The sequence below is a fragment of the Saimiri boliviensis genome, chromosome 4 (assembly GCF_048565385.1).
Source record: "Saimiri boliviensis isolate mSaiBol1 chromosome 4, mSaiBol1.pri, whole genome shotgun sequence".
Classification (NCBI taxonomy): domain Eukaryota; kingdom Metazoa; phylum Chordata; class Mammalia; order Primates; family Cebidae; genus Saimiri; species Saimiri boliviensis.
In genome coordinates, this window is record NC_133452.1 from 130026286 (window position 1) to 130314643 (window position 288358).

General features: G+C 41.7%; 9 protein-coding genes, 1 long non-coding RNA gene, 1 other non-coding gene and 1 pseudogene across 14 annotated transcripts; 10 read left to right on the plus strand and 2 right to left on the minus strand.

Annotated features, from left to right (window-relative positions):
* Window positions 1-824: 824 nt before the first annotated feature.
* Window positions 825-928, plus strand: LOC120363429 (U6 spliceosomal RNA). The gene has a single exon (XR_005578981.1). It is a non-coding gene; the product is annotated as a U6 spliceosomal RNA (small nuclear RNA).
* Window positions 929-6961: 6033 nt separating this feature from the next.
* On the plus strand, window positions 6962-29008 carry GCM1 (glial cells missing transcription factor 1). The gene is made up of 5 exons (XM_003926386.4): window positions 6962-7985; window positions 21441-21693; window positions 23736-23848; window positions 24901-25029; window positions 26983-29008. Exons 1-5 carry the CDS (start codon window positions 7911-7913, stop codon window positions 27721-27723), a joined length of 1311 nt encoding a protein of 436 aa, XP_003926435.2. The 5' UTR covers window positions 6962-7910; the 3' UTR covers window positions 27724-29008.
* A 24189-nt stretch (window positions 29009-53197) lies between these two features.
* LOC141584343 (uncharacterized) lies at window positions 53198-60893 on the plus strand. The gene is made up of 2 exons (XR_012517343.1): window positions 53198-53275; window positions 59465-60893. It is a non-coding gene; the product is annotated as an uncharacterized LOC141584343 (long non-coding RNA).
* Window positions 59679-104987, minus strand: FBXO9 (F-box protein 9). The gene is given in 14 exon segments (XM_010337157.3): window positions 59679-60214; window positions 60216-60279; window positions 62341-62492; window positions 65894-65987; window positions 66306-66401; window positions 67043-67133; window positions 67310-67428; window positions 85515-85629; window positions 86695-86825; window positions 89186-89285; window positions 91178-91235; window positions 94558-94716; window positions 99522-99611; window positions 104883-104987. Coding segments are annotated over 14 exon segments (1317 nt in total). The 5' UTR covers window positions 104886-104987; the 3' UTR covers window positions 59679-60169.
* LOC141584340 (SAP domain-containing ribonucleoprotein pseudogene) lies at window positions 63601-65745 on the plus strand (annotated as a pseudogene).
* A 15-nt stretch (window positions 104988-105002) lies between the features above and the next one.
* LOC141584342 (uncharacterized) lies at window positions 105003-105159 on the minus strand. Its single transcript, XM_074398204.1, has one exon. It carries the CDS (start codon window positions 105072-105074, stop codon window positions 105003-105005), a length of 72 nt encoding a protein of 23 aa, XP_074254305.1. The 5' UTR covers window positions 105075-105159.
* A 3241-nt stretch (window positions 105160-108400) lies between these two features.
* Window positions 108401-127831, plus strand: LOC141584341 (uncharacterized). 2 transcript variants are annotated; one of them, XM_074398202.1, is made up of 3 exons: window positions 108585-108668; window positions 125571-125668; window positions 127689-127831. In XM_074398202.1, the coding sequence occupies exon 3, from the start codon at window positions 127712-127714 to the stop codon at window positions 127829-127831; it is 120 nt and encodes a 39-aa protein (XP_074254303.1). In that variant the 5' UTR covers window positions 108585-108668; window positions 125571-125668; window positions 127689-127711. The 2 variants fall into 2 exon arrangements, with proteins under 2 accessions (XP_074254304.1, XP_074254303.1); XM_074398203.1 differs by lacking the exon at window positions 125571-125668 and having other exon boundaries at window positions 108401-108668.
* Window positions 127832-127860: 29 nt separating this feature from the next.
* CILK1 (ciliogenesis associated kinase 1) lies at window positions 127861-166271 on the plus strand. 2 transcript variants are annotated; one of them, XM_010337161.3, is made up of 14 exons: window positions 127861-127961; window positions 131033-131087; window positions 136197-136318; window positions 137288-137367; window positions 149425-149557; window positions 150280-150451; window positions 152557-152724; window positions 154652-154972; window positions 156436-156626; window positions 156746-156894; window positions 159200-159328; window positions 162261-162383; window positions 163431-163566; window positions 166006-166271. In XM_010337161.3, exons 1-14 carry the CDS (start codon window positions 127861-127863, stop codon window positions 166037-166039), a joined length of 1914 nt encoding a protein of 637 aa, XP_010335463.1. In that variant the 3' UTR covers window positions 166040-166271. The 2 variants fall into 2 exon arrangements, with proteins under 2 accessions (XP_010335463.1, XP_010335464.1); XM_010337162.3 differs by having other exon boundaries at window positions 163431-166271.
* Window positions 166272-173515: 7244 nt separating this feature from the next.
* GSTA4 (glutathione S-transferase alpha 4) lies at window positions 173516-188410 on the plus strand. The gene is made up of 7 exons (XM_003926388.3): window positions 173516-173618; window positions 174626-174730; window positions 179887-179938; window positions 181720-181852; window positions 182715-182856; window positions 183379-183510; window positions 187790-188410. Exons 2-7 carry the CDS (start codon window positions 174644-174646, stop codon window positions 187910-187912), a joined length of 669 nt encoding a protein of 222 aa, XP_003926437.1. The 5' UTR covers window positions 173516-173618; window positions 174626-174643; the 3' UTR covers window positions 187913-188410.
* A 6574-nt stretch (window positions 188411-194984) lies between these two features.
* On the plus strand, window positions 194985-218373 carry LOC101048833 (glutathione S-transferase A4-like). Of its 2 annotated transcripts, none has more exons than XM_003926389.2 (7): window positions 194985-195068; window positions 205820-205939; window positions 206935-206986; window positions 207753-207885; window positions 211356-211497; window positions 214202-214333; window positions 217748-218373. In XM_003926389.2, exons 2-7 carry the CDS (start codon window positions 205841-205843, stop codon window positions 217868-217870), a joined length of 681 nt encoding a protein of 226 aa, XP_003926438.2. In that variant the 5' UTR covers window positions 194985-195068; window positions 205820-205840; the 3' UTR covers window positions 217871-218373. The 2 variants fall into 2 exon arrangements, with proteins under 2 accessions (XP_003926438.2, XP_074254307.1); XM_074398206.1 differs by having other exon boundaries at window positions 195021-203219.
* Window positions 218374-233540: 15167 nt separating this feature from the next.
* On the plus strand, window positions 233541-244449 carry LOC101049145 (glutathione S-transferase A3). Its single transcript, XM_039467539.2, has 7 exons — window positions 233541-233587; window positions 235733-235837; window positions 237847-237898; window positions 238768-238900; window positions 241219-241360; window positions 243290-243421; window positions 244301-244449. The coding sequence occupies exons 2-7, from the start codon at window positions 235751-235753 to the stop codon at window positions 244421-244423; spliced, it is 669 nt and encodes a 222-aa protein (XP_039323473.2). The 5' UTR covers window positions 233541-233587; window positions 235733-235750; the 3' UTR covers window positions 244424-244449.
* A 29330-nt stretch (window positions 244450-273779) lies between these two features.
* On the plus strand, window positions 273780-288152 carry LOC104651131 (glutathione S-transferase A1). The gene is made up of 7 exons (XM_039467541.2): window positions 273780-273941; window positions 278598-278714; window positions 282209-282260; window positions 283457-283589; window positions 285478-285619; window positions 286740-286871; window positions 287757-288152. The coding sequence occupies exons 2-7, from the start codon at window positions 278628-278630 to the stop codon at window positions 287877-287879; spliced, it is 669 nt and encodes a 222-aa protein (XP_039323475.1). The 5' UTR covers window positions 273780-273941; window positions 278598-278627; the 3' UTR covers window positions 287880-288152.
* Window positions 288153-288358: the final 206 nt, after the last annotated feature.

The following is a 288358-nucleotide window of genomic DNA, read 5'->3' on the forward strand; positions in this document are numbered from 1 at the left end:
GTGCTCCCTCCCTCCTTCCTTTCGTCCACCTCTCTCTCTTGTTGTCTCCATTCTCTCAGATTGTGCCGTGTGCAGCAGAGATGACCATCAGCAAGACTGAGGTCAGGCTTACAATTTAGCATCTGAGATGAAAGAGCAATTCCTCCACCTCTAATTTGGAAAATTCCAGGGAAAGACTGAATAGGTCAGGCTCCATGTCAGAAGGGACAGAACGTTCTAATGGACAGCCTCAGGGGAAAAACAATTTCCTAAAAAATGGTGAGGTAAGGAGGCAGGGGAATGTTGACACCAGCAGGGATCAGAATGTTAGATAGACGTACTCTCCCACGAAGGAAATGACTTTTAACATCATTCTTCTCCAGTTCATATTTTTCCTTTGACCTAGGTCAGTTTGCTGATGCCAAAAGTTTGGTGACACAATCTTGTAAACATCAAGCTACTTTAATCTCTCTTTGCCTCAGTTTCCTTATACTGATTTCTTTTCTTTTCTTTTTATTTTTTGAGATGGAGTTTTGCTTTTGTTGCCCAGTCTAGAGTGAAATGGAGAGATTTCTGCTCTCTGCAACCTCCACCTTCCAGGTTCAAGTGATTCTCCTGCCTCAGCCTCCTGAGTAGCTGAGATTATAGGCGTGTGCCACCACACCCAGCTAATTTTGTATTTTTAGTGGAGACCGGGTTTCTGCATGTTGGTCAGGCTGGTCTCAAACTCCCAACCTCAGGTGATCTTCCCCCTTCAGCCTCCCAAAGTGCTTGGATTACAGGCGTGAGCCACCATGCCCGGCTATCTTGTACTAATTTCATACTCATATAGCTTAATAATACCAGTACTCCCTTCAGCACCTACGCTAAAATTGGAAAGATACAGAGAAAGCTATCATAGCTCCTGTGCAAGGATGGCATGCAAGTTAGTGAAGCATTCCATATATTTCTTAATATATTTAGTAGCAGAGTACAATGACTCTAGTTAATAACAATGTATTGTATATTTCAAAATAGCTAGAAGAGAGGATTTGAAATGCTCCCAACACATGAAATAGTAAATACTCAAGGTGATGGACGCTCCAAATACTCTGACTTGATCATTACACATTCTATGCATATAGCCAAAATATCATATGTATCCAACAAATTTGTACAACTAAAAATTGATACTATATTTTATGAAGTAGTTGTGAGGACTAAATGGGAAAATGCCAGATACATAATAAATGGACAGTAAAAGTCCACAGAAGAACAGCTCTTTGGGAGGCCAAGGCAGGTGAATCACCTTAAATCAGGAGTTCGAGACCAGCCTGGAAAACATGGTGTAACCCTGTCTTTATTAAACATACAAAAATTAGCTGGGCGTGGTAGCACATGCCTGTAGTCCCAGCTACTTGGGAAGGTGAGGCACAGTAATCGTTTGAACCCAGGAGCTGAAGGTTGCAGTGAGCCAAGATTGTACCACTGCACTCCAACCTCAGTGACAGAGAGAGACTTTATCTAAAAAAAAAAAAAAAGAAAGGCCACAGTAGAAGAACTGGGCACTGGGCAAATGCGTGAAACTAGGGCCTGGAATATGTGTTGAGCTAGGGTAGATACCAGAAGGACAGAACTGTAGGTGTAGACATTCATCATTAGGTAGAACAAGGTATCTGTAGGCTATGAATTGGAAACCATAGGCAATAGTCTAGGCAAACTTGTCAGCCCTGAGGGTCTGGCATAGCTACCCCGAACCAGAGGCAGCACAATACTCCTCCCTCCTGGGTTCCCGAACATGAAGAAATACAAAGGTGTCTTGAGTTATGGTTGATACTGTGACGGGATGTTGCTGGCATCTTGCGTCTGGGAATTCTGTGCATGGGACAGTCTGACCCAAATAATTATCCTGCCTAAAATGCCTAAAGCACCACTATTGATGGAAAAAAAAAAAAAACCAGAATGATCTTAATAGGCAGGTCCCAGAGTGTCAGGGAATGCAAGAGCAGAGATACTGAGAAATCCAATCATTAGTGGTTGAGGTCAGTTACCAAGCAATAGGGCCTCTAGCCACCTGGCTTTAGGCAGGATTCCTGTCTCTAGGGAGGAGGCACAGAGTGGAAAGAGTGACGTAGAACTTGGATTTTGCAGGAGTGGAGACAAAGAGTCCAGATGCTGAACATGTAGGGGTCTTCATGCAGTCCCGTGGTCAACAGGCATGCCTCTGAGTTCTACCCCAGCTCTGCTACTTACTTTTTTTGTGTGGCATTATTTGTCTGAGCCTTGATCTCCTCCTCCATAAAAGAGGCATAAGAAGAATAGTACCTATTTGATAAGGATGCTGTCTGGATTAAGGGTGATAATACAGACAGGTATTTAAGCATGGCACCTGATTCACTGTAAGTGTGCAGTCAAGGGAAGCTACTATAATTATTGTTATTAATAACAATGACAGAGATCCAATTAGGAGAATTTGGCCAGGCAAGGTGGCTCATGCCTGTAATCTCAGCACTTTGGGAGACCGAGACAGTGGATCACTGGACCCCAGGAGTTTGCGGTCAGCCTGCACAACACAGTGAGATCCTGTCTCTGTGAAAAAATTTCAAAATTAGCTGAATGTGGTGACGTGTGACTGTGGTCTCAGCTACTTGGGAGGCTAAGGAGGGAGGATGGGTTGAGCCCAGGAGGAAGAGGCTTCAGTGAGCTGAGATTGCACCACTGCACTCCAGTCTGGGTGACAGAGAAAGATCCTGTGTCCAAAAAAAAAAAAAAAAAAAAAAAAAAAAAAAAAAAAAAATCCAAAATACAATTAGGAGAATTTGGGTAATAAGTTGGGGCCTTGGCCTTAAGAAAGCAAAAATACCCTTACTAGTCTGGGACATCATGTCACAGCTCCATCAGTGTGGAACCAGAGCTTCTGAGCGCCCTCCTGTGTCCGAGCAGGGTTGGTGCTTGGGACCAGGATGGCTGTGATGCTGCCGCTGGAAACCCAGCAGATCTTCAATGAAGAGAGGGAAAGTGGAAGATCCCAACTTGGCCATGAAGGAACTGGCAGCCTTGCTGAGGAGCCAGGATGAACACTCATCAACAGTGAAAAGCAATAGCCCGATGTGGTGGCGGGTACCTGGAGTCCCAGCTGCTTGGGAGGTTGAGTGGGGAGAATGACTTGACCCCAGGAGTTTGAGCCCTCCCTCGGCCACACAGAGAAACCCTACCTTCAAAAAAAAGCAAATCAAAACCCAAACAAACAAAACAAAAGCAATAGCATGTGCAATAGGATTACAATTATGCAAATAAAAGCAGTATCTTTTTGTTGTATGTGCAGGAGAAAACAAAAGTCTGAAAGGACGTGACTGCCATGTTAACAGTGAAAACCTATGGGAGATGAGAATAGGACTTTTAAAAAAATCCGCTGAGTGCAGTGGCTCACGCCTGTAATCCCAGCACTTTGGGAGGCTGAGGAGGGCGGATCACCTGAGGCTAGGAGTTTGAGAGCAGCCTTACCAACATGGAGAAACCCCATCTTTACTGAAAATACAAAATTAGCTGGGTGTGGTGGCACATGCCTGTAATCCCAGCTACTTGGGAGGCTGAGGCAAGAGAATTGCTTGAACCTGGGAGGCGGAGGTTGCAGTGAGCCGAGATCATGCCACTGCACTCCAACCTGGGCAATAAGAGCAAAACTCCGTCTTAAAAAAAAAAAAAATACTAAGCAGGGTATTAAACTTCAGACAGAAGAGGAGTTTGTTCATGAACTGAAAGACAAATGAGAAATCTCAGCATTGCCAAAGGGCTATTATGGGCCACCCAATGCAACTAAGGCTGTCCAAGCCTTTTGCCTTCCGGCCTGCTCATCTCTGCCTCCTAACCTCATTCCTGAGAGTCTGGACCTTCCTGACAGGTAGTGATCCCTGGTTATGTTGTCCAGGACATTGTCACTCCCTGAAACACCGTCTTCCAGTCCTTCCTGCCTTGATAAATATCTATTTGTCTTTCAAAAGGCTCATTGGGCACCATTTAGGTGGATTTCCTCTGATTCTCCTCCCTCCAGCTTAATAGCCTTCTCATTTATATTACTTCTATACATCAAATTAAATTGGCTTTTTTTTTTTTTTTTTTTTTGAGATGGAGTCTCACTTTGTAGCCCAAGCTGGCTGGAGTACAGTGGTGCAATTTTGGTTCACTGCAACCTTTGCCTCTGGGGCTAAAGCAATTCTCCTGCCTCAGCCTCACAAGTAGCTGGGACTAGAGGAGCATGCCACCACACACAGTTAATTTTTTTTTGTTGTTTAATATTTGTAGTAGAGATAGAATTTCACCATGTTGGCCAGGCTGGTCTCAAACTCCTGATCTCAGGTGATCCACCTACCTCGGCCTCCTAAAATGCTGAGATTGCAAGTGTGAGCCACCGTGCCCAGTCAAAATTGGCCTTATTTAGTAGCTTTGTTCATCTCTCCTACAAGACTGAACTTCTATAATAGCTTTCATTCTCTCTTGTGTTGCCAAGGCCTAGCAGACTACCTAGAACAAAACAGATGAACTGAACTGACTTGGACTGTACCGCAAAAGGTTCTAAAAGAAAGAATAGCACTGAGAGTATCTCTAGAAGAAAGAATTATGTATTTGTAGGGGCTCAGAACACTCAGAATTAGTGAGAAATCATTGCTAGGGTTAAGATAGCATTTTGGTGTTTCTCGTATAGAGGATGTTGGCTATCCACTGTCTATTCCACTAAATTTCCTCACTGTAATATCTCTCTATCTCAGTCTGTCTGTCTTCTCTCTCTTGCACACATGAGAGAGTATTATTACCTGCCGGGTAAATAGTGGGAGAATTAGGATCTACTGTGAATCGTGTGCCTGGGGCCCAATCTGTAACATTACATGAAGAAAAACATCTGTACTTCCTCATGAGGTTCTTTTCAACGTCCATTTTAGTTCAAATGTGCTTATAACATAAAGCGGGGTCGGGTGAGGGGAGGTTCAGAGACACATCATAGAATATTCATCACATTGCTGGCATTCTGAGACGAATCAGGCTTGTTAAGTGACTCCAAGGCTGCTCTTACCTATCCGGAGCCAAGAGCATCTAGATTTTGATTGGACCATTGCCAGAACTCATTAGCATAGTGTACCCTGACCTGGAATAGGGAACAGCGTCTGCTCCGAAAATGACCAGAACCTGCTGGGACTTGAACCAGCAATAAGAGTTTCAGGACACAGTGCTGTCTGCTTCTCCCTAAGAAGTCCGAAGGTAAGGAAGCATGAAATCCCATGGAGAGGCAAATGTAAGGGAGGCGGTAATGACCACTCCATTCCTCCAGGGTTTCATTTGTTCTAGTTCATTTTTCGGTAGAAATGATGAAAGTTGAATATACTTTGTGTAAGTTGCTTTAAGAAAAGTAGTCTTGACAAGTTTAGTTTTTCAATCATAGAAGAGGAAAACAGAGTTTACTTGTTTAAGGTTGTAATGTGGTCTTTTCTTCTTTTTTATTTTTTGTTCTGAACTTTTAGGGAAATATAAAATTAATGTTCATTCACTTAGCAAAAGTTAATATCGAGAGACAAATCTAAAAAACCACATAGTTGTTCTGTAATAAGATTTCCTTTATTATCCTTCTCTTAATCTGAAAACAAAAGAATTGTGTCTGTATTGCCCAGGCTTTATAACAATGTTTTTGATTTTTGAAAATATGAACCTTATTTCCCAAGGTTTTTAAAAAGTAGACCTATTCCAATTAGTTATAACAAAATTCGCAGCATCAGAGACAATATCGTTGCTGTTGAGAGGTAAGTAGTTGGAACTGCTGCTTGAGATCTGCGTCTTCTATACCTGCTATTTAAGTCCTTTGAATTAGAGTCAGTCTGCAGCATCATTTCTTCAGTAACACAATGTTTGTTTCCTAAACCTAGAACTTTACTTAAAATCCATGAGGATTTCATCTTGAAAATCAACATTCAGTTGGGGATCAGAAACTTTGTGCTCTACAACCACTAGGCTGTAGCTCAGTATGGGTATGTGGAACAGACAGGAAGAGTCTCAGATTAGCTTGTTATTTAATGGTCAAGAACTCTATTTCTAAAGATTATACTTTCGGGGATCATTTCTACAGTTTGTTAGTAGAGAAATTTCTCTGGACTTGTAGGGCACACAAGAAAAAGAAAAACAAAGAACTTCATTTATATGTTCAGGTTAACAGTCTTCTATATACGTACACTTTCGCTTAGTAGAGTTCAGTGATTGACAAGTGTTAGGATTATTTAACATTAAATAACTAAAGAACAGGCTAGGAACGGTGGCTCATACCTGTCATCCCAGCACTTTGGGAAGCAGAGGTGGGTGGATCACTTGAGGATAGGAGTTCAAGACCAGCCTGGCTGACATGGTGAAACCCCGTATCTACTAAAAATACAAAAATTAGCTGGTCGTGCTGGTGTGAGCTTGTAATCCCAGCTACTCGGGAGTGTGAGGCAAGAGAATCACTGGAACCCGGGAGGTAGAGGCGGCAGTGAGCCGAGATTGTGTCACTACACTCCAGCCTGGGTGACAAGAGTGAGACTCCGTCTCAAAATAAAGCAAATCAAAAACTAAAGAACAGAGAACAGAGTTCATGGGTCTTGCCAAAGCTTAGACTATTAATCCACCTTGTAGTTTGAGTTCACTTTTAAATAGCTCTACATAACATCATTACGTCCCTTGTTATAAGAGTACCAGTAAATGGAAATGTTACACATGTGAACATGTTTCACTTCATATCCTACTAACAAGTACCTTTCATCTGCAAAATTATTCATTTTTTTCCTCAGGGTAGAAGATTTCACATTTTGTTTCTTTTTTTTCTTTGTAAATCTCTTTTAACCAATTATAGTTAGAAATTAGAGCAATATTTCTCACAAAGAAAGAAATGCCATTTGAACACACTTTTATTTACTCATTCATTTATTATTTTATTTTATTTTATTTTATTTTATTTTATTTTTTGAGACAGGGTCTCACTGTCACCCAGGCTGGCATGCAGTGACACAATCTTGGCTCACTGCAGCCTCGACCTCCTGGGCTCAGTATGCCCAGCTAGTGTTGTATACTTCTTGTACAGGGTTTCTCTTGAACTCCTAGACTTAAGTAATCCATCTGTCTTGGCCTCCCAAAGCGTTGGGATTACAGGCTGCTAGCACCTCATGGGTAGAGACCCGGGATGCTGCCAAGCAGTCTACAACATGCAAAATAGCTCCCCACAACAAAGAATTATTTGGTCCAAAATATCAATAGTTCCAGGGTTAAGAAACCCTGTTTCAGAGGAATCAGTTATAAGCATATTAGTTGATAATATTTGAAGATAGATAGTGCACACAGGATTTATTTCAGAGACCAAAACTAATCCTTACCGTGATTTGATTTTAAAGTATACATTTTTCTAGATAAATCCAATGTGATATTCCCCTCTTGCAACTTCAGCCATACATTATCTAATTTATGAAGGAATTTCTATAGAAACAACTCCAAGCCCGTTTCCTCCTGCCCTAGCAGGAAAAGGTCCTAGCCATTGGTTACAGATGACAACTGTCTCTGCTAAGGCCTTTACAACCTAGATCTTGCAATGAGAAGGCAAGCCCAAACCCAAGGGCGAAAGCAATGATCACATGCTTCTAACTCCCGACAGTCAAGTTTTAAGTAAAATCACTAATGGCTCCTACTTTTGTTTTTTATTAGTATGTCGGTACTTGCAAAAATGTCAGTGAAACAGGTTTTTCTGGCAGAGGAGCACTGATTTTTTTTTTCCCCTCTCTTTAATGGTCAACACTAATATAACTTACTTTTTAGCCTTAGAAAACAATCTCCTGGTCTAAGGTGCTTGAGTGGGCCGATCCAGCTATTATCAAGAACCTTTGAGAACAAAATTCTCAAGCACTTCTGAGTCAAGTAGGTGAAACCTCGGCTGGCCTGACCTTATCATGGAACCTGACGACTTTGATTCTGAAGACAAAGAAATATTAAGCTGGGATATTAATGATGTGAAACTTCCACAGGTATGTACTTGCTAAAAAAATCTGCCTTCGGCTGGGCGTGGTGGCTCACGCCTGTAATCCCAGCACTGTGGGAGACCAAGGCAGGCGGATCACGAGGTCAGGATTTCGGGGACCATCCTGGCCAACAGGGTGAAACCCCATCTCTATTAAAAATATAAAAATTATCTGGGCGTGGTGGCACATGCCTGTAATCCCAGCTATTCGGGAGGCTGAGGCATGAGAATTGCTTGAACCCAGGAGGCAGAGTTTGCAGTGAGCCAAGATCGTGCCACTGTACTCCAGCCTGGTGACAGAGCGAAACTCCATCTCAAAAGAAAAAAAATCTGCTTTCAACATTGGGCTATGAAGTATTGACTATTAATATACAGAGACGTGGAAGGAAATTGGTGAGGGTTCGAGCTGGGTAAATTCCTCTCCCCCAGAGCTTCAGCTAGACAGCTGCCTGAGGGATTTTAAGAGGAGACAGCAAGACCTATGATTTGAGTGGGTCTTTGCTTACCAGACTCCCACACTTTTAGACTTCCCCTCTCTTTCAAAGTTGGCTTGACTCAGGTTGTACTCATTCTGGCTACATGGTGTGATTAAAATCCATGATGATTTATTTGGCCATAAATTGACTTTGTTACACACAAGTCCTCATACAACCTTATTTGCTGTAATGATAGTTTTAACTCAGATTCATGTCTAACTGGAATGTGCTAAAATCCAAATGATATTGTACTCTTGCGGAATACAGCATACTTTTCTTCCTTTTTTTCTCTTCTTTCTTGCCTTCCTTTCATTCACCTCCCCCCCTTCCTTCTCTCTTTCTCTTTCTCTTTATTTCTTTCTTCTTTTCTTTTCTTTTTTCTTCCTTTTCTTTCTTCTCTCTCTCTTTTTTTTGGAGACAGGGTCTGGCTCTGTCACCTGGGTTGGAGTGCAGTATCGTAATCTCAACTCACTATAGCCTCAGCCTCCCGAGTTCAAGTGATTCTCCCACCTCAGCCACCAAGTAGCTAGGACCATAGGCACATGCCAACACACCTGGCTAATGTTCGTATTTTTTTAGAGATGGAGTTTTGCATGTTGCCTAGGCTGGTCTTGAACTCCTGGGCTCAAGCAATCCGCCTGCCTACCTGGGATCACAGGCATGCCCAGCTAATTTTTTTTTTTTTTTTTTTTTTGTCGATATAGGGCTTCCTTATGTTGCCCAGGCTGGTCTTGAACTCCTGGGCTCAAGCAGTCCACCCACTCTGCCTCCCGAAGTGCTGGGATTATAGGTATAAACAGCCTGGCCACTTCTCCTATTTTGTAAATACCATACATGCACTGAAATACAGTGACTTGATTTCACATTTTCTTTGGAAATTGGCTTTTTTTTAAGACGTGGTTTTTCCTGGTATCTTGGGCTAGAGTGCAGTGGCACCATCGTAGTTCACTGCAGCTTGAAGCTCCTGGGTTCAAGTGATCCTCCTGCCTCAGCCTCCTGAAAAGCTAAGACTACAGGCACATGCCACCATACTTGGCTAATGGGGAAAAACATTTTTTTTGAGCAGAGAGTCTCACAGTGTTGCCCTCAAACTACTGGCCTCAAACAACCCTCTGCCTCAGCTTCTCAAGTAGCTGGAATTACAGGCACATATTAGTTGTTTAACACTCATTAGTTGTTTAACACATGTATCATTGCTTACTTCCCTGTTTTCCTTTCTTAACATTTAAGATGTTTTCCCTGGAAGTTGTTTGAAAAGGTGCCTAGAGGGCTAGGACTGGACATCATCAGTACGAAGTCATGAAAAAAATCAATTCGGTCTACTTGATTCTGAGTAATAAGGAATTTGAGTTATCAGAAGCAGGGAAGAGGGAATAGAGATTTCCTTATCTTTGTAACTGTTCCAGAATTTCTCTCTAATGAACACTTCCTTTTGTTTCTCGTTATGCTTTTCCTTAGATTCCAACCCCATCCCCTCCACCGCTCCCACTGCCCTCTACCACTCCTCTATATCCTTTCCTGATAGGTCTTGAGACAGAGCTGGAGAACAGAAAGTGTGCCCCACTTTCCATCCATTTATGAATGGTTCTACAAACCACAGTTGAATCATGCAAATATCTGTTTTAGGGATTTGTGTTTGTTGTTGCTCTTAATTAGTATTAGAAGTATTGTCACTGTTGTGGGGAAACCTTAAAGTAAACTTTAATTACTCTTAGCTCCAGGACCTATATTTTCACCTATTTCTAACTTTGTGATTGCAGCACCTAAGTTGAAGTTGGACAGACACAAAATCAAGAGTTGAAGTAAACAGATATGTAGAAGACTTTACAATGTCACGTTCTAGAGCAAGAGTTTTAGTGAGCTTGAGAACCCCGTGAAATGGTGGTGACACTGTGTCTTAAGAGGCAGATTTTTTCTGGGACAGGATTCTCCATCAGATCTATAAACAAGAGATGAAGAACCTCTTTCCTATAGGGAAACTTGAGGCTCACAAAAGTTCACGTTCCAACATGAATTTCCAAAAGTATTTGCAGCTACCCAGGAAATTAAACTAAGAAATTTATAGCAAAAATGCACAATTTGGTTTTATAAATGTATTTGTAGTTCATTAAAAAGTGCTAAGATTGCTCATGGAAGTAGCTAAATGCCTTTCAAGTTGTTAAATATATTGGGGAAATGATCAAAAATGTAAATATTCCTTAATATTTTCTGGGTAGAGAGAATACCATCCTCCTCTGGGTTTGTGCTGGCTTTGTCATTGGATCAAGAAACAATTGAGCTCTTGGAAAGATTTTCAAACATTAGATTTTGTATGGTGTGAGCATATCTGGAGGCAGAGGAGTGTACTATGAAAAGCACAGGACTTGAAGATGAATGCCCTGGATTTGAATTCTAGTTCCAACTCCTTTTTTTTGTAGAGCCTTGAGTTGTTTACCTTTTCTGAAACTTCCTTTCCTCCCTGAAAATGAAGGGGTTGTGCCAAATGGTCTGGTATGTACCTATTAGTTCTAATAGTCTAGAATTCTAGAAATGTTACCCTGTGCCTAGCACAGTGCCTGATGTGTATGAAACAACAAATGTTGAATATGCAATTCATTAATGAATGGCTCCATTGTTTAGAATCTGTGTGAGTCTGGAAACATTGATTTTCTTAAGTCTTAGTTACCTCCTATAGAATGAAAATAGTAATTCTCCACATATCCTGCCTCAATCTTTAAGATGTTTAGAGTAGTGTTTCCTAAATCTATTCTGTAGAGTACAAGTTACATGGAGTTTTTTGGTTTTTTTTGTTGTTTTTTGTTTTGTTTTGTTTTGTTTTTTTGAGGCAAAGTCTCACTCTGTTGCCCAGGCTGGAATGCAGTAGCGTGATGTCGGCTCACCACAACCTCCGCTCTTGGGCTCAAGTGATTCTCTTGCCTCAGCCTCCCAAGTAGCTGACACTACAGACATGCACCACCCTGCCCAGCTAATTTTTGTATTTTTAGTAGAGACGGGGTTTCACTATGTTGGCCAGGCTGGTCTTGAACTCCTGACCTTGTGTCCACCTGCCTTGGCCTCCCAAAGTGCTGGGATTACAAGCGTGAGCCACTGTGCCCAGCAGTTACATGGAATTGTAATAAGTACTATGAAGAAAGAAAAAGAACAATATGAGGTTCAACAAGGTTAAACAGATTTCTTGACGGCAGACTTGGAGTCTTTTTCACCCTCCTGTGCACTGGTGATTCTCCCAAGGAGGCTGTTTTTAGGCAGTGTTACCCTAACCTATTTTTGATCATGAAACTTTTTCCTGAAGCTCTTCAGGTGGTTGATGTTCCCCAGACTACCTTCTTGGCATTTAAAAAATGTGATTCAGAAGATCAAATGCAATGGCTTGTTATGATTATAAATTTCTCTAATTTCTCTCTCTGTGCCATCTGTCCAGATCACGTATAGTTTATATTTCATAATTGTTTATGCTTGCTGGAATTATTGCTTAGGCAACATGTAGGAAAATTCCTTTTCTGTTTATCTTTTCAAGTGCTTCAAATTTCAAGTTTCTTTCTCTCATTCTTTCTTTCTTTTCTTTTTTTGGAGAAAGGGTCTCACTCTCATTACCCAAGCTGTAGTGCAGTGGTGCAATCCTAGCTTACCACAGCCTTGAATTCCTGGGCTCAGGTGATTTTCCCACCCCAGTCTCCGGAACAGCGGAGACTACAAGCATGCACCACCATACCCATCTAATTTTTTGTATTTTTAGTAGAGATGGGGTTTCGCTATGTTGCCCAGGCTAGTCTCGAACTCCTGTACTCAAGAGTTCTGCCCATCTCGGCCTTCCAAAGTACTAGGATTACAGGTGTAAACCACTGTACCTGGCCTTCAAGTTTCAAAATGATTACTCAAATTCGAATTACATCTCTGGTCTGAGAAACTCCACGTGTCTTTAAATAGTTCAGATACATCAAGATTTATGGGTTAACTTTGACAATAGTGAGCAGTGATGTCCTCACTAAGATATCAGACTTTTTTTTTTCTTTTTTTTTTTTTTGAGACAGAGTTTTGCTCTTGTTACCCAGGCTGGAGTGCAATGGCGCGATCTCGGCTCACCGCAACCTCTGCCTCCTGGGTTCAAGCAATTCTCCTGCCTCAGCCTCCCGAGTAGCTGGGACTACAGGTGTGCGCCACCATACCCAGCTAATTTTTGTATTTTTTAGTAGAAACGGGGTTTCACCATGTTGACCAGGATGGTCGCGATCTCTTGACCTCCTGATCCATCCGCCTCGGCCTCCCAAAGTGCTGGGATTACAGGCGTGAGCCACCACGCCCGGCCTGATATCAGACATTTTTGAGAAACTGAATTGTGGGAGACACTATAGTAGGCTCAGGGATACTGGGGCCATTAAGCTCTGTTAACTTCCATGGAAATGCTCATGATCTTCTGGGCTAGTGGAACAAGATCACTGCCCAAATAGAGAATCAATGCCATGTAGAAAAGTGCTATAAGAGTTTGAAAGAGGGAGTGTGTAATTTCAATATGACTCTGGCATGGGGAGCAAAGCCAGAAGAGTTTGTGTAAGGTTAGAGGAAAAAAAATTAGATCAATCATCTGTGATTTATTTCATTAACTATAGCAACAGTCTGAATTTAGGAAACATGCTGGTCTGGACAGCAGGAAAGAAACATAATGCAATGAGTTGCATTACTCTCTGCTTGATATTACCCATGGCATTTCCATATAACCATCCTGGCAAGAGCTTTGATTATCAAGATCACTGTAGGGAACCAGGGTCTGAAGACTCAAATATTCCCACATTAGAGAGTTGTGCACAAGTGTTCGGCATAAAGATTTTGGGGGCTACTGGTGGTTTGGAAGCAGTCCATCATAAGAGGACTCAGTTGTTTAATAGGTAGTGGAAAGCCATTAGTCTTGTTGGGCTGGAAAGAGTCAAGATCAGATCCTAGGGCTTAGAAAGGCCTCAATTCTTCTAACTCCACTTGCCCTCAGTAAACCTTTCCTCTCTTGTATTTGTTTCCTGTATGTTGCTTATGTTGCATATGTCTTTTAAAATGTATATATTTTTTATGATAGCCACCCTTTATTTTTATTTATTTTTATTTTTTGAAATGAAGTTTTGCTCTTGTTGCCCAGGCTGGAGTGCAGTGGTGAGATCTCAGCTTACCACAACCTCTATGTCCCAGGTTCAGGCAATCCTCCTGCCTCAGCCTCCCAAGAAGCTGGGATTACACGTGCCACCTTGCCCAGCTACATTTGTATTTTTAGTAGAGAGGAGGTTTCTCCATGTTGTTCAGGCTGGTCTTGAAGTCCCAATCTCAGGTGATCCACCCGCCTCAGCCTCCCAAAGTGCTGGGATTACAGGCATGAGCTGCCGCGCCCAACGCATATGTCTTTACAAATCCTCATTTCCCTGTTTCTGAGCATTCCTCTATTTTTTTATTCCATTTCTCTTCAATATAACCTGTGGGAAGCCAGCCCAGAACTGCAGACACTCACCTTAAACCATTTTTTTTTTTTTTGAGATGGAGTTTCGCTCTTGTTACCCAGGCTGGAGTGCAATGGCGCGATCTCGGCTCACCGCAACCTCCGCCTCCTGGGTTCAGGCAATTCTCCTGCCTCAGCCTCCTGAGTAGCTGGGATTACAGGCACGCACCACCATGCCCAGCTAATGTTTTGTATTTTTAGTAGAGACGGGGTTTCACCATGTTGACCAGGATGGTCTCGATCTCTCGACCTTGTGATCTGCCCGCCTCAGCCTCCCAAAGTGCTGGGATTACAGGCTTGAGCCACCGCGCCCGGCTTAAACCATTTTTTTTTTTTAAGACAAGAGTCTCTCTGTTGCCTGGGCTGGAGTATGTAGTCATGTGATCTTGGCTCACTGCAACCTCTCTGCCTCCTGGGTTCAAGCGATTCTTATGCCTCAGCCTACCATGTAGCTGGGGCTACAGGTGCACAGCACCATGCCTGGCTGATTTATGCACATATATATTTTTTAGTAGAGATGAGGTTTTACCATGTTGGCCAGACTGGTCTCAAGTTCCTGGCCTTATGTGATCTGCCTGCCTCAGCCTCCTGAAGTGCTGGGATTACAGGCATGAGCCACTGTGCCTGGCCAACTTAAACCATTATATATATTTTTTAATTATAAAGATGGGCTCCATGATCACTGGGGCCTCTGCTAGTTGGGCCAGAATTCTTCTGCCACTCTGTGCGTCTGCTGTGATGCAGTTAGGAGCATTATTGTCTCTGTGGTAGCAGGGACTCTTCTGGTCCCCTGCAGCAGGCCCCTTGCTTAGCTGGGTGGTGTAGAAATAGAAGGGAAAAGAGAAGACAGATAGATGAGAGACACAGGTTGAAAGGTGGGGTGACTTGGCCTAGCTTAGTGTTTTCAGAGTAAATAAGAAACATCGTCCTGAGTCTTGATTGCTTGACTAAGAAATACCAAGATCAGTCTAATGAGTGATCAGTAATTTTTTTTTTTTTTTTTGAGATGAGGGTCTTACTATTTGGCCTAGGCTGGTCTTGAACTCCTGAGCTCAAGCAACCTTCTGCCTTATCCTCCTGGGTAGCTGGGATTGCAGACATTCCCCACCACGCCTGCCCTAAGGAGTAATTCTTTTTTTTTTTTTTTTTTTGAGACAGAGTTTCGCTCTTGTTACCCAGGCTGGAGTGCAATGGCGCGATCTCGGCTCACTGCAACCTCCGCCTCCTGGGTTCAGGCAATTCTTCTGCCTCAGCCTCCTTAGTAGATCGGATTACAGGCACGCGCCACCATGCCCAGCTAATTTTTTGTATTTTAGTAGAGACGCGGTTTCACCATGTTGACCTGGATGGTCTCGATCTCTTGACTTCGTGATCCACCCGCCTCAACCTCCCAAAGTGCTGGGATTACAGGCTTGAGCCACCGCGCCCGGCAGGAGTAATTCTTGAATAAACACAAAAGCATTTTGTTGAGTTGAAATTCTTTCTGTGGTAGCACTTGGGGTTTTATTTCCAGTTGGCCCAGAAGAGGTAAGTTCCTGAAAAGTTGTGTATAAATCAAAACATTGGTTGAATTTTTGTTCCTGTTTTCCATGATATCTGACTTTTTTTTTTACCTCTATATAATTTGCTTTAAAGTATGTTTGTTTGCTATTCCTATTCTATTTGGAAACATTTATTTATAAGCAATGAATAAGCTATTTATATAAGTAATGAAAACCTGGAAGATAATTACTTTATATGAGGACAGCCTATATTCCGAATGAAAATCAATTTCAGAATATGATTATATGATAATGTAGATATTTTTGATACTTTATTTCAGAATTTGTATTTTAATTTATTCATTTTATGTAACAATACATACTTAACTTCTTCAGGTATCCTCTTAAAACTTCAAGTAGTTGAATAAATTAGAATGAGGTGTGGATGAAGGCTGTTCTAAGAGTGTGTAGAGTTAACCGCCCCCCCATGATGTTACCCAGGAGATTATAAAATATAAATTAGTTAGGTCTACATGTTGGAAACTTAGAAATATTCCCTTTCAATTATAAACTTCTTAACTAAGAGGAAAAACAAAGAGTTACTCATGAAAAGTTAAAAATTAAAACAAACAAAGGATCTAAAAATAAAATATTTTGTGGGGATTCGCTAAACATGATGAAGAAATGATTATTCTTTCTTATTAAATTTTACCTCTCTGAGGCCTTGGTTTAACAGGTTTCAGAGATCACAATTATCCAACACTTGCATTCCTTTGTATTTTGAGATCTGGGTTTTCTCTTAATTTCAGTGTAAAAAGACATCAAAGACCTCACTAACCATCCAGGTCAAAGATTAGGCAAGAATAAATGGCCCAGAGACTAGTTTGATATGAGTATATTTACTCCTAGTCATGTATTCAATCCATACATTGTCCAAATTATTACTGCTTTCTTTTTTTTTTTTTTTTTTTTTTTTTTTGAGACAGAGCCTTGCTTTGTCACCAGGCACCAGGCTGGAGTGCAGTGGCGTAATCTTGGCTCACTGCAACCTCTGCTTCCCAGGTTCAAGCAATTCTCCTGCCTCAGCCTCCCAAGTAGCTGGGACTACAGGCATGTGCCACCACACCCAGCTAATTTTTGTATTTTTTAGTGGAACAGGGTTTCACCATGTTGGCCAGGATGGTCTCGCTCTCTTGACCACATGATCCGCCCACCTTGGCCTCCCAAAGTGCTGGGATTACAGGCGTGAGCAACCACATCTGGCCTACTGCTTTTTAAAAAAAAAAAACAAAAACAAAAACAAAGCACTCTGTCACCCAGGCTGGAGTGCAGTGATACAGTCTTGGCTCACTGCAACCTCTGCCTACCAGGTTCAAGCGATTCTCCTGTCTCACACTCCCAAATAACTAGGACTACAGGCATGTGCCACCATGCCTGGCTAATTTTTGTATTGTTGGTAGAGATGGAGTTTCATCATGTTGGCCAGTCTAGTCTTGAACTCCTGGCTTCAAGTGATCTACCCACCTTGACCTCTCAAAGTGCTGGGACTACAGGTGTGAGCCACCACACCTGGCATTACTGCATTATTAATAGAACTGGAGAACTAAGGTACCCGTGGAGAAAAAAAGCGTAAAGGATGGTAGAAATCATTTCTTCCTCTGCAGCATGTGTCCCCAAACTTTTTACACAGGGGGCCAGTTCACTGTCCCTCAGACCGTTGGAGGGCCGCCACATACTGTGCTCCTCTCACTGACCACCAATGAAAGAGGTGCCCCTTCCTGAAGTGCGGCGGGGGGTCAAATAAATGGCCTCAGGGGACCGCATGCGGCCTGTAGGCCGTAGTTTGGGGACGCCTGCTCTACAGGCAAGGAGTCTTGGCTTTAATCAGAACATCTGAGATGTTCTCACAGATATATTCCACCCCTTCTGGTTCATGGGGTCTATGGCTCTGACCAGCCTAAAGAGGCCATTCACCTTTAAAGCATGAAAATCTCGGCTTTCCTCTAAGTCCACCTTGACCTCATCCCTGCTAGCCTGACAACTGTGCTTTTTATTGGAATCATTCAAGTGCACCAGTGGTTTTTTACAGTCCAATATTAGAGGAAAATACACTCAAAAAAATTTTTTTTTTAGTAGACAGATGTGGATTCTACTGTGTTGCCCAGGCTGGTCTTGAACTCCTGGCCTCAAGTGATCCTTCAGCCTCGGCCTCTCAAGGTGCTGGGATTATAGGGGTGAGCCACTATTCTTGGCCAAAAGTACACATTTTAATGCTTTAACCTACATTATTATTTCAAAAAATAAAATATTATGCTTTCTATGGCATTTCTGTGACAGAAAAAAAGGGGGCACTGTTTATAGTTTTGGGTCACAAGAAGGAAGGGAGGGAGGGAGCTTCTCTCACCCAAGGCATTGAGTCTTAGCAGGCCTAGAATCACCTGGGAATTGCGGAGCAGAGGAGACCATCTGGAAAAAGTAAATGGTCCAACCAGCATCCTGGCCTGGCCATCCAGAAAACTCTGCTGTAGCTGCCTACTGGACCACAGGGAACTTCTCCAGATGCTGCCCTCCTATTATTTATACCCTTTCCCCTTCCCAAACTACGGTAGTTATAGCACAGCACACAAAGGGACCAGCCACTGTTGTGCCCTGAGAAGGAAGGTTGTAGAACAAGAGGTGTACCAATTAAGTTTTTGTTTTATTGAGACTTGGACTCATTTTTTTTTTTTTTTTTTGAGATGGAGTCTCACTCTGTTGCCCAGGCTGCAGTGCAGTGGTGCGATCTTGGCTCACTATAACTTCTGCTTCCTGGGTTCAAGCAATTCTCCTGCGTCAGCCTCCCAAGTAGCTGGGATTACAGGCACCCGCCACCTTGCCCTAGCTAATTTTTTGTATTTTTTAGCAGAGACAGGGTTTTGCCCTGTTGGCCAGCCTGGTCTCGAACTCCTGACCTCAGGTGATCCTCCTGCCTTGGCCTCCCAAGGTGCTGGGATTACAGGCTCAGGCCACCGCGCCAGCCGGGACTTAGACTCTTATCTTACATTCAGCTTGGCAAGGTTTAAAACATAAAGAGACCTCTTCTCTCTTCCGAAAGCCAGTGACTCTTACAACCTCATTGACTTACTGAGGGTGATTCCAGATCTGGTAGAATAACAGTTAACACGAGGTGGAACCCGCTGCGTGCAGGGCACTGTTTCAAGTGCATTGTGTGTGTTAATTCAGTAAGTCCTCAAAACCTCCCTATGGGGTACTCCTGTTACCCCATTTTACAGAGCAGGAAACAGAGGCACTGAGAAGAAAAGAACTTCCTTAAGACTCATACCCAGGCAGACAGTGTACCTCCAGAGTCCAAGTTTGCAGCCAGGAGTCTCAGTCTCAGCCAGGTAGTAAATATTGTAGTCTCTGTGGGCCGTACAGTCTCTACTGCGGTGGCGTAAAAACTTCCATCGACAACACTGAAGTGAATGAACATAGATGTGTTCCAATAAAACTTTATTTACAAAAAACAGGCAATGGGCAGGATTTGGCCCGTGGGCCCTAGCTTGCACACTATAGCTCTTAGCCACTACATAGTACTACACTGCAGGTACATAAAACTCAGGCATTTACATAAAACTCTCTCATTTATATTTCCTCAGACCACCTCAGGCCTCATGACCTTCCATTCAGCAAGTATCATTATATGGAATCTGTAGTTTACAACACATCTGCTCTTCACAGCACTCTTGTGAGGCAGGTTTAATCAATGTCCCGGTTTTAGAAAAGAGCTAAACAAGGCTTAAAAGACAAAGTTACTTGCTCAGAGTCTCAAGTTACAAAGTTCTTTGGCACATTTTACACTTGAAGTCTAACTCAATAAAAGCCCATCTAGCCTGACACTGACATTTACTTTATTATTATTATTTTTTTTCTAAAATTTGTCCTTTTTGTAAATATATTCTGGGCTGTGCTTTCCAGATGGGAAAGCAAAGAAGAAGCACCCTAGTTGCTTCTTCTGGACCTTCTAGAATCTTCTATTTTGACCTTCTAGGACCTTCTGATGAAAAATGTTCTTACACCAGGCCAAGTCTCTGAAAGCCGTAGGGGATGGGTACAGCCTAAGTTTCATTGCTGACACTGCTTGCTGATTCTCATTCTAAGAACCGGGCAGCCTGGGTCAAATGCAGCATCTGTGCACCAATGTAGGGCCTTGGAATATGAGCCACGACATCACACTAACAATTATTTAGAGCTTACAGCATGCTAGGTGCTGTGCTAAGTATTTAATATATATAATCATATTTAATCTTTAGAAGAACTCTTCAGGTAGGCAGGTCTCATTATTCCTATATTGCAGATGAAAAAACAGAGGGACAGACAGCAAAATAATGTGTGCTATAAGGACTGAGTGTCCTGTGTTCCTGACTTTTTTTTTTTTTTTTTGAGACAGAGTTTTGCTCTTGTGGCCCAGGCTGAAGTGCAATGGTGCGATCTTGGCTCACCCCAACCTCCGCCTCCCAGATTCAAGCAATTCTTTTACCTTAGCCTCCCAACTAGCTGAGATTACAGGCATGCGCCACCACGCCTGGCTACTTTTTTGTATTTTTAGTAGAGACAGGGTTTCTCCATGTTAGTCAGGCTGGTCTCGAACTCCTGACCTCAGGTGATCTGCCCTCCTTGGCCTCCCAAAGTGCTGGGAGTACAGGCGTGAGCCACTGCACCCACCCGACCTTCCTTTAATTATTGTTTTATTTTGATCAAAAACACACCTTAAAATTTCCCATCTTAACCACGTTTAAGTGCATCATTCAGTCATGGTAACTGCACACTGTTGTGCAAAAGAGCTCTAGAACATTTTCATCTTGCAAATGGAAACTTTGTTCATTGAATGACAACTCCCCTTGTCTCTGATGTTTTAATGGAGAATTTAGTCAGATGTTCATACGCAGGGCACAGTGCCAACGCAGGGCAATAACAGAGACACTTCCAGTCAAAACAAGCTCTTTCTCACTCCCTTGCTACCTCTGAGGCATGTGAATGCAGGAGTAAAGAAAAAGTAAGACAATCTTTGGGGGAGGGCTTGGCTCTTAGGTCTCTCTGAACCAGGGCTTTTCATCCTTCCCACTGCTCATCTCTGGTGGCATTGCGTAAACCTATATGACTCCCAGAAGATAATCACAGCATGGTACAAGGTCATATCTCACTATCCCGCCACAATGTTTTCCACAGTTCATTTCAAATTTTTGGAGAAGGGGTCTTGCTATGCTGCCCAGGCTGGTCTTGAACTCCTGGCCTCAAGCCATCCACCCACTTCAGCCTCTTGAGTTGCTGGGACTACAGGCCCACCTCACCACACAGGGCCCTGTTTTCCATGTTATTGTGCAAGAGCATGGCACTACTTAACCTTCAAAAATTCCTACTGAGAAATGGTTATTACTTGTGTCACTGAAGGCTAGAGAAACATCAGGAACTAATAGGGGCTGCCACTCGTGGTCCAGAGGCCTGATGCCTGATGGGCACAGCACTCAGTTGCTGCTGTTGTGCTGGGCTCACTGATCCCACTGTCAGAATTAAATGTAGGGAGGCTTTTGCCAAAGATCTCTTGCCCAGCTCCTGAGTGCCGAAACATCCTTCCTGTTTACTGACTCCACAGTAGGTCATAGCTGTGTTTTCTTTTTCTTTCTTTCTTTCTTTTTCTTTTCTTTTTTTTTTTTTTAAGATGGAGTCTCACTCTGTCACCCAGGCTAGGGTGCAGTGGTGCGATCTCAGCTCACTGCAACTTCTGCCTCCTGGGTTCAAGCAATTCTCTGCCTCAGCCTCCCAAGTAGCTGGGATTACAGATGCGCACCACATCTGGCTTATTTTTGTATTTTTAGTAGATATCCGGTTTCACCATCTTGGCCAGGCTGGTCTCGAACTCTTGACCTCATGATCCACCCCTCTTGGCCTCCCAGAGTGCTGGGATTACAGGCATGAGCCACCGTGCCCAGTCAGTTGACAGCTGTGTTTTCCAGCTTAAACTACCATTGTATTTGTTGTGTTTCTATCAGAACGTAAAAAAGACCGACTGGTTCCAGGAGTGGCCAGATTCCTATGCCAAACACATCTACAGCTCGGAGGACAAGAATGCACAGCGCCACCTGAGCAGCTGGGCCATGCGCAACACCAACAACCACAACTCCCGCATCCTCAAGAAGTCCTGCCTTGGTGTGGTGGTGTGTGGTCGTGACTGCCTTGCAGAGGAGGGGCGCAAGATCTACCTGAGACCTGCCATCTGTGACAAGGCCCGGCAGAAGCAGCAGAGTGAGTAGAGCTTGGTAGCACCAGCAAAAAGCTGGCATCTATCAGATGCCCCTGCAAAATGGGTCACTGTATCCCAGCACCTCCCAAGGATGCAATGCTCACCCTGGAGTGTAGTGGAGGCCAAGACTGTTCTGACATGGAGCAAATGGAGGGGAACCAACCAGACCTCTTGGGCCCAGCAGGGACCTCACATATTTGCCATACCCAGAGTGCCCACCACCAAAAGGGTTTGGACACCAGACTCAAGGCTCCTGTTAAAGGGAAGATGGTAGGTGAGGTGACTCACACCTGTAATCTCAGCACTTTGGGAGGCCAAGATGAGAGGACTGCTTGAGCCCCAGATGTTCCAGACCTGCCTGGGCAACATAAAGAGACCCCCATCCCTACCAAAAATTTAAAATTAGTTGGGTGTGATTGCATGTGCCTGTGGTTGTAACTACTCCAGAGGCTGAGGCAGGAGGAGTGGTTGAGCCTGGAAAGTCAAGGCAGCAGTGAGCCATAAGGGAGCCACTGCACTCCAGCCCAAGCAAGAGTGAGATCCTGACTCCAAAATAAGGGAAAAACAGCTGGGCGTGGTGGCTCATGCCTATAATCCCAGCACTTTGGGAGGCCAAGGTGGAAGGATCACCTGAGGTCAGGAGTTTGAGACTAGCCTGGTCAACATGGTGAAACTCCATCTCTACTTTAACACACACACACACACACACACACACACACACACACACACACACACACATTAGCCAGGTGTGGTGGTGGGCACCTGTAATCCTAGCTACTCAGGAGGCTGAGGCAAGAGAATCTCTTGAACCCGGAAGGTGGAGGTTGCAGTGAGCTGAGATTGCGCCACTGTACTCCAGCATGGGTGACAGAGCAAGACTCTGTCTCCAAACAAACAAACAAACAAAAAGAAAAACGTATCATTTAAGGTGTTAATGTTAATTCATTAACGATTGATGTAAAATTTAGAAGAAAGTAGTTTATTGGACTTGCCACTGGACCTCTATGGGTCCCCGAGTGATCTCAAAGTGTGCATTAATGTGGAGTGGCAGCTGTGAGACTAAATGAGAGGCTAGACTCAATTCCATTTATTTAGGCTTACATCATAGTCACATGCCGAGATATTTGTTTGTTTTTAGAAACAAATTCACTGGATTATGAAATAGATACATTCGGCATGCCCTGTATCTTGCCCACGTCAAACCTCAAACCTTACTTTATATTTTTCCCAGTAGTTTGTCTTCAAAACGTGCTCAGTCAGGACCTGGGATCAGTCATTTATACCTCTGTGAAAATTTAGTAGCTGCATTCACTCTGCCGTGTGGCTTGGCTCCTTGACCCTTAAACCCTGGCCTCTTGACCCTTAGACCCTTAGTTCTAATTTGGAGGTGAAAGAATTTCTCTCTCTTTCACTTCTTTTTTTTGTTTTTTGTTTTTGTTTTTGTTTTTGTTTTTGTTTTTTAGACAGAGTCTTGCTCTGTCACCCAGGCTGGAGTGCATTGGTGTGATCTTGGCTCACTGCAACCTCCACCTCCCAGGTTCAAGTGATTCTTCTGCCCCAGCCTCCCGAGGAGCCGGGACTACAGGCACCCACCACCATGCCCACTAATTTTTGTATTTTTAGTAGAGACGAGGTTTCATCATGTTGACCAGGCTGATCTCAAGCTTCTAGCCTCAAGTGGGTCCACCTGCCTTGGCCTCCCAAAGTGCAGGAATTAGGGTGTGAGCCACCATGCCAGCCAGAATTTCAAATACCACTAAATAAGTAGGGAGAGGTTTTTGCGCAGAAGAGCTCTTCCCTGACCTGTGAAATACTGGACTTGGTAGGCAACCACTTCCCCTATCCATGTGTGAGACCCATCTGGGCCATTCTGGAGTCCAGACTTCCTAGGGTCGGGGTAATATCTAGGGGATGGAAGCCCATAAAACTCTGCCCAAATTTCTCTTCTTCCATCATAGAGTCAGGCCTAAAATCTTTAGGGCTGCACAGGAGTCAACTGACATGGTTCAGCCAGGTGTGGTCATTTTCCTCTGCTCTTTTGTAGGGAAACGCTGTCCCAACTGTGACGGGCCTCTGAAGCTCATCCCGTGCCGAGGTCATGGGGGCTTCCCGGTCACCAACTTCTGGAGACACGATGGACGCTTTATATTTTTCCAGGTTGGATTTTTGAGTTACTTATGGGAGTTTCATTACTGAGGAGTTTCACTAGAGGCTGGAGATGCACAGATGAATGAGATCCTGCACCAAGCCTGAGGGCTCTCACTCTGAGACAGCAAGTGTCTGTTCTAATAGATGTTTGAAGTGCTTGGGAGCTCTAGAAGGGGAGCTGGCTGTCTCTGCCTCCACTCCTCAGGAGAAGTGGCAGCTAATCTAGTCGCACTGAGGTTAGCACCGTGCTCTAAGCATGCTGCTTGCTCCTGGTAGCCTTCAGCAAATCTGAGTTCGAATACCAGCTCTGACTTTTCACTCGCTCTATAAACCTGACTGAGCAGGTGACTTTCTTCCTCTAAGTCCCAGGTTTCTGTAGAATGTGTAAGAAGTACTGATGGGGCAAGGGCATCAACGGTGGTGAAGAATGGACCCTGACTCAGACTGCCTGGGTTTGAATTCGTGGGATGCTGGTAAACCAGCTCTCCAGAAAAGAAAATGTCCTGATTTGTAGCATTTGCCAACTTCTGTAATGGAAATATTCCCACCGTGGCTGATTTCAAGCCAGCAGTCATTTTTAAAAATCAGCCTACAAAATTCCTGAATGTTTAACCATTGACTCTCAGCTTAGCCAGCTCCAGGGAGGGAAATCCTAGTTCCCTCACCTCTGGAGGAGGTTATCTGGCGGGCATCATCGTTCCATGCCTCAGTTTCCTGTTCTGTAAATCGGGAGTGATCATGATAGTGTGTACCTCAAGGGTGGTGCTGAGGATGAAATGAGATATAAGGCACACCGAGTATTTATCAGCGTCCCGCCCATACTACAGGAAGCATCCAGTAAGTGTTACTTATCACTGTGGTTATGGCTTTCCTGGATGGGTGAGAGGCAGGCAAGCAGGAACACGGTAGGCTTGGAAGCTTCTTCAGAGCTTCATCAAGTCCTATTACAATAGGCAACTGCCATACCACCCAGGAAGAGGACACACAGTGAAAGTGGATGCACCATGAAGCACAGTCTAGTCAGTGTGACCTCGTTTCCTTTTTACTTCCCCATCTTTCAGTCAAAGGGAGAGCATGATCATCCAAAACCAGAAACCAAGTTGGAAGCTGAGGCAAGAAGAGCCATGAAGAAAGTGCACACAACACCTTCCTCCGTCTCCTTGAGCCTGAAGGGGAGCACAGAGACCAGGGTAACCCTTCATCATGTATGTTCAACACATGTAGTAGCTTGCCACGCCTATGCTGGGGGCAGTAGATTTCCCGGGTACCTTGCTGACACAGGCAAGCCAGAAATCACGGATTATCAGGCACCTGCATTTCACCACCTGCCTCCACCCACCTCCCGAATGTCCATACATCCTCGAACAGATTGTTTTCTTAGCACACTCTACCAAGATGAAATAAGCAAGCAGTTTCTGAAAATGATGGCTATCCCAGGGTGGCAATGGGGAAGTGGAGGCTACTCCCCACAGACAAACTGTGACATGAAGGCCACAGCTTTATGGGAGCAGATCAGAGGTTTTTGCATTTGTCTGCTTAATATGGATAGTAACTCTACTTTTCTACTTTTTCTACTGTTCAAAGTTGCACGTTTCTTTTTGGGAGAACAGAGATGGAGCTGGTCCATTCCTAGAGACTCTAAATGTACTTTATAAAGAAAAATTGTAATTGGGTCTGTTGTAGAGAAATGTGAGTCCCCCAAGCCCAAATGGCTGTTCCCTTATCATTTCTCCCAGCCATAGGACAAGTCAAGGGGCATCTCAGTCCCTCATCCGCTCTACCTGGTCACAGTCCTTTTTCTCTAGCCCCTGAAACTATCTCCTTAATAGGTAGTAGTTTTACCTAAACAAGAGCATAACTTAATTCTCAACCAGATTCTTTTCTTAATGATTAACTAAAGAACAATATACTTCCTCCATTTAGAAAAATCTACCACTTGTATTCTAGAGGTCTGATTTATGGTTCAACAAAATCCCCATGAATTCAGAGAAAAATCTCTTGAGGAAAGGGGAAAAAAAAACAAAAAAAAAAAAAACCAGCAACAGCAACTATGGTTTCTCACACTCCAACCACACCGAGAAATAGAAAAGTCAAGGGAGGCAATGATGAGAGCGAGAGACCCCTAAGATCTGTACTGAGTATAATATAAACCTTTGTAGTTATACTTTGATTTTTTGTAAATAGTTCCTTATAAGTTTCTCAAAAAGGCAATTAGGGGGCCAGCCACTGCGGCTTATGACTATAATTCTAGCACTTTGGGAGACCAAGACAGGTGGGCCCCTTGAGGTCAGGAGTTCAAGACACCAGCCTGAACATGGCAAAACCCCATCTCTACTAAAAATATAAAAATTAGCCAGGCATGGTGGCCCGCGCCTGTAATGCCAGCTATTGGGAGGCTAAGACACGAGAATCGCTTGAACACAGGAGGCGAGGTTTGCAGTGAGCCGAGATCGTGCCACGGCACTCCAGCCTGACGGGGCAACAAAGTGAGACTCCATCTCCAAAAAAAAGGCAATTAGGATGTCAGATTTGTGTTTTGTGTTTGAGTGTGAAACATCTTAAACACACTCATGTCTCTACAGATGGTGGGGAAATTCAGCTCTTAACTGGTTATTAAGCTTTAACATGGAAACAGAGGCAGCCTTTGCTTTTTTCTTTTTTGTTTTTTGAGGTGGAGTTTCACTCTGTTGCCCAGGCTGGAGTGCAGTGGTGCGATCTTGGCTCACCGCAACCTCCACCTCCCAGGTTCAAGTGATTCTCCTGCCTCAGCCTCCCAAACAGCTGTGATTACAGGCATGCACCACCACATCCTGCTAATTTTGTATTTTTAGTAGAGACAGGGTTTCTCCATGTTGGTCAGGCTGGTCTTGAACTCCTGACATCAGGTGATTTGCCCACGTTGTCCTCCCAAAGTGCTGGGATTTGTCAGGCATGAGCCACCGCGCCTGGCTGGCTTTGCTTTTTTCAAGCTTTTCATGGTTGTGGTCAAGCTGCTGCATGTGTTTGTATGTCAAGTATTAATATGTAAAGAATGAGAAAAGTCTGACGGAGCTCTTATTTGTGCAGAGTAACTCATAGATGCGTATGGTAGTGGTTTTGATTTGCTTAACTTATTAACAGGAGCATTTCACTTTCCTTTCCAGTCTCTTCCAGGTGAAACACAAAGTCAGGGGAGTTTACCTTTGACTTGGTCTTTCCAGGAAGGTGTCCAATTGCCTGGTAGTTACGGTGGACATTTAATAGCTAACACTCCTCAACAGAACTCACTAAATGATTGCTTTTCCTTCTCCAAGAGTTATGGTCTGGGAGGAATCACAGATCTGACTGACCAGTCTTCTCCTGTGGACCCCACAAAGCTCTATGAAAAGCGCAAATTGTCTGGTAGCAGAACCTACAGTAGTGGAGACCTGCTTTCTCCTTCTGCCTCCGGAGTCTACTCTGATCATGGCGATCTGCAAACGTGGAGTAAAAACGCTGCTTTGGGGAGAAATCCTCTTAACGACAACTGTTATTCCAATTATCCTTTTTCTCTGACCAGCTGGTCTTGCAACTTCTCTTCTTCCCAAAACTCTTCAGAACCCTTTTACCAGCAGATTCCACTGGAGCCATCTGCAGCCAAAACTGGCTGTCCCCCATTATGGCCAAATCCAGGGGGTAATCTTTATGAAGAGAAGGTACATGTGGATTTTAACAGCTACGTCCAGTCCCCTGCGTACCATTCACCTCCGGAAGACCCCTTTCTCTTCACTTATACCTCTCATCCTCACCAGCAATATTCACTGCCAAGCAAGAGCAGCAAATGGGATTTTGAGGAAGAAATGACATACTTGGGTTTGGATCACTGCAACAGTGAGATGCTTCTGAACCTGTGTCCTTTAAGATGACTCAACTCTTTCAGTAGGTGCGCCCTCGACCCTCAAAAATGGGGAAGGGCTGAAAGAATTTCCTTAGGAAATAATTTTAAAAACATAACCACAGATAAATAAGAATCATGATAAGCAGTAGACAAGGTTTTCTTTCTTTCTTTTTTTTTTTTTTTTTTTTTTTTTGGAGATAGAGTCTCACTCTGTCACCCAGGCTGGAATGCAGTGGCACAATCTCGGCTCACTGCAACCTTTGCCTCCTGGGTTCGAGCGATTCTCCAGCCTCAGCCTCCCAAGTAGCTGGGATTACAAGCACCTGCCACTGTGCCCAGCTAATTTTTCTATTTTTAGTAGAGACGGTTTCGCCATGTTGGCCAGGCTGGTCTCAAACTCATGACCTCAAGGGATCCGCCTGCCTCAGCCACCCAAAGTGCTGGGATTACAGGCGTAAGCCACTGTACCCAGCCGACAAGACTTTTTTCTTAACATGAGTAATCCTTTGGCTCCTTCTCCTTCACTCTAGTACTTCCAGCCTTGGTAAGGAATGGAAACTTGTCCCGTCTAGGATGTGAAATGCCCTCTGCTTTTTCCCCCGACATTGTTTGGGGCTCCCAGTAGCACTTCATCTGCATTGCATGCTGGGTTTTCATTGTCACTGTTGCAAATCGAGTGGAGCCGACATGTGAAATGCCCACCTACCTAGGATCCGTTCTATGCCTTCTTGAGAACTGAGAATGAAGAAACGGAAATGGATGGTGGAAGAACTGCCTAAGGTGTGAAAAGCTGAAGATTCCACCACTGAAATACTGAATATTTTGTCTAGTTTGAGATTAGTGTATAAAATACATGTTTTCTAGATGATTTCTAAGACTTGTGAAGACAAGGAACCCAACGTCACCCCATTTTTCGTAAAGACAAAGAACAGCAATGTTAAATTGCCATATGAAGAGAAATACTAGTGATGTGTGTGGTCTCCTCACCTCCCCTCTCCTTCCGTCTTCCGCACTGACTTCCCCTTGCACAGGGGCTTTCGTTTTGTTCCACTTATTCTTTATGGCACCTATATCAATGTGGGGTTTGTAATAGGTAAGAAATGTTTGCTTAGAGAAGTTTTTGTGCAATTAACCTGGCAATGATTGGCCGGCCGTGTTTGAATGCGTTTCTCTTCTTTGCTGAAGTACTTTGTAATAAACATAAGCCTAGACATAAAATCTGGAGAGAACCATGCAATAAACAAATATTTTCAAAGTAAACGATCCCTTCTCCTTTATTAAAGTATTAACAGATGCACATGATACAAAATTCAAAAGTGAAAAGGAGAAGTCTCCTATTTCTAGCCTCCTCTCTGCGACACTGACCAGTTTCTTGTCTGTTATTCTAGATATTAGCGAAGTTCTCTGCATATATAATTGTATATAATATGTATGAAATATCTTACATAAAATACATACACACTTTTTTTTTTTTTGAGACAGAGATTTGCTCTTGTTGCCCAGGCTAGAGTGCAATGGCTCAATCTTGGCTCACTGCAACCTCTGCCTCCCGGATTAAAGTGATTCTCCTGCCTCAGCCTCCTGAGTAGCTGGGATCATAGGCATGCACCACCATGCCCAGCTAATTTTGTATTTTTCGGAGAGATGAGGTTTCTCCATGTTGGTCAGGCTGGCCTCAAACTTCCAACCTCAGGTAATCCATCTGCCTCAGCCTCCCAACGTGCTGGGATTACAGGCGTGAGCTACCATGCCTGGCCCATACACAAATATTTTATATATATGTATGTGTGTCTATATATATATATAATATACATATATGTATCATATAAGATTCATGATTCATTTCTAAAATGGAATTTTGTCATTTTAGGACCCAATTTGAGCAGTAGGTTCTTAATAAGCATATAGGATCACAGCTGCTTCATTTTTAATGGTGTGTGATGCATTAAATGACAATTATAATTAAATCGTCCCTATTGATAAACATTTAGATTTGTTCATAAAACATATTGGCCAGGCATGGAAGCTCACATGTGTAATCCCAGCACTTTGGGAGGCCGAGGTGGGTGTATTGCTTGAGGCCAGAAGTTTAGGACCAGCCTGAGCAACATAGTGGGACCCCGTCTCTACAAAAAATTAAAAACTAGCTGGGTATCATCATGCATACCTGTAGTCTCAGCTACTTGGGAGGCAGGAGGATCACTTGAGTTAGAGAAGTTGATGCTTATCAAATCAGTGAGCCATGATTGCGCCACTGCACTCCAGCCTGGATGACAGTCTCAATCAGGTGCCCCCAAACTACGGCCTGCGGGCTGCACGTGGCCCCCTGAGGCCATTTATATGGCCCCTCCGCCGCACTTCAGGAAGGGGCACCTCTTTCATTGGTGGTCAGTGAGAGGAGCACAGTATGTGGCGGCCCTCCAACGGTCTGAGGAACAGTGAACTGGCCCCCTGTGTAAAAAGTTTGGGGACGCCTGGTCTCAATCAATAAAAACTTTATATATTCAGTTTAGCAGAATTGTAAAGCACATACTTGGGTAAACATCATCTGGACCAAGAAATAGGACCTACTGGCATTACAGAAGGTCCCCTGATTGTGGATTTCAATCCCACTCACTGTTGGTTTTATACATCGATTTTCTGACCATAGATTAGGATTTAGGACATACACACCACTCCTCGCATGCATTCTTCCAGCAATTCACAAAGATCAGTTGTGTTGAAGTACGGTTTACATACAATAAAACTCAAATCATTTACAGAGTTTTGAACACTGTACATGTGGTCATTGTATACAATGAAGCCTCACCAAAATCAAGATATAGAACATGGCAGTTCCCCTGAAAAGTCCTGTTGTGCCTTTTCCAGTCAATTTCCTCTGGGATCCCCAGCCCCCAGCAATTCCTGGAGGCTTTTTTTTTTTTTTTTTTTTTTTTTTTTTTTTTTTTTTTTTGAGACGGAGTTTCGCTCTTGTTACCCAGGCTGGAGTGCAATGGAGCGATCTCGGCTCACTGCAACCTCCGCCTCTTAGGTTCAGGCAATTCTCCTGCCTCAGCCTCCCGAGTAGCTAGGATTATAGGAGCATGCCACCATGCCCAGCTAATTTTTTGTATTTTTAGTAGAGACGGGGTTTCACCATGTTGACCAGGATGGTCTCGATCTCTTGACCTTGTGATCCACCCGCTTCAGCCTCCCAAAGTGCTGGGATTACAGGCTTGAGCCACTGCACCCGGCACCTGGAGGCTTTTTATCTCTGAACAAGTGTGGGCAGGCTCCTGTCTGATCCTCCTGCTGCTTCGTCTTTGGGCTTCCATTCCTCTCCTCTCGACTGGATGCGTGTCTTTCTCATTTTTGGTGTCTTCTACCATTTTGATAGAGCACACTCCCCACTAGTTCTCTGAGAAAAGATTTTTGGAGCCCTCGAATGTCTGGAAATGTCTTAATCATATACTTGGTTTTTGTTTTTGTTTTTTAACTTGGCACAGAGTTTACCTGAGACTAGAAGTCTAGGTTGAAAGTAATTTGCATTCAAAATGGCCAGGTGCGATGGCTCATGACTATAATCCCAGCACTTTAGGAGGCCAAGGCAGGCGGATCACCTGAGGTTAGGAGTTCAAGACCAGCCTGATCAACATGGTGAAACCCAGTCTTTCCAAAAAAATGCAAAAAATTAGCTGGGTGTAGTGGTGCACGCCTGTAGAACCAGCTACTGGAGAGGCCAAGGCAGGAGAATTTCTCAACCCCGGAGGCGGAGATTGCAGTGAGCCAAGATCACTCCATTGCACTCCATCCTGGGTGGCAAGGGCAAAACTTTGTCTTAAAAAAAAAAAAATTCATTCAAAAATCTGAAGTTACTGCTCCACTGTCCTCTAGCCTTCAGAGCTGCTGTTGGGAAGTCTGGATGTCATTTAGATTTCTGGTCTTTTGAATGTGTCCTGCTTTTTATCTCTAGGAACTTTTAGATCGTTTTGTCATGTCTTGTTGTTTGAAATCTCATGACAATAAGCCTTGGGATGGGCCTTGTCGTTTCTTATTCATTGTATAAGGCCTTGAGGCTTTTAATATAATAAATCATATTTTTTAGTTCTTAGGTATGTTCTTATATTTTTCAAAAATTTTTTTTCTTTCTTTTTTCTCATTGCCTTTTTGGAACTTTTTTCAGATGGGTATTGTATTAAACAAATTTTCGTGAAGCACCTAAGAATGCCCTCATCCTGGGCACTGTGATTGTGTGGGCTGCTCTGCCAGGCAAAATTGCATCCGCTCTGTTCAGTGAGCATTGACTGAGGGCAAGAACCACACGTGGGCCTAGAGAATGTTACAGGATATTACACCTGACTGTAAGGATTCAAATATGTTAAAATTAAGATAAAATACAAATAGGAAGATATAAAAGGGGCCGAGTATGGCGGCTCATGCCTGTGAGCCAGCACTTTGGGAGGCTGAGGTGGGTGAATCACCTGAGGTCAGGGGTTTGAGACCAGCCTGGCCGGCATGGTAAAACCCCATCTTTACTAAAAATACAAAAATTAGCCAGGCGTGGTGGCTCATGCCTGTAATCCCAGCTACTTGGGAGGCTGAGGCAGGAGAATTGATCAAACCTGGGAGGTGGAGATTGTAGAGAGCTGAGATTGTCCCACTGCACTCCAGCCTGGGCAACAGAGTGAGACTCTGTCTCAAAAAAAAAAAAAAAAAAAAAAAAAAAAAGAAAAAAATATGAAAGGCAAATAAAATGGGAACATGGATATTATTACAGCACTAAAATGTATTACATTTGATACTTTCTTGATTTGTATGTGTAAATCATCTCCTGCTTAGTTCCTGGCTCAATGCCAGGCTCCTAGAGACAGTGTGCATAACTGCCTCAGAATGGCCCAGATGTAAAGAAGTATCAAAGGCCAATCAAAAACAACTGTTAGGCCAGGTGCAGTGGCTCACGCCTGTGATTCCAGCACTTTGGAAATCCGAGGCAGGAAGATCACTTGAGGTCAGTAGTTCGAGACCAACCTGGCCAAGATGGGGAAACCCCATCTCTACTAAAAATACAAAAATTAGCCAGGAGTGGTGGTGTGCACCTGAAGTCCCAACTATTTGGGAGGCTGAGGAAGGAGAATAGCTTGAACCCAGGAGGTGGAGGTTGCAGTGAGCTGAGATCATGCTACTGCACTCCAGCCTGGGTGACAGCAAGTCTTCATTTAAAACAAACAAACAAACAAACAAAAAAACCCACAACAGCAACAAAAAACCCACTGTTGCAACTATTATTCTCATCTTAATAAAAATGTAGTATGAATAAGATATCCAAAGTAGGGACTTGTTTCATTGCCTATTTAGTATAAAAAGTCATTTATGATTTAGCTTAGGGTGGCAGACTGAATGTATGCCTTTGCGGGAGATCTTAAACGTCGGTAATGAAGTATAAAAAAAAAATGAGCCAAGAGAACATAATAAGCGCATCAGAAACGTCAACAAATTTCTGGGAGATGAGAATTGGATGGAGTATATATTGACCAATAATGAAGAGTCACAAAGAAGTGAAATGGAAAGGCAGGACCCTGGAAAGGCTGTGGGCTGATGTCACTGAGCTGAAGGGTAGGAATGAGAAGAGATGGTCACCAGAAGCAGGACCAATACTTAAAAGTCTTTCTGCAGATCGACTGTTACCACTTAGGACTTCACCCAAACATGCATCCCGGGGAATAAAACGGTCAAAAAATAATAAAAATAAAAGTAAGACTTGCCTCAAGAGAAGTTGAATGAATTATTTATTCTAGGGGAACTGAGGCTTCTCCTAGGGTACTTGCTCCCTAGAATTAAGACTTTTTGTTGTTGCATTTTGGAGGTGAAGATCTAAAGGCACCATGAAGCGAAGCCTGTCTGACATTTGATCCTGATGCTGTAAACTTTAGAGCCACGGTAAGAAAAGATGGCCCGTGCTGCCATGTAGCCGTGTCCTAAACTGTTTGTGTAGACACAATAATCGGGTTCCAACTTTTTAATTTAATTGCAGATGAAATACAGAAGGCCCCATAATAGTTCCAGCACAGAAAGTCAGTGTGGTAAATGTGTAGTTGACAGAGGTAAAAGATTAAAAAAGTGGAAGAGGATTTGGGTAAGGTCAACACATCTTTGTGTGGGAGGGAATCGAGACACTGACTAAGGCTAGAATAATAAACAGTGGTTTAATGTTACTTTAAGTTGCAAGAATATGCAGCAGAGTCATGGATAATAATCATGCAACAGCATATGACTGCAAAAAGTCAAGAAGGAGAAGGTAGAGGCAGGGAAAGGAGTAACAGCGCAAGTGAGTTAAAGCCTCATTTTTCATCCTGGGCATTCAATAGAAATCTAGATTTGATACAAAATTTAGAATGATCAGAGTTACCTCAGAAAACCAAAGTTAGGAAAGGTTTAAATTTGCTGTGTCTTGGGGAGCACTGAGTGGGCAGCACTTTTTCGTATAAACGCTGTACTATCTTTTTTTTTTTTTTTTTTTTTTTTTTTTTTTTTTTTACCATGTACAAATGTTTTTTATTGAAAAAATTAAAACAAATGAAATAAAAATCACTAGATGAACTTAACGTAAATTTGTCACACATTTTTAATGGTTTACGTTGTTAGTTGCATATGATTATTATCACCTGTGGAGAGTTTTTGTTTTGTTTTGTTTTGATAGAAAAAGGGGTCTTCTGTGTTGCTGAGGCTGATCTCGAACTTTGGACTCAAGGGAGCCTCTCGCCCAGCCTCCCAAAGCACTGGCATTGAGTCTCCACGCCCGTCCACCATTTGTGTTTATATACAAATAGTAACAGCTGTGCTACTATTCAGTATTTTTCTACAAACTACTGACATATTAGCTGATCCTGAGGGCACTAATGGTCCTCCGTTTAGGGGAGTGCTTTCACTTGTGGATACTATTTAATCAGGAAATGGGTAAATGGAGAGGACTGAGCTGAGAGGCAAGGGAGAAAATATTCCTGGCCTCGTCAATGGGGTAGGATGGGGACGAAGACGGTTGGCGGAGGTGCTGCCAGACTGTAAGTGGCCTTGACCCCAGGTGGCACCTTAGGATGGGAGTGAAGACGGTTGACTGAGGTGCTGCCAGACTGTAAGTGGCCTTGACCCCAGGTGGCACCTTAGGATGGGGGCAAAGACAGTTGGCTGAGGTGCTGCCAGACTGTAAGTGGCCTTGACCCCAGGTGGCACCTTGACAGTCATTGCTTTTGTCCACCTGCCTGTGCCATGGAGTCCACCAGGCAGGGTCAAAGCTAAACTGGACTTGGACATCTGGGCTGGGTGGGTAGGTGGAAATGCTGTCTTGGTGGTCAAATGGGTCCTCCCAAGTTCCTGGGATGAGTGAGAGAGAAAGAGACCTTCAAAAGCAGGAGCGGGGAGGACTGGGGGAGACAGAGTGGAAGCTAAATGATGATGTGTCGTGTTGGAGGGTAAAAAAGATGGGACACATTTTAAAACCAGAACCAACTTCTAAACTTCAATTCTGATGTTCAAAGCAGAAAGAATAAAGTGCAGATACTGACTAGAATCCTTCCCTCAAATTTAGAGCATCGTCCTGGGAAGAGAGAAACTGTCAGTCCCTGGGTGATTTCAGTGGTTTATTTGCTTATTCCACAGTATTTACATAGAGGCCACTTCCACACACGTTTTTTCCTAATCAGGAGAAAAGACACATCTCCAGAGAGTTCTTTTCCTAGCTGTCTTTTGCCTTGCCAGGAAAAAGTGATTTTGGAATCTAAACATTCCCTGGTATGCCTTGGGATTTTTCATTTGTCACAGAGCACCTGTGTTCCTTTTGGTTTAAAATAAAATGATAATTGGACAGTAATCTAGAGATGTAGGGTTTTGGGGGCTGATGGAGGGGAAGATGTAAAAGCCTGAGGGTTCCTGTTTCTTCACCTTCTCTTTGCAGGACTTCATGCCAGCATTTTTCTCTTTGTGAGTACAACAAAAACAGAATTGCTATCCTCTTCTCTGAGGATAATAAATAGCTTGTATCTAGTTCCCTGTCAGTCCAGGGAACTAGATAGAGCAAGTTTTCACGTGCCCTCGTTAGACCAGGACTGGTTTTTTTCCAGGCTGTTTGGACCCACTGGTATTTGCTCTGAGCACAAGAGAACTGGAGAACATTCATTTGAGGAACTCAAGTCTTTGAGCTGTTGAAACTCCATTTTGAAATGCTAAACGTTTCTATGGAGGTTGGGACGGGAGGTTCAATATTCCAATACTTTTTTATTGAAGTGTGGAGTGTGGCAGACCTTGGGCCAAATGCTTTATGTAACTATTTAATCCTTATAATGATGATGAAGAACATGTTGTTTTCCTCACTTAACAAGGAAACCGATCTGTGAGATACAAGGAGGTAACTTAGAAGGATGCCTAAGAGAGAGTGTGAGTAATGGTTAGTTAAGAGTATGAGACTTCAGTCTTCAAACCAGGCAATACTGCCTTGTATGTGTGGGTGTGTGAGCGGATGGATGGAGTTACCAGACGCCTTTCTTTTCAACTTTGGGAAAAATTTTCAAGGCAGTCTTTGCTTGAAGAGGAAATGGCAGGGGTATTTGCTGCTGCAAGTAATTGTGCTCAAGGCTAGCCTGGAGGCCAAGCACAGGGGCTCACACCTGTAATTTCGGCACTTTGGGAGGTCAGGCAGGAGATTCGCCTGAGGACAAGAGTTAGAGACCAGTCTGGGCAACACAGGAAGACCCCTTCTCTACAAAAAATCAAAAGGTAGCCTGGTGTGGTGGTACACGAGGTGAAGGATGGCTTGAGCCCAGGAGTTTGAGGCTGCAGCGAGCTATGATTGCACCACTGTACTTTAGACTGAGCAATGGACCAAATAGAGCATATATATATTTAAAGGCTAGCCTGAAATAGATTTGTGAATCACACAAGTTGATTTTTGATATCCTACTTCAGTATCCCTTTTGAACATTTTTCAGGATATTCAACCTTATAATCATGGAAGTACAAAGGAAAACTACATTAAGATTCTTTTTTCACCTCCCAGACTAGCAACAATCCAAGATTTTGACCATACAGCCTGATGGCCAGGTACCCTGATATACATTGATGGGGGGGGGTATTCATTGGTACAACCACAGGGAGGGAAATTTGGTAATATTTATCAAAATTACAAATGGATTTCCCCTTTGCTCTAACAATTCCACTTTTGAGATTTATTCTACAGTAAATTGGCATATGTGTGAAATGACGAGTAGACAAGTTTATCCATTGCAGGGCTCTTTGAAGAGCGGAAGATTGGGGATTAAAAATAAACCAAATGTTCATTGATAGAGACCAGTTAAGAATATTTTCATACAACCATCCGACAGAATAGTAAGCTGTTGTGGAAAAGAATGAGAAAACTTCTCCATATAGTCTTATGGAAAGAAACTTCAGAGCAGATTGCCAAGAGAGAAAAAGACAAGGTCAAAAACAGTATGTAGTGTATGCTAGCTAAATGGTGAATAGAAACATGAAAACAAGTTTACATTTCGATTTGCTTGGTTATGCATAAAGAAACTAGGATACATATGAAACTAGGAAAACAGATGGTATCTGTGTGTGTGTGTGTGTGTGTGTGTCTGTGTCTGTGTGTGTCTGTGTGTGTATGAGAGCAAGAGAGAGAGAGACGTGTGTTTGGGGGAGAATTTGGCAGGTAGGGAACAAGAGTGGGAGGTAGACTTTTTTTTTTTTTTTTTTTTTTGAGACAGAGTTTTGCTCTTGTTGCCCAGGCTGGAGTGCAATGGCGCAATCTCAGGTCACTGCAACCTCCGCCTCCCAGGTTCCAGCGATTTCCCTGCCTCAGCCTCCCTAGTAGTTGGGACTGCAGGCATGCACCACTACGCCCAGCTAATTTTTGTATTTGTAGTAGAGATGGGATTTTGTCATGTTGGCCAGGCTAGGCTCGAACTCCTGGCCTCAAGGGATCTGCTTTCCTCAGCCTCCCAAAGTGTTGGGATTACAGGCATGAGCCACCATGCCCAGCCTCCTATCTTCTTTAAAATTTTTTTTCACTGCCTGGCACTCCTCAAAATGCACTCCACCATGTTGGCCCTACTTGTTTTAAAGTTAGCAGTTCACATTTACTAAGCACCTACTATGTGCCAGGTTGTTTTTTGTTTTTTTAAGACAGTCTCTCTCTGTAGCTCAGGCTGGAGTGCAATGACACAATCTCGGCTCACTGCAACCTTTACCTCCCGGGTTCAGGCGATTCTCCTGCCTCAGCCTCCTGAGTAGCTGAGATTACAGGCACATACCACCACACCTGGTTAATTTTTGTGTTTTTAGTAGAGACGGGGTTTCACCATGTTGGTTAGGCTAGTCTTGAGCTCTTGACCTCACCATCCACCTGCCTTAGCCTCCCAAAGTTCCAAGATTGCAGGCATGAGCCACTGTGCCCAGCGCCAGGTTCTGTTTTAAGGACTGTATATTCATTTACCCGTGTAAGATTTACAGTGACACTATGAGGCCAGTGCTGGTATCATCACTCCCATTGTACAAGTGATAAAGTGCGGCTCAGAAAGAACTAATGTTCCCAGGAGCATGTAGTTCATAGCTTGACAAAGCCAGGATTTGGACCCAGGTAGTTGTGCTCAAAGCTGATGTTCCCTCAAACCTCAATAATGCCCAAAGGCTTTGGAAGGAAGAGGCGTTGCTCATGGGTAGAGGAGAAGTGCATATCTCCAGCAATTGCTCTGACACCATTAGGGTGTGAAGCATCAACCCTTGGCTACCTCACCACGTGCTCCTGGTCATCAGTACTCAGCAGTCTCTCCTAGAATGGAGGCAGACCCTCTCCACACACACAACTTTTCCCAGAGGAGTCCCACTGCAGAGATACCTGTGTCTTGGTGATATCCACTCTGGGCTGGAAGGCCAAGTCAGTGGCAGGAGTGATGTCTAGGGTGTGCTGCCCTCAGAGTTTCTTTGAGGACCTGGGTCTTGCTGCTGAGTCTCACCTTTAAGCCATATTCCTTAGCAGTCATGGAGTTTCCCCACTAGGATCCCCACTCTTCCTCCCTATAGCCTTACTTGCCACAAGCCTCCTGACCCTCTCAAGTCCCTCATTCATATCTGTACACACCTATATTCCAGCCGTGAAAGAATTCAATTTCACTCTCATAGAGCTCCTGACCCCCTGCAGGGGTCCCTGGCTTAAGAAGCAGAAGAGAGTTGGACTGCCACATAACAGGTGGAGCAGACTTCAGGGTAACTACCAAGTGACCAACCATAACTGACACTCAAGCAGGTAAGCCTGAGGCATACGTGGGTTACACTTGTCACACAGTGCTTAGGGGCTCAGACTCTGTGGCCAGATGGGTGCTCACAACATCCAGTGGCACTTACCGAGGTCCCACCATTAGGGCCCAGCAAAGCCCCTTCTGTAATACTTGGAAATAATGTTTAAATTCCATAGTGTCCCCAAGACTCCAATAAACACATAACTTTTTGCATATAAGTTGTCACTTACTCTCCTTCAGCCTGTTTAATCCACTAGTACTGTGGCATCTCCAGCTGGACTTTATTGTTCTCTAGTAGCAGAAGCTGCCAGGGCTTAGGATGGAGACATGGCACCCTGGGCTAAGGTAAAGAATTCTGAGCCTAGATGTGAAAACATGCTTTGCATGAGCAGAGGTCAAAGGCTGACTTTAAATGATAGTTTTCGTAGAAATGTTTGCCATTTCTTAGAAACCATCAAAGCTTGGCATTGTTTGTGTTGCTAAGAAATTGAAAACAAAAAAAATCTGAATCTCTCTCTCTCTCTCTCTCTCTCTCTCTCTCTCTGTCTCTCTCTCTGGCTTTCGGTTTCCCTTGGTTGGGCCACATCATCACAATGTTGATGAGATATGGGCCGCAGCTTGCTTTGGGCTACTGACCCTGAAAGATGCTGCCAAGAAACCTACAAGATGCGGGACATGAAGACTGAGATTTCAAGCCTCATGTCACAAAATAAAGCCCGTTTTGGGAGGCAGACAGAGTGGTGAGAAGATCAGGTTTGGGTAAAAGGAGCACATCAGGATTAAGGATAAAGCAGTCTGGGAAATGTCATTCACTGCTGACTCAGGAATGTGGTATCAATATGAAGTGAAAAGAGCATAGGATTAAGTGCCAGGAAATTTTGTAGGGGAGGGGAAATTTTTTTCCTCTATCCTTTTCCATTCTGCAGCTGTGGCCCCGGAAATTAAACAGACAAAAGACATAATAACAGGAGGAAAAAAAAACTTATTTCATGTGCATTTAAGGTACCTCACAGAAATAAAATGAAAAGCCCAAGGACATGGTCAGACTTGGAGGTGTATGTACCATTTTAACAAAGGGTGATAGATTTGTGGAGAACTAACAAGACAAATGAAAAGGGTGTTGAGCTTCTAGAGGCAACATGGAATATTATTCTAGAGGCAACTGAAATTCTAGGGGGCAACTGGGATATTAGTTCTTTCTGAGCCACAGTTTATCACTTATACAATGGGAGTGATGATACTGGCACTAGCCTCATAGTGTCACTGTAAATCTTAACTGGGTAAATAAATAGTCCTTAAAACAGAACCCAGCACATAGGGGGTGCTTAGTTTGAGTTGCCCTGAGCCTCAGTTTCCTTATATGTAAAATGAAGGTAATGACCTTGTCTTGGCACTTTAATAGATCCCTTCCTCCATTGGCTTACTCTTCAGCAGAGATTCCCACGATGGGCATGAAAATAAACAGAATAATCTCTTATTTTGAAAACGTAGCGTGACTGCAAACTATCTTTTCTTTTTTTCTCTCTCCCTTTTTTCTTAAACCAGGCAGCCCCTGACCCAGAATAGGTTTGGAGAGGCTCCCAAAATGTCTTTTCATGACTTACATGGTAGCTCTTCCTCATCTGAATGTTCCCAGGGAAATATGGCAACTGCAGGAGACCAGAATATGCCTCCTCAAAAGATGAAGGATTGCCGAGCTGAATTAAGATGCAGGGGAGCTCTATGACTTCCCTTTGCTTGCCTAAAAGCAGGACAGAGATTTACAGAGACAAAGGTCTTCTTATCCACCTTGCTTCTTTTCTTACCCAGAGATAAGATATATATTCGTCATTACTGGAGACAGCACTTGATCAGCTCAGAGATGGTGCCAGAAGGACCTGTGAGCAGACTTTCTTCCTTTAGTGTTTGCCCATACATTTTCCTTCCCGTAGCTTCCCATCTTTGGAAGCCCAGGACTACTTTCCTTTGTCTTGTCACTTCTCTGAAATGTATTGGTCTTTGTTAGATATACTGTATACGCCAGACTCCTAAACACTGCCTTGAGTTAACTCTTCACTGAGGTTTCTCCCACGTGATGCGCCCTGTACGTGTTGATAAGCTGGACTGTCCTTCTCTTGTTAATCTCTCCTTTGTTGCAGAAGTCTGTCCCAACTATGGACTTACGAAGGTTGAGAAAAATTATTTCTTTTCAACCTTCATAAGCTATGACAGAAAGCAGACCAAGAGACATTGCAGCTAATTACCAGTGAGCATTTTCTCATTTTGTGTATTTCTTTGACATGTTCTCCTGGGAGTTTGAAATAGAGGGACAGGCACATGGACGCATACCACACATCTTCCTAAGCTAAGGAAACTACACTGAGGTGGGAAGTGACTGGAGCAGCAAATGTCACGCTCCAAATGCCACGTTCCCAGAAGCAGAAAGGACAAAAACAAATGGGCGACCCGTTTTTGCACAGCTGTGAGATGGGGTGTTCGAAAAATGCAGCCTTGAGATATCTCACTTGTGTTTTTATCAGAACACTTCAAATGATGGCAGCAAATCTTTGGCTTGGTGGAAAAAAGCCTCCTGAGTTGGAGTTAGATGTCCTGGATCCTATCTAGAGTTCACGTTTACCTTGTCCTTGGGCAAGTCATGCTTCTCTGGGTCTCAGTGTCCTCCTTCAGTCTAAATGGCTCTATGGCCTCTCATGGCTCTAACACTGTAAGATAATAGGGGTATTAATTTGGATTAGTCAAACCTGGGACAGCTCCTTTAGGGCATAACTCTCTGCTTCCAGGTGATGCTGGCATCTCTCCACAGCACCTGGATCCACTCTCCAGGAGGGTGAGGGTGTGATTTGTGCATCCAGCTCTCCTAGCTTGAGACCTTGATTGACCCAGGATGCAGCTAAGAGATGCTGGCTGTGCCTACAAAGAGAGTAGAGGCCTGAGAAGGGGCTGCAGAGAGACAGGAAGATTTTGCTCTGCTTGCAGCAAGCCCAGGAACTTAAACCCAGTGAGTTAATCAGCTGCAGTCTTCCACTTTAATCCCTTAGAGCCAAATCTTTCAAGAAGCCTTGACAGTCATCTGGCACCTATAAGGCACTGTCCTGGGCATGGTGGTCGTGGGAGGAGCTGGGGCAGGGAGCTGGCAATTGAGGGCTTTGCAGACAAGTTGCTTATGATATGGTAAGAGAGACGTGACACAAGTCAATTAGTCACAATTTTTCTCTGAAGCCTTCTGAGTTGTGGCACAGGCCGAGATGTGTTAGAAAGTAAGCACAAGTAAAAGAGAGCTCTTTGAGAGTATCCTGGAGGCCCAGGGGGAATAGATTGTGTGTGATTATTTAATCACTCATTGGCTGGAGTTAAACTGTAGAGAGCCTCCAGGTGGAATAGTAGAACTTCCCGGAAGGGGTGGAGGGTGGGGAAGGTCAGAGAAAGAGCATTCCACATGCCAGCAGAGCAAAGGGGCAGAAGCAGGGTGCTTCCTTGGGTGTCCTGGGAACCAGAACTACTCTTGGTGAGCAGCAGACCTGGCAGAGCAGCGGGAGGCGAGCTGGAAAGGTAGGTCAGTGTCAAACCTGTCAGACTTAGAATGCAAAGTTTATGGTTTTGGCTTTAACCTGCACACCAAAGGTCAAAAATTGGCCGATTCCACTCATCCTGCAGATGGCTTTCATTTGACCTGTATAGTGGTTTTTTTCCCCCTTTCACATTTGAGTTCGCTTAAAAATACAGCATTTCACGTGCAACACTGATTTCCAGCTTCTCTTTAAAAATGGGAAGGTCAGGCTTTATAGAGAATCTGTGAACAAAAGCTGAGTAGCCGCTTCCCTTGCAGAAAAGAGACAGGGTTCGGCTTGCCGCTGTCTGCACACCTGCTCCGCCGGGACTCACTTGTGGTGCCCTCCAGACTTTCGTAGGTGTTGGAGTTCATCACCCTTGCCAGAGAAAACAGGCTGTAGAAAGTTTAGAAGATCACAACTTGCGGATAACAGAGGAAGGTTGTGCCTCAGTTAGACTAGTCTGAGGTCAGCGTTTTGATTGGGCAGGGCCGAGAGTAGAGGCAGGATGCCTGATAGGAAACTGTTCTGTAGGTTCGAGCAGGAGGTGGGGAGCTCCTGACCCAGGCAGTGGCAGTGAACGAAAATAAAGAGGTGGCCTTACATGCAGAAGGGACAGGGGCTGCCCAGTGCTGTGCTTTGAGGGCTGATAAGGTCTCGGTCTCAGATTAATTGTCAACAAGCTCTAGAAGCCGTGCTCTAGTGTGTCAAGAAGCCGTGCTCTAGTAAGAATACTACCTTAGCTAGGTTGAGGCTTCAGTGAGATGTGATTGCACCACTGAACTCCAGACTAGGCGACAGAGTGAGACCCTGTCTCAACAAAAAGAAAAAAAATATGACTGTAACTCTAGGGAGTGAATAACCCTTTAACATCAGAACCTTGTGAGCTTGGTATGGTGAATGTCATTCTCATTCTGCAGATAAAGAAATTGAGACTCAGAGATGATCTATTATTTGTCTACAACCATTCAGCCAGCAAAATGGCAGAACCAGAACAAACCTTGACCCCTGGGGTCCCAGGCTGAATCCATCTCCCTTGGGCAGGGTGCACTCCTCTGCGTGACACAAAGCATCCCTCTCTGTGCTCTTGAAAACTGTAATACATTTAGGAAGGCAGCAGAAAGTACTTCAACTTCCAATGATGGTCTGAATATTATCACTGGATCTGTATTTGTTCAGAGGCATGTTAGCATTGGGGATAGTGTGTAGGCTCTGGAGCCAGCCTACCTGGATGGGAATCCCATCATAACCACTCATTGGCCAAGTTACTAAATATCTCTGTGCCTTAGTTTCCTCACTTGTAAGAAAAGGTGATTCCACTCACTTTACAAGGATGCTGCAAGGATTCAATGAGTAAATGTGAATAATGCACTTAGCACATAGAAAATGCTGTGTGAGTGCTTGCACGCTGTTTTATTTTTGAGGCAGAATCTTGCTCTGTCACTCAGGCAAGCGTGCAATGGTGTGATCACTGCTCACTGCCACTTCGACTTCCTGGGCTCAAACAATCTTCTCACTTCAGCCTCCTGAGCAGCTGAGACTACAGGTGTGCATCACTACACCCAGCTAATTTTTTTTTTTTTTAACAGTTTCACCATATTGCCCAGGCTGGTTTCGAACTCCTAGGCTCCAGTGATCCACCCACCTCAGCCTCCCAGACTGCTGGGATTACAGGCATAAGCCACCACACCCAGCTGTTTGCACATTATTATCCACATTTTTCATAAGCCAATCTACAGTCCCAGGTATCATATGATGAGGAGAGAATTGGAGGGAAGGAGTTGCAGAGGAGTCAGGGGAGACACAGCGTGGATGTGGCAAGAGAATTGTCACAGCTCACTCCCCATGGTGTTTGCCAATAGGAAGACACACCAGTTGGTCCTAATCCATCTGGGTTGTTATCTGTGGTGGAAAGTGAAGGGATGAAATGGGGGTGGACCTTTCTTTAGCCCTTCCTACCAGAGGGTCAAGCGTCGGGCCATGTATTTCTGAGCCAGCCAGGAGAAAGAGATTGGGAGCTGATGGAAGTGGCAAAGTGCAAATGTCTACAGGTGCCTGAAGGAAGACTAGGTGTATGAAGCTTGCTGGTATAATTATGGGTGCCAAAATGCTGGTATTGTGCTGAGGCTAATATTAATATCTGCCCTAGTGATACCATCTTCTAAAAACTTTGAACTCATGACCTGTGTTCAGATCCCTAGAAGTGGAGACATAGAGTGTGAGCAGTGTTGATGTAGTCCAGGAAGTCATGGCTATGGGGGCAGAATGATCCCTCAAAGATGTCCACATCCTAATCCCTAGAACCTGTGACAAAACCTTATGTGGCAGAAGGGACTTTCTAGATGTGATTAAGTTGAGGACCTTCAGATGGGAAGGCTAGCCCAGATTATCCAGGTGGGTCCAGTCTCACCACATGGGTCCTTATTGTTCCTGGAGAGTCCTGAGAAAGAAACCCTGCTTCTCTGACTTATTGAGAGGCAGACACCCCTCAATTCAGTCCTCTAAGTCTTGAAAATCTTGTGGTCAATTTCTCTGCACACAGATAACAACCACAACTCAGGCATTAATGAATGGCAGTTACTTGGGTGACTGAAAGGAGGTAGTTTTAATTTTGAATAATCATCAGTTGCAAAGGGGGCATCTTTCTAGAAAACACCTCCTTATCTTTTCGGTGAGTATAACTACTATTTCTCCTGTAGTGTTTGCACCATGCTGACAATTATCCCCTTGACGACATCATCCCAGGACTGAGCAGAGAATTCCAAAGACTACTTCAATGATCAGGAACAAGAGCTAATCTTAGAACAGCATCTAATGAGTATTTCTCCCTCTCTATTCCCCCATCACCCCTATCAATCCAGGTAAATCAGCCAGTCACTGATTACCTAGAGAAACGTGGTCGGGCAGAGGGATGGAACCCAAGGTTGAGATTTAAAGGCACTATCAGCAAAATCTCACTGTCCTGCCATAAATAGGTCTGAAATAATTGCTTCATTTCTGGGTTGCAGGGAACTTTGCACAGTTGATCTGGTGTAAACAGAGGTCTCGACACCTGAGGAGTGAGGAAATTAGGCCTTGAAAGATAATGTTTCTCAAACCCTGAAAAACAGTGTTTCTCAAACAGTGAAATACTTCTCCACCTGCCAGAACACACCAGAGAAGGCTAATTGTCACCAAATGATTCCCCCTTTCAATCATTAGAGTTGCCATCTCTACAGGCATAATGCGTTAAATTTACACCATGCTCACAAATCTTCCCGTTCCCCCGCTTCTCAGCATTGTGATGATCACCATTTTTGTTCCCTTTCTCTGCCGTCCCCATCCCAAACCCTGCCAGTACTGCTCCTGGTGAAAAAGTGGCAAGGAGACACCAAGAACCTCTTCCTAACATCCCAATGTCCCACAGAACGCTTGGAGAAGGATGACCGGAGTACCCGTTAGTGAATGATACGACCAAGCTAGTGAATGTAAACAGGGGTTATCCCTGGTAGTAAGTTTATGGGCAATGCCTAATTTCTTTTTAATGCCTCTCTGCATTTGCCAAAATGATATATTAATTTAATTCTGTATCAGAAAAAATATATATAGTTCCAAAAAAAAAATACAGGAAGAAAAAGCAAGTCTAAACCTACATCTTTTCCAACTGAGTAAGGTTCTGTAAACTCTACCTTCGGGCAGTGTTTGCCACAAAGTTTGAAAAACGCACAGGTTCTTCCCAGTCTGCTGTGCCATTGGAAAATGTAGGAAGCAAAGAGAAAAGAATATTGGCTGTCTCAGAAAGACTTCAGTAGGAATGGTACCAACATTTAAAAAAAAAATTTATTTCTTTAATGATTCTTCACAACTCCCCAGAGTTACATTGGCAGTCAATGTTTAATTACTGTGCCTGGAAAAACATTTTTTTTTTTTTTTTTTTTTTTTGAGACGGAGTTTCGCTCTTGTTACCCAGGCTGGAGTGCAATGGCGCGATCTCGGCTCACCGCAACCTCCGCCTCCTGGGATCAGGCAATTCTCCTGCCTCAGCCTCCTGAGTAGCTGGGATTACAGGCACGTGCCACCATGCCCAGCTAATTTTTTGTATTTTTAGTAGAGACGGGGTTTCACCATGTTGACCAGGATGGTCTCGATCTCTCGACCTCGTGATCCACCCGCCTCGGCCTCCCAAAGTGCTGGGATTACAAGCTTGAGCCATCACGCCCGGCCGAAAAAATTTTTTTTTTAATAGAAACTTTTTAAAAAAAGAGATTAGGGGCAGAGCTGTACCACACCCCTCCATGCAGCTGACCCTCAGGGTACAAGCCACACAGTAGCCACATGAGCAGCTGTCCTCACGTCAAGAGAAACCTGCTTAATGACAGCCTTGGTAGGAGAAGAGCCTGTTCCAAAACTTGTTCTTCTTAAAGTTAAGGCTCTTGATCTTTACTTTTCTCCTGACTCTTCAAGTTCTTCAGGATTATTTTTCCTAACTCAGAAGGTCTGCTTCAAATGCTGCTATTTCTTGTTGAGTTGGGGCAGGGGCCACGCAGGGCTGGGAATAGGAATTTGCTATTTATAATCTCCATGACCTCTATAAAGGTCATCTTTTGTACTCTATCATTAAGAAAGAACCAGGCTGTACTTTCTCTTACTCAATTCTGCTCAAGATTAGAGCTCTCAACATAGGTGATTGGGACGTCATTCAACAATTACAGGAAGGCCATTAGATTTTTGAAAGGAGCATTACTTTGTGGGACATTTAAGGCTTTCTTGCTCTCGACCATTTTGGCAGTTCCAAACTAGTAATTCTTTTTTTTTTTCTTTTTGAGACGGAGTTTCAATCTTGTTGCCCAGGCTAGAGTGCAATGGTGTGACCTCGGCTCACGGCAACCTCTGCCTCCCATGTTGAAGCGATTCTCCTGCCTCAATCTCCCAAGTAACTGGGATTATAGGCATGTGCCACCACGCCCAGCGAATTTTTTTATTTTTTTTTTTAGTAGAGACGGGGTTTCACCATGTTGGCCAGGCTGGTTTCGAACTCTTGACCTCAGGTGATCCACTCGCCTTGGCTTCCCAAAGTGCTGGGATTGCAGGCGTGAACCACAAAGCCCAGCCCCCGCTAGTGCTTCTTAAACGAATGTTTCCAAAGATAAGGTTGAGCATTTGCTTTAATTTTACCTTACACTCTGTTGTGCTTCCTGTCTCCTCCTGTACTTTAACTTGGGTGCTTTGGACTGACTTAGGGTTTCCCAATGTTCAGAATTTTCTCTTGGTTCTTAGAGGCAATTGCCCAGGCCCTTTTGACTACTCTTATGGGGCTGCTCCGGCGTAGAGTTAGGATATCCTTGAAATTTGCCTACCTACTGTCAAGATTTCCCACGATCTTCCAAACCTTCCTATTTGCATCGGTGTTTGGAACATCACTACCTTCCATTTGTTTCCCCAAGCTGCCCAAAGCTTGAGTGCTATTCTAGACCTCCAAATTCTTCCCTGTATTAAGGGCAGCCTCCTCTGCTGGTGGGTGAGGAGCACAGGGTAACTACGGTATACTTGCCTATGCTTCCCAATCCTGTGGCCAGAGCAGGCGTCGCTGATAAGTCAGCCACGACACACTTCCCTATTGAGTTGACTCAGCAGCAGAATCTTTCTTAACCAGCACTTCAGACAACCACTACCAATGGATCAAGTCCAGCCATTGGTTTAAGTTGAAGCTTACTTGCTGTAGCATAAAGGAATTTCTCATATAAACTACACAGTTGAAATGGGTCACAAGTACAGTCTTAGGGTTATTGTTGTTGTTTTGAGATTTATGATTTTAGGGTCTTATTTCTGGCATCTCCCAGTCGTTGGTCCCTTTTTAGTATAGAGCTATTTTCTCAACTGACCCTAAGTGTTACTGTCCTTTTAGATCAGGCGTCCCCAGACTTTTTACACAGGGGGCCAGTTCACTGTCCCTCAGACCGTTGGAGGGCTGCCACATACTGTGCCCCTCTCACTGACCACCAATGAAAGAGGTGCCCCTTCCTGAAGTGCGGTGGGGGGCCGCATGCGGCCCACAGGCTGTAATTTGGGGATGCCTGTTTTAGATAATAATGGATTCCATATGGAGAGCCTATTATATGCTGAGATCTAACTGACATCTGTAGTACTTTATTGCTGCAGCAACTCTGGGGGTAGTTTTCATCATCCCCAGGTTGCAAATGAGGCTCCAGGTGTTGAGCCACTTTGACTAAGTAAGTACAGGCAAGGGTGGGTGTTCAAACTCGGGGCTGGCCAGGGGTGGTGGCTCGTGCCTATAATCCCAGCACTTTGGGAGGCAGATCACCTGAGGTCAGGAGTTTGAGACCAGCCTGGCCAATATGGTGAAACCGTGTCTCTACTAAAAATACAAAAATTAATTGGGCATGGTGGTACATGCCTGTAATCCCAGCTACTTGGGAGGCTGAGTCAGGAGAATTGCTTGAACCCGGGAGGCGGAGGTTGCAGTGAGCTGAGATGGCACCACTTTACTCCAGCCTGGGCAACAGAGTGAGACCCCGTCTCAAATAAATAAATAAGATTTAAAGGATCCGTAACTGAAAGATCCTTGATCTGTAGAGGCCTCAGTGTTGGTAGCTCTTACTTGCTCTGAATGGTCCTAGTGTCTGCCAGTGGAGGTCTGAATTAGGGACACCCAGGCAAAGAACTCCTCTGATGCAGTGTTGCTAGAGAAGGGCACAGAAGCTACCCTCCAATGGTTAACTCTATTGATCTGATTGGGAATCATCTCACATTTACGGAGCATCTACTAGGGTCAGAATCTGTGCTAGGTTCACTGAGCTCATGTCTTCTGATCCAGTTGGTGGTATTTGCACCACACTATGCAGCTGGATTTTCATATCGTATCACAGTGCTCAGAATAAATCCAGTCCTCTAGGAGATCGTGCAGAGGTATGCTCCTGATGCGGGTGAAGGAACAGGCAAGGAGAGGAGACTTTGCTTTTAGCCATACACTTCAAGGACATACAAACTATAAGGCAAAGAAAGATCTCTCTCTCTCTCTCTGCAACTGTCCACATTAATTTGGGATTACAGGTCCAGGCCTGGAGGAAATTAGCTAGTCATTAAAGAAATCAGACAGAAATAAAGAACAGATCATGAGAAAAGTAGAAACTGATATCTGATATGGATTCACTTTTTTAAGCTGTTGGCAACTCCTGTTATCAAAGCCTCTGTTAGCTAAAGGCAGAAATTAGTGAGCATTCTGAGGGCCTCCAGAATCCACTGCAAGGCAATAGATACGTTGGACCCTTCTGCAAAGTGATTTCCCTGGTAAAATTATGGAAATTAGTGAGGTCTACTGGTAGTCACTATACTCATTGTACACTAGGAAACACCACTGGTATTTTCTTCTCTTCTGTTGAGGAAGAAAAATAGCCAGAACAGAACAGATAACCTTCATTCTGAGTTACATCTGACAAAAAGCGATCTCCACACTATCCTTCTTCAATCTACCATACACACACATGCACACCATGTTCAGAATTGACCAGGACTCTCAGGATAGTCTTGCATGGTTTTCTGAATCTCTATTCTGCTGCTAAATATTTCCTGGATTCATAAGAAGAAGGTGCAAATATGGAAGCCTTGAGTGGATTTAACAGTGATCCCCCAAAAACTCTGTACTGAGCATTAGGCCACAGCAAGAGGGGCTACAGGCCTCCGGAGACGGTCACAAATCAACCTTGCTTGTCAAATGGTGACAGGTTGGCCCCTCTTCTGGCTCTCAACCCCAACCCCGGATACTCATCCTGGGATCCCTTTTCTATTCGTTCCAAAGCAGGATATTCAGTTTCCTCACACAGCTAGAGCAAACTGGACAGATATTTTAAAAAGAAAAAAACTGGCCAAGAAAACTGAGATTTCTGGACTACTTGCTAAAGAGTTGACATGACAGGAGTTAGGGCACTGTTGCCAGTACCGGATTTCCTTTTGAATATACACACCCTACATCTTAGTTCTTGTCACTTGCAGCTTTGAAGGTCAGTCACAAAGATCTGGGGTGCTCCTATTTTCTGATGAATATGAAAACCAGCTCCCCCTAACACCACGAAGAGTAAGAGCAAAAACGAAAAGGCTGGGACAAGAGTGTCACCTAGTGACAAGAGCATGCTTTTGTTCGTTTCTTTCAATAGAGCATCAAGAGCCCATTAAATGTGTCCAGTGCATTATAGGGATTCTTTGATCTCACATTCACAACAGAGAGGTGCTTTGGAATGACATTTAAGAGAAATGGGCCCTGTCCTCAAATAACATACAGTTTGATGGAGGGAATTTGCATGTAAAAACAAAATTAGCATGGAGTGTGATAACTGTTGGGATAGAGGCGATGTGGAATATTTTAGAGACAGACAAAGGACACCTTCTGGTGGAATCAGGAAAAGCATACATAGGCACTGAGCCTAACAATTAAGTGGGAATTAGCTCCCCGTTGGGCTTACCTGTCCCTATGCCAGTTACACAAGGGGAGAAATTGTGAGGTTGAACTTGGCACAGACCATCCACTGACTCTCTCTGATGATGCGCTCTTGGTTGATGGCTGCACTGTGCATTGCAGTAGCTACTAGTCACATGTGGCTATAAGCACTTGAAACATGGTTAAGCCAATCGAAGTATGCTGGAAGTGTAAATTGCACTCCAGATTCCAAAGATTTAGAATTTTTTAAAGTGTAAAAAATACCCCATGAATAATTTTTTTTTTTTTTTTTTGAGAGAGTCCCTCTGTCACCCAGGCTGGAGTGCAATGGCGTGATCTCCACTTACTGCAACCTCCACCTCCAAAGCAATTCTCCTGCCTCAGTCTCCTGAGTAGCTGGGCCACCATGCCCAGCTAATTATTATATTTTTAGTAGAGATGGTGTTTCACCATGTTGGTCAGGCTGGTCTTGAACTCCTGACCTTGTAATCCACCCACTTCAGCCTCCCAAAGTGCTGAGATTACAGGTATGAGCCTCTGTGCCTGGCCCCCATTAATAATTTTTATACTGAGTATATGTAGAAATACTATTTTGGATAATATTGGATTAAAATAAATCATTAAAATTAACTTCACCTTTTTAATAAAAAATGGCTCCAGAAATTTAAAAACTACATATGTGGTTCAAATTATATTTCTACTGGGCAGTGTTGGTCTAAGCTCCAGTGGGTATTGTTCTTAATATTGTAAGCTCTTAATATTGTAATGCACTGGAGTTTTGTTATTTTTTGTTTTAGAACTGGACCCTCCTACTGTCTCTGGCTATGAGCAAGCATTCTGGAATTAGCCTTGCTCCACTACTTGGAAATTGACAAGTTTATTTAAACTCTCTTAACCTCAAATTTATTATTTTTGAAATATAAACAATAATACCTGTGTGTTGTGAGCACAAATGAGATAACCCATATACAATAAAGCCTTCTGCCCCATACTTAACACATGATCTTTTACAGTTTTTAAACAATTACTTGCATGTAGTTTTTTGTTTGTTTGTTTGTTTGTTTTTAACTCTAGTCTGTTGCCCAGACTAGAGTTCAGTGGCATGGTGATCTTGGCTTGCTGCAGCCTCCACCTCTCAGGCTCCTGAATAGCTAGGACTCCAGGCATGCACCACCACACTTGGCTAATTTTGTTGTTGTTGTTGTTTTCTGGAGATGAGGTCTATGTTGCCCAGGTTTGAACATATAAGTTCTTTATTCTCTGTATTTTTAAATTAACAAATAATGGTTACATATTTGTGGGGTACAATGTGATGTCTTGTTACATGTACACATTGTGAAATGAACAAATCAGACTAATTGACGTATCTGTCACCTCATATACTCATCCATTCTTTGTGGTGAGAACATCTAAAATATACATGGCACGTGTATACCTATGTAACAAACCTGCAGGATCTGCACATGTACCCCAGAATCTAAAGTATAATTAATAAAGAGATACACACACACACACACACACACACACACACACACTCTTTTGGCCATTTAAAAATATGCCTTATTAATAACTACAGTGACCATGTAGTGCCATAGATCACTAGAATGTATTCCGCCTAGCTGAAATGTTAAATGCCCTTGGACTAATATCTCCCTTTTCCCATCCACCCTTCCCTCCAGCCTCTGGTAACCACCACTCTACTCTCTTTGATTGGTTTCACTTTTTTAGATTTTACAAATAAGTAAGATTATGCAGTAACATTTAAGTTCTTAATAAACATTATTAAGACTACAATATACTGAGTGCTTCCAACTGCCAGGCCCTCTGCATGAATACATGCCTTTAACTTGTGAGGGTCCTGGTTTTACCACTTGAGGCAAACAACTTCACCCTTCGTAAGCCCTCATTTCCTCACTTCCACATGGGGATAGTTGGTCAATAAATAACTTCTAGGGAAACTTCCAGCTTTGACATCTTATGTGTTATCTGACATTTTTTAAATGTGGCTATTGCATATGGATTATTCAAAAGATCCGTCTTCTAAAGTTTTCTAATAGCCTTTTGTTCTTGTTACTTCTTCCATGTCCCTGAAGAAATAGAATTTTGTTTTCAGATTTCTTCTACTACCTGCATTTTTCAATTTCCGTCACATCCCCTTTCTCTGCTTATTTAGAAAGTCTGGTATCTGTCACATGTCCGTCACATCCCCTTTCTCTGCTTATTTAGAAAGTCTGATATCTGTCACTCATGTTAGACTTTCTTGTCAAATGCCTGGTGTTCCTTGCTTGTCCACTGATAGCCAGGAATGAGCCACTGTGATGCTGACTAGAAACTACATGGGTAGGTGGTACTTGCTGACTGTGGTGTGGAAGAGGACCTATTTTGTTGATTCCTAAATGTCAGTATCTGTAGGTCTTTTTTTTCAGGGGGAGGATGTCTTTCCTAGAGGGGAAGCCCCACTTTCCTGCCTGATGGTGTGAGTCTAATAACTCAAGTTCTGGGGGTTGGCTGGGGATCCTTCCTGCAGGGTCTTGCTGTTTCCATGTGGTGCTTTACCTTCTGTTGAAGACCAGTTGATTTGCACTTTTTAATTTTTAAATTTTTTTTTAGAAGGAGTCTTGCCCTGTCACCCAGGCTGGAGTGCAATGTGCGATCTTGGCTCACTGCAACCTCTGCCTCCCAGGTTCAAGTGATTCTCCTCCCTCAGACTCCCAAGTAGCTGGGATTACACCACCCAGGGGCACACCACCACACCCCGCTAATTTTTTGTATCTTTAGTAGAGATGGAGTTTCACCATTTTGGCCAGGCTGATCTCAAACTCCTGACCTTGTGATCCACCCGCCTTGGCCTCTCAAAGTGCTGGGATTACAGGTGTGAGCCACTGTGCCCAGCCTGATTTGCACTTTTTAGCTTCCTCTGCTTCTGACTGAGGTCTCAGATCTCTCTGGAACAGCAACAGTTCATTAAACGGCTGCTATTTATTGAGCACCAACTCAATCAGGCATTGTCCTAAGCAATTAACGTGAAGTGTTATCAGTGACTCCTCTCAACTCTGTGAGTAGGTACTATGATAATATTTCCACCAATTTATTGTGACATGGAGAGTTAACTTGCTCAAACTCAAGTCATGGATCCAGCACATGAACCCAGAGCCCATGTTTAACTTTACCACTTGCCCTGCTATTTTCCACCTGCTATTTTCCAAATTCGAACCTGTCTTGTCTGTTTTCAGCACTTCTGTTCTGTCTTGAAGGACTTAAGCCTTTTTTTTTTTTTTTTTTTTTTTTTTTTTTTTTTTTGAGACGGAGTTTCGCTCTTGTTACCCAGGCTGGAGTGCAATGGCGCGATCTCGGCTCACCGCAACCTCCGCCTCCTGGGTTCAGGCAATTCTCCTGCCTCAGCCTCCCGAGTAGCTGGGACTACAGGCGCGCGCCACCATGCCCGGCTAATTTTTTGTATTTTTAGTAGAGACGGGGTTTCACCATGTTGACCAGGTTGATCTCGATCTCTTGACCTCGTGATCCACCTGCCTCGGCCTCCCAAAGTGCTGGGATTACAGGCTTGAGCCACCGCGCCCGGACCTTTTTTTTTTTTTTTTAAGACAGGGGTCTCCCTGTGTTGCCCTCACTCAAGTGATCCCCCAGCCTCAGCCTCCCAAGGTGCTGGGATTATAGGCATGAGCCACCACACCTAGCCCTTTCTATTTCTTTACTGCTGTTTTAGCGGAGTTTCAGGAGACAGTAGAGATAAATGTGGACCGTACGTAACTGAAGATTGAAATCACTTTTTGTATGTAGAGGCTATCATGACTGGTCACAGTGACTGATGGATGGTCATTGTGAACCTGGAATTCCACTGCATTGCCTTGGCTTCTGTTTCTGCTCTAACTCCAATTAGACTCTCTGTAGCCAGAGAAGCCTTTCGAGCCTTAGCCCATGTATGTCACGGTTGCCACCTGACCTAGAGCTGCTGCTGACACTCAGCATCCATCACTTGGGGAATGATTGGCCAGGTTTCAAGATCCAGAGCATGAAAACACCAGATAAAGGAGGCAGAACTGGAAGTGTTTCACTGTATGACTGAAAAATCACACATATATGTGAAAGGCCAGAACAATTAAAATTAAAAAGTGAATAATGGGTGAGGTGACTACAGGTGATTTACATTTTCTTCTGTCTGCTCATCTATTTTCGTTTTTCTACAGTATATATACATATACCAGAAACGTGTATTATATTTTAAAATGTTCACTCTGATTCAGTGGTTCTACTTCTTAGAAGCATTTTAAGGTAAGAATAATTGAAGAAGTGTGTAAAAATGTAGCCATAGTAATGTTTATTCCAAAAACATTTACACTAGCATTAGAAAACCAAAATGCATAAAGAGGAGTATAAAGTTGGACCTTAAAGTCCAATGACTCTAAAGTCATTAAAAATATTTAACAGGCCGGGCGCGGTGGCTCAAGCCTGTAATCCCAGCACTTTGGGAGGCCGAGGCAGGTGGATCACGAGGTCAAGAGATCGAGATCAACCTGGTCAACATGGTGAAACCCCGTCTCTACTAAAAATACAAAAAATTAGCCGGGCATGGTGGCGCGCGCCTGTAGTCCCAGCTACTCGGGAGGCTGAGGCAGGAGAATTGCCTGAACCCAGGAGGCGGAGGTTGCGGTGAGCCGAGATCGCGCCATTGCACTCCAGCCTGGGTAAAAAGAGCAAAACTCCATCTCAAAAAAAAAAAAAAAAAAAAAAAAAAAAAAAAAAAATTTAACAAAATGTTCATATGGCATTCTTATGTGGGGAGGAAAGCTTACGAAGCATTATGTACAATATAATCCCCTTTTTAATAGATGTACAGAATAGTATCAAGATAAATACCATAGGTTGAGAGTGGTTATTATAGGGCCTGGGATTGACAATTCAAGGCTAATGCTTTTCCTTGGGGGCCCCAAGCACTCCTACCTGGCCCTCTGCTAAGGGGTAGGAAGGGGGCTGGGAAGAAAATGCAAAACAGGTGAAGGCAATTAGACATGATGGTGCTCAGGCCAGATTTCCTATGAAGATATCTCCTGAACACAGGCAGTTCCAGCAGGATATGAAATAAAATTTCTGTAAAATGTTTTTTTTGTTTTTCATAAGGATTTTTTTAAAAATTGTTTTTGTGGGGTATATGTGCAGGATGTGCAGGTTTGTTACGTAGGTATAAACGTGCCATGGTGGTTTGCTGCATCCACCACCCCATCTATATTGGTTATTTTCCTAATGCTATCCCTCTCCAATCCCCCCACCCCCTGCTTTACCTCCCCTACCTCCCCACCCACCAACAGGCCCTGGTGTGTGATATTCCCCTCCCTGTGTCCATGTGTTCTCATTGTTTAACACCCACTTATGAGTGAGAACATGTGGTGTCTGGTTTTCTGTTCTTGTGTCATTTTGCTGAGAATGATGGTTTCCAGCTTCATCCATGTCCCTGCGAAGGACATCAACTCATCCTTTTTTATGGCTGCATAGTATTCCATAGTGTATTTTGTGCCACTTTTTCTTTATCCAGTCTATAATTGATGGGCATTTGGGTTGGTTCTAAGTCTTTGCTATTGTGAACAGTGCAGCAATGAACATACATGTTCATGTATCTTTATAACAGAATGATTTATAATCCTTTGGGCATATACCCAGTAATGGAATTGCTGGGTCAAATGGTATTTCTAGTTCTAGATCCTTGAGGAATTGCCACACAGTCTTCCGCAATGGTTGAACTAATCTACACTCCCACCAACAGTGTAAAAGTGTTCTATTTCTCCACATCCTCTCCAGCATCTTTCGTCTCATTTTTTAATGATCGCTATTCCCTCTGGCATGAGATGGTATCTCAATGTGGTTTTGATTTGCATTTCTCTAATGACCAGTGATGATGAGCTTTTTTTCATGTTGTTGGCTGCATAAATGTCTTCTTTTGAAAAGTGTCTATTCATATCCTTTACCCACTTTTTGATGGGGGTTGTTTTTTTCTCGTAAATTTCTTTGTAGATGCTTTGTTTTTAAAAAGTTAATCCAGATCCTGCTTGTCAGCTTTACATAGTATTGGTTTCTGTAATGTCCTAATAGAGCAAAGAAAGGACACTCCTGAAGTTAAAAAAAAGCTTCGATGACACCGGGTAAGGTGGCTCACGCCTGTAATCCCAGCACTTTGGGAGGCTGAGGCGGGCGAATCGCCTGAGGTCAGGAGTTCAAGACAAGCCTGACCAACCCAGAGAAACCCTGTCTCTACCAAAAATACAAAATTAGCCAGGCGTGGTGGTGCATGCCTGTAATCCCAGCTACTCAAGAGGCTGAGGCAGGAGAATCACTTGAACCCAAGAGGCAGAGGTTGCGGTGAGCTGAGATCAGGCTATTGCATTCCAGCATTCCAGCCTAGGCAAGAAGAGCAAAACTCCATCTCAAAAAAAAAAAAAAAAAAAAAAAAAAAAAAAACAGGATTTGCAGAGAACAGAAGAAAAAGGTTACATAGCAAAAATTTCCTTCTGGCTATCTTTGGTGTTAAGATTATTTAATTTTATTTTTAAATTATCTGTATCTTCTAATTTTCTCACAATACATATTCCTTTTGTATTTTTTAAAAGCTGTTTTAAAAATATACAGCAAATGTAATCTAGAAAAAAGTTACTTTTTCCAGTTCCAAGCTAAATAAGTGAAAGTCACTTTACTGCTTACAAAGAAATATTTAGGCCGGGCGCGGTGGCTCAAGCCTGTAATCCCAGCACTTTGGGAGGCCGAGGCGGGTGGATCACGAGGTCGAGAGATCGAGACCATCCTGGTCAACAAGGTGAAACCCCGTCTCTACTAAAAATACAAAAAGTTAGCTGGGCATGGTGGTGCGTGCCTGTAATCCCAGCTACTTAGGAGGCTGAGGCAGGAGAATTGCCTGAGCCCAGGAGGCGGAGGTTGCGGTGAGCCGAGATCGCGCCATTGCACTCCAGCCTGGGTAACAAGAGCGAAAACTCCGTCTCAAAAAAAAAAAAAAAAAAAAAAAGAAATATTTAAATTTGAACTTGGTATCCACCATTTGCAACAGATTATTCAATATAGGGAGGTTGCAGAACAACAGAGACGCCTCAAATCTCACTTTCCTTAGGAATATATTTTTCTAGCTATATATTTTCTAGCTATGTATTTTTCTAGCTATATTTGACTATGTCCTAACTATGTTCTATTTATTTGCATGTCAGAAATAATAGTCATATCATGAACAGTTACCTCATCTTTGGCAAGTTGCTCTTCTCCTTTTTCCAACTTGAAAAACACACTTCTCAAATTGCTACAAAAGGCCAACTAAGAACTCTTGATTTTTGAGACAGGGTCTCAACTCCATCACCCAGGCTGGAGCACAGTGGTGCAAACTTGGCTCACTGTAGCCTCAACCTCCTGGCTCAAGTGATCCTCCCACCTTAGCCTCTCAACTAGCTGGGACCACAGGTGTGCACCACCACACCTAACTAGTTTATTTTTTTTAATTTGCATAAGATATGAGGTCTTGCTATGTTGTCCAGGCTGTTCTCAAACTCTTGGCCTCAAGCGATCCTCCTGCCTTGGCCTCCCAAAGTGTTGGAATTATAGGTGTGAGCCTCAACACCTGGCCAACACTCTTCCTTCTGTACATACATTTGATATATGGTTTTCACCTTTAACATAACGGGTAGTATGATTTTTTTTGAGATAGGGTCTCACTGCGTCAAGGAGTACAATGGCAGATCTTGGCTTACTGCAACTTACACTTCTCAGGCTTAAGCAATTCTCCTGCCTCAGCCTCCTGAGTAGCTGTGACTACAAGTGTGAGCCACTGTGCCTGGCTAATTTTTTTTTTTTTTTTTTTTTTTGGTAGATAGGGTTTCAACATGTTGCCCATGTTTACTGTGTTGGTGGTCTTGAACTCCTGAGCTCAGGTGATCTGCCTGTCTCAGCCTCCCAAAGTGCTAGGATTACAGGCATGAGCCACCACGCCTGGTGTGTATTTGCTTTTTAAAAAGCCTGTTCCTTACTTAATTGTGGGAATCTATGAAGCGTCTTTTAATGTCAATTAAAAGTAATAGTGGCTACAGATATTGATTTCTGAAAATACGTGAGAATTTGTCTCTAACTATGGTTAAACATCAAAACCAAATCTGAATCAGGTATAGGTCTACCAGACACAAACTCTGAAATGAAACACTAATAGGACGGTTACTGGGAAGGGGGAATCCTCTGAGTGAAAAGGTAACACAGTTTTCCTTGACAGCCAGTGCTCTCCCCGAACTTCCATAAACTTCCATACTGGAACAAGAGTTAGGCTCAGGTTTAAATGATCCTTTACTATTCTTTTGTGAAGAATGATAAATGAGTCATTTGGTTGAGACTGTTGAAGTATTCCAGACCTAAGGGCTTCACCCTCACTTCATGTCATGTATTGGTAAGGTGCCTAGATGAGATTAGTGTCTGTGGCTACATGTAAAGACCAATGATAAAATAAGGAAATGATTTTTTTTCTTTTACTAACAGATGGGGTCTTTCCATGTTGCCTGTGCTGAACTCAAACTCCCCAACTCCTGGACTTAAGCTATCCTCCGGCATCAGCCTCCCGAACAGCTGGGACTACAGGTACATGCTACCACAACCAGGTAGGGACAACGATTCTTAAAGTCTCTTCTGGCTATCTAGGACTCTCATTAAATATTAAATATCCTGTTATTTTTTTAAAGGCCACCGAAATATATTTTCTTGAAAGAAACATTTATTTATGATCTTTATTGGTGAAACAATTTCAAACAAATCCAGAAAAGGTTCTCACACTTTGAGCCTTTAGTGCAAAGACATTATGCCATGCGGGAAATAAAACGCTTATCCAGTGGAGCGCTCCCCTGAGACATTTAAATATTAGAATGCTCAGGCAGAAGACAACTTATATGACAGATACCTGCTTATAAATCCGCTTGAAAAAGGGCATGATAAACCTCTTATTAAGGTTTTTCACAACATAAATATGCTTAAGCAACTTATAATTCCAACTTAATCTCAAAACACCCCAAGAATCAACTATCCCTTTAAATAAAAAAAATAATCAATTTATACCTCTTCTTAAAAGAACAACAATTTAAAATAAGTTCCAATTTCATATATATATATATGTACATTTATAACTTAGGTGCTCTTTTGCACTATATACTTTTATTCATGCAAAAGTGATAGAGGACTGGACTTGAGGCTCTACAGAGGCCTTTCTGAGAAAGCTGTGTAGCTCCTTACTCTGGCGGAAGAACAAGGGGGTGTACATCTTGTCAATCTCAAAAGCACTGACTGCAGTCTCACCAGTTGATCTGTAAAGAAAGCACATAACTACTAGTGCAAGGAAATTTCAACCTCGTTTTAAAATCCTTGTGTGTTTGGGAAAGGTTGTTATTGCTTTAGCCTTTTTCTTTTAATCTATCTTAGGAAATTCTATATACTATAGGCATATTGTAGAAAACTTGAAAAATTTACAAATGTATAAAGAAACGTCACTTATAATTCTAATAGACAGATCCATATGAAGGATATTTTCTAGTGTTTCTTGAGATCAAACGTAGTAATTCGGCTTTTCATTTCATTTAATTATTTGCATTTTCCCACACCATTATTTTTCAGAAACTATTTTTGGTGGCAGGATGGTATTTCATTGTCTGCTTGTACCACCATTTACTTAATTGGAGATTTAGGTTATGTCTACAATTTCTCAATTTAAAATAATGTGATGTTGATGTTCTTCAGAGATTTCTAAGAGTAGAATTTTTAAGTCAGAAGGTATAGACATTAGGTTCTTGTTAAAATGTTTCAGGAAGAACTATATTCCTAGAAGAGAATTTGATTATTTAATATTTACATAATTACAGGGGAGGGAAAGTAGGTGGTAAGTTATGCTACCACTGCCTTTTATTCCTCCCCTTCCAAGAGAGAAATAAACAAAAGCAGAGAATTCAAGTGATTTTATATTATATGGAAGTCAATGTGATAATTAGCAGCTACAAATAATGCCTATTATAATGTCCTTTTTAAAAATCACATCTATCTATATATATATAGATATAGATATTTCTAATGGGTCAAGTATAAACTATAACCATCCACTGTTCATTTGCTTAGTTCTACTTCAGGGTTTGGTTTATTTTTTTCTTTTTTGAGACAAGGACTTGCTCTATCATTCAGGCTAGAGTACAGTGGTGTGATCATAGCTCACTGCAGCCTTGAACTCCTGGGCTCAAGTGATCTTCCCACCTCAACTTCAAATAGCCAGAACTTCAAGGAGCATACCACCATGCCTGGCTAATATTTTTATTTTTTGTAGAGATAGGGTCGCCCAGTTTTGCCCAGGCTGGTCTCAAACTCCTGGCCTCAAGTGATCCTCTTGCCTTGGCCTCCCAAAGTCCTGGGATTACACGCATAAGCCTTCATACCTGATCAGGTTTCTTTGAAAAGTAAAAAAAAAAAATTCCACAGCAATACAGAGAGAAGCAAAAAGGAGATATAGTAGAACTGGTATTGGTAGGCAAAGGTGAGAAATAAAAGTGTTCTGTTGTCAGAGCCTTCCAAATGAGCAGGGAAAAGTTATTTGTAAATCAGAAATATGACAAAGTTTTCAACAATGTGGTTAAGGTTGCAAAGAGGCTAATGGAAGCTGACCTCAAAACTTCTCTCTTAGAATTTTAGATTCGATCAGAACAAAGAGGCTTCAGACACATACCAATATACCTGCAGATCTAACAAGAGCTAACATTAACATTCACAGGAATTGATACTTTACTTCCCTGATTCTTTAAGTTTTACTTATTTCTGTATGGCTCATTTCTCATACCTTCCCTCTTCAGTTCCCTGATTATGCTGTACAGGTTAAATGCTACTGCATAGAACAAAGAGTTTTAAACAGGAATTCTAACAGATTTTTCTTTGGAATATTGTGATCTTATTTTTTTAGTAGACTTAACTTTCCTAACTACAATTTTATTAAATCAGTGTATAATCCCTGAAGATAAAACAAATGAAAATAAAGCAAAAAATAACTAAATTATGGGAAAAGAAAACTAATTTGCTATTTTAAAATGGCCTTAAGTCTGCATGGACAGCTCACAGCTGACTAAGTACCATTCTCCCCATGGAATGCTACTTTCATTTCCAAAGTGGTGGTACCAATTCCCATTCCAATGGATACTATATGAGTGTTCCAGATGCTCTGCTTCCTCAAGCATGCTTACATTTGGGCCATTTTCATTGGTTGTAGTAGTATTGGTTTTAGTTTGTAATGTAGTATTACCTCTGAAAAATTAGAAACATATCTGAGATTCTTAAGCTGGATATGAAGTATACATTTATAGTGTAACCTTGCTATTTTTACTGCATTCACCTACTTGTAAGTAATGTGACAAGAATGATGTATCCAGATGAGTTTGTTGAACCTCTGGTGGCCACTGGAACATAGCTGTAGCCCCACATGAAAACTCTGATCTGCTTCTTGTACAGGGACACGACGAAAATATCTGTATTTATAGTCAAGTGGTTTCTGCAAAAGATAAGATGCATAAGCTATAATGAAACCTTACTTCACCTATATGTTTACAGAAATATTATGCAATAGTGACACTAAAAGCAACAGTACTGCATGCAGTAGAGTTGTTTTGAATATCACGAGAATTCATCAGTGCTTTAAATACTGTTACTCTGGCCGGGCGCGGTGGCTCAAGCCTGTAATCCCAGCACTTTGGGAGGCCGAGGCGGGTGGATCACGAGGTCAAGAGATCGAGACCATCCTGGTCAACATAGTGAAACCCCGTCTCTACTAAAAATACAAAAAATTAGCTGGGCATGGTGGTGTGTGCCTGTAATCCCAGCTACTCAGGAGGCTGAGGCAGGAGAATTGCCTGAACCCAGGAGGCAGAGGTTGCGGTGAGCCGAGATCGCGCCATTGCACTCCAGCCTGGGTAACAGGAGCGAAACTCCGTCTCAAAAAAAAAAAAAAAAAACCAAAAAACTGTTACTCTAAAAATATCAGAATTTTCTCTATCATTATCTCAGTTAATCATCAAGATAACCTCATGTGTTTAATATGATTGCATTATTTCTATTTTTTTTTTCCCCAAGACGGGGTTTCACCATGTTGGTCAGGCTGGTCTTGAACTCCCAACCTCAGGTGATCCGCCCGCCTTGGCCTCCAAAGTGCTTGGATTACAGGCATGAGCCACCACGCCCGGTGCATTATTTCTATTTAATAGCTAAAGAAACGAAGATCCAGGGAGATAAAACTACTATATAACCAAAATTTTTCAAGAGGGAAAGTGATAAACTGGTGAAAGATGCACAAAAAGCACAGAGCAGAACTTATCTTTTGCAGTAAGAGTAAAATAGCAAAATAAGAAAGTGGACATTCTACGTGGGAGTTCCTAAACTCTTTTATTAGATAAAACCTAAGCAGCCGGGCGCGGTGGCTCAAGCCTGTAATCCCAGCACTCTGGGAGGCCGAGGCGGGTGGATCACAAGGTCAAGAGATCGAGACCATCCTGGTCAACATGGTGAAACCCGTCTCTACTAAAAATACAAAAAATTAGCTGGGCATGGTGGCGCGTGCCTGTAATCCCAGCTACTCAGGAGGCTGAGGCAGGAGAATTGCCTGAACCCAGGAGGAGGAGGTTGCGGTGAGCCAGGATCATGCCATTGCACTCCAGCCTGGGTAACAAGAGTGCAACTCCGTCTCAAAAAAAAAGAAAAAAAAAAAAAACAAAAACCTAAGCAACTAAGGCCTTCCAAATCCCCAATTTTGACTTCAGGAAACCCACAGTCACAGTCAAAGCAACACTGTCTGTCTCTCGGGCTGCTGCTGCTCAGGCTCCAGAAGCCCAACAGAGGGAACTTGATACACGATGTTTGAGAAAAGGGGATTTCATACAAGAGAAATACCCTTCAAGAGCTGTATTAATTATAAAGGCAACAAGTAAATATTAATATTTATTCCAACTACCATACAACTTGCTTCTTTGGTACATATAACAGTTTTTAACCAGAATTTAAAAAGTGCATACAGAGAAAGGTTGTGAAAAAATTAGATTACCCATCTGTTAAAACAATTAAAGCACTCTAGAATTTAATAATGTCAGTAATCTTATTTGCTTGGCATTCTTTTTTTCTTTCGTAAGAACAGGAAGAAGAAAATTATCTGAAGTTAGCTTGTTTCCAATAGAAACTGAAGTTCTAAGAATATCCATATAGCCAGCTGGGCATGGTGGCATATGCCTATAATCCCAGGTACTTGGGAGGCTGAGGCAGGAGAATTGGTTGAACCCGAGAGGTGGAGGTTGCAATGAGGTTGCAACCTAGGCAACCAGAGGAAAACTGTCTCAAAAAGAAAAAGAAGAATATCCTTATAGAAAGAATTATCTAAATAAGCTAATTTAGGAAGAAAAAACCCCTGTGATTCAAAATGAGAAGAGCCAAAACCATACTGAGCTTTAATTTTACTAGTTATTTCACAAAAGATTCTGGCTTTACATTTTCATATATAAAGAAAATTGGACCAGAAAAGGAAACTTTCTGATGAAAAACAAGCCGATCCAATAAAAACCACATTTTAGAGGCAGCCGGTGGGGGCCTAGTGGAGGGAGGGGTAACAAGATGACGACCAAGAAAGTGGAGCTCCAAAAGCTGAAGCTTGCTGAATTTCTTGCTTGTGGTTTGGAGACCAAGGGAATAAAGCAAGATCTTATCCAGACTCCAGGCATATCTTGAAGAATATGCTGAAGAGGCAGCCAATGAAGATGATGTACTGGGAGATGAAAGAGGAAGAAGAAACAAAGCTCATAGAGCTCCCTATCAAAGAGGAAAAACTCCTTGAAAAAAACTGTTGATGTGGCAGCAAAGAAAGTGGTGAAAATTGCATCCGAAATACTACAGACAGAGAATGCAAAAGAGGGCCAAACGAGTCAATGTACCTGTGAGCTTGGAGAGCAAGAAAGTTGCTCGGGCAGCTAAGTTTGGGATTTCTTCAGTTCCAACAAAAGAGCTGTCATCTGATAACAAACCTATGGTTAACTTGGATAAGCTGAAGGAAAGACTGGATCTTTGAACTCTTCCTTCAGCTTATCCAAGTTAACCATAGGTTTGTTATCAGATCTCCAGAAAATCTGATGATGATGAGAAAAGCGATTTAGAATTGTCACAAGTTCAGCTGGAACTGGAACAACAGAGAATACAGAGGCAAAGAAGAGAAAAAGAGCAGAGTGTTGGGATTGCCTGATGAAAAGTTCTTGTTACCTTCTGTTCTCCAGTGTTTCCATTTCTTTGATTCTTCTTGGTCACATAAATACCTAAATGCACAGTCATGTGTCTATGTCCTGCCTTGCAATGAGGGAGCATGTACCCCAGGTACATCTGTGAACTGCAGCAGCAGTTTGACTTATTGCTGTTTCAGCTTTTTTTTTTTTTTTTTTGAGACGGAGTTTCGCTCTTGTTACCCAGGCTGGAGTGCAATGGCGCGATCTCGGCTCACCGCAACCTCCGCCTCCTGGGTTCAGGCAATTCTCCGCCTCAGCCTCCCGAGTAGCTGGGACTACAGGCACGCACCACCATGCCTGGCTAATTTTTTTGTATTTTTAGTAGAGATGGGGTTTCACCTTGTTGACCAAGATGGTCTCGATCTCTTGACCTCGTGATCCACCCGCCTGGGCCTCCCAAAGTGCTGGGATTACAGGCTTGAGCCACCACGTCCAGCTGTTTCAGCTTTAAAAGCTGTGTTTTTTTGATTATGTTGCTTGTTAATAAAAATAGAAAAACATTTTAGAAAACTCTTCAGTTTTCTTCAGTGATTGCTAGAAGGTAATATACATTTTGTATAAGAGAACAATCAGATAGGTTTTTTTGTTGTTGAATAGGCTATTAAGGTAAGAAATTATTAATTCCACCTCATATACTCACTTCTTCTTTTTTCTTAGTTATTACAGCAAATACTTTGGTCTGATTGTCCGTGTCTTGTGACAAGCGATAGTGACCTAGTAGAATTGCATCAGTCCTTAAAAAAAAAAAATTGAATTTAAATCAGTTATTAGGTGGATTTAAGTAATATAAGAAGTAATAAATTACAACAGTATTTACTCTTGCTTGAAAAGAATCAGCCAGAATTGAGTAAACCTCAATTCCAAGGCTTCAAAGATGTAGTAAAGTAGATTCTCTAAGGAAACGCCCAGAAATTGCTATTTTTCACAAGTCCCCAAATGACTGCTTTAAAATCATGTAGTATTAAGTGAAGGAAGCACTGGGTTACATTAACCTGCAAACAACCATATAAAATGTAGACTGAATGCAAAGCCATTAAAAAAAAAAATGCTACCTGGTATTCCTAGTTCTTAAACGAGGAACAATGGACTGAGGCTCCTCAGGGGTTGTCAACATCATCACATGGCCATCAGGAAAGAATCTTATGTACCTATATAATAAAAAAGAAGAAGACCAAAACATACCCCATACACAAAGTATAAAACATGTCCTTATCTATCAGTACCTAGGCCTAGGCCTATTCGTATCTATGAAACCAACACTAAAATACCATGGGCTAAAGAACTGCTAAAACATTAAACAAATAATGACTATCTGTTAGTCCAGCAACAAAGAACCAAAGACATATACCATCTTCTTCAGGGGGAACTGCTGAACTTTTAAATTTCAGTCACTGAATAAAGTTAAACATTGTTTTACTAAAGTTCCGTGCTTTTCCCAAAGCAACAATTTCAAACAAAGTGAGAGCCAATAACACGCAGTAGTTAACATGTCTATTTTTTTCTAAATGATAGTAATATTTGGTGGGGGAATAAAAGCACAAGCTATTTGAAAGGGCAAATAAGCATATCCAGGGCAAAAGACAAGGAGAAATCTAAAAGAGGCCAGAAGAAATTCTATAGTTTATATTAGCCTATTGGTTTTTTTAGTGCAATTCTTATATTGTAGTACTAGATAAAAATGCTGAGGGCCATTTTGAAGGTCAATCAAAAGCAACAAAGAACAGATGTCCATATAACTAATACATGGAGAGAGAGAATTTTCCACTCACTCAGTGTACTACAGTTGTACCTGTAATATTCCACTTGGTGCCAGGCTCTATAGAAACCATCAAGAGACTGTTCTCCTTGACGAATATATGTGGTTTTACTGATATACACTCCTATGAAAATAATTTTTAAAAGTTATAATCATATTAAGACATTTCCATTATTTACTCTGGTATCCTTTAAACATGCTTATAGTACTCATGTTTATCACAGAAAATTAAACAACATATTTATCAAAATCAGCATTATAGATCACTATTCTGTTGAGTTCTACAGAATCCAAACTTACCATCAAACCGAACACGAGGCCGTTCTAAAAACATCTCTCTCCAGGACGTGTAAGGAACAAGTTTAACACAGCTTCTGCCCCAAACTTTCAAGCAGGCCAGACGCCATATTTCAGGGTCTCTAGGGAATAAAAGCACACCATCAATAAAGACTAAGTCCCTATACACAAGAATAAATACTTTTGCTATCAGCCATCTTTTATTTAACAAGTATCTGTTGAACATCTGGGAGGCACTGTTCTGAGGAGAAACTAATGGACAAGGAAAACGCCCTGCTCTTTTACTGTGGGAAAGCAAATGAGAGAAAAGCTTCTGGTAGTATACTTAGTGCAAAAATCAACCAAGAGTCAGCAGACAGAAACGATGGTGATGAGAAAATAGAGGCCCTGTCAGGAAGGCCAGGAAATGTCTCTGGGAAGGTGATCACAGTGATGGGGGTAAGTATCCCAAGCAGCAGCCAGAGCTAGAAGGAGCACACAGATGTGGCAAAGTGGGCATTGTGCAGAGGGAAATATATGATGAGACAGTCAGGGCAGGTGAGGTGGCATCTTGTAGGCTGGAGTGGTTATTTACATAAGATGGATGCCACCAGAGGGTTCTGAGCATGATTTATGCTTCTATCATAAAAGATCACTCTGGTCACCGGGCAAGATGGCTGAATAGGAACAGCTCCGGTGCACAGCTCCCAGCAAAATCAACACAGAAGGGGCATGATTCCACATTTCCAACTGAGGTACCTGGGTTCATCTTACTGGGACTGGACAGTGGGTACAGCCCAAGGAGGGTGAGCCGAAGCAGGGTGGGGCATCCCCTCATCCGGGAAGCACAAGTGGCCAAGGAACTCCCTCTCCTAGCCAAGGGAAGCCATTAGGGACTGTTTATTGCACTCCGGTCCATATACTGTGCTTTTCCCATGGTCTTCACAAGCCACAGACCAGGAGATTCCCTCCAGTACCTACACAACCACTAGGGACCTAGGTTTCCAGCACAAAACTGGGCAATGGTTTGGGTAGAAACCAAATTAGTTGCAGCAGTTTTTTTGTTTTGTTTTGTTTTTTTCATATCCCCTGGAACACCAGCAAGACAGAACTGTTCACTCTCCTGGAAAGGGGGCTGAAGCCAGGGAGCCAAGTGGTCTGGCTCAGTGGGTCCCACCCCCACAGAGACCAGCAAGCTAAAATCCACTGGCTTGAAATTCTTGCAGCCAGCACAGCAGTCTGAGCTCAACCCGTTGAGCTCAGTGGGGGGGGGGGGGGGGGGGGGGGGGGAGGGGCATCCACGATTGCTGAGGCTCAGTAGGCGCTTTCAACCCCACAGTGTAAGCAAAGCTGCCAGGGAACGCCAAACTAGGCAGAGCCCAACACAGCTCAGTAGCCACAGGCACCGTCTCACGAGATGTCCTCGCTGGGGAAGAGCATCTCTGAAAAAAAGGCAGCAGCCCATCAGCCTTCCTGGAACAGAACACCTAGGAAAAGGGGTGGTAGTGGGTATAGCTTCAGCAGACTAAATGTCCCTGACTGGCAGTTCTGAAGAGAGCAGCAGATTTCCCAACATTGTGTTCCAGCTCTGTTAAGGGATCGACTGCCTCAAGTGGCTCCTTGACCCCTGTGTATCCTAACAGGGAAACACCTCCCAGTAGAGATCAACAGACATATCATACAGGAGAGCCCTGGCTGGCATCTGGTGAGTACCCCTCTGGGGATGAAGGTACCAGAGGAGGAACAGGCAGCAATCTTTGCTGTTTTGCAGTCTCCACTGGTGATTCCCAGGCAAGCAGGGTCTGGAGTGGACCTCCAGCAAACTCCAGCAGACCTGCAGCAGAGGGGTCTGACTGTTAGAAGGAAAACTAACAAACAGAAAGAAATAGTTTTAACATCAACAAGAAGGATGTCCACTCAGAAACTCCATCCAAAGGTCACCGATGTCAAAGACCAAAGGAAAATAAATCTACGAAGATGGGTAAGAAACCAGCACAAAAAGGCTGAAAACTCCAGAGATCACAGCTTCTGGCCAGCAAGGGAACACAACTGGATGGAGAATGAGTTTGATGAACTGCCAGAAGCAGGCTTCAAAAGATGGATGATAACAAACTACTCCAAGCTAAAAGAGCATGTTCTAACTCAATACAAGGAAGCTAAGAACCTTGAAAAAAAGTTAGACAAAATGCTAACTATAATAACCAGTTTAGAGAAGAACATAAAGAACCTGATGGAGCTGAAAAACATAGCATGAGAACTTTGTAAAGCATACGCAAGTTTCAATAGCTAAATCAATCAAGCAGAAGAAAGGATATCGGACACTGAAGATCAACTCAATGAAATAAAGCAAGAAGATAAGATTAGAGAAAAAAGAGTGAAAAGAAATGAACATCTCTCCAAGAAATATGGGATTACATGAAAAGACCAAATTTATGTTTGATCAGTGTACCTGAAAGTGACAGGGAGAATGAAACCAAGTTGGAAAACACTCTTCAAGTTGGATATTATCCAGGAGAACTTTTCCAACATAGCAAGGCAGGCCAACATTCAAATTCAGGAAATACAGAGACCACCACAAGATACTCCTTGAGAAGAGCAACCCCAAGACACATAATTGTTAGATTCACCAGAGTTGAAAGGAGGGAAAAAATGCTAATGGCATCCAGAGAGAAAGGTTGGGTTACCTACAAAGCAAGACCCATCAGACTCACAGCAGATGTCCCGGCAGAAACCCTACAAGCCAGAAGACAATGAGGGTAAATATTCAACATCCTTAAAGAAAAGAATTTTCAACCCAGAATTTCACATCCAGCCAAAATAAGCTTTATAAGCAAAAGAGAGATAAAATCCTTTACAGGCAAGCAAATGCTGAGAGATTTTGCCACCATCAGGACTGTCCTACAAGAGCTCCTGAAGGAAGCAGGAAACATGGAAAGGAACAACCAGTACCAGCCACTGCAAAAACATGCCAAATCTTAAAGACCATTGACGCTAGGAAGAAACAGTATCAACTAATGGGCAAAATAACCAGCTAGCATCATAATGTCAGGATCAAATTCACAGATAATAGCCTTAAATATAAATGGGCTAAATGCCCCAATTAAAAGACACAGTCTGGCAAATTGGATACAGAATCAAGACCCATCAGTGTGCTGTATTCAGGAGACCCATCTCATGTGCAAAGACACATATAGGCTCAAAATAAAGGGATGGAGAAAGATTTACCAAGCAAACCAAACGGAAAGCAAAAAAAAAAAAAAAAAAAAAAGCAGATGTTGCAATCCTAGTCTCTGATAAAACAGACTTTAAACCATCAAAGATCAAAAGAGACAAAGAAGGGCATTACATAATGATAAAGGGATTAATGCAACAAGAAGAGCTAACTATCCTAAATATATATGCACCCAATACAGAAGCACCCAGATTCATAAAGCAGGTTCCTAGAGACCTACAAACAGACTTAGACTCCCACACAATAATAGTGGGAGACTTTAACAGTCCACTGTCAATATTAGACAGATCAACAAAACAGAAAATTAACAAGGATATTCCAGGACTTGAACTGAGCTCTGGACCAAGTAGACCTAACAGACATCTACAGAACCCTCCACCCCAAATCAACAGAATATACATTTTTCTCAGCAACATACTGCACCTATTCTAAAACTGACCACATAATTGGAAGTGAAACACTCCTTAGCAAATGCAAAAGAATGGAAATCCTGAGTCTCTCAGACCACAGTGCCATCAAATTAGAACTCAGGATTAAGAAACTCACTCAAAACTGCACAACTACATGGAAACTGAACAACCTGCTTCTGAATGACTACTGGATAAATAATGAAATGAAAGCAGAAATAAAGATGTTCTTCAAAACCAATGAGAATGAAAACACAACATACCAGAATCTCTGGGACACATTTAAAGCAGTGGATAAAGGAAAATTCATAGCACAAAATGCCCAACAGAGAAAGCAGGATCTAAAATTGACACCCTAACATCACAATTAAAAGAACTAGAGAAGCAAGAACAAACAAATTCAAAAGCCAGCAGAAGACAAGAAATAACTAAGATCAGAGCAGAACTGAAGGAGATAGAGACACAAAAAACCCTTCAAAAAAAAAAAAAAAGTGAATCCAGGAGCGGGTTTTTTTTTTTTTTAAGATCAACAAAATAGAATGACCGCTAGCCAGACTAATAAAGAAGAAAAGAGAGAAGAATAAAATAGATGCAATAAAAAATGATAAAGTTGATATCACCACCAATCCCATAGAAATACAAACTACCAACAGAGAATACTATGAATACCTCTATGCAAATAAAACAGAAAATTTAGAAGAAATGTATAAATTCCTGGACACTTACACCCTCCGAAGACTAAACCAGGAAGAAGTCAAATCTCTGAACAGACCAAAAACAAGGTCTGAAACTGAGGTAACAATAGCCTACCAACCAAAAAAAGTCCAGAACCAGATAGTTTCACAGCCAAATTCCACCAGAAGTACAAAGAGGAGCTGATACCATTCCTTCTGAAACTATCCAAAACAAATGAGAAAGAAGGAATCCTCCCTAACTCATTTTATGAGGCCAACATCATCCTGGTACCAAAACCTGGCAGAGACACAACTACAAAAGAAAATTGCAGGCCAATATCTGTGATGAGCATCAATACAAAAATCCTCAATAAAATACTGGCAAACCGAATCCAACAGCACATCAAGAAGCTTATCCATCCCCATCAAGTCAGCTTCATCCCAGGGATGTCAGGCTGGTTCAACATACACAAATCAATAAACGTAATCCATCACATAAACAGAACCAAAGACAAAAACCACAAGTATCTCAAAAGATGTGGAGAAGGCCTTCAACAAAATTCAACTACCGTTTGTGCTAAAAACTCTCAATAAATCAGATATCGATGGAACGTATCTCAAAATAATAAGAGCTATTTCTGACAAACCCACAGCCAATATCATACCAAATGGGCAAAAACTAGAAACATTCCCTTTGAAAACCAGCACAAGACAAGGATGCCCTCTCTTATCACTCCTATTCGACACAGTATTGGAAGTTCTGACCTGGGCAATCAGGCAAGAGAACGAAATAAAGGGTACTGAAATAGGTAAAGAGGAAGTCAAATTGTCTCTATTCGCAGATGACATAATTGATTATTTATTTGTTTATTTTTTGAGACGGGGTTTCAATTTCACTCTTGTTGCCCAGGCTGGAGTGCAATGGCATGATCTTGGCTCACGACAACCTCCACCTCCCAGGTTCAAGTGATTCTCCTGCCTCAGCCTCACAAGCAGCTGGGATTACAGTCATGTGCCACCATACCTGGCAAATTTTGTATTTTTAGTAGAGATGGGGTTTCTCCCTGTTGATCAGGCTGGTCTCAAACTCCCGACCTCAGGTGATCTGCCTGCCTCGGCCTTCCAAAGTGCTGGGATTGCAGGTGCTGGGATCGCACCCAAACAATTGTATATTTAGAAGACCCCATCATCCCAGGCCAAAATCTCAAGATGATAAGCAACTTCAGTGAAGTCTCAGGATACAAAGTCAATGTGCAAAAATCACAGGCATTCCTATACACCAATAACAGACAAACAGAGCCAACTCATGAGTGAACTCCCATTCATAACTGCTACAAAGAGAATTAAATCCCTAGGAATACAACTTACAAGGGATGTGAAGGATCTCTTCAAGGAGAACTACAAACCACTGCTCAAGGAAATAAGGCAGGACACAAACAAATGGAAAAACATTCTATGCTCATGATTAGGCAGAATCAACATGGTGAAAATGGCCATATTGTCCAAAGTAATCTAGAGATTCAGTGCTATCCCAATCAAGCTACCACTGACTTTCTTCACAGAATTGAAAAAAAAAAACCCTTAAATTTCATATGGAACCAAAAAAGAGCTCGCAGAGCCAAGACAATTCTAAGCAAAAAACAAACAAACAAAAATAAACAAAGCTGGAGGCATCACACTACCTGACTTCAAACTATACTACAAGGCTACAGTAACCAAAACAGCATGATACTGGTACCAAAACAGATATATAGACTGATGGAACAGAACAGAGGTCTCAGAAATAATACCACACACCTACAACGTCTGATCTTTAACAAACCTGACAAAAACAAGCAATGGGGAAAGGATTCCCTATTTAATAAATGTTGTTGGGAAAACTGGCTAGCCATATGCAGAAAGCTGAAACTGGACCCCTTCCTTACACCTTATACATAAATTAACTCAAGATGGATTAAAGATTTAAACATGAGACCTAAAACCATAAAAATCCTAGAAGGAAACCTAGGCAGTACCATTCAGGACATAGGCATGGGCAAGGACTTCATGACTAAAACACCAAAAGCAATGGCAACAAAAGCCAAAATAGACAAATGGTATCTAATTAAACTAAAGAGCTTCGGCACAGCAAAAGAAACTATTATCAGACTGAACAGGCAACCTACAGAATGGGAGAAAATTTTTGCAGTCTACCCATCTGACAATGGGCTAATATCCAGATTCCTCAAATTTCCAGGAAAAAAAACAACCCCATCAAAACGTGGGCAAAGGATATGAACAGACACTTCTCAAAAGGAAACATTTATGCAGCCAACAAACATGAAAAAAAGCTCATCACTGATCATTAGAGAAATGCAAATGAAAACCACATTGAGATACCATCTTGCCAGTTAGAATGGCAATCATTAAAAAATCAGTAGACAACAGATGCTAGAGAGGATGTGGAGAAATAGGAATGCTTTTACACTGTTGGTGGGAGTGTAAATTAGTTCAACTATTGTTGAAGATAGTGTGGCAATTCCTCAAGGATCTAGAACTAGAAATACTATTTGACCCAGCAATCCCATTACTGGGTGTATACCCAAAGAATTAACAGTTGTTAACACATGCACATGTATGTTTATTGCAGCATTGTTCACAATAGCAAAGACTTGGAACCAACCAAAATGTCCATCAATGATAGATTGGATAAAGGAAATGTGGCACATATACACCATGGAATACCATGCAGCCATAAAAAAGGATGAGTTGATATCCTTTGCAGGGACATGGATGAAGCTGGAAACCGTCATTCTCAGCCAACTAATGCAAGAACAGAAAATCAAATGCCACATGTTGTCACTCCTAAGTGGGAGCTGAACAATGTGAACACATGGACATAGGGAGGGAACATCACACACCAGGGACTGTCAGGGAGTAGGGAGCCAGGGGACGGATAGCATTAGGAGAAATGCCTAATGTACATGAAGGGGTGATGGATGCAACCAACCACCATGGCACATGTATACCTATTTAACAAACCTGCATATTCCGCACATGTACCCCAGAACTTAAAGTACAATTAAAAAAAAAAAAAAGGGATCACTCTGGTGGTTTATGAAGAATACACTCTAGGGTTTTAAGAATGGAAACAGGAAGACCAGGCAGGATGCCACTGTGTAACCCAAACCAAACAGAACAATCGCTGAGTCAGAAGGGTTATTGTAGAAGTGGTAAAATGGTCAGAGTGGAGATACATTTTAAAGTTAGCACCAACAGGACTTTGTTTAAAAAATTAATGCATCCAGCCTGGGAAACAGGAGTGAAACTCCGTCTCAAAAAAAAAAAAAATTAGTGCAAAAAGCTAAGTAAAAGATGTATTAAAAATTGACATGATTCTGCTATAACTTAAAATATTTTTAACTCCATCTCTAACTTAAAATATTCATTTTTTTTTTAAGTGATGAGGTCTCACTATGTTGTCCATGCTAGAGTGCAGAGACTATTCACAAGTATGATCCCACTACGGATCAGCATGGGAGTTTTGACCTACTCCATTTCCAGCGTGGGCTGGTTCATGACTCCTTAGGCAACTTGGTGGTTCCCAGATCCTGGGAGTTTACCACACTGATACTTAATGTGGACACCCAATCTGCATAGTGTACTACAGCCCAGAATTCCTAGGCTCAAATAATACCCCTGTCTTAACCTCTTGAACAGACAGGACTACTGGCACGTGCACCACCACAGCCAGCTAAGTATTCAGTTACAAAGATGCAAAAACTAGCCTTGGCAGCATAGCAAGACCCTGTCTCTTAAATTGTTTCAATTAACCAGGCAAAAATACAAAATGAAAGAAAAAAAAAATTAACTAGGCATGGTGGCACACGCCTGCAGTTCCAGTTCCTCAGGAGGCTAAGGCAGGGGGGTGGCTTGAACCCAGGAGTTTGAGGCTAGGAGTTTGAGGCTACAGTGAGCCATGGTGGCACTACTGCACTACAGCCTGGGCGACAGAATGAGACCTTGTCTCATTCGTTCAAAAATAAGTAAATGAAGCAAAAACTACTTACATCAGTGTCAAATTGAAAAAAGTCCCCTCAAATTTATATTAAAATGTATATTTAAAATGTTTGCTTTTTAACAGTTACTTTTATGATAACACATGAAGTTTTATACCTGAACATTTTCTAAACCAACTCTTTGTTTTCGTTTTTAGGCTACTCAAGTTAAGCAGTGGGAGTGGGGAAGGAACAAAGAAATCTGTAACAGGTTGTGATCAATTAGATGTAAATACCACTACACTCAGACCAGCCCAATTTCTACTTTATAGTATTTTCTCACATATAATTATAAGTTAATTGAGTAACTATGAAAGTTGTCGAAATCAAATGAATCACTAATGTGAAGAAAATCCTGACAGAGCTGGGGAAAGGCCATGAAAATAAGGTTCTCATGCTTGTATGCCTGATTTAAAAAAAAAAAAAGACTACAAAACCCACAACCCTACACAAAGGTCATTACAGCCTTATACAAAAAAATGCTTCTACAAGGACAACGGCCCAGCAAACTGCTCATGCAAACTTGAACTGGCATTAAGTTTGCCAAGGATAATTATTTCTAAAACAATTAAGTAATCCTTCTCATTTTTCCTTTAAAAACCTGCCTTTCTTTATCTCCCAAATAAGCACATGGTTTACTATGGCATGTGTATTCCCATTGGCTCTAGCCCCAGATAACTTTTGGGAATTTGGTATTTAGGTGGTTTATTGTTTAGGCTGACATACAGAAGTGTCCGAAGTGGGCTCTGGAAAAGATCACTACTGATAGGAATCAGAGATTCTTGGAGCCAGTGTGCAGTACTTAACCGAAAGCACTATACTTCCACGGCTTGCCTTTTCTGCTCTGGTGGATCTTCATTCAGGCTGAGCCTGCTTCCTTTTGGTAGAGGCTTTTTGGTATCATTTGGGATCTGGTTTGGATAAGGTCACTTTAATAAAGGACCATACATCCCTTTTGAAAGGATAAACTTTTTGTCTTTCCAGGTAAGTTCTCTCTGGTGCAAAGAAAGGTATCTTTTTAGATTGGGTACTCTTGGTTTTTTACAGAGTTTACATTCTGTCCACCTGTCTTCCGAAAGTAAAAAAGTCAATTTACTTTTGATTTTGTCTGCGCGCTCAGTTTAATATTTTGTTTGATCTGCATGCCTAGGTTAAAATATTTGTGAATGTTCTTATTTTGGTTTGACTCTTTTCCCTTGCTGCTTTCTGAAAAATCTTCCATAAGTAAAAATAAAGATTCTGAATGGTGGGCATAAAAACCACAAGGGCCCAGTGCAATTGGCTCATGCCTATAATCCCAGGGATTACTGAGGATTGGGAGACTAAGGTGGGCAGATCACCCAAGGTTGGGAGTTACAGACAAGCCCAGCCAACATAATGAAACCCCATCTCTACCAGAAATACAAAAATTATCTGGGCATGGTGGCGCATGCCTGTAATCTCAGCTAATCAGGAGGCAGAGGTTGAAATGAGCCAAGATTGTGCCACTGCACTGCAGCCTGGGTGACAGAGTAAGGCTGTCTCGAAAGAAAAAAAAAAAAAAAAAGACAAACTACTTGGGGAGTCACCATCACCTAAAACACAAGTATAAACTCCTGACATTCCCTGACAGGATTTGCAGAATTTTCTTTGCCCTCAAGAAATTAGTAAGAAACAGAATGGGATTTTCAAAGGTTAAAACATGCCAGGTTTTCTGGGATTCCAGCTGACTACATCTTACAGTCTATTTTTGTGCACATTTTTAAACTGATGGGCAAAATTACATCAAGAAAAATTTAGAGCTCAGATTATTATCATTCAAAAACCTGCAACTATAGACTATATAGTCTAAGTTCTCTATTTTTTCTTCATATTTTGAATCTGCTGACTTTTCATGTTGAAATAAAACTCACTGCTTATGACATGTGAACCAAGATTAAATAAGAATTTTTTGCAATTTGCAAGTTATTTAAAGCTTATTTCAAAATATAGAATAAGAAAGAAAGAAATCAGTAAGCAGGAGAGAGAGATGTGAAGAAAGTTACAAAGATACATTTTTGGTTAGAAAAAGGTTAAAAAGAGAACAATTTTGTACAAAACAATCTTCTACGGTAGATTTTTGTCCTAAAGTAAAGACTAGTTCAGAAAGAGGAAGCTATACAAGAGCAGAAAGTCCAAGCATGTTATCAATGTAAGTTGTGATAAGGTTCATAAAAGAAATTTTGTGTGTGGTCAAGTTGGCTATAATTGAAGAGAATTGTTTCTAAGTCTAAATATTGAGCTTTGCTATTAGAAATACACTAATACAAAACTGAAAAAGCTTGGTCCTCTGTTAGAACAGTGAGGTTTTCTTAAAGTATGTATTTGCTCTTAGTACTAATAAAATTGCAAGAGGTTTTGATCTTAAATTCTAAAAATCGAACAGCCATCTGCAAAACTAGTTTCTACTTCTTCCTGGGATCGAATTAATTTCCCTGGTTCCAGGTTGGAAACGCTGTCTTTTTCACTCAGACTGGAAATTTCACTTCTCAAGGTAAAATTTTTCTTTCTGAAACTTCTCAGATTTATATCAGAAGTTCAACTTTTGCTGTACCCCTCCTGCACATGATTTGCAGGTCATACACCTTTGCCTTCTGTTCTTTCTCCCCTTGAAAAAGTGTATTTTTTTGCTTCGCTGGGGTGGTAACTCTCTCCTTCAACCTTTTTGTCAACTCCAACTTTTTCTTCCCTCTGGTCCTAGCTCTGCTATTAACAGTCTGACACTGAAATGGTTTTTTTGCTTTTCTGCTTTTGAGATAGGATCTTACTCTGTCATCTGGGCTAGAGAGCAGAGGCATGATCATGGATTACTGCGGCCTTGAACTCCTGGGATCAGGTGATCCTCCTGCCTCAGCCTCCTGGGTAGCTAGACCATAGGCATACACCACTACACCCAGCAAATTCTTCTATTTTTTGTAGAGACGGGGTTTCGCCATGTTGTTCAGGCTGGTCTCAAACTCCAGGGCCCAACCCACTGAGCCACATCAGCCTCCCAAAGTACTAGGATTATAGGTGTGAGCCACTGTACCAGATTTTTTTTTTTTTTTTTTGAGACAGGGTCTTACTCCATGACCCAGGCTAAAGTGACATGATCACAGCTCACTGAAGCTTTGATCTCTCAGGCTCAAGTCATCTTCCTGCCTCAGCCTCCCAAGTAGCTAGGCATGTACCACCACACTTGGCTAATTTTTTTTTATTTTTTAATAGAGACCAGGCTGGTCTTGAACTCCTGAGCTCATGCAATCCTTCTAACTTGGCCTCCCAAAGTGCTGGGATTACAGGCATGAGTGACCATGTCCAGCTTGAATGTTTATCTTACAGGTCTAGAAAAGCAATGTTTTCTTCCAATGTAACTTAATTCTGTACTCTTGGCTTTTTGTGATACTGGAATTATTCCACATAACCAGGAAATTTCTTACGCTATTTAAGAGCTGTGTAGCCAGGCATGGTGGCTCACGCCTGTAATCCCAGCACTTTGGGAGGCCGAGGTGGGTGGATCACGAGGGTCGAGAGATCGAGACCATCCTGGTCAACATGGTGAAACCCCGTCTCTACTAAAAATACAAAAAATTAGCTGGGCATGGTTTCGCTTGCCTGTAATCCTAGCTACTCAGGAGGCTGAGGCAGGAGAATTGCCTGAACCCAGGAGGCGGAGGTTGCGGTGAGCCGAGATCGCGCCATTGCACTCCAGCCTGGGTAACAAGAGAGAAACTCTGTCTCAAAAAAAAAAAAAAAAAAAAAGCTGTGTATTCTGCTCAAGGTATCAGTTTTTTTATTTATATTCCTCTTTAATGCAGTGTAGACACATAGCCTTAGATACTTGCTGTCCCTCATTAAATTCAAATACCCTTTTTATCAGATTTAACTTCCAATTTATCTAAACAGGTTTCCCACAAGGAGAAGCAATTACACTACAAAGATATTTATCTTTTTGGCAACAGGCCTAAAAAAAATTTGACGTTTTTATCAATATAATGCTTGTGTTGTCTTTATTAGGTTTTGGGTTATTTAAGAAAACTGAGCTTTAAAAGGATTAAAGCTTTTACATCTATATAACTGTCTGCACTGCTTTTAAGATTTTTTGATTATCAGTACAATCAAATGAGTAACTATTATTTAACACTGGCCAGCAATTTTTTTTGATCAAATATTTTGAACCTTTGACATGGTATCTCCAGCAGGTTTCTCCAGGATCAAGATCCCAAATTAAGGCTTTCTGATCTAAAATTAACTTTGGGATTTTCTAGCTGGGCTCCTGGAGAGCCCCAAAGGATGGATCTCTCATTCTGTAGATCTATCATATGATTAGCCTCACTTCTAAATTGTATGGGAGGCACTGTTAATTAAGTATTAGATCTTCTTTCAGTTACATTTACAGGTATGCTACTGAGATAAATGTTTCAAAAACTACATAAACTCATAGAAATCTGATATGCTATCAGTTACAGATTTCTATTATGTCAAATATTTTCTAAAGTTATATTTGTATAGATGTTATTAATGTGAATATTCTAAAGATTAGATGAAATTTATATAAAGTCTGATAGTCCTGATGTGACAGTGTCAGTTATGATTCTGGTTATCTTAAAATGCTACATGTACTAGAAAAAACTAAATTTCCTTGTCAACTGAGAACTTTCATCAGATTTTTCATGGTTATTCTTTTTGTCATCACAATTATTATTTTGAATTCTCTAAAAACATTTGCAATCAGCTACAGTCCAAAACTGCTCTTCATGGAAAAGACTCTAGCAGTACTCTTGAACAAAGATTTTTGGTAACTTTAAAAACAATGGAGTCAATAAAAATTTCCTGAATTCTAATAAATTCATGGGTTCTTAAAACTGTGAATAAAGATCCAGCAAAACAAAAAATTACACAAAATTGATGAAACTGATGAAGAGAATGTCTTTATGACTTCAGAAGACTTTTGTGAACAAAGGTGGAAGCATTTGCTTTTTCTTCCTACTTGATTCCTCCAAAATTCAGAAACTATTTGTATTATTTTTATTTACCTAAGTTCAATGAAAATCTACTCTCTTTATATGAGGATACAATTAGAAACATTAGTTATATTACCAAGGCTTTGCCTGAAAATGTCATATTTAAGAATGTGCATAAAGTATCTGGCTTCAAGAGTACTTAGCCTTGTTGTGAGTAAAACCTGTTACTTCCTAGCAGGCCCAAGAACCTTAAGACCATAAGTGAAATCTAAAGTCAGGCATGCCTCTCTTTGACCTCCTAGTCTTAAGAGATTTTTAAATCTGAAATTCCTATATGACCAATGTAGGAAAGAAAAAATTTCTTTAAAAAACTACAATACACCTGTTGTTATCCACACGTACACTCGACTGTTTCCTGAATTCTCCTAGTTTCCTCCAGGATTGGGCTACAATACTCCAACTAAAAACAAAAGCTGCTCTGCTCCTAAAGCCCTATATTCAAATTTTCAGAAACAAGTTTCATGTCTGATATATGAGCCACACAACAATATCATGACCAGAGACATTCAAACATAATCAGGAGAAGCTGATGTTTTTGTGAAAGCTGTAGATAGTTTTTCCTATGACAGCAGAACCACATCATAGTAAGACTTTTACCCCCATTTAATGCTACTTTTTTCACTTGACAGAATAATGGTGTAATTGAAATTTCATAATCAATAGCTTTTGCCAGTAACTTAACAGAATCTAACCCAAGAAATCCTTCAGCATTCATTGGTCAAAAAAGAAAGTATCTGTGCTATTGCTAGTACTACATACTGTACCTACATAAATACCTCTGATAAAGTTGAGACCCATGTACATAAAATAAGAAAATAGGTCGCATAATTATAAAAGATCTCACCTAATTCCCCATGGTCACTGATCTATTCAATCAGTTGTCTTTAAGCCTAGGTTCATGGCTTAAAACCATTATGCAAATTGGAATTGTCATATTAACTACTAACTTTGTATCTGTTATTTGTTAAATGTCTGCAGAAGTATCACACCTAACAATAATGCTGGCCCAGCATTTTGAGATAACAGAAGACTATGCAACAGACAAAAATCAAACTTAATAATGGAATCCAGGTAGACACAGCCTGAGAGTCATTCCCTTCAAATGTCCCTTCTTGCTCAACTGTGACTTAAAAGGGTTTTGACATGGACTCCTAGTCACTAATCATTTTCCCAACATGGGATAAGGCTAGCAACCAGGATAAGTCTACCCTGGTATTACGGGATGTCAAAACCCAACTACACGATGACTGATCAGATAAAGATATCGATCAAAAGCGAAAAATATGAGAATTGTTAAAATAAAAATGGAGTCACTAATGTTAAGAAAACCCTGACAAACATTGCTGAGGAATTCCATGAAGGGAAAGTTCTCAGGCTTCTATGCCTGGTAAAAAAGACTACAAAAAAACACAACTTTGCACAAAGTCTATCACAACCTTATCCAAAAAAATATTTTTGCTGCTAGGACATCTGCTCAAGAAACTGCCTGTCCAATGTCAGACTGGTATCACCCTTGTTACTGATCTTTGCAGTCAAGGATTAATTATTTCAAAACAATTATGTGATCCTCCTCACTCTTTCTTTTAAAAACCTTTATTTCCTTGGATAGTTTACTATGGCATGTGTATTCCCACTGCAATGTTTTATTCTCAAATTTCTCATAGAGAGTCTCTCTGCTTGTTATTTAGGTTGACAGCAGTGCTAGAGACCCTAGTGTCAATCCACTAGGTGTTTAATAGGTAATTGTTAAATAGACAAGCAAATTGAATTGTGAAAGAGAATCTTCAAGAAATTCAAATATTTTACGAAAACTACAAGATTCCAAGTGGAATTCATTTATTTAAAAATAAGGCATCTGAATTTTAAGAACAAAAGTTATCTTTAAAAATTCTATATAAGGACTAAGTATATATTTTTATATAAGATGGCCATAAAACCTTATATTAAACTAGCATTATTATTCACATAGAAAAAAAATTTTTTTTTAACTTTTTAGTTTTGGGAGTACATGTGCAGACTGATTCTATGGATCAACTGTGTGTCAAGGGGGTTTAGTGTATGTGTTATTTTGTCATCCAGGCAATAAGCATAGTACCCAAGAAGTAGTTTTTGATCCTCACACTCCTCTCACCCTCTACCCTCAAGTAGGCCCGTATCTATTGTTCCCTTCTTTGTGTCTATGTATGCTAGACGTTTAGCTCCCACTTACAGGTGAGAACATGTGGTGTTTAGTTTTCTGACCCTACGTTAATTCACTTTGGATAATGGCCTCTAGCTTCATCCATGATGCTGCAAAGAATATTATCTCTTTTTTTTGAGACAAGGTCTCACTTTGTCACCCAGGCTGGAGTGCAGTGGCATGAACATAGCTCACTGCAGCCTTAACCTCCTGGCTCAAGCAATCCTCCCACCCTCAGTCCCCCAAGTAACTGGGACTGTAGGCGCACACCCCCAAGTCCAGCTAATTTTTATATTTTTTGTACAGATGGGGTTTCGTCATGTTGCCCAAGCTGGTCTCAAACTCCTGAGCTCAACTGATCCTCTCACCATGGCTACCCAAAGTGCTGGGATTACAGGTGTAAGCCACCACATCTGGCCTGCAAAAGAATCTCATTCTTTTTTATGAGTGTGTAGTATTTCCTGGCATGCATATATATATATATATATATATATATATATATATATATATATATATATATATATATCACATTATCTTTATCCAGTCTACTGTTGAAGGGCATTTAGGTTGAGTCTATGTCTTTGTTATTGTGAACAGTGCTGCAACAAACATATGTGTTCATGTGTCTTTATGGCAGAATGATTTATATTCCTTTGGGTATATATTCAATAACGGGATTGCTGGGTCAAATGGTAATTTCTCTATTAAGTTCTTTAAGGAATCACCAAACTGCTTTCTACAGTGACTGAACTAATTTACATTCCCACCAACAGCATGTAAGCATTCCCTTTTCTCAGCAGCCTTGCCAGCATCTGTTTTTTCTTTTTCTTTTCTTTCCTTTTTTTTTGAGGCAGAGTTTCACTATTGTTACCCACGCTAGAGGGCAATGCCGTGATCTCGGCTCACCGCAACCTCCACCTCCTGGGTTCAAGCAATTCTCCTGCCTCAGCCTCCCAAGTAGCTGGGACTACAGGTGTGCACCACCATGCCCAGCTAATTTTTGTATTTTTAGTAGAGACGGGGTTTCACCATGTTGACCAGGATGGTCTCAATCTCTTGACCTTGTGATCTACCCACCTCGGCCTCCCAAAGTGCTGGGATTATAGGCGTGAGCCACCGCACCCAGCCTGTTTTTTCTTTTTAATAATAGCCATTCTGACTGGTGTGAGATGGTATCTCATTGTGATTTTGATTTGTATTTCTCTAATGATTAGTAATGTTGAGAATTATTTCATATGCTTGTTTGCCACATACATATCTTCTTTTGAAAAGTGTTGCCCAATTTTTAATGGGATTTTTTTTTTTGCTTGTGAATTTAAGTTTCTTACAAAAGTTTATTTATTTATTTCGAGACAGAGTCTTGCTCTGTCACCCAGGCTGGAATACAGTGGCACGATCTCAGCTCACTGCAAACTCTGCTTCCTGGGTTCAAGCGATTCTCCTGTCTCAGCTTCCTGAGTAGCTGGAATTACAGACCCATGGCACCATGCCCGGCTAATTTTTGTATTTTAAATAGAGATGGGATTTCATCATGTGGGCCAGACTGGACTCAAATTCCTTACCTCAAGTGATCTGCCCACCTTAGCCTAAGGGTTTTTATAGTTTTAGGTTTTATATTTAAGTTTTCAATCCATCTTGATTTGATTTTTGTGTATCATGTAAGGAAAGGATCCAGTTTCCATCTTCTGCACATGGCTAGCCAGTTATCTCAGCACCATTTATTGAACAGAGTCCTTTCTCACACACAGCAAAATTTTCAAAATACAGAGTAACTTTTAACCACAAGAAAATTCTAGAGCTGTTTTAATCTAAACCATTACCACCGTGGGTTTACAGTTACTGTAAGAATGGCTTAAATATATTTTTCTAATATAATTTCTTTTTCCAAATCAGTTAAGTTAGCATGCAAACCCTGTGGAAGTAGTATGGGTTACTACATCTGTCCTACATATTATTCTATACCCTAGAAACCCAGCATATTCTAGCCTTTAAATTCTAAGTTATTTGGCCAGGCATGGTGGCTCACGCCTATAATCCCAGCATTTTAGACTTCATGAAGCCATGACTGACTGAGAATCACTCTCTGGGTAGATAACATGCACCTTTCTGTCCCCTTCCCTCAGATTCTTTCCTCTCTCCTCCACCTAAAGACAAGGCCTCCAAGTCCTTATGGTACCTTGTGATGACTTTTAAAAGGGGTGTTCAGCTTTAAAAAGGTCCTAATTAAGGCTGGGCATGGTGGCTCACGCCTGTAATCCCAGCACTTTGGGAGGCCAAGGTGGGTGGATCACTGAGGTCAGGAGTTCGAGACCAGCCTGACCAACATGGTGAAACCCCCATCTCTACTAAAAGTACCAAAAAATTAGCCAGATGTGGTGGCATGGGCCTGTAGTCTCAGCTACTTGCAAGGCTGAGGCAGGAAAATCATTTGAACCCAGGATGTAAGGTACAGTGAGCTAGATGGCGCTACTGCACTCCAGCATTGGTGACAGAGCAAGATTCCGTCTCAAAAAAAAAAAAAAAAAATCTAAGTTATTTGAGAAAATTAAGTACAGCTTAGCAAAACTTGTTTACTCTAAGTTTTAACTGAAAACACCAATCAAGCTGTTTTATCAAAATTGGCAAAGGTCTTTGTTTTCACCATTGCCTGAGTTGTTTAAAAAAACAAAAACTAAGTACCTGGCACAGATGTAGAATCCTCTGCACACCAGGGACAACTGCTCCAATGATCTGAGGTCCAAGTCACTGGACACCACCCATCGGAAGATGTACATGAGGACCTCCATTGGCAGCACTGCAAAAGAAAATCACCCTTCAGTGATTCTCCTCTATGTCATTCTGTTGTCACAACTACATTCCCAGTACAAGTATACATTCCTAGAAATTTATAAATCACACCCTCTGTATTGCTCAGAGCTACAGCATGAATGTATTCAGCTACTAAATAATAATAATGGTTCCTAACATCAAGACACAAATATCTTTGTTTTTTCAGTATAGATCTGAAGCTACTTTTTATAAAGCAATCTTTTCCCTAAGATTATTTTACCGGAAATATATTAAATGTTTTAGAAAAATAATCTGTGTGTAATCCATATGGCATCTATTTCATCTATCCGTATTTCATCTCCTTGAAAATTTTCAATTGTCCTCTTCTGAAAAAGCCCCAAACTAAACAATATTTCACATATTAAAAAATACCTTAATTTTTTTTTTTTTTGAGACAAGGTCTTGATCTGTTGCCCAGGCTGAAGTACAGTGGTGCAATCTCAGCTCACTGCAGCCTCCGCCTCCCAGGTTCAAGCAATTCTCATGCCTCAGCCTCCCAAGTAGTAGCTGGGACAACAAGCATACACCATCACACCCAGCTACTATTTATATTTTTAGTAGAGATGGGGTTTTACCAGGGCCAGGCTGGTCTTGAACTCCTGGCCTTAAGTGATCCTCCCAACTCAGCCTCCCAAAGTGCTGAAATTACAGGCATGAGCCACCACAACCGGCCAAAAATACATTAATTTCTAAACATTCAGCCTGTCTCAGGACAGTTGTCCAACATGGCTGAAATGCTTCATGATACCAGTATTCCTCCAGTTTTCTTAGGGTTACTTCAACAAGTGACTCACCTGTTAGATCTTTACTGAAAAAGGTATGACATCCTTAAACAACAGCACTAAAAACTGTTCTGCTTCAGATTTTAAAACAGCTTACCAGTATATGCAAATGATAACTATAACTAGATCTGCCATATTCTAAACTGAGCAGCAGTTATCTGGCAAATTATCTGACCTTATAAATTTGGAAATCTTTAATGTAAGGTTAAGCTATTTCTCACTGAGTTATAAAAAACAAGTATTCAAACCTGATATATGAGTCTGACTGCTCTCAAGCTCAGGCTGACACAGTTTGAGCACAGACTCCTGAAATGTGAGTTGCTGCTGAAAGTAGGACAAGAGATCTGCCATTTTGCTATCATCATCATTATCTTCAATGCTGAAAAAAGGGAGGTAAATAAATTAAGTGCCTCAGTCTACAAGCATATAGTTTAGAAACTGATTTTTCATACCATTTTCAAATTTGCTTTACAAAAAGTCACCCAAAACGTATTCAACATGTGATACATTTTTAAATGTGATGAATTTATCCTGCCTTACAAAGGAATATCATACCAAGTTTTTCAGAGAAAAAAGCTTCAGTAATTATCCAGAAAGAATTAGAATTTTTGAATATAGGTGCTGAGACTTAACTAATTTTATTGTAAAGTAGAGATTTTATGAGTTAGTGAAAACTTTCAAATGATTTCAAAAATCTTAACGCAGTAACTTCCTTAAGTAACCTTAATTTATTCTAACTGGATAAAAACCAAATTTACAGATGGCATTTTAGGTATTTACTTACCAAGGGTTCTCTAACAGATTAGCCTTATCAGCCTACCTTTAGAGAGGAAATACCTAATCTGAAAACATCTTAGGGTGCACAAATCATCTACCAATATACACAAACGTGTAGTTAAGGGTGATTTTTTAAAAAAAGTCTGAGATTTTTATTTTTACTGAAGCAAACCTTAAAGATAATGAGGCTTACAAAAAGACATGGATAATAAAGTTAGAAAACCAGGAAGTTTCAAGTGATGCAGACTTTTAAAAAAAAAAAAAAGAAAGAAAGAAAAGAAATGAAAAACCAGGAAGGGCATTTTATAATACAACAAAATTTAAGTGTGGTTGAGGCTAGATGGACTCAATGGCTATTCTACATACAAACATGTTAGGGATTATCAGATCTTGTTTAAAAAAAAGAAAGATTGTATCCTTAAAGAACTTTCATAGCATCTGGGTTTGTATTAAAAAAAAAAAGGAGGCCGGGAGCGGTGGCTCAAGCCTGTAATCCCAGCACTTTGGGAGGCCGAGGCGGGTGGATCACGAGGTCGAGAGATCGAGACCATCCTGGTCAACATAGTGAAACCCCGTCTCTACTAAAAATACAAAAAATTAGCTGGGCATGGTGGCGCGTGCCTGTAATCCGAGCTACTCAGGAAGCTGAGGCAGGAGAATTGCCTGAACCCAGGAGGCGGAGGTTGCGGTGAGCCGAGATCGCGCCATTGCACTCCAGCCTGGGTAACGAGAGCAAAAACTCCGTCTCAAAAAAAAAAAAAAAAAAAAAGGGAATGAAAATAAATGCCTCTTTAATATTTTAATACAATCTTTTTTAACAGCATCTGGCACATATTTATAAAACTGGGTAAGAGCTGAATCTAAATTACCGAAATTTAAAGAAGATTTAGAAAAAGCCCAAATGATTCATTTTAAGTATGAACTACCTTACACTGTTCACTCTAATCTGGTGAACAATATTATTAGCTGAAAATTTAAACAAGCAATTAATACTGACCTCGTTGAGATGTTTTTAATATGACTTATCCAAAGCTTATGTGCTAATACCATATGCAGTTTAAAACATTGGCAATAAGCATATGTTATCAATAAAGGTGACAATTATTTCATGACAGAGGGAATATATTAATATAATAGCTAATATGATATTTCATTATCAAACTTTTTTTTTCTGTATTATCTATTTTTAACTTGACATTCTCTCATGGGTTCAGACCCCCTTCCCTTCCAATATCAGCAAATTGGGTTTTGGGAGATACTGGAATTAAGCTAAAACAACTTTACAATTGTCTTACAAACAGCTTCAAAAGTACCGTCTTAAAAATATTTTTCTTGCTATTTATCCATATAAAACCAAAGCAACTTCATGATTTGATGCAAATGGCAACTACACAATGAAACATGATTTCTTTTAGGAACATATTCTGCACCTGTGCTTTTAAATGTTAGAGTTTTAATGTTCTACTAACAAACATTAAGAAAATAATGTCTTTTATAGTTCAGCATTTTCCTCATTAAATTAGAAGGCTTTTTTAAACTGTAAAATGTATTTCAAATGTATACAAAAGAAACTAGTGCAACAAAATCCCATGTACCCATCACTCAATTTTAATCATCATTAACATTGTGCAAACTTTAGCCTAATTACATTTTAAAACTTTCTACTTCAAACAGGTTTCAGACAGTTGAAATGTGTCCTTTAATTTACTTCTTTCAATAACTACTGCTTTTTAAAACCGTTTTCACTTCATTATTTTTACATCTGTTTAAAAGGTGCATTTCTATGTTAACCTTTCAATTTCCCTAATTTAAAATTTTCTGCAACTTTATAAACAAAGATATACTAAAGAATATAGAGCTTAACAGAATTAGCACCATCTTCTTATGTTAAGAGTCAACAGGGCAAAGATGCTTAACTTTAACAAACTCTATGCATTACTGTCTATCAAATTATATACGCACTAGCTGTTTCCAACGCCATCACCATCTGGAGACCGGGTATAAGTAATCTTGAACTCTATATCAGGTACAAGTTGCATAGCCCTACGATAAAACTTGATGGCTAAAAGAAGAAATAAAGCTAAATTAGCTATGACCACACATTTATGTCATTTCCTTTGATTACCCTTAACTGTGGTTTAATTTGGTAACTTTCTTCATAAACAGCCAAGTTCTGTTTTTCTACATGCAACAGTAGTTCAGTGACACAAAATTATTTCCAAACCTTACTGCTCAGAAAGAACCTTTCCTAAACTCAAGATGTTGTATTTTACTCATATATTAGCCCATCTTTTTCCTCACCCTCTCATATATCATGATTTTTAAACAGTTGTCTTTCTTTGGGCTCTGAAGATACAAGTGCTATAGCCAACAAAAATACTCTGTCTCTCTTTTTTTAAGATAGGGTCTCACTCTGTTGCCCAGGCTGGAGTGCAGTTGGCGCCATCTTGGCTCACTGCAGACTCCACCTCCCAGGCTCAAGCAATTCTCCCACCTCAGCCTCCTGAGTAGCTGTGGCTACTGGAATGCGCCAGCCAGCACACTGGGCTAATTTTAAAATTTTTCGTAGAGACAACACCTTGCAATGTTGCCCAAGCCGGTCTTTAACTCCTGAGTTCAAACAATGCTCCCACTTCAGCTTGCCAAAGTGCTGAGATTAGAGGTGTGAGTTACCATGCCTGGCCAGAAACACTTCTAAGCAAACTTTTCTAAGACACAGAGTTGAGGAAAATTAAATGCTTCCTACTGGGTAGGATAAAGAATAGTTTGTTTGTTTGTTTTTAAGTTATCCTTTAAATTTAACTTCCTTTAGTCCACTGCCTCTTATTTAGCTAAGTAACCTTCAAGACTTATTATTTTTTTTTACAAATCTACTAGTCTGGTACTTTAGAGCTATGATATTCAATAACTCTCCCCACAGATATACCAGTAGAACTTGGCGCTGTAGAGGCTAGTTCTTTTTTCCTTTGAAGACGTTTATGATTCAACATATTTCTGCTACATTCTATTATTCTGGATGAATTACCATACACTAAGTGGAGATGCGAATTTCACAAACCAGTGAAGGGTGCACAGGGACTTCACCAATTGGGCCTTTTAAAATCTAAAGAAAAATATCACTAGAAGAAACTTGCACATAAATGCAGTAATTCTGAATGATGTTATTTCTGAGGCATTTTCAAATGATTCAAGCACAAAGATTTTTCCTGTGCCTCAACTATTATCTTTACTATCACAAAATGAAAGTGTAATTACAAACTTAATATGGTAAATAGTCCTCGATCAGTTTATTTACACATTTCTATTGGGTTAATAAAAGACAAAGCTGACACACATTACCACATATTTTTGTTGGTAATATGTAAATTATAACTTAGAAAGGAAAATACATATTTTTTCCTCAGTTCTTTATATTCCCATCATCTGAAGTAATTTTCACCTACAAAAAGAGTATATTTTAAAATGAATAATTTTTAAATACTTTATTAATGAAGAATAACTAAAGCTAAATGTAAAAAAAGTGTTATTTTGCTCATCCTACCAATATGATGTTTCCCAGCAATATTTTTTGCAAAAAACAGGTTATATAGAAAAACAATTTCTATTTTTTATTTTTTAAGAAACAATTTCAAATACAGTTGGCCTTCTGTATGCATAGGTTTCATATTCTCTGATTCAATCAACTGCAGATAAAAAATATTTAAAATAAATACAAATTTTAAAAAACAATACAGTATAACAGCTATTTACATAAGTTATATTACACCATTTATATAAGGGACGTAAGCATTTTGGTATTTGCAAAGGGTCCTGGAACCAATGAATACTGAAGGAAGAATGTATTAAGAAAACTGATGTTCTATAGCAAATATGTTATAATTTAAAAAAATATGGTTAATAACAGAGTTGTTATTCAGAAATGTGATGATATGATCCTGTGCTCTGAATTTTTACCTTCATAGAGAGCTCCATTTTGTTCTTCTTCTACTGCTTTTAGGAAGAGTTCTCGAGCCTATAAAGATAATAGAGTAAAAATTTTTGAAAACCTACACTAAAAATTAGTATGGATGGCAGGAGGGCCTTTTAAATAAATTGTGCAAAATAACTGGTAATAAGCAAAATAATGAACCTTGACCTAAACCTCATACTTTACATAAATATTAACTTGAATGGATCATGGACTTAAATGTAAAACCCATAAAACTTTCAGGGGAAAAGAAAATAAAGAAAATCTTGGAGACCTAGGACTAGGTAAAGAGTTCTTATATTTGAGACCTAAAGCACCATTCATTAAAAAAAAAAAAAAATGGATAAATGGGATCTCATCAAAATTAAAAATGTTTGCTCTGTGAAATGCCCTGTTAAGAGGATGAAAATATTTACAAGCCACATATTCAATAAAAGACTTGTATCTAGAATACAGAAAGAACTTCAAAAACACAACATTAAAAATATTAGCAATCCGGCTGGGCATGGTGGCTTACACATATAGTCCCAGCACTTTGGGAGGCTCAGGTCAGCAGATCACTTGAGGCCAGGAGTTTGAGACCAGCCTTGTCAGTAAGGTGAAACCCGTCCCTACTAAAAATACAAAAATTAGCCAGTTGTGGTGGTGCACGTCTATAGTCCCAGCTACTCTGAAGGCTGAGCCAGGAGAATCACTTGGGAGGCAGAGGTTGCAGTGAGCCGAGATCATGCCACTGCACTTTAGCCTGGGTGACAGAGTGACACTCTATCTCAAAAAAAAAAAAAAAAAAAAAGTACACACAAACACACATACAATCCAATTAGAAAAGATATCAACAGGTATTTCAGAGGAGACTATATATTAATAGATACGTAATAAGCACATGAAAAGATGTTCAACATCATAAGCCATTAGGGAAATGCAAATTAAAATGACAATGAGATATCACTATATATCTATATTAATGGCTATTAATAAAATTAAAGGCCAGGTGCAGTGGCTCATGCCTGTAACCCCAGAACTTTGGGAGGCTGAGGTGGGTGGACTGCTTGAGGTCAGGAGTTCGAGACTAGCCTGACCAACATGGTGAAACTCCGTCGCCACTAAAAATACAAAAATTAGCATGGCATACTGGTGGGCAGCTGTAATCCCAGCTACTCAAGAGGCTGAGGCAGTAGAATCACTTGAACCCAGGAGGCAGAGGTTGCAGTGAGCTGAGATCATGCCACTGCACTCCAGCCTGGGTGACAAAGCAAGACTCTGTCTTTAAATAAATAAATAATAAAAAGTAGCAACACCAAATGCTGATGAGGATGAACTGGATCACTCACACATTGCTGGTGGGAACTTACACTCTAGAAAACACTTTGGCAGTTTCTTTTAAAAGCAAACATGCACTTACTATAGGACTTAGCAACCGCACTCTTGGGTTTTCATCCCACAGAAATAAAAATTATGTTCATGCAAAAACCTGCCCACACATTTCCATAGTTCCATTCATAATAGCCAAACACTGGAAACAAATGCCCTTCAACCAGTAAATGGTTAAACAAACTGAGGTATATCCATACCATGCATTACTATTCTGCAATAAAAAGGAACAAACTACTGATACATAACAACATGGACTGATCTTGAGGGAATTATACTTAGCGAATAAAGCCAATCTCAAAAGGTTACATACTGTATGATGCCACTTAGACAACATTCTTGGAATTTGAAAATTACAAAATGGAGAACAGATTAGTGATTGCCAGTGGTTAAGAATAGCTAGAGAAAGGGAGTATATAACTATAAAAGAGTTCCGTATCTTGATTGTGGTGGCAGTGACATGAAGCTACCTTGTAATAAAACTGCACACAACTGTTCATACACATACACACAGACAAGTGCTTGTAAACCCAGAAAATCCAAATAAACTCTCTGGATTGTTTGAATGCCTATTTCCTTGTTTTTGATATTGTACTACGGTTATGCAAGTTGTTACCATCAGAGGAGGCTAGATGAAGGGTACACAGGACTTCCCTGAACCTGTGGACCTATAATTATTTAAAAATAAAAAATAAGACGCCGGGCGCGGTGGCTCAAGCCTGTAATCCCAGCACTTTGGGAGGCCGAGGCGGGTGGATCGCGAGGTCAAGAGATCGAGACCATCCTGGTCAACATTGTGAAACCCCATCTCTACTAAAGGTGCAAAAAATTAGCTGGGCATGTTGGCTCGTGCCTGTAATCCCAGCTACTCTGGAGGCTGAGGCAGGAGACTTGCCTGAACCCAGGAGGCGGAGGTTGCGGTGAGCCGAGATCACGCCATTGCACTCCAGCCTGGGTAACAAGAGTGAAACTCCGTCTCAAAAAAAAAAAAACAACAACAACAAAAAACAAAAATAAAAAATAAGAGGAGATAGAAGATTTAAGTCATCAGAGTAATGCCAATTATTTAATGACTAATTGAAAACACAAACTTGGATCTGATGGTAAAAAGATGGCAGCCTCTATGGAAAAAGAGAATAAAAAATGAAATGTTATGCTGTGCCTACTCTTAAGTACCAGAAGAGATGTGATGTGAATGTTAGACAGCATTCAAAGCATTTTCAGTGTAAAAATATTTCAAAATTTTCCAGAATAAGGAAATGATTAATGCATTACTGTAAGCTGATCAACTCAAAATATAACAAAATACTGCTTGAAATTAAGACCTCTGGAAAGATGTTAACATGTGAGCAATCTTTTTTTCTTTTTGGCTCTGTTAATAAATTCAGAGACATCAATCTTTCAGAGACCACATGAATCCCAGAGGTCTATAAATTAACAAAAGACAGCTCAATGAAGATAGTTTACCTACAGAGAAAAAAGCCATTCAGGAGTGGTGGTACCATCCAAAGTATCTAGAAGAAATTGTGAGAAATACATAAACTAGTATACTAGTCAATTTTTTTTTTTTTTTTTTTTTTGAGTTGGAGCGTCACTCTTGTTACCCAGGCTGGAGTGTAATAGTGAGATCTCAGCTCACCGCAGCCTCTGCCTCCTGGGTTCAAGCAATTCTCCTGTCTCAGCCTCCCGAGTAGCTGGGACTACAGATACGCGCCACCATTCCCGTCTAATTTTTGTATTTTTAATAGAGATGGGGTTTCACCATGTTGACCAGGATGGTCTCAATCTCTTGACCTTGTGATCCACCCACCTAAGCCTCCCAAAGTGCTGGGATTCTAGGCATGAGCCACCGCACCCAGCCCAAAATTTTTATTTTACATGTTATGTGCTTATGTCCTGAAAGACTGGTTACAATGACTACTTACTGTGTCAGTGAAAATTTCCATGTGCCAAAACTAAAAAAAAGGTAATTTGTTACAACATCTATACTACTTAACTTTTCTTCTTTTGCCTGTTCTTGTTTTCCTTTGGTATCTGCTGCTGTTTTCTGGAGAGAGCCTCTTGTTGCTCTGCAGGGTCGATTTTCCAAATTGCTAGAGCTTACACCTGGAGCAAGTTCAAACATCCACTGAGCTCGGAACATCTGGAGTTGTGCCTAAGGGGAGAAGAGCACAGTAGGACTCACCAAGGAAGGGTAACTCAATTCTGGAATAATGTATCAGTATGTCCAACATCTACTTTCATGTATATACTTATTATTCTAAGTCCAGAAATAGCTGTTAGTAAATATCCACTAAATACATGTAATCGTTTAAAATAATTTACTACTCAAAACATAAAGAAGCAAGAAAATTGGAATAAAATACGTCTGTCAATACAGCAAAAGCTGAATGGTACTGGAGAACCAAATTTTAGTTAGAATTGAAAACATAAGCCAGCACAGACTGAAGTTGGAAGCATCTTTTTTTTTTTTTGAGATGGAGTTTTGCTCTTACTGCCCAGGCTGGAGTACAATAGCACAATCTTGGCTCACTGCAACCTCTGCCTCCTGGATTCAAGCGTTTCTCATGCCTCAGCCTCCCGAGTAGGTGGGATTACAGGTGTGCACCATGCCCGGCCAGCTTCCAATAATTTTTTAATGACTATAGCATCTAGTAGACATTAAGAGTATTACCAAAAATTCTGTAGGTAAGCCCAAAGTCTTCCTCTTAATTAACATTCTGTATTTATGAAAGAAAGTATCTTTCAGGAGAGAGATCCAAGATGGCTGATCACTAGCAGCTCGGGATTGTAGCTCCCAGTGAAAGCGCAAAGAATGAGAGGACGCCACACCTTCACATGAATTCTTGTTGCTCACGCACCAGGAGATTCCCAGGAGAGGAGCCCCACGGGTCGCCCCCGCGACTCTTGTGACTGGTGAGGTGGTTTTGCCGGCGCCTTGGAGCGTCGGTTCTTGGTGCAGAGTCAGAAAAGCACCAGCAATCTTAATGCCACTGATTTAGTCAGTGCAGTGGGTTGCTCAGATTTCGACGCTGAGAATCAGTAAGTTTGACGTCCACTCAGAAACCCAATTACAAAGACGGTAAATACAAAGACCACAGATGGATAAATTTATAACGAAGGGAAGAAAACAGCCAAAAAGGGCTGAGAATACCCAAGATCAGAACGCCTCTCCCTCAGCAGGGGATCACAGTTCCTCATCAGCAACGGAACAAGGCTTGATGGAGAACGAGTGTGTTCCAATTACAGAAGCAGGCTTCAAAATGTGGATACTGAGAAACTTCTGTGAATTAAAAGAACTTGTTTTAACCCAATCCAAAGAAACTAAGAACTTTGAAAAAAGATTTGACGAAATGTTAACAAGAATACACAATTTAGAGAGGAATATAAGTGAATTGATGGAGCTGAAAAACACAATACGAGAACTTCGTGAAGTATGCACAAGTTTTAACAGCCAAATTGATCAAGCAGAAGAAAGGATATCAGAGGTCGAAGACCAACTCAATGAAATAAAACAAGAAGACAAGATTAGAGAAAAAAGGATAAAAAGGAACGAGCAAAGTCTCCAAGGAATATGGGACTATGTGAAAAGACCTAATCTACGCTTGATAGGTGTACCTGAATGTGACCAAGAGAATGAATCCAAGCTGGAAAATACGCTTCAGGACATTTTTCAGGAAAATTTTCCCAACCTAGTAAGGCAGGATAATATTCAACTCCAGGTAATACAGAGAACACCACAGAGATATTCCTCAAGAAGAGCAACTCCAAGGCACATAATCGTCAGATTCACCAGGGTTGAAATGAAGGAGAAAATACTAAGGGCAGCCAGAGAGAAAGGTCAGGTTACCCACAAAGGGAAGCCTATCAGACTTACGGCAGATCTCTCAGCAGAAACCCTACAAGCCAGAAGAGAGTGGGGACCAATATTCAACATCCTTAAAGAAAAGAACTTTCAACCCAGAATTTCACATCCAGCCAAACTAAGCTTCACAAGTGAAGGAAAAATAAAGTTTTTTGTGAACAAGCAAGCACTCAGAGATTTCATCACCACCAGGCCTGCTTTACAAGAGCTTCTGAAAGAACCACTACACATAGAAAGGAATAAACAGTATCAGCCTTTCTAAAAAAGTACCAAAAAGAGCATCAATATAATGAAGAATTTACATCAACTAATGGGCAAAATAGCCAGCTAATATTAAATGGCAGTATTAAACTCACATATATTATTATTAATTCTAAATTTAAATTGACTAAATCCCCCAATCCAAAGACAGACAGGCAATTTGAATAAAAAACTAAAACCCATCAGTATGCTGCATCCAGACCCATCTCACATTCAAGGATACACAGAGACTCAAAACAAGGGATGGAGAAGGATTTACCAACCAACCAGAGAGCTAAAATAAATAAATAAAAAGCAGAAGTTACAATTAAGCAACAAAGATCAAAAGAAGCAAAGGAGGACATTATATAATGATAAAAAGATCAATGCAACAAGAAGAAGAGCTAAAGATCCTAAATGTATACACACCCAATACAGGAATACGCAGACATACAAGACTTATAAACAGACTTAGACTCCCACATAATAATAGTGGGAGACTTCAACATTAATATTAGACAGATCAATGAGACAGAAAATTAACAACGATATCCAGGACTTGAACTCAGATCTGGAACAAGTAAATGTAATTAATATTTATAGAACTCTCCACTTTAAATATACAAAATATACACTCTTATCAGTACCACATCATATCAACTTAGAAGTTTAAAAGAAATGTTGGTTGGCTCCTTGTTTGTTATTCTCTTCCCTCATTTTCTTTTATATCTCCATTATTAAGGACAATTATAGGCATACCCATATTTAGATTGCATTCTAGCCTGGGCAATAAAGCAATACTCCCATTCTCTCTCCCTCTTCCTCTTTCTCTTTCTTCCTCTTCTTTATTCTTTTTCTTATATTAAAAAAATATATCTTTCAAATATTTATTTTAAAAATTTAAATGTGCAACTTTGAGGCTGGGTGTGGTGGTTCATGCCTGTAATCCCAGCACCTCGGGAGGCTGAGGCAGCCAGATCACCTGAGGTCGAGAGTTCAAGAACAGCCTGGCCAACATGACGAAACTCCATCTCTACTAAAAATACAAAAAAAAATTGCTGGGCATGGTGGCAGGCGCCTGTAACCCCAGCTACTCGGTAGGCTGAGGCATGAGAATTGCTTGAACCTGGGTGGCAGAGGTAGACAGTGAGCTGCGATCACATCACTGCACTTCAGCCTGGGCAACAGAGCGAGATCTCATCTCAAAAAAAAAAAAAAAAAAATTAAAGCACATAAAAAGTGAAGTCCCCCTGTATGGCAGACTCTGGTGTGTTGCCCAGATTCACTTTCAGAAATAAAGAGCTTGTTACTCAAACTGCTGGGAGTTCTAGCTGCAAAACAGCTTGAGTTGTCAGCCCTTTTGGGTATTGCCTCAGCAAAATCACTGTCTCCTCAATCTGTTGTCAGCCCTTTTGGGTACTGCCTCAGCAAAAACACTGTCTTCTCAATCCCCACCCGATGACTGATCAATGGCTAATAAAGGCTTGGCTCTCTGTCTGCAACACAGGTCAGCTGTGAAAGGGTATTGCATTTTCAGAACTCTCTCGAGGACGGCTAAGCAGTCCATTAAGACTGCATTGCAGCTGGTCTTCTCCCTGCCCACTAGTTTCCCTCTCTCCCTTCCATAGGTGTTGATCCCAAAAGTACTCCTTAATAAACTTCCTGCAGCAATCTTCACCTCGTCTGATTCCTGGGGAACCCAAGCTGGGTTACACGTTCTGCCCAAACACAGCCACTGCTAACGGGGCTGCATATGTTATTAATGACTTCCTTTTTTTAAAAAAAGCCGTATCTAGAATGTTTTTAAAATAATTTTTCTCTATATTCTGTACACAGCTTTGTTGCTATGCTTCCAACATGTTACACATATATCTCTGACCTACAGAATCTTTAGCAGCATTCCATGTGTCTACTAGACCATCTGTTCCAAATAAATATTAACCTTACAAGTGCAGTGAGACACACTTAACTAGTTACAGCAACTTTTTTTCTATTTTAATGCATAAAGATTTACTTCATCCTTTTAAATGGCTGTAGTGTTTTCACTGTATGGATGCATCATTATTTAACAAGTGATGAATATTTAGGTTGTATGATGGTTTTCCACATAAACAATGCTACGCTAAACATCTTTATACTTGCATATTTACTTTACTTATTTCCCCACTATTTCCTTAAAGTTAATTTCCTGGAAGTAGAATTGCTGTGTCAAGGGAATGCATGTTTTTCATTTTGATCCATACCACCAGTCTGCCCTCCAGAAAGTTGTAGCAATTTGCATTTTCATGTACACCGCATGAGTGTTCTCACAGCCTGGACATTGATGTACATTACTCACCAATCTAATTAAATTATCAATGAGGCTAATTATCTCTTCAAATATTTAATAGCCATTCGTATCATTTTTCCATTAACTGTGCATTCATATATTTTTATCCTCTGTTCCTCCAAACACATGAATGCTCTATATAATGAGATGATGAGCCCTATGCTCACATATAGTAAACAGTTTTTCCAACTGGCTATTTCTCTTAACTTTATTTATGATACCTTTTGTTATACACAGGTTGTAAACTTTTAGGTGGTCAAATCCATCAACCTTTTTAAGATTATGGGTTCTGAGTCACACTTAAGCCTTAGTTTGAATACTTAAAACCCATATGTTAAACTATAAGCAGCCATTATTGATATTTCTTTTTACAAAGGAAGCCATCACATAATTATTCTATAAACCAGTATGAAACAGTTAAATTCAATGCAAACAGTAAAAACCTACAAATACCCATAATTATGACCAATTTCTGCATATGAGAAACAATGGAATAAAAATTAAAGACATAACTGAAGAAACATGCCTGCAGATCTGTTTCAGCAGGACTTTCATTTTCATCATCATCTTCATCTGCTCTGACAGTATCAGAATGACAATCTTCCTCAGCTTCTGCCTGAGGGGAAAAAAAACCAAGTAACATCAGGAATGTACACACATCAGCTGCCCTCTGTAATCAATATTGCCCACTCAGCCACTTGCTATTTAATAGCCACACAGTTTATGGAACCCACTTTGAGTAGCAAGGCTATATGGTGCCCTTGAGGCCTTACTTTTAATTCCCAAAGGAAAATGAGTCTGAAAAGCATATTCTCTACTCCAAACCACAGTACTCACATTACTGTGAATCCTAACATTTTTCCCCCCAAATTTAACATCAGTTCTGTCCATCCAAAAATCAATTTAATTACAGTTGTCCCACAGGGGACTGGTTCCAGGAGCTCCCAGGACACCAAAATCCCTGGATGTTCCAGTTCCTTATATGGCATATTTGCATATAACCTATGCACATCTTCTCATATACTTTAAAATACAAATTTAAAAACAGTATACTATAAGAATTGTATACATGGCATTTACATTAAGTCATCTTTAAGTTACTTAAAATACCTAATACAATGGAAATGCCATGTATACAGTTTTTGTAGTATACTGTTTTTAAATTTGTATTTTTTTTTTCTTGTATTGCTTTTTTTCCCCCCAAATATTTTTGATACACAGTTGAATCCCAGGATGTGGAACCTGCAGGTACAGAGGGCCAACTGTATTATAAAAAGTAACAATTCAAGGCTATTACTATTCATTAATGGTTTATAATTTATAATTAATTAGGTAAAAGAAGCCAAATCCTTCATAACATATATATAACTACTGATAATCCATAAAAAAATTATTTTCACTTTTTCTGACCAGGTGCAGTGGCTAACACCTGTAATCCCAGCACGTTGGGCATCTGAGGCAGGAGCATCACTTGAGGTCAGAAGTTCAAGACCAGCCTGGCCAACATAGTGAAACCCCATCTGTATTAAAAATACAAAAAATCAGCCAGTTGTGGTGGTGTGTGCCTATAGTCCCAGCTACTTGGGAGGCTGAGGTGGGAAGACTGTTTAAGTTTGAGAGATGGAGGTTGCAGTGAGCTGAGACTGTACCACTGCACTCCAGCCTGGATGAACAGAGACCCCATATCTCAAAAAAAAAAAAGGAAAAGGAAAAAAAAATTATCACTTTTTCTTAGAAAAAAATGAATTAAAATAGGTTCATCTTTGGTATTCTCTTTTAGTTCTACAAGTTTTTTAACTTTTTATGAGAAAAATACTTAACAGGAATAATTAATCCCCACGTATTCATGATCCAATTTCAATAATTATCAGTGTAGTAATTCCTTGAATCAAATACCAAATCACAATATTCATATTTCTCAAGATGACATATGTAAAATACATATATTTCACAGTTTGTGAAATCAAGATTCAAATAAGGTCCACATTGTAATTGGTTGCTATGTCTCCAGTCTTTTGTAATCCTCTCTTTTTTCTAGTAATTTATTTAGGATGAAACTGGGTCATTTTTCTGTAGAAGCCACATTTTGCTGAGGTGTCAACAAATGTTTTCCTTTGACCTCTTATTCTTATTTCCTGTAAATTGTGGCTGGATCTTGAGAGGCCAGATTAGATTCGCCTAAGATTTTTTTTTCTTTTGTTAAGACTGCCTCATAGGTCATGTTGTATTTTCCATCAGAAGCAGTAATGTTCTAGAATGCAGTTGACAAGGTGCTATGACAGAGGTTCCAAACATAATCGAGTCTAACACAAAAAGCCCAGATAATTTTAGTGTCCATAAACTTCTACAAGTATCCAAACAGAAAATACTATGTTTCATGTTAATGAAATACAACATTGCTTCTCTGTAGATATCCTCCTCACAGGTAAATTTAATGACACCAATCAGATGTAACTTGATACTTCAATTTTTTCAATACTGTAGAATAAACAAATCCACTGGACTCTAGTTGAAAGTGTATTGTTGGGTGGCTAAAAACACAGATTTGTTTCAGAAAATAGTAACATTTAGTTGTCCTATGGAGTTCAGCTAACAGTTTTTGTTTTTTTTGAGACAGGGTCTCCTTATGCAGCCCAGGATGGCCTCTAACTCCTGGGCTCCAAAGGTACTTCTGCTCCACCTCTTGAGAAGCTGAGACTACAGGCTTATGCAGCCATACCTGGCTGTAGATGGTTTCTGTTTCATGGATCACTTAAGAGAATATAGTCACATAGTCCAGGCAGGGCACAGTGGCTCATGCCTATAATCTCAACACTTTGGAAGGCTGAGACGGGAGGACTGCTTGAGCCCAGGAGTTTGAGACAAGCCTGGGCAACATTGCAAGACCCAGTCTCTACAAAAATTACAAAAATTAGCAGGGCATGGTGGTACATGCCAGTAGTCCCAGCTACTCAGGAGGCTGAGGTGGGAGGATCACTTAAGCCTGGAGATGGAGGTTGCAGTGAGCCAAGACTGCACCACTGCTCTCCAACCTGGAAGACAGAGCAAGACCCTGAATCAAGGAAAAAAAAAAAATACAGTCCGTAAAATGATGTCACTTCTTTTAAACAGCTAGCATGTTATTAAATGTGTTCTATGCAAACATGACTTCTGTGTACTACTGTTTTATATGTACTAGGAAAGCTCCTTAATCAAAGACTTTTAATAGTAAATGTTTTATAAAGAAACCCCTTCTATTTTATCTGTCTACAAATCCAATTTTTATATATTGGATTGGCTTCAGTGGAATAAAGCTAAACTAGAATTACTGTGTGTGACCTGAGGCTTAATAGAGGTCTCAGTCAGATGTCTTTCATTTTATCCTTTCATTCTGCATAAATGTTTGCTAAATTAAACTGAATCCTACCTTACAGCAAAAATGGCATGTTGTCTCAGTTCAGTCTGTTAGCTAATAGACTTCAGCAAATGAAACTTGCTTAATACTTAGCGTAAAGAAATGTGGCTATCAGGGAAATGACCTTAAAGGTTAGGTAGATAATAAACGCATTTAATTTTACTAGTTTCAAAAATGTTAAGTTTTACAATTTTGCAAATTTTAGTTGTATGTTATTTCAGGGTGGGGGGTGTTTATATTAACACACGTCTTTAACATAGCCACCAGACATAATTGCACTATATTACAGAACATCACTTAGCCTTGCCTCTTATCTTATCTCTGGCAAGCAGAATCAAACCAGAGATGCCTTTCTAAGTTGACCAATTAGTATATGGTAAAATGCTGGGCAGACTGTAAAGCATACATCGGTGAAGCAATAAATGAGATCAAGAACTCAGGTCAATTTCCAGAAAAATGGAAAAGGATTAATGTATTGTCAAATACATTTTTTTTAGTCTAAGTTGGGAGCTTTTCCTACTAAGACCACCACTAGTAGGAAAATATGTAATGAAAGACTGAATATATAAATCCCACTGAGAAGTCATTTCTTTCTCTTCTTAAATAAGAGCCTGCTTTATTATTAAAAACTCTAAGTACAGGTCATGGGAAGGTTCCTGAGTTCTGTGGGGTATCCTTTGTAGTTTAGTTTTCTAACTCTTGCCTAGCAGTCATTCTAAACGGACTTCAAGGGCTTCTCCTCCTGTCCAGTTGGCTTGCATATGCTACTGGTTCTATCTGGAAGGCCTTCCTCCTCACTTAGCTATTGCTAGTCATCCTTCAAGATGCAGCTCAGGGTTCATCTTAGAAGCATTTTTCAACCTTTCTGATTGCCTCTTTTGTGTTCCCATACTTGTGCTTACTTTTATCACAACGTTTGTACTGAGGCTGGTTGTTTCATTCACTAAAGTTAAGGCATGGAGGACAAGAACACATCTCAGTTACCTTTGTAACCATAAGGCCAAACACATTGCTTGATTTGTAGTAAAGGCCTGTCTAGGCCTCAACTGTCATGTCTATGGGACATCTGCAAAGAGATATGATTATCTACTGAGGTCCCTTTTCATACGTGACATTCTGTGACTAACAGTTTATCATAAATCACCTTGCAGGTTTGGTTATATTGAAGATCTAGTATTGTACCTTAGTCTCCCACTATGCCAGGCTGATAATAAGTACTCAAAATCTGAATGAGGAGGAAAGTAAATGGGAGAAGTGTAATATAGATGGCATCTTTCTTCTCCCCTGTGTTACAGTGGAGTTTTAAACCATTACTTTGATTTTGACAGTATGATCACAAAAACAAACTTATTACATCTGGGATCTGGCTGAGCTGACATTTGGTCAACTCAAATACCACCTGAAATAAGTAGGCCCTCAGTTGCCACCTGGAGGTTTTCCTTTTATTTCTCATAATCGAGTTTGACCTATAAATATCACTCTCACTTAAGCAGCTCATGTGTATGAGTAGCCCATGTCTTCATCACGTTACTCCTGTTTCACAGGTGTGATTAATAAACTATAAAGGCTAAATAAATGCTCAATCCCGGTCAGAGAACTACTTCTGAAAGTTTAGGATTGGGGCATTTGATGCCTTTTCTATCCTCCAGATTAATTTAATAAATTCAGCCATTCATTTATGCAATAAATACTTGAGTCTACTACAAATTAATTCGTTTGGAATCATTTCATCCCTGATTCTTTCAGCCCCAGCCAGAGGTTAGTTTCTCAGATAGACAACTTATTCTAAACCAAAGAAAGGCACAGGACAGGATCTACGTATTCCAGCACAGGACAGGATCTACGTATTCCAGGATCTACGCTGTCAAACTCGGCAACTTAGCTCTTTCTCTCCATTTGGACCACACCGACGCCGCGGAGAGGAACCCTCCAACCCCACTCTGCCAGGGCCGCCTGCCAACATCCCACCTAGGGAACTGACGCCTAGTGGGGCAGATGCTTCCTACACCCAGGGCTTCTCAAGGTGCGGGCAGGGCCTGTCGGTGGGCCCGGCTTTTCAGCAGAAGGGCAATCAACAAGTGTCTCCGCTTGCCAGGGCTCCCTCCCAAATTCAGACGCTGCGACAGCTCACCTCAGCCTATGCTCAATGCTTCTGAGAAAATCCCTCGAGAGGACCTCGACTGGTTCGATACACTCAGTGAGCCGAGAAGGGACACTTTCCCCGGCTGTCCTGCAAACGTCCCCCTGCTCACATCGAGCCCAGCGGGGGCTGGGGAGGCTTAGCAGAAAGGAACCCTAGGGAGAGACCAGGGATGGTGCCTCCCCGCCCTCCGACTCACTCCCTCTCAGGCCAGGGCCCTCTAACGGGTGGCAGCCGTGCAGCTCCCACTCCTCCTAGGGTCCCTGTCGACCCCCAGCCCTAGGCCCGGGCCCTCCTTGCACACCGCGCTCCCGCCCCGCGGCGTCCACCCTCCAGCCCCCTGGCCAGGTTACCATGCTGGCGGGGCGGCCTGCAGCACTCGAGGGCGGCTCTCCGCGCCCCCTCTGCACCGCCCCCGGAGGAGGGGTGCTGGGTATCCGGGTGTCTACTCCTGCCTGTCTCCGCAGCGGGGCTTAGCAGAGTTCTCGGTCGGAGAAGCGCACCAGGCAGCGGCAGTAACTGCGGGCCCGGCGTACGGCAGCCATCTTCGCGGGGCAGGGGGCCAGAGCGCGGCGCGCTGGGGTGGCGGCGGCGGCCGGGTACTCGGGGAGTGGAGGGACGCCCGTTGCCAGTCGCGGCGGGATGTGCGAGCACCGGAGCGTCCGCCCCACCGGAGACCCCGGACGCCGCTGCGGAGCTGCCCCTCAGCTGCGGAAACCTGCGCCGACGCGCCGAGCATGCGCAGTGTCGTGGCTGCCCCCGTGCGCGGCCCGGCCCCCCAGCTCTAGGGTTGCCTCGTGGTGGACGAGGGGTCGCGGGCAGGCGGTGTGCGCGCGCCTGGCGCAGGGCTAAGGCTGCCCGAGCGCCGAATCTCAATTCAACCCGTGTGTTCGGCTGAGTGAACACTTAAGCGAACTTGAACAAGCATTATCTCAAAAATGTTTACAACCCAAATTTAGGGTTGAGCCGATAAGGCAAGCCGCCCAAAAAGCATCAAACGGGACGCTTGGGACAGTCGCTAAAGTCCTCGGAGACGCTGGCTAGAGTCCCGCGCCAGGAATGCAGGAAAACAGTAAAACTTCTCAACAGTCACAGCTGTTATAACGACTTAAGTTTTTGAAAGCACAAACTGGAGGTTGAGGAAAAGACGCGCTTTGCAGCAGGAGGAAACCAGCAGCCCACGCAAAACACACCTCACTACAAATCCCATAATGCAATGGAGGGAGGGCTTTCGACTCCGTGGCCCTGAAACCCAAGTGCCATGGAGACAGCGCTCGCGAGGCTCTCTGGGATTTGTAGTCCATCGCTCAGGTTTGAGCACCGGAACTTACACTTGGTCCTCAGCCCCACCTCTTAAAGCCCAAACTACCTGATTTCATCTCAAGTGAATGTACTTGTTTATCAGATGATACTTTGTTTTTCCACAGTTTAAATCTTTTTAACTACGGGTTTCCCTGTTCTGTGAAAACCGACAGCCTTCATACCTATTACCTGCATTTAGCAAACATTTACTGAGTTTTTAAAGTTTCTACTGGTGCCAGGAACTAATAAGGTTCCAAACATTCAACGAGTTTACAGAGTTTAAACTTCTAATGCATTCTATTCTGGAGATTAAGAATGCACTACATCTTTGGCAGAGAAGTGGAGGTGAAAGTGCTGGGGGAAGGGAGAGAGTGCCAGCTGCAATAAGGAAGTCCCAAATGCCCGGTTGCCTAGGCTGGAGTGCAGTAGCGCGATCTCGGCTCACTGCAACCTCCGCCTCACAGGTTCAAGCGATTCTCCTGCCTCAGCCTCCTGAGTAGTTGGGATTACAGTCATGTGGCACCACTCTCGACTAACTTCAGGCTGGTCTCAAACTCCTCACCTCGTGATCCGCCTGCCTGGGCCTCCCAAAGTGCTGTGATTACAGGCACGAGCGACCGCGACCACCTGCAGTATTTTAATATTGAGCTTCACCCTTCGGATGAGTGTAATTTTATTTGCACCCTAAGTCAGCTACCTATAGTGCCTTCATGTTTAAAAGGGGCCAAAAATGTAAGTTTCTAGTTTAAAAGGAGACTCTAGGGCTTAAGTCATTTTAAGGATAAATTTACTCCCAATGAACTCCTTAAAATTGGATTTTGAAATTTAAAGTGGGGAGGAAGGGATAAATCTAAGGATTTATAATAGAATAAAATGATAAATGTGACTCTTGAATGCTAATAAGTTTTACAAACAGAATGAAGAAATAGTTTCAGAACGAATCTGTTGCATTTAAAACGTTGAGTGCTAATTTAAAATAGCTTGGTCAATTAGCACAGATTATTTCCTTTATTCTAGCAAGTAATTAAAGCTTAGTAAAATATTTGTAAAGATAAACTGAGCATTAAAACACTATTATGTTTCATAGCTACTAATTTTCTATTTTCAGTCAGTTCCGCAGTATCCACTAGACATCCTTACAAGGTTATATTCTCTCATCATACTGTATTTACAGGATTATGATTTCCTGAGGCCAACTACTGATCTAAGCTACCTACTAGCCTAGCAGACTGTTGCTAATGGTAAACCAAGACAGTACCTCAGTTTGCCACGTAGACCTGCTGAGACAATTTGATTTGACTAAAACTGATTTTACTTTAGAAATTGCTTTTCATGGGGGTAGTATATGACTTGTTAGATTCCTTCTTGTGTTTCTATCTTTCTACTGATAATGATTTTCCATTTTCATTTGCCATATGGGCTGGCTTTTAAATAGGTAAAAACAAAGGTAGATACAAATGTTATACATCTGTCAAAAGGCCAGATGGCCTTTTTCCATTTGGGAGAGGGAATCTAAAGAAGCTTGACTATCTTATATCTTGCATGTTTCTTCCACAAGATCAAAAGGAGAAAGGTATTCAGACTCTTAGTATAGAGTCTTTCAGTAAAAAACAATCTTCAGTGTGTAAAATTCAAAAATAAAAATAGTGAGAAAAAACTGATATGATGATCATCTGGGAATTGTAAACTCAGAACAGTCCACAAAGTGTTAAAGGGTTTCTGTCTAATTAATTAAATCTGTGTTGCTTAAGGCAGCGTGACCAGCAGCAGTAGCACCAGCAACTCTGGGAGTGCAGCCCAGGAATTTGTTTTAACAAGTCCTCCATGTGGTTCTGATGCTTCCTGCTAATGTTTAAGAACTGTTGGCTTAGAACAATTATGTAAATATAAAATCAGACACCTGGAAGCAACTTCTTTTTTCAAAGCGCTCTAGCCTCATAAGGATGATTTTAGGTAATGTCTACACTTACGACATAAATGAATGTGTTATAAAATTACATGTGTTAGATTCCCTATAATTAGTTACAGAAGGAGGACGATTGTTGTGTAGAGGATATCTGACTAAAGTCAGTTTCTCCCCTGGATAAGAGTCCAGTTTTTACAACTACTTACTGACAATGTAAAAACTCTTAAGCGTTCAAACGAATGCCACCAGGCAATCAGGTGCGTTTTCATCGCATTTTTCTGTATAGGTAACATGAAATTGGCTGTTTAACAACTTTGAGTACAATTCAGTGGCATTGATTACTTTCACAATGCCGTGCCACCTCAACTACGTTTTTTGCAAATCAGAAAAATGTTTTCACAACGATTACCTTTACTTAAATGTGCCCAGAACGTCCATCGACGGCCTCCATTTCTAAGTCTTGATGGTTGATCGAGCCTATCTGCAACTAGGAGTGCGTGTGGAGTCGGAGATCGCCGTGTGCTCAGCTGGCGTTGGGGTCCCTGCGCGCAGTGCCGCCCTCTGCCCAGCGCTGCGCCGCGCAACTCTGTTGGGCGAGCCAGGGCGAACGGGACGCGGTGCAGGGACGCGCAGGGCCAGCGAGGGGAGCTGCAGGGTAACTTTTCCCAGGGAAAGCGGCCGGTCGTCCCCACTAGAAGCCACCCAGCCTTTTGTTTGTTTTCCTGCCGGAGGCTGGAAAACGGCCGGGTTCCTGCTGCACTACCATGCGCCGTGCGGCCCGTGCGACTCGCCGGACCTCGCGGGCGTCCCCGCACGGAGCCCTCGGCCGGTCCTAGCAGGGATTGTCCCCATTTCCAGTTCCCGAGCGGCGGCTGCGCCCAGGAGCTGCGCTCACCGCAGGGGCGGGCCCCCGCCTGTGTTCGCGGCGCCAGTAAGTGGGGCTCGGGGATTTAGGGGCTTCTGCCGGGCGACCTGTGACTTTAGTAGCTGCTGGGCTCGGGCGGCCGGGGGACCCCTGGCCGGTGGCCCCGCGAAGGATCGGAGGCGCAGGAAGAGGCTAATGGGTTTCAGTTTCTTTCCGTGATCATGTGGGTCTCTCCTTCCTGGCATGAAAACTCGGAGCCTGGAGGATTTTGATGGGTGTTTATCTTTTAGTCTTAAAGAGGGGGAAGACCCTAGCCAATTTGAAGCCTCTTTGCCGGGCACGTTGAGGACTTGCTCTTGGAATTTCCCTGACTAGGCCCTGGGCTGTCCCACAAGGGGTCTGAGCAAAAATCCTCGCATACTTATTTGCAACCATTTTTCATTGGATTTATTTCTTTCTTATTAATCTGAGTAGCTGTTATGAGAAGGATGTTGAAGGATTTTCCATAACAACTGATTCTTTTGTAATGTTAACCTTTTAAAGTCTGACTTTGACACTAACATTAAGGACTTATATGTAAGGTAGCTAATGCATCATTCTGCAGAGAAGAGTATTCCTTTCCTCTTATAACTAAATAAGACCTGCTTTTGCTGGAGCTGGGCTAGGCTGAGGGAATTCCACACTGAATTTGACAAGCGGGACTGGATTTCCCTAAGGTATAAGGTATTGGGGCATGTGGGTTTTTTGTTTTGTTTTGTTTTGTTTTGTTTTGTTTTGTTTTGTTTTGTTTTGTTTGGCCGGGAGCACTCTTTGTAGTAACAGAAGTTTGATAGTTACAGTTTTCATTTCTCAGATTTCCCAGTGAGTGGGGTTTCAGGGTATGCTTCAACAGTGAATGGCACCATTGCCGAATATAAAGTTTAAATGAGCTTTAAATTTCTGTAGCCAAGATATAAATTATTAAGAAGAATTTGTATCTCAATCATATGCTGAACTATGCTGGGAGTTAATATATGCATAAATATGCACATTTGAAATAGTTTCTGGACAATATGCTACAATGTGGTAATGACTCTTTAAGGCTTTCCTATATACTTGAGGACCAGGAACTGTAAAACACTGGGAAGTAGGTGGAGAAAGGAAAGCAGTACTGGGATTCTTTATTTAAAATGACATCTTGTGCCATTCCCCACTCTCTAAGTGATTCTGCCCACTTTTTATTTCTCTCTTTTCACTTTGCCTTGTCCCCTTCTCCAAAGTCAAAACTGGTGGCCAGGCAGCAGGGAGGCAGCCACATTTCCTGATGAAACCAATCTAGGTTCAGATCGTGAAGGGGTATGCTGGAGGGTTGATGGAGCCTGTCTGATTAGGCAGACCCCTGCTGTCCTTGCCAAGGGAACTCAGCATTTAATCACGAAGAAAAGGTCTTTTCACTGAAGTTTCTTCTCCACAGACTAAGTATAAATGAGCTACTAGGACATCAAACAAGCCATTTGGGAGTTTTATTTATTGACTGTTTGATATCATCAGAGCCCTTTTTATACTTTAATGTTTGTTATTCTCATTGCTTTTTGAGGTTCCTAGTACAGTGGAAATTATGTTAATCTTGAAACATTGGAATTATCTTAAACCATATTTTCCTTCATTTCCTTCATCCTCTATATCAATGAGTCATCAAGACCTTTGAAATATGTTTTATATAGATCCCTCCTTCTATATTCTAACCTAGTCCTCACTCTCTCTCCTGCAGTACTGCAACAGCCTCCCGAGCCTGACTCTTACTAAGCTCTCATTAAATGTTTGCTGAATGAATGAATGAATGAATGAGAAGTTTCCTTCTGATCTTTTCAGAGTTATGTTGCCTGTGTAATCTTTAAAATGATCACTTCACTCTTCTGGACATGTAACCTTCAGTTTTTCTTCATTATGTACTATCTCAAGTTTGAAATAATATGCCTGACTTCTCAAGGCCTATCATAATCAGCCTCACCCTTCCTATCTAAAATCTTTTTATTTCAGCATGCATCTTTGTACTCTAAGCAGCCTGGTCTTCTTGCTGTCCTGCTAATGGGGCCAGACTCCAGACTCTTTCCCACCACAGCATCACTGCTCATAGTGCTTTCCTGAGAAATCCGCCCCCGCCCCCTTCTCTTCACTGTCCTGTGCGACTCCTATCTATTCTCAGAGGAGCGTAAGTCTACTTCTTTTATAATATTTTCTCTTTCTGTTTCTCAAGATACTTGCTTGTTCACCCTTCATTATACTGGCTGTATTGATCTCTAATTGGTTTAGGTTATTTTAAGCCTCTTTAGGGCAGGAGCCATATTTTATGCCTGGTAATGTGGTATCGTGGGCTTTGAAGTACAGCAGAATAGGGGAAAGGGCGTGACTCCACTTATTAGTCGTGTGGCCTTCTGTAATTCTCCTAGTATTAATCTCATGTGCAAAATAGGGAAAAGGCTTCCCCCCAGCTTCACTCCCCTGTTGTGGTATGAAGATGGTTTATAGTGCCTACTTACAACTGGCAGATACATGATAAAGGTCTGCTTATCCCTTGACAGTAACTTAACAGAATCCAATCCCTGAACACTTAGCCTAGAGGCCTAGAGAACCAGTGTAACCATGCAGCGAATCCTTAGTAAGTATTATCCTGCCCTTACTTAAAATGGCTTGAGCTTAGGTTATTCCTGGCTGCAGCTCTGCTTCTGGGATCTGTTGCTGTTTTTCCATCTGAACCTTGCCAAGAACACTACTGCTTTAAAAAATGTGTTTTTTTTTCTTTTTCTGCTGTTCCTGCAGCAATATCCTCCATTTCATTTTGTAGGATCTTGCAGAGTCGGAGTTGTACCTAACCCTTCTATTGATGTCTGCCCTTATAAAATGCATTTTTCTGCTTGCAGGGTCTGTGTGAGTGTGTGTATTTGCCTGGTGGTTCCTTGGCAGGATTCTGGGTGTAATGACCTTTCTGTATGTTAATCTGAAAGCCTATGAATAGTATCTCACTTTACTGTTGAGTCTTTCACCTGTGATCTTTGCTGACTGTGGCTTTCTGAGAAAGGCCTATGTTTAGAGTATTGGAAATCTCCTATCTGTGGACTTCATTGTTTATGGTTGATGTGGTTGCCTGGGAGAATGCGCAGAGGTGTGTGCCAGATGACTTATACACAGGTTTTGGGGTTATAGTGTAATTGTGTCTTAGTTTGTGGTTGTGCTTACCTTTGAAATTGAGTTTTAACCCTTATAACAACACATGTGTTCTAGAAAATTACCTTGTAAAAGAATTTGGTGAAACAGATCATTTTCCAGGGCAAATTGCATTAAAATGCAAAGGAAGTGTTGTGGCAGGAAGAAAATCAGAGATGCCTTTGATTGCAGCCAGAGAAGTAAAAGCAGCAGCTCAGGTCTACCTCGAGATGATAACCAAGGTTGACATGAGCATCCTCGCTCAATCTCTCTACTCCTAGCGAGCTGCTGTCTGATGTTAGGAAAAAGTACTACTCGACAAGTTTTAGGGAAACACTCAACCCGAACAGAAGGCTTCTATTCCTGATTTTCTTCCAAGGATACTGAAGTATCCTTGCACATTAAGTACCTGACTCACTGTGCTTTGAAAGTTGAAGTCTTCCTGGATAGGAAGAGTGTCTTGTTGTGAAACTTACCTGTGCAGACTGAAATCAAATCCAGCACATGTTGACATGTTTGAGTTTGAGAATACCACATCTTCAAACATCTGCCTCCCCCTTTTTAAAAACTATATGGGCTCAGAATTAGCAAAATATTTATGTGCTTTTTACAAAGTGGTACATGGGGACCATTTGATACATCTTTAGTTGACTATAAAACGTGTATTATGTTTACAGATTTAAAAAATGTGCTGTGCTACTCTGAAGATAACAAGGATTCTGTTCTTCTTCATTGGATCTCTAGATCTCATCTATAAAGTGAGGATGTCAAATAATCATTAAGGACCTTTACAGAAAAAAAAATTCTTACTCTATATTTGAAGTTTCTTCAACATTAAGCTTTGAATGTGGGTCCTATTGCATTTAGCATTCAAATCTTTACTAATTAGCAATCAGTTACATTTTATCTTTAAATTTTTCCTAGATTTTAATAGCTAATCATGGTTCTATAAAAGATAATGCCACCGAACCAAAAGGATGAAGTATTAGAGTGTAATGTCCAACTATATTTGATGATGTCTAAAAGTCACTATCTGCGTGAACTTGTAGTTCCTAGCAGATGATGGTCATCTGAACTCACGTTTTTTGAAATGGAAGGGCCACAATAGTGCCTCACTTTTCATTTGGTGCTTTTCCCACCTTGTCAAGAACTCTTAGTAGTCACTTAATGGCCCAAATCTTAAGAGAACCATATATATATATATATATATTTTTAAATATATATTTTATTGCATTTTAGGTTTTGGGGTACATGTGAAGAACCACATATTTTTTAGGAGAGATGAGTATGAGTTATTTTTTACCTTTCTATAGGTGAAGCATGACTTGTGATAAAATACTGATAACTTGTGACTGCCCTTGTGACTACCATAAAAGATAATGCCTGAGAACCAGAAAGGTCAAGTACTATTGTGTATTGCTGGGCTATATTTGGCAATATCACGAAAGTTACCATCTGCATGAACTTGTGGTTCCTGGAAGATAGTTGTTAATAGTTTTGCCCTCTTAGACATTGCCTTTGCTCTGGAAAAGAATTTACAAGAGAATGATTTAACTAAAACAAAGGTGAGTGAGAAAAATGTAAATATGCATGGCTTCATGTTATCTCATCTGTTGAAAATCAAATTTTTTCCTAAGTCAGTGTAAAGGTTTTTAGAAGGAGTCATCATTTTGGTACCCTAGTTCCAATACAGTTGTCCAATTTGCAGAGAAGTGGGGCGTGACGGGATGGCAGTGAGGGTGGATTTGGTAGTACAAGAAAATCACCTATGGTCAGAATTGCCTTTTAAAGCCCCATAAATTGTTCATTCATTAGTTAATTCATTCAACACGTCTTTATTGTGAGTATCTACTTGTGCCAACTATGCCAGGTTCTCTTCTAGGTACTAGGAATACAGTTGTGAACACAGCAGCATTTCTGCCCTCACAGAGCTTCTATTCTAGAGATAAGCACGGCTTTGTATGTAGCCCTGTGACCTGGGGGTAAATGAGGGTTCTATGGAGAGTACTAAAGTGCTTCTACTTATTCAGGAGTCTCCTCATTTTCAGGGCTTGACAAATTATGGCTTGTGTGTCAAATCCTTCCTGCTGCCTGTTTTTGTAAATACCTTAGTTCTGGAACACAGCCATGCCCACGTATTTATGTATTGTCTTTGACTGCTTTCATGCTACAACGGCAGAGTGGAGTTGTGAGGGAGATGGAGAGCCTGCAAAGCCTAACCTGTTTGCTGGCCCTTCACAGAAATAATGTGCTGATCCCTGCCCTATTTTATTTTTACATTAAGCCTTTACTTCCTTTACTTGAACTCATTTAGATTTTTTGTATACATTCTAGCAAAGCATCTTACACTGAGGTTAGGTCCTTAGTCAAAAGTGTTGTAGTATGTTTAGAGATACTAACATGTGGCTGTCCTTGTAACTGGCATAAAAGATAATGCATTAGAACCAGAAAGGCAAAATATTATTGGATAATGTCCAGCTGCTTATTTGGCAATACCACGAAAGGTTATATCTACGTGAACTTGTATGTGATATGCTCTTAGTCATTCCCCCATCTTCACTGTCCCCTGTCTTGCCCACCCCCGAAACAAGGAGGCAGGACTGCTGCCACCCTCGGCAGTTTTCTTTAAGCTGGGGGCTAGCTGGAGACTCTCATTCTAGCTCATCTACAGTTTCAAACATGGCAGGGTAAAGGTTTGTTTTTTTCTGGCTTTTTTTTTTTTTTATTGTTAACATTTCACCTTCACTTCAGTTCTTTACAGTCCACCAAAGCCAACCAAGTGTCCCAGTTTAAAAATCATCTGCAAGTGACTGAAGACTTTTTTTTAAGGTTCAAGGCATGAGCACCTTTGATATTGCAAGAGAAGTGACAGGGAGCCGTGAAAGCTTCTCATGGGATTAAGGACCTTGTGCAGGGGGAGTTCTTTTTTCAGAAGCTGGGAGTGAAAGAGGAGAGGGATGGTAAAGGTATGAACAGTTTCTGGGGCATAGAAGAGAGCACACCATGTAACTGGTTCTTGTTAACATCCAGTGGATGCAATAGCTGAATGCATCTTTAATTCACTCCTCTGTCAAGGTCAAGACAAAGCAAGGTACATGTAAGGAAGGTCCTTTTGGCTTTGTAACTGCTATTCCTCATGCAGAAAAAAAGCAGTAGTCTAAGTGGCAAAATGCTTACAAGATTTGCTTGCTAAAATGCATAAGGGTAGAAGCATTAGGTCCAGGAGAAAAATATAAACTCAGATGCACTATGTCTAGTACTTTTTAAAAAGAAATTAACAGTATTCACTGACTCTTATAAAGTTAGGACACATTGAAACCTAGAATACAAAGTGTAATTATAGACCTGTAAAGGTAAAATGGAACACAGAGGTACCATGAGAAGAGTCATCTAATGATTTTGCACAGAATCCACTTTTCCTAGGAGGATAAATGAAAGTAGCAGAATCTTTTCCATGTAAGATAATTAATGCGAAGGGAGACAAGCTCCTCCTAAGGATCTGAATGGTGTTAGTGGGCCTGGTAAACCACAGCTCCCAGAGAACCCCAAGTTTGCATGTAATCTTTTGTCTCCTGTCTTAGAAAATGTTAACTGATGGCATTAATTCATTGATCAAGGTTTCAAAATAAAGAATGAACTACAATTTTCCCTGCCCCTAGCCTCTGTTTTTTAGGTTGTGAATGAGCAAGGCTGCTTTGCCTCCACTGAGGATTGAAGCTGAGGGGAGGGAACTGGGGCAAATCACAGGAAGGTTTTCCCCAATGTCACCTAGCCAGGAACATCATAACATTGCCTTCAAAGGTTTGCTGGAACTCTTTGATAGAGAGATAAAGCTGTCTTTCTTTGTTCGTTGGGTACAGCCTTACCCAAAGGCCAAAGGCTTGATCTGACCGTATAAAGGGAAACTTTCTGTGATTCTCTGAGACTCAGTCGTCCAGGCATTGTTTTGGGAGGGCCCGGGCTGCCTGCCTGCCTCAGCTATTCTCTGGTATTCACTGTTCTTCCACTTCAGAACTTCAAAACTTTGAGTCAGGCCCAATAAATAAAATAGTCTTTATTTTGCATATGACAAAATAGAAGCACTGAGAATTTTGAGATACTTAGTCAAGGTTGTACAGAAAATAAATAGCAAAGACTAAAATTCAAATTTGGGCTCTTCAGATAATCTTTGAGGACTTGCTAATGCAAGTGGAGTGAGAGCACGAGAATGAAGGAATCTCGGAGAGTGTTGAGGCTGAAGCAGAGGGTGCACCTGCAGGTCTCCACCACGGGGAGGGGGCTGGCAGTGAGGCAAGAACAAGGCATTATAGCATCAAGGGAGAGGGCTGTTCTCTGGGTCTATACATGTGGGTGGGGGCAGGAGGCTTGGAAGATGTGATATGTGAGCTCGGAAGAGAAGGAATCCATGTTTAATGTTTGTTGGGGCCTGGCCAAGGCACTGGGGCACTTGTGCGTCTCTTGAAAGAGAGATGTGTAGCATGCAGGGTCCTTCAGTGGCACTGTCTTCTCTGCTAACCTTTGTTCACGTGATACACGTGATACAGAAAGCAGAAACATTTATCCGTTTTTTTCCTTAGACAAATGCTAGCTTGATTCCTGATACAGAGCCACAGAATCATACAGCTTTAGAGGAAGAAACCACCTTAGAGCAAGTCCAATGCCCTGATTCCACTGAAAGTAAACCCAAGGACCAAGAGACACCCCGAGGCACAGCAGGTCAGCGCTGAGTGGAAACCGTCCCTCTTTGTGTACATTCACTTTGCTTCCACTGTGGGCATGTTGATGCTGCTGATGGCTCCAACAGATTCACCGATGTTTGCTGCAGAATGAAGCCAACTATCACTGGTTTCCATATTTGGGCTTTGAGATACAAAGTACTACTTGTGTTCCTCTCATTCTCAGATCCTCCAAAGATTCATGATGTTTTGAAACCATTCCCTTAAGTTTGGTACAGTCAGCCTGGGTTCCTGTCTCAGTTTTGCCACATCTGTCGTATAATCTAGACATGTAACTTGTGTCTCAGTTTCCTTCTCTGTAAAATAGGGATAATAGTAATAGTACCTACCTGGTAGAGTTATGAGGGTTAAATGTACTAATGTATGCAAAAGCACTTACAGTACTATGCACATAGTAAATACTAAAATTATTATCACATTTTGGGCATATTTGATATATTAGGTTGCTAAGTGTAGATTCGTTATAGTGAATATTTATCCAAGTTAATTCCTGGAGTCAAAGCAGAATTTAGAAAGACTACAAGTTAGAAATATATGCTAATTCTCAAAGTAACGGACAGGATGCTACATTCCATTCACTTCTCAAGCAGTGTTAACTATCTGTACCAGAAGCTGAATTTAAATGCTGTCAGGGCAGAGGAGGAAAATGAAAGACTCAAGGAAGCTGGGTGTGTGCCTCTCAAAGAGTGAGAAATTGCTCTTCTTGACTAAAAAAGAATAATTTTCCTTCTCTTCCATTTTTTCTTTAAATATAAGGTTTTTTTTTTTTTTCAGGCTTTTACTTTGTCACTTTTGATACAGGCATAGGAACAGAGAAATATTTTTCATCCAGTAAAACATGTGGCTATGAAGGCACACCAAAAAAGGACAGCTAAAAAAAATGGCAAGTGACAACAGGGAGAATGGGGACTGTGGGGAGCTGCAGAGCACACGCCGGCCTGAAGGGGTAGGGATGTTTCTTCAGCTTCCTATTACCATAGAAAAGACAAGAGTTGACTTAGAAACTGTCTTCTACTTCTGGATTGAGGTCTCAATGGAGTGACTTATGGGTAAAATGTTATGCTGCCGGTGTGTGGTCTCTGGTCTACACACTGTGAAATCTTTGTATGCTAATGTCATATACTCAGAGGTTTACAGGCTGGAATTGTGATGTCTTGTCATGTATCAAATTTTTTATATTTGCCTGCTTCTTTCTTTGAAGCACTGACTCTATAGATGTGAATGTCTCCCATTAAGTATCAAAGAAGAATGTATTAATATTAATATAATAAAAATAGTCATTAGAGTGCTGAAACCTTTTTACCTGTTAGAACTCAGATTGAGGCTGAGCACAGTGGCTCACGCCTGTAACCCCAGCACTTTGGAAGGCTGAAGCAGGCAGAGTGCTTGAACTCAGGAGTTCAAGACCAGCCTAGGCAACATAGCAAGACCCTGTCTCTACAAAAAATACAAAAATTAGCCCGGCATGGTGGTGCATGCCTATAATCCCAGCCAGTCGGGAGGCTGAGTTGGGAGAATCGTCTGAGCCCGTGAGACTGCAGTGAACCTTGATCGCACCAGCTGCACTCCAGCTGGGAGACAGAGCAAGACCCTGTCTCAAAAAAAGAAAAAAAGAACTCAACTTGAGAGCTCTATGCTTTTCTTGGTTGCCTTCGACTGAAGCTCTGTGGCCACCTGTAGTAAATGTCACTACCAATGACATGCAGAATGGTCCACATGTTGGGCTCCACTTGTCATGCAAGGTGGAATCCTTTCATGTTTCCCACCTGCCATGTTACAGGCACATGACCAGATTCCACAAGGCCACCCAGCTCAGCTAGCTAGTTGTCCAAGAACCCGGAGTGATACCAGGAACATTTTTGGACATTCTTCTACCACAATAGGTTTGCATCTTAGTTTGTGTGATATTTTCTTTCAAAATGGAAGCGGATAATGGAAGGGAGAGTTACTTCTAATTTGTCTCCAGCTGTATACCTCTTTTAGTCTTCAAAACTGTGCGAACCGTAAAGGTCTATCTGTCACCTCCTGTAGAGAATTTTGCATTTTGTACCTAAGTTAGTGTAGCCCACTGTATCAGGAATGCCTTTAGCTGTACTGGATAGATTAACAGTGACTTCTTCAACAGAGATCTTCAATTATGTTGTAGAACAGGAAACCGAAAGGCATATTTTTCAGGGTTCAAGCAGCAGCCCACTGATGTCATCAAGGACTCAACCTCTTTCTATGAATACATCTTCTGCAGATGGGATTCTCATCTTTACAGCTGATGTCTCATAGTCATCTCTGCCTCAGCCCTAAATATCACAGCTTTACACAGCCACATTCAATGCGGCTTCTTTGTCAACTGTCTTTATTAGGGAGTAGATTTCTTCTCAGAAGCTTTTCTCTTTCCTCATCAGCTCACTTCCCTTTCAATCTCGTAAGTCCGAGCCATAGCACCACTTTTTTTTTTTTTTTTTTTTGAGACGGAGTTTCACTCTTGTTACCCAGGCTGGAGTGCAATGGCGCGATCTTGGCTCACCGCAACCTCTGCCTCCTGGGTTCAGGCAATTCTCCTGCCTCAGCCTCCTGAGTAGCTGGGATTACAGGCACGCACCACCATGCCCAGCTAATTTTTTGTATTTTTAGTAGAGACAGGGTTTCACCATGTTGACAAGGATGGTCTCGATCTCTCAACCTCGTGATCCACCCGTCTTGGCCTCCCAAAGTGCTGGGATTACAGGTTTGAGCCACTGCGTCCAGCCAGCACCACTTCTAAACAGATTTGAGTACAGAACTAGAATTCCTTTGCTTGGATTAGATGTATCATAGTTCATGCCCTGGGATGGGTGCCATGGCTGAGCATGTCGAATCCTGAGTAAAATCAGCGTTGTGTAAACTGAGCAAGAAGGGAACATTGCTATGGAGTGGACTAGTGATGGTGTCTACCATGACTCCCTTCTTTTTTCTACTGCATTGTCCATCACCCTATTGTTTTCCCAGAGCAACAGTAAGTTTTTGCTCTTTACTTTCAGATTATGACATGAGTCATCCTATTTGGGCCACCACAAAAAGGATGAATAACTGAATAATACCGATCTCAAGTATACTTAACCACATCCTGCTAGGGTATGCTCAGATTTGACTGTGCATATGTGAGCTGACTAGTGCTTCTTGTCTAATGCTAGTTTGGCTAATACCACTTCATTTTATTTTTCGGTATGAGAAATAATTCACTAATGTGAATAATAGAAAGTTCAAACCATGGTCATGGTTCTGTTCTCTGGATTCATACCTAGTGTAAGTAACCCTTGTCTCTGATATGTGTATACTTGGAACAATTATCATGGCTTTCCAAGTCTCCTTTGCTTGCAGCATCCTGTGTTTCTTCAACTACCCTTCTTATACTTTGATTTAGACCCCTCACTGTGTTCTTTAATATTTCTTTTGAAGTTTGGCGCCTAGAGCCAAACCAGGGGTATGATGGGACTATTGCATCTTTTGTTGTGAACCCAGGGCTGCCTTATTAAACAACTCCAGTGGGCACCTTTCACTATGTGTTCTGTGTGAATGGAGTACCCTGGAGTTATACAGTGTATCAGCCTTGTCTGAATGCTGTGTTCCCAATAAGAACTCCAATAATACTCTATCTTTGGGGAAAAATAAAACAGCCTTAGAGCTATTTGCTTATTGAGCATCTCCAGTGAGAGGTTTGGTAGATATCTCAAATTCAGCACCCCAGAAAACACAACCCACACCTCTGTACGTTGTCCAAATAACACATACATACACATTCGCTATCTCAAACCCATATTCTCCTGTTGTATCTAAGACTTACCCAGTCCAATGCCTTCGTTCAGGCCTTCATCATATTTCACTTAGACTATTGGAGTAGCCTCCTAACTAGTCTCTGCCTCTGATCTCTGTATTCTAACATCTATGTAGTCTCCTGAAGGATTTTATTCATGCCATTTCTCTGCCTAAAACTCTGGAGAACTCCCTTCAGTAGGATAAAAATCAAACTCCTGCATAAGGCTGGGTGCACTCACACCTGTAGTCCCAGCACTTTGGGAGGCCAAAGTGGGAGGACCAACCTGGGCAAAAAAGAGACCTCATTTCTAAAAAAAAAAAAAAACAAAAAACTTGGTGGTATACACCAGGTGGTCCCAGCTACTTGGGAGGCTGAGTTGGGAGGATTACTTGGGCCCAGGAGGTTAAGGCTACAATGAGCTTTGATTTTGAGCCACTGGACTCCAGCCTGAGTGACAGAGTGAAACCCAGTCTCAAAAATATAACAAAACAAAAGCAAAAACAAAAAACTGCTACATGATACACATACCCCTTCATAATTGGGCCCACCCTAAATTTTTAGCTATTTCCTGCAATTTCCTCCACTGCCGTTCATTGGATTGGTTTTATCCTAGTCTTGTACTTCTCAGCCCTAGTTTCACATTAGACCTAGAAAGCTTTCAGAACTCTCAAAGCTCAGCCCCCATCCCTGCCTGCTTCTTGGTCTGGGGCTGTAGCTAGGCCATCAGTAAATGTTAAAAGTTCTCCAGGTGATTCTGTGCTCAACCGAGATGAGAAACACTGCGCTGTGCCTGCCCTCTTATGAACATACCAAGTTCTTGTATTCGCCAATATTTTTTACAATTTCCTCCACTTATAATTCCTTTCTCCCATTTTCTGTATAAGAAAACCATGTTCATTCTTTAACATCTCAATACTACCCCTTCTCTGAAGGATTGGCAGATTGCTGTCCTCCCAAGGGCTGGTTGCTCTCTACTGTATTCTCATAGCAGTTTCTACATTTTTTGTGTATCTGTCAGTTGTGATTTAAAGGAGAGGCTCTAACCTTATCTATAATGTGCCCAAGAGCCTTGCATAATGCTTAGCATCTCAGTAAAGTTCGAATGAAATTGTACCATCTGCCATCAATGCTTGAAGAGACACTATTCTGATCCATTGTACAGTTGTTAGGTAGTTACCTGAAGTAGCATAAGAAATTAGAAAGTAACTACCATGCTATGATGAGAGTCATATCTTGCCAGAGTAATTAGATTTTGTTCCTTGATAATATGGAAGACTGTAACAAGGAGGAATTGTTGGGGTGATTGTGCATTGAATGAATGACCCAATCTATCTGGATTTCAATAAAGCTCTTAATTCTTTCACAAATAGCTTTCTCAGTGATAATCTAGGAAACCATTGTTCCAATTGTACAATCTAAGTGGATGAGGAAGGGACATTATCCAAAAAAAAGTCTTTATTATTAGTAACTGATACGAATCATTATTATAATGCCATTGCAAAAGGCATGAGGGAAGCCACATGCTACTGTATTATAGGTTACTATTAAGTTTTGGTCACCATAGTTTATCAAGGAGATGGAGGATGTGTGAGGGTCCAGAGATGAATGCCAAAGGTAATTAAAGGAGTGGAAAATGCATCCTCTGAGTAAAGGTCATGTAATTAAGACAGGAGAAGGCTGAGAGACACGCGCTTGGTTACTAATTTCATGTGCATGGACATTTTTATGGCATGGCTTCTTAATATCCACAGAAAACTAAGCATGAAGAAATGTACTTAAATTAGAATATGGAAGTTTTGGTTGGACATGAAGAAAAATATTCTAACTGTATTGCAAAATGCAGACCTGATCATGTTAGTTCACTGGTTACAAAATTTTAATTGACTTCCCATAGTCTCTAGGGCAAAGCCTCCTCAAAAAACAAAACAAAAAGGACAATATTTACTAGTGACATTATTTACAGTGTTTTTTTTTTTAAGGAAGATGACATACAACAATGTTTTATGTCATTAATTTGCTGGAAAGTGAAATAACGAATGATGGGAGAATTCATATACAGATGCATCTCAACTTACAGTGCGGTTACATCCCTATAAACCCACTGTAAGTTAAAAATATCATTGTCAAAAATACATTGATTATACCTAACTTACTGAGCATCGTTGTAAGCCTAGCCTGCCTTAAACATGTTCAGAGAAAAAAAAAAAAAAACATGTTCAGAACACTTACATTGGCATACAGTTGGGCAAAACTATCTAACACAAAGCCCATTTTATAATAAAGTGTTGAATATGCCTGTATATATTGAATACTGCACTGAAAATGAAAAACAGAATAGTTGCATGGATGCTCGAAATATGATTTCTACTAAATGCATGTAGCTTTGGCACCATTTGTAAAGTCAAAATATCCTAAGTCAAACCATCACAAGTTGGGGACTGTGTGTATGCCACATGAAAAAAATAGTTGAAGATAAACATTAAGAAGAAAAAAGGGGAAATAAACACAGAGCCAAAATTGCTTGTGCTGTGGTCCAAATGTAGCTTTTGGGTTAAGGCACAGCCTGAATCCAATCTATTCCATAATACATAATCAAGAAATGAAGGAACCATGGTATATGATAGTGTTCTGTCTTTTCAACAAGTCATATTAAAGTCTGTTTTTAAGCTAAAATAAACATTTAAGATGCCTGTATCTTTTTAAAATTTCCCTTCTTCTCCCATTTTAGGGATAATTGAAATTTTTAATCTATAATAATTTTAAATTTACAGTGAAGTTGCAAGAATAGCACAAAGAATACCCATATATCCTATCTTAGTCTGCTTGGGCTACCATACATAACATAATATCATAGACTGGGTGTCTTCACAGAAATTTATTTTTTTCACAGTTCTGGAGGCTGGAGAGTCCAAGATCAAATGATTTGGTTTCTGGTGAGATTGTACAATCTAAGTGGATGAGGAAGGGACATTATCCAAAAAAAAAAAAAAAAAGCTTTATTATTAGTAACTGATATGACTCAGTAGTATAATGCCATTGCAAAAAACATGAGGCTTTTGGATAGCTGCCTTTTTCCTGTGTCTTCATTTGGTAGGAAGTGTGGGGGAGAGGTACAAGACACTAACCCTTTTGTGTCAGACCCCTACCCTTATGACCTCTGTAGCTTAATTACCTTTTTGGAGGTCTCTCTTCAAATACAGTCACATTGGAGGTTAGGATTTAATATGTGAATTCGGAGGAGAAATATTCAGTCCGTAGCATACTTTTTACCCAGATTTACCTGTTGTTAACATTTTACCCCATTTGTTCTCCACACAACACACACAAAATTTTTGTTCTACCCACTTGAGAATAAATTGCATACATCATGATCCTTTACCTGTAAATTCTTCAGAGTGTATTTCCCAAGAATGAAACTATGTTCTTACTGAATCACAGGATAGTAACTACAACTACAGTAACTGTAACACAGGTAAGTATTTGTATCCAATCTACTATCCATGGTTCAGGATGAAACTGTTCCAGCTCAGATCATCAGGCATTAGAGTCTCCTAAGGAGCAGGCAATCTGGACCCCTCCCATGGGCAGTTCACAGATTCATAGGATTTACGTTCCTGTGAGAATCTAATGCCACCACTGATCTGACAGGAGGTGAACTCAGGCGGCAGTGCTCACTCACCCGCTGCTTTCCTGCTGTATGGCCCAGCTCCTAACATGGCCCCTGGTTCGGGGACCCTTGCTTTATAGCATTTTCTCCTCTTCCAGTAAACCAGTCAAAACCTGTATTTTAAAAAAATGGCATCTGGCTTCCTCCATAAACAAAAGTCTACCAACTCTTTCCACAAGCTCCCCACTTCCACTCCCCAATTTCAAGCCCCTGTCTCTTAGTTTCTTCTTGGAGCGTTAGAACCCTATTCGCCCTACAAAATACCTACTTTTCTCTTTTTTAAGATAATCTTTTATGAAGATTTTTACTGCCCTCCCTAAGCAGATGGAATTGACCCAGCTAGAAACCAAGAGGACTTTCTTCTTAATTCCCCTCCACATCCTGTGCCCTTAGCATACTGGAAATATCTTAGTTTGTATTCATGACTGGTATATATCTGCTTTTCCCCTCCCACCCACACCTCCATCCTCTGCCAGAAGACTCTAAGCTCAGAAGGGACCATATTTTATTGGTCTTTGTATTCTCAGAGCTTAAAGACAGGATCTGTCCCACAGGAGGTGCTTTATAAATATTTATTAATCATCAATGGAATAAATCACCCTAAAGAGCTCCTGAAGGAGGTTGTAAGGAGTCTGATCCTGAAGAGTTTCAAGAAGGAAAATGGCCATCCATCCAGGGGCCTTACAGTGGTTCTAGGCGAAAGGGAATGAGTTTAGAGTGGATAGAGTGGAGCTTGATCTCTAAAAGCTTGCTTGATTCTGTGATAAAGCGTGATAAAATCAGGCAGGACCTTTATATTCCTTAAGATTTCTCAAGCCCACACACAGCTCTCAGGAGAACATAGTCTGGATTTATTTATTTACTTACTTACTTATTTATATTTTTAATTCATTTTTTTTGGAACAGAATCTCACTCTGTCCCCCAGGCTGGAATACAGTGGTGTGATCTCAGCTCACTGCAACCTCAACCTCCCGGGTTCAAACGATTCTCCTGCCCCAGCCTCCTGAGTAGTTGGGACTACAAGTGCATGCCACCACATCCAGCTTATTTTTGTGTCTTTGGTAGAGACAGGATTTCACCATGTTGGCCAGGCTGGCCTCAAACTCCTTACCTCAGGTGATCCACTTGCCTCGGCCTCCCAAAGTACTGGGATTACAGGCGTGAGCCACTGTGCCTGGCCTATTTAAAAATTTTTAATCTTGAACTAATTTTAGACTTACAGAAAGCTTGCAAAAATAGTATCGAGTTCCTAGAAACTCTTCACCCCGTTCTCCCTAGTATTAACATATAACCATAGAACAATGATCAAAACCAGGAAATCAGCATTGGCACAATACTATTAGCAACAGATCTTACTCAGATTTTGCCAACTTTTTCACTAATGTCCTTTTCTTTTCCAGGATCCCACATTGCATTTAGTTGGCATGTCTGCTTAATTGCCTCCAATCTGTGACAGCTCCTTAGTCTGTCTTTGTCTTTTGTGATCTGGACACTTTGTAGGAGTACTAGTCAGTTATTTATAGAATGTCTCTCAGTTGATATCTGTCTTATATTTTTTCATGGTTAGATTGAGGTTCTGGCTTTTTGACAGGAAAATTGCAGAAGTGATGACATACCCTTCTCAAGTGCATCACATCCAGAATATATAAAGTCGTCGTATTGCTGGCAGTATTGAACTTGATCACTCTGGTAAGGAGGTTTCTCCTGGATTTCTCCCTGTGAAGTTCCCATCTTTCTCTTCAAAGTTAATAAGTACCTTTAGATACTTTGGATCTATGCAAATATGCTGTTTCTCCTTAAACTTCCATCCACTAATTTTCGCATTCATGAGCGAACTTTGCCTGTAACAAACCTTTTTGTGGTGTTTACCTAATAGGGAGATTTCTTAGTTCTCTCTTTCCTTCTACATTTATTAACTGGAATTCTCCTGGAAGGAAGCTTTATAGACTTGATTTAGGTGCAGAGTGTCACATCCTGCCAATCATTATTTTCTGATCTTTTGATTTTTCAGATTACTAGTTTGATAGCCATATTTCAAAACATCTTTGCTATTTCAGCATTTACATTTTATTAATGTTTGCTTAAAGACGTTGTAATCACTTTACATTATTACTACAGTTTCTTTATTATAGGCAGACTGAATTATATAAATGAAAAATCAGTGACTTTTTTTTTTTTTTTTTTTTTTTGAGACGGAGTTTCGCTCTTGTTACCCAGGCTGGAGTGCAATGGCGCGATCTCAGCTCACCGCAACCTCCGCCTCCTGGGTTCAGGCAATTCTCCTGCCTCAGCCTCCTGAGTAGCTGGGATTACAGGCACGTGCCACCATGCCCAGCTAATTTTTTGTATTTTTAGTAGAGACGGGGTTTCACCATGTTGACCAGGATGGTCTCCATCTCTCGACCTCATGATCCACCCGCCTTGGCCTCCCAAAGTGCTGGGATTACAGGCTTGAACCACTGCGCCCGGCCGACATTATTTTTAAGACACAAACTGAGTGACTTTAAAATGAGCACACCCTATACATAGGCATTGAATTCCTAGTTCTTTCTTTAGCTTTTGAATGTCTAATAGTGAAAATAATACCACTGATGCTTAGCCACACATAGTTCATGGAGCACACATAAGGTCCCTATCAGGAGAACTTTAATTTAGCATTTCTTAGCTTTTGTATGTTTACATTGTTAATTGTAGCTCAAGTGTACAGAACACAGTATATTTAGCAGAAATTTTCATAGCCTGGCAATTTTCATCGACCACAGTTGGCTCTCAGAGTTTGCCCAGAATGGTTAGTCAGCAGAAAAGCATTGAATTGGAGCTGATTTATTTCTGAATCAGTGACAAATTTACTTTCCAAGCATAGTATCTCTAGTTGTATAAGAAATTAGAAAAGAACATTATTTAGACCAAGGGTTAGTAAACTGTGTAAAGGGCCATATGGTCAATACACTAAGTCCTCACTTAGCTCATCCATAGGTTCTTTGGAAACTGCGACTTTATGCCAAACAACATAAAACAAAACCAATTTTGCCATAGGCTAATTGATATAAACAAGAGTTAAGTTCCTAACACATATTTCTGGTCATAAAAACATCACCAAACTTCTAAATAAAAACTGAAACACTTTGAATATTAAGCATTGGAATAAATGTGAGCTACACATACATTTAAGAAAGATTTGTTTAAAAATAAAGTAATTATTTGCCTGCTTATTCCAGTTTGGGGTTGTGGGTGGTCAGAGCCTATCCCAGCAGCTTAGGGCCCAGAGACCAACCCAGACACCAATTGCAGGTCACACACACACATCCCCTACACCCACTCAGGCCTGGGATAGTGTAGACATGATTTTCACCTAGTGTGCACATCTTTGGGACGTGGAAGGAAACTGGAGCAGCTGGAGAAACCCACACAGACACAGGGAGAATGTGCGAACTCCACACAGACAGCAGCCCCAGCCGGGAATCAAGTTTTTTTTTTTTTCCTTCATCAGCATTATAATGAAACAACATTATTCCACAACTTGCTGTCCTTTGGGCTTTGCAGGCTATACAGCATCACACAACTATTAACTCTGCGATTGTAGTCATGGACAGTGTGCAAGTATGTGGGTATGACTGTGTTCCAATAAAACACAGATCGAGACTCATAAAAATACATCTACTGAAAATGTATTTTAGCATTTATCCTTGCCTCTCATTTTTCTCTGCAGGCAGAAGACTGATTTTTGAAAATATGTATTTGGAAGATAGTCACGTCCTGTTGAATACTTTGTGCTGGTGCTGCCATCGAAAAATCTGGTTACACTCTGGGGAGGGCTGCTACTGCTGCAGGACTGAACCGCTTCGGCCGTGAGATGAGTGTCTGGCCTGAGCAGGCACACCATGAATAGATACACAACAATCAGGCAGCTCGGGGATGGAACCTACGGTTCCGTCCTGCTGGGAAGAAGCATTGAGTCTGGGGAGCTGATTGCTATTAAAAAGTAAGTTTGATCCTTCACTCTGTGATAATTTTAACTGGACCCTCACCATTCCCCATCTTTGAAACAGTTCTAAAGGGGAGCAGGTGGGATGCCTGGAGAAGAACCTTAGATAATAATTTCTGTGGGTTAGGTGATTATTGACTCTGCAGTACCCATGTTAGAGGTCTTAAAAACATTTCCACTTTAAATTTACTACTTTGCACATAGCACTAGTACTTGTTATCAAAGTATTTTCTCATATTGTGTGGTAGGAACAAGCAGGTTAATAAACATCATTTTACATGAGAAGAAACTGAAACTCTAATAAATTAAGTGACTTAGTTTGGGTCATTTACATGCGTGTGGTGGTCTGGTGACTGCTGTCTTGTTCCTCCTGCCCCACCTGCCCTTTACAACCTGAGTCAGACACATTGTGTTCGTTACCTGTTGCTGTTTAACAATTTGCTCCAAGATTTAGTTGTTTAAAACAACACACATTTATTATCTCACAGTTCCAGCAGTCTGGGCACAGCTGAGCTAAGTTCTCTGCCTCAGTATCTCTCATGAGGCTGTTGTCAAAGTATTGGCTCAGACTGGGGAAGAATCCAATTCTGAGCTCATTGATCTATGGGTTTTTGGACTGAGGGCTTCAGTTCCCTGCTGGCTGTTGGCAGGAGGCTGCCCTCAGTTCCTTGCCATGTGGGCTTCTAAAGACCAGCTTACAACATGGCAATTTGCTTCAAGACATGGGAGTCAAGAAGGCAATGAGAGACTTGTACTGAGATGAAAGTTGTATCTTGCTTTTGTAAATTAATCACAGAAGTGACATTCCTGTCCAATTGCTGTATTCTATTGGTTAGAAGCAGGTCACTGAAGGAGAGGGGGTTCTAAAAGGTTCTGGGTAGCAGGAGATGGGAGTCTCTGGGAACCACATTGGAGACTGTCACACCCGTCTCTATCCAGTTGCCTTCTCAGCATCTCTATTTGAATGCCCTGCAGATATTTCAAACTCACCATGCCCAAAACTACATTCTGACTCAGCATATTATCTCACTCTCATCCCAAATTTGTTTCTTCTTCAGTATTCCCTATTTCGATAAATGGCACTATCCCCTCAAAACCTGGGAGTTCTCCTGCCTTCCTTCTCGCTTCTTCCTCACCTTTAGTCACCTAGTCCTGTCAATTCTACATAATGGTTATGTGATCCACCTACTTCTGTATATTCCCACTGCTAACCTCCATTCAACCCATGACCCTTTACCACCTCCACCACTAGGTCCTCTGTAGGGCTCCTGGCTTTTTTTCCCTTATTCATATCAGACCAGAGGGATTATTTTAAACATACAAATTTAATCCTCTAAAACCACTTGACCAAATGTTCATTGTGTTCCCTGAACATATGCAACTGTAGTGCACAGCTCTATGCCCACACTGGCACCCCACCCCAAGTGTACTTGGGAGACTTTCAACCAAGATGTGTTCTGTCCAGCTCTTTAAAAAGTCCCTAGCAGGACTGAGCCATTTGCCAACCCTGGTACTGGCTTGCTCATATACCCCTTATTGGGTTCCCTACCTCTCTTTTCTGAGTCTCCTGCTCCTTGCACTGGCTTCCTGGAATCAGCTCCCAAATAAACTACCTGCACCCAAGTTCTTGCCCAGGCTCTGCTTTTGGAGGAATCCTTACTAAAACAGCTTCCAATGTCTTCTTGTCAGTTTTAAGATGAAGCCCCAAATGTTTAATGTGACCTACCAATTGCTGCATCATTTGGCCAAGCCACTGCCCCTGGCAGGTTCACTTTTATAGGCTCTTTTCCTTTCTTCACAGCACTTGGTACAGAAAATTATTGTTGACCTTCTGGCCATGATGTCAGTTTCATGAGGGATGTCTTTCTCATCATTGCCTTGCCAGTGGCTGACAAAGCACCTGCTGTACCACATAGCAGGGGCTAAATCATATTTGGGGCATGAATAAAGAATTTGATCACTCTACCAGGAGACAGTGGGATAAGGACAGAGGAAGCTGGAGAGATGGGCAGTTTGTTACTGGCCAGCAGTGAGACCTCGGGAAAGTCGCGTGCCTTCTCTGTTTCTCAGTTTCCTGAGCTGTCCTTATCTGTTTCACAGGGCTGCTGTAAGACAAATGAGACAATGTGATTGAAATTCACTGAAAAGTATAACCTTGAAACTTGGATTTCTGATTAACTAATGGTGTTTTCTTTCTCTCCATTCAGGCTCTAGACCGGGGTTGGCAAACTTTCTCTATGAAGGGCCAGGCTGGAAATATTTTAGGCTTCACAGGCCATATGGTCTCTTGCAACTACTCAGTTCTGCTGTTGTAGTTTGAAAGCAGCCACAGGCAGTATATAAATGAATGAGTATGGTTGTGTTCCAATAAAACTTCATTTATAGGAACTGGAATTTGAATTTCACAAAATTTTCACATCATGAAATATTATTCTTCTTTTGACTCATCAAACCCCAATTTAAAAAGGTGAATGCCATTCTTAGCTCATGGGCTGTATAGAAACAAATTGAGGGGAGGTTTTGGCCCTTGGGTCATAGTTTGCTAACTCCTGCACTAGAAGGTCTAGAGCTCTGCTGTCTAATATGATAGCAAGTAACCATATGTGGCATTTAAATTTAATTAAAATTAAAACTGAGTTACCACATTGCACTAGCCACATGCCAAGTGCTCGGTAACCACCTGTGTCTAGTGGCTACCATCCTGGACAGCGCAGAACAGTTTCACCAATATAGAAAGTTCTACTGGCCAGCTCTGGTCTAGACAGAAGAAGCCTGAGCAATTTCCTTCCAGGGCAAGGTTAGCTAGTTAGTATAGAGCAAGACAGCAGTCCAGGCCCCTTTGAACTGCACCACACCACTGCTACTGGCAAAGTTTGTGACTTAGGATTGATGATCGCACTGCTGTTTGAAAATAAATCTTGGTTTGGGATAGCATAATATTTGGTAGAAATTTAAACCCACTTTAAGTATGTTAATTAGGTTCAGAATGAAAGCAGTTTTTTCTAAAAGCAAAGTTTATCCTATTGCTGAGAATTAAGTGTGCTGTTTGTTTCTTTCTTCTCTTCTAGAATGAAAAGAAAGTTTTATTCCTGGGAGGAATGCATGAACCTTCGGGAGGTTAAGGTATTTATTAATATGCCAAGGAACAATTCATATATGGATGATGAAAATAGCTTTGTACATGCTTAGATTTATAGTTGATACAGTCATTTCATTTTAATTTTTTCACTAATGCTGGAAAGGGAGGCAAATGATAACATTATAGCTGAAGCAGAAGATTATGATGTAATTGCATATACTGTTATTAGAAAGCTTTAATCTTTAATGGATCTCTTACATCAATATATTTCAGTATAAAGAAGTTGAATGTGTTGATTTTGTGAATTATTTTGCCTGATTATTTTCGATTATTAACATAAAGGAAAATCTATTTGTTGAGTATTTTTCCGAGACATAATTGCAGTACTTACTTCTGTTTCTTGCTCTAATAATTTGCACTCTACTTTCCATGAGGAAATTCATTGATTAAGGTACACCTGTGTCAAGCATTGTGGAGCACAGATCTTTACTCGTATTCAGCCTTCTGACTGGATTCACTCTTCCCTCCCTTTCCCTCTGCCTCTTCTTCTACTGATTTTGTTCCAATTTTTCTCTCTGTCAGAGTAGATTGACCGCGTTGAGTTTTACATCCACTTCTTTGTCCAGTGGAGTGGTGCTTCATCTAATTTTAGTCCTCTTGCCCAGCCCTGTTTGAAATACCTAATAGAATATTGGAAAACACACTTTCTTTGCCTCCAAAGGAGTCCTGTACATGAAAATAGGGATCAGCAAACGTTTTCTGTAAAGGGCCAGATAGTCAGTCTTTTCTGCTTCTAGGACCAAAAGGTCACATTGAGGATGTTATATAGGTACATGTGTAACAAGAGCAAAAACAAATTTCCATAAAATTTTTATAAGATATAAAATGTAACAATAATTTAGTATAATTTTCTGTATTACAGGTTTTTCAATGAGAAGAATGATATTCTTTTTGAGGGGACATAATATTTAACTTAATTGGAGTTCAAAGTTAGTATTCCCTATCATCAAAGTTAATGTTTCCTATCATCACTAAATCAACACATTCAACTTCTTTATATTGAAATATTTGATATAAGAGATCCATTATACAGCTGTACCTTGATCAATGAATTGCAACCATTCATTTATTAAAATACTATTTTTTATCTTTTTTGGGCCAAGTGCAGTGGCTCACACCTGTGATCCCAGCACTTTGGGAAGCTCAGGCGGGTGGCTCACTTGAGGTCAGGAGTTCGAGACCAGCTTGGCCAACATGGTGAAACCTCATTTCTACTACAAATACAAAAATTAGCTGGGTGTTATGGTGGGCACCTGTAATCCCAACTACTCAGGAAGCTGAGGCAGGAGAATTGCTTGCACCCGGAAGATAGAGGTTGCAGTGAGCTGAGATTGCACCATTGCACTCCAGCCTCGAGGACAGAATGAGACTCAGTCTCAAAAAAAAACAAAAACCACAAAAATATTCTTAGCTCATGGACCATATGAAAACAGGTGGTGGGCTGGATTTCACCCATGGGACATAGTTTGCCAACCTGTGGTCTAGAGAATAAAAGTTGAAGATGATTCAAAAACATCAGATATAAAAGAAAATCAGGGATAAAAAAAAAACCAAAGATAATCTAAGGACATTTTCTCTGTGACATGAAGTTCTGAGAAGTATCCATGGTTTGGATGTTAAACCTTTATTTTTCTATACAGCGAATTGTGTATTAGTTCTAATGCCAAAGAGACTGCTCATATGCACAGTTTTAAAAAACTGTGGACACATAGCATCTTAGGAAGCAAGTGACTGCCTCAGCAAGATCGTTGAAGAAACTGCTCTTCTAGCTGATGACCACCAGACAACTCCCACTCTTTTTTCTTGCCTGCACAGATGCCAGATCGGCTGCCAGCTGGGATCCCCCCCATCCCCACACCCCCGCGCTTGTTGAGCCTCACACAGACTTCCCAGCACTGGGCCACAGCCCTGAACACAGAGGGAAGGGATGGCAGAAGCGGGTGGAAAGTGGGCACCTTACAAGATTCCTCATCCCTTCCTCCTTGCTGAGGTCCTTCTTTCGTGCCTGCTGACTCAGAAGGGGAAGGAAAAGGAAGGTCACTGAAGGCCTCTTGTCACTACCATTTCCTGTGTCCTGTCAGCTACTTCATTCCAGCAGCAAAGGGAACTAAAGGGAAATCCTGAGTACTCACTATGCCTCTGTTCCTTCTTCATTTCTTTTCTCCTCATTGCCGCCTGCCTGTATAGTTCCATGTCTGCCTGTGAAGACCCTGCGGACTTCAGGGAGATTCTGCACCTTCTGGCCACTGCAGGGAGGGGAATCCCTGCTCTCGTGATGTCATGGGGGGAATGGCACCTGGTGCTATTTTTCTTAGAAGCATAGTCTTACATGGCACTATGCGGTTCTAGACACCATCTTGAAACCATAGGCTGCCTGTATCTTGCCTACCGTGTTCCTTTGCTGCTTTGGTTTTTTTAACCATATTAATTTTTAATGTCTGTAGATTCTTGCTCCAACAATTTCCCCCTCCTTCCCATATCTTTAAACTTTTTTCCCTGATTCGTTCCTTCTATTTAGTCTATAAGTGTGCTCACCATTCTCTCTAACCCAAAACATTCCCAAGCCCCTCTCCCCTGGAGTTTCCAACTCTTTCCTTTTCTTCTTTTACCTTCCAAACTTCTTTCTTCAGTGCAGCTTTCCCACACACCATTTACTTTTCAACCTCATCGAATCAGGCAACTCCCTCTGTAACCCTACTTAAGGCCACAGATTCACCAGAAGAACTCAGCAGATATATACCTGGCATCCAAACGGTTTGCCTCCACTCACTTCTCCAGCCAAAGTCTTCCAGATGAGTCTCCCTCAGGACTAAACTGGGGTGATTCTCATCTCTCATCCCTCAGACACAGTCCTCCACTCAGTTTCCATGCCTTACCTGCAGTGGGCTTCCCTCCCGTTTTGCCAGCTCCCTCCTAGCAAGCTTGTCCGGGTGTCACTCTTCCTTTAAGTCACATCCCAGTGATGCTCCCACTGACCACTCAGGGTTTGCTGATTACTCCATGACACATCTCTGATGGTACTTGTTTCTGTCATTCCCTTGACACTTAATGTGATCTTCCTTATTTTATTACATGTATTTTGTATCGATGTCCTAACTTTCCAATTAAGTTGTTTGCCTTTTAAGAGCAAGCATGGCATCTTAAGCCCCAGGATACCCTGGGGACCCAGTACATTGTTGTTTTAATAGTTTGAAACTGTTGATTAGTCCCCATTTGGACTGTTGACCTGGCTTCATTTGCTACTTCTGCTTCTCCACTCTGACACAACTGACCTGCCTCTCTCTCTTTTTTGGAATCCTTCCCTGAGCCAAGATAAGATGTCTCTTCCCGGAAATACATCTTCATAAAGCCAGTTACATGAAGTCCCCCACATATAATTAATTCCTTTTATACTAAACTAATACGAACTTTAACTTGCTCATGAGCCTCATCTAGAAACAAGAATTGTGAGCCACTGTAGAGTTGGGCCAGTAATTCATAGCTCCAAACATACTTCAGGCTAAGAGCTGGAGGCATCCCACTCCTTGCCTAGAATTCTCTCCCAGAAAAGTTTTAAAAACAACTTCATTTTCCTCTGAATGAATTTTCTTCAAGGCTGCTCATCCACTAGCTACCTTAGCCATTGCTTGTGATGCATTTTAAGCAAACAGGCATAAAAGATAGCTGCGATCACTGAGAGTTTAGTGAATACTTACAAATTAAGCAATGTTTATATTTGTTACTTGTGGAGAACCAGGAATCCAACCCAACTAAAGGGAGTAATCAGCCCTTTTGGTCCATACTAGAAGGATCTGGCCAAAACAGTTGGCCAAAACAGCTGAGGATTCCCTGCCAGAGAAGTATCTTGGCAGGAACTGTTCTTCTGGGGAGGAAGCTCCAATGAGTCTTATTTTGCTCTCTTTCACTGACCATATTTCCTCTCTCTTAGCAGCTGCTTCAAGTAACTGATCATATTACACATTACCAAGCTCTGAACCCTCCTGGGTATTTTATCACTGAGTGTTCTTCTAGATGAGGATATTCATTTTAACACTTTCCTCTTCACATGTTTTCTTTGTTTTATAGAAAGAATGTTCTTCTTAATGAAATTAAAAGATAACAACTTAATATTGGACTCCCATCTTTATGTATGAGAAAGGGCTATTTTAATTAAAGGACTCATCTCACTGGCCAAAGTGACACTTGGAGGCTTCCATGAAGGGAACAGTCAATCAGATTCTGATGATCTAAACCAACAGTTTTGGATGTGTCTACTGTACAAGAAGGGATGCTGCCCATTCATACAAAAGTGGTTTGTTCACTATTGACAAAACTAACGATGCAGACAGAAAACAGTGTGCACATGGCTACACTCAAATGTATGCACGTGTTCCAGCAGGAGGACAAGTACGCATGCGTGAAGACGACTAATCGGAAGGCTACGCACCGTTTCGGAGCCACCCTCTCATTCCTCATCCACTGCCTGAGTTTTTGCCTTTGTTGTTCTTGGAAGCAGAGGGATTTCTCTCGTCTTACTTCAAGGTCCTTCCAGTAAGGTGTCCATTGGTCCTCTAACTCAAACTCACATTGTAAGAAGGAGCACTCTACGCCTCACGGACACCCGAGTCAGACAAAAGTCAAGAGAAGCAGGCCATCCGCCCTTTGTCTTTTTGAACAATTTCCTATTCAGAGTGTCGGCAGACTGTTAGCTGGTGATCTCAGCCCAACACAGCTGCATTCTCCAGTGCTGGAAAAATCTAAGCTTCTTTTATTGGTTCCCCTCTGGCTACTTCCACAGCCTGAATTCCATCATCTGGAGGGGGTGGACCCGAAATAGCCCTGGTACATTGCCTGGTGCTGGGGGCAGCCAGAAATACCAGTTACTGGTCAAATACACACCTTCTAGTCAGTTCATCAAAGTAGTTTTCCTATGTAAAGTTACTATCTATTTCAGAGATATACTGTTTATTAAATTGTCAATAAAACAATTTATGACATTTCTGTGGTTCTAAAATTAGATGTTTCTTCTCGATTATGTAGGATTACTTTTCTTTTCAACAACCGATTATCTCTAGTTTTATTTTTTTGTTTTGTTTTTCTTCCCTGCCTTTTAGTCTTTAAAGAAGCTCAACCATGCCAATGTAGTCAAATTAAAAGAAGTTATCAGGGAAAACGATCATCTTTATTTTATCTTCGAGTACATGAAGGAGAATCTTTACCAGCTCATTAAAGAAAGGTACAGTTTGGTCATCATTATCTTGTTATAGAAATAAATAGGCAAAGCAGATGTGTTTTCTTTCTGCTTTTGTGTTTTCTTTCTCTATCGCTCTTCTTTTCTTATTGCATTCTTCTGATTCTTTCTCCAGTCATTTAACATTCACGCTACTGGGCTTTAATGTTGAAAGCTGCCAGTTAGGAGTGCGGCCCACCCATATTTCTACTTTGGGGGCTTTCTGATAGCTCCAGGGAAGCTGTTCTCAAAGCAGTCATTTTCTTGTTTTAAAGAGTTATTCATCCAAAGAAGCTCAGATTTAATAGACATTGCCGTTTCCCATTCCCACTAGGACATATGGGCAGAGCAACTAGAAGTCAGAGGTAGACACAGCTTCATGGATTTTGAGAGCTCTGTTGAGAAGTCCTGGGTTTGTTTCAGTTCCTCTCTCGCTGCAGTGTTCAGGTGCTTGCGTGCCGGGAAGAGGAGGCTAATAAGAAATTTACCTGCTACGGTAATTTTGAACTTTAAACGTGAACCATGTGGAGCCTCTTGGGCACATCTTCTTTGTGGCACAATGAATGCCATTCACAGCACCCCTCTAAGTGAGCAAATATCATCTTTATTGACCATAACAGCAGTTTGCTGTGTGCTTTGCCCAGTCAGGAGGAAAATGTTATAAGCCGTTGCGTTGCATAAGGGCTTCATCTGGAAGAACTCAAATTTTCCCCACCAAAATTTTTTAAAGTTTTAGTTTACATCATGGGGAGAGGAGATTTTTTTTTTTTTATGTTTTATATACTATGTTGGAGGAAAAACTTTGTTTTTGGCTTACTATCAAATGTTTAATCTTTTCGTTTTTGTAACACGTGAATATATTTGGTGTTTATAAGGTAGCTTCTCTGTATAAACAAATGGTTGTTTTTCTTTAGTATTTATTATGAAAGGTTCTGGCCTTTGATTTATAACTTTGCTTTCCTTTGCCTCATACAGAAATAAGTTGTTTCCTGAGTCTGCTATAAGGAATATCATGTATCAGATATTACAAGGACTTGCATTTATTCACAAACACGGTAGGTGATTTGGAGTGTTTTGCTTTTAAATAGCAGTGAAATGTTGTCATGAAGTAGAAGTTGTAGCAAATGTTAATATTTTTTAATAGCTGATTCCCCAGAAAAGGTTGAAGAATTGAGAGGCTGATAATGGATTTTAAAATATATTAACTTTTATAACTTGATCTCTGAATTTCCCTCATTACTTATTATGTCTGTATGTTTTTGTTCTGTAGGCTTTAACATTAAGCTTAGAATTATAGATATAAATATGATTCCTGACCATTAACTGGTGTGTTAATGAGAAACCTAAGATTAGAATTCTGAGAAGTTTCATGTATTATGTTGGATCCCCTAACAGTGCTTCACTGTGACTTCTCATTTTTCTAGTGTATTTATTTTTCAACTTCTTTCAAACGAGTTTAAAAGTAGTCTAACAAAATTTATGCAACACAGGAAAATAGAATAAATTAGAAATTAGCAAACTAAACAAAGAGACAAAGGCAAAACAAGGTGTGGATATTGCCAGAGGTGAGGTTAGTCCTCAAAATGCATGCCAGCAAGTTTTTTTGTTTTTTGAGACAGAGTCCTGCTCTGTTGCCAGGCTGGAGTGCAATGGCATGATCTCAGCTCACTGCAACCTCTGCCTCCCGGGTTCAAGTGATTCCCCTGCCTCAGCCTCCCAAGTAGCTGGGACTACAGGTGTGCACCACCATGCACAGCTAATTTTTGTATTTTTAGTAGAGATGGGGTTTCACCATGTTGGCTAGGATGGTCTCAATCTCTTGACCTCATGATCCTCCCCTCCTTGGCCTCCCAAAGTGCTGGAATTATGGGTGTGAGCCATCACACCCAGCCGCCAGCAAGTTTTATTTCAGTAGAAGAAGCTGGCTAAGATTTGATTGTGAGTTCATTGTCAGACCATGCAAAATGTTAAATATGACCCGTTACAACACACGTAGGTTAAGAGCAGACCAGTTGCCCAAGAAGAGCAGAACTATTCTTGATACCAAGACCAGAGAGCAGGTTTTTTCATGGACCCTTCAGTGAGGATGGTATGTAATATGACTTCATAAACAGAGTGACGAGTTTTAGAGGGCAGTTTCATGTCATCTCCCTCAGTGGAGGCCATTAGATCACCTAATCAGATAAAACATTTATTCAGGGGCCAGTCTGATTTGCTCTACAGATGGTCTAGTTAGGCTAGGGAGAAATTTAGAGTATCCAAAGGAATCATGACCGCCTACCATTCTGGAAATCCCCCATCACCGTTGTTCTTAGCTGAGCTTTTGAAAGGTATTAAGTAGCAATGAGTTTGAGGTTATATTCTCCAGCAGCTACCTGGAGTTATTGCTGGTTGTCATTACTAACTAGACACAGACCTAGCTGGGGTTGGATCAATACTTCTTGTGAGCACAGAGCCATCAGATGGACATATCCACAGGTGGGGCCAGAAGTCTTCTCAGGAGGTCATTTGAGGTCATGGAGGTATACAGACAGGTGGGCCAAGCTGATTTTGCATAGGTAGAAATCCATTTACTCTCAGTCCGAGGATATTGTTGCCATTGTACCAACAAATGAATTTTATTACTCAGTGAGGAGACTGGGTTGAAGCCCTTTGATAATACAGCTGGTTTAGATTTTTAAACATTTTTAAAGAGAGAGTCTCAATATGCTGCCCAGGCTGGCCTTGGACTCCTGGGCTCTAATGATCCTCCTGCCTCAGCCTCCTGAGTAGATAGTTTAGATTTGATGTAAATTGGCAGTGAGTAGAAAAGACCTTGTGCTGGAGAAGGTGGCATAGTACATCTGGGATCATTACCAGCCTGTTCTTTACTTCCTAAGTAGCCCCTTATAGTTAGAGACTAAATGACACATAAACAAACCTAGGCTATCTGCAAATCCTAGTCAGCCTCAGGCACATGCTGAGTAATCAGCATGTAATATGCAAGACTGGTCAAATCGTGAACCAGTTCTAGTCAAAAGTTTCTAGTACAGGTTTTCTCTGTTTCCACTGACATTTGTAGAACTGGAACTTTGTCCTTTATTCAAAGAAGTCATAAGAGTGGGAATTTGCAAAACATTAAAAGCTTCTGGCATGGTATCTTAGGGACAAATAGAAACATCACTTACTAGATTAAGAGCTCAGGAAAAAAAATAATGAGAACTCAATGGGATTCTCAAAAGAGATGGCATATTTTCAAATAGAGACCAATCATAATGTCTCAGTTATTCAGACTATTTTCTCAGTACTGGGAACTGAGTGGTGGACTTAAAAGTTAATATTCTTTGGCTTTTTCTTCTTTCTCCTTTTTGTTGCTATTCTTGAGACCCAGATACTTGTTGCCAGAAAGTAGCCTTTTGTCCAGGCCTCTACCTAATCAAATGTGTGGGTGTATATGTATACACACACACAAACACATAGACTACACATATGCACCCCAACACATGTGCATACACATGCAAACATCTATATGTTCATATATTCACATGCATATATACCTACATAGGCATTCATCCTACACACATACACAAATATTCATTTGTAGTACATAACTTAGCATCCATATATTACTGTGTCAAAACAGCCTGTTGGAACTCTGCACTGTGCTTCCCTCCATGCATTAAACACTCGGACCACAAAGTACAAGGGAAGGCTCACTTTATGGCGAAGGTTGGACCTCAGCTTTTATAACCTCAACACCATTGCCATTACCAGAGATTCTTGTTGACACCTTTCCTGAGCAATTAAGTACCCAGTTCTAGTTTGAGCTTAACATTTTATCTGTTAATTATTTCCTTGCCAATTTATCAGGTAGAAAGAATAGGTGATATCTATTCTTTACAAAAAAGAGGAAACTGAGGTTCAGAGAGGCTCAAAAACCTGCCAAAGGTCCCATTGCAATAAAGTGGTTGAATGGAGATTAGTTCAGATAGCCTACGCCTATTTGCCATGCTTAATTAGAAAACCAGTCTGTGCTCAGAGAGAACAAGAGAGTAAGAGGTGAAGAAAATAATAATCATTGTAAGGGGTATAGATACTAATTTCAGTCTCACTCTGTCGTCCAGGCTGAGATGCAGTGGCACAGTCTTGGCTCACTGCAGCCTCCACCTCTCTGGTTCAAGCAATTCTCATGCCTCAGCCACCTGAGTAGCTGGGACTACAGGTGTGTGCCACCATACCCAGCTTATTTTTTGTGTTTTTAGTAGAGATGGGGTTTCACCATGTTGGTGAGCCTGGTCTTGAACTCCTGGTGTCAAGTGATCCACCCATCTTGGCCTCCCAAAGTCCTGAGATTACAGCAGTGAGCCACTGCACTTTGCCCCTATCCCATTTTCACTGGCAGGTGATTTTTAGAAACTGTTTAATGGTTTTTGTATGGTATTGACTTTGGTTAAATGCCCATGTACTTCTATATTCCTCTCCTTCAGCAATGGAAAAAAAGCACTTAAAGCACTTCAAAGATTAGTCATGTGAGTTTCAGGCTCTTCTCTGGTAGCCCGTTCTCACCGTGAGGAGGTATGTTCTGCCTTGGGGGAATAGACTCCTCCGAGAGGGGAAAACAGTGCCGCAGGTTGTTGCTATGGCCATACTTCATGTCACCGAGTATTTTCCTCCCATGGGGAATGAAAACACAGCTCTACTTGGTGCTGATTAAGCAATGCCAAAGCATATGTCCTTTGCAGGAATTAAATAATTAACGTAAATGGTCTGTTTCAACTCTGACTTGACCTTACAAATATCCAGGTCACACTTATCCATGCCAGAAATAGAAATGCATTGGGTAGTCTGGAGGGCAATGTTTTACACCAAGAGATGGTTCTCTGCTTCTGTGTTTCCTCACTGTCTCGCTATGCATGACTTTGAGACAGTACTTTGCCTTTCTATGCATTGCAGTCCCTGTAACCTTCTTGATGAAAACACTGTAGGTTTGAATTCAGTAATATCTGTGAAATTAAAGTTTCCACAGCAGGAAAGTGTGCTATATAAATTCATAGTGTTTATTCTCTGGCTATTTCCATATATTCACATCCGATTCATCAATAACAAAATGTGGTAGAGGGGAGAAAGCCTTCTTTGTGGCTTGATGTTTTCCTTGCCCAGGGGTTATTAATGAAAAAATAAACACACACATTTTCTGCCAGGATGAAAGAAAATCCCTCTGTTATTCAACTGGCATATAGGACTCTGAAATTAAATTGAAGGTCTGTTCCTGTCTCCTGGAAGTCAAACAGTTTTGAACAGGAAGGTTCTTATCATAACAGCACTTGGCTGTTGCATGATATCTGAATGACCCCAGCTAAAAGGGTTTTCATTGTGAATCAGAAGCCCAAAGGAAGAAGTAGGCTTATTGTTATAGGTCACATTGCACACATCAGCAGAACAGGAACCCTGCTACGAATTAGAGTTTTAGTACCACCTCCTCACCGGTGGGGCATGCCAGATGTAATTTTTATTAGCAAAAATGGAGCCGTGTCTGCCTGCCCACTTTAACAGGTTATGGGAGGGTGAAATGAGAGAATGTGTTAATGGTAGTACTGTTAATGACTACTTTTTACAAAGTATTAATGTGCAAGCACTACTCAAAAAGCTTTACAGGCCAGGTGCGGTGGCTCAAACCTGTAATCCCAGCACTTTGGGAAGCTGAGGTGGGCGGATCATCTGAGGTCAGGAGTTCGAGACCAGCCTGACCAACCTGGCAAAACCCCATCTCGAATAAAAATAGTAGCTGGGCCTAATCCCAGCTATTCAGGAGACTGAGGCAGGAGAATCACTTGAACCCAGAAGCCAAAGGTTGCAGTGAGCTGTGAAGATGACACCACTGTACTCTGGCCTGGGTGACAGAGTGAGACTCTGTCTAAAAAAAAAAAAAAAAAAAAAAGCTTTACAAATGCAACACATTTAATCCTGCAGAACAACCTCATTAGGTAGATGCTATTATATCCCCATTTTACAGATAAGAAAACTAAGGCACAGGAAAGATAAGTACTTTCCAGCCAATGAGTAAGTGAGTAACAGAATTATGATTTGAAATCTGGCAACTTGGCTGGTCTGCACACCAGCCCACTATGCGGAATTGCCACTCATAAGGAAATAGTAACGTCATGTTAAAATAGACATGAAAAGTAACTGTACATAACATAAGGGTCTTAAACTTTTAATTACCAGGCATAGATTGCATGTGTATAAAGCCAATAATAGCCCATTGCTATATTTTCTAGTACTTAACAGAGGGCTGGATATCTACAGATATATTCACAAATTTGTTATAAAGGCTTCTACTTGAAGACAGTATAACAAATACAGCATATGTCAACTGACAGATACAGTTTTCATCAGTCATTTTTAGAGTCTGTTTGCAATTAATTTTCTTTCCCAGCCATCTTCTCTCTGCTTGTTCTGAGCCTGAAGTGGGACCTGTAAAAGGAGAAGCTGCTTAAAGGGATATGTGGGGAATTGGAATCTTCCTCCCCCTCATTTCATTAGTGTAGAAGGAGGATTAAAGAAGTGTTAGCAATGAGGGAGAGGATAAAGCTTGGCCCATAGGAGGGGTGGCCAGTATTACAGGAGCATGACTAGGATGGAAGCAGAGAACGCAGTCTGGAGTGTGAGCATGATACTTGTGTATGAGAACAAATTGATGATAGGATGAACTGAGCAGAGAGAAGACATGAGTTCGTTGTGATTGGGTGTTCTAGATGATGCCAGAGGGAGTTGCCCTAGTGGGTAGGGGTTGCAGGACAGAGGCCTCATTATAAGGGAACTGCCACTTAAGTTTGGAAATAATAATTACTCCAACTAAATGAGAAAAAGGGAGTCTATGAGGAGAAACATCATTAATCTAGACTTGAGAGGATGAAAACAACAAATCAAGATTTAGCTATATGGGCCTGGCATGGTGGCTCATGCCTGTAATCCCAGCACATTGGGAGGCTGAGGCAGGTGGATCACTTGAGGCCAGGAGTTGGAGACCAGCCTGGCCAACATGATGAAAACCTGTCTCTACTAAAAACACAAAAATTAGCTAGGCATGGATAGTGCAGGCCTGTAATTCCAGCTACTTGGGAGGCTGAGGCATGAGAATTGCTTGAACCTGAGAGATGGAGGTTGCAGTGAGCTGAGATGACTTTTAAAAAAAAAAATAGCTCTATGGATTGAGAGGGAGAGTAGAGCTGGACGCTATAATAGCTATGACACATTTCTTGGTGGAATTGGGAATAATTTATCTACCACCCCCTGCCACCATGACTCAGTTTTCCCATCTGTTCAGTAAGAAAATGATGCCTGCCATTCCTTTTTGTTATTGGAGTGTTTTGAATGCCCTGAGTTTTTAGGAAGATAAACCATGGTCTCACAATTCATATATTTTCAGAGGTTGCAGGTGCATTGACAAAAGATCACTGTAATCACTGCTTGTATCCCTACACATTCTTAAGCCAATTCCAAAATGGAAACACACAATCAGGCCTTCTGCAAGCTAGAGGATGCCCTGAAGAACGGAGGGTCCAAACACAATGACCCAGTTATACTGGGTGAAGTCTTAGAGACGTCACCACTGTGGTGGGCATGAATAAATCTTTATTTAATTAGGCTGATAATAAGCATCCAAATGTGTCCATATCAGAAATCTTTTCTTTAATTTTAAAGGCTATTCTTTTTTTTTTTTTTTTTTTTTTTTTGGGACAGAGTTTCACTCTTGTTACCCAGGCTGGAGTGCAATGGCGCGATCTCCGCCTCCTGGGTTCAGGCAATTCTCCTGCCTCAGCCTCCTGAGTAGCTCGGATTACAGGCATGTGCCACCATGCCCAGCTACTTTTTTGTATTTTTAGTAGAGACGGGGTTTCACCATATTGACCAGGATGGTCTCGATCTCTTGACCTTGTGATCCTCCCGCCTCGGCCTCCCAAAGTGCTGGGATTACAGGCTTGAGCCACCGCGCCCGGCCTAAAGGCCATTCTTGACTGATATTGAATGCTCTTTGCATTTGTTGAGTTGACAACCTCAAGTTTGGTTCTTACCATAATTTTGGTTTCATTTACTAGTAAGTTCACCAGGATATTTCAAGGAATTGTATGAGGAAGGCTCATTTACTAGTAAGTTCACTAGGATATTTCAAGCAATTATATGTACTGGTTAGGTATATACTAGTACAATGGCAGGATAAAGAATGAGCAGTGGAATATATATACATATGTGTTTCACAGTACACATGCAAACCCGTGTATGCATGTGCTGTAAAATAGCAAACTTGCTGTGCCTGTCTCTGGTTTAACCCATAACTTGTCAATGCCTTGGATTGTGGAAAATAGAAGCAACCCCATGATGGGAAGAAAGTACTTCCTCCTCTGACTTATTCCCTCTTGTATGTATCTGATCACTTCTATACCTTCATCCTCTTCTGTGTTTACTGGGTTCTAGGCTCTACAATTATGTTCACTTTGTCCATCTAAGCCAGCTACTTGTCTTGCAGATTCTCCATTATGCCACAGTATAATACTATCCATTTGGAACTTGACCCAGTATTAAGCACTGTTGTCTTTAGAATGATGAACAGAGAGGATTGTCCTTTTATTAAAATACCATTCCTTTCCATGATAATGGCAGTTAGTATGTTTTCACATATAACCATATCACAATCACCCTCTCTTTGCTCTAGAGCAGAGACAGTCTTTGGAAAACAACCTTGACCAATAGATTTAGTCCTACTAGAGCTCCTGCCTTCATTCATTCATTCAACTAACACAACTCCCTCTGTCACAAGAACAACCGACACTGAGCCCTCAATGTCCCCCGCACTACTTCAATGTCATTTTTCTTCTAAGTTCTCAGTGCTGTCTCATGGGGTTTCCTCCCTTCCATCCTCCTCTCAGCTCTGGTCTGCTCTCTGGTTGACCCTGGTGCTTGGCTCAGGTAGATGTGTTACCATTAAGCTGTTCAATGTTCAATCAACAAGAATATATTATGAGATGAGTATACTCCTGTCATTGTGCCAGGCATTCAGAAGAAATATAAATATGGCCTCTGCCCTTAAAGTGCTTCCATCTAATTCATGAAAAATGATTAACATACCTGAAGATGATAGAGCTTAACTGGAGTTAGAGGGCAGGGCCTATTACGTCCATAAGGGTAAGAGTCATGTCTATTGCATTGTTTCTGAATCCTTAGAACCTAATCTTTTGCCTCACATGGAGTGGATACTCAGTCAAAATTTGTTGGTAGAATGAATGAATGAATGCTAGCATATTAGAATGGCATCATAGAAGAAGCGAAACTCAAAACAGGTGTTGAAGGATGGCAAGAAGTAGGGATTGATGAAGACAAAAAGGAGCAAGAGCATATTATTAATGGAAATAAATACAGTTGTGCATCATTTGATGACTGGATATGTTCTAAGAATTTGTTGTTAGATGGTTTTGTTGTGCAAACGTCATAGAGCACACTTACTTAAAACAAACCTGGATAGTAGAACTTACTACATACCTAGACTATATGGTATAGCCTATTGCTCCTAGACTATAAGCCTGTACAGCATGTTACTGTACTGAATACTATAGGCAGTTGTAACACAATGGTAAGCATTTGTATCTAAACATGGAAAAGGTACAGTAAAAATATAGTATAAAAGATTTTTTAAAAGGTACACCTGCTTAGGGTACTTACTGTGAATGGAGCTTACAGGAAGTGGCTCTGGGTAAATCAGTGAGTGAGTGTGAAGGCCTAGGACACTTTATAAACACTGTATACCAAGGCTACACTAGATTTTTAAAATTTCTTTCTTCGGTAATGAACCTTAGCTTACTGAAACTTTTTATTTAATAAACATACTTTTTTTTTTTAACTTTTTTGACTCTTTTGTAATAACATTTGACTTACACACATTATATGGCCGTACAAAAAATGTTTTCTTTAAATCTTCATTCTGTAAGCTTTTTCTGTTTTAAAATTATTATTATTACTTTTTAAACTTTCTTGCTAAAAGCTAAGACACAAATACACACATTAGCCTAGGCCTACACAGGGTTAGGGTCACGAGTATCATTGCCTTCTATCTCCACATCTTGTCCCACTGGAAGGTTTTGAGGTGCAGTAATATGCAGGGAGCTGTCATCTCCCATGATAACGACGCCTTCTTCTAGGTACCTCCTGAAGTACCTGTCTGAGGCCATTTTACAGTTAACTTATTTTTTCAGTAAGTAGAAGGAGTGTAATTCTAAAATAATAATTAAAAGTTTAGTGTAGTAAATACTAGATGACATGGATTTTTCAGCTTTATTGTAATATTATAAGAACACCGTCATATATGCAGTCCGCCATCAACTGAAACTTCGTTATGCTATGCATGACTGTACAGCAAGCTCGGGATGAGGAGTTGTACCTGATTGGAACACACTTTACATGTATCGATAAGTGTTGGAGAATAAGTCTCTCTCTTTAGGTCGAATGAAAGGAGTTCAGCCCTGTTAAATAATATAAAAAAGAATCATGAATGGTTTTTGTAGGTGAATGAAAGAGTGACAAGGGAAAGATAGTGTTTAAATGGTCAGGATCATGGGAGAGAAGCTGGAGTAAGGAAGCTCTGCAAGAAAGTGGCAGTGCAGGCATGGACAGTGAGAATGAGAGTTTGGAAGCGGGCAGTGAGAGAGCAGAAAGAGGCAAATATGAGGTTCCCCTGCCCAGCTCCAAGATGAAGTCTTGCTTTGCTGCCCAGACTAGAGTGCAGTGGCATGATCTCAGCTCACTGCAACCTCCCCCTTGCAGATTCAAGCAATTCTCCCACTTCAGCCTCCTGAGTAGCTGGGATTACAGGCATGCCACCACACCTGGCTAATTTTTTTTTTTTTTTTTTTTTTTTAGTAGAGATGGCATTTCACCATGTTGGCCAGGCTGGTTTCGAACTCCTGACCTTCAAGTGATCTGCCTGCCTTGGCCTCCTAAAATGCTGGGATTACAGGTGTAAGCCACTGCGTCCGGCCAATATGAGATATTTTTATAGAAATATGACATAATCTCGTAACTGGGGAAGGATGAATCCATCATAACCACAAAGTACCTAGCAATCTAGCAATCTTATCCAAAGTTGGGAAGGAGAGATTGTTTTGGAAAGGACAGAAGTGGTTTTGAATAAGTTAACATAGGGATGATAGTGACTGCCAGTTGCTATCCAAATAGGGATTTAGGTCTTCAGAAGGGTAGAGAAGGTACATTAGAAATGTAGACTTGAGCATTGTCAACCTAGAGATTGTCAAGGAGTCATGTAGTTCTGCAGTGATGGCTATTAATTTCTCCCATAATGTGCTAGTTAGAATCCATTTTCACAACACTGATACAGATTGAATATCTCTTATTTGAAATGCTTGGGTCCAGAAGTATTTCTGAATCTGAATTTTTTCAGATTTTGGAATATTTGCATTATATTTTACCAGTTGAATATCCCTAAACCAAAAATCTGAAATTCAAAATGCTGCAATAAGCAATTTCTTTAAGTGTCATGTTGGTGCTCAAAAAGTTTCAGGTTTTAGAGCATCGCAGATATTGGATCTTCAGATCAGGGGTACTCAGTCTGTAATGATAGCGATGATAGCACATAACAGATAATAGCATCAGCAGCAGCTGAGATGTATTTGCAGTGTTGATCTCCCATTGAGATTTAGAGCCACACTGAATGTCTAGGTTAGTGATACTCTTAGGAAGTGGGAGGTTTGGGGTTTTCAGAGACATGTTGCAAATCACTAGGTGTTTGAGTGAGCTTGGAAGATTTCCACATTTACTATCCCTTGCCTGTACCTCCAGAGCTCTGCTATAGCTGAGATAGGCTTCCCATGTGGTGAGTTATCTTTGCCTTTCATGTGAGGTGCAGATGTACCACTGTACTTCCTCGTTAGGCAAAGTAATAAATACTTCCCTTTTTTTTTTTTTTTTTTGAGGCATCTCACCCTGTCGCCCAGGCTGGAGTGCAATGTCATGATCTCAGCTCACTGCAACTTCTGCCTCCCAGATTCAAACAATTCTCCTGCCTCAGCCTCCTGGCATGATCTCAGCTCACTACAACCTCCACCTCCCAGGTTCAAGCAGTTCTCCTGCCTCAGCCTCCCAAGTAGCTGGGATTATAGGTGCCTGCCACCACGCTCAGCTAATTTTTGTATTTTTAGTAGATGGAGTTTCACCATGTTGACCAGGCTGGTCTCGAACTCCTGACCTCGTGATCCACCCACCTCACCCTCCCAGTGTGCTAAGATTACAGGCATGAGCCACCACGCCTGGCCATAAGTACTTAACATTTAAACATATGTTGCATCATATACCACAATCTCAGATATGAGTAGATCATATTCATAAATTCTTTCTTAAAAATTATAATTGTGTTTCTGCTGTGGTATAAACTCTCAATTCCCATCAGATAGTTATCTGGATCAGGCATGGTGGCTCACGCCTAATAATCCCAGCACTTGGGGAGGCTGAGGCAGGAGGATTGCTTGAAGCCAAGAGTTCAAGACAAGCCTGGGCAACAGAGCAAGACCCTGTCTTTACCAAAAAAAAAAAAAAAAATTGCCAGGCACCATGGTTTTTGCCCTTGGAAGGCTGACACATGAAGATCTCTTGAGCCCCAGCTGCAGTGAACTATTATTGTGCCACTGTACTCCAACCTAGGCAATACAATGAGATCTCATCACTTAAAAAATAAAAATAAAAGACAGTTGTCCTTTACGATGGCTTTAACCTGAAATTCTTTCTGTCTAACTTGGTCAGGGTAGGAGTGATATTTTCCCCTTGAGTGACAGTTTCTTTTTGCAATGTTATCTCAGCCTATAATCCAGTCTGATATTTTAAAAGAAATTTTCTGTCTTGTAAGAAAATCATGAAGATCACCTTTCAATGATTTGCAAAGGGAAATGAATGTAATCCTATGAGAAGTTCAAAGGACTCTACATTACCTGTGGGATGAATGCATGAAGTCTTTGGTGCCATGCCAGACTACTTTTTAAATTATAACTATTTTGAAAAGAGCAATACAATTGCAAAGAGTAATACAGAAGCAAACCTGCATTTGGTTTTCTTCTCATCTACTGTCTCTATAGGCTTCTTCCATCGAGACTTAAAACCTGAGAACCTCCTCTGCATGGGACCAGAACTTGTGAAAATTGCAGACTTTGGTTTGGCCCGAGAAATCCGATCAAAACCTCCATATACAGATTATGTATCTACCAGATGGTGAATACTGTTTTTCTCAAAATCATTTATTTGCACTTCTTTAAAAAGATACCATTAAGCTAAGGATAATAATAAAGTCACAAACATTAACTTTTCACTAAGGAACAGTTTAGTCTGAAACATATATTTATAGATATGTTGGTAGTGTACAAGGTTAAAACTTTGTGTTATAAATCATGTTAAAAGAAAACCTATTATGCTTTTCTATAACATAAATAAAATTTTATATATAGGCCTTCCTGAGGACAGTTTCCCAAAAGAACTATGTAAAATATTCTCCAAAGACCTGTCTGTAAACCATCCAATTTCTATTGTGAAAACTTTGAGACACTAGGAATTTTGTTTTAAGCAGTTTGCCATGACCAAGTAGCCTACACACAAGTTGTAGGGTTTTTCTCCCTTTCCCTTTCTCTCTTAGTTTTTCCTTCCTCTTTCTCTTTTCTCTCTTTTTTCCGAATTCTTACTTTCTCTCTGTTTCTCAAAGATGCCATAGAGAAGACTCCTTAGAGAAATGCTCAATAGAAAATATTGTGAACTAAAGAGACACACTACTTGTCAACAGCAGCCCACGGTAGTTGTGAAGTTCTCCCAATTCCATTACACCACAGTGAACTACAGAGAAAATAGAAACATATCCACCCCCTCACTGAGAACTGATTGTTATTTAATTTAATGTCTGAGCAGTGGAAGCAATAGCTAGCAGTTCACCTTTGTTCCTCCAGGTACAGGGCTCCAGAAGTACTCCTGAGGTCTACCAACTACAGCTCCCCCATTGACGTCTGGGCTGTGGGCTGCATCATGGCTGAGGTGTACACCCTCAGGCCACTCTTCCCTGGGGCCAGTGAAATTGACATGATATTCAAAATTTGCCAAGTGCTGGGAACACCAAAAAAGGTAATGATACAGAACAAAGGCCAGTAGGCCAAACCAACAGCTTCCCATGCTCCCTCTGCCCAGCCCTGTTCAGCACTGGCACCATTGGGCATCTGCCCATTCTAGACTCTTTGTCTTGACCTCAGTCATTCTCCACTGCTCACGTTCTCAGACACATTCGGCTTCTCTTCTTCCTTTTATTCTTAAGTATGATATCTGTCATGGCTCCTTCTGCCTTTCTCTCTATATCATCTCACCTCCGTTGCAGAACTTCTCGGTTCTCATTGCTACAACTCGTGCCTGTTCAGACGTCTCTTGACCTTAATCCTTAGCCCCTGACTCCCTACATTATTACTCCACTCACATGTTTACAATTCTCTATGAGATTTTCTCCTGACTCCCTCACCATCACCTCAAACTCGTCATGTCTAAAACATTGCCATTTGTTTGCCATCCTGCTAGCTTCCTTCTTTCATTCTCCATTTCTGTTTGTGGTCTGATCATCATCCCAGAGCCCCCACCTTGAGGCTGAATTTCAGCTTTACCTTCTGTCTTTCTCTTACTCCCCTTTTCCTTGATCCAAGCAGTTGGTGGGTAAACGCTGTTAAATATTGCCACGTTACATGTCTCACATAGCTCCCGTCCTTTCAAGTCCACTGCTGCCATCACAGACTGAACCACAGTCACCTACCTGTGTCTAATGGTATCTTCTCCATCTTTCTGCCTTCAAGTATTTCCACCCTGGTTTTTTGTTCAGTCTGTGGCCAGATTCAACCTCCTAAAGGACAGCTCTGGTACTGCCTTCCCCTTGTAAAAGTATTGGTTGAATCCCCATTGCCCAGCCTCGTAACTCCTATTCCTATCCCCCACTTCACACCTGTACACCTAACAGCTGCGTGCCCTGGAATTTCCCTGCTTCTGTGTTCTGTACATACACCCTCTGCCTGAGTGATGTCTGTTACATGGCCATCAGTAATCCTCTTCCTCATGTTTCTCTAATCTCCTCCCCATCTTCAGCTGTGTTCTGTCTTATTAATATAATTATTTGTGTTAATAGTTGTTTCCTGGACCATAAGCTCATTCAGGACAAAGATTTGCTGTATGTTTATTTTCCCAGGTCCCAGGACCATTGCTGGTACAAACTAGATCCTCAAAAATTGTTTTAAATCATTTGAATGAATTACTAATGCCACTTCTTTAAGAAAGTTTCCTAAGTCCACTGCTGGAATCTTTCTCTGCATATCTGTACCTGTACCTCTCTTGCAGCTTTTGTCACTTTTTACTCTGCATTATTACTCTGTTTTTAATTAAATGTCCTCTTTTCTCTTTTAAGAACAGTAATGCCTTTAAGGGCAGGATTTATATTGGATCTCCAACAACACTAAGCACATAGGAGGCATTCCAGAACTATCAAGTGAATGAATGATAAAAGCTATACATATTGCCACTTGGCTTTAAAAAAGAGTGGGGGAAAAATTACCTTAGCCTGTATGTTATAAAATAGTAGAGTGTTAGAACTCAAAGGAACCGTCAAGACCATTTCTTTCACATTTTCTATCATTCACTCTAGCATTTAGTGTCCCACAGAAATGATGCATGAAAAGGTGGAATGTTTGACACTCTTGAGACTGGGTGAAGCCCTTTCCTTACCGCTGGTCTTCTCCACATGTATACTTTGAATGATCAAGTGGAAGACATCATAAGTAGAGTTTCAAAAATGTATTTGCCCAGGAACAGGATATTTGGTTTTATTTTGTTTTCCCCCAAAGAATATCTCATTGGCGGTTTCCAGAACCTCTGTCTCATGGAACACAGTTGGGGAAATATTAATTTGGTTCAATCCCAAAATCTCAAGAGATGGGCTATCTTACATAAAGATTATAAAACAAGTTGGCAAATATGATATCTTTTCCACTCCTCCCCAGATTTCATGGTTTTGGTAATCTTTCTATTTATACAACTCTATTCCTCATTCCACACAGTGCCATGGTAGTGAATGTGGGTGGTTAATGAATGTGAGTGGGTAATGATATGGCTGCCTTTCCATTTGGGGCATACACACCAGAATTCAAACTTATATCACAGCAATTGGCTGAGCAAGGTTTTCTATCTTTTCCTTCTTTCAGACAGACTGGCCTGAAGGCTACCAACTTTCAAGTGCAATGAATTTCCGCTGGCCACAGTGTGTACCTGATAACTTAAAGACCTTGATTCCCAATGCTAGCAGTGAAGCAATCCAGCTCCTGAGAGACATGCTTCAGTGGGATCCCAAGAAACGACCAACAGCTAGTCAGGTTTTCCTCCATTTTCTTCTGTTTGATGTGCTTCTTATGAAGTTCATATCTAACTCTGAATAATTTCTTTCAGTTGCATAGGAAATATGTAGTATTATGGGTGAGAAATAGTACAGAATACCACTAATGATGTACTACGTAAGGTATGAGAACTTAAAATAGTTTGAAACTTACTGGGTATAAAGTAATTAAGATGTAAACAATATAGTTGCTTTGAAAATTGGCATATAATTCACATGATACATCACCATTTGTATGGAAATGGAAATAAACATATATTTTTCTGTCTTTGGAGAATATTTTCAAATCTATTCTCTATGAGTTACAAGTTTATAGTAGTTTGTTTATAAGCCGGTACTGGTTGTTAAAATGCAACTTCATGTCATGTAAAGTCCAACTGACTCATGACCTAAAGAGATCAGATGAGGTAGGGCTAGGAGAGTAACTGTACTTAGCATTTCATAGCACTTCACAGTGTGCAAACGCTTGAGTATGTTTTATGTGATTTTCACTTGAAATGAAGTCAGGTTCTCTGACTTCATAGCTCCTGCTTTCCCAGCCACTTAGACTTAAATAATGAAATATACCCGAAAGAGGTGTGGTAATGCTGTGGGCTCTTATCACTCACAGGCCTCCTGCAAGCCTCCTATTGTGGTAGTTACATCTGGCCCCTTCTCAACTTGTCTCATTGACAGTTACATTGCTCAGAGGATCAAATAAGTGACCAATTTTAATCAGAGAAGATGATTCAGGAGTGATGAGGATATTTGAAGAAAGTGCCAATATGGTGGTAGAATTTGTGATAGCAGGGGAGATGATGGTTGGAGGAATAGTTAAGGAGTGTAGAAAAGCAATTTTCCAAAAGCTCAAGCAAGAAATAACCACAATTTGGTGTCATAAGACTTTGGATGGCTCAAGGGTTGAAAGGCTCTCAGAAATGCACTCCTGGTGGTGAAATTCACAAATCACTGCAGGGCAGGAAAGCAGCTTTTTGATTAACGCAGTTTTTTAAAGGATGCATATAAGAAATGAAAAAGATTCTGTAACCAGGAACCAAGAGAGGAATGTATGCTTTTAAGAATAGTGTGAAAAGCTAAAAATACCCCCCAAATCAGTTAAGACTTGCAAAAATGTCTGCAACTACAGAGAAGGCTTTCAAACTATAATAGATGCTAATGTCTGGGACCTCTACCAGGTTATCCCCATTAATTGCCTCTTTACACTTGCATATAATCATCACAGATGTTTATAACTGTCCCAGGCTTGCTAAGAAAGATTATGCTATCCTTAATGACTTTCATTCAAAAAGACAAGAGAATACAGGGAATATTGCAGAAAGAATTGTAAACCCCAAACCTTAAGTTATCTCTTGGCTGTATAGAAAACTCAGTTATCCAGAACAACTGACAGGGTTTCATTCTTGATAGAGAAGGTTTAACTATATCATGTTTTACACTTCTGGCACTTTCGGGATAAAAGCATATGCGCCTGCTTATTTTGTACTCAGTTCTTCAGTGTCTTCCAGGATCATTATGTTCGGCTCTTTCAGTTTTTTATTATTATTTTTTTCTTCTTCCATGGAATGAGGAAATAGGCTTAGAAGGATGAAGTACCCTATTTAAGACACATGGCAAATGAGTTACAAAACCAGGATCTGTGTTCATCCAGAATGCTTTTTAGAAGTAGCCAGGGTAATAGCAATGTCACTGGCTACTATGTAGAAATAATTTTGTGTTGCAATCATTACATATATTTTATGGTATCTTAGATAAGAAAAATCACAAGGGGTATTAAAAAATCAACATGCTGTTTTCTAGTTGGGCTAAAACAATAGTAAACTGGTTGCAATGAAATATAGCCCAGTAATCAAGATAATAGTATCTTTCCTGGCTAGACTTTTCTCCTAAAGCCTTCTTTGTCATTCCAGGCACTTCGATATCCTTACTTCCAGGTTGGACACCCACTAGGCAGCACCACACAGAACCCTCAGGATTCAGGAAAATCACAGAAAGGCATCCTGGAAAAGGCAGGCCCACCTCCTCATATTAAGCCAGTCCCTCCTGCCCAGCCACCAACCAAACCACACACACGAATTTCTTCACGACAGCATCAAGCCACCCAGCCCTTTCTGCATCTCACATACCCCTACAAAGCAGAGGTCTCCAGGACAGATCACCCGAGCCATCTCCAGGAGGACAAGCCAAGCCCGCTGCTTTTCCCAGCCCTCCAGAACAAGAATCCCCAGTCGGTGAGCAGCCCAGATGCACCAGTGAGCTTTGTGTCTGCTTATTCCTCTTTTGACCCCACTTATTGTGGGACATGTTTTCTCTTTCAGTATACAGAGTCTAATCACGGTAGATTTACATTTGCAACAGCATAGAATTGTGAAAAGACCCTTGGCTTTGGAGTGAAAGATCTAAATTCAAGTTCTGTCTGTGCCTGTTAATAACATTGTCACTCAGGTGACAGCTGTAGCGTAGTGGTTGGGAGCTGGCCTCTGCAGCCAGACCGCCAGGGGTTCAAATCTCAGCTATGCTGTTTAATAGCTTGATACCTGTGCAAGTTACTTGGCCTCTCTGTTTCTCATTTTCCTCATCTGTAAAGTAAGGATAATAATAGTACTTAACTGCTACAATTGCTTTCAGGACTAATGAGTTAATACTTGAAAAGAATTTAGAATAATACCTGGCACCTAGTTACAACTCTGTAAAGGTTAGTAGTTGTTATCATTAATCCCTGTGGACTCAGTTTCCTCATTTGTAAAAGGAAGAGTATAGTGCACATCTTACCTACCAGACAGGGTTGTTCATGAAGATCAAAGGTCATGCTATATATAAGATGTTTTGAAAAACATAAAAGTGCTGTATTAATATTTATAGATTGTTATCCATATTGTTGCTGTTAATCGATACTGTTAATGCTGGACTATTAACTGAGCCCAGATCCTTCTGCTCCTCTTGGGCTAGTTTTCAAGAGAAAACAATGAGTGTTAGATTTAATAAAATAATAACCTGACAAGGGGTTCTGTTTTTTGCTAGCTTTGCAGTGCCGTCTGAAGAGGCCAACTTTCTATCACTTGTACAAAAAAGTGGCACTTTCTGTGTCAGTTAGTATTTGCTGAGTGCTGGCTCCCAGTCACCATAGTGTGAGACATTACCAAATCAGGGCGGCATCTCTGGCCTGTTCACTTTATTCCAGCACACAATTTTGAAGTGGTGTGTGTATGGAAATGTCCTGTTGTAGCTAATTCTTTATAGCTAAGAGATAGCAACCATATCTACTGAAAAGACAAAAAAAAAAAAAAAGCATTATCTGCATTGATTTCTGTAAAAGGTCAGGCAAGCTGACATCTTAGCCTTAATTTCTTTCATCCATTTTTATAACAGTAGAAATCACATGAACTCATCTAGGATGAGACTATGTGTGAATCTAGCCACCTTTCTGGTATGTGAGAAGTACCTTAAACATTTTTTTATCCTTATTTTATACAACTAACATCTTCAGTGGATGGCAGCTGATGTGATCCATGCAGGATGAGTGAGACAGAAAGATTGGGACTGTGTTTTCCACAGTTGCCCCTCAGATCAGCAGCGTCATGCTCCAGGAGCCTCCTTTGCATAGGAGAGGAAGTTTAGAATGGAGATTACTCATGGATGAGTTCCATTAATGCCAAGTATTCCTTCCCCCTCCCCACCCCACTTGTTTACACAGAAAATCACAGCTGGCCTGGAACACAAAAATGGTGAGATAAAGCCAAAGAGTAGGAGAAGGTGGGGTCTTATTTCCAGGTCAGCAAAGGATTCAGATGATTGGGCTGACTTGGATGACTTGGATTTCAGTCCATCCCTCAGCAGGATCGACCTGAAAAACAAGAAAAGACAGAGTGATGACACTCTCTGCAGGCAAGTGTGCTGCTCACATTCATAAACACACTGAAGCTGGGATTGGTGAGATTATTGGTACATATCTGAGGATATACGCTGTCTCTCATGCTGACCCAAGCCATGCTCTCTTCATTCAGGTTTGAGAGTGTTTTGGACCTGAAACCCTCTGAGCCCGTGGGCACAGGAAACAGTGCCCCCACTCAGACGTCATATCAGCAGCGAGACACACCCACCCTGAGATCTGCAGCCAAGCAGCACTATTTGAAGCACTCTCGATACTTGCCTGGTAATATAAATGACTTGGCTTTACTTTGACTTTTGATAAGAAATCCTATCCTTGGAATCACGTATCACTCACAAAGATTCTGTTTTAGAAGGTAGATACTAGGGGATTCCCTTCAGAACTGACGGACACATCACAGAAATATTTGCTGAGGCCCAAGCCTCACGTTTTTTTTTTTTTTTTTTTTGAAATGGAGTCTCGCTCTGCTGCCCAGGCTGAGTGCAATGGTGGCATCTTAGCTCACTACAGTCTCTGCCTCCTGGGTTCAAGTGATTCTCCTGACTCAGTCTCCCAAGTAGCTGGGACTACAGATACCCACCACCACGCCCAGCTAATTTTTGTATTTTTTACTAGAGATGGGGTTTCACCACGTTGACCAGGCTGGTCTTGAACTCCTGACCTCAAGTGATCCACCCACCTCAGCTTCCCACAGTGCTGGATTACAGGCATGAGCCACTGCGCCTAGCCTCAGGCCTCAAATTTTTATCCTTTATAGTCACTCAAGATATGAAATATGGTATAGGAGACTGGGTCCAACCTCCAGGGAGGAAGGAACTGGCAAGAGCTGGGTGGCATGTCTGAGGCCCCTCTACCAGACCAGGCTTAGGGGAAATTGCCAATAGGGAAACCAGGGCCGGAGCTTAGACACACCATCCTGGCAGTAATATGGGGGTTAAATGTCAGTGCTATAGTTTGGTGGGTTCCCAAGCCTTTGTCTTGATTTTCTATTTTCCAAACTTACAACATTAGTGAATCATTCATTCAATACATATGTATCAAGCATCTACTGCATGCCAAGCACTGGGAATATTATTGCAAACAAAATAGCCAAGCAGAGCCACTAGGTCACACAACTCTGGGGAATTCCTTCACATTGTAGTCTACACAGCAGTTTTATACAGCAGCTTTGCAAACAACATCCTCACCCTCACACAGCTTATATGCTAGCAGTGGGAGTGAGACTTTAACAAATGGACACACAGTAATCACAGATCGTAAAAGAATGGTCAGGTAGGGCCTCTCTGAACAAGTGACTTGGCTGGGTCCTAAAGAATGAGAAGGAACCAAATGTGCAGAGAGCTGAGGGCAGAGCACAGCAGGGAGAGGGGAACAGTGAGTGAAAGATCTGGAGCCAGGAGCGGGCTTGTCCTGTGAGAGGAACGGCAGAGGCCAGTGTCGCCAGAGCACAGTGAGAAAGGAGGTGGCGTAATGTGTAGTATGAGGCATCTTTTGGGGCCCTGTAAGAAATTTGGATTTTACTTCACGAGCAATGAGAAGTCCTTGAAGGGTTTTAACTGAAGGAGTGATGTGGCTGTATCAACACCTCTGTGCTGAGTAGGGGAGGGGCTGGCAAGCTGTAGCTGTCATCCAGGCGAGGGGGATGGCAGCACAGGCTGGGGTGCAGTCAGAAGGGAGGGATGGGGTGGGAATGACAGGCCCTCCTGATGCATCTGGGAATGTGGCATCTAAATACTGCTAAACTTCATCAGGATTGACGTTTTGGTCTTAGAAGATTGGCCTGACAGGTCCCAGGATGATCCAGAAGAGAGCTCCAGATAACAGGTATAGGGTGATGCAGTAGGCAGGACCAAGCCTTGAATTACAGTGACCACAGGCAGAAAGGAGCAGGGAGTGAATCTGAGAGCTTTTTATTTCTTTTTGGTTGTAGAGGAAGGAGGAGAAGGATAAAGGGGGAATTTAAACTGTCAGTTCTGAAAAATAGCTGCAGTGCCAGTGGGAATGGGAGTGATCTGGAGGAAAAGTGGCTTTTGTCCTGAGGTCAAGGTCAAGGCAGCCCCATTCCGGGAGGCCATGGGTGTGAGGGACCACAGTCGGTGAGAGTTCCCTGTACAGACCAGAGTCATCAGCATGTGAGGGTAATGATGGTCCTGATGAGGTGAGAAGATGGAACCGTGGGGACAAGACAGAATGAGGAGAGCAGAGAGCTGCAGAGTTGGAGGCTGGGGATTTGGGATAGAGAAGAAACTGAAAAGGTGACTGAAAGGAAGTGGTCTGTGAAGGGGAAGAACAGAACATCCAGCAGCTGCAAAGCCCAGGATGGCACAAGAGGGTCAGGATGTGGAACAGATCCATTAGTAGAAGCGGAAGAGGCCTCTCTTGGGCACCTATAAGTGAGACATCTTTCCTCTGACATCTGTCGGATGACATCATCACACTCAGTTTTTGTTTTGATTATTGCATTATCGAGTGTTTTTGACAAATTGCGTTCTGCATTAATTTCATCTTTGTAGTCTGGTGTAAGATTCAATGTGTATTTTGCATTTTCAAATCCTTTCTTCTCTATTAGGGATAAATATAAGAAACGGCATACTCTCGAATCCTGGCAAGGACTTTATTCCACCTAATTCATGGTCTAGTTCTGGCTTGTCTGGAAAATCTTCAGGGACAGTGTCAGTAATCAGCAAAGTAAATTCAGGTGGGTAATGATCATTAACCCCCAAATTTGCAAAAAGCAAATTCCCTGGATGCAGCAAGGTGGGCACGGGGAACCATGAGACAAGCTTTGGAAGCACAGGGGCCTTTGTGGTCTGAAAGCTCAGGCCTCTTTTCCAGCCCTATCCTCCTGTCTCTTTCTTGGCTGTAGTCCCTGGGGACTCAGCTAGCTCCCATAGGAGTCTGCCTTCAAGGGTAGCTGGGGAGTAGAGCACATTCCCTGGCTCAAGGGAAAAACAAAAATACCTTGACAGACTCCTACTAGGCCGGACGGCCGAGGCCCTGGCTGCAGCAGTCACCCTCTCCTGAGGTAGAAGTCACCCTTGGCTGTGTCTGCCTTGTTCCAGCCCATCCGCTCCTTCTGATGACCCAACTGCAGACCCAGTATCAAGATCCCTTCTAGTTGGAAGGTGGACAGTTTGGAAGGCCCTTCCCACTCTTTTTGTTAAATGGATGAATGAATTTGCTGAGTCCTAATGCTGACCAACCCTGTTCACCGTAGAAGCGTTTCCCACATCCATTTTCCCTCACGCAGGCAGCCCTGCCATGTGCTGCTTCCCCTCTGCACTGCCAACTGGGCTTCACTTCTCCCTACCCTCATCCATTAGGTGTTTGTTTATCTTAAGGAATACAAAAAAGAAAGAGATAGTATAGCAATGCCTGTATAGCCACCACTCAGCTTAAGAAGTCAAACTTTGGCCAGGCAAGGTGGCTCATGCCTGTAATCCCAACACTTTGGGAGGCTGAGGCGGGTGGATCACTTGAGGTCAGGGATTCAAGACCAGCCTGGCCAACATGGCAAAACCCTATCTCTACCTAAAATATAAAAATTAGCCAGGTGTGGTGGCAGCAGGCCTGTAATCCCAGCTACTCAGGAGTCTGAGTCAGGAGAATCGCTTGGACATGGGAGGTGGAGGCTGCAGTGAGCCGAGATTGTGCCACTGCACTCCAGGCTTGGTGATTAGAGCAAGATTTGTCTCAACAAAAAAAAAAACCAATAAAAAACAAACAAACAAAGTTAGACTTGGCAAATGCACATAAAGCCCGGTATCTGGGCCTTTCCCTCCCATCCTCCCCACTTCCCCTTAACTCCCTCCATGCCAGCCTGATCAAGTTTTTATTTGGGTTTGTATAAACTTCATAGTGTGGTTTTGCAGGTTTTAAAATTTATTTGAACATAATCTTTGGATCACTGCTTCATGCATTTTAATAAATATGTGTGTAGCAATTATAGAGATATGTTATATAACATATATATATACAATATCATAACTTATTATTTATGTAGACTGATTTATATATGCCTTCTCTTCTTGATGAACATGTAAGTTGTTTGCAATTTTTGCTACTAGAAAGAGAGCTGAGATGATTGTTGTACCCTATTGTTATGCACAGGTGTCAGGATTCCTCTGGGTATGATAAATAGGAGTCAACATTTTATTTTATTTTATTTTATTTATTTGAGATGAAGTGTTGCTCTGTTGCCCAGGCTGGAGTGCAGTGGCACAATCTCGGCTCACTGCAACCTCTGCCTCCCAGGTTCAAGCAATTCTCTTGCTTCAGCCTCCGTAGTAGCTAGGATTACAGGCATATGCTACCACACCCAGGTGTTTTTTTGTTTGTTTATTTTTTGTTTTTGTATTTTTAGTAGAAACAGGGTTTCGCCATGTTGGCCAGGCTGGTCTAGAACTCCTGACCTCAGGTGATCCATCCACCTCAGCTTCCCAACATGCTGGGATTACAGGTGTGAGCCATCAGAGTCAACATTTTAGGTTAAAGGGTGTGCTCGTCTTCAACTTCACAGATACTGCCGAACTGCTCTCCAGTGGGATATGGGAGTTGCTCTGCATCCTTGATGCCACTTGGTACTGTCTGACAAGTGTGAAATGGTGTCCTCTTGTGGTTTAAACTTGCATGTCCTGTTTACTAATGGGGTTCATCATCTTTTCTTGTGTTTGTTGACTATAAGTTTTTTCTCTTTTATGACTTACCTATTCAAATTCTCTTCCCATTTTTCTTCATTCACCAAAGTGTGAAATGCACTCCCGCTGACCAACACAACTCCTCACACAGGCATTCCATCCTGTGTTTCCCACTCTGCCTCAAGCAGTTGCTGAAAAGCCTCTGTGTTGTGGAAACAGAGCAGCTCTACCACTTATTGACTTTTCTTAATGGATAGAACTTCCATTTTTATAATGGGCAATAAAGACAGTCTTCATTGTTCCATGTGTATCTTCGAGCCTTAATAATAAGAATTATAGATATTAATTCACTCATCCAATATTGATTGATTACCTGCTGTATGCAAGGCATTCAGTTATCCTCCCCAGAGTACAAAGATGAGTAACATACAGTCCCTGCCCTTAAAGCTCTCCCAAGTGGAAATGACATAAAAAGTGAATGTATTTAGTATTTTTTTAAATGGTTAATTTTTCTGATGTGGATAAGAATATTTAGTGTGTTATTACTTGTCACAGCTAAATAATATAACCTGTGTGTTGATCTGTAAGAAAATGGTTAAATGGACTATGGTTTAGCCATACTCTAGAATATATATATACTGACATGGAAGGATAACTATTCTATATTATGGAGTGAAGAAAGCAAATTTCAGAACAGTCCAAAGCTACTTTTACAAAAGGGAAATAAAAAATGTCACAGCCAACCAACCCTGTATTTGGTTGCCCCCTACAGGAGCAGTGCTGTCTTTGACCCTCGCCGTCTTTCTGACAGAGTCAGAAAAACTAGCCAGGCACGGTGGGATGCTCGGCTGAGAATTCATTTTTATCACGATTTGCTATTTTCCCTCAAAGTAAAAACTTAGTTTGTTATTGCTCTGCAGTGCTGTCATTAACCTTTTGATGTCCTGGGTCCATGTCTTTGTAGTAAAAGAGCTTTTTACTTTTGCAAATCAGTTGGTTCCAGCTCTACAAGTTCTAGTGGACTGACTGGAAACTATGTCCCTTCTTTTCTGAAAAAAGAAATTGGTTCTGCTATGCAGAGGGTACACCTGGCACCTATTCCAGACCCTTCCCCTGGTGAGTTCTATTTTAAATGATTCATGAATTGACTCAACAAATGGTTACTCAACAACTACTCTTGACATGATTGTTCATCTTACAACTGCATGTTGTAGGCTTGGGATCCACCAATAAATGAGACTTGCCCTCTACGATAATAAGTAAGCTGAATAAGTGCTATATAACATATAGTAAGTCAGATGCTTACTGACTTACTGCTAAGGAGAAAAATACAGCAGACAGGAGGTAGGGATTATGGGGGTTGTAGTGTGGGGTGCAGCTTGCAATTTTAGATAGAGTAGCTAAAGAAGAACTCACTGCAAAGGAGTTGTTGAGTAAAGACCTGGAGGAGGTGATTGAGCAAGCATGCAGTATGAGTGAGGCTTTTTCAGACAGGAGATTCTTCTCTGCTTGAGCTTTGAGGCAGAACTGGCCTGACAAATTCAAGGAGCAGCAAAGATGCCAGAGCATGGGAGTGACGTGAGTGAGAGGGGGCATGGCAAGATGAGGTCAGGGGCAGTAAGACGAGGTCAGGGGCAGTAAGACGCCTGTAAGCACATTGTCATGGATTCTGAGTGACGTGGAGCCCCCAGAGGGCTTTGATCCAGAAGTGAGGTAATCTGACAGCTATCTTCACGGGCTCCCCCAGGCTGCTGTTGTCATTAGACTGAAGCAGGGGCAAGGTTGGAAGCAGGGAATCCAATTAGGAGGATGTTGAAATTATCCAGGCAAGAAGTGATGCTGGCTTGGGCCAGCGTGGTATTAGTTGAGCTAGTAAAAAGCTACCAGGTTCTGTAAATATTTAGAAGGTAGAGCTAAGAGGATATGCTGACAAATTATATGTGGTACATGAAAAAAAGAGGAGCCAAGAATTGTGCCATTATTTTTGGCCTGACAACTTTAAAATGTTGTCTTTAACTGTAGTAGAGAATATTATAAGTACGAGACAAGATACTTCTCTTGAACTCCTTATTTTCTCATGTTTTTGTCACCAGAATGCAATTATTTGCACTTTGCTTGCACTGGCCGCATATCAGTCCTGTCAGCCTTTTTCTTTCATTGCAGGTTATTCCTCCCTGAAGGCCATGAGACCTCATCCTGGGCGACCTTTCTTCCACACCCAGCCTAGAAGCACTCCTGGGTTGATACCACGGCCTCCAGCCGCCCAGCCAGTGCATGGCCGGACAGACTGGGCTTCCAAGTACGCATCTCGGCGATGACTATCTGCCTTGGTGATGAATCTCTTCATAGGGAGAAGCAGGAAACTTTTTCTCAGCTGACTAATGTTCTACCTGCAAGACGTGAAGAGGGCATAAAAGCAAATCAATACTTTATAGTTATTCTGAACTAAGACATGTCAATATTCTTTTTTAAAGTTTTTTTTTTTAATATTGATTTGAATGCAGTACGCTTTTTTGTATAAAATTATTTTATTCTGAAACTGGGTCCCATTATTTTCTTAAACAACAGCATTTTGTATATATGGATTATGTTTTAGCATTTTATACAGTCAACTTTGTAATGAACTTTTTAAAGATAATTGATTTTCCTTTGGGGTTCCAGATAATATTTTATACAGATTTTGAAAAATGTAATAATATTAATGCAGTATTGCAACAGGGGTGCAATTTAAGGTGATGTGATAGAGGCTCAGTGTGTGCAGTTATTTATGAAGTGGTTAAATTTTAAGTATGACTCACTAGGTACTTCAAGCTTTCTTGGACTGTTGTTAGAAAAGTGATCCTCTGCTTTTCTTAATAAGTCATTGGTTTGGTTTTTGGGTACCACTCTGCTGCTGTTCTAAAAGAACTATTAGATAATTGGCTTTGTTTTATTTTTGTTCCCCAGATGAAAGAAGACTAAGTAAATACATTTTTAAAAATTTCCCCAACACCCTTTAATGTGGTTGCAGATATCAAATGAAATGAGGCTTAATCATACTATGCCATTATATTCTCGTTTATTCTATTTTTGAAATTAAATTGTGTGTGTACCAATAAAAGGAGAGCTTTCTGCATCAAAAGGCTCCCAACATAAAGGTTAATACAGTCTATCAAACTTATATTCCTGCCAAGGTGCATGGCCAAAAAACAAGTATCAAAGCAGCAGAAGGTTTTCGATGATAATAACCGAGATGTAATTTTGCGCCTGGCTCAGTTCTCCAGATCTGGCTAGGAGCAGTCAATGACTAATCTTCTATCCTAGCCAAATTCTCAGGACAATTTGGGGAGCAGAAAGAGTTATGGCAGAGGTTCCACTCATCTGTGAAGTCACAGTCATATGCCACATTTGATCTTCTAACCCTGGTGTAGTGTCTTTCAAGAGAGAACTTTATGCATTGAGCAGAGGCTATTCCATTGAGAGGAATGTTTACAGTAATTTCGAAAATGACAAAGCCAGTTTGGAGACAGAAAAAGACAAAAGGTCCAGTCTTATCCATCTCTATATGGTATATTTTCCTCATTCAGGTTACCTTAGAGGCAAGAGGGAAGGTCACCATCAGTGAATGCAATGTAATCTCAAGAGTATATTGACTCATATTCTCTTAGGGCTCAAACTACTGTCTGTTGGTTCTGGGTTTCAGGATAATGGCAGGTTGAACCATATGTAAGTGATCATTTTTATAGGTTAAAATGATAGGTGAAATGAATATAGACACTTCCATATGGTTCAACCGAATGAGTTGGTAAATAATTGCTTTGGTGTATTAATAATACGTTGCATTCTGAACGAATTACCATGGCTTCCAAAAAGCCCTAACCTGAAGGCAGAGAGTGATTTATGCTTTGGAGAATCTGACTCAAAAATATACTTGACCAAGCACCATGATCCCTAGGGGCATGAGAAAAGCACATAATGGATGTGAATGTGATAGGTGGTCTTTTCCTGTTAACGAGCTGGCAGCAAAGCTTCAGAAAATATACATGTAAGCACAACTTGAAGCTGGATTCATTTCTGTATTATATTCTCAACTCATTATCTAAAGCATCAGAAAATGTGTTTTCAGAAATGAGTCCTGCCGGGCTCGGTGGCTCAAGCCTGTAATCCCAGCACTTTGGGAGGCCGAGGTGGGTGGATCACGAGGTCGAGAGATCGAGACCATCTTGGTCAACATAGTGAAACCCCGTCTCTATTAAAAATACAAAAAACTAGCTGGGCATGGTGGCGCATGCCTGTAATCCCAGCTACTTAGGAGGCTGAGGCAGGAGAATTGCCTGAGCCCAGGAGGCAGAGGTTGCGGTGAGCCGAGATCGCGCCATTGCACTCCAGCCTGGGTAACGAGAGCGAAACTCCGTCTCAAAAAAAAAAAAAAAAAAGAAATGAGTCCTTTACTATAAGGTTAAAATTTATTTTCCTTTTCTGTATTATATATAAAGAGTAAATTAATCTGAAACCTTGCCCAGCTTGCTGGAAAGCAGGTTTTAAATTGTAAATATTCCTTAGAGGAGCAAATGGATTGTTTAATACCATAGTCTTGGTAATCTAGCTTATATATAAGGTCATTACATTTTTTTAATTGAAAAACCTAGTTACTTAATTATTTCACATTATAAAATTGTTTTTCTAATACTTTTGTAGGGTCCAAATTCAGAAAATACTTCACTTTCTTCCTTTTATGCTTTCCTTTGTTTACCAGCAGACAACTTCCTGGGGAAACCAAACCATATTCATAAAAAAGTCAAGTAGCTGATGTGCAGTTGAGAAAACTAGAGGACTGAAAAAACAAATTCTAACTAGCAAATGCTATGAAGGACTCTTCCTCCCCGCTCTCTGAAATGGGTAAAGGACTAATTGTGTATACAAGCTATGCACTATAGAAGGGAATATTAACCATTTCTTTTGTCTCCATTTTTGTTCTGACTGAGATTCTGTTACATGAAAATAAAATGCTACTTGTTAGCTGTATTTTTTGTTTTTATTGAATTATAAAATGTAATATAAGACCAACAGAAATGATGTACCTGTAACTGTACCTATCAGGACCATACCTCATTTACAATCAGAAAGTTTACTGGGATGTCAGGAAATGATACAGGGTTAGTTCTCATTTCATGCTGAAATGAGACAAAAGTTCAGTGACAAAGGTGTGCTGTGGGGGTACTGATGTGCCCCACGTAGAGCAAGCAGAGCAGGGAAAACAGCATTTGCATAAAACTACTCTTGACATGGTTGTTCATCTTACAATAAAATTTCATTCATCGGCCGGGCGCGGTGGCTCAAGCCTGTAATCCCAGCACTTTGGGAGGCCGAGGCGGGTGGATCACAAGGTCGAGAGATCGAGACCAACCTGGTCAACATGGTGAAACCCCGTCTCTACTAAAAAAAAAATACAAAAAATTAGCTGGGCATGGTGGCGCGTGCCTATAATCCCAGCTACTCAGGAGGCTGAGGCAGGAGAATTGCCTGAACCCAGGAGGCGGAGGTTGCGGTGAGCCGAGATCGTGCCATTGCACTCCAGCCTGGGTAACAAGAGCGAAACTCCGTCTCAAAAAAAAAAAAAAAAAAAAAAAAAAATTTCATTCATTACCAAGCCCTCACCCCAGCTCATGTATGATAGGTTTTATGTAGGAAGAAACTTGATTTTCAAATAGTTTTCAAAGTATATCTCTTACCTAAAGGACTATATACATCTAATAAAGTAACACTGTGTCATTTTCTGGAGTTATCAAAAATTGTATTCAATCAAGACAGCACAAAATAAGAATTATTTTCTTTTTAAGTGCAACTACAGGTACTGTTGGAGTTAACGGGCACCATGCTTTCTCATGAAGTAGCATTTCCCTACCATTAAGCCATTGTTTTGTGCCATTCAAAAGAGGAAAAAAAGGAATTTAGGCTGTACATTTCAGTTCAGTGTATGACCAAAAGCAATATGTTTATAAGAAGATGTTTGACATACTCATTATTTTATGTCATTTAAAGCATACTGTAGCAATTTGTTTAATATATGTAGTTAATTTTTAGAATTATTTTTACTATTTTTGACCAAATGTACTGTACTTTTATATAATTTATTGTAAGGGCATTCTCATGGAAACCATTAGGAAGACAGACTGGAGGTAAATATCACATGAATCTGTATCACCAGTTTCTCATAGACACTGTGCTAATGTGAATTTTAGATGAACTCAATCAGTCTTCTGATCTCAGATATCTCAGTACAGATAGAAATTAGTCACCTGATTTGATTACAATGGAGTAACTGACAATATATTTATTTATAAAGCAAATTTTCATAACAATGAGAAGATAGGAAGACAGAAAACCACTCAAGCAAGACCCTTCTAAAATAAAAATGTTGTTTTTTAAATAGTTTGTCCCAAGGTGTTTAAAAATGTCAACCTTATGTAAGGAAAAATTTCCTGTTCCAAATAAAGTTGAAATTTAAGAAAAATTGATGTGAGCGTTCTGTTTTTGTTTTCATGTTCTTCCATTAGTATTTTCTAATTTTTGTCCTTTTTTAGTTCATTTGGAACTTTGATGTTTTATAACTTCTGAATGCTTAGTATTGTGTTATCGCTGTGAAGTTAGAAGCATACACTTAGAGTAGCAGAATAAAGAATTATCCTGCAATATGGAGGCTTTTTTTAAATTTAGCTTTTAGAAAGCTAGGTGCCTGGGAGTGGTGGTTCATACCTCTAATCTCAGCACTTAGGGAGGATCCCTGAAATATAGGAGTTTGAGACCAGCCTGGGCAACATGGCAAGACCCATCTCTACCAAAATTACAAAATTTAGCCAGGTGTGGTGGTGCGCACCTGTGGTCCCTGTTACTTGGGGGTCTGAGTCAGGGGAATTGCTTGAGCCTGGGATACAGAGGTTACAGTCATCCCAGATCACCCCTCTGCACCGCAGCCTGGGCAAAAGAGCAAGGCCCTGTATAAGATTAAAAAAAAAAAAAAAAAAAAAAAAAAAAAAAAAAGCAGGTGGAAACAGTTTCATGTTCCCGATTTCATCATTTTGACCTGCTTTGTATGTCTTTTAGCTTTTCACAGCAAATTCTCATATACAACATAAACCTTCAAAAGAAGTTCATAACTTCATGAGAATGTCATAGTTTGTAACTTCTAAAGAATGTCACAGGAAATTCATTTCTAAGCATTCTTTGACTCCTTGACAGGATTTTGTAGAAACATGACCTACCAATCAAACTTGTATTGGTGAATCCCTAAATGTGCCTCTCGCCATCAGAACACGGTGACTTTACTGTGTAATCATGGGCATTTGTCTAACTTTTTGGCATCACGTTGGGCTCATGCTGCCCCTTCAGAAACACTGAAGAAGCCATTTCAAGCTCTCAACCATCTTTCCTGATAAGAAAACCCACTTGTTAGAGTAGACTTTGACACTAATCGCTTATAGCTAAGGCTGAATTGAAGACAAATGTTTTCCTCTTCTGGGAGTATACAAAGCTCTTAAACTGAGATTTGAAGGTCTTGATCTTTGTGCAAGCAATTTTACCTACTACTGAGTGGATGAGTGCAGGGTTGAGGCTAAGAAGACTTCTCAGGGCCTCTGAAAATGTGTCAGGTATGTAGGTAGGTAGAATAGATAGATAAAATGAGTACGACTGTCTCAGAATGAGGACAACTGTAAGGGTCTTCAAGAACAAGCAGGTTGATGATGTCAGGGGCTTCAAAGGAATAAAATGGCTTTGGGATACCTGTCATAAAATGCCAGAACTATTATAACAGGAGTTTTCATTTCTCCCCAAGCCTGTGTAATAATAGAGTCATGCTGCTACCTTATTTACACTTTCAGGTGAGCAAGGCTGAGTGTTGCCAGAAAAAGGTGTCCTGATCCAGACCCTAAAAGAGGGTTCTTGGATCTCACACAGGAAGGAATGTAAGGTGAGTCACAGAGTACCATGAGAAGCAATAGTTTATTGACAGCTACTCAGTTACAGAGTAGAGCATCCTCAGAAAGCAAGAGGAGGAATCCCTCCTCTTTGTTTTTTCTTCAATAGGGTTCTTATCTATCTAAAAGTTAAGCAAAGCTATGTCTATGTCCTAACAGCATGAAAAAATACTAGTACTTGGTTAATTTAAAGAAAGTTATCCTTGGCATTTTCATGCGTAAGTATGTGAAAATATGACTATACTTATCTTGAAGGCATATAGCATTATGCAATATTGGAACACCTGGACATTCTTCTTTCATAGGAATTTTTCCTTGCAGGTATTATTAAGCCATTTCCTCAACTGTAGACATCTTAAGATGGAGTTGATTTTTTTTTTTTTAATTTTACTTTAAGTTCCAGGATACAAGGGCAGAATGTGTAGGTTTGTTACAGTGTGTCACGATCGTCTGCCGCACCTTTCAACCTGTCATCTAGGTTTTACACACCACATGCAGTAGCTATTTGTCCTAATGCTCTCCCTCCCCTCGCCTCCCAACCCCCGACTGGCCCCGATATGTGTTGTTCCCCTCCCTGTGTCTATGGGTTCTCATTGTAAGATGGAGTTGATTATAAAAGGCTAAGGCTGGGTTCGGTGGCTCACACCTGTCATCCCAGCACTTTGGGAGACCTAGGCGGGTGGATCACGAAGTCAAGAGATCAAGACCATCCTGGCCAACATGGTGAAACTCCGTCTCTACTAAAAATACAAAAATTAGCTGGGCGTGGTGGTGTGCACCTGTTGTCCCAGCTATTTGGGAGGCTGAGGCAGGAGAATTGCTTGAAACTGGGAGGGGGAGGTGGCAGTGAGCCAAGATTGTGCCTCTACACTCTAACCTGGCGCCTGGTAACAGAGTGAGACTCTGTCTCCGAAAAAAAAAAAAAAAAAAAAAAAAAAGGCTATCACCCTGGCTCACCTACACTCCTGTTTCCATAACTCTAGAATGATGTCTCTATTTTATAAGATTGGGCATCTGAAACTGCCATTTTTGAAGTGTAAAAAGTAAGATATTAGCAATTTGGTATATAATTCAACCAATTGGAACTAAGGAAATGGAGACAAGTGCTTGGCTTAAATGTCTAATAAAAGCAATCATGGCCGGGCATGATGGATCACGCCTGTAATCCCAGCACTTTGGGAGGCCAAGGCGGGTGGATCATGAGGTCAAGAGATGGAGACCATCCTGGCCAACATGATGAAACCCCATGTCTACTAAAAATACGAAAATTACCTGGGCATGGTGGTGGGCACTTATAATCCCAGCTACTCAGGAGGCTGAGGCAGGAGAATAGCCCAAACCTGGAAGGCGGAGTTTGCAGTGAAATGAGATCATGCCAATGCACTCCAGCCTGACAACAGAGCAAGACTCTGTCTCCAAAAAAAAAAAAAAAAAAAAAAAAAAAGCAATCATAAGAGTCAGGCACAGTAGCACATCCTGTAATCACAGCACTTTAGGAGGCAGAGGCAGAAAGATCACTTAAGCTTAGGAATTGGAGACCATCCTGGGCAACATAGTGAGACCCTTTCTCTGCAAAAACTAAAAATTAGCCAATGTGGTGGCATGAGCCTGTAGTCCCAGCTACTTAGCAGGCTGAGGTGGGAGGATCACTCGAACCTGGAAGGTGGAAGCTGCAGTGAGCCCTGACTGCACCATTGCATTACAGGCTGGGCAACAGAAGGAGACCCTGTCTCCAAAAGACAAACGAACAACAACAACAACAAATTCTCACAAAAGACTATAAAACCCACAACCTTCCACAAAGGCCGTTGCAGTCTTATAGAAAAAAATGCTGGTTCTACCCTTGTTATTCATCTTTGTAGCAAAGGAAAATTATTTCAAAACAATTTTGCCATCGTCATTTTTGTCCTTTAGAAATCTTTGTTTCATTTTACCTTCCTGAATACACACGTAATTTACTATGGCATGCGTATTCGTATTGCAAAACTCTATTTCCAAATAAATTTCTTTTAGAGAACCTGTCTCTGTTTGTTATTTAGGAGTCTTGCTCTGTTGCCCAGCTTGGAGTGCAGTGGCATGATCACGGCTCACTGCAACCTCCTCCTTCCAGGTTCAAGTGGTTCTCCCATCTCAGATTCCTGAATAGCTGGGACTACAGGCACATGCCACCACACCCGGCTGATTTTGTATTTTTAGTAGAAACGGGGTTTCACCAGTTGTGAGGCTGATCTCAAACTCTTGACCTTAGATGATCCACTCGTCTCAGCCTCTCAAAGTGTTGGGATTACAGGTGTGAGCCATTGGCTTTTTCAACTAGTAGGCATTTCCAGCTGGGTGGCTCATACCAACAAAAGACAAATCAACCCATTTTCCACAAAGTTTGTCTTCCTCTTCCACTCTTTATGGAGCTAGAAACCAAAGCATTGCCCATTCATTCATTCATTCATTCATTCAACAAATGTTCTCTGAATACCTACTGTATACTAAGACAGATGGACAAAAGGAGGAAAAAAAAAATCCTTGATCTCATGGAATTTACATTCTAGGACTCTACAGAGAAATAAATAAAAATTACTGTGTTAGATGACAATAAATGTTATAAAAAAACAGATGTGTGTCTTGTTATAAAAAACAGACGTGTGTCTGTTGGGCAGGGCATCATTCTAGACTTTTCTTCCTCCTTCCTTCGACCTGATTTGTAAATCCTTTACCACCTACCTTCTCAGTATTTCACCTTTTCTTACCCGTATTCTTCAAACTCATGCTGCTACTTTAATTCACACAGACACACAGGTTTCTTTGTCTGCCCCTACTGCCCCAATTCATTCTCCACACTTTGGTTGGAGAAACCTACTTAAAATATAATCTGACCATGTTAGCGGCTGCCAGTTATTCAGCACTACAGGCTTCTCAAAGCAAGATTCTCTCTAGCGTCCCGTGGGTGAAGAAAATAACATTTTTAGCCTGAGAAACAGCAGAAGCTGCCTCTAAAAATAAGATGGATTTTAAGGTTGAAATACATACCTTCAAAAATACAATTTTGCAATTGTTCCATAACATAGCCCTGATAGTTTTAATATATTTTTAACCTTTTAACTAGCTTGCTAGCAATTTTTTTTTTTTTTTTTTTTAGTACTATCCCCAACCCCAAAGACCACCTTCCAAGCCGGTGTGCTGTCTTGAGGCCATTGCTACAGAGCACTTGTCTCTAAAAGGGACAAAATGAAGGGAAATCTCAAGATGACCCACTGAGATGAAAGAAAGAAGAAAATACGTATGTGTGTATATATGTATACATGTATATGTATGTATACACAAAAGTAGAAAAATTAGGGTCTACTGTTTTGATTTTAATCCGTATGTGATGCTTTGCCTACTTAATATCCTTATGTGGATTTCCTGAGGGACTTGACATTCCTGTTAGGAAAGCATTGTGTACTCGCTGTTTAAAAAGCTTCTAAGGTCCAGGCACCGTGGCTCACGCCTGTAATTCCAGCATTTTGGGAGGCCTAGGCGGGCGGATCACCTGAGGTCAGGAATTCGAGACACGGCGAAACCCTGTCTCTACCAAAAATACAAAAATTAGCCGGGCGTGGTGGCGGTGCACTCCAGCTTGGGCAACTAGAGTGAAACTCCATCTCAAAAACAAAACAAAACAAAAAGCAAAACAGGCATCTAAAAATTCAAGGGTCAAAAGAAAGGCAGACTGCCACATGCAGCGCCTCATTTGGATGTGTCTGGAGTCTTGGAAGCTTGACTACCCTACGTTCTCCTACAAATGGACCTTGAGAGCTTGTTTGGAGGTTCTAGCAGGGGAGCGCAGCTACTCGTATACCCTTGACCGAAGACCGGTCCTCCTCTATCGGGGATGGTCGTCCTCTTCGACCGAGCGCGCAGCTTCGGGAGGGACGCACATGGAGCGGTGAGGGAGGAAGGGGACACCCGCCTAGCCAGCCAGATCAGCCGAATCAACCCTGGCGATCAATGGGGTGACAGATGTCGCAGCCAGATCGCCCTCACATCCGATTCCTGGTGGCGGCGCACAAAGTATATAAACTGAAAGAAACTTCCAACTTTTCACTGAGGTTAGGTTATTTTTCGACCTAGAGCTTCTACAAGAAATACGAATCAAAGACAAATTTAACTGTATAGCAAATATCATTTATACCTAAAATGCTACCATTTGAGAGAAACGGACTTGATTTTGGGCTGTTTTGACACTATCCAGAATGCCTTGCAGATGGGTGGGGCATGCTAAATACTGCCGTCTCTATTGGTGAGGTCGTCCTGGAGCCTCGCCTAGCTCCCGCGCACTAGGGCCGCCTGCTGGTCCAGCATAGCGGCAGACAGCTGGCCTGGCGCTTTGTGCGGCTCCGGGCCTCCGAGCGGACTCCAGGTCTGTCTCCCTCCTGCCGTACCCCTCTTCCCTGCCCTTTCCTTCTTCTTTTTTTCCCTCCCCTCTACTCTCCGAGTCTCACTCTCGCATTCTCGCATTCATCTCTGACCCCCGCCAATTCAGTGCTTCTCTTGTCTTTTTCCCTCTTGTCCTCTGCGCTCCAGCCTCAGTCTGGGCAGAGGTGGGCCCCTTGGCTGGGGTTGGGGTCCTTCTTGCTCAGTGTGCGTATTTTTTTTAAAGCCCCTTCTGCGGAGTCTGAATGCATTGGTGGAAGGTGGGCTCGGATCGTCCCTGGGCCTGGCCAGGTGGCTGCTACGTCCCTGCGTGGGCTGAGCGGGGAAGCGGAGCACGGGAGAGTGCAGTCTCAGATGGCCAAGCCCTGGCCCCGGCTCATTCTGCAAGACCCGGGACTCATCTCCCAGTAGGGGTGGGGGACACGCGGGACCCGGGAGGCAGTCACCGCATGCGTGACGATGGACGCACGTTTTGCAGACAATAGTAATACTCGGCCTGTCCACCTCCCAGTTGCCGTGATAATAAAATACGATGATGTATGTAAAAGCATAAATACTTGAAAAGGCTCCAGTGGCTCTGCGATTTTCTTTCGCGGCCCTCTCCTTCCGACGCTTGCCACCCCCTACCCCCAAGCTGAATTTGGAAAAGCTGAAATTCTCAAGGTCAAAATATATAATGTTCTGAATTTGTGAAATCCCGTACTGCTAGCACGTGTTTTTACAACAAATGGCCCTAGCTTCCCAAGATCCAGGAGAAGAAGTCATTAATAGAAATCATATAAAAGCCAAGGTTTTTTTTTTTTTTTTCTTTCATGTTTTAAAATGGTGGTATGTTTTTCTTGAGTGAGGAAAAATGCAGTAACAAAAAAAGAGAACAGTTTCCCGTGCCAAAATCCTGAATATTCACTTTGCCCCTGAGCATTCGGTTGAAGACATGAAATTGAGATTGCTGGTATGCGAGTAGCTGCTGCTGCGGCTGCATTTGTTTTTCAGGAAGCCTGAAAAGCTGTCATGGCAGCAAGGCCCAAGCTCCACTATCCTAACGGAAGAGGCCGGATGGAGTCGGTGAGATGGGTTTTAGCTGCCGCCGGAGTGGAGGTACCTTATATGCTTTTTCTTCACAGATTTGTCATGGAACTTTTGAGAACTTTGAAAGAAAAATACGTTTTGAAGCAGAGTTCAGTCCTAATTCTCGTCCACCAAAATCACAGACATGCTTCACTGAGTCAGATTCCTCTTCCAGGAGGGGATTCTTTATAAATAAAATGTAGTTCATGGAATTCTACTTTCCTTTTGACTTTTACTTTATTATTAGCTTCTGATCTAGCACCAATGAATATTTGTTAATAAGAAGAAAGGAAATGTACCTGAAAATTGCCAAATACTCTGAGCTTTTATTGATTATATATTCTTGGGGTAAATTTCCTGTTTACTTCAGTGGCTTCAAACTGGCAGTCTTGGTATCTATCTTGCTTGCATATGTGTGTGTTTCTGCTTTTGTTTTATTTTAGCTTCTTTTTATGGAAACTTTCAAATACAAACAAATGTAGAGAGAGCATTGCCATGAATTCTATGCACTCATCACCGGACTTCAGCAATCATCAGCTCTATGCTAATCTTGTTTCATCTATCACCCCTTGTTTTGTGGGAGTAAAACCAAAATCCAAACATCATAACATTTCATCTGGGAGTTCCTCAACATTTTTCTCTAACAGATGAGGATTTTTTAAAAACATAACAATATTATTATCACACCCAACAAAATTAGCAATTCCTTCCCCTCATTAGAGTCTGATTGTCTCAAACAGGTGTTTTTTGTTTGTGTTTATAGTTTGTTCCAGTCTATATACGGTATTACATTTAAAATCATCATGTTTCTTTCAGTATTTAAAAAATCTGTAGGTTTCCTCTTCATTTTTTTACAAACTTATATTTGGGAATAAGTTCAGATTTATAGAAAAGTTATAAAATAATACAGTCCCTTATTCAGTCTCCCTTAATGTAGCATTTTACATCACTATGATTAACACCGGTGCATGTTAATTTCTAAGTAACTGAACTACAGTTTAAACTTAGCTTATAATCCAATGACCTAAATTGACTTTATTCAGATTTCACTGTTTTTTTTCTACTAATGTTCTACTTTTTTTGAGATGGAGTCTGACTCTGTCACCCAGGCTGGAATGCAGTGGTGCAATCTTTGATCACTGCAACCACCGCCTCCTAGCTTCAAGCAATTCTCCTGCCTCAGCTTCCTGAGTAGCTGGGACTACAGGTGCATGCCACCACAACCAGCTAAATTTTTGTATTTTTTTAGTAGAAACAGGGTTTCTCCATGTTGGCCAGGCTGGTCTCAAACTCCTGACCTCAAGTGATCCGCCCACCTCGGCCTCTCAAAGTACTGGGATTCCAGGCATGAGCCACCACACCTAGCCCGTTGCTAGTGTCCTTTTACTATTCCAGGATCCAACATATTTATTCATTATGTTTCCATAGTTGCCAACAATCCATGACAATTTCCCAGTCTTTCCTTCATTTTACCTATCTTGACGGTTTTGAAAAGTACTGGTCAGATATTTTTGTAGATTCTGATTGCTTTCGTCTTGTTTTTTGTGTGTGTGTTTAGACTGAAGTTATGGGTTTTGGGAAAGAATGCCACAGAGGTGAAGTATCCTCACCTCATTATATAAGGGGTTACATATCAACATGAGTTGTCACTGGCAATATGAACCTTAATCACATGGTTAAGGTAGTCTCTGCCAGGTTCCTCCAGTGTAAAGTTACTGTCTTTCCCTATAATCTTCCGAAGCAGATCATGAAGTCTGGCCCACATTCAAAACGCTGAGAATTAAGCTCTACCTCCTGGATGAGGTAGTATCTACATTTGAAATTTTTATACAGTATAAGGAAGATTTGTCTCCACCCATTTCCTCAGTTATTCAATTCTTTATATCACTATAGACCTAAGTATATTGATTTTATGCTTTAAGTTATAGTCCAATGACCTAAATTGCCAAAATTGTTCCAGCTTTGGCCACTATTGGTGCTCTTTCAAGTTTGGCCTTTTTGATTTCAGATTGGTCTCTTTTTTGTTCTCAGCACTTTCTGACACTACAAAATGCTCTGTGCTCATCTTGTATTAATATTTTCCCTGCCCTAGCCCTAGAATCAGTAATTTCTTCAATAGAAAATGGTATTAACAAGACGCACGGTGGCTCATGCCTGTAAACCTGGCACTTTGGGGGGCCGAGGCAGGTGGATTATGAGATCAGGAGTTCGAGACTAGCCTGACCAACAAGGTGAAACCCTGCCTTTACTAAAAATACAAAAATTAGCTGGGTTTGGTGGTGTGAGCCTGTAATCCCAGCTACTCAGGAGGCTGAGGCAAGAGAATTGCTTGAACCCGGGAGATGAAGGTTGCAGTGAGCCAAGCGACAGAGCGAGACTCCATCTCAAAAAAACAAAGAGAAAAGAAAATAGTATTAACAGCCAAGGTCTGGGTGCTAGATATCTATGTTTGCTTCTAGTGCCATTTATTTGTGAAATAAACTGCCCTCTAGAACAGGCGTCCCAAACTACGGCCCACATGCGGCCCCCTGAGGCCACTTATCCGGCCCCCCGCCGCACGTCAGGAAGGGGCACCTCTTTCACTGGTGGTCAGTGAGAGGAGCACAGTATGTGGCGGTCCTCCAACGGTCTGAGGGACAGTGAACTGGCGCCCTGTGTAAAACGTTTGCGGACGCCTGCTCTAGAATTTCTCCTTTTCTGGATTTGATTTCCTTGCCCTCCAAGTGTTGCCTTGTGGTAACATGGTAAAATTGTAACCAGGTTTTTTTCTTGGATGCCGGTGACCGTTGCGGGTTTTTGGCCTTCAGCCTCTTAAGGAATAAGCGGTGGGGCCACTGCAGGTGGACCGTATGCTCGTAAAGTGAATATTGGACCCAAAAACTGTTGCAGAAAGGTGATTTTATTTAGGTTGAGAAAAGAGAAGGAAAGAAGAAGAGAAAGGCTTCCACGAAGAGTGCGGACGGGGATTCCAGAGGGGAAAATCCCCGGAGGGAGCTCCCACCGTGTGGGAGGGGATTCCAGAAAGCTGGAAATCAGGGGCCGGTGAGGGAGCACGAACTTTTATTGTGGGAGAAACTCCCACCTTCTCCAAGACCCTGGGCCAATGAAAGGAGTTCCTTAGAACTTCTGCTGGAGTGATTGACTTTTAGTTTCTTCCCGCGCATGCGAAATTCAAACATAAACCGTTGAGTCTCCCGGATGGAGAGAGATGGGAGGGGGGCATGGGGCAGGGAAATTCTTGCCCTTAAAGCCACGCTCCCTCATGAACCCGGAAGAACACATTCCCTCAAAATGAGGTTACCCTTATTTTAACATGCTCCTCTATTCTCTGTACTTCCCATAAATTACTAGCTGGATCCAGAGGCATGATCACTTCAGGCTTCTTTTTTCTCTTTAATTTTTTTTTTTTTTTTTTCCTGCCAGACTCTGTCAGAGGAGATACTCTGAACAAACACATTTCTATTGTACCACGTTGGAGGCTGCCTGGTATCTGGTGGTCTCATTTTCAGTGATGCCGAGCTTCATCATTGTGTTCTTGTGATGTTAAGTTGGTCAGTCACTTAATTTGAGTCATCATTGATATTGCTATATGTTGCTTGTTTCTTCCATGCTTGGAACTTTATTTGCCCAAAGATTCCTCAAAACCTAGGCAAATCCCCCTTGATACATGGGAGATTTATACCATTTCTACCATTAACGAGGAGCATCAATTGAACACCTTGCTCCTGCATATATCGGATAAACTTTCTGAGCCAAATGTGGTGGCTTGAGTCTATAATCTCAGCTTCTTGGAAGGCTGAGGGTGGCAGGATCCCTTGAGCCCAGGAGTTTGAGGCTGTAGTGAACTGTGACTGAGCCACTGCCCTCCACCCTGGGTGACAGAACTGTCAGAAAAAATAAATAAATTATTAGTTATTTCTGTTAACTAATATGATGTTTTGACTTTTGATTTTAGTATGTTGTAGTACAAATATCCAGGGACAAATTCCCCAGTTGCCTCTGAGAGACAAATTGTGAGTTGATCCAGGAGTACAGCCTGCACCACATCTGACCACCTGGGTTTTGGGATAAATGTCCTGAGCATTGTTGTCCCAAGGCTACTGTTGATAACGTTAGATGGAGATCTCTGGTAGCACTGAGGACCCTTTCCTCATACCATGAGCACCCACCCTGGCAAGTAGTGGAAGCCAAGCCTCTACCCTATGATCCTGATTCTCCCTACCGCTCCAAGTTGAATGTTTTTCAACTAAATTCACCATTTGTTAACATTTTGCCTCATTTGCTTTTTCCCTTCCCCCCCCCCCTCTTTTTTTTCTGAATCATTTCAAAGTAGTTGCAGACATCAGCGTGTGTCTTCTTCCCAATGTTACAGGAAAGGGGTCCCAATCCATACCCCAAAAAGGGTTCTTGGATTCCACACAAGAAAGAATTTAGGGCAAGTTCATAGTGCAAAGCAAAAGCAAGTTTATTAGGAAAGAAAAGGAATAAAAAAATAGGAGCCTAGTTCCTTTCAGGGGGCAGTGATACTTAGAAACCAAAATATGGATGCTAAGACTGCCCTTTCTCTCTGCTTCTTGAGACTGTGTAACTTGGTATTTTCAGTCCTGAACCTGTAATGATATTTACCTCCTTTTGGAGGTTGGGGATACCTTTTTTAAAAATTGATATGTAATGTACATATTTGGGGGGTGCATGTGATATTTTGATACATGCATATCATGTGTAGTGATCAAGTCAGGGTAATTAGAATGTCCATCACCCACCTCAAACATTTATCTTTCCTTTATGGTGAAACGTTCCAATTCTTCTCTTCTCACCATTTCAAACTATGTATTATGTTATTGTTAACTATAGTCACCCTACTCTACTATCAAACACTAGATTTTATTTCTTCTGTCTAGCTGTATTTATGTACCATTAACCAAACTCTTTCCACATCCCCTTCCTCTCTACACTTCTCAGCCTCTAGTAAACACCAATCAACTTTCTGTTTTCATAAGATCTACTTTTTTAGCTCCCACATATGAATCAGAACATGCAGTCTTTGTCTTTCTGTGCCTGGCTTATTTCACTTGACGTAATGACCTCCGTTTCTGTCTGTGTCGCTGAAAATGACAGGATTTTAATTTTTAATGGCTGAATAATATTCTGCTATGTATATATGCATTTCTTTTTTTAAAATTTAGTTTGATGAAGAATTTCTGGAAACAAAAGAACAGTTGCACAAGTTGCAGGATGGTGAGTATGAAAATGAACCAACTGTCTCTAATACTGATTTTCCTTTAAGAAATGCTATCTATGTCGAAGGGCAAAAATATTTGATGACACTGAACATTCAGAACAGTACCCTAAAACCAAAAAAGCAAGAGGGAATAAATAGCTGAGATTGCCAGGACATCACTTCTTATTCAGTAGTTCCATAAAAGCTGCTGAAGGGAGTGAACGACTCTTCTCCATTCCTTTCTTCTTCCCTCTCTCCCCTCCAATCTCTTCTTCCCACTTTCTTTCTCTCTCTTGCCCCTTCCCTCCTTCTCATCTTCCATTATTTCCTTCACACTATTTGAGGCATCCTGGCCTGCTTGAGGTATGCAGATAAATATCCCCATCTATATGGGGAGACTTTCTGGAGTAAATACTACACAGAAATGAAATCAACCAACCCCCCTCTCCGCTTTAATTCCTGGACAGCCCTGCTCCCTCCTTGCCATCCATTGTAGCACGAGCCACCAGCAGACCCATAAAGAATGCACCCATTAACCCTGTGAGCAGCCTCCTTCCAGCAGCAGCAGGGTCCTCAGGCCCAACTCAAGGCTCCCTTGTGTGGTACCAGTTCTCCAGGGCTGTAAGGCCATCTTTTGTGTGTGACGCTGGCTGGAAGCTACGAGGCATGTGCTAAGTACTCCTCTCCCGTCTCCCCTCACCTCCCCCAAATGCCCAAACCCCTCAAGGGCCAGGCTGCACCCTATACCTACATCTCTCCCCAGGATTTGGTATGTGGAAAGTGTTGGATTCCAGTTTGCTAAAGAAAACAGTGGGTTGTTTTTTTTTCACTATTGACAGCAAACTTGGTAGTAAATGTGGCTACTGTTCTGTAGCCACAGAACAGATAGAAACCAAAGAGTATACATGAGACAGAACAGATAGAAACCAAAGAGTATACATGAGTCTCAGCTGATTACTTAGGTTTCATGATCAGATTCTCTAAAAACAGTGCCGTCCAGTGGAACATTCTATAGTGAAGGTAATGTTCTATTCTGCACTGTCCAATATGGTAGCCACTAGGCACATGTGACTGTTGAGCACGAGAAGTATATCTAGTGCGACTGAGGAACTGAATTTTAAGATTTAAAAATTGTAATTAATTTAAATTTAGGTTTACATCGTGCATGTTGCTAGTGATTGCTGTATTGGCCAGTGTAGACTGAAGAAATATCTTCGGTAGTGAAGATAATTCCCCCCAATCCTATCACTGTGAATAGGTATTTTTCCGGGGGTGAAAATGAAAAGGGAGGGTTTATAGCAATGCTAGTTTTCAGGCCTCTTTTTTTTTTTTTCTCTGAGACAGAGTCTTGCTCAGTTGCCCAGGCTGGAGTACAATGGCATGATCTCGGCTCACTGTAACCTCTGCCTCCCAGGTTCAAGCAATTCTCTGCCTCAGCCTCCCGAGTAGCTGGGATTACAGGTGCCCGCCACCATGCTCTGCTAATTTTTGTGTTTTCATTAGACATGGGGTTTCACTATGTTGGCCAGGCTGGCTCGAACTCCTGACCTTGTGATCCACCCACCTCAGCCTCCCAAAGTGCTGAGGTTACAGGAGTAAGCCACTGCACCCAGCCCCTTCCGGCTTCTTTTATGGCTAAATCTGCTCTCCTGAAGGTTAAGGTTATCTGTCATCCAGAAGCTTTACACTATTTCCTAAGGCCATGATTCCACTGTTTATTTTCATTCAACAGAGCATTTTTAGGGGTTGGGGGACAGGGAAGAAGAGATCACTTCTAACTCCGGGCTTCCATTCTTAGGTAACCACCTGCTGTTCCAACAAGTGCCCATGGTTGAAATTGACGGGATGAAGTTGGTACAGACCCGAAGCATTCTCCACTACATAGCAGACAAGCACAATCTCTTTGGCAAGAACCTCAAGGAGAGAACCCTGTACTGTGGCCCCTCTCAAGTGTTCTCACTTGTCAGCTTACTGATGCTTTAGCTGATTAGCAACCCCCTGCAGCACACCACATTTACTTTATGTCTTACATAGTTAGTGAGATCAGGGAACAAAAACCCAGGAGGGTCACAAAGACCAGTTGAAACTTCAGTAGAGAGAGCCCGAGTAAAACAAAAGAAAAGAATTGGATTCAGAAATTGAATACTAGATCTAGGGTGTCATTGTTTCAGATTTCAAATTTTTCAATGCTTTGATACTGCTTTTTCCCTTTCTTGTGAATTCACTATTGTTAAGAATGAGGAAAGAGGAGGTTCTGTGACATTCAAGGCCTGGGAGAGAGAGCATTAGATTACAATTTGAATTCAAAGCCTGGTCCTTGCACCCCTTAGATGCATGACCCTGGGTAAAGTGGGAATAGTACATTTCTCATAGTGCCATGTGATTTAATGAGATAATGGATAGAGAGTGTTTAGCACTATGCATGGTACACTCTGAGCACCCGTAAGTGATATTCACTATTTTTATAAATACGAAGTTTGACCCATACCAAGAGACCAAAATGTAGATGCTGGAGTGAGGATTAAGGAGTAAGATGCCCAGAAAGAGAGCACTCATGAATGTCAAGCTCTCTGATCTGTGACAAATTTCCAAAAGATTTTTTTCTGAGTTACAACTAGAATTGACTTTATATCTTTGCTCTTAAGAGACAGGTATAGGTAAATGCTTCTAGGACCGTGAGTTACCAGCACACTAAAAAAAAAGAAAAAGAAAAAAGCACTCTGAATTCTTAGTTGTGGAAACTGATGACTTGGAAGGGAGAAGAAACTGAGACAACTGCTTTTTTGTTTTAAGGATTGACATGTATGTAGAGGGGACGCTGGATCTGCTGGAACTGCTTATCATGCATCCTTTCTTAAAACCAGATGATCAACAAAAGGAAGTGGTTAACATGGCCCAGAAGGCGATCATTAGATACTTTCCTGTGTTTGAAAAGGTAGGTGGCAGAGATGCCTACATACACAGAGTAACCACAAAGGAGCTGCCATAAACACCCTTTTCTGCCCAGGTATCTTAAAGCTGATCCCAGTTGGATTAACTAACCTAAGAGCTAATAGCAGCCACAAGCCTCTTGCATGCATTTCTGTAGATACATTTTTGGAGTAGATGTATCCTTTGAAACACCAGATGCTAAATCCAGAAATAAGGAATTTTCCCTTCCCCACTTCAACGTCTCATTCAGATCCACAGCATACATTTATGGATGCTTTCATTTATTTCCATGCCTTGTTTTGTTCTCTCTCTCTCTCTCTCTCTCTCTCTCTCTCTCTCTCTCTCTCTTTCTCTCTTTCTCTTTCTATCTCTGTCAGATATAGGGGGTGTTCTCTTAATTGATGTTATTTATGAAACTAAGGACAAGGCCATAGCTTCACCTCTTCTCAGATACTACACTGATTCAATAGCCTCATAAGTCTCTCCATGTGGAATATTATAACTGATGCAAACCATTTTCCTACAGATTTTAAGGGGTCACGGACAAAACTTTCTTGTTGGTAATCAGCTGAGCCTTGCAGATGTGATTTTACTCCAAACCATTTTAGCTCTAGAAGAGAAAATTCCTAATATCCTTTCTGCATTTCCTTTCCTCCAGGTAAATAAAACTATGTATTAGAAGATTAGCCTAGAACTCCTGGGCCTCCCTTCAGTGCCTAATGTTTCACTGGCTTTGGGGAGTGTGAGTGTGTGTGTGTGTGTGTGTGTGTAATTTTTTTAAGTTTGGCAAATGAAATGAAAATGAGGACCTGAAGTTGTTTTTCTAGTTCTTAAATACTTCAAGTTGAAAGACCATTGATGTGTAAAAGATTTTTTTTTTTGAGATGGGATCTTGCTATATTGCCCAGGATAGTCTTGAACTCCTGGGCTGAAGAGAACCTCCCACCTCAGTTTCCTGAGTAGTAGGGACTATAGGTGTGTGCCAGCACTCCCAGCTCAGAAATTTCCATCAGAATTTTGTTCCATAACTGTACTCCTGGAAAAAAACTCCATACACAGGAAGTTTGCCACTGGAGACTTCCCATAGAAATAACCATAGAGGTGAGGTGCTCTCATGCTCTCATGTATCTACTGATGGGAGAGTGGGTGAGATCAACATCAAAACCGTCTCATTCATCAGGCTGTGACCCCCTTTCTCCAAAATAGTATGGTCTCAAGTTAGGAAATTCTAAGCCTGAGCTCTGAAAGCAATTGAGAGATGTTAGCACCCTAAACATCACCCCAAAGCATTCCTACCATTCTCCTTCTGAGAAATTCCAAGGAAAGATTTGTGTGGCTCAAATTATCCCTCAGGGTTATTCTGGCAGGATTGATCATAGAACTTTAAAGCAGAGACGGGCCTTAAAAAAAAAAAAAAATCATTTGATGATTTCAGTATTCACATGAGGAAGTAGAGACCCAGGATAAAGAAATCAGCAAGGCCAGGCGCAGTGGCTCACGCCTGTGATCCCAGCACTTTGGGAGGCCGAGGTGGGTGGATCACAAGGTCAAGAGATGGAGACCATCCTGGTCAACATGGTGAAACCCCGTCTCTACTAAAAATACAAAAAATTAGCTGGGCATGGTGGCGCATGCCTGTAATCCCAGCTACTCAGGAGGCTGAGGCAGGAGAATTGCCTGAACCCAGGAGGCGGAAGTTGCCATGAGCCGAGATAGCGCCATTGCACTCCAGCCTGGGTAACAAGAGCGAAACTCCGTCTCAAAAACGAAAGAAAGAAAAAGAAATCAGTAGCCAAGCTGGTTTAGCCAGTGGATATGAACCTTAGCCTTTTATCTCCACGTCTAATGTGCAGACTTTAACCCCTGGGCCAAACCTGGCCTGCCACCTGTCTTTGTACAGCTCTTAAGAATAATTTCTACATTTTTCAATGGTTGAAAAAATATCTCTGGAATAATATTTCATGACACAGGAAAATTATATGAAATTCAAATTTTAGTATTCATAAATTTCATTGGAACAAAGCCATGCCCACTCGTTTACAAAATGCCAAGGTTGCCTTTGTGCTTCTTCAGCAGACTTGAATAGATCATACAGAGACCATATGGCCTGCAGAGCTTAAAATATTTGCTGACTGGTCCTTTATAGAGAAAAGCTTGCCAATCCCTAATACAGACCAAATTGCTATATACTTGACCAAGTTACACACTAAGTCCCCAAAGAGTAACATACATAAAACAGTTTTTTTGCCAAGTCTATTCAATATTTTGATATACTAATGAGGGCAGTTACCACCAGTTCAATAAATACACCCAGAAAATGAGAATAAAAATCATCGACAAGGCAATAAACCACCATATCTTTATGATGTTATAGTTCATATGCTTTTTTTTCATTTACTCTTGCAGACACAGAGATCAACTTTCTTTAATGTGATTTTATTCATTCAGAACTTAGGATACTTTTCACCTGAAGTATTCTTTTGCACTGTTAAAAAAAGCATTATTTGTTTAGCAGAGAAGGGGGATCAGAGGAAGGGATCTGCTACTTGTTGAGTGCCGGCTTCGTTTCAGTCTGCTAGGCACTTACCTGCATTTGCTCATCTGTCCTCTCAACCCAGCCCCAATAACCCAGGAGATGGGCTTCACCATCTCCATTTTACAGATGAAAACTACAGGCTTGGAAACATTACATTCTGCATAAAGTTTCAAGACTGTGAATGGCTGAGTTGGGAGCCACAGAGGAGTCTGGGATCTAAGTCTATACTCTTTCTGCTAGTCTGTGTGGTTTCTGAAAAATAGATTGTTTAGAAGTACTGGAAGTACCTATATCCCTTAATAGGTGGGATGCTGAACCTAGAAGTAGGTAGACTGCTAAACTTATTAAATAGGAAATCTAGGTCAGATGTGGTGGCTTATGCCAGCACTTTGGGAGACTGAGGCGGGTGGATCACTCGAGGTCAGGAGTTCAAGACCAGCCTGACCAACATGAGGAAACACTGTCTCTACTAAAACAAAAATTAGCTGGGTGTGATGGCATCTGCCTGTAATCCCAGCTACTCGGAAGGCTGAGGCAGGAAAATTGCTAGAACCAGGGAGGCAGAGGTTGCAGTGAGCCAAGATCGTGCTACTGCACTCCAGCCTGAGTGACAGTAAAACTATGTCTCAAAAAAAAAAGTGTAATCTTTCCAGGCATGTATGTACATGCTTGTGTACACATACATACCTCACAGGCAGTAAGGTACTTTTCATTGAATATACACGAAAGATCTAAAAATGCTAGGGTAAATGATAGAGATCAAGTTTTTTTTGGTAAGCTGTAGCACCAGGACCTATTGGTATTTTCCATTCATGACACTGTAATAACAATCCCAAAGTGCTGGGATTACAGGCCTGAGCCACCATGCCCAGACAATAACAACCCTTTTTTAAGCCCCAAGGCATTATCTGTATAAATACAGTTTTAATCTCTGATCAGATTGAGCATCAATATTTAAAAACTTCAGAATCTGACACCAGATCTATGATGAATTTTAAAGAATTATTCCTGTGTTGACTAATGGATTTTAAAAGTTACGGAAGTTTTATTATACATAACTATGAACCCCAGATAAATCTTGAAACAATACATCCTTTGGAACAAGCTTCTAAATTTTGGTATACTATTTAAAATCAGATAACAGAAGTAGAGTTTAAGTACTGAAAAGAGAAAATTGTCATATTTATATATAATTAATTGGCATCATTATTAGGGTTTTGTTAATATTAGTGACATGTATGTATGTTTGTGTGTGTGTGTGTGTGCTTTAACTAAGGCTGTGACTTGTGCATAATAGGCAATAAATAGCTATTTAAAATGACCTCTTCACTTTTAAATAAATGATTTTATTTAAATAGCTTTAAAAGGTTTTACTAGAACAATTGTAAATGATGAGTATATGTTTCTTCATATAGTTCAGATTTTTCAATAGATGAAATGGGGTTTTCTTCTCAGTCACTGAAAATTGGTAAGATTTGACTCTGTGAATGAAAAATACAATTTTTTCTTCCATTCCAGTTTACATAAATATTTGGTATCTGAGCCAGAGGCTATGAAAAAATGTAACTGGCTATTTCCTCTACATAGCCAGAAAGAGGATTCATTTACTGATTGGAATAAAAAGTCTGAAGAAGCTGAATCTTAAAATATAAATTGTACCATCTGATGACTTTTTAAAGCACTTTTACTTAAATGGCTCAGGCATTTTCTCCCAGCAAATCAACGCACTTCAGGTGGCTGGTCAGAGTGGCGTTTACAGCTAATTGATCACAACCAATTACAGCTTTCTTTGTTCCTACTCCACTCCCATTGCTTTGCTTTTCTAGCACTAAAAAAAAGAAAAAAAAATACACTTGAGGTATTCTCTAAGAGTTTTTTCCTTTCCTTTTTTTTTTCATCTTAAGTGCCAGAATTCTGTTTTGAGTATGTTTTTACTTTTGCCATTTCTGGAAAGAGTTCATATCTTTTTGTGAACCTGGAGATTGACGTAAACCCTGATCTTGACACAGGTGATTGATGACACAGATTGTAAATAGTCATAGACATCAGATCTTAACCCAAGCTTATCCAACCCACAGCCTGCAGGCTACATGTGGCCCAAGATAGCCTTGAATGTGGCCCAACATAAAGTCATAAACTTTCTTAAAACATTATGAGATATTTTGGGATTTTTTTTTCCAGCTCATTAGATATCATTAGTGTTAGTGTACTTTATGTGTGGCCCAGTGAAGCCAAAAGATTGGATGCCCGTAATAAACAAATGCTGGATTTCAGTTCTGCTTGGAACCTTTCAACAAGTATTTATTAAACAAATTTTGATGGGTCATTTTGCGTAATCATATTTTCATAGTAACTAATACCTTTGTTGTTAGCCTAAAACTTTTGGATTTTCCTTTTGCAGGAGTACACAGTGAAACTAAGTAATATCCCTACAATTAAGAGATTCCTTGAACCTGGCAGCAAGAAGAAGCCTCCCCCTGATGAAATTTATGTGAGAACCGTCTACAACATCTTTAGGCCGTAAAACAACACATCCATGTGTGACTGAGAACGTGTTGCTAGAGATGGCTCTGTCCACAGTAATGTCTTAATTGATCCCAGCTCTGTAATGTTGCTATATATTAAGTTGTGTCCTAAGTTGGGTCTTCTGTGTCAACGAGATAGTCTCTTCTAGAAATATCAACCTTTTTTGTCCAGTAAATAATTGTTAGGGGATCTTTTTTGGAAAACCTTTTTGGAGAGGCTGTCATTTAAATTAGATCTGACCAGGCTACTCGTGTCCTGTAGCCAGTTCATCTTGATAATGAGAATAGGCAGGATCTCATGTTCTCCCCCGAGTGTCTTTCTGCTCTCCTTATCCTATTCTCTTATCCTTATCCCCTCCAGTGTCTTCCTAATTTGTAGTGTTTATTAACAACAGAATGTCTAGTGAATGACTCTCCTCTGAGCTGTAATAAATAAAATGGTAGTAATGAATGCAATCAATATTAGCCAAAATAAAGAATTTATGAGTCATTGCCCATTGCCTTGTTGCTAGAATTTTAAATTAAATTTTTTGAAATACAGACTACATTTGCATGGTTCAAAAATTAAAGTATAAAAGGTCTTGGAAGTCTTTTCAACCCTGCTTCCCAGCAACCAAGTCCTGCTTCTCACGAGCAAATGCAGTTGATATTGGTGTACCCTTCCAGTTACCTTTGGCACATGTATAAGAAAATGCAAATATATATGTTTTTATCTTCTTGCTACCCAAGTGGTTATTCGTAGACTTCTAATTTTTTGCATTTCAGAACTCAAAATATGGTCTGTTAATAGAATGTTGCCGTTAAACAGGTGTTCATTCATGTCTCAAATACTTATCAAGCATCAGCTGGGCACAGTGGCTCACGCCTGTGATCCCAGCACTTTGGGTGGCTGAGGTGGGTCATTATCTGAGGTCAGGAGTTTGAGACCAGCCTGGTCAACATGGTGAAACCCCATCTCTACTAAAAATGCAAAAAGTAGCCAGGCATGGTGGCATGCCCTGTAATCTCAGCTGCTTGGGAGCCTCAGGTGGAAGAATTGCTTGAACCTGGGAGGCAGAGGCTGCAGTGAGCCGAGATAATGCCACTGCACTCCAGCCTGGGTGACAGAGCAAGACAACGTCTCAAAAAATAATAATAATAAATTAATCGAGCACTTATTACAAGCCAGGCAGACTTGCCAGGAGGCAGAATTGTAGAGCAAAGCCTGTGCTTTAGAATTCAGCATAGGGTAGGGGGAGATACACATGTAAACAGCAGAAATGATTTTAAAAAGGAGAGAATTGCTGCTTTTGGAGTATCTACTACTCAGAAATTTAAAAACCAAGGAAAGGCAAGTTTTTGATGAGAGTTTCATTCGCTCGTCTCACTACAGAAGGGATTTTTTGCTCAGAGAATTTTTTGCTCAAAAGAAAAGACAAGTGGGAGGTGATCATTGCCTGATGCAATCAATACAAGTCCCACTGTTTTCATTAGGGGAAAATCAAGCGCCAACATCAAGCAGTGATTTGCCTTCACATTTACACAATGTGAGCCCTCTGTTATCACCCTGATATTTCAAATTCCTGCAAAAGCAAAAGCCAGGTGGTAGGTGCAGCCCCGAGGCAGGCCTGAGGACCAGTGCTGTCCTAGGCCGCTGTTCTGAGAAAGAGGCCCAGCCTTGGCAAGGCCCCTGAGTGCAGCAGCCAATAAAAAGAAGAAAAGGGAGTGTGTGGTAAAGACTTTCTTCTTGCCCCAATAGAGGCCTGGCCTTTGCTTCTGGAAGGGAGTCTCTAAGTCCTTTCAATGCTAGGCCTGACAGGAGTATCTTCCTTTGCCTAGAGGTCTTGGGCCAGCCAGCTAGTAAAATATGATTTCAGGTGAGAGCTTTGAGTCACACCAGCAACGTGATACTGGGTGAGGGCTCTGGGTCACATGGTATCAGCTCAACTCTGGAGTGAGTGAAAACAGATCACCTGTTGGGCAGTCAGCCATGCTTACCTGATGGACTTCCCAATAAAAACCTTAGGCTCCAAAGCTTGGGTTAACGTCCGTGGTTGACAATACTCCGTATGTGTTGATACACAGTGTTTTCAGGAGGATCACCTGTTGGGCAGTCACCCGTGCCTACCTGATGGTCCCCCAATAAAAACCCTCGGCTCCAAGGCTTGGGTAAACTTTACAGTTGACTCCATGTGTATTGACACACAGTGTTGCCAGGAGGAGTGAACGCTGCCCACGACCACAGGAGGACATCTGGAAGCCTGTGTTTGGATCCCTCATGGACTCTGCCCCATGCACCTCTTCCCTTGGCTGGTTTTCATCTGTATCCTTTCCCTGTAATAAATCATAGCCATAGTGGCTCACACATCTAATCCCAGCACTTTGGGAGGCAAAGACGGGAGGATCACCTGAGGTCAGGAGTTCGACACCAGCCTGAACAACATGAAGAAACCCTGTCTCTACTAAAAATACAAAATTAGACAGGAGTGTTGGCACACACCTGTAATCCCAGCTACTCGGGAGGCTGAGGCAGGAGAATCACTTGAACCTGGGAAGCGGAGGTTAAAGTGAGCTGAGATTGTGCCATTGCACTCCAGCCTGGGACACAAGAGCAATACTCCATCTCAGAAAAATAATAAATCGATCAATCAATCAATAATTAAATAAAACCATAGTCATGGGTATTACAGCTTTCAGTGAGTTCTGTGAGTCCTTCTCATCAATCATCCAACCTAAGGGTGGTCTCAAACTTCCCTCTAAACTCTTCAGGGAAGAAAAATATTTTACACACATTTAGAGATTAATTTACACATATTAACCAGATATTTGACTTGACAATCCTCAGGGGTCTGTATTACAGGTGGAGCAACCATCTGAAATCCCAAATGCTTTGAAATTCAAAATGCTCTAAAATTCGTAACTCAGTGCTGACATTGCACTCAAAGGAAATCTTCATTGGAGCATTTTGGATTTTGGATATTTTGGTTTGTGACACTCAGCCAGTAAGTGTAATGCAAATACTCCAAAGTCCAAACAAATTCTGAAATCTGAAACACTTCTGGTCCCAAGCATTTTGGATAAGGGATACTCAACCTGTACTGAGTTTTGTGGAATGGCAGCAAATTTGGGCTATTTAATATTACTGTGTTGCTATTTTTACTACCTACTACCATTCCTGATAATTTTAATCAAGGGCTGGCTATATAGACCTTAGGCCATTTTGTGAGTACTTGCTGCTTGGTTTTTGTTTTGTTATTTGTTTGTTTTTGTTTGTTGGGCAGTCAGCCATGCTTACCTGATGGACTCCCGTCTGTCGCCAGGTAGGAGTGCAGTGGCGCCATCTTGGCTCACTGCAACCTCTGCCTCCCAGGATTCCCCTGCCTCAGCCTCCTAAGTAGCTGGAATTACAGGCACGTGCCACCAGTCCGGGCTAATTTTTTGTATTTTAGTAGAGACGGGGTTTCATCATGTTGGCCAGGATGGTCTTGATCTCGTGACCTCGTGATCCGCCTGCCTCAGCCTCCCAAAGTGCTGGGATTACAGGCGTAAGCCACTGCGCTGGGCCTGGGTTTTAATTCTCTTAGACACATGGGGCCCCCTAATCTGGTTCTTTGAGGAAAAAAACCAGGGAGGAAAGTTGGCTTCTGCATTGAATTAAAGGATTAGAGAAAAGAAAAACAAGAGACCAGGCTCTCTCCAACAAAAAGAGGTTCCCATGTTTCTCATGTTCATGGTTCACGACCTTGAATTGTGCAATTCACTTCCCATATTGGAAACCAGTCGCCTCCTGCCCCGTTCTGCCTCAGGTGCATTACCTCAGTTTCATGATTTCCCTTTTTGGTGCAGACTCCCACCCTTTAGTCTCAAACCTCTAACCATCACCACCATTACCCCCCACAATTTTCACAAGTTACCAGACTTTGATAATAGAGTCAGAGGTCAGGGACAGGATCGTTTATCCTAAAAAACAAAAATCAACATGCTGAGCATTCAAGGCTAAACCTGAAGTCAGCATGAGTGAGACAGGGTGCAAGAAAGAGCAGAAGGAAGACATGAGGCTTACTAAGTAAAAGCCACGACATGTGAACCAACGGGGTTAAAGTGCACAGCCATGCGCAAATGGGGCAGTTGCAGAGGCTTTAGTGTCTGGGACAAAAGAGGAAAAATGGACAGTGTGGGACCCTGCTGTCTAGGACAGAATGAAGCCACACTTTCAGAGAGGTTTTGGCAGATTGAGTGCCTGAAGAAACACCTGACTCTGACTTTCTTCCTGTCCTCACCTGGCTGAGGCAGTTCTGCAGGGACCAGCCTCCCTGGGGGATAGAACAGAGCAGAAAGTGAATCCCACGGGACAGGGGCTGCAACAGACAGTAACCAGCAGGGGCTTTTGTATTTGCTGATGTTCCCTCATGGCTGAATGTGCATTTCATTCCTTCAACCCAAATAACAAGCCTCAGAAAATTGTATGGCAGGCTCTGTCTTATTCCATTAGCACTAACATCCCCACGTGAGGGAATCCTTTTCTGACCATGAGATCTACAGAGCTTCCCATATACTCATGTACCTCTTTCTGTTTATTTGTTTGTTTGTTTGTTTGAGATGGAGTGTCACTCTGTTACCCAAACTGGAGTGCAGTGGTGCGATCTTGGCTCACTGCAACCTCCACCTCCCAGGTTCAAACCATTCTCGTACTTCAGCCTCTTGAGTAACTGGGATTACAGCCATGCACCACCACGCCTAGCCAATTTTGTATTTTCAGTAGAGATGGAGTTTTACCATGTTGGACAGGCTGGTCTTGAAGTCCTGGCCTCAAGTGATCTGCCTCTCTCAGCCTTCCAAAGTGTTGGGATTACAGGCATGAACCACTGTGGCTGGCCCCCACATACCTTTCTTATCCCCTTATTTTCTTCACAGCACTCAGCACCCTCTGGCTTGCTTATTCCAGGCGTCCCCAAACTACGGCCCGCGGGCCCCTGAGGCCATTTATCTGGCCCCCCGCTGCACTTCAGGAAGGGGCACCTCTTTCATTGGTGGTCAGTGAGAGGAGCACAGTATGTGGCGGCCCTCCAACGGTCTGAGAGACAGTGAACTGGCCCCCTGTGTAAAAAGTCTGGGGATGCCTGGAACTTTAATCAGTCCAAACTGTTTCTCTATATTTGAAGTGACTTGCTTGTATATGCACAGTTGAGTCTTGTTTTTTCAATCTACTCATGATAGTCTTTGTCTTTTTATTTATTTGTTTATTTATTTATTTGAGATGGAGTTTCACTCTTGTTGCCCAGGGTGGAGTGCAATGGCACGGTCTGCACTCACTGCAACCTCTGCCTCCCGGGTTCAAGCGATTCTCCTGCCTCAGCCTCTTGAGTAGCTGGGATTACAGGTGCCCGCTACCACACCTGGCTATTTTTTTTTCTTTTTTTTTTTTGTATTTTTACTAGAGACAAGGGTTCACCATATTGGCCAGGCTGGTTTCAAACTCCTGACCTCAGGTGATCCACCCACCTTGGCCTCCCAAAGTGCTGGGATTACAGGTGTGAACCACCACACCCAGCAAGTGTTTGTCTTTTAATTGGTGTATTTAAGACCATTCACACTTAAAGTAATTATCGATGTAGTTGGATGTATACCTACCAAGTTTGTAGCTGTTTCCTATTGCTCCTCCTTTGTTTCTTTTTTTGTCTTCCATTTGTATGGTGTATTAGTCAGGGTTCTCTAGGGGGATAGAACTGATAGTGTATATGCATATTATACATATATATAATATATATGTAATATATACATAAAGGAGATTTTATACATATATAAATGTTTATATATATAAAGGGGGGTTTATTAAGCATTAACTCACATGATCTCAAGGTCTCACAGTAGGCTGTCTGTAAGCTGAGGAGCAAGGAGAGCCAGTCCGAGCCCCAAAACTGAAGAACTTGGAGTCTGATGTTCAAGGGCAGGAAGCATCCAGCATGGGAGAAAAATGTAGCCTGGGAGGCTAGGTTAGTCTGGTCTTTTCATATTTTTCTGCCTGCTTTATATTCTAGCTGCACTGACAACTGATTAGATGGTGCCCACGCAGATTAAGGGTGGATCCGCCTTTCCCAACCCTCTGACTCAAATGTTAATTTCCTTTGGCAATACCCTCCCAAATATACCCAGGATCATACTTTGCATCCTTCGATCCAATTAAGTTGGCACTCAGTATTAACCATCACATATGGTTATATGATTTATGTGATTCCATTTTCTCTCCTCTCTTGGCAAATCAATTACACTTTTAAACATATTTTTAGTGGTTGCCCTAGAAATTGCAGTATATATTGACAACTAACCCTGACCACTTTCAAGTAACACTGTATCACTTCTCAAATAGTGCAGCTACCTCATAACAGAGTGCTCCTAATTGTTCCTTCCCATACTTTATGATTCTGCTTTCATACATTAACTTATACACAAGTTATAATCATCCAATACATTGTTGCTATTATTTTGAACAAACCACATTAAAAAATATCTATGTACTGGTTGTCTTCCTCCTCTAGAACGTAAGCACCACAAGTGCAGTCACGCTGTCATACCCATTTTTGTAGAGCCAAATCCTAAAACAATACCTGGCAGAAAAGGGTACTCAGCAAACAATTGTTGAATGAGCCGGGCGAGTATTACTTTCTCCTTACTTGGTTAACTCAATGTGCTATAAAACATTTACATTTTAGGCCAGGCACGGTGGCTCACGCCTGTAATCCCAACACTTTGGGAGGCCGAGGCGGGTGGATCACGAGGTCAAGAGATCGAGACCATCCTGGTCAACATGGTGAAACCCCGTCTCTATAAAAATACAAAAAATTAGCTGGGCATGGTGGCATGTGCCTGTAATCCCAGCTACTCAGGAGGCTGAGGCAGGAGAATTGCCTGAACCCAGGAGGCGGAGGTTGTGGTGAGCCGAGATCGCGCCATTGCACTCCAGCCTGGGTAACAAGAGCGAAACTCCTTCTCAAAACAAAACAAAAATATTTAAATTTTAAAAAACGTAAAGTGAAACCCCAGAGGTGTGACCCAAATTGGAATGACTGTCGGTTGATCCTTTGAGTGGGTGGAGCTTTCAACAGGAAAGGAGAGGGTTATAAACCCTCACTTAATCTCCCCCCAGCACCCTGGAGACAAGAGTCTCGAAGAGATAAGGTGAGTGGTGAAATTCTTATATACTCTTTTTGGGGCCTGGTTGGATAGTTATAATATTTTGCTGCCCAATTTTCAACTTATACTCAGCAACCATTTTAATGTTGTGGTTAATTTAATGCTTATTATTTCCAAGCCTGCATCTATCGAATAAAATACACAGATATTGTTTTCTGCAGAGTAGTTAATGTAAATGAAAAAGAGAAAATGTAATAGTAGACAAGGACTTTTGAAAGTTTTTATTGTGTATGCATAATATATATATAATATCAGACATATTAAAATATCCCACCTACATCACACATTAAATATAATTTCAAAAATAAGTAAGAAGTGGTGTTTCAGTTGATTGGTTGACATAATGTTTAGCGGAATTTAAAAATATTTATTATTTGGACCACTGCATTTTTTCCACAACAAGCAAATGTCAGAGAATTTTGTACCCAGTTGAAAAGGACATAGGTTCCAGCCGCATTGTGCCATGGTGTCTAATGGGTAAACTAAGTCTTCCTGCACCTACAGATCTACTCCATGTATGCTTGGAAGATTTAATTCAAATGATCTGACCCTGGGGTCTTCCTACAGGGTTCTACCTCCCCAGGGAAATATGCCAAGATGAGAACTCAAAGTTCTGACACAAATTTTTCTAGGACTCGTCCCAGTCTTCCAACAGCAATGAGCTGCCATGTGGTGGCTCACTTTGTTTATTCTCCAAGAAGTTTCAAAAACTTGGGTAGATAAAAGTCTTTTTCTTGACTCAGATATATTTTTCGTCTAAATACGTTTATAAGTCTTGGAGTTATAAGTCAATGTCTTGTGAATTTTGGAAACATGAATCAATTCATTAGAGCCTAACTGAAAGGAAATTTAGTTTCTGAAAATGAAATACAGGGCTCTCTGGAGAAGATACTTATTATACAAGCTTGCAATAGACCTCCCTCCTTAATCATTTTACAACATAAGTGACCATCACCTCCTCCACAGTAATATTGTTTGGTTGTTTGTGTAAAGTGCCATGTAAATACTTGAGATCTGTTTTGGAAGGGCTGGTTCTATGTAGGAGACCGTGTTTGCTGGTAACATGTCAAATCCAAGTTGTTCAGTCTTTTGCTAACATGTCATATGTCAGAAAAACAGAGATAAATAATTTATAATCACTGTAACTTTGAAGTTATACTGACACTACAATAAAGCTATACTTTAAAGCTATACTGGAAACCTTGGTTATATTACTAACATTATCTTCCAACTTCAAAATATTCTTTCTCTGTTGTGTTATACACTTAAAGCAAAAATGATACGACATCTTTCTAAACCAGCAAATTTAAATTCAGGGCTAGCCAGGAGAGTTTTTAGTTCCAGTGACAAATTCTTACCTGCTAGTTGTGAGGCAGATAGGCCATTCTGAACAAATAGTGAAGCTCAAGTAAATGTTAAGGATATTTCTATTGATAACAGATTTAGAATTGATATCTTATATTCTGGCCCAAAATATTGCTAAAACTGGCAGTCTTCTAGATTAGCTCCTTATAATTTTTATTATCCAGAAAACTTGCTAATAACCTGCTTTTGCCTAACCAAATAATTGAGAAAAACATGCTTATTTTGTCTCGATAATCCAGAATGACTGTTAACATTGTCAGTAGAATGTCACTGCAAAGAGATTGGCTGCCTTTCCAAGCTATATTCAGTAGGTAAGAGCATAGGGCAAAGTATGAATGCACAGGAGGGGAAACAAGATCATAAAGACCCTTGAAGGCCAGGTGTGATGGCTCACACCTGTAATCTTAGCACTTTGGGAGGCCAGGGCAGGAGGATGGCTTGAGCCCAGGAGTTCAAGACCAATCAGAGCAATACAGGGAGACCCCAACTTTACAAGAAATAGCAAATTAACCAAGTGTGGTGGCACACACCTATGGTCCCAGCTACTTGGGAGGCTGAGATGGGAGGATCCCTTGAACCCAGGAGGTTAAGGGTGCAGTGAGCCATGATCACATCACCGCACTGCAGCTTGGGCAACAGAGCAAGACCCTGTCTCAAAAAGAAAAAAAAAAAAAAAGATGATTACAACTGAAAGAAACTAAGGAGATGATCTGATTTCTAACCAATTCCTCATTTTGTATTTGAGGAAACTGACATCTCTTTCTAACCCTCCCTCAGGGCTGGAACCTACACATTTGGTACATTGTCAAATTTGGGAATCAAAGGGGGGTCTTGCCAGCTGGGACATCATGTCCCTGGTTGGGCCCAGTGCTGGGTGGGGCAGCTCTGAGGGGAGCTGCTCCCTCCTCAGCTTGGTTACTGTTGAGGAGCAGGGCTCAGGATCGTGTCCCCTACGGCGTGTTGGTGGTGGAGTGCAATGCCCCCATGATCAAGTGCTGTATAGATTAAGGAAGGCACATGAGACCTCAGCAGCTGAAGGCTGGACTTCCACTGGACTTGGAAGTTGCCACAAGACAGATCTTAAATAATCAATTGGCCCCTTGTTCTTTCACATCCATTCCCTGAATCTGGGCATGTCAGAGGCTGCTCTCTGGTTATGAACTTGGTTTGGAGACAAAGGCTTGGAGGCTGAACCAGCATCCTTGGGCCAGGACTGACTCTGGAGGGAGTTTCTTCTTGACTTTGGACACCCTCACCTCCCACTCCTACATACAAGATTTTTGACATGAGTATACCCCTGCTTAGTTCCTCTTGTGGGGCTGCATTTGGGGTGCTTTGCCCTCCCCACTGAGAGTGAAGGGCTGAGGGATCTCTCCAAGAGTGTCTCCCTGGTGGCTCTGTTTCTTCCTTCCTTTCTTGGCCTCTGTCCTTTGCTGAATTCTTTCTCCTTACTGATCAGGCTCTGGCTCCCTGGGAATTCACCTTGGATGGGGGCAGGGAGGAAGGGGCCTATGTATTGCTGTTTCCAATCCTTCCTTGTCCAGCTGGCCAAGGTGGGTAGACTACAAGAGGTACTGGTTAGTAGGCTGGACTGCCCTGACCTCCCGCACCTTGAGAAACACAAATGCTTGTTTCTCAAGGTGGGGAAAAAAAGAAGGGAGACCTTAAATTCTAGGTGTTCTTCTCTTAAAAGAGGGTTAATGTAGATGATCTAACATGAAGAATTTCTAATTCTCCAGTCTTCCCTCTCCTTTCTCCATTCATAGGCACATAAAACTCCAGTACTTTATTTATTCAGCTGCCCTTTTAAACATACTGCAATATATGCCTGCCCAGCAGCCCCTGGGAAGAATAATTCAGGGCTGCACACTGAGCCTCAGAGGCAGGTTATTGGTTTTGACTCTAGCCCAGCTTCTCAAATTTAATTTTCATATACATATGAATCTCCAGCAGATGGTGTTAAAAACGCAGGCTCCAACTTAGTAGGCCTGGCTCAGGGACTGAGATCCTGCAATCCTAACAGGCTGCCAGGCACCACTGCTGCTCGTTCAAAATCACACTTTCAGAGAATGCCCTGCACTTCTATCAGAAGCAAGTTTGGCTGCTTTTCTTACACGTGAATGTTGCTGCAATCTAGAGATGTTTGTGTATGTATGCGGCATTTTTTTTTAGTCTTTACTATGTTCAACAGTTTGTACACATTATCTCATTTCAACCTCATAACCAAATGAATTAAGCACTATTAGCCTCATTGCACAAATAAGGAAACTGAGGCTCAGGGAGATTAAGAAACCTGCTCACATGAGAGAGAGCTGAGATTTGAACCCAGGTCTTTTTTCCAGTACCCAGAGCCTAACTCAGATTAATGTGTTAGGGTGAATGTGTTCTTCCACATTTCCTAAAAGATCTTGGTCTGTTTTTCTTTAAATCAAAGGCTATTCTCCAGCTAGCCAAAGGTTATCACACTGTCTTCACTGCTTTCTGCTCAGCCCACCTTAAATATGTACTGAGGGCTGTGGGTGGGGGAATGCATCCCCACAGCTTGCTCATCTCAGGTGAAGCTGTACACAGGTGAAGTTTCCAAGCGCTGAGAGATGAGACTTAATTTCCAACTTCATAAGACCCATGTGAGGACACACCTGTTGGCCAATATCAGCATCAGAAAAACCAGAGTGAAGAAATGGGCTTGAGTATCTTAGCTTCTAAGGCTCTGGACCTTCCAGCAGCAGAGTTCTCAGAGTGTTTGCATTTTGGATGAAATCCAGAAAGCACTGCTCCTGTGTTCCCTGTTTCTCCATTTCCCACAGATGGGGTATATATTTCAGTTGCACCTGTTCTTTTAAGCTTGGACAGTTTACATTTAAACAATCAGAGTAATTGGGTTTATTTTTTGAAGCATAAACAAACTTGGTTTTCTGTATTACCAAGCTGTAGTTTAACCTAATCTTTGTTGAAATTCATTAGAGGTCAAGGATAAAGGATTAAAGGACCTGGTTTAAGGCCTTGGCTTATAATGCCATGAGGAAGAGAAGGATGACAGGTCAGAAAAACAAATTTATATCTATTTGTACTCATTCAGAAAGGCTCTGTTCAATTCTTAATACCATATCGTACCTTTACTAAACACTTACTTCATTCTGACTTACCTTATAGTAGTCTGGATGTTTTTGATGGCAGAAACTACATCTTATTTATCTTTCATGCCCAGAGTACCTAACCTAGTACTTTATCTATAGCTCAGCCAGGGTCAGTGGCTTATGCCTGTAATTCCAGCACTTTGGGAGGCTGAGGCGGGCGAGTTGCTTGAGGCCAGGAGTTCAAGGCCAGCCTGGCCAACATGGCGAAACCCCATCTTTACTAAAAATACAAAAATTAGCCGATTGTGGTGGTACACCCCTATAATCCCAGCTACTCGGGATGCTGAGGCTTGAGAATCATTGAACCCAGGAGGCAGAGGTTGCAGTGAGCCAAGGTCATGCCACTGCACTTCAGCCTGTGTAACAGCGTGGTACTATGCCTCAAATAAATAAATAAATAAATAAACAAATAAATAAACAAATGGAGCTCAATAAATGTTCATATTGAAAGAAAAAAATGAACACAGGAATATCATCAAGTTTAGAAGCTAGTATCCCAAAGTAGTAGATTAGCAGTATCCACCACATATATTGCACAGCTGCTGTGCAATATAGCACAGAGGGATGAATGAAACATGACCTGAGCCTGCCTTCCAGGAGTCTGCCACCTCCTCAGAATTTTGCAATGTAGAATCCAGGGAGAGGAGGTGGCTTTTGGCTTGGCATGAGATTGTAAGGGTTGATCAAATTAGAAAGTTGGTGTGTTTGAACATGCTTTGTGTGAAATGGTTGCATCTTTTTTACCTGACTATATTATGGGAATGGACATTATATCTGACTGGGAAATGTTTGCCCTGCCTAGTACTATAATACAGAAGGCATCCACCCCTCACACAATATTAATTGGACATGCTAAATGGGAACCAGTCTGATTGCCCAAGCCCACACAGTACAGAGTAGAATCTAGAGTGCTGGTAGGGACATATTCTTCATTTGATAATCCTATGTGGAACATTTCCTGGGACTTACGATGAAAACCTGTGGGCACCTCTCAACAATGACTACTGGGACTTTGGGCTAGAGAATTTCTCTTGAAATTTACTGCCGTACTATGGAATGTTAACTGAAGCTACCCCTATGACTGGAAGTTATACAGTGGTCTTGCCATCTGAAATACTCATGCTATCTTGGGTGACAGAGACATAAAACATTCTAATGGAGATGGCAGGGCCCAAAAGAGTTCCATAACAAAATGGAAATGATTTATACAAGATCATGCTACCTGTAGAATGCAAGAAGGAGGTACCCACAAACAGGAAGCTTCTATTCCCTTAGGACTGACTCAAACTGTGTAAGGAGCTGCTGGATTAAGTGCCCTATAAACACCTCTCAGCTGGCCAACAGAGAATGGCTCGGTTTGTGGATGGCAGTTTCAAGGTGAATGGGCAACATCTGTTTGGAAGGCTGCTATTTTGACCCAAGAAGATAAAAACGGATCAGCCCAGTGGGCTGATTGCCTGCTGTTTTCCTAACAGTGATGGAAGAATTGAACAGTGGTGGAAGCCTCTGTGTTTGGTTTTTACTGACTCACAAGCAGTGACCAATGGCCTAGCCATACACACTGGCAAGACTGCAATGGAAACCAGGACGATGAAAAGGATGCTCATATGGAGCGTGGCCCTGTGGAATGTGAGGGGTGCACTCAAGTAGAGCAAGTCAATGCCCATTAGAAGAACTCCCTTCCGGGTTTGGAAGGTGCTGGAATTGACAAACAGATATTGCTATATGTTCCCTTGAGGTAGCCACCTACCTGGGTCCAAGAAATGAGTGGTATGGTGGTACTGTAGCAGTGCAGAGATGGGCTGAATCTAGACATGTTCTTCTTCTACCCTCTCAGGCACACAGTGCTAATGAGAACTGTTCTGTTTATCAGCAAGAGAGGCAGAGACTGTTGATGGCTATGGAGCAGATTCCCTGGTGGGAAGGCCCTGGACACAGCTAAGGGAGACTGATGCTAGTAGCCCTGGTGGGCTACAAATGGGTCTTGACAAGAAAAAATACTAACCCTGGAGTGGGCTTTGGTTATTCAGTGGAAGACGAAAATACTCAGAGTGCCATTTAAAAAAAAAAAAATGGAAAATATTGCATGGATTTGGATGGCTAGAGTCATTTCTCCAGACCAAGGAACGTACTGTACAGCCCATAATAATGTAAGAGTAAGAATCTGAGAAGTAGAAGGGGCAATTAAAACATTGGTTGTCTAAAACAAGGAAATAAAGACATGAAGGGCTGGCTTACATGTCTTCACAAGTGTGAGCTCACACTCAACATGAGTGGGACTAAAGGAGTGTCCCACTAGGTTTTTCTGTTTGATCTGGTGAAGAGGGTGTGGGGAGGATGCTGGTATGACTGTAACCAAGTGTCTTCACTTTTCCAGAGGTGGTTTAATTATTATTGTCATTATTATTACATTTATTTGTTTTTGAGACAGAGTCTTGCTCTGTCACCCAGGCTGGAGTGCAGTGGTGCGATCTTGGCTCACTGCAAGGGAAGAGGGAGACCCAGCCATCTCAAATCAACTTCCCCTTTGACTATCACACTGCACTTCAATAGAAGAAAAGGCTGACCAACTGGCGCCTCCTGTTTCACCTTCCTGTAGGTGGCAAGCTTGGTCTTGGGGAAACTTTCCAGAAGGTACCATTTTTACGTAAAACAAGATCAAACCAGAAACCTTTTCACGTGTGAGTCCTGAAACTGCAAACCAGAACCGTTTCATATGTGATTCCTGAAACTGTAACCTTTTCACGTGTGAGTCCTAAAACTGTAAACCAGAACCCTTTCATATGTGATTCCTGAAACTGTAAACAGAAATCTTTTCACATGTGAGTCCTAAAACTATGAACCAGAACCCTTTCATATGTGAGTCCTGAAGCTGTAAACCGAGACCCTTTTCATATGTGATTTCTAAAGCTATAAACCTAAGATTCTTCCACCTGTAATATCTAAAGTATAGGCCTATATAAAGGCAGAACCTTCCTTTGTTAGATGAGTTGAACTTTGGACAAATTATGCTCAGGCGCCCGTTCAAATAAACTCTTTCCTATGGTATTCGTTGTTCAGGAGATCCTTTCCTGCTACACAATCTCCACCCCTCGGGTTCAAGCGATTCTCCTCCCTCAGCATCCTGAATAGCTGGGATTACAGGAGCACCCACCACTCCGGGGTTAATTTTTGTATTTTCAGTAGAGACAGGGTTTCACCTCGTTGGCCAGGCTGGTCTCAAACTCCTGACCTTGTGATCCACCCGCCTAGTTCTCCTCAAGTGCTAGGATTACTAGGTAGATGTGAGCCACCGCGCCACCCCACCTGGTGGTTTAATTATCTCTTTTTCTCTCTTTCTTTGTTCTTTGCCTTGGGCTCTCCATTTCCTGCTTAGCCCTTTAGAAATGCAAATATAACCTTTCACTCCCACTTGACCAGACGTTCCTTCAGGGCAAGTTCTTCTAACTGTGTGCTTCAAGACAGAGCTCTCCTGGGTGTTGACAGTTTGTAGACCAAAGCGTATCCACCACAGAACTTTCACCTCTAGGGATTGCCTTGGAACTTTTATCCACCAGGAGGACACATCATGCGCACTTGGCCACTTTTACAACTTGCTTCTGCCCCAGAAGTGGCCAATTCAGCTGTCTAATAGGTAAGACGCCACACTAGCAGGACCCTTCCCTGCCCTTGCTCATTTCCTCCCTTACCTTAAAAAAGTGCGTGCTTCCTGCCCCAAAGTGAGGAATAAGTTCACCTTTTTTGGTATCAGATCTCGCTCTTGTTTGATTGGACTCTACACGTGGCAACTAACCCCCATTTCAGTGACATGCCTATGTATTTTTTGCCAAGGGAAGAGTATACTTGTATAATGACTACAATTTGTTCTGTGTTTTCCAAAGCACCTCAAAAACCACCTTCTCACCTATCTGAGGCGATGGTCACAGTGGTGATTCTAATGTTCCTCCCAAAGGTGAAAAAGCTTAGTTATTAACAGAGGGGGGGGGGGGGGAGTACCTGAGCATAAAGGAATGAATAGGTGGGTTATAAATGGAGAGAAATCCAACATTGCACTAACACCTTGAAAGGGGCTCAGAGCGAGAGATGACGGGTCTCATAGCTCAATTATAACGGATGTCTGAAAGGGTGAAGCTCTGTTTGCTCCTACTTTTGGAACTGAATGGAAGGAAGCCTGCAAACCTGAGTGACCTCACTCTGGGGACATTAGTACAATATGATGGGCTAGACTAATTATTACTGATTGAATGGGAGTCTAGTAATGTGGCAATACTTTTTGAGTTTTATGTTCTTTTAATATAAGATTGGGTTTCAAAGGTGGGGGAGGGTGGACTGTGGTATTGTGAAATACGTGTATTTGGTGTTCTTCCGCTTTTCTGACATGCAACTACCGAGTACCAGCTCGGTCAGAGAGACCCCCACCCAGGCAGCACTGAAGGCAATGAGAGGCAGACACTCAGAACAGCAAAGTGGGTTTATGGTGGGGGAAGGGCCAGCCGCCTTACAAACTGAGAGCCTCAGGGGCTGACAGCATTCGAGGCTGAAGGCCCCGAGCAGATTCTGAGCCATGTATTCTCTAGGAACAGGTGAGTATTATTAACAAACAGGTGTTCTGTATTTTCTCATAACGCAAAAATATGCTAGGTAGGCAGTTGTTACCCGCTTACTACTGATTACAGACAAACTAAAAGGTATTCTCCACGAGGGAGCCACAGGGGCAGGGTCAGATATTTCCAAGAATTGTTTAACTGGTGTATGATATTTATACATTGTCCTGCCACCTTGGAATGCCCCAAGTGGTTTTCCACTTGGGGGGTGTTTTCCTTGCCATCGTTCTTCCTAACAAACTACATATTCTATCATACACTCAGTAGTCATCAATATTCATAAACTTAGTATTTCTCAACATACAACTCCTAAATTCTTGGAACTCCACAGTGCTGTCTTCTGTATGCTAATATTGACCGATGCTGCAGGATGGAGCTGGTCAGCTAGAAAGACAAATACGATACCTATATTTCGGCATTGTGCATTGTGACACACTTGTCTAGGGATGCCTGGAAATGTATAAAATTGGACTGCATTTCTTAGAGTGTTTTACTATAGATCAGTCTCAGGGGCCATCTCTTCTTCAGATGTAAATGATACATGGTTAAGTGTTACATGGAATAAAGTGGACATTTTAAAACTAAAAAAAAAAAAAAAAAAAAAAAGAAAGACAAATACGAGGTTAAGGGGTTGGGACTTTCAGCCCCAACGCCCAACCTCTATAGGGAAGAAGGACTATGGCTTAATCAATCATGCCTACGTAATGAAGCCCAATAAAAAACCAGGACGGGATTCCAGGGGTTTGTGGACAGCTGAACCGGTAAAGGTTCCTGGAGGGTGGCACGCCTGGGGAGGACGTGGAAGCTCCTTGTCTCTTCCTGCACCTCACCCTATGTGTCTCTTCATCTATATCATTGGTGATAGCCTTTTAATAAACTGGTACACTTAGGGTTTTTTTGTGTTCTGTGAGAAGCTCCAGCAAATTAATTAAAACCCAAAGAGGAGGCTGTGGGAATCCCAACTTGAAGCTGATTGGTCAGAAGTTCTGGAGGCCCTATGACTGGTGTCTGAAAGGGAGGCAGTTTGAGGACAGAGCCCTCACTCTCGGGGATCTGATGCTATCTCCAGGTAGATAGTGTCGGCATTAAATTGGAGGACACTCAGCTGGTGTCTGCTGCAGAATTAATTGCTTGCTTGCCAGTGGGGAGAAACCCCCACATATTTTGGGGTCACAAAAGTCTTCTGTGTTGTTTTTTAGTGTTTCCAGCAGAGGAAAAATATGGTCTGAGTTTAAAAAACAAAACAATATACATTATTTGTTCTTTCCTTTTTCTTAAATTGTGAGCTAGAGCATCTGTAGAGTAGGGTGCAAATGCGTTTATGTGCACTTTTAAGACTAACTATAAAGACCACGAATTCTGCTTATGAAATGGAACATTGTTGGCATCCTAGAAACCTTAAATGCTCCTCCCCAATAGCAACCCCATTCTCCTCACTGGAAGTAACCATTATCCTGCTTCCTTGGTAATTATTTTCTTGCTATTTTTCATTTTTTACCTCCTATGTATGCATCCTTCAACAATAGTTTTGCTTTACCTGTTTTGGAATTATTATAAATAGGGACATACCATATGGCTTGTCAGTAAATTGTTTAATTTTTTTTTTTTTTTTTTTTTTTTTTTTTTTTAGTCTTTTAGAAAACTCTAAGCCATGGCAGGAATCATGGCAGCCAAACCCAAGCTCTACTACTTTCATGGCAGGGGCAGGATGGAGTCCGTCCGCTGGCTGCTGGCTGCAGCTGGAGTGGAGGTTGGTTCCTCACTGGGATGGGGAAGGATGGTAATCTGGGTGCGAATGAAGTGGTCTCCTTTCCCCTTCAAGCTTCAGAATGGTGCCTCCAGCTGTATCTATATTTTCCTTTCCAATTGTCTTCCTTTGCAAGAGGTGAGGGAGGGAATCATAGGATTGGGGATAATTTGCGAGCTGTTGGGGGAGGTGGTGTTCTGCAAGCTTCACAGGGGTTGAAAAGATTTTCATGGATCACAAGACAAAGAGAGGCGACCCACATGTGCCTCGTTCTCTCCATTGGGACGGGCTGATTTTCTGGCGTCTTTCAGCTCTGCCTCCAGAACCCAGTCCTGTAATACTCATGGCTGCCATCAGGAATGTTGGGCCCAGCTGCAATCTGGCTAAACTCTTTAACTCCTCCCTAAAAGATCTACCCCATGGGATCTTTCCTTAACTCCGAATTCCCTCCACAATGACTTTTCCATTGATTTTTCACAAGTGCCTTGGAATTGTTTTATGCAAGTGTGGGCTTCCTTTTCCCTATCTGAATGCCATCTCCTCTAGAGCTAGGACTCATTACTTTGTTTGTTTTTCTCTATAACCTTTTAGGGATATCTCCCTTACATTGCTCAACCACATCCGAAGGTTTAGGGGGATGAAAAAATATCAGTGTTTCTCACAAAAGTTTCAGAAACATCATCAATAAATCATGAAATAAACCTCACCTGAGTCGTGGTCTTTGGCTTCCTTTCTTTGAATATATGAGCATTAAAGAGAAATTTGACTTGTCCTTATAGGAAGGGAGAATAACAGAAGAGGAAGAAGAAAGAGAAGGGAAAAAAATCATCGAGAAATTTGGAGACAGGACATGAGTTTAGAAGGAGGGAAGAACTTAGGTGAAGAAAAGGAAAAAGGAATGGGAGCAACAAAAAAAAAAAAAAAATGAAGAAAAAACAAAATCTCTGAATTCTTGAGGCCTTTAAAGTTGTAATAATGTCTCTTTATCTTTTTTTTAGTTTGAAGAAGAATTTCTTGAAACAAGAGAACAGTATGAAAAGTTGCAGAAGGGTAAGCCCCGATTTATTCAATATTATCTTATTAGAGAAAAATGGAAACCTGCTTCAGGAAGTATTTGTTTTAGTAAAAGAGATGGAGCTCTAGAATGGCTACTATTAGAAAAGGCAAGCACATAGCATGACTGCTAACACTGATTAACTGTTCACCATGTCCCTGACACACAGCTTAATTTGCGTCAGCAAAGGCCACTCCGATTAGTCTTCAGAAACTCTTATCAAATAGGTCATGATGGTGACCTCGGTTAAGAAGATCGAATGAAAATTGTATGTGTCAGCGCTAATTTGGTTTAATTCTCCCCCTCTCACTGAAGAATCCTTTAAGAATCCTCCCACCCCCCAACCCCCCCACCCCCGCACCGCCCAACCACTCACCATGTTGGCCAGGCTGATCTCTCAAACTCCTGACCACAAGTGATCCGCCCACCTCAGCCTCCCAAAGTGCTGAAATTACAGGTGTGAGCTGCTGCACCCAGTCAACTCTTTCAACTGAGAACCAGAAGCACTTAAACTATAACATAGTTATAGTAAACATGGAAAATCTTAAATAATTATGTTAACCATCACACCAAAACATATGAGACTGCCAAACGCATCTCAGATTTTACATGAAGCAGGTGGTAGCCATCTCCTCAACAACTGTGGTCTTTAATTCATCACTTTAGATCAAATCTAAGAATCACAGATAGAAACGAATCATCCTTAGATTTACTGCAACCACTGAACAATGGTATCTTAACCTCTCTTTGCTCAAACCACAGAGGGACGCCTGCTTTTCGGCCAAGTGCCTTTGGTTGAAGTGGATGGAATGATGCTCACACAGACTAGAGCCATCCTCAGCTATCTTGCTGCGAAGTTCAACTTCTATGGGAAGGACCTGAAGGAAAGAGTCAGGTACCATAGTGTTCATGCCTCTACTTGATTCTGAGCCAAGCTTTTTCAGTTCTCCATCAACGGAGACCTGATTCAGGTGTACCTTTCAGCCTGGATCGAGGAAAAATGACAAATGGAACAAAGGGAAAATGGCTTGCTAGACCTGGCATGCCTTGTACTTACTCATTTCTTTTTTTTTTTTTTTTTTTTTTTGAGACAGAGTAGCACTCTGTTGCCCAGGATGGAGTGCAGTGGCATGATCTCAGCTCACTGCAACCACCGCCTCCTTGGTTCAAGCAATTCTCATGTGTCAGCCTCCTGAGTAGCTGGGACCACAGGTGTGCGCCACCATGTCCAGTTGATTTTTGCATTTTTAGTAGAGACAGGTTATGCTATGTTGGCCAGGCTGGTTTAGAACTCCTGGCCTCAAGCGATCCACCTGCCTTGGTCTCCCAAAGTGCTGGAATTATAGGCGTGAGCCACCACGTCCGGCCACCTTGTACTTATTCTTAATAAGTAACTCCACTTATTAACTACACTCCTCCTTTTCAGTATACTACTCATAGTTCACTGAAGGCTGCATTCAACTTCTCATGTTCTCTCTCCACTCCTAACAAAATACGTTCTTAGAAAATAAACTGCTAAGCTATTCTACATGAAGGTGGAAATGATTGATTCATCACACACACATCGAGCATTGTATCAATGATCTATTGACTGTAAATAATGCTCTAAAACATATCACCTTGAAACACAGTGATTTGAATCAGCAAGCATTTGTTATTGCTCATCTGTTTATGGGTGAACAAGCATCTGGGTGGCCTATCTGGGCCAAGCTTGACTTTTCTAGGCTGCACTCACTCATGTCTGTAGTTAGCTGGGCAGCTCTGGTTGTGGTTGTTGGCTGACTATCAACTGGGATATGAATGGACCATGCGTTTCTCATCCTCTCATTCTGAGCTTGTTCTCATGGCAATGAGGCAGAGTTCTGAGAAAGAGAGTGGAAGCACACAGGCTTCCTAAGTTCTGTGTTCAGAACTGGCACCTCATCATTTCTACCTCATTCCACTCATTAAAGGAAGCCATGAATAGACTGGGAAATAGACCCCATCTGTTGATGGAAGGAGCTGCCACGTTTCATCACAAATACAGGAGGGCGAAGGTTTTTGGCCATTTTTTGGCCTCTGTATTCCATGAACATCTATGCTGTGCTGTGCGCCGTGCACTGTGCCAGGCCTGGCAGAAAATGATTGGGTAATTATTCACCGGGATAGTTTAATTTCATAAGAAATAACTAGACTTAAGACAAAACAAAGACTTGCAACTATACACTCCTATGCTGCACTGTGCACTGTGCCAGGCCTGGCAGAAAATGATTGGGTAATTATTCACTGGGATAGTTTAATTTCATTAAAAATAACTAGACTTAAGACAAAACAAAGACTTGCAACTATAAACTCTTGCCTGCATTTGGGGTCATGGGGTCTTTTCAGAGGTCCGTAAACAGTCATTACCATAAGCATGGACACAGTGGGGGTGGTCAGTATACAGAGAAGACTCGGTGGGAGAAGCCCAGGCTCAACTGTTCAGAAAAAGGAGAAAGAACATAGGAATGAGCAAGGTCCATAACAAGTAGCAGCTCACCCCAGCTTTCCCATAGCTTCATCTTTAAAATGATTTACAGTTATTCATTTAAAATGAATTACAGTCATTCCAACCTGTAATTTTGAAGCCATATGGCAAGAGAAGCAATGTCAAACAGTGCGTGAATATCATCCTTTTGTAAATAAATACTAATGCGCAAATGCAGTCTGTTTCCTATTGTTTTGATGCAAAGTTTTTAATTGGTCTTTAAAAATCTCCATGGTTTTTTCTGAGATGCATCCTGAGATGGTGTTGTTAATGTTATTTTTCTTTGGGTTAGCCATAAACTATAGTAGACTAAAGCAAGTGGGCTAGGTGATACTAACATGAAAGAAAAATTATTTGTCATTCACATAGGATATTATTAATTTTTTTCTTTTTTTCTTTTCTTTCTTTCTTTTTTTTTTTTTGAGGCAGAGTCAAACTCTGTTGCCCAGGCTGCAGTGTAGTAGTGTGATCTCAGCTCATTGCAACCTCTGCCTCCTGGGTTCAAGTGATTTTCCTGCCTCACTCTCTCAAGTAGCTGGGACTGTAGACATGCACCACTACGCCTTGCTGATTTTTGTATTTTTAGTAGAGACAGGTTTCACCATGTTGGCCAGACTGGTCTCAAACTCCTGGCCTCAAGTGATTCCACCCATTTTGGCCTCCCAAAGTATTGGGATTACAGGTGTGAGCCACCATGCCAGGCCTTTTTTTTTTTTTTTTTTTTCAAATGAGATGGGGTTTCACTATGTTGCCCAGGCCAGACTCAAACTGCTGGGCTCAGGCAATCCTCCCATCTCAGCCTCCCGTATGGTTGAGCTATATAGTTGAGCCATAGATACGCCACTGAGCCTGGTTCTATTATTCTTTGTATGCTGTTAAAAAGAAAGACAGGCTGGGCGCGGTGGCTCAAGCCTGTAATCCCAGCACTTTGGGAGGCTGAGGCAGGAGGATCACGAGGTCAAGAGATCGAGACCATCCTGGTCAACATGGTGAAACCCCGTCTCTACTAAAAATACAAAAAATTAGCTGGGCATGGTGGTGCGTGCCTATAATCCCAGCTACTCAGGAGGCTGAGGCAGGAGAATTGCCTGAACCCAGGAGGCGGAGGTTGCGGTGAGCCGAGATCGCGTCATTGCACTCCAGCCTGGGTAACAAGAGCAAAACTTCATCTCAAAAAATAAATAAATAAATAAATAAAACAAAAAAAAGAAAGAAAGACAAAGACCTCAGAAGACCATTAAAACAAATTCATTAAGCAATTAGCATGTAATGGGGAATACAAAGACATCCTTGAAGAGATAACTAGCACAGCATGAATGTACTAATAGGCCAGTAAATAATGACAATATAAATACTATGATTTGTTTGTTTATTTATTTATTTAGTGCTTGGCAATGCAAGGAAAACTTTAAAGGGAAAGAAATACATCTGTTTGACCTGACTAGGAAATTGAACTTTTCTTTCTCTGTTACCAAGTCAAGAGAAGACCTATTAAATTATCTATCTTCTCTAAATAAGCGAGGATGTTCTGTACTAATTGTTTTGTAGTTTTAATAAACTGCATTGAGTTTAGTTTTTAAAGTCATGATAATCAATTATTTGTTTATGGCAGATTTCAACTTATGGGCATTAAAGAATTCTTTCATACATCCTTTTATACAATAAACATTTCTAGAGACTGCTATATCCTGGGCACTTGGCTGGTTCTGGTGCTAGAAATCATTTATGAGAGTGGAAGCTTAAGAGGAAAAATAAAAATCATTTGCTCCTTCATCTATCTATACCAGAGAAGTGTTGGACTAGGAACCCTGTACTCAAAAGCTCCTGTCTGCCTGAGGGTCAAATGGTTGTTTTATCAGGATTGACATGTACGTTGATGGCACCCTGGACCTGATGGCAATGATAATGCTGGCCCCCTTCCAACGCCCTGAGGAAAAACAGGAGACCCTTGCTTCCATCCTCCAGAAAGCGAAAACCCGATACTTCCCTGTCTTTGAAAAGGTAGGCTTCAGGGATACAGGGCTTAGACATTTTTTGTTTCTGAGAATATTTCAAGAGTGAATACCTGAAAATACAATCAAAGGCCATGTTAGAGCTTTACTGATCCAAATCAAAACTTTAAAAAGGATTCTAGAACAAATTACAGGTAAAATTATGGAACCCCCAACAAAATAAAGTTGGAATATGCCAAGTACAATGAAAGTATACAGCATTTCTGTTCTGACTTTTAAATTAAGACATCAGCCCAAGGTGTGATGTCTTGGACTTTAGTTGTGTCAGGTTATTTTTTTAGGTCTAATAATAGAGGCTAATTGTATCTCAATCAAAAGACAAAGTCTCTCTCTCTCTCTCTCTCTCTCTCTCTCTCTCTCTCTCTCTCTCTGTCTTTTTTAAGACAGTTTCAATCTGTTGCCCAGGCTTGAGTGCAGTGGTGTGATCTCGGCTCACTGCAACCTCTGCCTCCCAGGTTCAACAAATTCTCCTGCCTCAGCCTACCGAGCAGCTGGAACTACAGGTGTGTGTCACCACGCCTAGCTAATTTTTGTACCTTTATAGACACGGGGTTTTACCATGTTGACCTCAGTCTCGAACTCCTGGTCTCGAACTCCTGACCTCAAGCAATCCACCCACCTCGGCCTCCCGAAGTGCAGGGATTTACAGGCACGAGCCACCACATCCCCTCCGTAAGACAAAGTCTCTTAAAGGGAAAATTTGTGGTCATTTTAGAGTAAATACTAATAACAAATGTCCTCATAATACATCTGGCAACATGGAAAACGCTAACACTTGTTAGCACAAGGTTTCATAAGGTTCTGCCAGATGAAAGAATTGTATGCATATGTCCTCAGTCTTGGCCTTGGAAAAGAACAACTTGTTACTGACTAAATTATAATGAATTATTCGATCAGTGCTTTAGAGTACTAGATAAGCAAGCTCTAGATTATCCAAAGACAACATGCCTTTTGTTTAAGATAAGTGATGATTATTTGAGTTCTCTCTCTTCCCTTTTTTCCTCTTGTGTTTATCTTGCATCCTAGAGTTTCCTGTGGTCTGGCTTTTACTCACTGCCGCATACTCCTGGCTTCCTATCAATTGGAAGTTAGAAGTAGAAGCTTGATCAGGGTCAGGCTCAATTCTTTTGGCTGGATTGTTTCACAGGTGGTGCTGTGTAGGTCATCGGCAAACAAATTGGTTGTTGCTCTTAGGATATTCATGCAATTGATGATCAGTGCCTAGATACATCAATTTATGAGTAGATGCCACATGGTGATGTCCTAACCTTGCCAGTCCCTTTTCATTTACTAGCTTGAATAGTTTTTATAAGAAGAATCTTCCCCTCATAAGATATTTGACTGCTCTGGTTTGTATTTTTTTTTTTTTTTTTTTTTTGAGACGGAGTTTCGCTCTTGTTACCCAGGCTGGAGTGCAATGGCGCGATCTCGGCTCACCGCAACCTCCGCCTCCTGGGTTCAGGCAATTCTCCTGCCTCAGCCTCCTGAGTAGCTGGGATTACAGGCACGCACCACCACGCCCAGCTAGTTTTTTGTATTTTTAGTAGAGACGGTGTTTCACCATGTTGACCAGGATGGTCTCGATCTCTCGACCTCGTGATCCACCCGCCTCGGCCTCCCAAAGTGCTGGGATTACAGGCTTGAGCCACCGCGCCCGGCCTGGTTTGTATTTTTTATAGGAAAAGAGGACAAACACTTGATTGACTGCTTAAAAACAATGAATTATCTAGTATCTTCAAAGGGGAATAATAAATCAATTTTTCTTTTTGTCCTTGTTTTTATCCTTTAAGTAACTTTATGACACCAGCCCAGATAGTCGTTGCTCACCCACGACACCCTTTTATTACCTCATTGAACACTTAAAAGCATTTTTAAGCCTTTACAGAATCAACTCTTATTTTTGGCTCTGTGGCTCAAAATTCTCCTTTTCTATAGGTCTGTTGCCTCTGTCTCATAAAAGACTTGGATTTCGTTATATGCTGTGTAATTTTTAATTGTGAATTTATCTTTAGCAGAAGTCCCATTTCATTTATTTGATATAGCCCATCAAGTGTTTATCTTTGCCTTATGTAAGATACTATAGAATTCACTAATTCTGGAGATTTTTCCCCATCCACACTAATATTAATTTTTCTTCTTGCATGTATCACAGCAAGAGACATAGCACCTGAATTTACCTTCGCTCCTTATTTATGGAGTAAACTCAATTTAATGCATCTGCTACTCAAAGATGCACCTGAGAGATTTCTAAATATTCACTCTTCACTGGATAGTGAAAAATTAGCTTTCCATGTGGTTCTGATTTGGACTTCTGGGATCACATTGGTCACTTGTTTCTATTGGTGGGATAGCCACCAGGCTTCAGCTAGTTGTAACTTTTGTGTCTCTCTGTACTGGTGGATACAATTTTACATAGCCACCTCCAGGTTTGTAACAGGAGTCCAGTGCCAGCATTTCACCACCCAAAAGGCCTTGACAATCACTGAAAAATTTCCCACCAAAATTATGCCAGTTTATAGCATGTGTTAGAGTGTTGCTTTCATCCTATTCTTGCCAGCACTAGAGATTCTTTTTTTTAAGATTCTTCGTTAAATCTAATCAGCACAAAGCCTTCATGTTCTTCTTAAGTGTTTGGCCACACAAAATGGTTTTTTACTGCCATCTGATATTCTTTATGATTTTTCTTTCTGTAGATTTTGAAAGAACATGGAGAGGATTTTCTTGTTGGCAACAAATTCAGCTGGGCAGACATACAGCTGTTAGAAGCTATTTTAATGGTGGAAGAACTCAGTGCTTCTGTTCTTTCTGACTTCCCTCTGCTAAAGGTAGTGTATTAACATCCACACAAAATACAGAAAAAAATGAACAAAGACTGAAGCAAAAGGTGCCTCTAGGCCAATCAAAAGATGCTCAAGAACACTGGTGTGTGTGTGTGTGTGTGTGTGTGTGTGTGTGTGTGTGGTGGGTTTTGTTGTTGTTTGTTTTTTTTTGAGACAGGGTCTCACTCTGCTGCCCAGGTTGGAGTGCAATGGCACCATCATGGCTCACTGCAGATTTCACCTCTTGGGCTCAAGCGATCCTCCCACCTCATCAGGTGTATGCCACCATGCCTGGTTTTTTTTTTTTTTTTTTTTTTTTTTTTTAGAGATGGATGTTTCTCTATGTTACCCAGGCTGGCCTCTAACTCCTAGCCTCAAGCAGTTCCCTGGCTGTGGCCTCTTGAAATGTTGGGATTGCAGGTGTAAGCCACCATTCCCAGGCCGAGAACACCGTTTTAAAAATCATTCTTTTCTTCATTTTGGTTATTTTTCTCTTGCTTATTTACAGGATCTTCTAGGAAATAAAACTTTATGAGGGGGGAAAAGAATTCATTATTTTGATGTCTAGCATGGACATTTAGAACTTTCCTGTTTTTAGTGCTTTTAAAACTTTTCATCCGAACAAAGCAAAGCTGACAAGTCTGTCTTTGATGCTCCTCCCTCCAGGTCCTACCAGACAGCCCTGCCAGCTTTTAGTCCCCCTGGTGCTGGGGCCCCACGTAGTTCCTCCATTGCTCAGAGCATCTGCTTAGGGGGCACTGCCAGCCTTTGCACTGCCCCAGCCCTCAACAGAATTCTGCTCCTGCCAGACCTTACCCGGCCTCTGCTCCAATTCCTGAGAAACATTTTATCTAATAGGTAACCACAGATCTTGTGGTTTAAGAATTAACAATTTTTCTTATTATAAAAGAAATGCAAGTTCATGTAGCTACATTAGACATTTGTGTAAACCAAAAGAAGAAAAGAAAAAAGACTGGCCAGGTGCATTGGCCAGTAATCCCAGCACTTTAGGAGGCTATAATCCCAGCAGTTTAGGAGACTGAGTTGGGCAGATCACCTGAGGTCAGGAGTTCAAGACCAGTCTGCCCAACATGGTGAAACCACATCTCTACTAAAAAATACAAAAATTAGCCAGGTGTGGTGGCGCATGCCTGTAATTCCAGCTACTCAGGAGACTGAGGCAGGAGAATCGCTTGAACCCGGGAGGTGAAGGTTTCAGTGAGCAGAGATCGCACCACTGCACTATAGCCTGGGTGACAGAGTGAGACTCTGTCACCAAAAACAAACAAACAAACAAACAAAAAACACAAAAGAGAGAAGAGAATAAAAGAAAAAAGACCTATAATCTCACCAGCCAAATGTTATTTGCATGAGATTTCCTGGCTTATTATTTTGCATTTTCCCTCCAAATAGGGTTATACTAAAGATTGTTTTGTGGTCTGCATTTAACATTCTTTTCAATTATCATTAAATATTTATAGGTCAATAAATATTCTTCTGCAATAGTATACTATTTTATTTTCATTAATCAATAGAATCACATCTTCTTAAAAAGAATCAGAGGTATGGCCAGGCATGATGGATCACGCCTGTAATCCCAGTACTTCAAGAGGCTGAGGTGGGCAGATCACTAGAAGTCAAGAGTTTCAGACCAGCCTGGCCAACATGGTAACACCGTGTCTCTACTAAAAATATAAAAAATTATCCAGGTGTGGTGGTGTTCACATGTAATCCCAGCTATTCAGAAGGCTGAGACAGTAGAATCACTTGAATCCAGCAGGTGGAGGTTGCAGTGAGCCAAGATCACACCACTGTACTCCAGCCTGGGCAACATAGTGACCTCATCTCAAAAAAAAAAAAAAAAAAAAAAAAAAACAAAAAAACAGAGCTATGTAAAAAGAACATACATTTGGAAGTCTCGTTCTCACCTCTTCCCTCCCACCATCCTGCTTCCATAATCACTTTTATTGGCATCCTATGTATAATTTCCAATGTTGTTATTTTTGCAGATAAAAGCAAATCAGAATATATAGTCATATTCTTTGCCACTCCCAACTTTCTTGCACAAAACAGAAAATTGTGTATATTCTGTTCTGCCCCAGGCTTTTAAAAATTATTGATAAACAGTGCATTTTAGAGATCTTTACTTTATAATACAAGGACCTTCCTCTTTCCTCTTACATAAAAGCATTTTTAAATTACTAGTTTATACTCCTTGTAGAGAAGAACCATAATTTATATAACCAGTCTCCTTTTCTAGAAACATAGGTTCTTTCTAATTTTTACCATGTTAACATTAAACAAATTTTTTTTTTTTTTTTGTGGGGGGGCAGAGTCTTGCTTTGTTGCCCAGGCTGGAGTACAATGGTGTGATCTTGGCTCACTGCAACCTCCACCTCCTGGATTCAAGCGATTCTTCTGCCTCAGCTTCCTGAGTAGCTGGGATTACAGGTACATGCCACCATGCCTGGCTAATTTTTGTATTTTTAGTAAAGACAGGGTTTCACCATTTTGGCCAGGCTGGTCTAAAAATCCTGACACTGTGATCCACCTACCTTCGCCTCCCAAAGTGCTGGGATAACAGGGGAGAGCCACTGCACCTGGCCCCTGTTAACATTCTTATAGCTATTTCTTTAAAAAAAAAAAATTGTTTGTAGAGATGGGGGTCTCACTGTGTTGTCTGGGCTGGTCTTGAACTCCTGAGCTCAAACAATTCTCCCACCTCAGCCTCCCAAAGTGCTAGGATTACAGACATGAGCCACCACACTCAGCCTCTTATAGATATTTCTTTGCTCACACCCTTACTTATTCCTTTATAATAATTCCTAAAACAAGAATTGATAGGCCAAGAATATGAATATAACTGGGCACAGTCGCTCATGCCTGTAATCCCAGCACTTTGAGAGGCTAAGGCAGGTGGATCACTAGAGGTCAGGAGTTCAAGACTAGCCTGGTCAACACGGTGAGACCCTGTCTCTACTAAAAATACAAAAATTAGCCAGGTATGGTGACATATACCTGTAATCACAGCTACTTGGGAGGCAGAGGTGGGAGAATCGCTTGAACACAGCAGGTGGAGATTGCAGTGAGCCAAGACTGTGCCACTGCATGCCAGCCTGGGCACCAGAATGAGACTCCATCTAAAAAAATACTAATAATAATATGAATATTTTAGGGATATGTACTGCCTGATTGTGACTTTTTAGTAAGATAATGTAACTCATGTTAAACATGTCAGCAATTGTATTATTACCCAACCCAGGAATATCCAGCAAACACTTGTTGAGGGATTGATATAGATTCAACACACTGGGCTCCACAAACTGAAGTCTAAGCACCCTCAGCTCATGACAAAGTTGAGATTTTTCTTAAAGGTTGTGACTACAATTGAGGCCCTGATGTTACTGTTTCTCATTTCAGGCATTTAAAACAAGAATCAGCAACATCCCTACAATTAAGAAGTTCCTGCAGCCTGGGAGTCAGAGGAAGCCACCCCCTGATGCCCACTATGTTGACCTTGTCAGTAACATACTGCAGTTCTGATGGCAGCAGGTTGCATCATGGCAAACGTTATGATCCAGTCACAGCACCAGCATGTGCTGTCTGCAGAGGATAATAGAAGCAAACTATAGATTCCTGGAGTAAAGTGTCTGAAAAGAACCATGACACTAGCAGCAACACTGATTAAATATAGCTTAAAACCATTTGGATGTGTGTGGCTTTTTAAAGTTTGTCAGTTGTGGATGATAGTCTACAACTTTTATGAAATAAATGTTCTGTATAAATAAATGGGAGCCAGATATATGTAGTGCAGGGGCGCCCATCTAACACTGTTCTGCTGTCTGTGTCAAGATTGGGACCACTGAGGGAAGAGGGACCAGCAATTTGGGGGAAGGGTCTCTCCAACACTCACTCTAGTTGCTGAGTACTTGGGATAGGAAAAAAGTGGCAAATGGCAAATTAGGAGGTAGACATTGGCTGATGCTAGTAAATCTGACAGCGATGTATGGGGAACAGAGACTGTGCATTCTGAAACCCTGAAAAAAAGTTGGATATTTAGACAACACTCTTCCATGCCACTCAAGACTGAGTTTTGCTGTGATGAAACAATTCCAAGTAGCACGGAGATTAAGACAGCTGAATAAAAGACTCTGAACCCTTGATACATTTCTTTTTTTCTTTTTTTTTTTTTTGAGATGGAGTCTTGCTTTTTCACCAGGCTGGAGTGCAGTGGCACGATCTCAGCTCACTGCAACCTTCATCTCCCAGATTCAGGTGATTCCCCTGCCTCAGCCTCCTGAGTAGCTGGGACTACAAATACAGGCACACACCACACACTACCAGATACAGCTAATTTTTTGTATTTTGGTAGAGATGGGGTTTCACCATGGCCAGGATGGTTTTGATCTCCTGACCTCATGATCCACCTGCCTAGGCCTCCCAAAGCGTTGGGATTACAGGTGTGAGCCACCTCACCCGGACACTTTTTTTTTTTAAGATACACGGTCCTCTCTTGCCCAGGCTTGAGTGCAGTGGTGAAATCATAGCTCACTGCAAACTCGAACAGTGACACACTTTCTTTAAGGGTATCTATTATGTTCCAAACTGTAAAATTTGGAGCTCAGCCTCATATTGGGGCTTCTTTGGTGGGAGATGGAAAAGCTGACTTAGTAATGTAGCATCTATTTGGGGTGATGTTGTAGGCACAATTGAAGTCCCTGGTGGTCTCTGGTCTAAAGCAGTATCTCTGATCTGCCAATTGTTTGGAGTACACAACTCTACCAGCCTCCAACTTCTGCTGGGACATTCCGTCCCAGATTTCACACTTTATTAATAGCTGAGTGTGCATCCAGGTACATTCCTTTCCTTGTGAAATGACTTAATGACCACCAGACGTCATGCCATTTCTTCAGGGCCACTACACGGCATAACCATTCCCTACACTACCTTCTGCCCCATTCATTCTTCCTCTTCTCTTCAGATGATAGACTGACCAACAGAGTTTTGATAACCCAGGCCAGCATGACCCCACCCTAGTCCACATGGACCTGAGCTCCAGCTCCCAGAGTGGTCAAATTCCAGCCTGGAAACCAGCATTCAGCTTGTTGTCTCACCTCAGCCCTCACCCTGAGAAAGCCACTGCCAGCCAGCTACCAGATGATGAACAAGAGAGAGTAACATGGACTGGAAGAAGAGGCTTTTCACTGGAAATCCTGCCCCTGCTTCCTTTTGGGATGACGTTTCCCTCTGACCTCCGGCAAAGCCAAGGATCTGAACTTGTAGGAACTGAGTGGAAAAGAAAAATTCATTTTTAATGATTAAAAACTGTAAACAAATTTATTTTCTTTTTCTTTTCTCTTTCTTTTTTTCTTTTTTTTTTTTTTTGAGACGGAGTTTCACTCTTTTTACCCAGGCTGGAGTGCAATGGCACGATCTTGGCTCACCGCAACCTCCGCCTCCTGGGTTCAGGCAATTCTCCTGCCTCAGCCTCCTGAGTAGCTGGGATTACAGGCATGTGCCACCATGCCCAGCTAATGTTTTGTATTTTTAGTAGAGACGGGGTTTCACCATGTTGACCAGGATGGTCTTGATCTCTTGACCTTGTGATTCACCCGCCTCGGCCTCCCAAAGTGCTGGGATTACAGGCTTGAGCCACCGCACCGGGCGACAAATTTCTTTTTGTTATAATTGCATGGCCTTGGTTAATAATTCAAACAGTATAAAAGGCTTCAGGAGGCTGAGGTAGGAGAATTGCTTGAACCCGGGAGACAGAGGTTGCAGTGAGCCAAGATTGCACCACTGCACTCCAGGCTGGTGCCTGGCGAAGGAGCAAGACTCTAAAGAAAAAAAAATGCTCAATGAAAAAAAAAATCCTCCTTTCTCTGAATTGCTTTGCAAAACAACCACTTCTGGGCATTTACTCCTTGCCCGGATGCCTCCCTTGGGTTGCCAAGTGCTGTGTGATTGAGTTCCCAGTGCTCCAAGCCAGTTTTCTTTGGGCTCTACTTTTTGTTATAATTGCATGGCCTTGGTTAATAATTCAAACAGTATGAAAGGCTTCGGGAGGCTGAGGTAGGAGGATTTCAAAATCATCCTTCGTAGGTTTTGAAAACAAGCCCTTAGGCCTGGCCTCAACCTGGCATGCTGGCGTGCTCTCGAAGAATTCCCCCAAGTCACCTGACCACAGACACAGCCAGCCAGCCAGTCCGTGCCAGAAGCATATTTCATTGTCCAATAGTAAGTACAAGTTGATGTCTTTCTTGTAATAGTCTCTATCTCTTAATTCTTCCCTGTGTGGTTTTATCTGGGCCCATTGCCTAGCTTCTTGATTGGGGTCTCACCCAAACCAGCAGAGGTAACCATGGGTGCCCAAGGAAAAGTGAGCCTCAGAGACCCCAACAGCACACAGCAACATTCCAGGCCCCACTACGACGCCCCCTGTCACCAGAGAGCCTTACTTTTAAACAGAGAGAAGGGTAAGTGAAAGCATCTAGAGCAACATACTCACCAAAATGGAGGGCTGGGGGCTCAAAAGGGCGTTGGTCCTTTATTCCAGAAGACACTGGGATGGAAACAGTGCTACTAGACTTAGTCCTCCATTTAGCTCTCTGGCAAGTGGAAGTTTCTTTTTTTCTTTTTTTTCTTTCTTTTTTTTTCTTGGTGGCTATAAATCTCTCCTGTTTCAATTAAAGTCTATCTTTGTCATGTTTGGACATCAGTGTAAAAAGATTTCAAACCTGAGCAGTGGCCTCCATAATGACCCCTTGATGTTGGTAATTACTCTTCCCTTTAGACCCTTCTCTAAACTTTAAATGTGTGATTGCTGCATGAGTTTCTTGGCACAGGGCTAGAGGGAGAGGGTAAGACCAAACCAGAGACGATCTGCTTCCATTGGACTGCCAGCCCTGAGCAAAATTGAGAGAAAGAAGTGTGGCTTTGATTTTGGTCTTTGATTTTTCTTTATCAGGAGCGTAAGAGGTCAGAGGGAAGTTGTAATTATTACTTTCAAGCAAAGAAGGGGGTTTACATACACACACATTCGAAAAGATTAGTGTGAATTCAGGGACATTCAGACGGTCAGGATGGCTCATCTCTCATTCTGACATCTGTGTTGGCCTCAGGTCCTTTTCTGGTTCTGTTATTGGCTCACCCTCTTCTTGGTGCCCCTGCTACTGCCATGGAGGTCCTGATGCAGCCAAAAGCAACCACGTGGAAGAAAGGAGAAGTTTCTCGAAAGAGTGGGGCTGGACTCTTTATCCAGGACTTGAACTCAGATCCAGAACGAGTAAACTTAAACATTTATAGAACTCTGCACTTTAAATACACAAAATATACACTCTTATCAGTACCACATCACACCTACTTACAGGTTTAAATGAAATATTGGTTGGCTGCTTGTTTGTTATTTTCTTCCCTCATTTTTTTCCTGTCTCCATTATTAAGCACACTTATTGGCATAAAAGAGGTTTTTAATACCCATTTTTAGACTGCATTCTAGCCTGGGCAATAAAACAACACTCCTGTTCTCTCTCCTTCTTCCTCTTCCTCTTTCTTCCTCTCCTTCATTCTCTTTTTTTTTAATTATTTTTTATTATTTTTATTTTTTATTCTTTTTTTGTCTTTCTTTTTTTTTTTCTTTTTTCTTTTCTTTCTAAAAAAAAAAAAAAAAAAAAGAAAGAAAATGTCAATTGTTCCCACACTATGTTTGCTTAAATCGTTACTGTACTTTGTGGAGTCACACTATTAATTTCACTCTCATATCTTTTGGTGTCTAGTCCTTGAAAAAAAAAAAAAGAGTGGGGCTGGTATTAACAGAGGAAGAGGAGGGGAAAAGAGGGGAGACAGACGACAAAGGTCTACTGTCTCCCCAGTTTCCAGTTAGGAAAGTGAGGCTCAGCGAGAGCCTTACCCCATGAGCCACCACCCTACAGTATACTGTCACAAATGGGGATCACGTCCTGGATTTAGGGAAGGGAAAAATTGGACCAAGAGGAGGAAGGAAAATTGGCCTAAGATCATAAGTTAATGAGTGGCTGAGCCAGGGCCTGGATCCAGAAGTCAGGACTCACGGTTTTAAAATGTATCTGACAGTAGCCGGCTGTTCAGCTTGGAAGACTTGAAATCGGTAAGAAATAGGTCTCTCCTGTTTCTAAGGGGTGGCAAGTTTGAAAACGTTCTTTCACTCAGAGTTCTTGCAGCCTTGGTTTTTGTTTGTTTGTTTTCTTTTTTTGAGATGGAGTCTCTCTCTGTTGCCCAGGCTGGAGTGCAGTGGCGTGATCTCAGCTCACTGCAACCTCTGCCTCCTGGGTTCAAGCAATTTTCCTGCCTCAGTCTCCTGAGTAGGTGGGATTATAGGTATGCACCACCATGCCTGGCTAATTTTTGTATTTTTAGTAAAGACAAGGTTTCACGATGTTGGCCAGGCTGGTCTCGAACTCCTGACTTTAAGTGATCCACCTGTTTCAGCCTTCCAAAGTGCTGGGATTACAGGTGTGAGCCACTGTGCTTGGCCATTGCAGCCGTTTTAATGCTATGTGTTATTGTATATCTGTTTTTTCCCTAAACTCATTTCCTGTAATCCCAGCACTTTGGGAGGCCTGAGGCCAGAGAATTGCTTGAATTCAGGAGTCTGAGACCAGCCTGGGAAACACGGTGAAACCCTGTCTCTTTGGTCTTTGATTTTTGTCAAAAATTACAAAAATTAGCCAGGCATGGTGGCGTGTGCCTGTAATCCTGGCTACTTGGGAGGCTAAGGCGGGAAGATTGCTTGAGCCTGAGATAGAGACATGGAGGTTACAGTGAACTGTGATCATGCCATTGCTTTCCAGCCTGGACAACAGAGCAAGACCGTGTCTCAAAACAAAACAAAACAAAACCTTGCAAGGAATATAACTTTTTTTCTTTCAAATTATAACAAATTTGGAACTTAGGCATTTTTCTGATAAACCTTTTCATCAAAGTAAAACAAACATACACTAAAGGGGACACATCTTAAGTTTATAGCTCAATCTTTCTTTTGTTTTTAAAAATGTTACATTTCTTTTTATTTTTCTTTCTTTCTTTTTTTTTTTTTTTTTTTTTTTTTTTGAGATGGGATCTTGTTCTGTTGCCCAGGCTGGAGTGCAGTGTCTCGAGCATGGCTCACTGCAACCTTAGCCTTCCCGGCTCATGTAATCCTCCCACCTCAAACTCCCAAGTAGCTGGGACCACAGGCATGCGCCATCATGCCTGGCTAATGTTATTTTTTATTTGTAGAGACAGGGCCTCCCTAGGTTGCCCAGGCTGGTCTCAACCTCCTAGGCTCAAGGGATCCACCTACCTCAGCCTCCCAAAGTGCTGGGATTACAGGCATGAGCCACCACGCCTGATTAAACAGCATTTTTGAGGTATAATTTATTTATTTATTATACAATGTTTAATGATTTTTAGTAAATGTACATATTTCTGCAACCATCACCTCACTCTAGTTTTGGAAAAGTCTCCTCACCCCCACCAAAGTGTCTTTGTTCTTGTCAACTGCTGCTCCCACCCCCGGCCCCAGGCAGTCACTGAACTTCTGGTCACAGTCTATTTTGCCTCTGCACAGTAGCAGTGGCCTGAGCCCGAAACGTCAAGACAGTGCTCTTGGGCCCTCTTCTTGTGGCTTTTTCTTTCTGAATCAGGAAGGTCCAGCAGAATTTCCCTTCTAACACTGTAGCTCCATCTCTCACCAGTGAATAAAATAAGGCATCACAGACAGCAACAGCCAAAGAGAGTTCACCCAGTGGATTAGTCCATTCTCACATTGCTATAAAGAAATACCTGATACTGGAGTAATTTATAAAGAAAAGAGGCTTAATAGGCTCATATTCCTATCTGCACACTGTATGGGAAGCATGATGGCATCTGCTCGGCTTCTGCCATCTGAGGAGGCCTCAGGAAACTTACAATCATGGCAGAAGATGAAGGGGGTCCACCTCACATGGCCAGAGCAGGAACAAGAAAGGGAGGGGGGAGGTGCCACACACCTTTAAACGACCAGATCTCTCGAGAATTCCCTTACCATGGTGAGGACAGCACCAAGGGATAGTGCTAGATCATTCATGAGAAATCCACTCCCATGATCCAATCATCCAATCATCTTCCACCAGGCCCCACCGCCAACAATGGAGATTATGATTCAACATGAAATTTGGTGGGGACACACCTCTAAACCATGTCACCAAGGTGCTGTGGAGAAAATTTCAGAGGCTCCTAGATCAGTTAAGTACTCTGAGGTATGATCTCAAGAAAACAGGATTTAATGCAAAAGTAAGCTATAATTCAATTAACAGTTTCATACAGCAGTATGCAAAGAAAAGGGGCTAAAGGGCTGGAATTTGCAAACTGTTCTAGCACTTACACATGATGACTATTCTGGGCTCCTACCACAGAGCTTGTGTGTCCTGGAAGGGTTGCAGAGGGCCAAGGTATCAATCATCTGAGCCCTTGGGGAAGCTGGAGCAGCCTCCGGGTTTACACCCAGGACTTACGCATGATACCATTTCTTGTCTCTGCCAATCTGTGAAAGGCTGGGAATTTGCTCTTGCAGGGCTGATGGTGAGCCCCAAGTTTATAATTTCATGAGTCAAAAGCCACCCTCAGCATGCTGCCACTTTCCTAGTTTGGATTCCATGCTTACCACAGCCTCACTTGTCGAGTTTTCTCAAGGTTTGGCTGGGTGTTGGCCAGTCGTCAAGTGCACTTCTTATTCTCTGGACAATTATGTTCTTTTTATTAAACAACTGATACCGCTATTTGTATATGTCTAGTGTGTATGTATGTATGTGATTGTGGTAAAATATACATAACATAAAATTTGCCATTTTAACCATTTTCAAGTGTACAGTAAGTGGCATTAAGTACATTGACATTATTGTGCAATTATCACCACTGTTCCCTTCCAGCTCCAGAACTTTTTCATCACATCAAATTGAAACTCTGTACCCATTAAACAATGGCTCCATTTTCTCCTCCCCACAACCCCTGGTGGGGACCACCATTCTAGTGATATCCTTGAATTTGCCTATGGTAGGTAGCTTGTGTAAGCGGGATCATACAATATTTGTGCTTGTCTTATTTCACTTTGCTTGTTTTCAAGGTTCCTCCATGTTGTGGCATGTGATAGAATTGTATACCTCTTTAAGGCTGCTTTGGGTGTTTTTAATAAAAGTAAGATTCCTTTTGTGTTACCCCCAGAAGCACTTTGTCCCTTTGTGTTTCAAAATCTGCAGAGCTGAAACACAGTCCCTGGGCTCAACGGCCCAGCAGGATGTGGCCATCTTTGCCTGAGATGCTATCTGGGAGTCTGTTCTTTCTGGCGTCTTTAACTGCAATGCTTTTCCCTTTCACGATTAGTTCTCAGATTTATGGAACCTCTCTGAACAATTTGTTCTACCTCATATTTAATTAATTTTTTTAAAAATAGCTTTGTCCTTTCTGAGAGGAATTTCAGGTATCAGGAAATAGGTATGGTTGTATCAGAAATAAAGGGTCCTTCATGCTGAAATTACACCACACAGAGATTGCTTTAGACAAATGTCATGGAAAAAAGTAACATATGTTGGGCACTTTCTGCAGACCAGTCTCTCTTCCAGATACTCTATACTCATTATATGGTTTAATCCTTTCAATAACCCTCTAAGAGACATATGATCATTCTAGTTTGTACAGGTGAGGAAATTGAGGTCCTGAGAAGCTGGGGACCTAGGTTCCCAGAGACATGACCAGGACCAGGGCAAGAAGCCAGGCCTACTCGTGTCAGGCCCCAGGCAGCTTCCTCTTCCAGAGGCAAGAGCACATATTTGTAAAGCACAAGACTTTGTCTACGGCCATACCACCCTGAACGTGCCCGATCTCATCTGTAAAGCACAAGACTTTAGAAAGATCCAGATGCCAGCTGGAGAGAGTATTTCACCTTGTTTCCCAGCACAGTCTCTGATAACATTCAAGAATCCAGGCCTGCAAGGATCTCCCTGCTTGGCCCAGCCCAGGTGAGAGCGTTCTAACCAGCCAGGACCACCAGGCCAGCGGCCCAGAAAGGGGCCAAAGGAGCAGTTTGCTTTCCAGGTAGTGGTGATGGATAACTTCAAGAGTCCCCAGGTGGTGGATCTGCGTGTGTGGCCCCATTCTCCCTCACAGCACCCTCAGGACCTGCCAGGTGGACTCAGGTTGGCTTCTTGGCCAGACTTCGAAAGTTCTCAGACGGTAGCCATTCCAGGAGCTGTGGAGGCGACCCACATACCTCTTTCATCCCTACTTACTATTTTCTTTTAAGTATAAAAATCTTTATTATATTTCATTTTTGAAACTTAGGTTACCTTTTTTTATTTTAAAAATATTTGTTAACCAAATTAATACATTCGTTGTCTCTTTTTTTAATTCCATAAAATTTATTCTCTTCAGCAAAAATCATTAATTATGTGATTTTTGCATAATTTGGGTTCTATTTATAGTGATCATCTAAAGGATTAAAGATCTAATTGAGGCTGGGCGTGGTGGCTCAAGCCTGTAATGCCAGTACTTTGAGAGGCCGAGGCGAGTGGATCACCTGAGATCAGGAGATCGAGACCAGCCTGACCAACATGGAGAAACTCCCTCTCTACTAAAAATGCAAAAATTAGCTGGGCATGTTGGCAGTCACCTGCAATCTCAGCTACTCAGGAGGCTGAGGCAAGAGAATCACTTGAACCCAGGAGGCAGAAGTTGCAGTGAGCTGAGATTGTGCCTTTGCACTCTAGCCTGGACAACAAGAGCAAAACTCCATCTCAAAAAAAAAAAAAAAAAAAAAAAAAAAGAAAATCTAATTGTATTCCAAATATACAAAAGTTGAATTTCTTTTCATGCAAAGGATTTAAATAAATGAATAAAAATTTTAAAATCTAGTAAGAATTAATTAACTTTCACAAATTAAATTTCGAGATGCTAGCTATTTTTAAGTGATCTCATTTAAATTTTTTGAAAATATATATGAAAAGAATTCTAATTAAAAATTTTGATTTTGATGTTTATCTTTTCCACACTTTCCATTTCCACTCCTCAGTATGGATTCTCAAATTCTCTTTCCACTGCCTCTTCCTCTGTTAATGAAACAATAAGCCTACTTACTGGCGGCCTGCTCTGTGCCTAGGTTTTCGATAAGCAGCTTTCACCTCTTACTTAATCTTCACAACTACCTTATAAGGTGGGTCCCAGAGATGTTAAGGAATTTCCACAATCAAAGAGCCAGTAAGTGCTTGAAAGGAGGTTGAGCACAGGTCTGCCTGGCTCCAGGTGCCTGTTGTCACCCCAGCAGAGAAAAGTCAGGGAAGAATCTGCATTGTCACTAGACTGTGCATAACGAAGATGCCAGTACAAACGGGAGGGGAGTGTGGAGACTTCTCAAGTGTTACTTAAGCCTTATCACCTGTTCACAGAGCTGTAACGTATACTTAGAAGTAGCTGCTGTTTCCCAGAATTCTAAATGCCCCCATTTCCCTTTACAATTGTAAAAGGATCTAATAATCTAGTTCATTTTGTTGTTTTTCTTTTCAGGTCTTCGTGGGTGAATTTAAAACTATAATTTAGTTACATTTCCTCTCAGAAGGTATCATAGAGAGTAACTCTATGGAATGAAAAGTGTCCTGTGAAGTATAAAACATACAGACAGGGGAGCCCCAGGACGGAAGGGAAGCTAGAGCTCATTGAATCAGGCAATAGGCCATACGCACAGTGGCGATACCTCTGGTGAAGCACGGGCAGAGGGGTGGGGGCAGCTCTCCAGTCCCTTCTAGGGAATGAAATTGCAAAGCCTTTCCCATGTGAAAGATAATAACGTCCCTGAGCAATTTCCAAAATCATCTCCAGTTTGATTAGGGCATCCACATCAAGAAAGACAAGAAGGCCTTGAAGAGTCTGGTTTATCTGCAGACTCTAAAGAAAGACATTGATTCCCACAAATGAAATAAGTTCAACAGAAATAAAAAACCAGAGGCTGCTTTCTGACTCTTTCTTCAACATGAGCGCTCGTGTGTGTGCGTGTGTTTCTGCGTGTGTGCGTCCATGCATGCGTGAATCAAGTGATGGATTAGACACGATGCCTGGCACACAGCAGACCTTCAATAAATTGCAGTTCTTCCTCTTTCCTTCCAGACCTAGAAGGGAGGAGCAGAGACTTTTGCTGGCAGCCCTAAAGACAGTATCTGCCTCCAAGTCATCAAATAGGATGTCGGAGGCCTTCAAATCAGGAGCAAAGGTAGATTCAACAGAAGCCTCATTGCTGGTCCTGGGCAGGAAAGCCTCCCTCCTCCTGAATACATGCTCAGGCCTGGTCCAGTTGGGATTTGCTTCTTACCAGCCCCTCTAAGTCTGGTCCCACAGTCCTGCTCCTTGTAATTCAAAAAGAATGAAGCTTTGAAAAGTGGAATTGTGAGGAACGAGTTCCTTTACTCTGGAGAAGAAGAGGCAGAGTGAGAGCCTCTCCATCCTTTAACACAAATGCCTACAAGTAGATAAATACTCTGCAGTCTCATGACTAGTTTAACCACAATTAAAAATTTTAAAACATTTCAGCTAATAAAAAAGAGAGAACACTACCAGGTCAACAATTCTGGTCAAAGGTACCACTGTATGTCTTTTGTCAAGTAAACCAGTAGGATCTACAGTTGAACTCTAACACCAATAGAAAATCACAGGCATTCTGCAGGCCTTTGTGTCTGAAGCACTGATCCCTGTGATTCCTCAGCTGCTGTCCACAGGCGCCTTCTGTCCCCCACCTGGTGTGGAGGGCTTCACCTGCTGAGAGCCCTTGTGTCTGAACTACCCATTTGTCTTACACGGTTTACACTCATTACTCCCAGTGTGGCCCTGGACCAGCAGCATGGGTGGCACCTCGGAACTTGTTAGAAATGCATTCTTAGGTCCCACCTCAGCCCTACTGAATCTGCACCTGCATTTTGGCAAGATCCCCAGGTGACTCATGTATCCATTAAAGTTTGCAACACTGACTTGTGTTATCACTCATCTTTCCAAACACAGTCTTGGGTCCTCTCCAGGTGTGAGAATGTTCTATCATCTTCCATCCCGTTTGCTGTCTCTACCACAGGATCCTTACCCCTATCTCTGTCTGCTTCAGATTTGAGACCCTTACTCACTTCCGGGAGAGGTGTCCTTTGTTCATGTTCTCTTCAAGCCCCAGATCACAATTTACTTCTTCCCTTTTACTCTGGGGGAGAAATATACAACATAGTAAAGAAAGCATGGACTTCGGCATTGGAAAGACGTGAGATCTGGCTGTGTCACTTATGAGATGGATGACTAAGCAAATCTTTATCTGTGTGAGCCTCATCTGTAAAATGAAGACATTAGTACTCTCCACGTCATGTAGATACTGCCTGCCACATGATTCATCTGCTTGCTCAACCTTCCTAGCTGCATGTTTGGCCCTTGGCTATCTCTTGACAATGAGATCTTGAGCACCCCTGGCAGGGATGGCCTTGTTCTTGGGCCCATACCCCTCTCCAATAGTGGCTCCGGAGAACTAGATGTGAACAACACTTATAATGCAACCCAATGCCTTCTTCAACTAGCATCTCTTCCTGGCCTGCCATTAATTCAGCTCTGATTTGACCAGTTCCCAATTTGCAAATTTGGGATGAGATCTTTTACGCCAGTTGCTTCCAAGCAAAATGTGGTTATTATTTTTGCAATTATAGCAACGTTTTGCTTGAGAGAATACAGTATATTTCTATCGCCATTCAAAAAGTTAGTTTTGATGGTATAAAAATTCATTTTTAATTAAAACACGTTTAGCATATTACATATTCATTCTACAAAGAGCAGGTACTTCTGTTTTTTCCTTCTTGCATTTTACTTGTTTTCTTTACTTCTTTTAAAAACATTGTTCCTGGCTGAGCATGATGGCTTATACCTGTAATTCCAGAACTTTGAGAGGCCGAGGTGGGCGAATTAATCGAGGTCAGGAGTTCAAGATCAGCCTTGCCAGTATAGTGAAACCTCGTCTCTACTAAAAACACAAAAATTAGTCAGGTGTAGTGGTGGGTGCTTGTAGTCCTAGCTACTCAGGAGGCTAAGGCAGGAGAATGGCTTGAACCTGGGAGGCAGAGGTTGCAGTGAGTCAAGATCACACCACTTCACTCCAGACGTGGCAACAGAGTGAGACTCTATATCAAAATAAATAAAATTTTAAAATAATAAAAAAACGAAAACACTGTTCCTGCGCATTAGAGGTCAGCAGAGACAAGAAGACACATTCTAGTCAACCCCTACCCCCGCCCTGCTTTGGTGACTCAGTGGGAGGGAAAGTTGAATTTTTCTGGAGTATCTTATTTTTTCCAAATGGTGAAAAAAAAAGCTGAAACTAATTTATACATCTAATCTTTATTCTCACTAGGTATATTATACACGCTATATACTTGATAATAGCTAAATAGTAAAAAAGTTAAAGAAGTAAAGTTTCCATTTTGAGTGTGGTTTTTTAAAGGTTTCATTTGCTTTTAAAATTAAATTATCGGCCAGGTACGGTGGCTCATGCCTGTAATCCCAGCACTTTGGGAGGCCGAGGCAGGCGGATCTCGAAGTCAAGAGATCAAGACCATCCTGGTCAACATGGTGAAACCCCGTCTCTACTAAAAATACAAAAATTAGCTGGGCATGGTTGTGCATGACTGTAGTCTCAGTTACTTGAGAGACTGAGGCAGAAGAATCGATTGAACTTGGGAGGTAGAGGTTGCAGTGAGCTGAGATCATACCACTGCACTCTAGCCTGGTGACAGAGCGAGACTCCATCTCAAAAAAAAAAAAAAAAAAAAAGAAATTGAATTATCAGCAAGTCCCAGTACCAAACTGCTAATGCTGTGCATGCAATTTAGGGGTCAAGGTTCTAGTTAAGGAAACAACATTTCAAAATACTAAGAATGAGCAGCTTGGATTAAAAATTACATCTGCTTATATTTTCTCAGCCAAGATGTTTTTCTTTTTAGCTTGCTCTTTTCTTTTCTTTTTTTTTCAACACAGATATTGTGAATCCAGGGGTGGGTACTCCTAATCTCCACTAATTCATTCCTTTAGGGTTGATAGATCTCTTTCACCCTGTATGATTCTAAATATTTTGTTCTAAGGAGAGACAGTTTCTCTCTGTGATGTTTCACATCTGGTGTGGGAGAGCTCAGACAGTGAATCTCAACATAAAGCCATCTGGGAGTTGGCCTTGATAGAGATAGCAACTTAATGATTAAAAAATTTAAAATGGTACATTTTCAAAGTAGAATCATGTACTGGGAGGGGGATAAATTGAGATAAACACTCTCTTTGGAATACTTTGTTGAGATGAATTTGTAATTTTTAGTTCCCAGTCGTAATATGAAAAAACAAGCTGAATTTTCAACACAACAGGCAGAAGTGATTAAACCAGGCTGTTGTTTGCACATATCTTGGCATATGTTTCTAAAAATATCAGAGAGACGCCTCCTTCAGAGTCATTTTCTGGCTTTCTCTCTCAACCGGACCCTAACATTTCTGGAAACTACCCAACATTGGAATCATAGTTTGAAATGGTCATTGCCAAGTTTTCGTATCCACGACAACTTGTTACTACACTTGACCTCAGCCAAAAGGCCAAGAAGCCGCCCAGGCGAGACTCTGAGACGGCTTTTGTCTGGTGATGGACGAAGATAAATCTCGGTGGAACCTCCAAAATGTTGTACTGAATCGAGCATAGAAAGTCAACACCAAGACAAAAGCATGCCTAATTGCAGGGTCTTTATTGCAGGCGGCCATGGAGAACTCGCATCTCTCCAACCCATGGCCCCAAAAGGAGGGTGTCAAGACCTTTTATACCCGTAAAACCACCTCAGGGGTGAGGTGAGGAGCAGGGATTGGGGTAAGGGGCTCCAGACATTCCTAGGGCTAGTGGATTCTGTAAATCACCTCCTGGGCGGAGATGAGGGTGAGGGGCTCCAGACATTCCAAGGGCCAGGGGACTTTTGTCACTCCGATTGTTACTTAAATGGTTCACAAAAGTCAAGATTAGTTTACACGTTGTCTGGGTAGCGTTGAAATTACAGACCTTAATTACTTATTACAAGTCGCAGGGGCCAAGATGGCATGGGTTTGGACTGCTTGCCTGTCACATTAGGGGTTACAGAGGCAGTTTCAACAGAAAGCCGAGGGATGGTTGAGGTATGCAGTTTTATGGGGATTTTACCATGTCACAATGTAAGATGCTAACACTAGAGGAACTGGGTGAAGGGTATTTGGGAAACTTGTACTCGTTTTGCAATTTTTTTCTTATATAAATAATTCCCCCCACAAAAGTCTAAAAGATATGCATTAGATTACGGAGGGAAAAAAACCTTAGTCTGAGATTTGCTTCAAATATTGCTGATAATTGTTGAAGCAAGGTGATGGGTTCATCAAAGCTTTGTAGTGTTCTTCCTATATTTATGTATGTTAGGCAATTTCCATTAGAGAACTAGAAATTACATATACATCTATTAAGCCCTTTCTATGTGCTAAGCACTGTGGTTAGCCATGGAGACTTGGCAGCCCTGTCTCAAGGAGCTCACAGTTAACAGGGGGAGAGCAGACATAACACTCGGAATGTAGAAAGAGTGGCGTGATAGAAGAAGCATAGGATGCCTGGAAGCAGGGGAGAAAGAATTGCTCCTAACTGAAGAAACAGCATGTGGAGCCTTGGACTAGAAACGCAAATGAACTCAGGAAACACAGCTGAAGTCTTTTGTCTGCCCAGGGCAAGGACAACTCAGCCAGATTCTTTGGTCCTATAAAACTTGGTGATATTATTTATAATTTAGTCTTTTAAAATCAATTTAGAAGGCAATCTCCCTATTCTCTTGATCAAGTCCCCTTTCCTGACACCACCCTCCTGTGACACTCTCCTCCTCTTCCCACGATGTTTTCTCCTCTGTCATAAATCAGCAGCTTATTTCACGAGATCCTCCTTAAGCAGTGTTCAAAGGATACTGGTCCCCAGTGACCTTCTGAGGCAGCCAGATAGATCTGAACTCTTCTTTCTGTGTACTTATGAATAGCCTTGAAATGAATTGCTATCATTTTCTTCCTAGCAGAGCATGGAACTCTGGAGACTAAAGAGGTGTGGGAGTGGCCATTCCCAATTAGACTCCACCGCCTTCAGAAGGCAGGAGTTGGCATAGTATTAAAGCAGCTAACAACACATCAGGGGTGGCCTTGAGGAGCTGAACAGAGACCCGCTGGACTGATTAGGTTAGTACTGGCCTTAAAAAATCTTCATAAATGTTCTCATGTCTACTTCACTAAGAAAAACAATTTTACATGAGTGACTTTGTGTGAGTACTTTATGTTCTTGATGCTTTTCTGTGTGCTCAGGAGACAATTTAAGTATTGTTAGTTCCTGAAGGACATGTCCGTAAAGAAAAATAATATTCAACCATATAAGAGCAAAACAAGAGCAACGAATTTGATAATATGAGAAAAGTTAGAGTGATATCGTTGTAGACACTCTGAAAATACAACTACATTGGTGCCAGGCCGCATGCAGAAGCTTGCTTATGGTAAAGCCATTTATTAAAAAGGATATATTTGTGTGATTCATAGAGGAGTCAACACACGATTACACTCGATTTACAGTTGGCAGTGTCACACATTTGGAAACATGACTTAATCCATGAAAAAAAAAATCTGGAGGGTTTTATTCCTCTAGAACCGGCGCTTCCAAATGGGAAACCAGTCATTCATGCTTACCAATTAGGATCTAAATTTACACTTCCATCATTGATTTTTACGGAGAGTAGTTTATTGCTCTTGTAAGTGACTTTGCGATTGAGCACCAAGAAGCATCCTATTTTTCCTCCTTCTTCTCCTTCTTCCCTCCTTCTCTTTGCCCTCCTTCTTCCTCCCCCTCTTTTTCCTCTCCTGCCTCTTCTTCCTCCTCCTCCTTCATGTTCAATATATCTGGGACCAAAGGGTGAGCAGGGTTTAAAGTCTCAAAATTGCATGTGAAGCTAAATGTATAGGAATTTTAGGGTAGTAAGGCAAGTGGATCTAAGAACAATAACACCCCCTCTTCAGCTATCATATTCTCTGTCCTGCAGAATATGCAGATTCCTTCTAACTGCAAATTCTTTCTCTTTGCCAAATTAAGTATTATCCTGGGCTACCCTGCCAAAGCACTTAGCCAATTAAAAAAAATTTTTTTTGCATAGTCATATTACTACTATGCAGAGAGTTTGGTTGCTTTGATAATTCTTTTTAAATAGCAGATTGCTGGGTTTCATAATCAGGATTGATTATTTCACTGTCATCATTCTAGCTTGGTTTTCTTGTGTGCTTTTTGTTTGTTTGTTTTGCGACAGTCTCATTCTGTCACCCAGGCTGGAGTGCAGTGGTGTGACCATGGTCAATGCAGCCTTAACATCTTGGGCTAAAGCAATCTTCCTGTCTCAGCCTCCCGAGTACCTGGGACTACAGGTGTGGAACACCAAACCCAGCTAATTTTTTTTTTTTTAATAGAGACTTTATTTAATTGCCTAGGCTGGTTCTGAACTCCTGAGCTCAAGCAATCAGCCCTTCTCAGCCTTTTGAAGTGCTGGGCTTATAGGTGTGAGCCACCATGGCCAGCCCTAGTTTGTTTTTTTAATTACCCTACACTACTGTATTCTAAAATAGTGAGCCCTATGAGGCAAATGCAAAAACAAACAAACAAACAAACAAAGGATTGCTCTTGCGAAATCCAGCCCGGGCTGAACTTTAAACAATGCACTGCACTGCGCCTAAAGACTGTGACAACTTCTCTGCTTCCCGGGAGCTCACAGTCTGAGGGCTGGGGGAAATGAAAATGATAACTTCTGCATGCTGTATATTCAATAATAAGACATAACAGGAAGAAACAGAAGTCAGAAGACCTAGGTTCTAATCCAGACTTTGTCATAACTAGCTTGTTGGCAAATTGCACATACTCTCTTTGGGGGTTCAACATATTCATCACAAATCTGGAGGAAGGACTAGCTAGATCCCTTCTAGCTCTGTAATTTGGGAAGTCTTGAGGGGAAAGCTAGAGATATCAGTAGAACATATAGTTTTTATAAGGCACGTGATGTCACCACGTAGGTTGGAACATAACGCAAGTCAGTAGTGCCTGGGATAATTACCAACATAAAAATAAATAAATAAAAACAAAGGTCTTATATAAGAAAGCCTTAGAATCTCGGAGGGACCCTGTGAAGTCACATTGGTGTCGGACCTGTCTAGCGCAGACAGAACTCACAGGTGGAGACAATTGTGCTGTGAGAAAGGAAGACACTCCTTGTTGACTCATACATACTAGAGTTCATTTTGCTTCTCTAGACTCATTCATTCATCCATTCATGTGCTTGTTCATTCATTTTAAAGAAACCAAGGACTGATACCATGGCGGGGAAGCCCAAGCTTCACTACTTCAATGCACGGGGCAGAATGGAGCCCATCCGGTGGCTCTTGGCTGCAGCTGGAGTGGAGGTACGTTCCGAGTTAAGTCATCTTAAGTTATACGTAATTGATTATATCAAAATATTTTAGCAAGGCAGAGACTTCCATACTTGATGACCTGTGAGTACTTTGGCCTTAAATAAAAACATCCCCGGTTATTTTTTTTTAAATGGACAAATTTTACCAAGTGAAATTTTAAAAATCTGTCCATCAAAAAGCACATGAAAACACATGAGCAATTTAAAAATATATATACATATATGATGTATATATGTTTATGTGCACATAAATATACATATATGTATATATGTATATTTGTTTATGTATATTTATATATGTATATACATATATATATATATACACACACAAACACATATATGTGAAGTCACATTGGTGTTGGACCTGTCTAGCTCAGACAAAAGTCACAGGTGGAAACAATCCTGCTGTGAGGAAGGAAGACTCTCCCGTTGTTGAATCATACGTATGTATGTATATTTGAGACACAGTCTGGCTCTGTGGCCCAGGCTGGAGTGCAGTGGTGCATTTCAGCTCACTACAACCTCCACCTCCCAGATTCAAGCAGTTCTCTGCCTCAGACTCCCAGATAGCTGGGACTATAGGTGTCCGCCATCACACCCAGCTAATTTTTATATTTTTAGTACAGACAGGGTTTCACCATCTTGGCCAGGCTGGTCTTGAACTCCTGACCTTGTGATCCATCTGCTTCAGCCTCCCAAAATGCTGGGATTACAGGCATGAGCCACCACACCCTCTCTAAAATATATTTTTAAAGGAATCATAAACTAATCACAACGAGTGGAACTTATTTGTATTAGGATTTAAACAAAGTGTAAAATATAATTTATGACACATAACAATTAGAAACCTGAATTGATTGAATATTAGATAATATTAAAGAATTACTGTTAAATTTTTTAGTGTGATTTTGTTTGTGATTTTAGGTATGATATTTCTGTTAGTTTTAACATAGTTGTTAAGTTTCAGAGATACACACTGAAGTATTTAGGATGCGATAATACGATACCTCAGATTTGTTTCATATTATGACCAGAGGAGGAGAAAAGCTGGGCATACAAATGAAAGACTGGCTTGGGTTGGTAATTATTTCAGCTAGATGATTGAAACGAAGAGAAATTTTATACAATAAAATGGTAAATACATAAGAAACTAAGTGTCATTAAACATAAACTATATAAACCGCAATGAGAGCAGGGAGGGAGTGGATTTTGTAACAAGCTTCCAGTTCAAGATTGAGTATATTCAGTCAAAGGTTATTTTGTTGTGTACCTATTAAGTGCCAGTGGCAGCAGAAAGGAGGGTTCCAGCCTTTGTTATCTTTGTACAAACGGATGCCCTGTCTCACTGTCACCCAGACGTCAGCTCTGCGGCTCAGTGCCTTTTCTCCAGCGACGTTCCCTCCCTAATCATGGACAATTGTGAGATCGTGGGAAGGTGAAGTGAACTAAAAGATGAAGCAGGCCAGGAGCAGTGGCTCACACCCTTAATCCCAGCACTCTGGGAGGCCAATGGGGGAGGATTGCTTGAACCCAGGAGTTCAAAATGAGCCTAGGCAACATAGCGAGACCCTCATCACTACAAAATAAAAATAAAAAATTAGCTGGGTGTGGTGGTGCATGCCTGTAGTCCCAGCTAATCAGGTGGCTGAGGTGGGAGGGCCTCTTGGGCCTGGTAGATCAAAGCTGCAATGAGTCGTGATCCCACCACTGTCCTCAAGCCTGGGCGGCAGAGTGAGACTCTATCTCAAAAAAAAAAAAAAAAAAAAAAAAAAAAAAAAAAAAAAAAAGACTGAACAGTTTTATGTTCTGACCTATGCCCTTTTCTTGAGGGATTTAATCTAAATTTCCAAGCGGCCATGACCAGCTTCTTCTGTGTACCTTGCCAAACTCAGAAATCTTATGTTCTCCAAATTATGTACCAGATGGGGGCCATTCAAGGTCACAAGTCTACAGTGCTATGGAATGGACTAACAAGAACCCATTTACCGTTTCTGTTTCCAGTTTGAAGAGAAATTTCTAAAATCTGCAGAAGATTTGGAAAAGTTAAGAAATGGTAAGATCAAGTCTCTAAGTGCCTCTGATGAGGGTATCTAGTAGAGAAGGTACAGTTGAAGATTTTAGCACCAGGCAATGCCTATGTGTGTAGGGTGGTAGCTGGGGTGGTGGAGAGGGAGAAAGAGGTTTAAACGGAAGGAATGTGGCTCCCTGAACAGGTCTGGTAACTCTCTCCAGCTAAAGGGCCAGAACTCTCAGAGTATTTGCTAGAGGAAGCACCTCCAGTGCTCTGAGAAAGCCCTTTCCTTGTTTTCATGCTATAGGCACCATGAATGAGCTGCAGTCATCAGCTCGGGATCCCACACAGCCCTCCCCATCCAAGGACACACAAGAGCATGAATAAGATGAAAAGAATAGAAATAGATATGGCCATTACCTTGAGTTGTTTTCTTTCATGGGTCATGTGACAAGGTAATATTGTAGTAATGTCATAGGTTTTGAAGAGCACAGAAAGGGATTGCTACATAAAATCACGTTTCAGAACCTATCTTAGAAGTCATGAACACCATGAGACTTAGCCTGGGAAGTTCTCATTTTAAATGACATCTCCCTGGTACTCCCGTTGTAACCTGTCTCAATTTTTTCCTAAAATATCATGAATATAAATCAACACAAGAAAAATACAAGGGACCTACTAGGTATCTGAACAGGGAATAAAACCATAAATGAAAAAACAGGCTAAAAGATAAAAGAAATCTGATAAGAAAAAGAACTACAGGAAGCTAAAATCAAAATGCTATTTCATTTTGGAGGTTAACAGGCAATAATTTCATTTTTATCACCTCAGTCATTTCAACCATCATCTTTTCATCCTGAAAGAGTGGGATTCACAGAAATTTCATGCTTTTTTTTCCTTTCTTTCTAAAGATGGGTATTTGATGTTCCAGCAAGTGCCAATGGTTGAGATTGATGGGATGAAGCTGGTGCAGACCAGAGCCATCCTCAACTACATCGCCAACAAATACGACCTCTATGGGAAAGACATAAAGGAGAGAGCCCTGTACGGTTTATTTTCTGTTTTTCCATCAACAGAGAGCACAGAGTGATTTAGGTCCTTCCTTGAGTGGGTGGGACCATGGCAGGGGCATCATGACCAGCAGCAGGCTGGGCCTTGGGTGTGTACGCTGAGGTGCCGTACTGCAGAGTCCCATGGAGATGAGGGAACAGTGAACATGGGGTGGGTTCAAGCCAATGTGATTCTAGATGAGGATGCAGTCCATGGATCCAGCACCTGATGGTGATCTCCAAACACAGATGAACCGTGAACTGAGGAGGATGGAAATCATGATTCCAGGTGCTCAGGCCTTCAGAGGCTGGACTTCGGTCAACAGCTTAGGACAAGCATAGACTGTTTGGGAGTCTGTAGATGAAGGACTTGGGATGAAAGGCTGCAAAGGGGCTGAATCTCAGGTCCCAGTAATTCCAAGAATGATGACCAGGAACCCAAATTACCAGCCCATTATATGGACTGGTCAACTTGAGCAGGGCTAGTAGAGCCTGGCACCCAGAACTATGGGGTTACCTTGACACATTGATTTAAGGCCAAGGCAGCCAGATTTATTGAAAACCAGCAAAGCCACGGGGTTTCCTTGCTGTTTTAATAGGGCTGCCAGATTCCAAATAACATCCTATGTGAAACTATTAGCAGTTCTTCAAAAAGTTTAATGTAGAGTTACCAATGACCCAGCAATTCCTCTACTAGGTATATCACCAAAAGAATCAAAATACTTCCATACCAAATCTTGTACATAAATGTACAGTGCAAATAACAGCAACTTTCATGGTATTCAGAAAGTAGAAATAGCCCAAATCTCCATGAACCAATAAATGGAGGAACAAAATGTGCCTTAGCCACACAATGGAACAATATTTAGTCATGAAAAGAGTTGAGCCTTAAGGACATGTTATGTAAAATAAATTAGACACAGAAGGCCACATATTGTAGGATTGTGTGTATGAAATGTCTAGAATATTCAAACCCATAGAGGCAGAAAGTAGATTAGTGGTTGCCTGAAGCTATTTGGGGTTTGGGGAAAATGAATACTCAATGAGTACAGATGTCCTTATCAGGATGATAAAAAGATTCTAGAATTAGATAAAAATATTCTAGAATTAGAGTGCAATGATATTTGCAGAATTCTGTAAATGCACTAAAAGTCACTGAATAGTATAATTTAGTGGGTGACAACTATAATATGTGACTGTGTTAATAAAACTGTTGTTTTTAAAAGTACTGTGGAAAACCCAGTTAACATAAAAGAAAAAAAAAGTTCCTCTAAAATATGTCCTGGTTGTGACTGTATAAAGAATTTCACCAAGGAAGACGATCTTTTAGGTTGGATGTCAGGTAAGGCACACATGACCAGAGCCGGGCAACAGCACACCGAGAGGGCTGTGGAATCACGTTTCACGGGAGTAACTGGAAAAACTGCTAACACTGGGCATAGAAGTGGGCCTGGGTGTAAAATGATGAGAGAGGGCGAGGAACATGGCTGAGACGGCTGTGCTGGGGACTCTCTTAGGATTACTCAGGAGGCAGGTCTTTGGCCATTTGACTTACACTAGGTTTATGCACAGAACAAACCACAATAGACTTGGAAAACCCCGGCACAGCATCAATGGTTAATGGCAGTGATTCCACCAATTTCTCTTATGACTGTGACTGTAGACAGGTTACTGATGCTGTTTGTACCTATATTTGGTCATGTGCATAAGAACAATTTTAGAGATCTATCTACCTCAATAGGAGGTTTTAAGAAATAAATGTCGGCCAGGCGTGGTGGCTCATGTCTATAATCCCAGCACTTTGGGAGGCCAAAGCAGGTGGATCACCTGAGGTCAGGAATTCGAGACCACCCTGGCCAACATGGTGAAACCCCATCTCTACTAAAAACACAAAAATTAGCTGGGCATGCTCAGCTACTCAGGAGGCTGAGACAGGAGAATCGCTTGAACCCTGGAGATGGAGGTTGCAGTGAGCCAAGATCTCGCAGCTTCACTCTAGACTGGGCAAAAGAGGGAGACTCCGAGAGAGAGAGAGAAGGGGAGAGAGAAAGAAAGAAAAAAAGAAAGAAGGGAGGGAGGGAGGGAAGGAAGGAAGGAAGGAAGCAAGCAAGGAAGCAAGGAGGGAAGGGAAGAAGGAAAGAAGGAAGGCCAATATACATGCAAAAATCAGAGCATAATCTCTAGAATATAAACAGCACCCAATGGAGGTGAATTACTTTGCCATCACCTGAGACTCTATTCTCTCAGGTTTTTACATACCTATAACATCTAAAGCAAGAGGCATTTAACCCTTTTGTTGTTTTTGTCTTTCAGGATTGATATGTATACAGAAGGTATGGCAGATTTGTATGAAATGATCCTTCTTTTGCCCTTATGCCGACCTGAGGAAAAAGATGCCAAGATTGCCGTGATCAAAGAGAAAACAAAAAATCGCTATTTCCCTGCCTTTGAAAAAGTAAGTGGAGCTCTTCAGAATTTTGGGGCATTGAGTTTAGAGGACGGTAGAAAAATAGTGGTTGGGCATTCCTGTGAGACTTCCTGAACACCAATGCCGCACTCTGACTCTCAAGGCATTTTATGAAAATAAACTTGGAGGAACAATGATACCACTTATCCCCAAGTTACAAATTTTCCAGCAAAATTTCAATTTACTAGACCCCAATATAGAACTTTCTATTCAACACTTTTATCTTCGTCAGTAGAACATGGGCTGTGGAAGGCTCGAACCGCACGAGGGGTTGCTGTTGAGTCTACAGAACACAGACTTTGAAGATGAACGTGAGGAAAGCAATCCGCCAGAAAGTATTCTGGCACCTTGTGTAGGAAGACAGGAGACCAATTTCCCAACCACAGAATATGGTAGTGTTTCAGAGATGAGTATTTCTTAAAAAGAGAATGATTGTGGGATGCAGAGGAAGTTTTTAGCTTTTTGTTTTTTGTTTTTTTGAGAAGGAGTTTTGCTCTTGTTCCCCAGGCTGGAGTACAATGGTGCCATCTTCGCTCACGGCAACCTCTGCTTCCCAGGTTCAAGCGATTCTCCTGTCTCAGTCTTCTGAGTAGTTGGGATTACAGGCATGCACCAGCACACCTGGCTAATTTTTGTATTTTTAGTAGAGACAGGTTTTCTCCATTTTGGTCAGACTGGTCTCAAACTCCCGACCTCAGGTGATCCTCCCACCTTGGCCTCCCAAAGTGCTGGGATTACAGGTGTGAGCCACCGTGCCCGCCCAGAGGAAAATTTTTTTAAATGCATTTTTTTTTTTTGAGATGGAGTCTTTCTCTGTCACCCAGGCTGTAGTGCAGTGGCACAATCTCAGCTCACTGCAACATTTGCCTCCTGGGTTCAAGTGACTCTCCTGCCTCAGCCTCCTAAGTAGCTGGGATTACAGGTGCGCCCACCACACTCAGCTAATTTTTGTATTTTTAGTAGAGACTGGATTTCACCAGGTTGGTCAGGTTGGTCTCGAACTCCTGACCTCATGATCCGCCCCCCTCAGCCTCCCAAAGTGCTGAGATTACAGGCATGAGCCACTGCACCCAGCCTTAAACGCATTTTAAAGTAAGTTGCAGACATCAGCGTAGTTCATTCCTAGGTGCTTCAGCTTGCAGATTATAATAGTGCAGGTTAATAGTCAGAGCTGATGTTGCAAGGAAGATGATGAATTCAAGTTCACCCAGGTTTACTTCAGATCCCAGGGATACAGAGCAGGAAATGAGGAAAGCAGACAAGGCATTTTATGAAAATAAACTTGGCAGAACAATTGATACCACTTATACCCAAGTTATAATTTTCCAGCAAAATTTCAATTTACTAGACCCCAATACAGAATTCTCTATTCAACAAAATTGTATGTTTGTGAGTAGAACGTGGGCTGTGGAAAGCTCTTAATCACACTAGGGGTTGCTGTTGAGTCTATGGAACATATGGAGAAGCGAAGACTCTGAAATAGCCTACTCCTGGGGGAAGAGAGCTGTCATGAAGGTGGAGTTGCTGCCCAAGGGAGACTGGAGAGGGAGAGAGCAGAGTGTAGAACCACATCCTGGATGTCAGGACTGCGTGCTGGAGGGCGTGGGGCAGATAGAACATGTTGTAGCAGGTGCTAACCACTGGCGCATGTGGAAGAGGCAGGCTGGGTGGGTGGTGTGGATGCCACAGTGATGTGGAATGAGAAGAGAAAATGGGAGCCTGGGCTCCAACCAAGGAGTGAGCAGAGCCACATTCTTGCTCCGTCCCTCAATCAGGGAACATAAACAAAGGCCTGGACCTTTATGTCACCCAGTTAGGCAACACAGGTGGGAATGTCAGGCTGGAAAGACTCAGGGAGAAGCAGGGACCCGGCCTGATTGTGCATGTGTTCCTGATCTGATTCCTCAAAATCTCCAGGTCTTAAAGAGCCATGGACAAGACTACCTTGTGGGCAACAAGCTGAGCCGGGCTGACATTCAGCTGGTGGAACTTCTCTGCTACGTGGAAGAGCTTGACCCCAGCCTTATCTCCAGCTTCCCTCTGCTGCAGGTGACCCATTTCACCACCCAGAGAGGCAGCCCCACATCTCCCATCTCAGAATCTAGTATCTGGGCCTCTGGACTGGCCATCTTCTGACCCCAGCCTTTTTTAGGCCTTCAGTGCTCCCAGGTCTCCAAAATGAGTTTCCTGGCCCCAATTTTGAAGCATGAAAAAACTCTTGTTATAGCAGGGAAATCTGTGGGGCATGCTACCCCATGAAGAGTATTTTGCCTTTTATCACAGAAAGGACCCAGGGCCCAGCATCTTCCTCCCCCTTCCTCTGTAGTCTGTCCCTGAGTTCTCTGTGATGCCCTTTATGTCAGGAGTGTCCTTGTGTTCCCACACTGAGTGTGTCTGAGCAGGGCCCTTTCCATCTGGTTCCTTCCTGGGTTCTGGCTCATGCTGTCGGACGCTGTGTTCCTCTCTTCACGGTCCTCTCAACACACTGCCCTGCACACTGTGTCTCTCAGTGGGAAAAAGCGGTCCCATGGTTTGTCTTTAACATTTTCTGTACTATTTTCCTTTCCAACTCCTTTCTCCGTTTTTTTACTTCTGCTTAGAGACTGATCTGTGTTGATATCTCACAGGCACATTGTTTTTTCTTGTCTTACACAAGAGCCGCAAATCTACAGGATTAATATGTAAGGGCTAAGATAAGCATGACTGAACTGAATAAAATCTTAAAGACATCTTTGGGGAAAATGCTAGCGAGCTACCTGTTCTTGTTCTTGTCTTCATTTCTCACTGGGTGTCTGTTTCTGCCTCCATACTGGTGCTGATGGAGGGGACTCAGTTGGTCTTTGGCAGGAGGGCTCAGATTCCCTGGGTGGTGTTAACGATGATGTCAGCCCTTGGCTTCACTCTGAGGCTATGCTTTGTGAATTACAGGCCCTGAAAACCAGAATCAGCAACCTGCCCACGGTGAAGAAGTTTCTGCAGCCTGGCAGCCCAAGGAAGCCTCCCACAAATGCGAAAACTTTAGAAGAAGCAAGGAAGATTTTTAAGTTTTAATAAAGCAGCCATAGAGGCCAAGAATATGCAAGACCAATATTCTAAAGCTTTGCAACAATAAAGTGCTTTACCTAACTGTTGATTGTGCCTGTTGTGAAGCTAATGAACTCTTTCCACTTACGTGCTAATTAAATAATAAAAAAAAACTGCTATTTGCTGTCTTAGTTAAAATTTAAGCCTTTTCATTAGGATCTGATATGAAATCAGATTTCTAATCTCTTCCTATCCTGTCTCTTTCTTAAAATTAAAAATTTAGTAAAAATGGGAAATGTAAGGGCCGGATGTGGTGGCTCACGCCTGTAATCCAAGCACTTTGGAGACCATGGCGGGCAGATCACCTGAGGTCGGGAGTTCAAGACCAGCCTGACCAACATGGTGAAACCCCGTCTATTAAAAAAAAAAGGCGGGGGGTGGGGGAATGTAGGTTATGTGGTTTGTTTGACTTTTCCAAGATTGTCCTGTAACATTTGTCATACAATTTATTAAAAAGTCAGTTGTAGAAACATATGTCTGACATTTTCAGGTATGCACAGGGAAAGAGTTACTATTCTGAGTAATGGCTTAAAGACATTTTCTTCTTTTCCTGGACAGTCATTTTATTTCTGGTAAAAGCATGCTTTCTGACACATTTTCAAGACAGCTAATCCGTCTGCTGTGGCTTCCTCAGTGTTCTGGGAGGTGAGGAAATACTGAAGAGCAAGCAGACCCGTCCTCTGCTCTCAGGCCACCCTGCTGTCCCTCACAGTGCGTGTGCTCCTGGCTCATCCTCACTCTGCTCCTTAAGGCTCTGTGGGGCCCTGGAGGTGAACCTTCCCTCAGTTCCCTCAGTGCCATTCAGGCCTGGGCTGCCAAGATATAGATGGTATCTGTGAATTACATACAAGTAACTATATGCAAAATCATTTTTCCCTGGTGTGTCAATGTGCCAGAGTGCTTGGATTAGGACCACTTCCTAGCTTCAGCCTCTATTGTGTCTATAATGCTAATCCCTCCCAGGACACCTAGGCTTCTGCAAAGTGAGCTCTCCTCCTCTGAGAGTGGCTTCCCCACAGTTGGTGAAGGTGGGTGAGGGAGCAGACAGACACACAGGCTTCCTACTTGCAGCTTCACTTTGCCCTCATCTCTTCTCCACTTACTACCAGAGTAGGTTTTCTAAAATGCAGGTCTGAATATCACAGAATTCTTCAGTGAGTGCTCACTGCATACAGAATGCATCCTCATACCGGTCCTCACTCCCTGATCTCCAGCCTAATCAACCCTCTGAGCATGGTAGGGCCTCTTGCCTTTCTGCCTGGGTGCATTTGCTAGCCCTGCCTGGCAAGCTCCTTCCAGTGCCCACAATTAAGTCTGCCCCGTTGCTTCTGAGGAGTGCTGGGCTGTCCTCTGTGCTCCCCACAGAGTCCAGTGAGCCTGTAATAACACCTGAGGTCCACTGTGTCTGCTCCACTGTCGCATGAGCTCAAGTGTGGGACACTTACATAAACTAGAATGCTGAAGCTTTGATGAAACTAAGAGATTGCAGAATTTTAATATGGTAAGAAAAGAATGTGATTATGTTTAGACAAGTAGTTCTTCCTTTCTAGACATGAATCCTATTATTTACAGAGGAAATGATATGCTGTCTGGAATTTGCTTCAAAAGAATCCCCTGGCAGTTGGGGGAGAAGGTGGAAGTTGATATTATCTTCTATGGCTTCTGTCACAGATTCCTATAAACCAGGTGGCTTGAAACAACAGAAATTCTGAAGGTCAGAAGTCTGAAATCAGGTACTGGTGCAGGTGGAGGGGCCTGGCTTGGTCCCTGGAAGCTCTAGGGAACAATCCTTCCCTGCCTCTCACAGCTTCTGGGGGCTCTTGGCAATTCTGGACTTTCATGGATCATGGCCACGTCACTCTACTTTCTGCCTGGGGCTTCCAGCACTCAGCCTCTGTGTGTCTGTGTGTTCTAGGTTGTGGGGACACTTCTCATTAGATTTAGAGCCTATTAGATATACCAGGATGATGTCATCTCAAGTTCCTTAACTTCATCTGCAAAGAGCCTTTTTCCAAATAAGATCACATTTATAGGATCCAGGGGTTTGGGCATGGACCTATCTTCCATGGGGGCAGACATAACCCACTGCATGGTGTAGGTGAAGGAAGGTTCTTGTCAATTGATGAATCCAGGTCCTGGGTACTTTCAACTTTATTATATGATTCTCTCTACTTTTGTATTTGCTGGAATTTTTCCATGTAAATTAAAAAACTATCTTATTATAGGAGCTCCTATGACGTCCAGGTTTTGTGCCAGAACGTGAAGACTGGAATCAAACAGAAGAAGGCTTTCCCTTCAGGAGCGCAGGGTCTAGTGGAGAAGCTGATACTGAATGCATCATGTCAAAACAGCATAGGGAAAGAAGACAGTAGAGAAAACACAGTAGTAGGTGAAGGAAGCGACTTCCAGTCAGGACAATTACCATGTACAAAGACCCAGAGGTCAGGAACGATGATTTGAGTGACACAGAGAGGAAAGAATTTGCAAATTGGGTGGCCAGATTTGGCAGACAAAATACAGGACACCCAAGTAAATAGATGAACAATCTATTTGAACAATCAGATGAACAATCAATACTTTTTTTTGTATAATCATGTTACCTACAGTGCTTGGGACATACTTATGCTAAAAAGATATTAATTCTTTGCCTGAATTTTACCTTTTCCTGGGTTCCCTGTATTTTATGTGGCAACCCAGTAAGAGAAGCCTTCCAGAGTGCCATCAGCCTGCCCGTCACAGACATCCCCTCCCAGCTATGCTCCCAGCAGAGGTTTCTCATCTGCTTTAGTCCTTGCCTCCAAGCCATGAAAAGTAAGCGTCTTTAAAAAGCCAGTTTCTACAGACTTGGAAAGAGCCAAATCTGCTGAAATGTTTTCTTAAACTTTTATTGCCAACCTTGAAAAGGAACATATTAACTAGTTATCTTGTGATAAGAGGATGACTTGCCATTTTTCTTAGATGGTAGTAGGCAGTCCTGTGGCCCTGAAATGAGTGGGAGTGGCTTTTTGCTAAATTGACTGTACCCCTCTCAATGGGCGGGAGCTATGGAAAGGAATATGTAGCTTATAAGCACATCAGGACCTTGAATTAAGTTGTTGAACCAAGAGGGTGACAGCCTTAACAAACTAAACACTGATTTTATAAATCAGCTCATACTGCCTCATATTCTCTAATCTAGATCACTAGAAAAATACTTTTAAATGTATCCTTAGCACAATTTTAAAAATCTGTTTAATACTCACATCAAAGCCTTCTTTGTGTGCTTGGATGAGAGTTCAAGTTGTGCATTCAGCTGCTTTTGGATACATCGTGTCAACTTAATAAACAGAATGAGACTCTAAAATAAAAGATGTTTATGTGGGAATGAAGTTTTGTAATGGGTTTATGTGTGCCATAGTAAACCATGTATGTACTTAAGGAGATAAAGACAAAGGTTTTCAAAGAAAAAAATAAAAAGGATTAAATAAATGGTCTAAAATACTTATTCACTACAAACATTAATAACAATGGTGACATCAGGTCAAGTTTGAACTGGCAGTTACTGATCAGATGTCCTCGCAGAAGTTTTTTGTATAATGTTGTGATAAGCTTTGTGCAAGATTAAGTTTTTGGTAACATTTTTTCTTACCCAACATAAAGAATGAGAACCTTCTCTCCAAGGCTTTTCCAGCTCTGTTTGCCAAGGTTTCCTTAACATTAGCAACTTTTCATTTTGTTTCTGATAATGTTCACAGTCATTACAGAAATGTAAAAATAAAGAATTTATAAAACTAGGGCATGAGAATGTAGTGATAGGAAAAAAGTGAATGATCTGAGGTAAAAAAAAAAAAGATGGTGCCGTTTTAGATAATCTGAGAATATGAGCAGTGCCAGAGGAAACATAGGTATTTGTGCTGAAGTTGCTTTCGCCAGACAAGTAGTCAATGCATAATTGTTGTGAATGAAATTTGGCTAGATCATAGACTTGGGATTCCCAAGACCCGTGAAAAGGACATAGATCTGCACAGTTCCATGTCTGCTGTTGTTACTCCAAACCTCCATCTCCTGTCGAGAAAAGAACCACCAATACCTATCAAATACAATTCTAATTTTCAACTTGATAGTAGATATCACACACATTCGTGCTTCCTTTGGGAAGTGCTTTGTGATTTGTTGCCAAGTGTTGGTGCCACTGCCTTTTCAATATTTCTTTAAGGTTGTTATGCTCCAAATAGCAGGCAAAATCCTTTGAGAGCCACCGTGTAGCACTTGCAGGTTAATCTAAGACTGTAGTACTTTTAGCTTTATAAAGCAAGATTTATGATGAAATTTATGATGAAAAATAATAAATTTATGAAAAAAATTTTCATTTATGAAAAATTATGATGAAAATTTTATGATGAAAAAAAATTAAGAACAAGAATGCCCTTCTTGTGAATTTTTACATTCCTGATTCAGTGATTATTTATTAATCCTTGTCCTTTGCCCCATTAAACATTTGTCCAAAAATCCAGCTCTTTCCAAATTCTTCTTTCTTTAGTCCTTCTGTGTCTACTTAGTGGGACAGTCCCATTCTTTCTTTCTTTTTTTTTTTTTTAGCCCATTTCTTTATTAATTCTGCTTAAACTGCAGAAAATTGAGTCTGATAATCAGGATTGGTTGATCCATTGTCACGATTCTATTATTTTTCTGTATTATTTAATTTCCACATCAAGCAAGCTCGAAAGTGAAAATTAGAGAAATCTCTGTGACCACTAAAATGTACAGCAGTGCTACTTCTGTTAGAATGAATCAGTCTCTGAACGTCAGGCAAACTAGAATCTGATTAGTCTTTGCTACTAATTAGCTGGATGACAAGTCACATTCTCTCTCTGGGGTTCAACCAGCTCAGGACAAACCTAGAAAATAGCTAAGAAAAAGTCTCTTACCTTTGGCCCCGCTTGGGTTGGGTAATTATTCATGCTCAGGGACTGCCTTGTTCATTAGAGGACATTTCAAGTCGTCACTGGCCTCTACCTACTTGATCTGGTAGCATGAGGTAACCCCACGTTATGACAACCAAAAATGTCTTCAGACATTGGTGAATGTCCTCTGATATAGGGGAGTAAAATCTCTCCTGGTTGAGAATCACTTGACGACGTGCCTTCTCAAAGTGTTTAAACTCAGGAGTCCTGATAGGAGAACTACATAGTCACTCAAGCATACAACTAGTTTTTAAAAAGCACTGAAAGGCACCATGATGTCATTAGAGTATACAAGTTGACAATGCCTGGAATAAATGTTTAATATTGAGGGGTAGGAGATGTTAGAAAAGGAAGATCAGGGGCCAGACGCGGTGGTTCACGTCTGTAATCCCAGCACTATGGGAGGCCCAGGCGGGTGGATCATGAGGTCAAGAGATGGAGACCATCTTGGCCAACATGGTGAAACTCTGTCTCTTCTAAAAATATAAAAATTAGCTGGGCATGGTGGCGTGCACCTGTAGTCCCAGCTACTCGGGAGGCTGAGACAGGAGAATTGCTTGAACCTGGGAGGTGGAGGTTGCAGTGAGCCGCGATCACGCCACTGCACTCCAGCCTGGTGCCTGGCGATGAAACGAGACTCTGTCTCAAAAAAAAAAAAAAAAGAAAAAGAAAAAGAAAAGGAAGATCAGGAGTTTCAGTGAGATCCTCTTTTTGGATCCACATATGAGAGCTATGCAAGCTATAAAAGAATTCACAGGAAAGAAATATAGCACCCAAGTAAGAAGATACTGAAATGACAGTTGCAAGAGGTTATAGAGAACAATGTTTAAATACGGATGAGTGATCCTATTTGAAGGAAAGCAGACATTTGGGGGGTACAAGGTCCACTGAACCAGCAGATTGAGATGCTGCTATGGAAAAAAGGAGCCCACCTAGGCAGAAAAGACAGGGTCCTCAGCTCTGTCTGACTCTGGCAGCCTTCTCCCCTTGCTCTGATTTATTTGGCTGAAAGAATCATGATCCTTGGTTGGAATTTCTAGGAACCCATTAAAGTGAAGTCACTGCTGAACACATTCTGCTCTGTTTTTCTTTTTTCTTTTCTCTTTCTTTTGAGACAGTCTTGCTCTGTCTCCCAGGGTGGAGTACAGTGGTGTGATCTAGCCTCGCTGCAACCTCCACCTCCTGGATTCAAGTGATTCTCCCACCTCACCTTCCCTGGTAGCTAGGACTACAGCCACGTGCCATCAGGCCTCGCAATTTGGGGGGGGGGGCATTTTTGATAGAGATGGGGTTTCACCATGTTGCCCAGGCTGGTATCAGACTCGAGGGCCCAAGTGATTCGCCTACCTCGGCCTTTGAAAATGCTGGGATTAGAAGCATGAGCCACCACACCACATTAGGCCCCACAAGCCTGTTTTTCTGACTAGATTTAAACCCTTTAGGGCAGGGACCAAATCAGACAAAATATTTTTTGCTATAAGCCACCACCATTGCTTGTGACACTGAAACTGCTCAATATGTTAGGTAGTTTGAGCAACACTTTTTAAAAGAGGCAAACACTTCGGAAACAAGGAATTGAAGAAAGATCAGCAAAATGTCTGCATTTTCAGGTAAGCGATAGGATGATGTGAGAAGTGACTGTTTTCATCAAGTGTTAAGAGTGAAACCCTGCCCAAGAGCTACGAATCGCTGGAGAGAGGCAGCAGGGCTCTCACTTGCAAGGCTGGAGTTCATGCAAAGGGAGCCTGGCAATAGTAAAGGCTCAGACTGCCCCTGAGCAGTGGGTGAGTGGTAGCTGGGTCTGGACTAAGGAGAGATACCCACCAGATGCAGGATATGGGAGCCTTTTTCTGCAATATAAATCATCTCTTTTTCCAGGTTATAAACCAAGCTGCTAGCCAAGGATCTGCTGCAGTCTCGGAATTAAACAAGCTGTGTTAACGATGAGTCAGGCCTCCCTGATCCTTCACTGAAAACTTCCTGTTAATCCAGTGTATTTGTCTGTTCTCATGTTGCTGATAAAGACATACTGGAGACTGGATAACATAAAGGAAAAGAGTTTAATGGACTCATAGTTTCACACGGCTGAGGAGGCTTCACAATCATTGCAGAAGATGAAGGAAGAGCAAAGGAACCTCTTATATGACTGCAGGCAAGAGAGTGTGTACAGGGGAACTCCCATTTATAAAACCATGAGATCTCATGAGACTTATCCAGCACCATAAGAACAACACGGGAAAGACCCATCACCATGATTCAAGTACCTCTCACTGGGTCCCTCCCATGACACGAGGGAATTATGAGACCTACAATTCAATATGAGATTTGGATGGAAACACAGCCAAAATATATCACACAGGTTGACTGGATTAGTGAATATCACTAACCTCTGTACAGGAGTTTATAGAAAAGACTCATTAAATGACTTATTTGAAAAAAAATTCTGGATATCCATAAAATCTTATTTTTACCAGAGCTTAATGGGTTAAGAGAGTGAGAGATCCATGTGCTACCCAATGTGTTCACAGAGACTCATCCACCTCCCAAGAAGTGGGGGCCGGAAGACACTGTCATTACTCAGTTCCTATTATGAATTTTATGTACATGATTTTATTAGTCTGTTTTCACACTGCTATAAAGAAATACCCGAGACTGGGTAATTTATAAAGAAAAGTAGTTTAATTCACTCACAATTCTGCATGGCTGGGGAGGCCTCAGGAAACTTAACAATCATGGCACAAGGTAAAGGAGAAGCAAGTACCTTCTTCACAATGCAGCAGGAAAGAAAGAGAGCAGGGGAAACCACCACCTAGAAAACCATGGAATCTCACGAGAACTCACTCACCATCATGAGAATAGCATGGGGAAAGTGCCCCTGCGATCCAACTACCTCCACCAGGCCCCTTCCTTAACATGTAGGGATTATGGAGATTATGATTTGAGATGAGATTTGGGTGGGGACACAGAACAAAGCCATATCCATTATTTCATTTAACTTTCTCAACAGCCCTCAAAAGTAAGTATAACAATCTCTATTTTTTGTTTGTTTGTTTTTTAGACAGAGTCTCATTGAGTCACCAGGCTGGAGTGCAGTGGCGTGATCTCAGTTCACTGTAACCTCCATCTCCTGGGTTTAAGCATTTCTCCCACCTCAGCCTCCTGAGTGGCCAGGACTATGGGCACTGCCGCCACTGTGCTCAGCTAATTTTTGTATTTTTAGTAGAAATGGGGTTTCATCACTTTGGCCTGGCTGGTCTCAAACTCCTGACCTCAACTGATGCACCTGCCTCGGCCTCCCATAGTGCTGGGATTACAGGCATGAGCCACCACGCTGGGTCAACAATCGAAATTTTGAAAAGAGAGAATTGAGCTAAGAATTTAAAGAGCCTACTGAGTTTATGAATCTCATACTGGAAGGATTTGTGATTTATCTCAGTCTCCCTTCTCTCTGACAAGAAACGGTATAAGTAGAACCATCCAGAGACCTAACTCTTAATTTACTACTGGGATTATATAGGTTACTTTCTTTTCAGTACAAGCTCATTTTCTAACTGAGGTAAATATGCTTATACTAGTCCTCAACTCACTCAGGTTTTTAGGTTGTCAAATCAGAGAAAGGCACACTTTTATGAATTTTTTCTTCCAATCAAGCTCCTGAAAAGCTGCTAGCAAAAAGGAACTCAAGATTCAGGTGTTTACCTCTTGCCCTCTCCTTTAAACCTTTAGCTGGCCAATAGACTCTGAATGGGAAAATATGAAACTTCTCAGACAGGAGCAGAGCCAGCTTACGGGGTGGAGTAGAAAAGCTCTGGACCTGCAATCAGAAGTTCAGGCTGACCCAACACTCACCAAGTGTGTGGCGTGGGGCAGGTGCTGCAACTCTCTGACCCTCAGTGTGCCCATTAGGATGTCAGGGGTCATTTCGCAGGTTGTTGCAGAAGATAGACACACTCCCTAGATATTGACCATGAATGAGGAGCATGTGTGTGTGACCCATGGCAAATCTTTGAGCCTCTCTGCCTCTCATATTCTGTTAGCCCAGCAAAGCTCTGTGATTAACTTTGTCCCAGTCTTGGCCTGGCCTTTGGAAATCTCATGTTGTGAAGGTGATGTATTCCTTATAAGCAAGAACATTGTGATAAAAGGTTATATAATAATTCATTTCCCTTTGAAACAGGGTCCCCAGTCATGGCTAAGGGTACACGTATGTGATTTGAGTTACTCCATGAACTCTAGTCCATAACAATTAAACAAGCACAAACAAGCACACTCCACTCTCTGTGTGAACTTCACTCTCCCTTTTATTCTGCTGAATCATGCTATTTCCATTTCCAGTGAGAGGAAAGTGCAATGTGCAAAGTCTCTAATTACAAGATAGATGAGTTAAGTATGCTTCAAAGATGATTTACATTCTAAAAGTTAGACTACTGAGTTCCACATTTTAAAATGTAGATATTTAAGAGATTTCGATGTCTAAATTCGAGTCCTACACACTTTTTAAGAGATACATCTGTTGGTAAAGGCAAGTATATTTTTGTACCTATATACCAACCTCGACAACCACAAAGTATTGCAGGAAGAACCTTAATATTTTTTAACAGAGCCAGGGGTTTGGAGAGAAAATGAACTGTTCCTAAGTCCTGGCACTGGCATGTGTGGAACATTCCCGTGTGAGACCCCCAGAAGACGTGGGTCTCACTATATGGTGAGTTTGATCTCAAACACAGTTTCCTACTGGAGGCAGTTAAGCTATCGGAAAGAAGGAACTGAAAGATGACTGATTAGTTTCTAATATCAACCACGATATTGTTTGGGCTTAAACTATGCGGTGCTGCTAGACCGAGTGACTCCCTACCAGCAACCAGTTTCTGCTTTTAATCTTTATGACTTTTTCTTTCAGTATAGCCTTAACCTTTTCTTTACTTGCATGACTGCCTTGTACCCTAGATAATGGTTTAGCTGTAGGGATATTTGCAAAGCAAATGCCACCTGACTCAGAGACTCCTGAATGGGGGAGTTGAGATAAGTTGAGTCAGGAGCGGACAAAGGAGAAGCTAGATAAAAGACATTCTGATGAGCAAAACCAGAAAACCTTTTCACATTTGAGTTCTAAAACAGGATCTTTTCTATTTATCGCAGGTCTTTAGATAATAACTCTCAATCAACTGCCAATCAGAAAATATTTAAATCTACACATAACCTAGAAGCCCACACCTCCAGTTGTCATGCCTTTCTGTGTATATATATTTCAATGTACACCTGTATATATTTGATTGATGTCTCATGTCTCCCTAAAATTCAGCTATATCCCAACCACCTTGAGCACACGTCCTCAGAATCTCCTGAGGGCTGTATCATGGGCCATTAGTCACTCATATTTGGCTTAGAATAAATCTCTTCAAATATTTTACAGCCTTTCACTCTTTTCACTAACACTGGTAATTATTGATTCCATGTGATGAACACAAGAAAGGTCACTATACGTTTGTGTTATTTATATACATGTTAGAAATTTATACAATAAGAGGACGAAAAGGCATAATATTAGAAAGTGAATGTAAAGTGGAAATGCATACTCACCTGTTAAAGACTCAGTATATTAATTCAATGATTATCTTGTTGTGTACCTACTAAGTGCCAGATTCCGTGTGAGGTTCTGAGGGTAGGCAGTGAACAAGACAGTTCCTGCCCTTGAGTAGCGTACATATCTATAAGAATGGAGACAAGTAAACAGGGGATTCAAATCAGGAGCTTCTAGGAGCACACCCAGCATTCCCCAGTGTTACTGGGCCATCCTCCCGGTGTCTGAGAGGAAATGCTGGGAGGTGTCTGTGGAACTCCACTGACTGCTGCCCTCTAGAGGTGTCAATGAGAAAAACACTTCCCAGTGCTGACCAGAGCCCCTTTGTCACTGCCTGAGGGTTTTCCTGGGGAGTGAGTCATGGACAAACTCAGGAGATCTTGTCCCTTGGATGGCAGCAGAAAAGGAGGGTTTCAGGTGAGGTGGCAGCCTGTGAAGGGAACTTCCAGTGAGCCCCTTCAACCTCACGGCGCCGTGTGGGCTGCACTTTTTCCATTGCTTCATGAGGGCTTGGGACTTTAGCCTTACCCTTTTTCAATCCTGTGCAGAAACAAGCACACAAGAATTCAAATACTGCCATTCCAGGTTGTTGTTGTTGTTTACAAATGAATACCCTGTTTCACTGTCACTCAGACGTCAGCTCTGCAGCTCAGGAATGTGTTCAGAGCCTGGGAAGGAAGGGTTCAGCAGGAGGGAGGGAGGGGCCAGGCTGGGAGCAACCCAGGACGCTGCTCTCCATCCAGCCTGACTGAAGGCAGGGGCAGGGCTGACTGCACACCTTGCTGAGGCTTCTGGGGTCCCAGTGCCCTAAGGCTGATGATCACAACCCAGTCCTCAGCCTCACAAGCACATCCCACTTGCCAGCCCCACCTCACCTCAGCCACCCTCCTGCCAGGACCACCCACTGTTCCTTAGGTTTGTGCTGAACTGGATGCTGTATTAATTGCTGGCACACCCTCCCCGCCACCCATGATCTCTAGATCCTGGTCCTGTGTGATCACAGATCCGCAACAAACTGTTTTATGGAGCAAGCTAGACACTCCCAAATCCCTGGTCCTTCACCATAAAGAACTCCATTAAAGTATAATTCGCCGCTGCAAACACCACTACTATTTACTACTTGATGTATGTGGGTCAGGTCCTGTATGATGCATTTTGAAAACATTACAATATTCTGTTAAGAAAATATTCCATGCTCATTTTGCAGATGAGGGAGTTAAGGCTTAAAGATGTCAAATGATGATTTCTAGATCACACAGCTATGATGAGGCAGAGTCGAGATTGGAATCAGATCGTATCAACAATGAAATCCTGAAAATCTTTGTAAGTGTCTGCTTTAATTTTTATTTTTATAGATTCTGCCTATTAAGTCAACTGCATCATTATGTAATAACTGATTTTCATATTTATATTAAATACCCGAGTTTCTGATCATTTTTTGACAATATTGCTGGCTGCCATTCTAACCAAAGTGACTACTCCCAGGATAGGTGTAATTTATTTCAAAGTTTAAATTACTGGATATAGGTGAACAAGAGAGAGTGTATTTTCAGTGATCTTAGATTGATTTAAGGTTTTTGAAAAGGATTCTATGAAATAGCACCCATCTCTCAGAATCCCAAAATGTATATTTAAATAGCACTTTATTATATACCTACTACTTTTCCAAGTGCTTTGCATGACTTTGTAATTTAATTTTCATACCAATCTTTAACAAAAGTATCATAAGTACACCCATTTCATAGGTTAGGATACTGAGACACAGACAGACTCAACAATGGGTCCAAAATCAAGAAGCCAGGAAATGAAAATAGTGATATACCCACACAACTATATCACAAACCAGAGATTTTCATTAAAAATAACATTAGTGTGGGGACCCTAGTTCCTTCCTCAAATTGAGAATTCTACTCTATTGTGTCCCATTTACTCTAGGAGAGGAAATTATCATTGCAAGAGTTAGAGCTGTGCAATACCAGGACCTGTCTCGTGCTTAGTGTAGCTCCTAAGAAGTGAGGTGATATAAATTACAGCAGAGGCTCCTTCATGGCAGAATCTTTGATGGTCATTAGCCCATGGCATACCCTACACTGGAGACACAAAGGTTGTGGTCTGATCTCACCTGGAGACACATGCTTTCCTAAAATATGAAAACACCATAACCAGAAGAACTGCCTGATCTCTTAACGCCAGTGAGGTCCCCTCTCATATCATGAGCTAATCATGGACATGGGAGAAATCAGGTTGGAAACGAAGTGAACTAAAGATTGAGCACCTATGTACTGTGACCCATGCCTTCTTCTTGATGAATCTAATCTACATTTCCAAATTGCCATGACCACACCTCTGTGTGCTCTACCAAACTCAGAAATCTTATATTCTCCAAATTATGTGTCAGACAGGAACCATTCAAGGTTAAAAGTCTATAATGCTATGGAATGACCTATCAGGAGGCCATTTACTGATTCTGCTTTTGGTTTGAAGAGAAATTTCTAGACTCTGCAGAAGATTTAGAAAAGTTAAGAAATTGTAAGATCAAGTCTCGAAGTGTCTCTAATGAAGGTATCTAGTAGAAGGCAAACTTGAAGGTTTTAACCCCAGGCACATAGACTATGTGTGTGAATGGTGGTAGCTGGGATCGGGGAGGGGAAAAGGTAGTTAAAATAGAAAGAATGGGGCTCCTTGAGCTGGTCTGTTCATTCTCTCCAGGCCAAAAGGGCCAGATCTCTTAGAGAGTTTGCTAGAGGAACCATCTCCAGCGCCCTGAGAATGGCCTCTCCTTGCTTTCATGCTTTCGACACTGAGAATGAGCTGTGGTCGGTTCAGGATCCCACACAGCCCTCCCCATCCAAGGACATGCAAGGACATGCATTAGAGGAAAGGAGTTAAAATAAGCCTATCTTGAATTAATTTCTCTTATGAATTTGGCAAGGTATTATTCTCACAACACTGTAGGCTTAGATAATGAGATGGTGTTGAATTGGTTGGAAGTCCAGGTCAGAGGGTGAGGCGCGACGTGAGTCAGGGGAGCAGCAACAGGGTCAGGAACACAGAACCACCCTACACACACTGTCCAATGGGGATATTGAAGAGTGCACAAAGGCCTACATAGAAACTTCTCTCAGAACTGTCTTTAATGTCTTCACACCATAAGACTTAACTTTGTGCAATTCCCAAGTTAAATGGCATCTGGCTGGTGGGCCTGCAGGAACCTCCCCCAACTTCTTCCTAAAATATCCATAAAGATATATCAACACAAAAAATACGAGGGACCTTTCATGTATCTGGATGAGGAATAAAAACATAAAATCACAGGCTATAAGGTAAGAGGAAGCTTGATAAGAAAAAGAAGTACTACAGGAAGCTAAAAACAAATTTCTATTTCCTCTGGGAGGTTATACCAGGCAATAATTTCTTTTCTATGTTATAAATTTAGTCATTTCAGCAAACATTTTTTCATGCTAAAAGACTGGGATTCATAGACATCCCACTCTCTTTTTTCCCTCTTCTTTCTAAAGATGGGTATTTGATGTTCCAGCAAGTGCCAATGGTTGAGATTGACGAGATGAAGCTGGTGCAGACCAGAGCCATTCTCAACTACATTGCCAGCAAATACGACCTCTATGGGAAAGACATAAAGGAGAGAGCCCTGTACGGTATGTTTTCTGTTTTTCCATCAACAGAGAGCACAGAGTGATTTAGGTGCTTCCTTGAGTGGGCGGGACCATGGCAGGGGCATCATGACCAGCAGCAGGCTGGGCCTTGGGTGTGTACGCTGAGGTGCCATACTGCAGAGTCCCATGGAGATGAGGGAACAGTGAACATGGGGTGGGTTCAGGCAAATGTGATTCTAGAATAGGATGCAGTCCATGGATATAGCACCCTGACAGAGGTTTCCAAACACTGATGGACCATGGACTGAGGAGGATGGGAATCATGATTCCAGGTGCTCAGTCCTTCAGAGGCTGGACTCTAGCCAGCAGTTTGGACAAGGCATAGAATTTTTGAGAGTCTGTAGATGAAGGCCTGGGGAGGGAAGGCCACAAAGGGGCTGAATCTCAGGTCCCAGTAATTCTAAGAATGATGACCAGGAACCTGTGTTACCAACTAATTACATGAAATGATCAACTTGATAATGGTTAGCAGAGGCTGGTGCCCAAGGTAAGGTACCTAAAGTGAAGCATTTGGTGATAGACCTAAGCAGCCAGACTGATTCTGCACCAGCAAAGCTGGGAGGAGTCTCCTCCCTGTTGGCCATGCCTTGAAAAGTTCAACGTAGAGTTCCCAATGACCTAGCAATTCCTCTACCAGATCTACCTCCAGGAGAAAAGGAAACACATCCTCACTAATCCGTGTACAGAAACATTCATAGGAGAATTATTCATACCCAAATGTCCACCCATGGATCAACAGAGGAACAAGATGTGCCATAACAGACAGTGGAATATTCTTGGGCTATGAAAAGTGATGAAGTACTGATGAGACAACATGGGTGAGCCTTGAAAACATGTTTCGTAAAAGAAGCCAGACACCAAAGGCTCCAAGTAACATGATTTCTTTTGTATAAACTATACAGACCAGTCAAATCCAGCAAGTAAATCAGTTGTTCTGAGGGGCTGGATGGAGAGAGCTAAGGGTTTGGCAGCTAAGGCTGCCAAAGAATGATACTTTCCCAGGGGATTAGAAAATAATTGGGAGAGCTGCTTTTTTTTTTTTTTTAACTAGCTTGCTTAAAAGTATATATCTTTACAGATAGCTTTTAGAGATACGCCTCATTTCCTATTTATTTATTATTTTTAATTTTTTTTAGAACTTCTAATATTGGACACAAAAATGAGCCTGAGATGTGCAGTATGATGAGAAAGGGAGACAGGAATGTCTGAGATGGCTGTTCCAGGGACTCTGCCTTGGGATTACTTAAATAGCAGGTCTTTAGCCATGTGAATCATGCTAAGCTCACGCATAGAGCAAACCACAGCGAAGACAGCAAACCCTATTTGCAGCAACAGTGGTTACCTGCAGTGATTCCACTTATTTGTCTCATGAGTGTGACTCTAGACAGGTCACCGATGCTGATGTTCTCTGTACCTGTATTTAGTCATGTGTAGGACAAACGTTTTGGATATATATATCTACCCCAGTAGCATGTTCTGAGAAATAAAGGTAATATAAATATATAAACCATAGCATGACTGGCACATAAAAAGCACCCACTGGAGCCGAATGACTTTGCCACGATCTGATGCTCTTCTGTCTCAGGTGTTTAAACCATAAAATCTAAGGCAAAAGGTATTTTGGCAGTTTCGGTTCTTTTTGTCTTTCAGGATGCATGTAGAAGGACATATGTAGAAGGTATGGCAGGTTTGAGTGAAAAGGTTCTTCGTTATGCATTACATCTACCTGAGGAAAAAGATGCAAAGCTTGCCTTGATCAAAGAGAGAACAAGAAGTCGTTATTTTCCTGTCTTTGAAATGGTACCTGGGAGCATCTGTATACCTGAACACATGGAGCTTCTTGGAGGGTGGGACATCCGTGCAAGGCACGGAAGCTCCATGCCCCTTCCCCATATCTCGTCCTAGGCATGTCTTTATCTTTTCTGTGGCTACATGATTTGAGCCTCCAAACCACAAAAGAGAATTTTTCACCCAGCTATGTGGATTACCACCTAACAAGAATAAAGAAAACCTAAAGTCGCAGTCACTACTCTGCCCCAAGTGGAAACTGTAATATTCTGTCTGGATCACTGCCAGGTTCAAAGAACAAGAACAAAAATCAAGAGAGAACTTCATTTAGTTTTAGGGATGACCCAGAGCAAACTTTGTACACATGGCCAGAGGTCCAGTGAGAACCTCAGACTCAGTGCACTGTGAGGCTGTCTTGAAAAACAGGCTTCTGGGCCTATGCCTAGGGGCTGCTTCTTTTAGGACAAACAACACTTCTCCATATGACACAAAGCAGTACCACAAAAGACCGAAAAGAAACAAACAGGCAAAAAAGACCTGGTTCTCTTAAGGATGCTAAGCAGGTGGGAATCAATACAAAACCAAGGTCCAAACTGAGAATAAAAGTGAAAGAGCTCAATGCAAAGAGGAAAGAGTTCAGCCACAGGCACAAGGTGTCTTTGTGGGTACTGCCCCTGGTTGACGGCTGGGGTCCATGGCAATGGGCAACAGAGACCAGGTCTTGCTGGAACCTCCAGAAAAATTGTGAAAGTGAATGAAGACAACTCAAATGAGAATAAGCAAAAGGTGTTTATTTAGAGCCTGCTACAGTAAGGAAGTCAGCCACCATCACTTGCAATTGCCAGAGATTCAGAGGCAGGCTGGAAAGTCTGAGAGATTTATGGTGGAGAAACTCTGACTGCAGGTTGTTCGCATGAAGATACTGTAAGCTGGCTGACTAGAAGCACTGATTTCTACGTGATTGGTCAGAGATCCATATGTTGCTTTCTGTGGTTGGTCATAAATTGAAAGTGGAGGAAAAAATTAGGGAAGCTGGCAGCTATTGACCAAATGCTGGTGTGTTTGACTGACTGTTGTAAAGGTCATGATAGAAGCTGTTTAGTCTTTAAGTACTAAGAGTTTAGAGGGTTTCTTAGCAGTTTGGCTGCTATAACAAAAGTCCTATAGACTGGGTAGCTTGAAGAACAGATGCTTATGTCTCACAGCTTTGTAGGCTGGGAAGTACAAGATCAATGTGCCAGCAGATTCAGTATCCGGGGAGCATCTGTTCCTTGGTTAATAGACAGCCAATCTCCGGCTGTGTCCTCACATGGCAAACAAGCCAAGGGAGCTCTCTAAGGTTCCTTTTATAAGGGGACAAATGTCATTCATGAGCACTCCTATGATTTAATCATCTCCTGAAGGCCCCACCTACTAATTGCATCATATTGGGGGTCAGAATCTCAACATATGAATTTTGGGGAAACATAAACATTCAGTCCATGACATAAGGCAACAGAAAAATGGTGCCTGTGCATTTGTGGGGCATTGACCTTCACTTCAAAAAGCCTTCCTTGATGGTAACGGAGCATCTGACTCTCAAGACATGGTGTAAACATAGACTATGAGGAAGAATTTCACTGGTTCTACCAGAGTCCCATGATACGTGAATCTGAACTATGTATTTTCTTTCTTTCTTTCTTTCTTTTTTTTTTTTTTTTGAGACAGAGTCTTGTTCTGTCGCCAGGTTGGAGTGCAGTGGTGCAATCTCAGCTCACTGCAACCTCTGACTCCCTGGTTAAAGCAATTCTCCTGCCTCAGCCTCCCAAGTAGCTGAGACTACAGGTGTGCGACACCATACCGAGATAATTTTTATATTTTTAGTAGAGACGGGGTTTCACCATGTTGGCCAGGATTGTCTCTATCTCTTGACCTCGTGATCCATCCGCCTCGGCCTCCCAAAGTGCTGCGATTACAGGCATGAACCACTGTGCCAGGCTGAACTATGTATGTTACAATACAGCATTTGATGCTATCCCTGGGCTCCGGCTCCTGCAGTCATACATTGTGTTCCTCTCTGCACAGCTTTCCCAACAACCTGCCCCAACCCTGTATTCCTCAGTGGGAAAGAGTGGCCCCATGACTCTTTTTTGCCATGATACATGAATTTGAATTACGCATGCTACAATATAGCATTCGATGAGGGATAAACACATGATGTTGCATTTTCTTTGTGTATCAAATAATTATTTATACATATATATGTATACACCGCCTGAAAGGGTATTTGCCAAAATATTACCTTAAATCAGTGGTCTTATATGTTTTCTCACTGTATTATGTATGATGTGAATGTGCTGAAATATTTTGCTATCACATAGCACTAAAAAATTTTATTATGAAACATTTCATATAGTCGCAATAGTTGAAAGAAATGTTTCATGAGCGTGTAAACACCAACCAGCTAGAGAGAAAACTAACACCTCGGCCTCTGTGCTTTACCACGTGTCAGTCACTCCACTCCTGTCTCCCTCAGTTGAACACATTATTATTATTATTATTATTATTATTTTGTATTTCAAAGTAAGTTGCAGACATCAGTACAGTTCACCCTGCACACAGTGGCATGCAGATTATAACACAGTGAAGCCAGTAAGTGCCAATGTTACAAGAAAGAGGATGAATTCTGGGTTTACTTTAGATCGCAGAGCAGGAAATAGGAGAGCAGGTAAGGAGAAATGAGGACTCTGAAGTAGTCTACTCCTGGGAGAAGAGTGTTGTCATGAAGGTGGAGTCGCTGCCCAAGAGAGACTGGAGAGAGATAACAGAGTGTAGAATCACACCTTGAATGACAGGACTGCGTGCTGTAGGGTCTGGGGAAGACAGAACATGTTGTAGCAGGTGCCAATCCTCTGATCCATGTGGAATGATGCAAGCTGGGTGGGTGGTGTGGACGCTGCAGTGATGTGGAATGAGAAGAGAAAATGGGAGCCTGGGCTCCAACTGAGGAATTAGCAGAGCTACACTTCTTACTTTTTCAATGAGTCAGGGAATGCAGAGAAAGATCCCTGCACCCATGCAGTGAGGCAGCAGAAATGGGAAAGTCCGACCGGAGAAACTCAAGGAGAAGCGGAAGCCCCAGCCTGACCGCACATGCGTTCCTGATCTGAGTCCTCAGATTCTCCAGGTGTAAAGAGCCATGGCCAAGATTACCTTGTTGGCAACAAGCTGAGTGGGGTTGACGTTCACCTGGTGAAACTTCTCAACCACGAATAAAAGCTTGACTCCAGCCCTGTCTCCGGCTTCCCTCTGCTGAAGGTGACCCATTTCACAGCCCTCAGAGAGGCAGCCCCAAAGCTCCCGTCTTGGGATCTAGTATCTGGGCCCGGGACTGGCCAGGCCTTCTCCAGGCCTGCAGTGCTCCCAGGTCTGCAAAGTGAGCTTCCAGGCCCTAATTCCTCAGAATCAGAAGATTCTTGTTATATCAATGAAATGTGTGGTGCTACCTCATGAAGAGTATTTTGCCTTTGATCATGGAAAGCCCCCACGGCCCAGCGTCTCTCCCCATCCCTCTATTCCCCTGTGGTTTATGTTCCTGAGTTCTCTGTGATGCCCTTTATTCCAGATATGCCCTTGTCTTCCTGTAGCGAGTCTGTCTGAGCAGGGCCCTTTCCATCTGGTTTCCTCCCCAGGCTCCGGCTCCTGCTGTCAGAAGTTGTGTTCCTCTCTGCACAGCTCTCCCAAAACACTGCCCCAACCCTGTATCCCTCACTGGTAAAGAGTGTCCTCATGACTCTTTTGCCATGATATATGAATTTGAATTATGTATGCTACAATGTAGCATTTGATTAGGGATAAAGAAAGGTTTGCCTTTAACATTTTCTATTTTCATTTCTAATTCAATTTTCCCATATTTTCACTTCCCCTGCTTAGAGACCGATCTGTGCTGATATCTCACAGGCACATGGTTTTTTCCTCTCTTTTACAAAAGCCACAAATCTACAGGATAAATGTGTAAGGAAGAGAGTAGAGAGACTGAACTGAATAAAGTCTAAAATACATCTTTGGGAAAACACTAATGAGTTTCATGTTCTTCCTCTTATATTCTTTCTCTTATCTTTTTTCTCTTCTTTCTGTTACATTCCTCTTGTCTCTTATTTCTTGCTCAGAGTCTGTTGCTGCCTTCATACTGGTGCTAAATGAGGGGCCTCGCTTGGTCTTTGTGTAGGAGGGGCTCAGATTCCCTGGGTGGTATTAGTGGTGGTGTCAGTCCTTGGCTTCACTCTGAGGCTGTGCTTTGTACATTGCAGGCCCTGAAACCAGAATCAGCAACCTGCCCATGGTGAAGAAGTTTCTGCAGCCTGGCAGCCAGAGGAAGCCTCCCACAAATGTGAAACTTTTAGAAGAAGCAGGGGAGATTTTCAAGATTTGGTAAAGCAGCCATGGAGGCCAGGAACATTCAAGACCAATATTCTAACATTTTGCAGCAATGAAGTGCTTTACCTAAATGTTAATTGTAGCTTTTGTGATGTTAAGCCCATTTTTTTAATTGGTGGAAATAGTTATACTAGTCCTCAGTTTGCTCTGATTTTTAGGTTGTCAAAGTAGAGAAAGGCACACTTCTATTATTTTTTTCTTCCAAGCAAGCCCCTGAAAAGTTGCTAACAGAAAGAACTCAGGAATTAGATGGGACCCTCTCACCCTCATTTTCCAACATTTAGTTGGCTAATGGACTCTGAATAGAAAAATGTAAAACCGCTCAGACAGGAGCAGAGCCGGCTTACAGGCTTGAGTGCAAAAGCTCTGGACCTGCGATCAGAAGGAGTTCAGGTGGACCCAGCACTCACCAAGTGTGCAGCATGAGACAGGTGCTGCAGCTCTCTGAACCTCAGTGTGCCCATCTTTAATCTGGATATTAGGAGCCATTTCCCAGGGTTATTGCAGAAAGTCGACACACTGTCTAGATACTGACCACGAATGAGCAGCATGTGTGTTTGACCTGTGGCAAATCCTTGATCTCCCTGGTTCTCATTTTCGGTTGACCCAACAAAGCTCAACAGTAACCTTTGCCCCCAGTCTTAGCCTGACCTTTGGAAACCTCATATTGAGAAGGTGATATGTTATGTATCAGCAGGAGTGTTGTGATAAAATTTTATATCAGATAAAAATTTATTTCCTTTTGAAATACTATCCTCAATCAATGGCTAAAGGAGCTTAGTTTCGGGACTGGAATTACGACACTATGGACTCTAGTCCACAGCAGTTAATCAAGCGCACCCCACACTTTGTGAACTCACTCTCCCTTTCATTCTGCAGAATTATGCTTTCCCAAGATGGAAAAGTACAATGCCAAAATTCCTAATTACAAAACAGGTGAGTTGATTCAGTATGATTGCAAAGAATTCTTTACTCTGGGACGCAGAGAGATTCAACAATGTGTCCAAAGTCAAGAAGCCAACATGTGAAAACAGTGATATTAACCCACAGAGCCATATCACAAACCAGAGATTTTCATTGCAAATAATGTTACTGTGGGGACTTTAATTCCTTCCTCAAATTGAGAATTCTGTTCTTTCGTGTCCCATATACTCCTGGAGGGGAAATTATAATTGCAACAGCTATGATCTATTTCACCCTTCGCAGGGCTCCTAAAAACTGGGCTTTTTACATCAGTAAATTACAGTAGAGGCCCCGTGGTGGCAGAATCTTTGGTGGCCATTGGCCCATGGCATACTCCATGCTGGGGACACAAAGGTTGTGATCTGATCTCACCCAGAGACACATGCTTTTTTAAGATATGACAACAGCATAACTAGAACTGCCTGATCCCTTAACTCCAGTGACATCCCCTCTCAAAGCATGACCTAATCATGGACATGGGAGAGATCAAAGTTTAAGTGAAATGAACTAGAAGAATGCACAACTATGTGCTGTGATCCATGCAAATTTCATGATTTCTTTTGTATGAACCATCCAGACCATTTGAATCTAGAAAGGAAATCAGTAGTTGACAGCGGCTGGAGAAAGGTGGCAATGGGGAATGGCTGCCAAAGCATGTGCCACTGCTTTCCCAGGCAATAAAACTGTTTTGGACTTAGTGATCATATTTGCAGAATTCTGTATCTGTCCTAAACATTACTGATTAATATTCTATAAAGGGGTGGCAATTATGATATGTGAATACATGTCAATAAATCTATTATTTTAAAAGTATTCACCAGGCACAATGGCTCACACCTGTAATCCCAGCACTTTGGGAGGCTGAGGCAGGTAGATCACCTGAGGTCAGGAGTTCAAGACCCACCTGGCCAATATGGCAAAACCCCATCACTATTAAAAATACAAAATTTAGCCAGGTGTGGTGGCGGGTACCTGTAATCCCAACTACTTGGAAGGCTGAGGCAGGAGAATCACCTGAATCTGGGAGGCAGAGGTTGCAGTGAGCTAAGATCGCACCACTGCACTCCAGCGTGGACAATACAGCAAGACTCCATCTCAAAGAAAAATAAAATATAAAAAACAAAAATAAAAGTTTTGTAGGAAACAGTTTAAAATGAGAAGGAAGATGTCCTATGGTATGCACTGGCTTTAACCACATGAATAATTTTACCATGTTCACCAATGTTACCATGTAAACAATTTTCCCATGTTACCATGGGGGTATTAGGTAAGGTCTTGAAATATACTTATAACTAGAATTGCCCAACGTCATGTGGAGAAGGTTATGAAACACTGTTTTATGGGAAGTAATTGGGAGAACTTTTTTTTTTGAAGGTTATGAAACAGTGTTTTATGGGAAATAATTGGGAAAACTTTTTTTATTGAAAATTACTAGCTTGCTTGAAATAATATATTTTTCAGGATATCTTTTTAAAATATGCCTTATTTCCTAGTTTTTCACTTATTTATTTTTATTTTTTACTTTTTTTTTAGAACTTATAATATCGGGCATAAAAATGAGCCTAGGATGTGTGGTAGGATGAGAGAGGAAAACAGACACGTTTGAGATGGCGGTGCTGGGGAGCCTGCCTTGGGATTATGTAAATGGCAGGTCTTTAGCTATATGAATCATACTAAGCTTATGTATAGAACAAACAACAGCAGAGAGGGCAAACCCTGTTTGTAGCATAAGTGGTTACCTGCAGTGATTCCAGTAATTTCTCTCACGACTGTGTCTCTGGACAGGTCATCAGTGTTTCTTGTACCGGTATTTGGTCATATGTATAACAAACCTTTTAGATATGCATCCACCACAGTAGAGTGTTCTGAGAAATAAATGTTAATCTATGTGTAAAAATCATAGCCTAACAACTGGCATATAAAAGGCACTCAATGGAGCCGAATTACATTGCTGTCACCTGATGCTCTATTGTCTCGGGTGTTTAAACCATGAAATCTAAGGCAGAAGGCACTTAGCAGTTTGGTTATTTTTGTCTTACAGGATCGACATGTATGTAGAAGGTAGGGCAGGTTTGAGTGAAAAGGTTCATTACTCATTGCGTCCACCTGAGGATAAAGAGACAATGCTTGCCCCGATCAAAGACGGAACAACAAGCCGTTATTTTCCTGCCTTTGAAACAGTACTCGGGAGCTTCTGGATAGCTGAACACGTAGAGCTTCTTGGAGAGTGTCGTGTCCAGGGAAGGCGTGGAAGCGCCTTCCATGTCCCCATATCTCACCCTAGGCATTTTTCCCACTTTTTATTGGCTGCATGATTTGAGCCTCAAAACTACAATAGGGAATTATTCAGTCAGCTATACGGATTACTACCTAACAGGGATAAAGTAAACCTAAGGTCACAGTCACTACTCTGCCCCGAGTGGAAGCTGTGATCTGGATCACTGTTCGGATCACTGCCGAGTTCGCAGAACAACAAGAACCAAAAATTAAGAGAGCACCTCATCGGTTTTAGGCGTGACCCACAGCAAAGTTTGTACGAATGGAAAGAGGCCCAGTGAGAACCTCAAACTTAATGTACCGTGAGGCTGTCTTGAAAAACAGGCTCTGGGCCTATGTTCTTGTGCTGCCTCTTTTGTGACAAACGACACCTTTAGATCACATGACAAAAAACAGTAACACAAAAGACTACAAAAGAAATGGAAAACAAGGTCCTGATTTGACAAAGGACGCTAAGCAGATGAGAACCGATACCAAAACCAAGGACCAAATTGACCATAAAAAGTCAAGGAGCTCAATGCAAAGAGAACAGAGTTCAGCACAGGTTCTGACCTGCCACAAGGCACAAGCAGCCTTTGTGGGTACTGCCCCTGGTTGACGGCGGGAGTCCATGGCAATGCGCAACTTAGACCAGGTCTTGTTGGAACCTGCAGAAAAACTGTGGAAGTGAAGACAACCCAAATGAGAATAAGCAAAAGGTGTTTACACAGAACTTGCTATAGAAAGGAAGTCAGCCACCATCACTGGCCTTCTCCAGAGATTCAGAGGCAGGCAGGGAAGTCTGGGAGATTTATGTTAGAAGAAGTTACATTCTGATTGCAGGTTGCTGGCCTAGGGATGCTGTAAGCTGGCTGACTAGAAGCACTGATTTCTATGTGATTGGTCAGAGATTCATATGTTGCTTTCTGTGGTTGGTCATAAATTGAAAGTGGAGGAAAAAATTAGGGAAGCTTGCAGTTATTGACCAAATGCCGGTATGTTTGACTGACTGTTGTAAAGGTCATGATAGAAGCTGTTTAGTCTTTAAGTACTAAGAGTTTAGAGGGTTTCTTAGCAGTTTGGCTGCTATACCAAAAATCCCATAGACTGGGTAGCTTGAAGAACAGATGCTTATGTCTCACAGCTTTGTAGGCTGGAAAGTATAAGATCAATGTGCCAGCAGATTCAGTATCTGGGGAGCATCTGTTCCTTGGTTAATAGCCAATCTCCGGCTGTGTCCTCACATGGCAAACAAGCCAAGGGAGCTCTCTAAGGTCCCTTTTATAAGGGGACAAATGTCATTCATGAGCACTCCTATGATTTAATCATCTCCTGAAGGCCCCACCTACTAATTGCATCACATTGGGGGTCAGAATCTCAACATATGAATTTTGGGGAAACATAAACATTCAGTCCATGACATAAGGCAACAGAAAAATGGTGCCTGTGCATTTGTGGGGCATTGACCTTCACTTCAAAACGCCTTCCTTGATGGTAATGGAGCATTTGACTCTCAAGGTGTGATATAAAAATAGACTGTAAATCAGAATTCTACCAGTTCTACCAAAGAGTCCACGATATGTGGATTTGAACAATGTATATCACAATATAACATTGAAGTTGTGTTTTGTGTACCAAGTAATTATCCATACTTCCGTATGTATACATAGTCTGAAAGTGTATTTGCCAAAATATTATCTTAAATCAATGGTGCCATATGTTTTGTTTTTATTATTTATGATGTCAATATACTGAGATATTTTAATAAATAGCACATGTCACTCAAAAATTTTATTATGAAGGCCGGGCGCGGTGGCTCAAGCTTGTAATCCCAGCACTTTGGGAGGCCGAGGCGGGTGGATCACGAGGTCAAGAGATCGAGACCATCCTGGTCAACATGGTGAAACCCCGTCTCTACTAAAAATACAAAAAATTAGCTGGGCATGGTGGTGTGTGCCTGTAATCCCAGCTACTCAGGAGGCTGAGGCAGGAGAATTGCCTGAACCCAGGAGGCAGAGGTTGCGGTGAGCCGAGATCGTGCCATTGCACTCCAGCCTGGGTAACAAGAGCGAAACTCCGTCTCAAAAAAAAAAAATTTTATTATGAAAAAATTATGCATCCAGTGTAGTTCAAAGAAATGTTTTATGAACATATATACATCAAGTAACTAAAGAGCAAAATTCACATTTTCTCTTTGCTTTATCATGTGTCAGTCACTCCACCCCGTCTGCCACAACCAAACACGTTATTATTATTATTTTTTTTTTGCATTTCAAAGTAAGTTGCAGACATCTTTGCAGTTCACCCCGGGACACAGTGGCATGCAGACTATAACATAGGGAAAGCAGTGAGAACCAACATTGCAAGAAAGAGGATGAATTCAAGTTCACCCAGGTTTATTTCAGATCCCAGAGCAGGAAACGAGGAGAGCAGACGAAGAGAAATGAGAATTCTGAAATAGTCCACTCCTGGGGGAAGACTGCTGTCAGGAAGGTGGAGCTGCTGCCCAAGCGAGGCTGGAGAGAGATGTAGAGTGTAGAACCACTGAACGTCAGGGCTACACATAGTAGGGCCTGGGGCAGACAGAACTTGCGGCAGCAGAGGAGAAGCCCCTGGCCCATGTGGAAGACACAAGCTGGGTGGATGGTGTGGATGCCACAGTGATGTGGAATGAGAAGAGAAAATAGGAGCCTGGGCTCCAACCAAGGAGTGAGCAGAGCCACACTTCTCACTCACTGAATCAGGGAACAGGCAGAAGGCTCTGGATCTTCACACCTGCCCAGTGAGGCAGCAGAGGTGGGAGAGGGAGAGTCTGACTACACAAGCTCAGGGAGAAGCAGGGGCCCCAACCTGACTGCACATGTGTCCCTGATCTGATTCCTTGAATTCTCCAGGTGTTAAAGAACCACGGACAAGACTACCTCACTGGCAATAAGCTGAGCCGGGCTGACATTCACCTGGTAGAACTTCTATACCACATGGAAGAGCTTGATCCCAGCCTCATCTCCAACTTCCCTGGGCTGAAGGTGAACTATTTCCCAGTCCTCAAGAGGCAGCCCCTTATCTCCCATCTTGGGATCTAGTATCTGGGCCCTTGGACTGGTCCCATTCTGACTCCAGCCTTCTCCAGGTCTTCAGTGTCCCCCAGGTGTCCAAAATGAGCTTCCAGTTCCTGATTCTGAGTCATGGAAATGCCTTCTTGTTATGCCAAGGAAATTCTATGTGCGTGCTACCCCAAGAAGAATATTTTGCCTTTTATAATACCAGGGGCCCAGGGACCAGCATGTCTCCTCATCTATCTATTTCACTGTGGTTTCTGTTCCTGAGTTCGCTGTGATGCTCTTTATTCCAATATGCCCTTCTCTTCCCACACCAAGTGTGTCTGAGCGGGGCCCTTTCCTTCCTGGGTCTCTGGCTCCTGCTGTCATATAATAGTGTTCCTCTCTGTACAGCTCTCCCAACACACCACCCCAACCCTGTATTTCTCTATGGGAAAAAGTGGACCCATTCTTTGTCTTTAACACTTTCGATTTTCATTTCTAATGTAATTTTCCCATATCTTCCCTTCTGCTTAGATACTGATCTGTGCTGATATCCACAGCCTCATTGTTCTTTCTTGTCTTGTACAAGAGCCATGAACCTGCAGATTAATGTGTAAGAAAGAGGGTAGGAAGACTGAACTGAATAAAGTCTTAAAGACATTGTTTGGGAAAATGCTAGCGAGCTACATGTTCTTGCTCTTATCTTCATTTCTCACTCGGTGTCTGTTTCTGCCTCCATGTTGGTGCTGAGGGAGGGGACCCAGTTGGTCTTTGTGTAGGAAGGGCTCAGAATCCCTGGGTAGTGTTAATGGTGGTGTCAGCCCTTGGCTTTTACTCTGAAACTGTGCTTTGTGCACTGCAGGCCCTGAAAACCAGAATCAGCAAACTCCCCTCAGTGAAGAAGTTTCTGCAACCTGGCAGCCAGAGGAAGCCTCCCACAGATGTGAAACTTTTAGAAGAAGCAGGGGAGGTGTTCAAGATTTGATAAAGCAGGCACGGATACCAAGAACATGCAAGACCAATATTCTTATGTCTTGCAACACTAAATTGTTCTATCTAAATGTTGATTGTGGCTATTGTGGAGTGAATAAACCTTTTTAAAATCATATGCTAATTACATAGTAAAATATGTATGACCAGATTTAGTTAAAAATGATTTATTTTAGCTAGGATCTGATATGAAATCAGATTTCCAATCTCCCCCTAAATTTTCTTGGAATTAAAAATTTAGTAAAAAAGCAAAATGTAGATTATGTGGTTTGTTTGACTTTTTCAAGAATTGACCTGTAACACTTGTCATACAAGTGTAGAAATTTTAAAAAAAGGTGTAGAAATTTACTTCTGACATTCTGCACAAGAAAAGAGTTATCATTCTGGGTCATTGCAAAATGAAATTTTCTTTTTTCCTTGACATCCACATTATTTCTGATGAAAACATTTTTTCTTATGCATTTTCAAATAACCATTCCATCTGCTGTGGACTCCTCAGTGTTCTGGGAGGTGAGGAAATACTGAAGAGCAAGCAGACTCGCCCTCTGCTCTCAGGCCACCCTGCTGTCCCTCACAGTGTGTGTGCTCCTGGCTCGTCCTCACTCTGCTCCTTAAGGCTCTGTGGGGCCCCAGGCGTGAACCTTCCCTCAGTTCCCTCAGTGCCACTCAGGCCTGGGCTGCCAAGATGCAGATGGTATCTGAATTACATACAAGTAACTAAATGCAAAATCATTTTTCCCTGGTGTGTCAATGTGCCAGAGTGCTTGGATTAGGAGCGATTTCCAGGAATCCTTCCCTGTGTCTTGTAGCTTCTGGGGGTCTGTTGGCATTTCTGGGGTTTCCTGGATCATGGCCATATCACTCTGATTTCTGCTTCTGTCTTCCAGCACCTCACTCTCTGTGTGTTGTGTCTTCTCTTTGCTGTGAGGACAATTGTCATTGGATTCAGAGCCTATCCAGATATACCAAGATGATCTCAAGTTCTCTTACTTCATGACATCTGCTCTGCAAAGAGCCTTTTTTCAAATAGGACCACACTCACAGGATCTAGGGATTTCTATATGGGCACATCTTTCTTGGGGGCCGACATAACCCCCTACGTGGTACAGATGAAGAAAGATGATTTGCAATTGATGAATCTGGGTGATGGCTACTTTCAGATTTGTTACATTACAGGCAATTTGAGTGATGCAAAGAGGAAAGCATATGCAAATAGAGTTTTCGGATTTGGCAGAAAAAATACAGGACACCCATCTAAATGTGAATTTCAGATAAACAGTAAATAATATTTCAGTATAATCATGTTTCATACCATGTTTAGAACATAGTTATCACTAAAAAATTATTGTTTGCCTGAAATTCACATTTATGTGGATGTCCTGTAGTTTATTTGGCAACCCAGTAAGAAGAGTGCCATCAGCCTGTCCTCCAAAGACATCCCCTCCCAGCTATGCTCACATTAGATGTTGCCCTAATCCTTGCCCTAATCCTTGCATCCAACTAATGAAAAAAAACATTTAAAAAGCCAGTTTCCGCTGACTTGCAAAGAGAGCAAAATCCGGGTGAAATGTATTGTTTAAACTTTAATTGCAACCTTGAAAAGGAACATATTAACCAGTTATCCTCTGATAAGCATATCACTTGCCTCATGTCTTAGAATCCACTAGGTGGCCCTTTGGCCATGTAATGTGTGTGGGACTGGCTTTTCCCTAATTTGACCCTTCTCCTTTCAGTGGGAGGGAACTATTGAAAGGAACAATGAGCTTATAAATACATTAGGACCTGGAATTCAGTTGTTCAGCCAAGCCACGAGGGTGGACAGCGTTTAACAAAGTAAGTACTGGTCTTACAAATCTCCCTACGGTGCCTCACACCCTCCTCTCTAGCCTCCTAGAAAAATATGCTAATATGTGTTCTTAGCATAAGAAAAATTCTGTTTTTACTCATATCATGCCATCTTGGTGTGTTTTGGTGATAGCTCAAGAATTGTTTATTTCTTTTCTGTTGGGTACATCTTTAGAGAAATGTAGAAATGAAGAATTCAGAAAACCAGGGCCTCAGAATTTAATGGTATGGGAAAAAATGACATGAGAAGAAAAAAAGAAATGGCAGTATTTTAAACAATCTGAGAATAATCAGTGCTCGAAGAAGTGGCAATGTATGTGAAAATTAATTTCTCTGTAGAAGTAGTCAACACACAATTGTTGTAAATTGTGATACTGTAATACTATATTGCCTGTGAAAATTCAAAACTTAGGTTTATTATAATTAGAATAAATTAGGTTGAATGTCAGGAGAACTAGATTCTAGTTGAGACTTTGCCACTAATGAGCTTGACAAGCAGTCATATTCTGTCTCTGGAGTTCTACCAACTCATAGCAAATTAGAGAATAGCTAAGAAAGAGTCTCTGACTGTTGATGCCCTTTGAACTGTGTAATTCTTTGAATGGAGAGATGTCCTGCCCACCCCAGGAAGTTTCTAGGCATCTCTGGCCTCTACCTATCTGATTTGTAGACCCCTCTCCCTACATGACTTCATGGGGCTCAGCAAGGCTGTGTTACTGATGTGCCACACTGCTTGGAAAGTCACTGAAAATTTCTTGTTAATCCAGGTGGACTGATTAGTGAGTATCATTAACCTCTGCACAAGAGCTAAAAAGCAAAGAGAGAGAGAGAGAAAGAGACAGAGAGCCATCATACAACAGGTTTAATACAAGTCTGGATTCATATAAAATCTTATTTCTACTAGAGTTCTATGGACAAAATATAAAGAACTAGAGAGATGGATACAAGATAGATAACAGATGATGAAGAGGCAGACAGATTACAGACAGATACAGAGAACAATAGATAAAATAATACATAATTGGATGAGTAGACAGAGATTACAAAGAGATACATATACAGAGATTGTTCATAGGTAAAATAATTGATGGATAGATAGATCAAAGAAAGAGGTTTCATGTGCTCCTCACTGTCCAGAGACTCACCCATCTGCCAAGCTCTGGGACAAGAGCCAACACCCATTGCTGAGCTCCTACTATGAATTTTTTGTACACCATCTCATTTAACTTTCTCAACAACCCTCAAAAGTAGAAATAACTATCTCTATTCTAAAAAGAGAAAATTGACGCTCAGAGATTAAACAACCTACTGCATTTATGCACCTCATAATTGAAAGAGTCATGGTTTATCTCATTCTCCCTTCTCTTTGATAAGAAACAGAGTAATTGGGACCACCTCAGAGATGTAACTCCTTTAATTTCCTCCTGGAATTATCACAGCTTATATTCTTTTCAAAACAAGCCCATATTTTTTAATGGATGCAAATACAGTTATACTAGTCCTCAGCTCACTCTGGCATTTAGGTTGTCAAAGTAGAGAAAGGTACACTTCTATTAATTTTTTCTTCCAAGCAAGCCCCTGAAAAGTTGCTAACAGAAAGAACTCAGGAACTAGATGTGTTCCTCTCACCCTCATTTTCCAACATTTAGTTGGCTAATGGACTCTGAATAGAAAAATGTAAAATTGCTCAGACAGGAGCAGAGCCAGCTTACAGGCTTGAGTGCAAAAGCTCTGGACCTGCGATCAGAAGGAGTTCAGGCGGACCCAGCACTCACCAAGTGTGCAGCATGAGACAGGTGCTGCAGCTCTCTGAACCTCAGTGTGCCCATCTTTAATCTGGATATTAGGAGCCATTTCCCAGCGTTGTTGCAGAAGGTCGACACACTCCCTAGATACTGACCACGAATGAGAAGCATGTTTGTACGACCCATGTCAAACCCTTGAGCTCTCCAGTTCTCATTTTCTGTTTACCCAACAAAGCTCAACGGTAACCTTTGCCCAAGTTTTTTTTTTTTTTTTAGACAGAGTTTCGCTCTTGTTGCCCAGGCTGGAGTCAATGGCGCGATCTCGGCTCACCGCAACCTCCGCCTCCTGGGTTCAGGCAATTCTCCTGCCTCAGCCTCCTGAGTAGCTGGGATTACAAGCACACGCCACCATGCCCAGCTAATTTTTAGTATTTTTAGTAGAGATGGGGTTTCACCATGTTGACCAGGATGGTCTCGATCTCTTGACCTCGTGATCCGCCCGCCTCGGCCTCCCAAAGTGCTGGGATTACATGCTTGAGCCACCGCGCCCGGCCACCTTTGCCCAAGTCTTAGCATGACCTGTGGGAACCCTCATATTGAGAAGGTAAAATGGTAGTTATTAGCAGGAGTGTTGTGATAAAATGTTATGCAAGATAAACATTTACTTCCTTTTGAAACCTGATCCTCAGTTAATAACTAAGGGAGCTTAGTGTGGGGATTAGAATTACGACACTGTGAACTCTAGTCCAAAACAATTAAACAAGCACACCCCATTCTCTCTGTGAGCTTCACTCTCCCTTTTATTCTGCTGAATCATGCTACTTCCATTTCCCAAGTTAGGAAAGTACAATGTCAAAATATCAAATTGCAAAACAAGTGAGCTGATTCAGTACAATTTCAAAGAATTCTTTACTTTCCAAAGGTCAAATGATTGACTTCCATATTTTAAAATGTAGACTTTTAAAAGACTTTGATGTCTAAATTTAAGTCATACACGCTTTTTTGGAAATTAGTTGAGGCCAGGTGCGGTGGCTCATGCCTGTAATCCCAGCATTTTGGGAGGCTGAGGAAAGTGGATCACCTGAGGTCAAGTGTTCGAGACGAGCCTGGCCAACATGCTGAAACCCTGTCTCTACAAAAAATACAAAATTAGCTAGGTGTGGTGGCACGTGCCTGTAATCCCAGCTACTTAGGAGGCTGAGGCAGAATTACTTGAACCTGGGAGGCTGAGGTTGCAGTGAGCTGAGGTCACGCCATTGCACTCCAGCCTAGGCAAAAAGAGCAAAACTTCATCTAAAAAAAAAGAAGAAAAGAAATACATTGGTTGTTAAAGGCAAGTACATTTTTGTTCGCCAAACTCAACAACCATAAAATGTTGCAAAAAATAATCTTAATGTTTAAGAACAGAGCTGCGCATTTGGAGAGAAAATGCAACTGTTCCTGTCCTGGCACTGGAACTTCTGCTTTGAATGAGTCCTCTGTGTTTCCATTCACGTTCATGATACAATTAGTTGCCTCTGTCCCTGCAGCCGCTGCTTTCCATTCTCTGACACTCTGCTGTGTTCCATCTCCCAAGCAGCCTGGGATAGAACAAGGGCTATCAAACTTCACTGATGAGCCTCAAAACATTCATCTCTAAGCATTTACAGTGACCGAGTGAGCGTGCACACATGCAAACCCCCAGGCACACAACATACAAACAACTGAAACTAAAAACTCAAGAAACATTACTTCTCCTTCAACAAGTCATGCTCACTGATATTTTCTATTCTTTTCTATTTTATTTTTTAAAGTAGTGGGATTTCACAATCTGCTGAAAGATTACCATGCATATTTGAGAAACACTAGCATAGAAAATAAGACTCAGTATTTGGTTTTTAAGAGCAGTAAGTCTGAATCCCAGATCCACTACTTACTCTGAGCAACTTACTTTACAAACCTCGGGATCCCCGACTGTAAAATGAGAATGACAACCGCATTCATCTCAGGTGATTTTTGTAGGATAAAATGAAGAGAAGTTTAGAAGAATGACCAGTGTGTGACTGTCATTGAACAAATGCTAGCACCTTCCATATCTTGCAAAGTTAATGCAGCAACACCTCTTTTTCCAGGTTATAAAACAAAATGCACCCCACAGAGTTAGAATACAGAATGCCAAAAGAAGCAAGGGACTAGTATTCTCTGCCTGTTGCAAGAATTTGGATCATCTAGCTACAGTGAAACAAGTCTGAGGCCTAATTTCTGCTTTTGATTAAATGCAGCCTCACAGCCAAAGAGCTGAAGAGTGACTTAGCTCCCTCGCTGTCCTCCCTGTCAGTGATATCCTCTGGTTTCATGGCCAGTTCATAGGTTCCCAGGGCCTTCACCTCGGTGGCTTCCAGGTGTGCCTTCATTTTAGTCCTGGGTGTAGATATTCATGTCCATCACCAACTGGAATGTGACTGTGAACACTGCCTTTCTCTGATGTTCTATTTCATTAACTAAAAAATGGAGATAACCACCATTTCATGGGACTATGAGAAGGGTTAAAGATATAAAATATTGAAAGGGACTAGCATTGAGGAAGGATCATTAGGAAGTTTTCAATAATTATTAGTTCTTGAATTCTTTCTCTTCCCATTAACTTCTATACATGTATTATTACCACATGCTCTCACCTCTTAGCATGGTGAGAATGGTCATGTGAGACCACTGGGAAAGACTGGGGTTTGCTGGAATCTGAGGGTGGCCACTGATGGGTAACAATTTGGGCCAAGAAAACATTCCAGGAACTCCTCCACCCCAGTCATGAAGAAGGCAGATGCTTCGTCAGCATTGTTGGTGGTTCTCAATCATACATCTTAAAGCACATTTTTGATCCTATGGTTTCCATCATTCATTCATTCATTCATTCATGCAGGTTTGGAGAAACCTCCAGGAGACTGCTATCATGGCGGAGAAGCCCAAGCTCCACTATTTCAATGCACGGGGCAGAATGGAGCCCATCCGGTGGCTCTTGGCCTCAGCTGGAGTAGAGGTAGGTTCTGAATTAGGTCATCTGAAGTTGGATTTAAAAGCACATTATCACATACTTCTCCCACAGAAACTATGAGATGATTACTTACTGAAGCATTGTGGCTTAAATTAAAATGGACTGTCATTAAGAAAAAGATGAACAGATTTGATCTAATAATTGTTAAGATTTCTTTTCAGCTAAGAGCCTAATATTAAAATACATTTAAGAAACTAATCACAAAGTGTAGACCTTAAGTGGATTAGAATTTAAAGAAACTGTAAAAAGTAATTTATAGCATTTATATAACATTTAGAAACATGACTATTGATTGAATATTTGATGACATGAAAGAATTATTGTTAATATTGCATGTGTGATAATGTACTATGGCCACCTTCAGAATAGTTAATATGTTTTAAGAAAACACATGGAAGTAATTAAGGATTAATCATGTGGATTTGGGATTTCCTTGAAATTATTAAAAGAGGAGAAGTAAACCTACATTGGTTTTGGTTGATAATTGTTCGTTCTAGGTGAGAAGTATATGTAGAATCATTATGTTTTTTGGTTTACTTTTATTTCTGTTCATAATTTCCACAATAAAACAATAAAAATGCATAATATTAAAAATGGTTGTAATTAGAGGTAGAATGCAAACTACAAATGAGAGGCAAAAGAGGGTGGATTGTAACTAACTACCTCTTAAAGATTGACTACATTCACAGCAATTATTTGTTTGAGCACTTATTAATTCCAGGTTCTGTACTAGGTCATGGAGATAGACAGCAAACAAGACAGGCACAGTACCTGCCCTGGGGCAGCCTACAAGTCTATGAGGATGCAGACAAGTAAACACGTCATTAAAATGAGGGGTGGAGGCTTCTAGAGTACACCCAAGCATTCCCCAGCGTTACCAGGCCATCCTCGCAGTGTCTGAGCAGGAAACGCTGGGAGGTGTCTGCTGGACTCCACTGAGTGCTGGCCTCTAGAGGTGTCATTGAGAAAAACACTTCCCAGTGCAGACCAGAGTCCCTCAGTCACTGCCTGAGGGTTTTCCTGAGTCATGGACAGACTCAGAAGACATTGTCCCTCGGGTGGCAGCAGAAAAGAAGGGTTTCAGGTGAGGCGGCGCCCTGTGAAGGGAAATTCTAGTGCTCCCCCTCAGCCTCCCAGCGCCATGTGGACCTGAGCCTTGGGATGGCACTTTCCCCATTGTTTCATGAGGGCTTGAGACTTTAGACCCCCCCTTTCTCAAACCTATGAAGAAACAAGCACACGAGAAATCCACACGCTGCCATTCCAGGTTGTTTTCTTTGTGCAAATGAATACCCTGTCTCACTGTCACCCAGATGTCAGCTCTGCAGCTCAGGGATGTGTTTAGAGCCTGGGCAGGAAGGGTTCAGCAGAAGGGAGGGAGGGGCCAGGCTGGAAGCAACCCTCACTCCCTGCTCTCCATCCAGCCTGACTGAAGGCAGGGACAGGGCTGACTGCACAGCTTGCTGATGTTTCTGAGGTCTCAGTGCCCTAAGGCTGATGATCACAACCCAGTCCTCAGCCTCACAAGCACATCCCACTTGCCAGCCCCACCTCACTTCAGCCACCCTCCTGCCAGGAACACCCACCGTTCCTTAGGTTTGTGCTAAACCAGATGCTGTATTAATTTCTGGCACACACCTCCCATGATCCCTAGATCCTGGTCCAGTGTGAGCACAGATCCACAACAAACTCTGTTCCATGGAGCAAGCTATAAACTTCCAAATTCCTGACCTTTCATCATAAAGAACTCCGTTAAAGTATAATTAGCCACTGCAAACACCACTACTATTTATTACTTTATATATGTGGGTCAGGCCCTGTATCGTGCATTTTGAAACATTGGAATATTCCATTTAAGAAAATATTCTATTCCCATTTTGCAGATAGGGAATCTAAAGCTTAAAGATTTTTAAGTGATAATTCCTAGATCACACAGATATTTTGAGGCAGAGTCAAGACTGGAACCAGATCATATCAACACTGAAATCCAGAAAGTCTTAATAACCTTTGATTAGACTTTTTGTTTGCTGGATTCTGCCTATTTAAGTCAACTACATCATTACATAAAAACTGATTTTCATATTTATATTAAATACCTACATCCACTCATACCTTCTGATCATATTGAGACATCCTCGTTGCTGGCTGCCATTTCCATGAAATTGACTTGTCTCAGAACAAGGTGTAATTTACTCCAAGGTTTAAGTTACTGGATATAGATCAAGAATGAAGTATAGTTTCATGAATATTAGATTGATTTAAATTTTTAAAGGGATTATATGATGAAATAGCCAACTATATCTCAAAATTCTAAAGATAACTTGTATTTAATGAGCAGTTACTATATACCTGCTACTTTTCTAAGTGTTTATGTGACCTTGTAATTTAATATTGATATGAACCTATACCATAGGTACCATAAGTATACCCATTTCCTAGATTAGCATACTCAGACCCAGAGAAATTCGTTAACATGTCCAAAGTCAAGAATCCAGTACATGAAAATGGTGTTATTGAACCCAGAATACCACATCAGAAACCAGAGGTTTTAATTAAAAATAATGTTAGTGCCGGGCACGGTGGCTCAAGCCTGTAATCCCAGCACTTTGGGAGGCCGAGGCGGGTGGATCACATGGTCGAGAGATCGAGACCATCCTGGTCAACATGGTGAAACCCCGTCTCTACTAAAAATACAAAAAATTAGCTGGGCATGGTGGCACATGCCTGTAATCCCAGCTACTCAGGAGGCTGAGGCAGGAGAATTGCTGGAACCCAGGAGGCGGAGGTTGCGGTGAGCTGAGATCACGCCATTGCACTCCAGCCTGGGTAACAAGAGCGAAACTCCTTCTCAAAAAAAAAAAAAATAATAATAATAATGTTAGTGTGGGACTCTAATTCCTTTATTAAATTGAGAATTTTACCCTATTGTGTCCCATGTACTTCAGAAGAGGAAATTAGTTATAAGTGTTAAAGCTGTCCAACAGCTGCAACCTATTTCACCCTCAGCAGGGTTCCCGAATAGTGGGGTGATATAAATTACAGCAGAGGCTCCTTGGTGGCAGAATCTTTGTTGGTGATTAGCCCATGGCATACCCCATGCTGGGGACACACAAGGTTGTGGTCTGATCTCATCTGGAGACACAGGCTCTCCTGAGATATGACAACACCATGACTAGGAGAACTGCTCAGTGCGTTTTCTCCAGTGACATCTCCTCTCAAAACATGACATAATCATACACCTTCGTGATATCAAGGTGGAGGTGAAGTGAAGATTGAGCAGCTGTGTGCTGTAACTCATGCATTATTCTCGATAAAGCAGGTTTAAATTTCCAAATGGCCATGAACAGCCCCCTTTGTGTACCCTGCCAAACTGAGAAAACTTATACTTTCCAAATGATGCACCAGATAGGGGCCATTCAATGTCACAGGTCTATAATACAATGACCTAACAAGAACCCATTCACTGTTTCTGCTTCTAGTTTGAAGAGAAATTAATAAAATCTCCAGAAGAATTGGACAAGTTAAGAAACGGTAAGATCAACCTCTAAGTGCCTCTGATGGGGGTATCTAATAGAAGGGAGGTTTGAGCAGCCAGCAATGCCTATGTGTGTGTGTGGGGTGGTGGGGGGGTGGTATTAGGGCATGGTGGAGAGAGAGAAAGTGGCTAATATGGAAGGGATGTGGCTCCTTGATCAGGTCTGGCTACTCTCTCCAGGCTAAAAGGACCAGATCTCTAGAGTAATTGCTAGAGGAACCATCTCCAGTGCCCTGAGAAAGCCTTTTCTTTGTCTTCATGCTTGGGACACAGTAAATGAGCTATAGTCATCAGCTTGGGATCCACACAGCCCTTCCCATCCAAGGACATGCAAGAACATGCATTTGATGAAAGGAGGAGAAATAGATGTGGCAATTGCCTTGAGTTTTTTTCTTTCATGGAGGGGTGTGACAAGGTAACACTGTAGCATTTTTGCAGACTTTGAATAGCAAAGAAAGTGACTCTTACATAAAAACCTCTCAGAACCTGCCTTAAATGTCACAAACACCATGAGACTTACTCTAGGAACTTCCTGTTTTAAATGGTATCTTGTTGCTAGTCCTACTACAATTTGTCCCAACATCTCCCTAAAATGTCCATGAAGATAAATCAACACAAAAAAAATACAAGAGTCCTACTATGTGTCTGGAGGGGAAATAAAAACATAAGTAAAATAAATGGATAAATAGTAAAGGGAAGCTTCTAAAGAAAAATAACTACAGGAAGCTTTTAAAAATTGTTGTTTGGCCAGGTGCAGTGGCTCATGCTTGTAATCCCAGCACTTTGGGAGGCTGAGGCAGGTGGATCATTTGAGGTCAGGAGTTCGAGACTAGTTTGGCCAACATGGTGAGAACCCCATCTCTACCAAAAACACAAAAGTTAGCCAAGCATGATGGCACACACCTGTAATCCCAGCCAGTTGGGAGGTTAAGGCAGGAGAATTGCTTGAACTCGGGAGGCAGAGGTTACAGTGAGCCAAGACCATGCCACTCCACTCCAGCCTGGGCAACAGAGTGAGACTCTGTCTCAAAAAAATAAAAATAAAATAAAAAAGTTGTTTCAAGTGAAATCTTACCAGACAAGAATTTCTTCTTCATTTTACAAATTTAGTCATTTCCACAATCATTTTTTCATCCTGAAAGATAGAGTTCCATAGATATTTAACTCTCCCTTTTTTCATTCTTTTCCCAAGATGGGTATTTGATGTTCCAGCAAGTGCCAATGGTTGAGATTGACGGGATGAAGCTGGTGCAGACCAGAGCCATCCTCAACTACATCGCCAACAAATACGACCTCTATGGGAAAGACATAAAGGAGAGAGCCCTGTACGGTATATTTTCTGTTTTTCCATCAACAGAGAGCACAGAGTGATTTAGGTCCTTCCTTGAGTGGGCGGGACCATGGCAGGGGCATCATGACCAGCAGCAGGCTGGGCCTTGGGTGTGTATGCTGAGGTGCCGTACTGCAGAGTCGCATGGAGATGAGGGAACAGTGAACATGGGGTGGGTTCAGGCGAATGTGATTCTAGAAGAGGATGCAGTCCATGGATCCAGCACCTGACGGCGATTTCCAAACACTGATGGACCATGAACTGAGGAGGATGCGAATCATGATTCCAGGTGCTCAGGCCTTCAGAGGCTGGACTCCAGCCAACAGCTTATGACAAGCATAGAATATTTGAGTCTGTAGATGAAGGACTGGGGAGGGAAGGCTACAAAGAAGCTGAATCTCAAGTCCTAGTAATTCCAAGAATGATGTCCAGGAACCCAAATTACCAGCCAATTATATGGACTGGAACAGCTGAGCAGGACTAGTAGAGGTTGGTGCCCAGGATGCTGGGGTTATCTTGACACATGATAGAAGGACGAAGCAGCCAGATTTGTTCAATACCAGCAAAGTCAAGGAGTCTCCTTGCTGTTGTGAAGAGACTGCATGATTCCAAACAAATCCTGAATGGAACTGTTGGTAACTCCTCAAAAACTTTAATATGATATTACCAACAACCCAGCAGTTCCTCTAATAGGTATATCCCCAAACAATAAAAAATACGTCCACACTAAATCTTTTAGATAAATGAACAATGCAAATAACAACATTCACAGTATTCAAAAAGTGGAAATAACCCAAATATCCATCAATCAATAAATGGAGGAGAAAAATGTGCCTTAGCCATGCAATGAAATGATATTTGGTCATGAAAAAGAATGAAGTACTGATGCATGCTACATAGAAGATGCTACATAAAAGAAACAAGACACAGAAAGCCATGTATTGTAGGATTCTTTTCATATGAAATGTCCAGAATATTCAAATCCATAGAGGCAAAAAGTAGATTAGTGGTTGCCTGGTGCTAAAGGAGTGGGGCTTGGGGATGAATACTGCTAATGGCACAGATGTCCTTATCAGGGTGATAAAAACTATTCTGGAAATATACTGTGATGATTTTTACAGAATTCTGTGAATGCACTAAAAACCACTCATACTTAACAGGTGACAATTACAGCATGTGAATATACATCAATAAATCTGTTGTTTTAAAAAATACTGTGAAACCCCAGTTTGACACAAAAGAGGAAAAGTTTGCACTGGTTGTGACTGTATAGAGAATTTCACCAAGGAAGACAATCTTTCAGGTGGGGTCTCAGGAAAGGCACACATGAAGGGCAACAGCACACAGAGAGGGCTGTGGAATTATACCTCAGGGGAGTAATTGGAGGAACTGCTAACATGGGGCATAGAAGCAGGCCTGGGAGGTGTAAAATGATGAGACAGGATGAGGAACATGGCTGAGATGGCTGTGCCAGGGACTCTCTTAGGATTACTCAGGAGGCAGGTCTTTGGCCATTTCACTCACACTAAGTTTATGCACAGAACAAACCACAATAGAAATGGTAAATCCCGGCACAGCATCCGTGATTACTGGCAGTGATTCCACAAATTTCTCTCATGACTGTGACCACCGATGCTCTTTTTACCTGTATTAAGTCACATATGTAACAAAATTTAGAGATATATCTACCTCGATAGGTTGTTTTTAAAAAATAAATGTTAATATACCTGTACGAATCAGAGCATAATCTCTAGAATATAAATGGCACCCACTGGAAGTGAATTACTTTGTCAACACCTGATACTCTATTCTCTTAGGTTTCTATAAACCTATGAAATTAAAGGCAAAAGGCATTTGACCGTTTGGTTGTTTTTGTCTTTCAGGATTGATATGTATATAGAAGGTATGGCAGATCTGTATGAAATGATCCTTCTTTTGCCCTTATGTAAACCTGAGGAAAAAGATGCCAAGATTGCCATGACCAAAGAGAAAACAAAAAATCGCTATTTGCCTGCCTTTGAAAAAGTAAGTGAAGGTGTTCAGCGTTTGGGGCACTGAGTTTAGAGGACAGTAGAAAAATAGTGGCCGGGCATTCCTGGGCGACACTGACCTTCACTTTCAGTGAGACTTCTGAACACCAATGCAGCACTCTGACTCTCAGGAGATTTTATGAAAACAGACTTGGAGGAACAATTATACCAGTTATACCCAAGCTGTAATTTTCCAGTAAAATTTTGATTTACTAGACCCCAACATGAAATTTTCTGTTCAACCAAAATTTCATGTTCATAAGTAGAATGTGGGCTGTGGAAGGCTCTGAACCACACTAGGGGTTGCTTCTGAGTCCGTGGAACACCACAGACTTTGATTGAAGATGAACATGATGAACGCGATCCATCAGAAAACATTCTGGCACCATGTGTAGGAAGACAAGAGACAAATTGCCCAACCAGAGAATATTGCAGTGTTTCAGGGATGGGTAGTTTTCAAAAGGAGAGTGACTGTGGGATGCAGAGGAAGATTTTGTAAAATGAATTTGATAGGAAGTTGCAGACATCAGTGCAGTTCACCCCTGAATGCTTCAGCTTGCAGATTATAACGTAGTGCGGGGTTAGGAGTCAGAATCGATGCTATAAGAAAGATGATGAATTCAAGTTCACCCAGGTTTACTTCAGATCCCAAGGAGATAGAACAGGGAATGGGGAGAGCAGACAAGGAGAAATGAAGACTCTGAAATAGCCTAGTCATGAAGGTGGAGTTGCTGACCAAGGGAGACTGGAGAGGGAGCAGAGTAGAGCTGCATCGTGAATGTCAGGACTGCACGCTGGAGGGCACGGGGCAGACAGAACATGCAGAGGCAGGTGCGAAGCCCTTGGCGCACGTGGAAGAGGCAAGCTGGGTGGGTAATGTAGATGCCACGGTGATATGGAATGAGAAGAGAAAATGATAGCCTGAGCTCCAGCTGAAGAGTGGGCAGAGCTACACTTCTTACTCTGTTACTCATTCAGATAATGTGGAGAAAGTTCTGGATCTCTGCACCCAGGCAGTAAGGTGACAGAGGTGGGGAAAAGTCAGGGTGAAGAGGCTTAGAAAGAAGCAGGGGTCCTGCGCATGTGATCCTGATCTGATTCCTCAAAATCTCCAGGTCTTAAAGAGCCACGGACAAGACTACCTTGTTGGCAACAAGCTGAGCCGGGCTGACATTCAGCTGGTGGAACTTCTCTGCTACGTGGAAGAGCTTGACTCCAGCCTTACCTCCAGCTTCCCTCTGCTGAAGGTGACCCATTTCACCACCCAGAGAGGCAGCCCCACATCTCCCATCTTGGGATCTAGTATCTGGGCCCTGGGACTGACCGTGTTCTAACCCCAGCCTTCTCCAGGCCTGCAGCGCCCCCAGGTTTCCAAAATGAGCTTCCAGGCTCCAGTTTTGAGAAATGAAAACACTTTTGTTATGGAAAGGAAATTTGTGGTGCATGCTACCCCATGAAGAGAATTTTGCCTTTTACCATGGAAAGGACCCAGGGCCCAGAATCTCTCCCTAACCCTCTATTTCACTGTGGTTTCTGTTCCTGAATGCTCTGTGATGCCCTTTATCCTAGATGTGCCCTTGTCTTCTGGCACCGAGTCTGTCTGAGCAGGACGCTTTCCATCTGGTTTCCTTCCCGGGCTCCGGCTCCTGCTGTCAGACATTGTGTTCCTCTCTGCACAGCTCTCCCAAAACACTGCCCCAACCCTGTATCCCTCACTGAGAAAAAGTGGTCCCATGGTTTGTCTTTAATATTTTCTATAATATATTCCTTTGCAACTCATTTCCCCATATTTTCACTTCTGCTTAGAGACTGATCTGTGTTGATATCTCACAGACACATTGTTTCTTCTTGTCTTACACAACAGCCACAAATCTACAGGATTAATATGTAAGGAGAAAAATAGGGATGACAGAAGTGATTAAAACTTAGACATCTTTGGGGAAGATACAAAGTAAGCTACATGTTCTCCCTCTTACTGTAATTTCTCACTGGGTGTCTGTTTCTGCCTCCATGCTGGTGCTGATGGAGGGGACTCACTTGGTCTTTGGCAGGACGGCTCAGATTCCCTAGGTTGTGTTAATAGTGGCGTCAGCCCCTGGCTTCACTCTGAGGCTATGCTTTGTGAATTACAGGCCCTGAAAACCAGAATCAGCAACCTGCCCACGGTGAAGAAGTTTCTGCAGCCTGGCAGCCCAAGGAAGCCTCCCATGGATCCGAAAACTTTAGAAGAAGCAAGGAAGATTTTCAGGTTTTAATAAAGCAGCCATGGAGGCCAAGAACATGCAAGGCCAATATTCTAAAGCTTTGCAACAATAAAGTGCTTTACCTAACTGTTGATTGTGCCTGTTGTGAAGCTAATGAACTCTTTCCACTTATATGCTAATTAAATAATAAAAAACTCCTATTTGCCGACAGTTAAAATTGATTTCTTTTCATTAGGATCTGATATGAATTCAGATTTCCAATCTCCTCCTAGCCTATCATATCACTTTCTTGGAATTAAAAATTTAGTAAAAAAGGAAACTATAGATTATGTGGTGTGTTTGACTTTTCCAAGAATTGTCCTGTAACATTTGTCATGCAGTCTACTAAACTGTCAAATGTAGAAGCGTACATCTGACATTTTCAGGTCTGCACAGGGAAGGAATTATCATTCTGGGTAATGGCTTAAAGACATTTTCTTCTTTTCCTGGACAGTCATTTTATTTCTGGTAAAAGCATGCTTTCTGACACA

Bases quoted from the DNA above. Each gene is read 5' to 3' on its own strand.
- GCM1 (XM_003926386.4), top strand. From the start codon at position 7,911: ATGGAACCTGACGACTTTGATTCTGAAGACAAAGAAATATTAAGCTGG. The intron at 7,986-21,440 runs GTATGTACTTGC...TGTTTCTATCAG, and splicing joins ATGATGTGAAACTTCCACAG to AACGTAAAAAAGACCGACTG. The intron at 21,694-23,735 runs GTGAGTAGAGCT...GCTCTTTTGTAG, and splicing joins GGCCCGGCAGAAGCAGCAGA to GGAAACGCTGTCCCAACTGT.
- LOC141584341 (XM_074398203.1), top strand. From the start codon at position 127,712: ATGTATTTGGAAGATAGTCACGTCCTGTTGAATACTTTGTGCTGGTGC.
- CILK1 (XM_010337161.3), top strand. From the start codon at position 127,861: ATGAATAGATACACAACAATCAGGCAGCTCGGGGATGGAACCTACGGT. The intron at 149,558-150,279 runs GTGAATACTGTT...TTGTTCCTCCAG, and splicing joins GATTATGTATCTACCAGATG to GTACAGGGCTCCAGAAGTAC. The intron at 162,384-163,430 runs GTGAGTTCTATT...CTTTCATTGCAG, and splicing joins TATTCCAGACCCTTCCCCTG to GTTATTCCTCCCTGAAGGCC.
- GSTA4 (XM_003926388.3), top strand. From the start codon at position 174,644: ATGGCAGCAAGGCCCAAGCTCCACTATCCTAACGGAAGAGGCCGGATG. The intron at 181,853-182,714 runs GTACTGTGGCCC...TTTTGTTTTAAG, and splicing joins AACCTCAAGGAGAGAACCCT to GATTGACATGTATGTAGAGG. The intron at 183,511-187,789 runs GTAAATAAAACT...TTCCTTTTGCAG, and splicing joins CTGCATTTCCTTTCCTCCAG to GAGTACACAGTGAAACTAAG.
- LOC101048833 (XM_003926389.2), top strand. From the start codon at position 205,841: ATGGCAGGAATCATGGCAGCCAAACCCAAGCTCTACTACTTTCATGGC. The intron at 207,886-211,355 runs GTACCATAGTGT...TTGTTTTATCAG, and splicing joins GACCTGAAGGAAAGAGTCAG to GATTGACATGTACGTTGATG. The intron at 214,334-217,747 runs GTAGTGTATTAA...TTCTCATTTCAG, and splicing joins CTGACTTCCCTCTGCTAAAG to GCATTTAAAACAAGAATCAG.
- LOC101049145 (XM_039467539.2), top strand. From the start codon at position 235,751: ATGGCGGGGAAGCCCAAGCTTCACTACTTCAATGCACGGGGCAGAATG. The intron at 238,901-241,218 runs GTACGGTTTATT...TTTGTCTTTCAG, and splicing joins GACATAAAGGAGAGAGCCCT to GATTGATATGTATACAGAAG. The intron at 243,422-244,300 runs GTGACCCATTTC...TGTGAATTACAG, and splicing joins CCAGCTTCCCTCTGCTGCAG to GCCCTGAAAACCAGAATCAG.
- LOC104651131 (XM_039467541.2), top strand. From the start codon at position 278,628: ATGGCGGAGAAGCCCAAGCTCCACTATTTCAATGCACGGGGCAGAATG. The intron at 278,715-282,208 runs GTAGGTTCTGAA...TTCTGCTTCTAG, and splicing joins TGGCCTCAGCTGGAGTAGAG to TTTGAAGAGAAATTAATAAA. The intron at 285,620-286,739 runs GTAAGTGAAGGT...CAAAATCTCCAG, and splicing joins ATTTGCCTGCCTTTGAAAAA to GTCTTAAAGAGCCACGGACA.